This window comes from Coloeus monedula (genome assembly GCF_965178545.1).
Source record: "Coloeus monedula genome assembly, chromosome: 12".
In the NCBI taxonomy this organism is placed as follows: Eukaryota; Metazoa; Chordata; class Aves; order Passeriformes; family Corvidae; genus Coloeus; species Coloeus monedula.
In genome coordinates this window covers 1899817-2185676 of record NC_138792.1, presented here as the reverse complement: position 1 = coordinate 2185676, position 285860 = coordinate 1899817, and the positions used below count along the sequence as shown (strand labels likewise).

Sequence of the window (285860 nt, the reverse complement as noted above, 5' to 3'; positions counted from 1 at the left end):
AAATTATCTCAGTACATTTTGCCTCTCTAACAAATATCTCAACATTGCCTGATATTGAGATGCTTCTTCACTCTGCTGTAGGGTGGTGCTAAACACTGTTAAATAAATGGACACTGAGCCTCTCTTCCATTCCAGAAGTGAGTGAAAATCAGGCACCAAAGGAGTAATCCCTGTGGAGATGTTTTCTACATGCATATTTAAATTGCTCTGGCACCTGCTGTGCTGAAGGGCTTACAGCAATCTGTGGATGAAGAATTGATGAAAGGAACCTGTCAGTTTTTATGAGCTTTAGGATCGTTATCTTTATCATTTACTATTCTGTGCACAGCTGTCACAGTACCTGGCCCCACTGCTGATGGCTGCTTTGACACTCAGGACTTGCTGCAGTCATTTCTTGAGCCTAGGTGTGGGCTGTAAATGTAGGGCTGGGTGAAATACCACAAAAAAGGGACACCTTGAGAGAGTCTGCTTTTGAAAATGATTTGAAAGATTCTGTGGTGGCATGAACTAAGGTGATCCCTGGTTTAGTTTTCCAAATGGAGTTGTCTTCAACACGTTGTATGGCCAAGCAGCCCTTGCTGAAGCAGAGAGCACCTTGTGAAACTGGAAGAAGACTGGCCCCAAACTCACACCTACCAAGTATTTTGCATTTATGCTGGAGAAATAAAGGTGCTCTTTGACCTTGCAATAGTGACTGAGCAAGCCCTGAACATGCTCCAGGAACACCATACTGTGCTCTGTATTCCATGGTCACTGCTGCTGCTGCTCCCAAGCCCTCGTGGCAGGGAGTTTGCCCCACCAGGAGCAGTGCTGCAGCCTTCCCGTGGCTCCTGTCTCTCCAGGAAGATCAGAGCTGCACAGCCTCACTTGGGACTCCAAGGGGAAGTGTTTCCTGTCAGGGACAGGATAACACCCCTGGACACACACAGCCCTTTCCTCTGGCCCAGCTGCCCAAGAAGCTCATAAACACAGACAGAAAATCAGGTTTGTTTTTAACCAGTTAGCAGAACAAAAGTGGCTGGAGGTCAAATTCTAAACCCTGCAGGAGCACATTATTTACTACAGACCCTGCATCAGAGAGCAGTGGTACCTCCCAGGCACAAAACTGCATAGATATTATTCCTGAATTGGATCAAGTCTACTCAGTATCTGTTATCAGTCTTAACTAAGAGAATAGTGTAGCAATTACGGGCTATAAAGTAAATCAAGGACCATACTTGCTGTACAGAAATAATTGCTGGAAACTTGGTGGTACCTTATCTCTTCTTTTCAAGAAATTAATACGGAAGGGGAGTCAGGCTTTTGGGCGAAGCACCACAAAAGATCAAGTCCAGTCCTGTAAAATAATAATGGAGAATTCAGTGGGACCTGAAATTGGCCTAATGAAATATTATTTTATCTATTGCTACAGTATTTGTCTTGATAGGTGAAGTATTTATGAACTCTCATTTAAAATACTGCAACAGAGGCATTATGATAAAAAGAAATCTGAGTTGGTTACAAAGCAATTGCAGCATTTCAACAGTATCATATAAAAATTAAGGACTAGGCATCAATATTATTCACAACAGCAAACCCAGAAAGTGATTTGCTTCATGTACTTTTTTTTATCCTTATATTATCATATTTGCTTCACTGTAAAAAGCCAGATGGGTTTTTCCCCTCCTAAGAAAAGCCAGATGCCCCCTTTATATCTGCCAACAGGCACTTTTCTGGAAGCAGAGAATCAGTCTGTTTACATCTAATGGAAACATTCTACAGATCCATCAAATAAAGTACTCCAACATTGTTAATAACTGCCCGCTGTTAACGAAACACCACGAGGAAAGATAATGTAAAATAGTCCTAAATCATTACTAACACACACAAGATTCTTATGTTTTATTTCTTAATAGCCTGTTTGCTCCCATTTATAAATTCCAAACCCTGGGGCTCTGACTGCTCCCTATAAAATACAGTATGCAATGCACAGGTAGCAATAATTTGCAGCAAACATAACAAAATACTGCTAAAGCAACAAAAGAAGTTACAGAATCTGGCAGAATGAATCCAAACATTGTGTTTGGGACCTTGGATTCACCAGAATGCCCGGTGTGCTCATGCACACGTGTTCCCATCGCTCTGCTTTCCACAAAAGGGAGATTCCAGGCCATTTAATCATAAATTCCTGGGATGACTCTCTCTCCTTGTTTGTGGGATTTGTTTTTTAATTGTGTTTACATTCTTGTGTGTGGGTTGGGAATTTCGGTTTGTTTGTGATGAAACATCAAAGTTGAGTCCCAAATTAATACTGTGCAGCCATATATTCCTTGCACCATCCCACAAGAGGACAATAGCCACGCACACAGTTAACAAGTTTTATGCAACTTTAATGGGATTAAACTAATCTATAGATCTTTGTGTGATGTGATTTTTGCTTTCTCATCCAATTTTCCTGCTGTTATTTTTCCTATTATTTTGCTTATTTAATATCTATTTTCAGATTAAAAAATAAAAAAAAGCCGTCTGAATCTTCCCGTGAAATAAAAGAATTAATAATCTGTAAACATGCAAGTTTATTCAGTTGATATTTTTAATTCTGTTTGCCAGGAAGCTGCATTTTAATCCTGACACATGCACTGCACAAATGTGTGGCCCATAATCTTTCCCACATGGTGGTTACTGTACAAATCACACACAGGAAATTATCAGCACTAAGAGCAGATAAAACTCGACCTGAGATTGCTGGATTGTGTGACAGAGAGTCTTTGCAGCTCTCAAAAAGCTGCACAAGTAATTCAGCAGAACTGCTAGTAAATAAAAACTCCTTGAGTTGTGCAGAACTTTGGTATTTCAAAATCAATAGTGAGGACAGCAGAGCGTGGGGTTTGTGAGAGGTGCCAGAGAAGGCACAGTGGACTGAGATTCTCAGCAACATTCACTTAACCAAAGTCACCACTTGAGTGTAACCCCAGAAACTATTTCTCTCCCAAATATTGAGATGTTTTCCATGCAAAACATTTACATCTGAGCCTTCTCTTCAGGTTTACATAGCACATTAACTGCCAGCACAACAATCCAATGGAGCAATTAATTTACACTCTGCAAACTGAATATTCAGCTGCGGTTTGGGATCCTTCTTCACCAGGATCAGTTTCATATTTAGCCACTTTGCTCTTCTGACTGCTTCCTTAGCAATTCTAGGGAAGAATCACCTCCCTCCGTTCCACCTCTGAATTATAAACTAGATTGGGGAACTCTATTTGGCTTTAAAAATATATCCATCTATTTTAAATGTGTTTATATATTTTACATAAAACATTTCTAGAGATTTTCAGCTGGTTTGTTTTTCAGCTGGATCAGTGTCCTGATGTGGTTCACAGTGCACAGCTAAAGGTTGGTGTGCCTTGTTGCCAGGGCAGGAACAGGAGCAGGTAGGAACCAGTAATACAGCAAAGCCTTCATGTCATCAAGCCAAGCCTTATTTAAGATGTGGCTCCTTTTGCACGGACTGAAAAAACAAAGTAATTTCAGTTCTCTACATTTGCGTTAGCTCTGCAGAAGAGATCTGTGTCCTCTATGAGTCCATTTAGTAGCCATGACTCAGTGGGATTCCTTTATTACAAAACCAAACCAAAATTCCAGCACGCTTATACAATAAACTTTCACCAGACCTTAATTATGTATGGTCACGCTGTCCACTGAGAAACACCTGATAAAAATCTCCAGCGAGTGCTAACTAGACAGAATTCCTCGTTTTGAAGATTTGCATCTATTTGAGATTTCCCTGGGGTTTGTCTCCCTAATACCCCAAGTTCACCCACACATTTCCTGTCCTCACCCCGGAGAACAGAAGAGAGAATTGGTCTGTGCTAAGGTTTAAACCTCTCCCCCTGGGAGTGCTCCAGCTCTACAGAGCTCAGCTTAAGCTTTGCCTGTTTACAGGCCAGACTGTTCAGTGTAAATGAGTTCTGGATAAATGAGCTCAGGCTCAGGTGTGAGGTTGGGTGCAGATCCAGCCTGATGTCTCTGCACCAGGCTCTGGTGCTCGTGTCCGAGCTGGCAATGTACTTCCAGCTTTATTCCTAAAATATTTTTTGTTCAGAATGATCTGATGGATGCTACCCAGCCTCCTCAGCCTTGGTGCTTCAGAGGAAATCCTATCTGACATTTAATTTATCCTAACCAAAATCAGTGGGTTTGCAAAGCTGGATCACAGTTCTCAGCTGGGCCCTACAAAAACACTTTACACTTCATGTCCTGTGGAAACATGGATCTCGTGTGGGCAAAGATGTTGTTGCCTCGATTCCATTCGATTTCCAACAATAATCTAAATAAAATAATAGAAAGGCCTTGCTGCTTTTTCAGTACAGGGTGCATCTCCTACAGCCTCACCTGCGCAACATGAAGATCCCTCACTCACTCCCAAGCACAGCTCACAGCCCCTCATTGGAAGACTTCAACAGACAAAAACAGGGAACAGAAGGAATTAATGAGGTAGCAAAGAACCAGAAAGACTCCATAGGAAATTTGACACAAAATGGACAAAGTGAACGAAAAAACTGATACAAAATCATAGAATGATTTGGCTTAGATTGGAAAGGACCTTAAAGATCATTTAGTCCCAGTTCCCAAATAAAAGATGTCCTCTTATTTATTGAATATTTTGAATAACACAGGTCCCCAGCCCTATTAAAGCAGAGAAGGTGTTTTCAGGACATGGGAAGCATTTTCTCCTCCCTCCATTTAGGTCTTTATCAGCAACTCTGGGATATCCTAAACGATCAAGTGCAGACAGGCGTGTGCTAGTTCCACCTGCACTACATTACCTCTCAACGGACAAAGGTTTCCTTCCTAATAAATCCTCCTCTAAACTGCTGGTTTAAAGTTCTATTTTTTTTCTTTATTGTCAGAAACGTCATTGTCTTTATTACTTCATGGCCCTCTTGTCTGCAGAAAGAGCATTTCCGAGTCTGTGTGATGAACGAGAGAAAGAAATTATAACCCAGAAACTATAATGAGTTGGGTCTTGTGAGGTTGGTCTCTTCCTTTGGGAGGAATTCCAAACTTGGATATTGTGCTAACACAGCTTGGAAACTTCTAAACCCCCCGTGTGCAGTTGGTCATTTTGCTGGTGTGAAAGCAGGAGAGCTCCCGGAGTTGCCTCAATAGGAACACTGGAACCTGGACCTACTTAGAGTTTACAGAAACAACAGGGAATTCAGCACTCCCTTGTATCCAGTGCCATCCTTTCCCCTGAAGGGAGCGGGAATTGTCCCTGAGCAGAGCAAGGATGCTCTGAGGGGAGCAGGGATGCCCTGAGGGCAGCGGGATTGCCCCGAGGGCCGTGGGAATTGCCGCGAACGTAAAGGAAATTGACCCGAGGGCAGCGGGGATGCCCTGAGGGAAGCAGGAATGCTCTGAGTCGAGCGGGATTGCCTCGAGGGGGAATTGCGCTGAGGGCAACGGGGATGCCATGAGGGGAGCGGGCAGTCGAGGCCCGGGACGCGCCCCGAGGGCAGCGGGGATGCCATGAGGGCAGCGGGCGGTCGAGGCCCGGGACGTGCCCCGAGGGCAGCGGGGATACCATGAGGGGAGCGGGGATGCCATGAGGGCAGCGGGCGGTCGAGGCCCGGGACGTGCCCCGAGGGCAGCGGGGATACCATGAGGGGAGCGGGGATGCCATGAGGGGAGCGGGCGGTTGAGGCCCGGGACGCGCCGCAGCCCCCGCGGCTCCCCCGGGGGGCGGGCCAAGGCCGCCGGGTGTGCGCGGCCCGGGGAGGCGGCGGCGGAGGAGGCGGAGGCGGCGGTAAAGGGGAGGGCAGGGCTGGGCTGAGCCGAGCCGTGCCGGGCGGGCGAGCGAGCGAGTGACACCTGGGCGGCTGCGCTGCCTCCTCCTCCTCTCACGTAGGTTTCGACTTTCTTCCCCGCCCGGAAACTTGGTGGAGGCGCCGCGCTTGCCGCCGTCGCAGGCCGGGTTGGCGCTGGGCTTCCAGCGCCTCTTCTCTCCCCATCCCGGGGGCGAGCGAGCCCTTTCCCGCCCCCGGCGGCCGCAGGTGAGCGGGGACGGTGTGGGGGAGTCCTGCCGGGACTGAGGGACGTGGGAGTCCTTTAGGAGGCGCGGGGCTCCCACTGGGCTGAGGTCCCCTGAGAGACGCGGTGGGGGGAACACGGGGCTGAGGTCGGGGCGTCCCGACCGGCTGAGCGCGGGGGTCCCTTGAGGGGCGCGGGGTGTCCCGCCGGGGCTGAGGGGATGCAGAGTCCCTTGAGGGGCTCGGGGGGTCCCGCCGGGGCTGAAGGGATGCGGGGTCCCTTGAGGGGCGCGGGGTGTCCCGCCGGGGCTGAAGTGATGCAGAATCCCTTCAGGGGCGCGGGGTGTCCCGCCGGGGCTGAAGGGATGTGGGGTCCGCTGAGGGTCGCGGGGGTCCTGCCGGGCTGAGGGGTCGCGGATCCGCTGCGGGGGCGGCCGGGGATCCCCGTTCTGCCAGCGGCGGGCTCTCGGCCGTGACCGCGCGGGGCCAGCGCCGATGTCCCTTATCAGTGACACGGGCAGCGCAGGTGAAGGCTGCCGGCCCCAGGGTTTAACTCTTCACAGCTCGCGCTTGGGCAGGGCTCCCCAAACCCGGCGGTTTTCCACTTGCGGGGGTCGCAGGGAGGTAGTGGGGCAGAAATGTCTTTGCGAGGAGTCGGCGAGTTTGCTGGTAATTAATGCAGGGGGGAAAACGCCTATAAATAGGAGTTGAGATAAACAGGCAAAGCACAGCAAGGTGAGGATGTGGACCTTTTGGAAATACCTTAAAGGTAAGACGTACAGGTGATGATAAGGCTTAGTTTAACCCAAAGAGCAACCATATATCTGGACAGATTTCTATTTAATTTATGAGGGTTTTTTTATGAGGGGTGGAAAGCAGGGTGTGCTGCTGAAGGGGTGATCCTGCTCTGCTTGGCTGGGTGCACTTGGCATCTCGAGGATAATGTCAGGAGGAGAGAGATCTGATGGAGAAGGAGCAGACTAGGCAGCAGCCAGCTGATGCCAGCGCAGGAGGTGGCAGGGACAGTGGGACTGCCCCTTTCGGTGGCACTGCAGGCTTAGTTTGCTTTAAGCCCCGCTTGAAACGGCACTTTCAACTCCTTGAGCGGTTTTTGGGACCTACTTTACCTCGGGAAGGTAAGGAGCTCAAAATGAGTGCTTCCCTGCTGCTTACCAACCTGAAAAAGGGTCATATTTAAAATTCTGCTCCAGTTTTTTAGCCAAGGCGAAAGGACCAGAACATAAAGTTTCCGTAGGAAAAACTATTCCAGCTCAAGTACAGATATAAGTGGTAGGGAAGGTCTCTGCTGTGCAGAGAGTGTGTCAGAGCAGGGGCACAGTGGAGATAATTGGCAGTCCAGAGAAGTTTCTGTCACTGTCACAGAAGCCCAGAGCTGTCCTGTGTAATCCTTAAGCCCCTGAAGGCTCAAGCAGCCCAAGGTTTGGGTGGGTTGGAGAACTGGAGCTCTCCTGCAGCAGTGCCAGTTGTGTGCTGTGCCTTTGAGGGACAGCGCTGACGTTTGTCCTTGATGCTGGAGCTCTTGGCAGCTCTCCAGCAAAGGGAGAGCAGATTGCACACATGGCTCCTTCAAAACAAAACTTCTTTCTCTGAAGTTGCACACTCCAAGTCGCCTTTCACAATTTCCCTAAGCAGATGTAGTGTGTCTGCTGCTGAAAGAGCCTAAGGCAGTGGGAATATTTATTCCCTCCCCCAAAGGGATTTGCTCCCTGAACCAGCTTATGGAGTCAGAACAGCACCAGTGCTTGTGCAGGGCAAAACAAAGGGGTCATATGGCTGAGGATGGAGCAGGGAAGTGATAAACAGGAGGCAGACCTCTTCTGGGGCTCCCCAGCTGGAAAAGTCAGCTGTGCTGGAAATCCACACCTTCACTCACCCTAAGTGTTAGCATGCAAGCTGGGTGCAGATGGAATTCATTTAAATAACAGGGATGCACTGGCATAAAACCCCGTGGGATGAACGGGAGAGAAGGACCTGTGGTGTGCAGCAAAAAGGAACATCTGTTGAATGACAAATTTCAAGTTTTTAACTGAATGAATACTGAGGGAAATGAGCAAGAGTTAAGAAACAAACCCAACCATATGGCCTGGGCAATGAGGGCTGAAAAAGGTGGAAGAAACAGCTTCCAGGAGGGACCTGGCAGCTACATGACCTCCAAAAAACCCCATGAGGTTCGAAGATACCTGATGAAACAGGTTGAGATTGATTCTGGGTGAACTTAGTGCTACCTGAATTTCAATTCCAGTAACTTCTAGAAATTGTAATTAATGGGTTTATAAACTATGGTAATGCAGTACTTCCCAAGTGTGCTTAATAAAAAAATTTACACATTTACAAGATTGTAGAGTATTAGACTTAAATAGTATCATAAGAATAAACCTAAAAGAATGAATATCACTGCATAATAAAATATCTGTAGCTCATGAAGCACCCCTGCTGTATTTTCTCTTCTCCTTGCACTGCCATATATATCTTACTTTCTGCATTAAAATAAAAGCATCCTGCTGCAACAGCTCTATTGATTTCGCTTTGAAAATGAAGCTGCATCATTTCATTCTGCTCGTGTGGATCTCCCCAGAGGAGTTGCAGCTGTTGCCTTACTCACAGGCCTGAATATGTTTTGCTGGTTTAATACAAAACCCTCTTGTTTGGCTTTTCCTTCTCAGTTTACTTTAGTGGTGCTGCTCATACAGTTGTTAGGAATTGTATTTGACAGTCCCTCGTCCGTTTATGCTCCCTGATTTATAGCATATAAAACGTTGCTCTTGGCTTAGAAATTTCTTGACACGAATGAAGTTTGAAAATATGAAAATATCTGGCAGTTTTTCTGATATTTCAGATAAGAAATTGCCCACGAGTCAGTATCTCACAAGCCATCTAAAGGGTTAGAGGGGATTTAGGTGAATGAGCAGTAGGAATTACTGTGCTGGTCCAGGAAAAAACACTTAAGGCTGGAAGGAGGGAAATGGAATAAAGCTGGAGGAATTTGGAGAGACAATCAGCAGCTTACAGGCAAAGGCGCTTTTTATTATTATTTTAAAAAATATATATTTATATAGTGATCCCCTGAGTTTAGAGGTTCTCTGTGCAAATTCTGTTAGGAGATGTAGTGTTCGTTATTTGGAATATTCTGGAAAGGAAGCACTAGAAGGGATTATGTATTTTTTTTAAAGTGTTGTCTAATTTTGCTTACTCTTTGCCTGTACCTTAAACAATGCATGTTTTGTAAACAGCTGCAGCAGAGTCTCTCTAAAAGCTGTTTTTCTGACAGTTAAAAAGGAGTTGAGATAAAACTTGCCCTGTTCTCTTGCGGGTTCAAGGGACTCTCTCACCTGTGGCATCAGTGTGGCCGTTGCTGAAAGCCCAGTAAATCATGAGTGGCCCTATTTGTAAAGTTCTCAGACTTATCTGGGGGTGGGGGGTTGATAACAGAGAAGTTCTTCTCACCTGATAAATGCTATTGCAGCTCTCTACACAGCAAATAAATAACGGCAGCAGTCCCTGCCCTGGGAACTTGGAGCTGAGGATTTCCTCTCGTACATGATCGCAACTGGTCGGGAACAAAAATTGCCGCGTGCTTATTTCAAGGAGGATACATAAAAATAAACATAATGGCTCTCGTGGGCCTTTTAGTGCTTAGGATAAAACCCATTTCCTTGTGAGATCATCACCTGGGGCTACTTTAGTCCGAATCTCCAGGGGCTGAAAACTGAGCGGAGAAAGGAGATTCCTCCCCCTTCCCTCCCCACAGCGGTAGCGCAGGTCACTCACGGCTGGCTCAGGAGGAATGTGGCTGTTGCACTGATTTGGGAACAGCTCAAGGACTTTGCTCTCTTGCTTCAGCTTCTTTAGCTGATGAGGCAACCACTCCCATTTTAAAATTATTTTTAGAACAAGGGAAAATATAGTTATCAATTCACACATATTGCAAATGTGTGCTCTGTGTGGCAAGATAACAATGGGTTTGAAAGTCCTGCTGCTGGTACCAGCTTGGACCCAGCCTTAAATCGGAATAAGATTTGAAAAGAAAGAAATACATCCCAAATACAAAATGCCTTTTGCAGTTTTGTTTCCTTCAGCTATGAGGGTTGTTTAAAGTCAATAAGATACACCAGGAGAAATGGTATGAAATTGGATGAAAAGTGCCATGTGCAACTGAGTAAGCTCATGAACCATGAACACAGATGTCTTAAACAGCAGAATATGTCTCAAGTCCTTTAAAAATGAGATATAATACTGTTCTGGCTGTCTATTGGGGAATGTAATCTTTATCTAGAGACTTTTTATTTTATTGACTTCTGCTGTTTCATTATTTACTTAGGAGCTGTCACCTGTGGTGAAGGGCATTTCAGCTACTGGTTGCAGCAGCTCTGCCTACCCAGAGGCACTGGCAGAGTTTAAGTTCACTTCAAACTCAGCTGCAGCTGCCCTGGGGAGCCACAGTTTGAGACGGTTTCGTTTTTGTTTAAATGAAGGTAACTTGTTTTCTTTCTTTCCCCTTTATCACGATCTGATGGTGAGATGGAATGTAAAGGGGAATTACAGACTTAATTAGCTCTTAATTCAGCTTTTTTAGTTAGTGTGAACAAGCTCGGGCTAGAAAGTACTTTGCATAAAAACCCCTCTTACCCCATGAAAGGAAGTCTGAGCAGGGTGCTGTCACCCTGCTGTCACCCTGCTGTTGGGTGAGCTGTTGGGAAAGAAGAGCCGGGCCAGGGGAAATGTGCTGGTCCCTCTGGAATGACTCTCAGCCATCCTGCCTTGGGTTTATTTTGTAGAGCTGAGATTCCAAGTGCCTGTTGATATAAAGGGATACTGTCACACCTTGTGCCAAACTCTTTAAACAGAACACCATTAAAAAAAGTAGTGCTACTGAGACTTGGACCGGGTAATGAGGAGTTCTGTACTACTTTATCCTGCAGCAAAGCCCTAATCTGGTGTTTCTGATGTTAAAAACTGTGTCTGTTGATAGGAAATATTTCATCTCCAGGTGCAAAGCTGCTTTCATGCTGCTGGATTGCTTGTGGTAAAGTTTTGTAGAAAACAAGAGTTCCTTGTTTGTGTTGTAATGAACTTAGAAAATTAGTTATTTCATGCTTAAGGCTGAGAGTAGCCAAGATTAATTTCTTTTAACTGAAATTAATTTTAAAGGAACACTTTGATAGAGTGTGATAAAGATTAAAGCTCTGTAGGAGTTTCTCACAAGACAGCAAGGCTTAGAGCTACAGAAATACCTTTTGTCTCCCAAAAGCAAGAGTCTCTCTCTTCCCGCCTCCTCCCTTCTCACATTACTTTTAAATATCTCTGATGTGACCACCGTGGTGAGGATATTCAAACAGAGACTTTTAAAACATCCAGTTATATAAAATATAGTGCACAGTCTGCTTCTTCCCCTGTATCCTTCAGAAGTGCTGGGATGAGAAAGCGTTGCCTCTCTCTGACCTGTATGACAAACACAGATCGCAAAGGGACAGTGCTGTGCAGGTTTTCTTTCATCTGTCCCTACAAACAAGGAATTTGTAGGTAGACACACAGGCAGTGATGAGGTAAGAGCATCTAATACTCATTTATAGCCATTAGACACTTGATCTTTACCTCCTGTCCCAGAAGCAAACCCAGCTCTTTGGAATGTGAGCGTGCTCCCAGATATTCAGATGAACCCAAATCTTAACATCACATCTCCTAATCCCTCTTTGTTTGGTTTTGGGCTTTTTGTTTGGGTTGGAGGAGAAGCTGTGGTTATTAATTACTGATTAAATCCTTAAATAATAGCACTGTGTTCCTTCTTTCTTTGTAGAAACCTTCTCCCACAAACATCAAACTGATTTTTAGGGATGGAGTTGCAGATAGCTGCCAAATTGAAAATGCAGGTGAGAGTGGAGGTGGGAGTATTTAATTTCCTGGAGAGAGATGATTATAGACACGATAGAAAAAAAAAAAATAAAGACAATCCACCCATGTGGTGGTAAAGCTTCCATAGGAATATTTGGGTCCAATCCTGCAAAGAAGCAAATTGATTTAAGTGACTGAAGAATTCCTGCAAGCACAAAAGGAGCAACTTGCATGTTTGTGTGGAATATGATGTAGAAAGGAGGGTGGATATAGTGGAAGCATTCATGAATTCATATCCCTTTTTCTGAGCACTATGTTAAACCAGTCACTGTTGGATCCCCTTTGGAAGAAAAGTGTAGGTGGAAAGCTTAATTCCTTAAGAAAGGAGGAGAGAGGAAATTTACTGGCTCTTGTTACCCAGGTAATATTACCAGAATGATAACACCAGAATCTCCTGCTCTGCAGAAATTACTGGGATTCATTTTTGAAGTTACATTTGTGTAGCCCTGCTACTTTAACACTCTGGGTCCTGTGAGACAGTTACTGCTCTGTGCAATCATTAACTGAGAGAGAAGCAAATGTTCTGAGCATATGGTAGTGAGAGAAATAAATTATAAGTACCAATTTCTTAAGTTTTCATGTCAGCTTTTGATTCTCCTCAAATTAAAAATGCTTGCAATTTAAGCTGTTGATTGCTAGTAAGATTTTTAAAACTGAGTATTACAAATCTTCACTTGCATTGAACTTTCAGATACACTAATCAGACAGGCTTTTTATAAAAGTCTGGAAGATTTTTATAAAAAAACTTTTATAAATCTGTCTGGAAGTGAGTTATGTTAAAAATGGAAATCCATCAATGCTGCAGAGCTGATCCTGCAAAAGTTGCTCAGCAGAAAACTCCTTGGGATTGTCCTGTTCTACTCAAGCCTTGTAGCTCATCTCTCAGGATAGGGTTTCCTGAGATAATAGCTCTTTTCTGGTCTAACAGGATAATGATTCTGATTATAATTAATGAAAATACAATTGGCTTTCTGTTTTCTGGTGCAGAAAACAGATACTTGCCCAGAAGCTGAGGCAGATAAAATACCAGATTGTTTAACAAGCACAGAAACACCAAGGAGTTAAATACCACTTATTTTCACATTTATGGTTAAAGGATGGGTATAAAAAATGATGGGGACAATGGAAATTTAGATTTCCATTTTTCTTGATTACATTAAAGCAGCTTTGATTTAGAGTTTCTGAGTGAAATGTTCACACAAGTGCTGAGCAGTTACTCTTGGAGGTGGCTCTTTAGAAACCCCGTGACTTCAAGGCAAGCTCAAATAGTGAAAGGGTTGCTTCTTATTTAACTGTATAAATTCACCATCTACAGAATAGTTTACATTCAGTGGCCTGATCTTCAGTCATATCAGAAAATAACAAAGATAATAGGAAATTGTATCAACACTTGAAACCATTCTTGGGTTTGGTGTTGTGTATTTTTGTAAAATTGACCTACTTCAATATTGATTATAAAAATCCTCTGCTTTTCTAACACTTCTCTTGCAACTGCTGTAAACTAAGGACAGTTCAGTGATGGTTGTGAAACACTGGGGCAACACACTGGAAGTGTTCAGTCAGGACTGTGGTTCCTGTCCTGTAAAACCTGTCTCATTTCATGAATCCTTTTTCACAGGCAGGGATGAAATTCAGCAACTCCCCCTCCCTGTTACAGAGCACTTTTCCAGTGCACTTTTCTCTCTCTCTGGAATGGAAAAAAAATCGCGATTCTGTGAAACACAAAACTTCTTAACTGAGTGAAAACTGTTGGAAGAAAGTTTAGGAAAAGCTCTGCCCCTTTTTCTCATGGTTTATTTCTAGAGGATTGGGTTTGCTCCGTCAGAATCCATCTGGAACTTGCTTTTAGGTTTGGCCGGTGCCCTGCTGGTGTGTGCCCTCAGCCATCTTCATCCAGATTGTGGCTGATGACTTGTTTTGTCCACCCCCAAAAATTAATTAATTGTTTAGCCTTTAGTTGGAATGTTGCATTTCCAGTCTCCCAGGGAAATGTTGTTATAAATATAATAACTGACATAATTACTGCAGTGCAGTGTTACATAGCAGGAGACGTGGGGCATGAGCCCTGCAGTCCCCAAACAAGCTTTTGTATTGGGGTTTCAGCCCAATATTTCTATAGCAACATGTCAGTGCTAACCTACAGCTGCCCAAAAGTATAAACCATGCCAGTTCTAAAATATTTCCCATGGTACAACTGGTTTTTTAATATTGAGAACCAATTTTTTTTTTTTTTTAAATTATTTATTAACTTAAGCAGTTTGAAACACTCCTCTAGCATCTCATATCTGTTAGGAAGAATTTTACACTTCTGTTTTATGTCTTTGCTGCAGACTGGCTGCATGGTTTTGTGTTCTGCAATATGGAATGTGCTCTGCTTACTCACCATATTTGTGGTTTTATAAATCAGTTAGTTAATAGAAACAGGCTTGATTTTATTCTTTTTTTGTTTGGGTTGGTTTTTTTTTTCCCCAGGAGCTTCTTATGTGGTCTTAGGTAGGTTCCTTGAGATCCTCTTCAGAGACATAACAAAGTGTTAACTTCCCAGGAGTTGGTGCCGCTGTGGGTCTGTTTTACCCTCTGGTGATGTAATTTCTCAGTCTTTAAATGGGAATAGCAGCAACATTACACCTCAAAGAAATGTAATTTTGGTAGATACATTCATGGCCAAAATGCACTTGGATCAAATGCTGGAACTGTGAGAGCAGACAGGCCTGGATTGAATGGAGCCTTCATTTATACTGCACAGTAAGTGGCACAGGGAAATGCCTTAAAAGCCGGAGCCAGAGCGGTGTTTGGGAATGCTGGTGATAAGCTGGGAGGCTGGAATGCTGCTCTTGGGGTACCCAGGTACCACAGGCACAGCTCCTGCTCAGTCACAGCACAAGTGGAGGCACAGGGTTGGAAAGATTTCTTAGATAATCACGCTCTTTTAAAAGAGCTTCTTTTTTTCTTGAAAGCTGTAGAAGTGAGTCATCAGTTCTGTTTCCAAGTCTGGGCTGCTGAGCAGAGAATGAGCAGTTTGCCCACCAGGAATGGTGCCGAGGGGTTCACTGCTGGTGTGGTTCTTGGCAGACCCCTCCCAGAGCTATTAACAGTGTTGTAGATGTGCAGGGGGGGTAGATCTGAGGCTCTGTGCCCTGGCAGAGCTAAAACAAGAATAGGCAATGTGCTAATATTGTCAGGAATAGTCTTGCTTTGGCAGGAATACAGATTAAACTACCTGATAAGTCATCTTAAAAAATAAAGTCTCATCTTTGAGTCAGTGTTACAGTACAAGGAATCCTACTTAAAAAAAAAAAAAAAAAAGCCAACAGTGATTTTCTGGTTTGTTTTGTTTTTGTTTTTTTTAATAGAGTAAAGATAAAGGTGACCCCAAAGAAATCCTTATGGGAAATATAAAGAGATTTCTGCTGGTTTATTTCCTTCAATTCTTTGTTACGTATAGCAGTGGGGTGTGTTACTCTCTAAATAATTCTGACTCCAGGGGCATTCCTTGTGTTGCACTTTTAGAACAGCAGAGTCCATTAGAGCAGCACATGTCAGGCTTTAACAATTTCATGCAGTCAGTGTGTAGTAACTTGGGACCAAGCTGGATCCTGGTATTGTGATTCCCTCTTTATGTGGAAGCTAAAATCCTTGGAGAGATCCCAGTGCTACAGAGAAAGGCAGGAGCAGGGAAGGTGCCACCCATTGCTGGAAGGAAGCTGGAGAGTGGGGAATGGGGTAACAAAAAAAGCAACACAGGGATGGAGGGGTTGATTGGGTTGGTCTGGCCTGTGGAGGTTAGAATGGGGACCTGAGATTGGATTGCCAAGGATTGAGTTTGTATCAAACCTCCCCTGCAAAGCTGGAATCCTGTGGACTCTCTGGACTGACTCTTGAAAGTGGCTCATTGAAGCTGAGGGGAGCCAGACCTGTTATGATGAAACAGTGATTTTTTTCTAGACACTTCAGCTGTGCCTTGTTGGGCTGCAGCACTATCTGTGCTGGATGAGATTTTAGCAATTCTCCCCTTGCAGAAGCTCTGCTTTGTGCCCGAGTCCCTGATCAAGGGAGGCTTGTTTGAGCCTGCTGCCCTCCCCATGCTGCTCACTCAGCCCTGCCTTGCCGAAGGCTCTGGGCTGGGTTTCATCACAGAGATGTCAGCCTTCGGTTCCCCTGTGTCTGCAGGAGTGTCCTCGTTATTGAAGGGACAGTGGTGTAAAAGTAGAATTCACCTGGACATTTAAAATGAAATCTTCAGCCCTTGTTTTCAAGGAGCTAGAAGTGAGACAGCAGATCAGCTTAGAGCAGCAAAATTGTGGTGACACTTTTATCTTCCACAAGTTATTACTCAGATATTACTCATCAATGGGATTCATCTTGTGTAACCTTAAAACACAGAGCAGAGAATGAATTCGGGAAATAATCTGAAAAAACATCCCCAAAAAAGTAGTTTATCAGCAAAACTACTGTGAGGTTTGTTTTTGCTGAGAAAGTGGATTTGTTTCATCACCTGCCAAAGTTTTATGCAAATAGTCCAACCTGAAGCACAAGTATGTCTGATTGGTGGTGTTTGCCTTGGAAGCTTCGTGTTTCATTAACTGCTGGTGCTGAGCTGATTGATTAGAATTGGTAGGAGATGTTAAGTGATGGTCTGATGTTGAAATGTTCCTTTTTCACCTGTAAGATCATTCCAGATCAGCTGAAGCCTGGCAAAAAGGCAGATAAGGCAAACAGTAGGGCTGCCTGTTTCAGGTGGAGGCAAGCACCAAACGACAGGGGGATTTCTGAGAGAGGAGGACATGGACACATGTGCTTTCATTTCCTTGTGTGCTGTCTGGGAGCTGTGTTTTGGTTTGGGGAGCACTGAGTCAGCCACACAGGAGTTAAGGAGGGAATGCAAACAGAAGAGTTAGGGATGTTCACCCAGCCTCAAGGGGAAGATGTTTTCTGGCACTTCAGCAGGGGAGGGAGAAGCAAACAACTCTTCTTGTACCCACCTGGAACCGTGACAGTGAGGTTTTAATCTTTTGAAGTGAACAAGTTCCTATGGCTGGGTAAAAATTCGCCTGTGAAATGGCTGATTCTGTTGGTGATACGTTCTCCCTTTAATTAAATAGCTGACTTACCTCGACAATTAATTGGAGTGATGTATGATTTTTATTAGAAACCCATGACTAATTTTTTCTTGCCGTTCCTGCTGTCTTATTGTTCTTGTCTCCCCTCCTCCCGAGTTCTGCTGTGTGCCAGCCATGTCCTCCAGGCGCTGGTGCAGACCAGTGTTCCCTCTTGCTTGGGCTTTTACCTGTTCCAGATAAAGCCATTATTTTCTGGTATTTTCCACATCATCTTTCAGAAATTTTCCATTTCATCACAGTTTCGCAATTTTTTTGTTTTCAAAGAGTCTGGGGTTCTTTACATAAAGTTAAAAAAACCTCCACCAATCCAAAACTCAAAACATCTCACCACCACAAAACCCCCCACTGTGTAATACAGTTTGCTTCCTTTAATACCACATTTCCTACTTCATTAAAATAACTGCCAGGTTAAAAAAATCCTCTCTGCAATCATCCCTGTGCCTGTAATCTGCTAGGAAACTCAAGTGAATTTTATATTTAATTACAACAGGCAGGATTCAGAAAGGATGTGACTGAAGAAATTTCTGTTAAAATCAGAGCAGCAGCTACAAAGGACTCAGTTTGTCCCTTATCCTCCTCTCCCTGCCTGAAAGGAGCTGAGGCTCAAGCCTTTCTCTAACATTACAACAAATGATGTGGACAATTCTTTAGGTTTTTTCCACTTAGGAAGCTTTAGCCTTTTTATAGGAAATTTGTTTCCATGGGGGAACTTAGGCATGGATGAGTGGGGAACAATGCATTGTTTGTTAAAACAAATTTTTTTGAAGGGAGTGGGCTTGAAAGGAAGGAAATGTGGTTTAGATTTAAGTTTCTTTTGAAATTTCTTCCTCTTCTTTTGCCTCATCCTCCCCACCCCCCAAATACAAAACAAAAATCCTAACAACCAGAAGTCCCCAAACTGGCTTTTCACCACACATGTCTTTAAAATATTTGGTATGATCTGGAAAGCCAGAGGAAGTTTAAAAATCACTGTCTTGTATATCCTTTCTTTTCCTTCCCTCGCTGGGTTGTTCTCCCCCAAGAACATGCAGCTTTTGTGTCAGCTCTTCCAGTCCATCTGTTGGGCAGGGTTTATTTAGTCTGTGTCTCCAGCGTGTGTGTGTGAAGTAGTTTAAGCCTCAATTTATCCACGTGCTTAAATATTGTGCTGAATGAGGTCCTCGCATCCTCTGATCCCTGGGCTGTTCACTCACAGGCTGGTTCTGGAAGGAAGAGCCCTACGGGGGGCAGGTGGGGGTGAAGATTCTGGGGGAGGAAGCTCAAGGCATGAATACAGTTTAATTTTTAACTGGCTGGATTTAAAGCAGGCAGTTGGCTGGACATCTCTCTCTCTCCCTTTCCTTAGAGGTCTGTGGCAGAGCTGCTGTGTGACAATCTCCTCCCTGGTGCTGGCTGCCATGGCCGACCCCATTGCAGAGGAACCCGTGTCCCAGGTCACTGAGCTGTGCTGTGAGTGTGGCCAGGCCCACCCCTTGCTGGACAATCACCTCTACAACTTCCAGGACGAGGTGGACGATGAGCTCATCTGCCACATCTGCCTGCAGCCCCTGCTGCAGCCCATGGACACGCCCTGTGGACACACGTACTGTTTCAAGTGCCTTGAGAACTTCATGCAGGAGTACAACTTCTGTCCCATGGATCGGAAGAAGCTCTCCTTCCAGCAGTGCCACAAGTCCAGCCTCCTGGTCCGGAACCTGCTGGATAAGCTGATTGTGCTGTGTCCCTTCAAGGCCGAGTGCCAGCAGACCATGCAGCGCTGTGAGCTGGAAGCTCACCTGCAGAACAGGTGCATTCCCCTTTCCATCCTGTCATTGCTCCTTGTGCAATGCCAGGGCTGTTGTGCTGCTCATCAGAACCATCCATTCTCAGAGCAGCTCCTGAACTGGGGCAAGGTGGGACACCAGAGATGCCAGGGTGAGGCTGCAGAGGTGGGTGGGTGAAGACAGTGTAATTGTGTGCGTGCTCTGGAGGAGAAGGGTGAGCTGCTCACCTTCAGGTCGAAGGCAGACACTAAACCGACATCTGTGGGTCCTGAACCGGAGCACCAGGCCTGGAGTTGTTACAAACAAGCTTATTCTTGTTTCCCTTGCGTAGGGAAGAAAGACAGGCATGAAGTCAACACTCTGAAAGCAAGGGATTGTGCAGTGCTGCCAGTTTAATTGGTCCAATTAAGATGTACAATACATGAGTCTTTGATTCAAAGAGTGCAAGTCCCTCCAAGCTGCACATTATGCACTTGCTGGATCACCTACTTACAATTCCATTATCTTCTCTCATTCTTTTGCTGAAAAGGGGAAGCAAATGAAAATCACTATATTTTTTTTCTGTTCCTCTTGTGCAGAGGAAGGGAGGCTTTTCGGTGCTTCCACTGCTGGTTGAGCTGTTGGCAGGCAGGATATTGTTGCTTTAAAAGGAGTGCAGGTGACAAAGCTCTTGCCATGGTCCTTGGAGAACCCTTGTTCCTACCTGGTTAATGATTTGCAGGGAAGGGAGCTAAGTGCAAGCCCTGCTGCAGGTGGAACAGACCTTCCTTGGCAGGGTGCCTTTTGTCAGCAGCCAATGAGAAATGCTACAGGCTTGTTTCCTTCAGCTGTAGCTGCTGCAGCAATGACATATTTCAAAAATAAGCCAAGCAGGGAACAGGTACACTTAGGATACCTTTGCAGTTCCAGCCAAGGATGTACCCTTGTGGTTCTTGCTTGTCTCCAGTTCCCACGAGCTGAGAGCTGGTGTTAGAGCCAGGGGAAGGGATGGAAGGTGCTTGAGTGCCCCTTTCCCTTCAGTGAAAGTTTATAATCTCCTTTTTCTTGAGGCAGCCCTTTGTACTGGCTGCTCGTTATCAGGCTGGGCCGAGTGCTCGGGCTGCAGGGCTGGGGCCACGGCTCCCACCAGGGCTGGGCCTTCCTCTGCTCTGCAAATCTGCCCTGCTATCAGTAAACTCCTGTCACTCGTTAATCCCTCTGGCTCAGGAGTTAGCACAGGGGAGGGAGGCACCTGAAATGTTTGCGTTAGAGGCCTGCCTGGAAACTGTATCGTTCTGTTCTGTATTTCACAGTTGTTTTTATCTTTCTTGGGGACAGAGTATTCTAAGATTCCAGCCTACTTCACCTGTGGGCACAGTCAGACTGAAAAGTGGGGAAGAAAATTAAAAGACAAGAAAATTGCACTGGGATTTGGGTGGGTTTTTTTTTGTTTTAAGTGGCATTAACTGATAGCAGTAGTTTTAAGGAAATAAGAAGCACATAATAACTTACTTTCTTGGGGGATTTCCCTGCCTTTTGCAAATCGAGTTTGTGTTTTGATACCTTAAGAGGGGCATGTGTACAAATGCATCAGTCAGGTGCTGTCATTAAGTTCAGGGTTATTTTACTGCTTGGAAAATAAATGAGTAGGAATAATCCAGAGGAAGTAATACTGGGATGAGACTTCTTTAGCCAGAGTGTAAATAAGTCAGTTTAATTTGAAAAGAGACTCTGATACGCACCCAATACCACTCATCTCTCTGAAAGTGATGTTTTTGCATTTATCACCTCCTCACCTGTCACCTTTTTTATAAATCCTCATGATAAAAGAGCTGTTCTTCCTCACCCATTAGTGCTGAGACAGGCTGGTGATGGTGTATCTGCATCCAGGGCACAATTCCATCCCTGTTCTGGGATCTCTGTGGGGAGCAGTCAGTGGGATCAGGAACTAAACTGCTCCCATTCAGGTAGAGCCATCACCTGCATGGACTGGGAGTGGACCAGGTCCAGGGTCAGGTCTCATTCCACAACAGAAAATGCCCAATTCTCCCTTGCTGCTCTTGTGTGTAGCTGGTGGGTTAAAACAAAGCCTAATTCAAGGCTGAGCTCGAAACTTGAGCCATTTTCTTTCACAAAGTGAAATAAAAATATAGATTTTTTTCGAGGTACAGTTCCTACAGAGCTCAGTATTTGCTTATATTTAAGAAGGCTTGTTTTCCTCATGGAGTGTTTGCCAGGTAAATATTTAGCAAGGGAGACTCCTGTTTCTATTACATTCTTCTTTTTCAAATAATTTGCTTAATAATTTCGAGAGTAATGAAGTAACAAGGCTGCTCTTAAGCTGATACTTGTATAAGTAGAAACTGAATGTCAGATGAGAATCAATTTCAGCATCTGAGGCACCAGCACTGCCCTGGTGAGATTTGGAACAAGCTTCTTCCCACAGGTTTGTCAGAGCTTTCATGTGCTGGGTCCCCTGCCCAGGCAGAGACAGTCACTGACAGTCACTGCCAATCTCTCTCCAGGTGCTGTGGGTTTAAGAAATACAAATCTGAACTCCAGCGGAAAAAGAATCCCATTTCCAAAGGGAAGGAAGATCCTCCTGCCAAGGGGGACACAAACACGCCCAAGGATCCAGAGGTCCCAAGTGGAGGCTCCTCACTTGTGGCAGAAAGCTCTGGAGCTGCTGTGGTGTCACTGGGGACTACAGAGCCTGGACTGGTTAATCCAGCTTTTGAGGAGACTGAAGAAGGTGAGAGTTTGCAAAGTGGAACTATGTATTTATCTTTCATGATATAAAAATGATGTAATTATCTCAAAAAATTAAATTTTTAAGTGTCCCCAGCGCTGTCAGTCATCCTCAATGCTGCTCAGCCTTTAGTAGCCATCAGAGGCATCTCTTTCCTTGAGCAGAAGGGAGATGCATTCATGTGCACCAGGGGTGGCAGAGTCTGCTCACAAGCACTAAACTGTGCAAAACCATTTGGAGAGTCTCTGCTAGACTGCAGTGAGTATTTGCAGTATTCTGTGGAGAAACAAAGGCAGTCCCTGTCACTGTGAACGTGGAGCACTTAAAGCCCTTGTAGAAGCCAAAAAATTAGTAACTAGGAAGTGTTCCAGGTTCTTTTTAATCTTGTTAGCAGAGTTAAATATACAGTCAGTATCCTGGAGTGGTCAGCACCTCCCTCCTGGTGTTTTTCTAGCATAAGTTAGGTTTTGGATTAACAGGCAGCTCTGAAAGCCTCGCAGATCAAATAACCATCTCCACTTCAGTGTAGCAGCACTTGTCTCAGCTTGGTAGGAGGCAGCAGCATGGAAACCTCAGTGCCTTGTCTCAAAGTTAGGCTCAGCTTCCACATGTGCAGGCGCTGGAGCTGACAACCCCTGTGCCTGGGACAGAGGTAACTCACAGGTCAGTTCAGTTCCCTGCTGGCTTTTTCCCAAAGCACACCTGGAGCAGGTTTTGCATCTCTGGTGTGACACCTGTCCTTCACCCTGCCAGGCAGTGCTGGGCCTGCCTGAGTGTCCCCGTGCTGGGAGATCTCATCCCACTTGCTCACAACAACGTTCATCTTCAAAGTGCAGCATTGCTTAATATCCAGTATGCTGTGAAACAGCCAAACATTCCTCCTGTTTTACAGGGGGGATGGGAAAAGGGGAGCAAAGGAAATTAGAGGAAGGAAGTTGCAGAGCAGTAATTACAGCTGGGTAGTCCCTTTCCCTCATGGGCATCATGGAAATTGGAATTTGTTGTGTGCGTGCTCCTAGCAGGCCAGCTGTCACAGGAGAAAAATAAACCTCTAAATATAGCCAAACCATACTGAATGCCCTTTAATAAACCCCAAGCAACAACAATAAAGAGTTTGAATTCACCATAAAATAGGAGAAAATGGGGGAAATTCTGGAGAAACTGTAAAGAAGAGGGATTTTAAGCTTTTTATGTGACCTTAGGTCTCCTGATAGCTGCTTTCCCTCCAGATGCTACATTGAACAAGACCTGCCAGGGGTTTGAATCTCAGGGTGCTGTGAAAAGGAAAATTCTGTTAATGTGTTGCTTTTTCTCTTCAATTTCCACAACCAGACCTTCCTCAGAGAACCAGTCTTGTGGCTGAAACCACCACCATTGAAATCCACCGGGAAGATCCAGAGGAAGAGCTGGGGATGAGGATAGTTGGGGGTAAGGACACCCCCCTAGGGAACATCGTTGTTCAGGAGGTGCTGCGGGACTCTGTGGTTGCTGCTGATGGAAGAATTGCTCCTGGGGATCACATCCTTGAGGTAGGAAAAACCCCCCTGGCAGCCCCATTGCTTCCCTTGACTGGGGGAGGAGGGTGCCTGGAAGAACTGGGAAATCTCTGCAGCTCAGGGTTTTAGAGCATTGATCAGATCTGTGTCAGCAGCACTGTGTGTCTGCTGGGGCTCAGGAACACACTTTTGGGGTTCCTTCCAGTCAGACACATATTTCTCTGGGATATTTGACAGCTTTTTGAAATTTAGACCATTTTGGATAAAGTGAAAGATTCCTACCTGACAAATTTCACACAGCAGTCCCATTTCTCTGCTCTAGTTAGGAAGTCTCATAATTGCTTGCTGCACTGTGTTGCTTAAGCTGCATATTCTCCATGGGCAGGTCCAGGGTGAGAGCTGCTGACTTGCAGTGAGTATCAGCTCCAAAATGTGAGTAATGCAGAGCTCCAGCCCCAGCCTGACCCACGGCCCGGGCACTGCCCACACTGCTGGGGCCGTGTGGCCCTGAGTGACTGAGGTGACACCCTGTACACACGGTGACAACTGTTAGCACCTCCAGCCATGGCTGCCCAATCATCTGACAAGCAGTAAATCCTCATTATCCCATGGGATTGGGCATCACGAGGGGCTGGCAGCCCCCCCACACGAGTGGCCAATGAGATCTCTGAGTTGGTTTCTCAGATAGAACAATGGAGTGACTCCTGTTTTATCCAGCTCGATTTGTCCATGTCTCAGTAAATAGGGCAGGTCCCACACTTGGGAGCCCTATTAACATCCTAAAAGACTGCAGAGTCTGACGTGGTGACAACATCAAGCAAAATGTTGCCTTCTCAGGGTCACCCTGGTAAAAGTATAATTGGATGGGTGATTCCAGAAGCTTGTAGACGATGGACCACTCAAAAGTGGAGATTGGAGTCTTCTCCCAGTCTGTACTGAACACTGGAAGCAGATCTGCCTTGCCATGGGATGGAAGGAATGATTGAACATTTTGCAGTTTCAGATTTGTTGGTTGTGTGGGTTGTCCTGTCTTGTCCCTGTCATCAATTATTCACCAATTACAGTCTAATTCTGTCAGCTTTCTTTATTCTGTTTTAGAAGACTTTGCTCCCTAATGTGCATCCGAGTCAGAGATTGCACAGGGAGTTTCCCATCCTGCTCCAGCCTGGCCATGCCCCACACTGCGGACAGTGCCTAATTAATGTGGGCTCTGATTAGCGAGTGCTTTGTTTGTCTCTGTAGGTGAATGGCGTCAACATCAGCAGTGTGACTCACTGCCAGGCTGTCTCCTTCCTGCGCCACCCAGGCCCTGTTCTCCACCTCATGGTCCTGCAGGAGAAGGGCTTTTCCAACAAGACTGCACAGCAGGATCCCGCTGCTACAAACCGGGAAGTGATCCACGTCACCTTGGTGAAGAGAGACCGATCAGAACCCTTGGGAATCAAACTGATCAGGAAGACTGACGAGGCAGGGATTTTTATTCTGGACCTCTTAGAGGGAGGCTTGGCAGCCAAGAATGGAAAGCTGAGTCGGAACGACAGAGTCCTGTCAATAAATGGCCAGGATTTGAGGCAAGGAACTCCTGAGGCTGCTGCCCAGATAATCCAGGTGAGCTCAGACATGGAGAGGTTGTGTGGAAATGGCTCTGTGTGGCTGATCCAGGGCTCCTGTTCTGAGCTGGGGCTAACAGAACGCACCAGGGCAACCTGCACTGCCCCAAATCTCCCGCATGGAAAGCGACTCCCCTGCCGATGTGTGGGAAGCACCGCTTCCAAAGGAAGATAAACACCAAGAGTGGGAATCCATGTGAGTCATCCCTGACAGGGCTGAGGGGAAGCAGCGGCTCATGGCTCGGGAGTTCATCTGAGGGGATTGGATTTCCTGGGTGGTGTTTGCAGCCTCTCAGCCTTGCAGAGGGAATGTTGGTATGCACTGCAGCAGACAGGGAGGCATCAGGGCAGCCTCTTGTGCTTCCAACAGTGACACTGAAGGTGCTGGCTGGGACATGGGGTGGGCTGGCAGCACAGAACAGATCCCTTTGGACTGATTTGAAGCCCTTTCTCCCCATTTTACCTGTATTTGGGAAGAGAGAGACTGGAAAACGATGTGGGGCTAAAAACATTCCAAGGTACTAAATGGGTGGAAGAGAGTTGGTCTTTCCCTGTGGAATGTGCTCCTGTTGCAGCATGCCAGAGGTTTTGGTGGAAGGAGTGGGCAAGGAATTCTGGTTAAAGGATTAAGGATTGCTGCATGTGCAGCAGATACCACATAGATCAGTTTAAATTCTTTATCTCCCCAGGAGAGTGCCTCCAGTTTGTGTTTTTATCTACAGATCCTGACACAATGCACCTCATCCCATTCTGTTTATATCCCAGAAAGGATGTGAGGTCAGCAGGAGGGAGAGCCAGTTCTCTTCACAGTTATCAGAGGAGTGCACTGCCATGGGAGAAAGAGCAGAGTTCCAGCACTGAGATCCTTTTTATGTTGTGTGTGTGCTTCCGTTCTATGGCCTCTTAGAATTTGTTTGCATCCCACAAGTGCTGCTGCATTCCTGTTGCAGTGTGCACACACAACTCCCATATGAGGAACTCTTTTGATCCCACTGGAACCAGCAGCCAAAGTCTCAGAACTGCCTTAATGAGGTTTGGGGTTGAATCTCTTTGGAAGTGACATTTGTGTAAAACTGCAACAGTTTTCCAAACATGATGTGTTCCTCTGAGGGCTAATTGAAATCCTTGCTTAAATGGAACTTAAAGAGCCCCTCTTCCAAGGCCAGGGAATTCCCTGTGGCACCAGGGAAACAGGGTCCTGTGGCAAGGAGTGAGAGCAGCGACTGCATTTCTGTCATCCAGGGCGGGGAGGGAGCACGTGGGCCTTCCCCTGTGAGTCCTTCACAATAAGGTTCTGTCAGGTGATCCGAAGGAACAAACCCAAGGAGAGCAGCAGGAACAATAGTGAGTACTTCCCCTGCAGCCCTGCCAAGGCCAGACGTGCAGCTGCCCAAGTGTTTAACCGGCAGCAGTCTCAGGCCAGAGGTACTCTGGGGAAAAAAGGGATGGGAGATGGTGAACAATAGATGAACAGAGCTGGGAGGGACAGTGCTTCAACAGCTTCCTGTGCAGTAAAAGCATCCAGTGCTTGTCGTGGTCATGGTGTGGACCAGCCAGTGTTCCAGCTCTGTTCATGCTGTAGCACAACACAAGATGCTATTTTGGTTGTTCATACCGAAGTGCAGGAATTAATCATCCCTTTCCACCTTCTCTTGTTTGGCGTTTGTGGGGGAGGGAGGCACAAGTGAAGCCTGCCTCTACTCCTGTTCCTTCTGACTCATGGTTGCTAATTCCCTTTTTCTTTTTCCAGTCACATTCCCTGGCTCTTCACAAAAGACTTTGCATCACATTGTGGAGCTGTTGGAGAACCTCTGCAGGAACTGATGCCAACCCTTCTTTCTCCCCAAGGCAATGAGGGCTGTCCCTCATTTCTCACCCGTTTTTCTGTCTTCTTAATTTCTACTCTTTGTTTCTCTGGGCAGACCACTGAATCCAGAGTGAACTTTGTGATCCTGAGGCAGACTGGGGTGCAGCTGGGGGAGCCAGTGGAGGATGGCAGCACCTCCAACAGCAGCAGCAGCAGCAGCAATGGAGGGAGCCCAGTGCACCACCGGAGGCGACCAGACCAGAACCACTACAGACGAAAATCCAACTACCAGAAGGTGGGGCTGGGAGATGAGGCAAAGGTGCTGCTTATTCTTGGTTTAGTAGATGCATTGTACTGTTCTGTGATGGTGTTTGATCACAGAAGGCTGATCAGCAGCTCCAGTTCTTGGGCAGGTTTGGACCTTTTGGAACTGGAGGATCAGGTTGTCATCTACAGGGGAACATCACTTCAAGGGAAAAAGGTGTCAAAATTTCTTCAGTGTTGATGCAGAGCTGGTGTTTAATCCTTTCTAGTCTGGAAAAGGGCAGTGAGGAATTTGCCATCCATGAGATGCTTGGGATTTGCTTCTTGACATGCATCAAGCCCCACACACGGAGTGATACAAGAGCTGGTGTGGAGCCAGAGGCCTTTATGGTCCAGGAGTAGAATCCCCAGGTGACCCCGCTGTGACTGCAGCGTGTGTCTGCCACCCCTTTGTGTGGCACAACAAGCAGCAGGAGCAAGAGGACAATCCCCAGTGTGGTGAACCCAGAGAGAAAATCTGTGTGTAGAAGGCCAGCTGAGTGACAAACCTGCTGCAGCTGCTCAGACTGGTGTGTTTCAGTGTCCCTGGAGCTCTGGGAGCAGCTGTCCTGCGTGGCTGCAGTGTGGTTCCTGGATTTAAATCCCTGAGCAGCATTTACACCCTGTTTATACAGCCTGTGCTCCGATGTGTGCCTTCACTGTAACCTAAACATTTAATCAGGGAGAGCTTCATTGCTTGGCATGAGCAGCCTTGAGATGAGCTCATAGCTTGTTCCTCTGTGCAAAATTCCCCTCCTCAGAGGAAGCATCTCCCTACAGCAAATGGATTTAGGATCATTAGGACAGCACTGCCTCAGCTCTGGTGGCTCACCTTAGGAATGCTGCTCTGTATTCCCACCCACAGCAAGGACATGGGAAGCTGACTTTGCTGGCCAGCAACATTGCTGGAATGCTCTGGATTAAGGATCCAAATGTTGTCTTCCAGAGCTGGGTTTCTCCTGTTAATTGCATTAATGAAGCTGCATTTTGTACTGTCATTCCTTTGTAGGATTTGCCTCAGGGATATGTAAGTCATGAGAAGACAGTAGCAATAAAGAAGGAGCCAAAGGAATCTTTGGGAATCACAATTGGAGGTGGAAGGGATAACAAAAACAAGCTCCCCATCTATGTGACAAGTGTGCAGCCCATTGGATGCCTCTTCAGGGATGGCAGAATCAAGAGAGGTAAGGGAGGCTCTCAGACCCTTTATCCTTTAGGAACTGTGGGTTTTCTTCAGTGGAAGCTGGACCTGGACACTGAAGAGAGGCTGGAAACAGGGTTCACATGAGCCCTTGATGCTGGAATGGGCTCCATAGCCAAAGGTCTGTAATAATCCCATTTGATTTCATCCCCAGGGGATGTACTTCTGAGCATAAACGGCATCGATTTGACTCATCTGAACTACTATGAAGCTGTCTCAGCACTGAAATCCAATGCAGCTTCCCACTCAGTCACACTGAAAGCCTTGGAAATCCTCTCCCTGAACTCCCCAGAGCCAGCCCTGGACATCAGGGAGCAGGGATTCAGCTGGTCTCCCCTCTGGATCACGTGGCTGGGATTGCCTAGGTATGTTTGTCAGGGACTGTGTAGAGAGCTGTTAATTACTGGGTTGACTTTCACTCAAACACTAGAAATTAATTACTTTGTTGATGAACTTGGAAGCATTCCTGGTATTTCTGTTTAGCTGTAAGGCAGTGGAAAGCCTTATTTGCCAATGAGATCATAGAATAATGAGTGTGTAAGGAACTTCCACTGTTTTTATGGAGTGAGCCATCATTCCCACACTCCTGTTGGACAGTAACCATGCTTTAGAACCCCTGAAACCCCTTTTTCAAAGAGAAATAGTCAATGTTCGATACAGTCCCTGCTAAAGTACTGACTGAAATCTCTCTCTGTGGCTCTTCCTGCATCCCCTAACACAACCTGGGCTGTCTGGGAGTTTCTAATCTGATCATCTCACTTAGGGGCAGACATTCTTTCAGTCTAATTCTTCTTGGCTGTTGTAACTGTGTCATCTTCAGCATGAAGCACAAATGGTTCTGCAGAGCTGAGTTCTCCTGCTGCAAAGCTTTACACCACAGCCTTAGCACAGGTTTTAACCTGGTAAGTTCCAAGTGAAGCTTGAATTTCCCTCTCCTTCCTGCAGAGGTGAACCTCTGGCTCCCTCCCTTTTGCAGTTACAAAAAACACTTTGAAAGGCAGAGTCTGTTGTCATCCCAGCTGAGTGCAGGGGCATCTGCAGGTGGAACATAAAGCCAAACCAGCTGTGGGACACCTGGATCATTTACAGCTTTGTTTCTTGAGACACCTAAAGAGGAACCACTCACAAAGCCTCTGTTGTGTTGCCTAGCAGCCTGTAAATGCTCAACGAACCAGCCCAGGGAAAGGCAGCTTTTGTGTCTCCTGTACTTGGCCTGTGCTCAGCACCTCCTCCCATCTCCCTCTGCTCTCCCAGGAATTGGCTGGGCTGCTCCAGGCGGGTCTGGTGTGAGCTGGTCCTGAGCTGCACCTCTCCAGGTTTGGAGAGCCCAAACCTGGGCACAAACCCTCGATGCTGCCTGGTGTTTGCTCCTCGTGCTGATGCTGCAGTGAACTTCAGCAAGGCAAAACCTGGCTGGGCTTCTTTTCTTCCTTTCCCAATTTTTCTGGCTGTTGGGTGACTTGCAGCTTCCCCACACTCTGCTGCAGGGACTGGAGTCTTCTCTGCTCCTGGATCCCCTGCCTTCATTTCAGGAGTGTCTGACATTACCTCCATTGAATGCATTCCTGGAAACTCCTTTGCTGTTGGTATTGATGTTCCCCCCTTCATTTGACTGCAACTCCTGAAGCAAGAAGTGATTCCAGGTGCCCCTTCTGGTCTTTGCTTCCTTTTACTCCAGCCTGAATTCTGGCCTTGGAATTTGTCTGCAGTTCTGGGTGTGAGGGTTGGTAGGAGGCACGCAGCAAGGTTATTCCACTTCAGGATCTGACAGAATCTTCCTCCTGTTTCCAGCACTAAAAGGGGCTGTTAATTCCTGAGCTTCCTCTCTCCTTTTCCCATCTGCTCCCAGTGAGACCTGGTAGCACTGGCTGGTCACCCACAGAGCCCGTGTTTGTCGCCTGGGGATGTTCAGGGTGCCTCTGGCATTTCAAGCTGGCTCAGGGCTGTGCAGCTGCAGTGAGATCCCAGTGCCTCCACGTGCTGTGGTTTGGTTCCCATTGCAGAGAGCTCCTGACCCACCCTAACTGGGTTTGCAGGGCCAAACCCCCAGTGCTGCAGAGGCACGTCCACTGCACAGGCCCTGTGTGCACCACACTGACACTACATCACAGAAACCCCCAGAAATGTGCCCAGCCTTGACCCTGTGCCCTCAGCACCAGCTGTTCCACTGGGATCTGCTCCTTTCGGCTGCCCTGGCCTGACTGTGTTGGAGCATCCTGCAGGGTAAAAGCTCCAAGCTTATTCTATGTGTGCTTTTGGGTTTGTTCAGCTTTTTTCCCCTCAGTTATTCCTCTGCTCTAGCAGAAATACTCCTTTGTTTTTAGAGGAATGTATTTCTTTCTAGTTTGAACCCAGACTTGATGCTGAAAGGTGTGAGTTGAAATGAGTGCTCAGGCTAGGGAAGTGTATTTGATCCTTGCAATGCTTGAGCCCCCAGTGCTTCATTCAGGCCTCGATTCTTGAATCTGTGCCTTCTGTTTCTGTTAAACAGAAACTTTGATTTCTTCCTAGTGTGATGTTAAATCCATAGCAGCCACTGATAGTGTAAAATGCCATCTCAAAAGCTGGTTTGGACTGGGCCCATGTCCTAATCCAACACACCCTCGATCCCAAAGGCACCAGAAACAAAACTGCTACAGATTGATTTATCTTTTCTCTCTAAAACCTTTGCCTCTTGAAAGCACAGTGCACTATGTGGCTTGTGGAGAAGTCTTGGGGTGGAAAAGCAGTTTTCCTGCTGCCCTCTTCCTTGGGGTTTATCTGACTCCAGTCTGACTTTTCCCACAATAACCGTGAGGAGCTCCCAGTCCCGGCCCTGCTGCAGCTCCAAATTCCAACAGGGACTGGGAACTGCCAGCTCAGCAGCGTGCCTGGCACCATAAAACCTGCACCTCGACCTTCCCTAAACTCTCCAATTCTTTTCCCACAGTCCTTTTTGATCGTAGTGAGTTAAAGTTTCTCTTCCTAGAACCCCTTTTTAATACGGAAAACTGATTCCTAGCAAACAGCCCTTTCCAGCTCCTGGAGGATGTGCCTGATGTTTTTATTTATGTTCTGTGCTGACATAGCACTTGCCACTGTTGCTCTTGGGGCTATTTATTTGCAGAAGCTGCCATAGCCATGGCTTAGAGCTGTGTTTTTGCACTTGTGTGGTGCCTGTGGAAGGAAACCATGGAGGAATCAGTAAGCTCGAGCTGGGTCTCCTGGTGTTTATGTGTGAAAAACTCCTACAAAAGTAAATTACAGTTTGAAAGTAGATAATTGGATCTTTCTCCTGGTGAGAAGTTAACTGAGAAGGCTTTTGAAATCTGAAACTCTTCTGCAAACTGCTTAAGCAAAGCCCTTGAGGCAAAAACGTTTATTAGGAAAAGTTTAGCTGCTGGAATAACTCAGCGGGGTGATGATGAGCTGCAGTTTCACAGCTCCTCGGTGCCAGGATGTAACCTGAGCTGAGCCGGGGCACACGAGACGCTCCTGCCACACCTTCTGCGTCGCCTCGCCAAGGCTTTGCGGGGCTCTGTGCCACCAGCTCGGGCAGCGAGTGCTGCTGGCACTTCCATCTCACATTCCTCAGACTCCCTGAGGGGACAAACCTCGCTGGCTGGCATCCACAACCGGGGAGCTCTCACCAAGGAGCCCAGTGTCTGAACTGGACATCCTGGATCCTGCAGGAAAGCCCTTCCCTGCTCTGACCTGGCAGCTGAAGGGAGGCTGCTGCCCCTCCCATTTGCTGCCAGTGATGCCCAGCTGCTGAAAGCCTTCCTTGTACCAATGCAGTGCACCGAGGAAATAAAACCCCTCTGCTCTCATTAATTGCACGGGTGTAGCTGCTGCTCACTGTTCAGTTGGGTTTGTCACTGGTGCTGTGGGTGTTCATTAGCAGAAAACACAAAGTTATTCAGGAGTCTTGCAGGTCCCAAAGCCCTTCAGAGCTGGGTGATTTCCTGTTAGCTCCTAAACCAGTGCTGACAACACTGAGAAAAGATTTCTAAAGGACTGGCATCATCCCATTTGAGAATTAACCCTCTGACATGCCCTGCAAAGGGGTGTCTCAAATCCCAAAAAAACCAGGACAATGAGGCTGTTACATAGCTGCGCTTCCCATGAGGGAAAACAAATTCTTGCTTGGGCAATTTTCCTCATAACCTCTCTGTTTTTGACACAGTTACCTTCACTTCTGTCAAGATATTGTCCTTAGTAAAGGAAACCTGGAAAGTTGGGGCTTCAGCATCGTGGGAGGCTTTGAGGAAAGCAAAGGAAACCAACCCTTCTTCATCAAAACCATCGTGCCCGGGACTCCGGCATTCCGCGACAGGAAACTCAAGTAGGTGTGAGGTACCCGGGGAATCATCACCACCACCAGTGCTGGGGGGGTTTCCCAAGACTCTTTGACCCTTGGAAGGAGCTCAGCTCCGAGTTAATTACTCGTTCTTACTCTCATTTGAGAGTTAATACTGTTGCCAAACCTGTAACAAACAAGCCCTGCATTAAGCAGCGTTTGGGTTCCTCCATAAATATGCAACGAAAAAAGAATTTACGGGAATTTTTAAAACCTAACTGTGAAGGGTTTAATTGAGAAATTAGGTAAAAGTAGAAAGGGGTTTGAGATGAATCTTGGAGGTTCCAGAGTATAAAACCTCTGGGACTGGGAAAGTATCCCAACGCAAGCAACAAAAGCCCTCCCGTGCAGGAAACTCAACTGGAGCTTTGCTGAAGTGATTTTGGTGGTGACAGATCCCAGCGGGAGGAGCAGGGGTGGGGCTGAGGGATCCCAGGTAGCTCCGGGATGCAGAGCTGGCTCCTCTGCAGGCAGGGCTGCCACGGACAGAGGGAGGGGACACAGCTGCGTGTAGGGAGCTGGGCTTTGCTCCCAGTGCCGAGGTGGGAGAGCTGGGCTCAGCTGGGCTCCCGTTTGAGCGCTGGGACAGGGCTGTGGGGGCTCAGCACCTCGCACCCCTCAGAAGGCGCTGGGTGTGCCAGAGGGGGGCAGGTCCCTCTCACACCTCTGATGGTGGCAGTGGAGCCGCTGGAGAGCAGCTCAGGGCCTGGAGCTGCAGGGCTGACCTGGGGCATCAGTGTTTCACCAGCACCACTCCTCCCTCTGCTGCCTGCCCTGCTGGGCACGCTCCTGCTGCCCCTCACTGATGCCACCCCAGCACCAGCAGGGGCCTCCTTCTCCCTTCCCCTCTGACTCCAGAGAAAAAGTTCTTTCAAGGAGGAGTTGATGGTTTGGCTCAGGGTGGGCTCAGGGTGACCGTGGGTGCAGTGTTAATAATGAACCCTTGTCCTCACTGGATCCTGTCTTTGGGCAGGTGTGGAGATGAAATTGTGGCAGTGAACGGAGTGCCAGCAATAGGAATGAGCAACTCGGAATTAATCCCAATGCTGAAGGAGCAGAGGAACAAAGTCACCCTGACCGTGGTGTCCTGGCCAGGGAGCCTCGTGTGACAGCTCCAGCAAACCCCCAGCACTTCCAGGTATCCACCAGCAGCTGGGAACCACACAGAGCCACCCCTGACAGAGAGACAGGGACTGCTCCACTCCTACTCCTGGGGCAGTGCCATGGAAGACTCCTCGCTTCCTTTTTGTGGAAAACATTTTACCAACAAATCTGGGTGTTGAATTCAAAGTAAGGGTTAATCCAACACTTGTTGGAGCTTCCCAGGCTCATTAAAGCTCCTTAGGATTGGTGGTGCAGAGAAAGCTCTTCCCAGTTTCTCCACAACCTGCCCTGGAGGCTGCTGAGGCTTTCCTTGATTTTGGGGCTCTGCTTTCCACTGAGTATCTGAATGGGTGAAAACAAAGGCTTTTAAAAGCAGCTACTAAATCTGTAAGGATGGGGAGCCAATTAGGCATTTCCTAGTTACCAGGATTTCCCAGTCCTCTTCCTTTTAGGTGTCAGTAACCCAAGGAATGTGTTAATACATCAGAACCCCACAGTCAGCCTGGAGGAGCTGTGTTACCTGGATGAGGGTCCTGTCACAAATCCTGAGTGAGGATCCTGCCAGCTCCACTGATTTATTGCAAAGGGACAATTTCAACAGCTTAAAGAACCACTCTCAAAGGTATCAGCAAGAGTGCTTTCACTGAAATATGATGTTGCAGTGACTTTACCAAAGGTCAAGGGCAAGGTTCACTCTTGCTGCACACAAGTTGCCCTGGTTTTAGGATGGATAAAAGCAGCTTTTCCCCCAGAAGGTGGATGAGGAAGTGAACAGGCTGGTAACAGACTCCCCTGGCCCAGCCTCCTGTCTTATTTTCATCTGTTTCCAGTGCTGAGAGGCAGAGGTCAGGCAGGGGCAGGAGCACCTGGATTGCCAGGCAGGTGACATTTCTCCTGCAGTTCTGTTTGTGGCCCTCTTGCAGCTGGAGCAAAATACCAACTCATGGGATCAGGGGAAGCTCAAAGCATCCTTGGCTGCAGGAAATGTCACCTCCAGGAGACTGTGCCCAGCCTGGCTTCAGTTCAAACCCACTGTGCAGTTCAAATCTAGAATTAAAGAACTGAAGCTTGGGTAGGTTGGTTTGACCTCTGACACTGTGAAAGTTCCTCCTTGCAAACTCCACCTGAAGCAATTCCCTTTTTCAGCAGCTTAATGAGCAGTAGAAATGATGGGTTTTTCTCAAACCAGCTTGCACTGAGAGATCTTCTCCTCCTGTGCTGCCTCTGCCACACCTTTTGCAGGAGCAGCTTTGTAAGAATCCAAGGAGTCTGTCCCTGTCCAAATGCTGCCTCGAATGAATGTTTAATTCCTTGTAGCAGCCCTGCAGGAAGGAGGCCAGCCCTGGCTGAAGCTTCTCCTGGACTGGCAGTTTGTCATTTGCTGTCCCTGGGCCTTGTTTACACACAGTGACTTCACTTCCTGAGCTGTGGGCAGGGACAGCAGGGCCTGGCCCAGAGCCCAGGACACAGCAGGAGCGTGGATCCATCCTCACAGCAGCCTTGGTTTGGCTGGGAACACCCCTGGGGACTCGTGACAGCACAACTGGGGCTACCTGGGCTCCAGGGCTGTTTTCCTGTTGTTCTGCTGAATGCCAAGAGAAAAATAATCCCCAAAGGAAAACTTGTCATTGACCTCGCTGGGACACAAAAACATGAAGCAATTTTTTATCTCTTTCTAATCAATGTGCAGAATCTGTGCCTGGAACAGTAAATATTGATGTGGGCAGTGGGAGGGAGGAGGAGGCTGCAGAACCATTTTTACTCCATCTCCTTTCAAGGTGCCTTCAACTTCACTGAAATGTCCTTGTAACTTAAATTTTGTTTCCAAAATCAGCTTGTTAATAGATGTTGAATTTGTTTTGATGCCTTTATAAATTATTGTTGTATTGCTGAAAAATATGGGTTAGAGGTGTGGTCTTTACCTTTTCTTTCCATGTAGCAGCTATTGCCCCCAGAACGGGTCACCTCAAAAAAAAACCTGACCCCAGGAAGCAGGAAACTGTGTAATTGTCTTTGCTCCTGCCAGGAAAGGAGCTGGACTATCCTGGAATACACTGTGGCTGGGAAAAATCCCTTAACACCAGTAAACCCCACATCCCAACACCAGGAACCCTGCAGCAGCTTCCTGATGCAAGAACAGATTATTTCCAACACCCCACCTTTACATTTCCCTGGCAGAAAAGGCAAACCATTTAACTCTATTTAATGAAAAGAAATCAGTTTAAAACTATTTACCTTAAATGCACAGCTGCTCCTGGCCCCAAAAGCCTGCCCCCATTAGTGAGGGTCCCTTCCACCTCAGCATATTCTGTGTTTTGGGTCCAGCTCATTCAAATAACAGAGGAGGTGCAGCCCTGACTGAATCCACGCTGGATTCCCTGTTCCCACTCCCACAGCACCATTGGGACTGGATGTGATCACCATTAATTGTGTCACTCCACCAACAGTGCAGGAGCTCAGGGAGTGGGTGGGGACAGCTCTGGCCACCCCTGCAGAGGCACCAGGGACACCTGAGCATGCAAAGGGGGGAGAAACGTCCTTGGCTGGGGCCAACCCCCACTCACCTCGGTGCAACATTCCAGTGGCAGCACTTCTGATTCAGGGCAGGAAAAGCCAGCTCAGAGCGGGCTGGGGGCACTGCCCAGGCCCCCTTTGGCGCTGCTGCCCCAGCAAGGTCAGAGTTCCTGCACTGGAACAAACCAGCACCTCTCATCATCACCAAATGCAAGCTCCTGAGGGAGGCTGGGCATTGGGGCCGGGCCCCTCTCCCCTTGGCACTGCCCTGGCCAAGCCTGGGCTCTGGCAGGGAGGGTGGGCACCTCTGCTGCGTGAGGTGCCAGGGAGCACCGACCAAGCACTCCTGACTCCTCCTCAGGTTTGGGTTTCTCCTGGGGAGCAGCAAGTTCATCCCATTCTCCTGAAAGCTTCTGGGCACTCACAGCTGAAGCCCTGCCCTGAGCAGGAGCTGCCAGGAGGATTCCCTGGCTCCACACCCAGTGCCAGGAGCGGGGATTGCCCAGGGGAGCAGTGAGTGATGCCATATTCCTCAATCTGGGCTCCACCCTGATCCCAGCTAGCCCTGGCTCAGCACACACACATTTCCCAGGAGCTCAAAGCACATTAAAGAAGCTCCATGAAAACCAAAACCCAGCAGAAGCCCCCATTTTCCTCCTCCTCCCCTGGGCTCTGTAGTTACAAGCCCATCACTGCACTGTTCCAGTGTTTAACCCGGAACCAAAGGGCTCTCCTGGCACAGGTTGGACACTTCCCAGCACACTCAACCCTTCCACCATTACAATACCAAAAAATACAGAACGTTTCAGAACCATATTATTTTAGGACAAATATTTCAGACAGTTTTAAATAACAAGTCAAAGGAAAATGAGACATTTGTGGACTCACACAAACAGAAGGGCAGGAATCCTAAGGACCAGACAGACCAAAACCCCTGAAAATGATTTCCCGTGTCCTTCCCACCCAGAAACATCTGTTGCCCCTTCCCCAACCAATACTAAATCCAAAGAAACTTTGGAATTCGACTAAATTTATTTTGGGATCTAAGGGAAAGGAATGCATTGGACAGGAGTGTTGGTGATACCCAAATAGAAACGCCAACCCCACGAGGGCAAACTGCTAACGGGGACTTGGTGCTCTCTACTGCACTCTAGGTTATTCAGTCAACTCTTAGTAAAAAAAAGGAAATAAAATAGTTAAGTCAAAAGGAATTAAAGAGAAATTCATGCTCTTATTATGGATCTTCATTGATTCCCCACGTAGAGGTGTAACATGACAGAACTACCTTTGCAATGGATTAAAAAAAGCCAGTTTTGGAGTCTCTGCACACGCTGTGTGAACGCCCTCGGCAGCTTGTGGAAGCTGTCACATCCAGGCAGGCCCCTGTGCCCACCTGGAGCAGATCCTGCAGCTCCTCCTGACACGCCCAGCTGGCCATGGAGAAATCAGAAGCTGTTTTTGTAGCTATAAAGAAATTTATTCGGGGATGAGACTTTTCACTACTAGACACCAGACTCTAAGCTGGCTCCCAGGATCTAAGTCACGCTGTTCTTTGGACAATAAATTTCAAGTTGCACTTACTGTCCTAGTTCTCAAAAAGGAATGATGATGACAAAAAGAACCAAGAACTACGACCTAATTGCGTTAGTTTCAGCTGAAGCCATCTTCCATCAGAAACCATAGGATCTGATGCACCAAAGTTCTCCCTAGGGATGTGGATGAGTAGAGTAGCTCAGTGCTTTGTAACTAGTACTGCTGTATTGTCTTGTATCAAAAACAAACAAAAAAAAGGAAGTTTAAAGGCTCGTGCAGCCTCAGCTCCCGAGGCACTGCCGGCTGTGCCACGGCTTGCCCAGTCAGCCTCTTCCCTTGGAAAAGTAAAAAATAATAATAAAAAAAAATCACCCCCCCCCAACCAAAACATCACCAATGCCATGCTGGTTCCACAGGAGTGAGTTCCTGCCGAGGGCCGATGGTGGGCCTGGCTCACTCCTTGGTGTCCTGCTCCTCGCCCTCCTGGGCCCCGTCCTCGCTGGCCTCCTTCTCCTCCTTGCTCCGCTTGTTCTTTTTGTGCTTGTGGCGCCGGTGGCTCTCGCCCTCCTCGCTCTCGTGCTGCTTCCTGAGCAGGGAACAGAGGGGACAAAGTGACATCAGACACAGCCCTGCCACAGCAGGGACCCAGTGATGGGCACGGGGGCTTTGATCCCACCAACAGGAGCCACCTCAGCAGCACCCAGGGCACCGCGGGGTTTTTCGGGATGATCCAATCCAGTGTGGGCTGCTCCGGGAAGGGCTGTGCCAACAGCAGCTGCTGCACCAGCACTGCCACTGCCACAGTGTCACACAGTGTCACACACTGCCACTGCCACACAGTGTCACACAGTGTCACACACTGCCACTGCCACACACTGCCACTGCCACAGTGCCACACAGTGTCACACACTGCCACTGCCACACAGTGTCACACACTGCCACACACTGCCACTGCCACACAGTGTCACACAGTGTCACACACTGCCACTGCCACACAGTGTCACACAGTGTCACACACTGCCACTGCCACACAGTGTCATACAGTGTCACACACTGCCACTGCCACACACTGCCACTGCCACACACTGCCACTGCCACAGTGCCACACAGTGTCACACACTGCCACACACTGCCACTGCCACACACTGCCACTGCCACAGTGTCACACACTGCCACACACTGCCACTGCCACACACTGCCACTGCCACAGTGTCACACAGTGCCACACACTGCCACTGTCACACACTGCCACTGCCACAGTGTCACACACTGCCACACACTGCCACTGCCACACAGTGTCACACACTGCCACACACTGCCACTGCCACACAGTGTCATACAGTGTCACACACTGCCACTGCCACACACTGCCACTGCCACACACTGCCACTGCCACAGTGCCACACAGTGTCACACACTGCCACACACTGCCACTGCCACACAGTGTCACACAGTGTCACACAGTGCCACACACTGCCACTGTCACACACTGCCACTGCCACACAGTGTCACACACTGCCACACACTGCCACTGCCACACAGTGCCACACACTGCCACTGTCACACACTGCCACTGCCACACAGTGTCACACACTGCCACACACTGCCACTGCCACACAGTGTCACACACTGCCACTGCCACAGTGTCACACAGTGCCACACACTGCCACTGTCACACACTGCCACTGCCACACAGTGTCACACACTGCCACACACTGCCACTGTCACACACTGCCACTGTCACACAGTGTCACACACTCACACCCCATCACACACTGCCACTGTCACACACCGCCACAGCCACTCCTGGCAGTGTCCATAGGAACATCTCGGTGTTCCTCCACTCCGGAGGGAGCTCCAGCGATTCTGACACGGCACCGAGGCTGAGAGGAGGAGGAGTCCTGAACCCCAGACGTGTTTGAACCTTTCACTCCTCCGAGCATCTTGGGGAAATCCCTGGACTAAAGGCAGCAAAGGGAGCAGTGGAGCGAGAGAAATGTGGGTTTCCCCACGGGAGGCAGATCCTGTTCCTACTTCTGCTGACTCACACCTGACCTGGCTCTTCACTTTGTGCTTTAGAACTCCTTTATCTCCTCACCGAGTTTTCCAGATGTGGGTGGATAACTGGGAATGTTTACACAGAATTTCTGGGATGTGGGAGCAATCCCAGGCAGAGGGAGGCCTGAGCAGGCTGTGCATGCCCTGAGCCTGTGCCCTGCCAGCTGCTCCATGCATCCAACACAGCCCCAGCAGCAGCTCTGCCTCCCTCCAGGAAAAGGGGGAGCTCTGGTTTGGTCCCTCCTGGGAGGAGATTTTCTGCTTCTTCTCTCACAGGTTCAAACCAAGTGAGCTCTCGGGAGCTGACTGTGGTGTGAAGGTGGCAGAGTTACAGCACAGCCCAGAGCACAGGAACGAGCAGATCAATTTATCCCAGGATAAACTGTGACTGTGCAGGCACATGAGCAGGGACAGCATCAGGTGTAGAGACAAATTCTTGGCACAGCTGGAATTCCAGTTTAGCAGCAGACACAGAACTGGCTGAACCTGGCTGAAAAGCTCCTGGCTTCAAGTAATTTTCTGACTGGTTTAATAAATGGTTTCACAGTCATTAAAGGCAAAAAAAAATAGGGAAAAATAAAAGGCTGCTGCCTCTCCACAAAACACCTTCAGCCACCTCGTGGCTGATGTGTCAGGGGTTTATGCTGGGACAGTGTGACTGTCCTTTAATACCGAAACCAGCGTCAGTGATTTCCTTCAGACTGCTCAGTTTGCAGGAAGCTGGAAATGAAACCCTTTCATCTGCAGATGCCTCAAACAGGCTCAAATCTCAGTGTGCCTCAAGCAGGGAATCCCAGAATGGTTTGGGTTGGAGGGGACCATGGGCAGGGATTCCTACAGTGAGGTATCTACTCCAAGGTTTCAATTCTGACTAGAGGAAGCTGAGGAATAACCCTAAAGCCAATGACTTGTCTGGTACCAGCTCAGCTTCCAGTTGTTCTGTATTCAATTTTTATTATGGTCTTAGTCTTTCTTCCTATCATTTTGCTTCCAAGCCTTCAGCAATCAGTCCTTTCTTGAAAATTTACTCACCTCCTTGAGGACAGAAACAGCCTTTTTCCTCCAGTCACTACATAGGAGTTTTTCTGATACCAGTTTGAAAATAAGGGTAATTACCTACAGAGCTGACTGGAGTTTCACCTAAAAGAAGGGAGGTGAAGGATCAAGAAGAAAGAGCAAGAGCAGTTCTGCTCAAGTTGTTAATGGGATGTGAAGTGACACAGGACCTGAGCAGAGAACCTGCCTCAGCCCAGAGAGCAGAGCTGCTGCTTGAGACTGCTCTCCCAGGAAGATCATCTGTTGCAAATCCATTTTCTGCAGAAAAGCTGTGATTTCAGGACAAGCTGCTCTGCCCCAGATGTTCCACCTTTGTGTGGACCATCACACCCCTCACCATCAGGCTCTGGGCAAGAGCTCTGCTGCTTCTGCTCAAGAGGGAATTTCTGAGTGCAGGCAGAAGGAAGCTCTTCACAGAAGGAGTGATTGGGCTGTGCAGGGAGGTGATGGAGTCACAGTCCCTGGAGATGTTTAAGGAAAGGCTGGATGTGGCACTCAGTGCCACGGTCTGGGTGACAGGGTGGCGTTGGGTCACAGGTTGGACTTGATGATCTTAAAGGACTTTTCCAACCTGGTTGACTCTGTGAGCTCTGCCCTGGTGAGCAGGAGCAGCAGGACCAAAAGCTGATGCTTCTGTCACTTCCCCTTGTGTAGCTCAGTGCTTTTGTTAAGATGGGAGCTCTTGTGGGACGTTGAGCCCAGCTCAATCCCTCCTTCACCCATCATGCTGCCAGCTGGGAACTCACAACACCGAGGTCTCCTTCGCCTGTCCCACAGGGCTCCTCCTGCCCAGGGCTCTGGGACAGAGGGAGCTGGGATGAGCCAGGCTGACATTTCACCCCAGGAAGGCAGAGTTCCCGCCCAGCACCGAGGCACTGACCTGCGGGAGGATTTGTGTTTGCTGCTGTCGTCCTTGTCGCGGTGGCGGCGCTCGCGGTGCCGCTCCTCGCGCTCGCGGCTGCGGTCGCGGCTGCGCCGGTAATCGCGCTCGAAGTCGTAGCTGCGCTCGCGGCTGTAGTAGCGGTACCGCTCGTCGTCACTGCGGGGACAAGGGACACGTGGGCACAGGGACACGGCCCCTGGGCCTGAGCCCCCGGCTGGGGCTGGAAGCCCTGTCACCAACAACATCAGGCACCTCTGGCTGCCCGGGGGTGCTCCTGAAACGCCTGCAGCAGGAACGCAGCACGCACACGCTCCTCTCATCGCTCTCCCCCGCCGCTGCTGGGCTTCCCTCAGCACAGACACCCCACATAACCTCTCATCCTTATGTGTAAAGGGGCTGATTTCTTCCCCACAAGCTCAAAACCTCCAGCTGTGAGCACAGCTTTCTGTCTGCACCTCTGTACCTGCTCAAAGCACCTCATTCAATCCCCAGGAGTGGGCATGGTGTACCCCAAGTTGAGACACATCCCACACTCCTCTCTACACCTCCCTGTTCAATTCCTGAAAGCCAAAATCTGAAGGGTTAACAAGTCCCTCTGTGGGAACAATACTCAGACTTGGGAGAAAGGAAGTCAGAAACATTGTTCTGACACTCCTGGAAACACGCTGGACAAATAAATATCCAGGATCAATCAGCTGGGAGTGCTCCAAAAGACTGCACGGCCACTTGCCCTGCTTTGACCTGCACCAGCGTGCTCCACACCACCCAGAAATGCCAACAATGTGCTCAGGAGTGCTCATCCCAGGCCTTGGCTCCAGCATGGATCAAGAAGTGGGGGAGTCTGAGCTCTTCCAATTTTGAGCAAGTTTGTGTTCTGTTCTCTTTTCCCCCACTCCCATCCACAATGCCCACAAGCTTGTAAAGGGAAAAAAAAAAATATTAGGAGCACATTGCCCTGTTTGCTCCCTCCCTGGGCTGGGAAGCTCCCTGGCAGGAAGCACCCACCCTGTGCCAGGAATGCACATTCTGATGATGTTTAGAATGATTATTGGCATTTCTGAGCCTGGAGCCTGCAAAACACCGACGCTGCTCCTGACTGAACACCAAAGGGATGGGTTTGGGAAGTCTCTGCGGCCCAGCCTCCACCTTAGATCAACACAGGGAGGCTCCAAGCCTCCTTTCCTTTCCCAAGTGCTCCCGGCACTGCTGTCAGCTGAGGTCACAGCAACTCCCACCAAGGTGGTCTCTCCAGTTCTGCTCCCATTTCGTGGCTGACTCCCAGGGAATGGCACTCCCAGCCCCACAGGAGAGCGGAGCAGAGCAGGCTGTTTGTCCTTTGATCTGAAGGTGACATTTAGAAGACAAGAAGCAGCAGCTCCTCCAGCCAGTGCTTCACACTGAGCTGTGAAACACTGAGGAGTAAACACAGAGGGGCTATTTCATTGCCTGGCCGTGTGGGAGAGCAAGAGGAACTGGTTCTGCTGGATTTAAACAAAAAACCCCAGACCCAGAGACAGCAAATCAGCCAGTGACACAGCTCCTGGTCTGTGCTGCAGTTATCGATCCAAAGGAGCTCTTCCCAGACATTTCAGAGAATTCAGCTGGTGTCCTCTATAACCCAGCCCTTGGCCAGACACCCCAAGGTGCCCCAGGGCTGCCCAGGGTGAGCAGCAGGAGGGCAGCACTCACTTGTTGTATTCACTGGTGGTCGGGGTGCGGTCGCGGTCCCGGTCTCGCTCCCTGTCCCGCTCCCGCTCGCGCTCGCGCTCCCTCTCCCGCCTGGAGCCCGAATATTCCCAGTGACTGCTGCTGGAGCTGCTCGTGCCCTTGTCCACCGTGGTCACCCAGGGCGTGTGGGACGTGGAGATGGGGGGATAGCTGATGAAACCTGAATCTGCAGCCAGAGAGCAGAACCCTCCGTCATCCAGAGCATCCCCAGCATCCCCTCTGGCAGTACAGCTGGATCCAAGGAGACAACGGCCCCGCTCCCTCCTGCCCTTCCCTTCACTTCCAGCAGTTTGCTGAGAACAGGGAATTCCTCCCTGAAGAAAGCACAAGAGCAAATATTTACAGGCAGCACTGCAGTCTCTGTCAGCCCTGGGCTCTTGGTCACCTGGACAAGGTCCCACCTCCCACCAGGTACCTGCTGGTCTATGGTAGCACCTGGGGGGGACCAGGGGCACCAGCTGCTAGTGAAGGATGTCACCTGGGGAGCCCAGAGCCACCAGCACTTGCCAGGCAGATGTGGCCAGCTGGACCAGCGAGGTCGTATCCCACAGCAGTGCCACACCTGGCAACACTGGAGGCTCCTCTCTTTGGGAAGGGCTGGCACTGCCACTCCTCCAGCCCTGTCCTGCAGGGAGGCACCGCAGAGCTCAGCACAGCCAGGAGGAGCCACTCCGAGCTGGTCACTACAGGACTGGGAGAGAACACAGCACTGCCAGGGCTGCACCAGGGAAGGGAACCTGCTGAAATGCTGGCACTGCCTCTCCCATTACAAAACCACAGGAGATGGTGCCTGTAAGCAAGGGAGAGGGTGAAGTGGGGGAGGAGGGATTCAAAAGCTCAGTAGTTGGTTGTGCTCATCCCTGAGGGCGGGGAAAAAGGAGAGTGTGAGTGAGGGTGAGCACATGTGTGTGCAAACAGGCAGGACACCCTGCTGAGGCACTGGGGAAGCTGCTCTGTGCTGGGAATCTGCACTGGAACAGTGCCCTGAGCTTTAGCACTCAGCCACAAAACTACATCACCACACCTGCACAACACTCAGTGCAGCAAACCCAGCACGTGCTCCTGACTGGGATTGTGTGGGACACAGCAAGACCCTGGAGCTGGAGCAGACAGGATGTGTGTCAGCCCCAGAAAAGCCTGGGCTGCCAAAAACCAGAGAGGAGAGAGAGCAGCAGCTGGATATGTCCTGGCCAGTGCTCACCTGCAGAGTTGTAGCCAAAGGGAGGCGGCTGCCTGTTGTTGTAGCTGGCTGGCTGCCTTTGGGAGAGAAAAGGGGGTGAGTTACTGATATCAGGGACCCCCACAGGTCTGGCTGTGCTGCAGCTTCATCCCGTTTTTCCTGGAGGTCTGTGGAACATCCTTATGGGAATCTCACTACCAGAAGTGTTCAGGGGTTTTGCCAGAACTTCCAAACCTGCCATAATCCCACTGCTTGCCCTGGGAAAGCACCGCTGCTCACAAACTACCTGGAGCATCTTCAGAGAAAGCATCTGCAGTAACAAATCATGCTATCAGCTACTTTAGGCTTTGCCTAGCTTTTACTGGCTCCTTCCTGTGCCTTGAATATGACAAATCCAGGTGAATGCACAGAGGATTCCTGACAGACTCTGCTCTCACGCCCCACCCCAAGACCAGACCATGCATCCCCAGCACTGATTTTGGACCTGTTCTCCTCCCTTCCCCCCTGCAGGGGAGCTGCTCCCATGGCGTGGTCTTACCCAGCTGTGGTCTTACCCATCCAAGGTTGGGATGAGGAGAGCTGGTGGTGGTGCCAGAGGAGGTGGGAACAACCCTAAACACACAGAAGGGTAAATCAGCACCAAGATCTTCCAGCTTCACAAGTGCTTTCACAGTTAAAAGCCATTAAAGCATCTTTTTACTCTAAACAAGGCCCTGTTTGAAATAGAATAATTTTCCTTCAGGGTAGTATCTCCTCCCAAAATTCATACCCTAAAGCTATGTTAGTTCTGTAGGGGTATGGGAAGAAAAACAAAGCAAAAACTACATTCTATTTTGGCTTATAAATATTGAACCTAAGATTCATCAAGGAGTAACAATTAACCCCTACAGCCCTGTGGAGGAAAAGTGGTTCTTGGGATGCAGACACATTGCATTCTGATCAGAATGTAACCAACAAGTTCTATTCTGACCTACAGATTTATGTCAGAATAGAAGATAAGCAGCCCAAGTTCAGTGCTCAATTGGACTTTTTTAGTCTTAAGTTAACTGTGCTCTAAACTAGTGCCATCCTATCTCATGTTACTTAGCCCAAATGCTCTGAACCTGTGTGATCAAAATTGCTGCTGTCATTAAGAACAAGGTAACACCTACCTGGAATTGGACCTGGAGGTGGCAGGCCTGTGGAAATAAGCAGGGAAAACAAATGAGGACAACAGGGAAAGCGTGGCCTCTCTGCACCTCATGGCATCTCTGTACCTCATGGCCTCTCTGTACCTCAAGCTAAACCTCAAAGCGCACTTTTGAATAAATCTCACGTGTTGGAGCAAACAGAGCAGCAGAAAAATGGGTGCTACTAAGCAGGAATTAGCCCATAAATGACGTGATTTTCCCAAATAATGATCTCTTTACCTTTACATTATAACTTACAGTGTTGCTGTTCTCTTACACTGGAGAATTCCTTTTCTAAGTGTCAACATATGAACAATTGATTTGGTCTTCAGAACAACTGAAGGAGCTGGAAAGGAGAACCTGCTGCAGGTTCCAGTCCAGTGTGTCCATCCTGATTTTGCCAAGCATTTTAACGTAAGGCAGTAGGAAAAGCTATCATAGAAAAGTTACCAGGAAAAGAACCAGTGAGTGCTTCAGCAAATGCTCCTCAGGCAGGAGTTAACTGCACAAAGTGCTCCTGGTGCCTTCTCCAGAGCCTGGCTGCTGCTCCAGGACCAGGAGAAGCTCAGAGTGAGGCCCCCTCACTTCAGCCTGGCATATTTAAGCCAGAAGCAACAGTCCTCAGCTTCCTCCAGAGAAACAGGAACCTGCTTCTTGACATTTATCAATAAAGCAAATGCATCAGTAGCATTGGAAGGTTCCCTCATGGAAACAAAGCCCAGAGGTTTCTTTTCAAGGATCAGCTGCCATTTTTAAGTATTCAAGGCAAATATTAAATAGGCTGATGGAGACTAAACAAAGCCTGGCCAGGGGCAGGGGTAAGGACCTGTTCCCTGACTGCTCAACCATCCCATGACATTGAACCCTTCAACCTTTGATTTGCTCCAAGCCTGGGACACCCCAGCTCACATTCCACGGAGTGAACACGTACCCGGAGGATGCAGGGGAGGTGGAACAGAAGTCACTGGAGGAGGAGGGTGAAGGAAATGTGGAGGAGGAGGCCCAGCGAGTGGGGGAGGCGGAGGCCCTGCTGGTGGAGCGAATGGCTGCTGCTGAGGAGGCTGCTGGGGCTGGGAAGGCTGCTGGGGCTGCTGGGGGGGCTGTGGCTTGCTTCCATGGTCTCCCAGGACCTTAGGGGGCAGAGGAATGAGAAGAGAGCGTTTTAATCCCTTTGCTGCTGCAGCAGGGACCTCACAGTGCTGACAGCATCACCACAGCAGGAGTGTGGCCATGCCTGGAAGAGGGACCAATATGCAGAAGCACCAGAGTGACCTGAAGTGCAGCTGTCAGTGCTCCTGAGGGGAGGAACAACAACCCTTTCCCAGCAAATTCTGTCTCTAAGGCAAACTCTTCTTGTTGGCAAAATCTGGAAAACTGATCACTAAAAAAATAAACGGACCACAAAACCATGGAGGAAAAAAGCCCAGCAACTGCACCTAGAAAAGGAAAGGTTCCACATTTGGGCTTTTCTGGCAAGTTAGCAGTGGTTGGCAGGAGGAAGGTGGTTAAGAGAAGGGGGTTTGGCACATGGTCCTCAGACCCTGCAGCTTCCTGCCTAGGAGCCAGCCAGAACATCATGGTCCCACACTGGGCAGGCACACCCAGAAACGAGACCAGCTTTAAACCCAGGCTTTCACTTCTTACAAGGAACAAGATCCAGTAACACAGGCCCAGGTTCAGTCTGAGGCACGGGCTGCACCAAATTATTTGAGACTAAATGTTACTTCAAAGCAAAAAAACCCATCAGTCCCAGGTACAAACCCTTCACTGCAGAATTGAAGATTCCAACCCCACAGTGGAGGGGAAAGGAATAATCCACGTTAAGAGATTCCCAGCTGCACAGTCCTAGGAATACTTTGGGAGAGCTGATGAGGAAAGAACTCAGGCCTTACCATTCCAAAGGGAAGATTTTTAAAGGACAAGTCCGGCTCCTAGCAAGACCAAGTTTTTAAGCCAGAAGTTAACTGAGCCTGCAGAACGGAACAATCCATGCACACACCTCAACAGGGTCAACGTATTACCTGCTGCTTTGCAGCTATGGACTGGGACACAGAAGGTCAGGAACACACAAGGTCAGGAACACACAGGCATTTGCCCAGGGTTCCCTGGAAGTGCAGTAAAATCAGCAACTTGTCGAGGCAGCACAGCAGCTTTACCTGAATGGGGTTCTCCTCCGAGGCGTGTTTATCCCGGCGTCTTCCCTCCACCCTCCGGATCGTGCCTGCCTGGCCCCCGATGACATCAATGGTCCCACCCAGCTTCCTGGTACAAAGCACAGGCATCTTTTCAGGCTCAGAAGCACCAGAAGGAGCAATTTTCCCTGCTGTCAGCAGATTTCTTTCATGCTTTCTTCCCCACCAGGGAAACATCTCTCAAATTGGACAAGAGGCCAAGGAGAAGCCCGTTTGCATTCCTGAACAACTTCCCTGTGAGCAGGGGTGAGTTTGGGATCTCTGAACACCCAGAAATGTGACCCAAAGGACCACCACAAATAGGTGTAAAAAGAGGGATTATACACTGGGACAGAAATGCCCCCGAAGTGCTCAAATCCAACACACTGAGCAGAGCTTTAATGCTCATCCTTGAAGCACAGAGCTGGTTCCCAGACAAGGAGTAAAGCTGGGATGCAGGGCTGCTTTCTGCAAGGCAGGTGTGCAAAAGCTGTTTTGTGAATGAAGCAACAGAAACACCCCGAGCCCAAAGCTCTGGCTCGTCTGGTGTGTTTTTCTGAAGCTTTTGATAAAACCCATCGATCTCCTAAGGGCCAAGTGGTTTCCCCAGCAGAGGCTGCCCCTCAGAGTGACTCAGTTGTTTTACCACACATCCAGCAGCGTCGCACACAGGCTCAGGAACCAACAGCTCCTCTTATCCTCTGCCAAACTCGTAATCCACTTCCACTTGAGGAGGCAAAGATTAACATCGTGGGAGTAGGAATAAGCCAAGCAAGCACAAGCAACGTCAGCAGTGTGAGCCCTCAAAGCTGAGGCGTTTGCCTGGCTCCTTCCACTCCCAGAGATGTGTCCCATCAGCTGGGATACAGGATTCCCTCCCTGTGCCAAGGAGGGGAATGGGCAGGCAGAGCTTGCACTGCTGGAGGTGACACTGAATGAGTGACCACAGCAGCTTCCTGCCAAGCTTAAAAGCTTCTCTTTGAGGCTTGAGGATACTCAGGCACGGCCCAGGTGGCTCCCAGGTGCCCCCATGAAGAACATGCTCCTCTCTTACCTGTTGGGAGGAGGCCCAGCCTTCATTCGTCCTCCCACCAGGGCCAGGAAGTCTGTTTTGAACTCTGTTTTGATGATGTTGTTTTCCACTTCTTTTTCAGCATTTCCTGTTCTTCCCTGCTGAACCTATGGAAGGTAACAGATTCACAGCTTTAATGTTTTTCTTTCACGGACGGAGCACCAGAGATTAACCTTCAGCAAAAGAAAAGGAACAGTCCCAGGGCTCCTGCCAGCCAGACTATTCTTCAGTCAAGGCACAGCCATTTCTGTCAGCTAGTGGCCATTCCAGCCTCATCTGGCTGTCCACTGTCTCTCCTTAGAAGTCCTGTTATGAGTTTATTAAACTCATATCATTTTCCATGGAGGCAAAACTGGAATGAGCAATACTTGCTGTCCCGACTATTTGGCTGAAGTTCTGATGGCCACCGTGGACTCCTGCAAAGGTTGATGGCCAAAGCAGTCTGCAAACACTAAAGGCAGCCACACCACTGCAGCAGTGAGCAGAACAGCCCTGGGGGCCCAGCTCCCCTCCCTGCACTTCTCTCATCCAGAGGGTTTTCCAAGCAGACATCCCTACAGCTGGGTAACCTCAAAGTCACCTGGAAATTCACTCCAATCTTGCTGCTGTAGTGGTTCAAACCTGCCAGGCTGATGGAACTATTCCTTCCATACAGAAAAGATTTTCAACAGAGATTTAATCTTTGAAGATTCATTTTTGTATTTCTCCTCACTGAAAGGACACAGAACAGTTCAGAACTGGGGTATCTCCTGCTCTTACACCCTCATGTCTGTGTTACAAACACAGTCCCAGTTTTCCTGGAGCCAGGAGCAGGAGTCACACACGTCACCCACCGTGATCTTGTTCTCAGTGCTGATGGGAGGAGCAGGGTCCAGCCCCAGCTGAAGCCGCCGCTGCTTTTCACAATAAGCTTTCCATGTTTCTTCATTGAATCCATAATTAAAGTAATCGGAAAGATCAGCACCTGGCAGAGGGAGCAGGAGTTAGCACAGGGGTTCTGCACTCTTGCACTCTCAAGCTGTCCCTTTAACTGCTTAAATAAAGGGTTAAGGTAACAAAAGTTTTCCAGAGAACCCAGCTTGTGCCTTTCCCTGTCAGAAAGCTGTGGGTGCCACAGAGGGGACAGTGGCTGCACCTTGGGTGGGAAGGGGACATGGCCTGAGCAGCAGTGGGACCCCCTGGACACACAGCACAGCACCTCCACAGGCCATTGGGAGCTCCCTGCAATCACTTGCTCATCAGCCTGATTTTTTCAGACTGGTTTCTTCCAATTGTCCACATGAGCTGAGTGCTGGGCATAGCACAGGAGTGACAATTCCAGCCCCCACCAAAAAAATGGGGTGGGGCCACAGAACCTTTTTCCTGGCAGAGCTAAGCCCACACATTCCTCTCCTGACCAGCACTGCCTTTGCTGTTTTGAGAGGAGACTCTGAGGCTCGCCCGTTTCATGAAAGACAGCTAAAGTGGAAGGTTTTTATTGATACATCCCAGACTACACAAGTAATTACAGTTCAGTCATAACCCTAATTAGTGATCCCAGAGTTTTATCTCACACTGCCAGTCTCCTGTGCAATGTGCCAATTCAGCACGAGCACTTCTGAATAACAGAGGTGACCACAAACTACTTGCCAAGAACACGGAGATGCAGAGGGGCAATCCCAGCTGCAGTAATTCCAGGAGCACCCCTCCCACCTCTCAGATCCCAACAGGAAGCAGTACAGAGCACCTCCTGCCCCGCTGAGGTGTCCCTCAAACATCCCCCACGCAAAGATATTCCTACACAGACCAACTTCAAAACAAAGAGATGCTAGAAGAGCTAAGCAAAATTCTGCCCGTGCTGAGCTTGGTTTAACTGTGAGGTCTAAGCAGTGGGTTTATCTCCTGGGCTGGCCACTCTTCCTGTTGTACCACCCAAACATGCAAAGTGCATCCACACCGACTCAGCAACACGACATTTACTTATCGATTTTATCAGCCTCTATTTCAGACCTCTATCAGTTCTTCCACACAGGATTTCTTCTTCCTCTCCCTCACTCAAAGAGATACCAAGCTGCTGAACAATTAACTGTAAAGGATATAAACTTGAAAGGCTGTTGAGTAATGAGCTATTTGCTATCTAAAATAAACTTACAGACCACACAGCTCGGCAGAAATCTTCCCTCTATTGCACTCCAACACTGTTTTAGGGCCAGCTGGCTCTAGTTTGGTCCAGGGATGTCAGCATGAACACAACCATGCTTTATCTTTGAACTTCATTGTATTCTTTCTAACTCACTTTCTTCCCATTCCCCTCTTTCTGACTTCGCAATCAAGCAGAAATCCCTGCAGAAGAAAAGCTTCTGTTCCATTCTGCCTGCAGGGTGCTTCAGGGCTGGTCGGATACCTGGACATGCCCATGGAGTTATTAGCACTGGACTGCCCTTCATGTGGGCAGGAGATACCCAGCCCACACCACAGGCAGCCTCAGGAAAGCACTACTTACTCAGCACAGCAACACTGCTGAAAGACAGATGAAATACAGGGGCTGGCAGGGAGAATAATGATTGCTGAGAAAAGTGACTTTTTGTTTCAGATGACATTTCATCAGAACACGTTTTATGAGAGTGGCACTGCAAAAATTTGGATATCTTATTCCTTCAATTACTTTTGTATCAGAAGAAAAACAGCAGCTGATTTGTAGCATCCTACAGCTCTAAGAGGAAAAATCTCCCTTACACAAGTAAGTGTGGGCAGCCCCAGGACCCAGATGAGGAGGGACCATGGGGACAACTCTGGGGTTGGCCAGGGCACACAGAACAAGCTCCTGCACAGGAAGAGGAGAACACACAACATCAACATCCAAATCCTGACCCCACTCAGCTGCCTTTAAGGCCACACATTATTGGATTGGTATCAATGCAATGTTCTCAGGAAGTAGGGAATTAATAAAGTAGACCATTTAAAAAAAATAGCTGTTCCCTTTAGGGAAGTTCAATTACTAGAATAAATGCAACCCAATTTTAGGTAGAGCATGGCTCGTTCAATCAGTAAATGCCATTGATTGTCTAGCCAGGCATCAGAAGCTGAGCAACACACATTGTTCCAGCTTCCCTGTTCCCTGGCAACAATAAATGGACAGAAATTACATGTGAAAATAAAGAGAGACAACTGGAACTGCAGAAAATATTTACCACAAGGAACTGTGAGACCCCACCTGGTTTCCTCCACGGTTTGTCTTCAAATGAATCCAAATCCACTTCTATCACAGGCAATCCATTTATATTCCCTGCAGCATCCAAGTCAATACCTTTGGGCTGCAATTTGGCTTTGGGGAGAGAGAGACTGTTACAAATTTTAATGCAATGCCTTTAATCCATTCATTTGCTCAGCAAATTATTCCAGCAAAAACAAAGCAGTAAATTAATCACTGGCTTCACAGCACGTAGGTAACCACAATCAGCTTTTTAATAAAAGGACTCCAGTCACTCCATAAACAAACAGGGTGTGCAGCACTTGCAGCTGAACAGCAGAGAAGCGAATTCAACCCAGATTGGTACTACAGGCAGAGTAAATCATTAGGACATGCACGAAATTTACCCCAAATGAAAATGAAATAAAGTAAAATTATTTTTCTTCCCAGGCAAAGTATTTATTTTCCCCTCCCAAGACAGACACATTTTCTCCTAACAAGAGGCTTTTTCAGGATCAGTCTTTAGTGGACTAAAACAAGTCTGCAAAAATCTGTCAGGTACAGAACCTTCAAGGGGAATTTGTTCTTATTTTCTCAATCAGAAGGTTAATTCATCTGGATAAAGCAACTAGTGGAAGGAAGCAGATGAAGCCCACAAAAGGACAGTCACACATGTGGAAGGACAGAACCCAAGACTCAATTTACAGGAGAAACCAAACTGAATGGTGGGGAAAGTTTCAGCAGCCAAATATGCACAGCTGATTTTCAAGACCAGAGTTTGTTTCTTTTAGCATCTTACACTGCAAGTAGCTCAGGACACTGAGTTACAGTCCTTCTCCAGGGCTGGAATGCTCAGCCCCAGTGCAACAATATAGTTTAGAAATATTCTGGGGTTTTACTATAAAACTATCACTCAATGGATTTTTTTCCTAGTTTAAACAGAATTATAATCACCTTGCTCAGTGATGGGTAATTAAATCACTCATTGCATTCTGGCCCCTCAGACTGTGCTGGGAGCAATGATTTTTAGGAAAATCCTATTCCTGGTTTACACTAATTCGATATCCTTCCAAACAGAGCAAAATTTGCAGCTGCTGCAGCTGTCAGTGCCAGGTAGGTGAAATATTGCAAAGGTGAAGGATAAAAATAACAGCAATACCTGAAGCTGATGCTCCATAGCCTCTACCCGTTTTTAAGTTTAGATTCATAGGAGTTCCCCTATTGGAAAAGAATCACTACGTTGGCATTTGAACAAATTACTTGGCTGAAGATTCTCATGCAAAATATATTCAAGCCCTGACACCCTTCAGGAGATGCTTTAGTTCACCTGAGTTTGCTATTCAGAGTCATCCATCAGAGTGAAACCACCTCTACAACAAGAGAAGGAAATTATCCATAAAGTGGAAAAATTAGAATATGCAGCAAAGCACAGGTAAGTCGTTTGTGTAAGAGGAAGGCTGCTAGCAGCAAGCAAAAGTGCTGTCTTATAATTTTTTTTCAATGCACATTAGGCAGAGTTGTAAAAAGTAATTTCCTGCTTCTCAAATCCAGCCTTGCCATTCCCGAGCCACAAAAAACCGGACAGCTGGAAATTAGTAAATTCACAGCTTATGCAAATTCTTAGCAAGACAGATTTTGGTTCTGGAAGTTTTCACAGATGAGTTAAATGGAACTTCCCACCTCTGATTCTGCCCCAGGGAACCCAGTAATTAGTAAGTTAATTTTCCAGCAGCAGCCCCACGGATTATCATTCCCATTTTACAGATGGATTCTCCAACAAGCAATTACAGGGCAGAGCTGCCCATCAGCTCCATTCTGGTGTTCTGGCCATTGCTCCCAGGAGCCAGAGCAGCTCTCAGCTCATCCCCACCTTCCATCCCAACATGCTGGGATCCCTCAGCCCCAAATCCCCCCCACACCCAGCAGTACCCACATGTAGGAAGGCGCTCCCGTTTTGATGTTGCCAATTGTAACCTTCACGTCATCGTCATCGCTGTCACTGTCACTGTCATCCTCATCATCCTCACCACTGGGAAGGGCCTGCAACAGCAGAATCACACAGCAGCTCATCAATACATACTACTGAGAATTCTCCAGCACAGCCAGATCTCAGGAAGCTTCTTGAACAGCCTTCAACAACAATGGGCAGCTGCCCACAGAGAAACTCCAGTGTCCTTTGAAGATTTGGCTCTACATGAGATTTGGGGTAATATTTGTGAATGTGGGGAAGGTTAGCTCAGTTCTAAGAATTTCACCACGTCCTTCAGTTCCCGTGTCCCACTCTTTTTGAAAGAGTTGGGGCTTTTCTTACACACCTCTTTCACAGGGCCATGGTCAAAGTACACAACCACAAATGAAAACCATCAAAATATATTCACCAGGTTTCCCCTAAGAACTTCAAGGCAAATATTCTCTCACCACAACTTCTGTGGTAGGGAGCTGCTGAAGAGTTTGGTTTGGCTGATTTAGCACAATCAGCCCCCAGGCCACTTCACTTTACAGATCTGACTCCAGTGCAACCCCAGTGCTGGGCACAAAAGTAAAGGAATAGGAAAAGAAATCTTCCAGATATCCAGCAAGTGCAGTTTTGTGAGAAATACAAGCTGAATTAACACTTCACCCTACATGAGGAAGGTGTGCCTCACCCTCCCTCCTCTTCCACAGCACGTAGGTCTGTCAGAACCCTGCATGAACCCTCTTGATGTGGCAGAAAACAAACCCATCAAAGAGACCAGGAGAGGAGGGTGGGGAGAAGCAACCCTCCTCCTCCTCCTCTTTCAGCACTGAGCCACTAGACTGCATTCTAAGAGGTCTGAGCCTGAATCAAAATCGATTCCCAGCACTTTGGGCTTTCTATCCCAGTGTTTCCCATATTTTACTAGTTCTTGAGTGGTCACACTGAATATTGAGCTGGAACACATTGTGTTCTGCTTTTCCTGCCAGACTGCAGCATCAGAGACCCTGATCTGCCCCCTGAGACGGCATGAGCAGTGCCTGCACCAGGGTTCCCTCCCCACCACTCCAGGCAGGATGACAAGACAAGGCTGTTGCTGGAGCTGGCTTTGGGAATGGCTGGCAGTACATCCCAACACTGCAAACACAAGGTATGAAGCAGTACCAGGATCTTTACACTTCCTGTTTTTCCCCAGGAGTGCTGAGCAGCACAGAAATCCCCCCCATGTGCACTGTGGGCAGTGGGACACGTACGTGCTGGGACATCTCTCTGTCCTCGTTGTTGACGGGCCGGCTCTCCTGGGGAGCATCCTGCAGAGGATGAGCAGATTCTGTGTGCCTGGTGAAGGGGACAGAGAAGACAAAGTGACCATGACACAGAAAATAAAGTGGACAAGCCCAACCTAGAGGGTCACCTACAAACAGTTCTAAAGCCTGTGCCCAGGTGACTTTCACACAATGCTTTATTCTTCTTGTGTGTTTTTTCTGCTGGCATTTGCTCAACTACCTGACAAAAAAATCCATCCTCCTGGCTTGGCTTTGCTTTGCTGGGAAGAATCAGTTTCACACATCCAGAGAGCACCTGACAGCACTCAACAGCTCAGTGGCAGCTGGTTCAGCTCGGATTTGGCACAATCACAACTGGTAAGAATAAGACCGTAATAAGCAAAATTTCACCTCCTCCTTAAGGATGCTAATAATTACACATGCATTTAGTCAGCAGCAAAGGTATCTGTCCCACAGAAATTAAGGAAAAAGTGATTTTAGTGTTTCTACAAACAGTTTACATTAACAAGAAGTTAAAATTCCAAGAGGAAAGTCAGATAATTATGCACCCATTCTTCTCACTCATTACAAATTAGTCCTCACGCAACAATGGTCAGGTTTGGCTTTACCTCAAGTTTAAGAATTTATTCAAATGTTAACATTGTTTATTGTACTGGCCAAGCAAGAAAGTGGAATTGGTGTACACATGCTAGAAAAGAGTGTGCCAAGTGTTACAGAACTGAAATACAGAGAGGTCATTGGTCTCTAATGTCATAGGTAAAACTTAAAAGAACTTCAATAATTCTGAGTTTTTTCAAGAGAGACGGTTATAATAGCCCAGGCCAAGGAAACCAAATTTTCCACCAGTGCCTTGTGGAGATGTTGTTATTAGTTTAAAACCCCACATTGGACAATAAATATCCACAGGATTGTCTTCAAAAAGGAACAGGCAACATCTCACAGAATCCAAACCCCAGTCACATTAAAGCCACTTCAGAGGGACAGGAGAGACCACACAAGAAAGGCAAAGTAACACAACTCAGAGAGTTCCTGAGTGCTAAACAAAGAACAATCAATCTGAGCAGTAACTGAAGCCCCGTTTTGGGAAAGTCCCATGTACAAAGAAATTCATCAAGCCAAGATCAAAAAGAGGGCTGAAGGTTGGGCAGCTGACCAAGCACAGGTGCCATGGGAGCCAGGTTCCTGATGTGGCACCTGCACACACCTTCAGCTATAAAAGGCAGAGGGGAAAATCAGCCTCCAGGTATTTCCACACTGCAGACACAGGCTGTGACATGAGGACCAAAGCATGGACCACTGGAGAAAATCTCTCAGATGGATCCAAAACTTTTTGCCCAATCCAAGCAACTCAGCATTGACCTTCACCCCTGAATCTCCTTAAAAATCTGAGATGACTGCGTTCAGGAAGAGTGACAAGTGTTACCTTCAGCTTCAAGTCACATGAAGCATCTGTGGGTGTGCATTAAAATGTATGAACTGGAGTTCAGAGAGACACTTGGTAACCAGAAGCCTTTCCCTAACCTCTCTCCTTCCCAGGAATGAACCATCTGACAGGTCCCCAGCATCATCTGGGCACAGAAAAACGTGCCAGAGATTTCACTTCCCCAGAATGCCAACATAATCCTGGGCACTGCTGACAGCACAGCATCCTGCTGGCATTTAACACATCCCTCAGGCTAGGGAATGTCAGTGGATGCTGCATCCCAAACTCTGCTGATCTCTGCTTCCTGGCTAGGGACAAACACTCGAGACAAGCCAGCAGTGCAGCCCTGGAGCTGCAGCCGCTGACAACAGAGCAAACAAAGAGTTATTTTTCTTAAAACACCCCACAGCTCTTCATTTAGGGAGATTCTCATTGTGCAACAAAGAAATATGGGGAAAAAAGTAAAAAGAGGGGAAAAAGAAAAAAAAAAGGAGAGCCAGCATGGCCACTAATATTCTTCCTTCCTGCATTTTGCATTTATTGGAGACAGTTGCTGGAAATTCAGATTTTTAGTCCTGCTCGTAAACTAAAATTACATTCAGATGAATGTGACAAGGAAAAGCAGATTTATGCAAATCAGCTGTAAATTTCTGTCTAAAAGTTGTTCCTTCTCACAAAGCTCATTTGATGTTTTTAGGGAACAATACCATGTTTTTTACTGCTTGTTTATTGGAACAAGTTTTCACATTCTTCAAGCAGAGAAGGAGGACAGTATCTGTAACAACCTCAACACTGCAGACACTGAACCCACAATGACAATGAACACTAAACTGAACTCTGGGAGGGGCTGAGTACACAAAAGTCCAGCGAAGACCAAGCTTTCTGAAAAATGTTACATTTAAAATGGCAAACAGGTAATGCTGTGCTGAGACCAGGCTCTGCTGGTGCAAAACACACAGCTACAAACAGGAAGGAACTAAAACCCAGGACAGACAATCCCTTCCACACACAGAAAGCCAAACTGATCATTGGTTTTATCTCCAAGTCTTAGCCACACCACTTGAGAGATCTCACAGAATGTGCTGGTTTGATCATGTCAAGATTTTAACCCAAGTTCAAGCTTTTACCCTTTCCCAGACTAAAGCACAGGTCAGTTTTACCAACACCAGGCCAGCACAAAGCCAATCCTCAGGGCATCATTTTTCCCAGGAATTAAACTGGAAAAGAGATCTGATTTAAAACTAACTGCTGAGAGAAAAAAAGGGCTAAAAGTTAGTTTTAAATCAAACCAGTGCACTGATCCAGTTCAGCTTCCACATTCATAAATGCCTGCCAGCCCCAGCATGGTGGCTGGGGATGCTCCCATGGGATGGGCAAAGGACAGGCTGCTGTTCCTGGCAACATCACTGCCCTAAAGCACTCATGAAGCTATGCTTAACAAGGCTCAATCTTTACAGCATGTACTGTAATAATAAATAAACAGCCTCAGGACTCACCCAGAAATTGGTCCATCTTCTTGCTTACCAGTTGTGTCATCTGCAAAATCAACAGTAAGAACAAAGGAATTATTCAAGTGAATGGAAAAAAGCTAAATTCAAGCGTAAAAGGCATCACAGGTACAGAAATACCCAGTGGTGCCAAGGCACTATAACCCCAATGCTCTCTTTTCAACAAAGTTCAACTAGAAATGGAACAACTAAAAATAAACCCAACCCAACAACCACCACCCATCTGCAGAGGTGATGCCTCTCACCAAACCAAATTCAAAATATGTATCCTAAGTCTCAGAGAACAGAGACACCTATCAGATAGGAACTGAAGTCAGCTATGAAGGCCTTTATATAGATTTTTAACGTGCCAGGGAAGAAAAAACATAAAAGCATTCATGTGGAAAGCCTATGGGGAGGACAAAGACGTTTCAATAAAGTCCTGTGGTTTATCCCGGCCACATCCCAGCCCCGTCAAACCAGGGGTTCACAAGGTTCGGGTGATTGGGGAACTGAAACTCTTAACAAAGCATCGCGTTAACCTCCCTGCACCAGTGTTATTGATAAAAGGACAATAACACACAGCCACCCGCCCAGAAAGAGCCGCTCAAGCGTTCCTGAGGGAGGCCGGGGGCGGACGCCAGTCCCTGCCTGGGGCCCGGGGGCAGAGGCCGGTCCCTCTGAGGGGGCCCAGGGCGAGACGCCGGTCCCTCCGTCCCGCGGGGCCGCCCCCGGTCCCGCACGGCCCCGCGGCCGGGGGCGGCCCTGAGGCGGGGCCGGGCCCGCTGCCGGCCGGGGCCCCGCTCTGCCCCCGCGGCCGGCGGTACCTACCCCCGTACAGCCAGTGCTCCTCGTCCTCCTCCGCCTCCAGCGGCGCCGCGCCCGACACGGCGCCGGCGGCCGGCGGCTCCAGCTCGGTGGCCATGGCGGCCGCGGGGCTGCGGGGAGCGGCGGCGGGAGGAGGAGGAGGAGCGGCGGCCCCGCTCGGCTCCCGCCGGGCCCGGGCGCGGCGCTCGGGCGGGGGTTCGGCGGCCGCGCTACGGCGCCGCCATTGCTCCTTCTACGGCGGGAGGGGGGGCGAGACCCCCGGCGTGGGCGCGCAGGGCCCCAGAGCCGCCCGCCCCGCGCTGCCGGGCCCTAGAGCCGCCCGCAGCGTCCCGCCGGGCCCTAACGCCTCCCGCCTGCCCCGCAGGGCCCTAGTGCCGCCCGCTCCACGGAGCCCTAGAGCCGCCCTCACGGCCCCGCCGGGGCCCAACGCCGGCCGTACAGCCCCGCCGGGCCCGAATGCTGCCCGCAGTGCCCCGCAGGGCCCCGGTGCCGCTCGCTCGCCAAAGCCGCCCCGCCAATCCCGCGCGCGCATGCGCGGTAAGGGCGGGAGCGCGGCCGTGCCCGCGGCAGCGCTGCGTGGATTTCTCCGAAACAGCGGAATTTCGACCTTTCGGCCCCGCGCCGGGCGTCCCGCAAGGCTGAGGCGCCGCGGTTTCGGCCGCGGAAAGGAGCGCGGCGTGCAGAGAAGAGCCCGAACGGCCGCCGTGGCGCCTCCCGCTCGGAGCTCCCCGGGAAGGGCGTGAGGAGTCCCGCAGGAGTCCCGCAGGATTCCCGAGGTGTTGGGAAGGGACGAGGGCACAGAATGCCGCTCTGTGTCACTGCTGTCAGTACCGCGGTGCTCCCGGACAGCTGGGGACACATTCGGGACTGTTTGTGTGGGGTTTGCACCTCCCAGGTGTGGCTGTGCAGCTCCTCGGTGAATGTTAAACTTCACAGCCTGGAGATGCAGCGCCTGAGGCTCCTTCTGCAACTCCATCTGGGAGCTCCTGGTTGGAGCATCACCCTCTCCGCCTTTCAGAGCCCTTAACTCCATCAGTACCACAGGGAAACTTGGAGCAAACTGCTTTTCAGCACTAATGCTAACAAAAGCTATAGAGAATCCTAAAGCAAGTTACCTTTTCCATGCACTAAACAGTGCAGAGAAATCCCGGGTTAAAATGTTCCCTCTCTCCTCCCTGTGGTTCCGGTGTGGCTGTGGTCCATTCCTGCTCCTTGTGGCCTGCTGGATCCTACATTGGGAATGCTGAATGAATACTCACCGTGGGACTGGAATAGGAATTGGACATCCACGGGACCCCCAAGGCTCTCCCGAGAGTTGATGAGATCCCGGGTTATACCCATGGATCCAGGGTAACTCTGCAGAGGTGGGAAAGTGCTGCTCACCAACGAGCCTCAGCAGTGGCTTCCCATTTTCCACTGTTTTCCATTTACAACAAAACCAGAATTCCTTTTGACTTTGGCTGCTCTATTCAGACACTCCACTCTCAAAAATGTCCAAGGAGATCCCTGTAGAAACTGTCTGGAGAACCCGTAGTTTTCAATTACTCCCTCGGGCTTGCACACCATAAAATTTACAGTAAATACACATCAGTCATCACCTCTTGATTAATATTTGCCTATTAATTTAAAATTCTTATTAGTCTGAGAGCTACTGTGATTCCTCTTTCCTATTTTATTCCTATTCCAATTTTCCAATTTATTATTCCAATTTATATTTTATTATTATTATTATATTTATTATTACCTATCCCACGGGACCAACATTGTTGTTAAGAAGTGCTTCTTTTCTAGCTAAAATATCAGGTTATATTTGTTATCACTGAATACAAATATACAAATCTATTTCCTGCAGAAATTTTAATTTACTGCTCAAGAAAGGCTACTATGGATCATAAGGTTTACATAAAGAATATGAAATAAAATGTGAATATATTGAAAGGATCATTATCTAAACACATTCAGTGATTAAGAGAAAATGCAGAATTCAGCACTTTAGCCCAGACCCAAATCTGCTGTTTGCATGTTTATAAAATAAACAGATGTAAATCAACCAAGTCCAGGTAGATTCAATCTCCCAGATAAACCAAAACAAGAAAATTACTGGTTCAGTCAGATGTAGAAATAATAGAAATATTTAAATCAGGTCAGGGACTAAGTAAAAGGGTATTTAGAAAATCATGAGCGGAACTCAGGCATCAATCTGGGAATTAATCTTTTTAGTAAACTCATTTTTGTTAATTTTGCAGATTGAATCAGTCCATGACAAAGACTTATTACAGGAAGACTGGGAGCACAAATACAAGGAGAACTGGAGGACTGGGAGGACACAGTAATGGAAATATGGAGAGATTTACCAGTACAAAGTGTCAGATGCTGAGTCTGGACTGACAATGAGTGTGTCTGCAGGGAACTTGTATAAACTACAAGTGGCTGAAGAGAAATAGTCCCAAATTTATCACAGAACAGCTATGGATCAGAAGTACAATACAGCCACTAAGGAGACAAATGTGACCCTTTAAATTTAATGGATCACATTCTTTTCATACGAGAAGGAACTGTCAACACTGAAATAAGTATCTGGTGCCTTGGCCATGAGCCACTAACTGGAATATTGTTCTTGGCCACTCTTTTTCAAGGAAAATTAATTCAAATAAATGCAAGCAGGATGAACAGAAACAGAACTTTGCTTTTGAGAGGAGGCTAACATTTAATTTGGTCTAAGAAATAAAGGGTTTAAGTCTCTCTAAGCTTCACTAGAAAAATAAACTCAGCTGCAACAGTTCAACCGATGACAGACACGGCATTATAAATACACTGGCACAGACACCACAGCAAAGCTGCACTAGCAACAGGTCTGAGACTGCCTTCCAAGAGGAGTCAGGGCCAAATCCCAAATATCCTTAACACAGGCCTTTGCTGCTAAGTCTGGGCAATTATATCTCCTACACCCCTCCGAGGGGATTAACTCCTGATCAACCCCTCATCCCCGTTTTGGCTGAACATCCCAGGAACATTCCCTGCATTTCTCAGCCAACATCCAGTATCAGTTCCATGCTCCAGCAGCCGGTCAGCCACTCCTGGCTTTGCCCAAAACAACTTCCAACAAAAACATTGCACGTGCCCCTTTCAGGAATGTGTGCCTTTCCCTCAGGGATGAGCCAAAGGCTTTAGTTGTAAGTCCTGCTTTCACAGCTCCAGCGCCAGGCTAGTCATACACAAAGGGCTGCGCTGTGCTGGGCACAAACCCCTTTAGCTGTTCACCCTCACACGCTGGCCGTGCACGGGCTGGCTCCCTTTGAGGTGTGAGAAAACCCCTGCTTTTGGAGAGGAATGCTGCAGGGAGAGATTCCTTCAGGAAGTCCTTACAAGGGAGGGTCTGTGAGCCCACCAACCAACTCAAGGAATCGTTGAGGTTGGAAAAGACCTCGGAGATCACCAAGTGCAACCATCAACCAGCACCCCCACCACGGTCACCACTAAACCACATCCTCCAGGGCCACATCCACACGTTTTTGAACACTTCCAGGGACAGGGACTCCACCGCTGCCCCGGGTGGAAGGTGGATAACCAGGAAAACCAGATACATTGCTCATTCTGCAGTTTTCTCCTTTGGAAATCCTTCCTAAGCTTTCCAAGTGTCGTTCTTTAAACCAGCCAAGCCCCTGGCCTGGCTGTATGAGGTGTGTCTCATTGAAACACACCCCACCACTGCTGCCATCCCACTAAAACACCTCTGCAGGGGGAGACGCAAAAGATTCCCATTATTTCTTTTTCCACAAACACATTGCACTGTTCAAGGTTTTCATCTTTGAATTTAATTAAAGAAAAATGTCTCAAAGTGATGAAGCATGTCTGACTTCCAGCTTCTTTCAATGGCACAAGCCAGTGCAGTAATTGTAGAAAGCAAGCTCAGTTAGAATTTTATTTTCATTTAAAATAAAAAATAGAGAGAAAACTCTCCAGATGTGAGGTCCTGTTAAAAAAGTGGCTGTTCACTTGTAAACAGAATAAAAGTGTTAAGAACACAGTTTCATACAGCTTAAACAAAACCACTTTTCAGAAGCAATACAAGTATGTTACAACACTGTAAGAACACTGAAAGCAGAAAACAAAAGAATGGCAGAAGAATCATGTAACATTACTTACTAAAGTGATAAATAATTTATGGTAAATGTTAATAGCTTGACATTTTTATTGCTCCAATGGTAGTGTGTTGACAAGAAAATGTAGTGAACTGTCAGTGGGACAATAATAAACATCCATTTACGGTTTTGCATACGGAGTTTTGTACCTATCAAGAAAAGCGTAAGAATTTTTTTTTGTATTTATCAAAACCACACCAGATTTAATAATTTTTTTTTTCCTGTTTTAAAGTTACCCATTTACAACTGAACCCACACTCCCTAGACTTGGGTGTGCCTGTTTGAACACTTTAGTGTTCCTCCTCTGGGAAAGCACCTTTGCAGGTGCAGGTGGGGAATCACTAAGGAAGAGCTTTGATGCTCTGCCAGTGTTCTGTACTCCTTCAATACTCTCCCAGACACAAAACTTTCTAGATACAAACCCGAAGATATCCTGGATAAAATCTAGAAACAAAATTAGTGTCACCATGCTTCTGTGAAGAAATAAAAACTGATTTGGTAGACAGTAGCTGCTTTTAAAAATCTGCTGCAAACTCCCACTCCTGAGAGGGACCAGTTCCCTTTTCTCCTTCTCTGCACAATGGTGTTGGAACCAGCCAAGGCACTTTCTTCACCACTTCCACTCACTCTGCTGACATTAATCTGTTACATTGCTACAAATTCTGACAAATATCCTCCACAAACACTTCACCAACTCATGCTGATCATTTACTGTCAAAAATGAGATTTCCAGCCTCGTGAGACAGAATTACCTGTGATGTTTCTGTACTAAAGGAGAGCCCAAGCAAAAAGAAACCTGTGGACAGAGTTCACAGCAGTACTGCCAGCTGCCTTCACCTTTCAATGAGCTATGGATCCTGTGTCTTTCACATGCAAATATAATACTGCTGCTAGTTTTGCATTTTAATGCAAATTTATCTACTTATTAAAACATGGAGCTTACTGTAAATGACAGGTTTGGCTCTGGTTCTTTACCAGCTGCTTTATGGCCACATAATTAAATGTCAATTAAAACACAAAGACATTGTTTGAAGACTGCACAAATAATAATTAAAGACAAATTAAAATGTATAGGATTTATGTACTTAAAATGTAAACCTTAAAAACTAATATTATGTGCTTAAGTGTTCAAGGCCAGTTTGGATGGAGCTCTGAGCAGCCTGGGCTAGTGGAAGGTGTCCCTGCCCACGGCAGGGGTGGAATGACAGGAGCTTTAGGGTCCCTTCCACCCAACCCATTCTGTGATTCCATGGGAAGTGCCTGTTCTCCCAGTTGGAAAAGTACAGTGAGAAAATCGAGTCACGTGAAAAAGAAAATCAGAACCTGCTGAGATTTCTTGAGTTTTTTGCACAACAAAGTTCTGGCAGAACAGTAAGAAACTTCCATTGTTCTGTTAATTACTCCAGAAACTCATTTGTCAGGGAAACCCAAAGAACTGGGTGTGCCATTTCAGTTTTGGTTTACCCTGCCTTTTTCTGCCATTATTTTCTCTGCTTCCAGTTAACACTCATCCCCCCCCCAAAAAAGAAATAAATTGGACACAACACTTTGCTTGGTTCTGCAATGGAAATCTGAGTTGCAAGGTGTAGCTAATGGTAATTTCAAACAACACAGGAGATTTTTATTCATGTTACAAATGCAATTACACATTTAGTTGTCACCAATCTACCAGTCAAAGTTTCTGCATGAAATGTGCAGATTTCAGACTCTGAACTATCAGTCTGGGACTGGAAACAGCACCAACTTCCCTTTGAGTAACAACTTGCATAAAACTGGCCTTCTGTAAACACTGTGTACAAGGAATCTGACCTACTACAGCCATTAGGATGCAATGGTCTTACAAATACTGTATTTTAATAGCATATTGCAAACTGGAGAGATGCAAATACATTCAGAGGAAGCCCCAAGTCACCCTGAAACTAAAAAGCAACTTGGGATGATGTTGCAGGGAGTCAAGATGCTGCAAAGAAATGCCTGGACACTGATAATGAAATCCACCACAACTTGCAGATACTCAGTTATCTGCTGGGTTTTGTTATTTCTAGCTAGAAAAGGCAGAGAACTTGCAACAATTTCCATTTGCTTTCTTTTATCGTGTAGTCTTGCTTAGGTCAGCCATTAGAGGAAGTTTTTCTACAATAACTTCCCTTCCTGAGATCAGGCAAACAGGGAAGAATCCAAAATAATACTGAATTCCACAAGGCATTTGTGGCTCTCCAGACAGTGCCTGACTGCCAAAACATATTCAGGAGCCCTTTCAACTGTTCCACTTCCTCCCCTCAGCATGTTTTGAAACTCCACTTTGACTGAGATAAAACTTACTTCCACCAGAAGGGACATCATGTCACTTAACTGTGAAAATGCTGAAGTACAACCACACACCAACAATAACAAAGGTGCTACTTCAGCTTTGATTTGGCTGTTCCTAATTTTTCTCCTTTGTAATGAAGATCTCTGATTCGAGGTTAATTTTTCCTGACTTCAAAACAAAATAGAACTTAACATCCATGTATTCCTCACTTAAAAAGAGACTTTAGGGTATTTTGTTAATAGCAGCTGCCATCTACCCCACAAATGCAGCTTTTTCAGAGGTGAAGATTTCAGCTTCATATTTGAAATACTTTTCAAAATAAAGACAGAAATGCTATGCATTTTTCATCCATTTACTAAACAAAGTGCAACTGAGCCCTACACATCTGCCATACGTACAAACTCTTTATGGCTTTCCCATAAAACCAGTGTGGATGGGTCTGTACAATCCCAGGGGAACGAGCACATGGAACAGATGCTGGGGGACTGTTGGCAATAGAATAAGAGCTATAATACATTCTGTAAACCTTGGCATACACACTTTACATTATGCAAAGAGTCAATATTTACAAATCCATAGTGGGTAAATTAATGCACCCCCCTAATGTAAATGATGATTTTGCAAAGTGCAGGACAAAACCAGTGCTGTTGATTGCAAGTCCTATGCAAGCAGGTTCTACTAAAATCATTACTACTGGAGTTTACCTGGATATTCCTACTGAGGGTTTCTAGGATTGCAACACTTAGGATGAAATATAGGATGCACATTGGAGGACAGCAAAGAGAGAAATTAATAAGGCAGCATGCTCAGAACAAGTTTAAGCAGCACTGATGTTAAGATCCCTAGTGGCAACTCTATCAGTTATTGGTAATGTTAAAAATTCAGAGTGCAACATAGAAGCCTCGTTTAACATAAAAAAATGTGCAAATTGTTCTCTTCTTAACAAAAGAAAGTAACAGCGAGGAAGATTTCTACTGAAGAACATTTTTAAGTCACAGCAAAGTAGACCATCTTCTTTCCAAAATCATCTACAAGGCACTAAGGGTAGAAAATGACAGGTAACATGAAAGACCAATGTTGTTCCTCAGTCAGGTCGAAATATGGGGTATTTTGGTAAGAACTCTATTAATATTACCTGTTCAAGAAGGGAAAAAGACAAGAACAGAACACAGTAACCAAAAAGTTCAAAGCTTCAGCACAATTTCCATGCAACATTAGCTAATTCATAAGGCTAAATATATCTGAGATAGTCTGTGAGGAGGGCATGTTCCCCAGGGTAACAAAACAGAAATTCCAGTCATGCTGAAATAGAGGGATTCTGGATACTTGGGGTTTTTTGGGGTGGATCTCTCTCCCTAAAGTCTACACAGTCTTCACAGCTACATGTTAAAGTGGATAGGGGAATGGTAGAACCACAGAAATATTCGAAATTCTGCTTTCCTAAAAGGTCTGTCTTGTTTACAACCATGTGAAATTTGGAGCTGGCAAAAAAAACCTACCAAAACAAACCAAAACCACAAAAGAAAAGGTCCAACCAAAAAACCACATTACTATAAAGATGCAATATTTCTGTAAAATTATTTGAATTAAAGGAATTATGAATACAACTGGAAAACGTGGATAAGTTAAAGAACTAGGGACTGGTGCTGGTGTGGGAATCACTCCAATGCAAGTCTCAGTGGGTCTCCCTCTTTCCAAATTACAGACCAAACTGCACATTTATCTGGGAGAGATCTTTTTGCACAGGGTCACTAAGTGAAGGATTTTCTCTATTCCATCATAGTTCTGTTGAATAGCAGTAAGAACAGAAGCAATACTCACATACTCCATCATATTGCTAGTTTCACATTTCCTTTTACTCAGCTTCCAGTGCAAACCAAGCTAAGGAAATAATTAACATAAAGGATTAGCACAATCTTGTTTGGATGGGTAATGCAACAAGCATCAGCTATACTGAATTATAAGGATCTATTATTTAGGATCAGTATAAAGTATGGAATTACAACAAGACTCTAAAATCCTTCATGCCAATATTCCTAAAGCTGAAAAAAACAAGTACTCTATTCTTACCTTATGATATAGTCTGTTATTTTCCCATTCTAGTAACTTCTGGATTGATCTTCTAGTCTAAAAAGTAAGTCAGAACTGTATCAGAGAATGGTTCAGCAGCCAGTCTCATCCAGAAGAACCTCACTACTGCATTTCTGGCTTAAGTTAATTTATAGTAAGTTAGATTTATTTATAGTAAGTTAAGTTTTATAAAAGTAGAACCAAGCGAAGAAGAAATGATGAGTGGAAATCTTATCACTTCAATCTCCCACTCCCCCTTTTTTTCAAAAAAGGAAGCACCCATGGGTGTTTTGTTAACTTAGAATCATTAAGGATGGAAAAATTTTTAAGATCAAGTCCAGCTTAGGCCTGTGACTTTTCCAGAATTCATTTAGTTAGTAAGAGACCCTTTTGAATTTGGTGTTTTTACCTACCACAGCCAACAACAACACAGAGTCTCCCACATTCTCCTGGCCAAATCCTGCAGTCACTGCAGGTGTTCTGCTGACAACACAGATTTCCATACGTGTAATTTCCAGATTTTGCTAATGGAATTGTGATCTGGATCTTGAAAAAAACCCTCACCACCAAACTCCAGCTCACAACAACTGGTGTTTGTATTTTCAATTCTGGATTACCAAAGTGTGATCTTTATGTCTCTTTCCACAGCTGTGGAGAGGAGATGATTTCTCAAGTTTCAGTGGCTTTTAAGATCACAAGGAGACAACTGTGATGATGCTGCATGGTATACATTTAATTTTAATCACTGCATGATTGTTATCACCCTCACACCCCCACGGAAGTGCCATCATTTTCCCTACTTGGTGCATTTTCTCTGTAGCCTTGAGAATTGCATTAATACTGCAACACCACTGGGCATTTATTTAGATTTTCACTGGTACAAGATACTAAATATGGTTTTAAACCTGCAAATACTCCATTTGTATCTCTCAGGCATATTCCTCTGCAATAATTACATTTATAAAGGCAGTTCAAATGAGCTAAAACAAGCCCCCTAACTTTTTAGTGATGCAGTTTCAGTGCACTTCACCAAGTTAACACATTAATGCACTTCCTAAACATTTACTGCTGTGATAAATCAATTCTAAATGTAAATCACAGAGGTAACTGAAATCATGTTTACCTGATACTACTGAAGTGCTTTTCAGAATTATCACTTTGAACCCCATTACAGAAGTGGTCAACTCTCTGTTGGGGGGGAAGTCTCTAGAAAATACATCGGTGCTTGTTCTTAACAGAAGCAGCACAGTAAAATATGGCAAATAAACCACAGCTCTGAAATGTTGTGATATTTATTGCATATTAAAAAGTGATTTTTAAGTTAAAAAATATTTATTCAGGGGGTGGGGCTAGCAGGGATGGTGAAGAGGAAAAGTGATTTTTCAGTCTGACACACTTTGAAGGTCGGTGTCCAGTTCTGCACTCATTTAACTCCATTCTTAGACCTTGAGAAATCCTGGAAATTTAAGGTATCATATAGTCCATCCTGTTTGAACTGAGATGGGATCAGCTATTCTTAAAACTATTGATTCAATTGGTAATTTGGTGTCATTTCATATTTTTTCTGGTTTCTCAGGTGGAGACCAGAATAACCTTTTGAATGTGAGACCAAACCAGGGTTTGAAAATGGGGAAGATACCACGAAAAGTTATTTAATCCTACCAGTAATTAAAAAATCCATAGAGTAAGATGAAACATGGACTCACTCTTTTGTTAAGACAGACCACGGGCCACAGGCTGCAGCCCAGAGTGCAGCAGCAGCACAGGCAGCCACAGAGCAGCCACTTCACATTGACAGGGAGGTTCTTCTTCAGGCAGGCGTTCACTCGGCTGATGCTGGTCTTGAATTCCTCAGGGGCCACCTGCAACAGAAGGGCTCAACTTCAGGGAGAGCCAGCACAGGTGTATTTTCTCAGAAATTACCTCTATGGTTAAAATGAAACGTAAAATTGCACAATCTTCTAAAGCACTGGTCACCCAGTGAGCATGAAAAGTCATTTTCCTGCAACAAATTCATATCTGGTGCGTGCTCTGCACAAACTTGAATTAAAAAGCCAAACATCTTTTAGATGAACAGCCTCATCCATATTTATTGCACCAGTAATTAATCAATTGGCCTGAAAACACAGTGAGCTCAAATAAAATCAGAATTGGGACACAGCTGGGCAATACATGCACTGGCTACACTGACCAAAACCATGGAAGAATGACAGATCTCTGCTTTCAAAAGCAATGTGGGAGCTTTGCAGTAAAAATATGTATCACAGAAAGGGAGAATATTGTCCAAATTAATGTCATACCAATCTAAGCCTCCACTGTGCCTGGGTGAAGGCTCTGTCCACAAGTAACTTCCTGAAGTGGCCCACACTGAAGCCACAACTTCCCTTGTGGCTGCTTCCTAAAATAGGGAAGCCTAGAAAGAAATACACTGGATTGTATTTAAGGCAGAGCAATGCAGCTTGGTACAGGGTTAGGAATAAAGCCTACTTGTTGAAAACTAGCTGCTCGAAAAAAAAGGAGTAAGTATTTTATACCTATACTGCCACTGCAGTCACAGTGGAACCCCCATTTTGTATCAGAAATAAGCTCTTTTCTTATCTACTCACATATCCCAAAGCCCTCATCTCCCTACAGAATCCAAGTCACTTCCATCTGACAAGTCAAACATGGATTTGAGGCAGTAACTCCGAGATGACACTCTTGACTCTAACACAATCCAGCATTTATTTGAATGCACAAAGCAGAATAATCAGAACCAACTTCCAGAGACTTGACCAGGCAGGCACAACTCAAAACAATTTAAAACCCCATCTTTCCTAACTACTTGCCATGTTGATGAAAATCCCCTAGAATGAGTCTGTACACAAAGCTGTGCAACCACTCCATAACCCCCCAACCAAGCAAGGCCAGCTCTGCTCATCTGACTCTGCAAACAAGGGCAGCAGCACCGACAAAAGTGTTCATTTAATGACAAAGATCCTTTTCACCAGGGGCAAAGCCCCGGGGCAGGAAATGGAGAGGACCTGATGCTGCTGCCTCTGCCTATTGACAAGAGCTGAATTCTTTAAAGCATTGCAGGAAAGGGAGTAAATAAATACAACATCTGTTTCCTGGCCATTCAGGTCACCAGGCACTACTGAGTCAGGGGCAGCTGGGCTTGCACACAAGCCAGGCCTACAGTTAATAACATAAGAACATAATTTAAGTGTGATTATTTTATAGCAGGAATTATTAAATATACAGAAAGTCATTCTTTTCCCCCCCTCCCACATTAAATAGGCTGCTTTGTTTGACATCTACAAATGGAGCAACTAAAAAAATTTGTCTGTTTTACAACAGACACCTTAGTTTAGGGGGAAAAAAAAAAGAAAATGGCCAAAGAAACCCCCTAAGATCCTTTGTACTGGAACATCTGCAATGACAAAAAATCCCATTGTAATGTGGCAAAGTATCCTGTAGTTGCATGTCTCTGGAACAAGGTTTCATGGATTTCTTTGCTAGTGTCAGATCTTGTACTGGGATATAATAAATACCAGATGCACATGAGCAAAACCATTTCATCTTCAACGTGGGGGAATGTTTTGTAGGAAAGAACATCTGGGCTGGTTGTTTGCAGTAACCTCAGACAGCTGCTGCAGTCACACTGCCTCAAAGTAAATTGAGATTCCTACATTAATTGGCATTGTCAACTCTTAAGGAAGTTACATGAGCCTCACATTTAGGTATCTACAAATGGCACTTCCTTTGATAAATCTTCTAGAATTTTACATTCTGCTTATTTGAAATATAAAAATAAGTAGGGTTTCTTTTCTTGAACCCATTTATACTTTCGTAATGAGACTGCCTAAGAAAAGAGAATGTTTCCTTTTCCTCAAGACACAAAGTTCACTGGACCTTGACAACAACCCAGCCCAGCCTCCAAATCCAGCTGAACAAACCTGCCAAAGACAATGGAATGGCACGGCCCAGAATTCAGTTTAACAAGAATAACCCTTATCAGTGGTAACATTCAACACAAAGAGAACTCAACCAGATTCTTAGATCACAGCTGGCAGAAAAAATTTGGACCTAAAAAGAAAGCAAAGGGAGATTCCCTGTTCCTGTGATAATTTTTAGGGAGTCACTGTTCACATCAGGTTAACAGTTTGATCCTACGTTGTGAGAGCGAAGTTGAAGGACTCTCCTTCCTGCAGAGCAAACGGCTAAACCAGAAACCAACTCTGGATGCCACTAAGCAACAGAAAATTTCCATTTCAGGAATTTTGGTCTGATGTTTACCTCAATATAATATTACGAAAGCACCACTACCTGCTAACTCACCAAATATTTTCGTATAAAGGTGAATCTCTTGGATACAACATAAGATGAAATTACTTAACATGCTTTGGCTAACCCAAGCTATTGGATTGTTTCTGCCTTTAGGAAATGGAATTACAACAAGTATTTCTGTCACTAATGACACATCTTCATCTGAAACTAAAGGAACTGGAGATCAAGATAAGCCTCATGTTGTGATAAACAGAAGAAAGCACAATTGTTGCTCAGTTTATAGCTCAGTAACAGTTAAGCATTGTTATACAGTGATTAAGAACAAAATACCTGTAAACAACTGTTCTAATCTAATAATGAAATGGAATCCAAATGAAAGCCATCACAGAATTGTTGATTTTCTGGCACAATTTTAACTCCTGCCTTTCTTGCAGGTACAGCTGTTGAAAGGTGTATATGAAGTGAGCGAAGTATTTCAAACAAACAGAGAATTAACAGCTCCTCCTGCACAAAGACAGCTCCCTAAGAAAGCCTAGTTTTGAGTAATTCTGGAAATCTCTTGGCGAGTTTGTGTCTGGCTCTTGAAAAGAACGAGATAAGCACTTTGCTCCTGGCTGTCCTGTACACCTTGGGAAGGGACATTAGCTCCTTTTAGGAGGGAAAAAAACAAAAAAAAAACATAAAAGGAAAGGAGGGGGTGTCATAATATTTTACAACAGGATGCAGAGGATCTCCAAACACAGGAAGGGAGCAAGTAAAGCCCAGCAGGCCTGATCTTTCTCCTTCAATCATCACGATCACCAACCCTATCAATCACACGGCACAACGGGATCACAATGCCCAGCCCTCCCTTTATGGCTCACATTGCCCTGCACTGCACACTCCTCTCTGGGCAGGACCCCTTTTGTTTCAAGATCAGAGCAGGAAATTCCACTTTTCCCCTTAAGGATCACTGCCTCCATCATTTTCTGGTCACCTGGAGCAGTGTGTGCACTATTGTGCTCCACATCATGGAGAGTATTTTGTTAAAAGCTTGTTTAAGAGAAGTAATAATCCTGTAAACCTGAAGCACACAGAATTTAAATTTAACCACCATTTCAATTTAGGCCAAGGTCCAATTACATTATTAAAAGTTAAATATTGCCTCTGTATCAAGTGTAGTCAAATCTTTTCTTACAACGTTCCTTTGAAAAGAAGCCTGGCTTGGGATTTACAAACCAGGTGAGTTTATGTCTCATCCTGCAAGACAAATATTAATCCAGCTCAATTAGCTAGGCCCAACACCTGACCTACCTGGGATTCTCCTTTCCTTTATTATTTTATTGTCTGTGCTTTACCCACAAATGTACACATTCACCTCTCCCAAGGAAAGCAACAAATTAAGTCTCAATTAAACACTGAAGGTGTAATTACAAGCATGTAGCTCTAGGCTAACCTACAACAGCTATGCAGGCTCTGTAAAAGCAGGGAGACTGGGAAAACGGATGAAGGAGGGGGATTCCAGATTTCAGAAAAAGAAAATTAGCAGGCTTGCTGCTATCATTATGTGGATGGGCAAACTGAGGGCAGGAAGCTTAAGTAAATTACTAACACAAGAGTATGGCATAAACCCCAAAAGTTTGTGCTTCTGGGAGAAAGGTGTAGCTACAGAGTTTTCTCTCATTAGGATTTTCATCCTGCTTAAAAAAACCTACATCTTTTACACCTGTATTTATTCAAAAGAAAATCAGTACCACTGAGAAATGCATCAAGCCCATCTAATGGCTTCATCTCTTACACTCCATTAGCAGATGGGATATATTATTAATATCAATTTACAGTGGATAGCAAAGCCATTAAACTTAATGATACACAGGCAATATGAATAAACTATGATATTGTCTTAAGAGTAGCTGAGGACTAATGCAAGTTAAGAGTAAACATTTTAATCCCAGTTTGTAAATATACAATCGCTGTTATTCATAAATTTTGACTTCACAAAAAGCAAAAAAATTACATTTTAACAACAGAAGAGCGTGAAGTGGTGTCTCAGTTGACTACGATACTGATTATTGTGAATTATTTAACAGGGTATTTGAAGAAAACCTTCTTACTGGAAAAAATGACTGAATTTTCATTTTCAATAGGGATTAAGATGATTGACTGCCTCAACCAGAGGAAGAAGCAGATTATTTATTTCTTGCAATTGATGAAAGTATTAAAAACCAAAAGACCCACAACTGTGGTTTTTAATGTCTTTCATGGCAGTGTGTGGCAGGCAGGAAGAAAAATGTGTTTACTATCTTGTTTGATTGGTGCTCTCCCCTGACAAAAGGGAATTCATTTCCTTCCAAGGTCTCCTGGCTCAGAAAGCCCCTCAAATCCACAAGATAACAGAGCATCAAGATTCTCAACAGAGAAGCATCCCTATATACAGCAAATCCCTGCCCATGGCACTCCTGGAGCACTGATCACATCTACAGAACAAGAAGGGTAAATGCCAAGCAGAAGAATTTCCTCTTTCCTTTCTTTGCTAAATTAAGTCCGAGCACTCAACTGAACTTTAAATTAAGCTTCTGTTCACTGTCTGTTTAACAAGAGGAGGACAATCAAGCAGAAAATGTGACAGCCATCGATGCTGGTATTAAAAAGCGTAGACCTGGTTGTAGGTTTGGTTTGTTTTTTTAATAATCCACATATCTTTTAGAGAGACACAAAGAGATAGAATTATATCATCAAATTAAGTTTTAACATTTCTTACTAGGGATTTTCTACAGGCTTATTTAGAATAAACTACAACTTGAGTAAAAGAACTTAAAATTGTTTTTTCCAAAATGTATTGTGGCTGTTCAGTGATCAGAAAGAGCTTCCCAGAAAAGAACAAGCCTCGCACAAGGTGGTGAAATGCAGTGTTGTCAGCAACCCTCACACTGGAATCAGTAGGATTTGTCTTTCTGAGCTCAGTGAGACCCTAAAGCAAGGCCACAACTTCCAGGCTGACTTCCAGCACCCAAAAACTCCAAGCAGAACCTGCTTCTCAGGAGTACTGCTGTCAGAGCAGCCAGGCAACTTCAACACAAGGATTTTATTCATTGTACTCTGGTGTGAAAATGATGGAGGAAAAAGCCCAGATGGATTTGGCAGAGGCAGGAGCAACCATCCAGCTGTGTTCAGAGTATTGTTGGTATGACTCAACCTCTGCAAGAGGCTGCAGAGGGAGTGGAGCTCTGTGGGATGACATGAGACAAAGGAGAAAGAGCCAAATAAACTTTTTCTTCACAACTTCTGGAAAAGATACACAAGGGGGATATAAATCGAAGCAAAAGCAAAGCACTAGAGAGTAAAACAGCAGGACGAAAAATATTCAAGAGAAAAAGAATTAAACAATTAAAAGATTAAAAAAATACAATTATGAAAATAATTTAAAACTAAGAATTTTGTGAAAGTTAAATTAATAGCTACAAATTACAGTTTCTTATACTTGCGTTTAGTAAGATGACAGGACTCCAGAGAAAGCAAGAGACTTTGTCACCACTGATTTTCAAAACTAAACAGTATTTGTGAAAATTACTAAAAACCTACTTAATTTGTAGCTTTAACACTATATTTTGTTCTGTAAAGCTTCAGATAAAATAGATTCACTTCCAGAGATCTGTCTAAACAAACTCAAGGCTTGTCAGGCATACTCAAAAGAGAGGTTTAGTATTTGAACTGATTTAATTCACCCAGGAGGGAGCACAAACTCCAGGTATTTAAAAAGCAAGGTTAAATGAGTCTTGCTTTCAGGTCTGCATGGAAACAGTTGGATCCATGGTAAGCTTTGCTGTGCTTGGAATGTCAATAACGATAACAATCACTGCAAAAAATCCTTCCTTCTTGTTTCCAGCTACACTGAGGGACTGGGCAGCAAGCAGCTGGGTCACACAGGCCACAGGTAACAGTCTTTAGTGGGTTCATGCTCATGTATGCAACACAGAAACCACTGGATGCACTGGGTGTTCCCATTGAAAAGAACAGTTTAATCTCACACTTACCTTCCCTGTCAGAACAGAAGGAAATTCTGTATCAAACTTGTTGCTCAAGCCAAACCTTGAAAACAAAAGAGACAAACAAAATATATTCCACCTAACTTATTTTGTTTCCCTTAATAAAAAAAAAGAAATAAGAGTTTTAACTTTAAAAAGAAACCATTATTAATTTAATTTGTCCTTACATTATTTCACGAGCTTTTGATCTAAGTTTATGTAAGGTCTCGTGTACCATTCATAAGGTCATTTACAGACAGAAACACAGCTTTACTTCAGTACCTCCAAAAGTGCAAAAATTCTTTTCCAATTGGATGGCAGTAGCTTTCAATCTTTGATTTCTGGAAGAAAAAACCCTCCAGCTGTGAAATCCCAGATTTACTAGGTTCAACAATCCTTTTACTTTCTTGCACATGCAATTGTTCCACATGCAACAGATGAAGTTTAAGGAACCCATTCATCATCATCTTAGACATTTATAATCATGTGCTTTTACAAACTTGCTTCAGGCTGAGTTAAACTACCTCATGCAAAACATGTAAGAGCCTACACAAAGGACAGTTTTACAACAACTATGAACTTCAAGGAAATTAAGTTTTGGGTATCACTGCGACTACTCTTCACTGAAGTGCTCTGGGGTTTGAGCAAAAGGTTTTCATTACAACCACTGAAAGCTACAGGGAGCTGGATTTGGCTTGTAAATCTGTCACCACTAATTCCAAAACTCCTGAACCTCTAAAATTCAGTAATTCAACAAAATACAGCAGCAGCTGGCCCTCAGCTACAATCTGTATGTTTGATGAGAGCTTAATGTTAATTCAGTAAAGTTAAATATATTGTACATCAAGTCAGCTCTGCTAAAGTATCTCCTGAGTATCTGTGTTCAAAAAAATCAAAATACCTGGAAGAATTACTGCCAAAAAGAGGAGCACAAATACATTTGGTATTGTAGGAGTTACTGAAGAAACAAACTTTGCTTTGAGTCAAACTGACACCTGCCATACTTCAAACTGGTCCCTTGTACCAATACCAGTATTGCTGAAATATCACAGAATTGTGGAATGGATTGGGTTGGAAGGGACCTTAAAGACCATCTGGTTCCAACACCTTCCCCCGGACATCAGTGCCCATCATTATATCACCCATACACACTCCTGTGCACTCTGTAATAACTCAGATATCCAAAACTGACAATGGCAATTGTTCAGAAGTATGCAAAAAAAGTCAAATCAACCTTAAAGGAGAGAGAGAGGAAAAACAGAAGAACTTGTGCTGTCTCTAGAAATCCAGTAATTGAAATGTTTGGCAACAACACTGGTGAAGTTCAATCCAGTTCTCCAATGAATAATTTAAGTTAGAGCCTCTTGTAAAGAGCTCTCTCTTGTAAAGAGCGGCAGTTGTGTAAAACATTACAAAAAAACTCCAAACAGCAAAACCAGCAAGATTTTAGGCAAGCACAAAGGTTACTAATATAGCACATTTCCATTCTCTTTGTCATCTGGCGAGTCAGCCTCCACATTTTGTACCTTTTCTTTTTAAGCTGAAATCTCCCAGGTTTTGTAATGTTATATATTTAGTTTTAAGGAAGCTTGGAGAGCAATGAAGTAGCCTTTTCAGTCTTAAAAAAAAAAAACAAGACTGAAATTATAAAGCACATACACAAGCTTGCTTTGAGGAACACAGACTTTTCTGTGCATCAGCAATGGAACAACCTGAAATGATCACAAAGTAAGGGCAATCAGACAACATAATAAAAGAACTACTGGAAAATTCAAGAATTATTTACTCTACCCATATAACAGACCAATTCCACTAAATTACGCCAAAGGTCCATCTTGTCCACAGCACTGACTTAGAGTGCCCAAGAACAGAAGCTTAGGAAACAGCAAATGAAATGAAAAAAAGAGCAAACATGTGCTAACTGTTCCCCAGAACCTTCCACTGACCTTCTACAATTCAGAGTTCAAACACTTCCTAAACCACACAGGTAGTGTCTTTTATCTCACTGATCACATATATTCATTAAAATTCCCTTTGCACCCCAATTTCCATAAAGAATGAGATAAATTAGTGCTTTCTGATTAATAAATCTGATTAGGAATGCAAGATCACAATATGTTTTGGGTTAAATTTCAAGGCTGATGTCGTGAAACATATTAAACCCCCCAAATTTTTATCGGTTGCCAAAACACTCCCTTCAATTGCAGCACATCCAAGAAACCTGAGTTACAGAAAGGCATCTCTCACACTGACACCTGTGAGTGGCTAAATAATTTAACTTTATGTTTTAACTATATTTAAAATACTATGTTTAGTAAGAATCACTGATGGCCTTTAGCTCAGTTTTACTAAAATATCTCTAGAAGCTTTACAGAATATTCTGTGGTTATTTACCACAGAGTTTAGAAACATTAAACTCCTGTTAGATGGGGCAGGAGGTTGACTCAACAACCAAATAAAATTAAAAAATGGAAGCAGGATGTTCTACAGTTGTACAACTTTGCAAGCAGCTTTGTAGAAGTACTGAAGTGTTATTAGAATCTTTAATGTAAAGAAATTATTATCTAAAGTATTGATCAAGAGGTAATTAATTTAATTAGACTTCCTACAACAGATTAGTGATCTAGCATGAGCAGGCCTATGAAATCTTCTAAAATTCAATATATTTAAAAATCACTATAGCATCAATTCCAGTAGCTGTCCTTTAAGTCATATAAAACATCAGTTGGTGGTGATTTATTTCTGGGCCAGTTCTGTGACTCCTCAGTCAGTGCAAGCTGCCCAAAGTGTAACATTTAGAAATTCAGATCAGTCACCCACGTCCTTCAGCTGCACTTTTCTCACTGCATGACAAGTACCTCTACAAGCCAGGACTGTTTCCTATAGGCTGGAACAGAACTAGGATGACCTCACTTGCCAGTTCTGTCCCTCTTTCCCTCTTTTCACGGATGGCATCAGGCAAGTCCCATCACCTCATTTCCCCCCAGCTGTAGAGTGGGGAGAACACACATTGTCCTAGGGAGCTAAAATAAGAGAAATGCCTAAATCCCTCAAATTAAAGACTGAAATGAACATCCTGAACCAGCAGCTGCAAAACTCACCTGCAACAGGTACAAGATAAAGTCTGTTAGTTCATAAAGCAGGAGCTCAGCTTTTCTGTCCCCACAACTAAAACAGGAAGATTTTGGGAACACCTTCTCACATCTAGAAGAGAAATATTTACAGGTGCTTTGCCTTTTTATTTCTTTTGACTTAAACCTCACCTCATTCTCATTTCTCCAGCTTTGCCTTTTTATTTCTTTTGACTTAAACCTCACCTCATTCTCATTTCTCCCACTAATGTATTTCTAGATAGTAATCAGCCTTACTAGACTGCACAAGTAAAACCTGTTTAGTCAAGCTCTCCAACCTCCTTTGAGCACAGCTCCTTTCCCCATACCTAATCCAGGTTATGTTTAACCTCTCTGGAAGAGTGGAGCTCAGACCCACACTGCTCTTCATGAGGTATCAGCTGAGCTTTGTCCGGCCTCAAGAGCCCTGAGCTGAAATCTCCTTAACATTGAACATTTCCCAGTTCAGGACATTTTCTTGTGGAGCCAACAGAACTACCCAAGAGAGTCCTTACCCATGGATGATGTTTTGGAAAATGAAGTTTTTGGTAACGAGTAGAAGGCTGAGGTCATTTGCTATTTTAAATATGTGGAAGATGGAGCAATACTAGATAATAATCAAATGTCATCTTATCTCAACTGGCTCTTCCCTCCCTTCCCCAGCTGATGACAATAAGCTTTTCATCAGCACCTGGACTGTGGGTCCCTGGGGCACTCCTACAGAAAACAGGATAGAATACCAAAAGTTCACTTCTAGCCATAACCAGGAGGTTTGCAGACTTCAGCAGGAATCACAAGCTGGATACTAATGGCAAAAATATGTTTAATGGCTAATTCATTACCTCATTACCATCCACCCACATGGACTTAATGATACGGAAAAATTACAGCAGATAAATAAAACCTTATAACCAGGTTACAGTTTGTTTACTGTTCTGTTTTTGCCTTTGCTTTGCTAGGCATGACTCAGTCTTCACTATAAACATGTGTGGAGATACTTGGATACACTAAGCAGAGTCACACTGACTATGAAAGAAACAGCAAACAAGGTGTTTATAACTCATCAAAATGGAATTTCAGAAGAATAGGCATTTACTAGGACCTAGTAATTTATCTGTGCTAAAATTAAAAAGCTTTCAAAAACAATACATACAACAGAGAGAATTTTTTCAAAGAATCCTGGACAAGATGAGCATAGATTTTACCAACCATTTTTACACACATCCCCTCTGACTAAAATAAAACAAATAAGCTTTACGTGGTCACTCCTACCATGCACAGGGGTGGAAGGGTTAGCAAAAGTAAAGTGGGAAAAGCACGATCCTGCTAAATACCCTCAGAAAACACTTGGAATTTATATTTAGTCCTGTTGGACACTGCAAAGAAGTAATTCTGTTAGAGTGAGCAGCTCACTGGCAAGGTCATAACAATAAAAACTCTCATGCAAGAAACTAACACAGTGCTTTGAATCTACCAACTTGGGAGTTTCATAAGAGAACTGCACATGAAAAGCTGAAGCAGATGACCCCAGAATTTGAGAATTATCCCTTCTCTATACACCAAAAGTATTCAAGAAGGCCAGCGTCAGGTGAGGAACAGGAGACATCTGAAACAAAAATCCAAGGAAACAATGGCTTTATAAAGATAACTGGTTTTGTTTTTTAATAATGTCTGACTTGTCAGGACATTTTCATTAGCAGTGCTCCAGACAGGTTCAGAAAACAAACCCAGGTTTTCCTGGATGACGTCTCTCCCTTCAGTAACTGGAGCAGGCTGCTTCTGCAGCCAACTGATTTCAAAAACAGCAGCATCTGTGTGATCAAAAAGTGACAGAGCTCCAACACACAAACTCTTTGGGAAGCAAAATAGTTCCCATTTAATAGGAAGTTAGGATTACATACTCCAGTGTCCAGGGTTTACTTGCATTTTATTGATAACATCCACTAACTGTTTTTATCAGTATAAGGAGATTTAAAAATACATCATGAGCTGATAAAAGCTGCCTCCTACAATGCAGGTAGGTCCTGTTACAGGAAGAAAGCTGAGAGGAGTGGGAGAAAGGGAAAATAAGTTGGATGGGGATTCAGCTCAGGTAGTTACAAGGGCAAGTAGCTAGCTGAGGATTTCCACATCACTAACAAGGGTGCTTTTTTTTGATGTAGACATCACTAGTTCTTGGAGATGCTCCTGCCCATCCCAAAAAGATGCTGGAGCCAAGAAGGAACTGTAAGTAACATCACTAACACACAAAAAGCAACAGAGAAAGCAAAGCAGATGATATGTTTTTTCCAGTTCAGCACTTAAAATCAGGTAACTCATAAGATGCATACTTGGTATTCTCAGCATTTTGCTTGTGTTCCACCTCTCCTTTAGCCTGGCCAGGAGCTATTTGGGGCGAAGACACAAAGAAATTCCATCTGCACGAGCAAATGCAGTGCGGTGCAGCAGAGCAGCTCCCCACTGGCACCAGCTCAATGCAACCCTGATCCAGGCTTCTATGAGGACACAGTATCAAATCCAACACTACTTCCCAAGGGAAGGGACAGCCTTCCCCACCCAGTGCTTTTGCTGCAGGGAGTTAGATCACACTGCACCTATTTACAGAGAGAAATGTGAATTTTATGCAATCCAAAGACAGAGCCAAAGCAACACAAGCTTGGTGGGTCTCTGCAACACACAAATTTCAATACCTCACTCCCAGCCACGAAAATTAATGTGACAACCAACAACTTGTTAAGGATGCACTTGGTTCTATTAATTCTTCAGCTTGGTGGAGCAGGAATGCTAAGAAAATCCCTACGAGTAAACATTACATATAAGGAAACACAGCTTGCTCATCTTCTGTTCAACTGTTTAAATGAGCAGCAAACATTCTGGCTCACGCTGTGTTCCAGTGATAAAAACACTCAATCTAAACCAAAGTCACAACTAAGTTTGGAGCAGATAAAGTACAGCACAGGCACGAGCCTCCTCTGCAGTGCAGTGTGGGGGCTCCCTGGCTCAGCCGTGGCACAGAAGGGTCACAGCGAGATGGTTTGAACAGGCTGTTCGTCCTCGCATCGCGTGGACTTTGCTTTTTATCTAACAAATTGTTTGGATAAAGAGGAGCAACCAGGGAGGGCTGCCAGGGCTGCGCTGCAGCCTCTGCACCCAACAGCCAACTCCGGCTGTTCATTCACGACTGAGGCTTTCCTCGAGCTACCGGAAAATACTGACGTTAAATGCACAACTCCCCTCGCAGAGCAGGTGAGGGGGGCGCAGGGCTGCGGCTCTCGGCCCCGCGGGGCGGGAGGCTGGGGCCGACAGGGCCGGGGCACGGTGCTCCCGCTGCCCTCACCCCTCCCGGCGCTCCCGCCCGGCTCCACCGCCCCGCCACACCGGCCCCTCACGCTGCCCCCCGCTCCTTCCTTACACGGTGATGTGCCCGGCGCCCCGTACCGCTACGGGATCGGGCGCGTCGCGGGGCCGGGGCAGCTCCTGGCTCCGCACCACGGGCTCGGGCTCATCCTGCTCCTCCTCGTCCTCCTCCTCCAGCTCGTAGATCGTGTCGAAGTCCGCCATATTGGGCAGCAGGACGCTCATCGCCGGCCCTCCCGCCGCGCCTGCGCAACGCCCGCCGCGGGCGGGGCCGCGCCTCGGAACAGCGGCGGGAGGGCGGCGCGCAGGCGCAGCGAGACCCGGCCGGGTGCGGGAGCGTGGCCGCGTCTGCAGCCGCACTGTGTGGGGAACGGCCCCGGGCTGCCCGCGTCCCCCAGCTGTGCGGGCTCTCGGAAGGCGTTGCCCCCCGGGGAGGCGGCGGGGAGCAGGTCGCGGCCGGTGTTGGTGATCGGAGGCGGCCGCTCAGGTGCGTGGCCGCCCCTCGTCGCTCCCGGGCGGCGGGTAACGAGCCGGCACGGGGAGCTGCTGAGAGAAGTTACTGTTGGTGGTTATAGGGAAGCCGGAATAACTTCGTTGAACTCTTTAACTTTTTTTGTAAAGACTCGATCTAGGCCTTTCGTGTTACCTCTACTATCGTTAGCATTCCTCACTCCCCCGACCTCCCTTCCCGCCGCTCGCACTCCTTCCCGCTCCTCAGGTGCGTGAGGGCGACGAGCCGGCGCGAGCAGCTCCTGAGGGGAGTTTTAATTTGCTGGTCACAGGAAAAAAAAAAAAAAAAACCTTTTTGGATTTTAATTTGCTTTCCAAAAAAAAAAAAAAAAAAAAAATCGCATCAGCATTCGGCGTAGAAGGGACCTGAATATCTCTACTATCATTATCGCATTTATAACTCCCCTTTGCGCCTCCCTCAGGTGCGCGCGCGGCCCTTCCCGCCTCAGGGCCGGTGCGAGGGGCCCCTCAGGGAAGACGGGGGCAGATGCTGAGACTCCTTTTTCTTAACCTCTTTTCCAGGTGTGTTTCTGTAGAGGTTTAAGTAAAAACAGCCGGGTAGCGTTTTCCCCGTTCCCCTCTCGTTTTTGCCCTCTGTGTCGCTCCCCGGGGTGGCTCAGGTGAAGATAAGGGAGGGCGGGGGCTGTAGAATTTTCTCAGAGCTTTGAGGTGATTGTCTGGGATTTGTTGGTGAATTTGGAAAGTGAATTATGTGCAGGGTAATGGTGTGGTTAGAGGGAAGAAAATCCCCATAGGAATAGCAAAACTGGGGAAAAAAATTCTCTCGGAATGATTCAGGGGAATGCCCCCATCAGCACGCAGGTGTAAACTGTTATTGAGGTAATAAGCACTTAATTACTCACCTACTGCAAATGGAAAGTAGCCAAAAAATTATTGGTGTTTGTAATTGCAATAGAGGAATGAAAAATGAAATTCTGAGGGAGATGTTGGTCTTTTTTAGTATTAGCATAGCTCCTATAAAGTGTTGGCTCTCGTATGTGTCCAAATTGGAATTCCTGACCTGTAGGTACTCTAAGAAAGAAGCTCACCTCCTCCTGCATGAAGTAAAAATGGGTCTCCATCCCTGTTTGTTGTTTCCAGGAAAATATTTTTTCACACATCATCTTTATTGTTTTTCAGGAGTTTCTAGACTGCAGCAAAATGCAGATGACTTGACGGTGAAAATTTTTGTTGCCTCCGAAAGTAACATTATAGGAGCTACAGTTTTATCAGTGCTGTGTGCTTGTACTTCAGCACATTATCCATCTGATGTGGAGCTGCAGGTAAATCACACTCTGAGCTAGAGAAAAAAATTGAGACTAGTTGTCATAAAGTGAAATTACATGTTCTATGTTCTCTGATTTTTGTCAAAATACATTTTTTTTAGTGTTGAATGATGTCAGTAAATTGCAGAGAAAGTAAGTCATTGACCAAATATTTAAAATACATCTTGTTTAGAAACATGATAAAAAAATAGAGAAAACTATTCTATACTTAAGGATCTGATATTTTTTCTACTCATCTTCATCTTTATATAGATTCATAACCCATGGAAAGAAAGTGTTGAAACCAGTAAAATAAAGTTATATATGGGGGTATTAAAATAAGATACTTGTCTTCATTTTACTCTCAGTTAAATTCTGGATGTCTGCTTTAACTGGTGTGAAAACCAAAGAGGTAAGTCTTGTAACTGAGAGCACTGGAAAAAATGATAGTTCTGATGCTGTGCATTTACGTTATAGGCTTTACTCTTCAGTTGAGTTTGTCTGAGTTCGTGGTAGCTTTGGTGAACCATCCACAGGAAAGGTCAGAGAACCATAGAATGGATTGGATTGGAAGGGAACTTAAAGCTCATCTCATTCCACCCCCTGCCATGGACAGGGACACCTTCCACTATCCCAGGCTGCTCCAAGCCCTGTCCAACCTGGCCCTGGACACTGCCAGGGATCCAGGGGCAGCCACAGCTTCTCTGGACAGCCCTGCTCTGGCTCCCCTGGAGAAACTGCAAACAAGCTGCAGTGCCTGTTTTGACAACTGTTATCACCATGAGACTTTGACCACAAATCCTTTGCTTTTTTGCTACTTCCCCATAGATTTTAGGACTCATGATGCTTAGAACTTGTGTGGGACTCCAGGCTTCCAAAACCCAACACCTGAACCAATGCTGAATTATGCTTGACTGGTGTTCTGAGCACAACTGCAGTGCCTGGTATCCTCTTGGCCAGCATTTCCCAGGAGAAAGGGCTAAATGCAGACTTCTGGGTTCAAGGCTATGTGCTGGTGCTGAGTAAAAGCCAGAAAAATCGTGGAAGAGTTAAAAATGCTGTTCTTAGCTCATTAGGGAAGCATTTTCCAGCACTGTCCCTGCAGAATGCTAAATAACGTGATGAAAATTAATTGCTTTCTCTTCATGGTGCTACAATATTTCTTGTTTTCCCAAAGCTTTGTCTGACTGCTGATTTTTATCAACATTACTGATATATTTCCATTTCTTAGACTATTCTAACCTGACAATTGAAGAGTTTTCACAGGTGCTTCCAGACTCAAAGGAATACTTTGAGTAGAGGGACACAGGTGGGGTTTCCAGCTCCTACCCAGTGAGATGTGAAATGCATTTTCTTAAATAATTGGATGAAGATAAGTTTATAAGATATTTGGTATCTTCTTCCATGTTTAACTATTGGTGCTGGTGGTTCAATGGCAAAACTGGCTCCATGCTGGATGAGTGGAGGAGTTGTGCTGTCTGACGAGGTGTGCTCATTGCTCTGGAAGAAAGCAAGACTGTCCCAAGTGGCTAAGGAGCAGTTCCTGTTCTGCTCATGTGAATAAATGGGAGCAAAAGAGGCAACTTGTGGGGTTTAGACTGGGATTTCCCATGGTTGTGACACTGTGCCCTCCTGGCATGATCCAGCTTTCACTGGGATAAGCACTTCAGCGCTGACTTGGGATGTGGATCAAGCTCTAAGAAGATTGGTGTTAGATTTTTTTTTGAGCATTTAGGATCCCCTTTGGATGCTGTAAAGCCATGCCTGGTTCCCATTCCTTGCATGTGTTCCAATAAAAAGGTCTTGAAAATTTTACAAGGATGGAAGAGCGAGGGACAAGCAGAATGTGTGCTAGAAATTGAAATGAACCCCATGGACTTGTCTGCAAGGATGAACAGCTGTCACATGAGATCTGACAATGGTGACACTTGGGTGTTGGGGCAAAATGTGGCAAACACGAACACGTCCAGCACAGTCTCATGTTTAATAGAAAAACCTCCATTTAATGCAGCCTGGGTTTTGCTTTAACAAACAAGCCAGTGTTACAGACATTTCAGTGGACATTGTGCCAGAAGGACATGTGATGGCATTAAGGCATGAGCTCCAAAGCAGGCAGTGCAATAATTTGCTGAATTGAGTGTAAAATGAAGCATAACTTACTGTGTGACCTCTTTATAATGAGTGTCTGAGGTATTAACAAACCAAGAAAAGAAGTGTTTTTGATTGGAAAAGGTACTTTGCTAAAGCAGCTTCATATTTAACATCTTGTGCTTTTAAATAATAGATTGAAGTCAAAAGCTCAGCTGAAGTTTCAGTAGACTTTTCTTTTTATGTGTATGCATTCTCTCCTATAGCAACAGTGACTGACTGGGTAAAAATAGACTATTTTAGAAAAAACACCTTTTGTGTCCCATGTCTGTATTTAAAGAATGTCTGTTTAGTATTGGGTTTGAGAGAGGTAAATACTACAGGGAATTTTTTCAGCATGACTTACCAAACTTTATGGCTTCACAGGAAGAAATAGAAGCTTCATTTTCAGTAGTTCTTTAGGATGCTGTTTATTTGATGAAACTATTATGCCATAAAAACTGAAAGATTTGTGGAGGGATGATGGTCTCTGGCAATGTTTAGCCACACAAATTGCTTCCTTTCTTGGAATCAGAAGTGTTCTTATATAGAGCATGAAACACAAAGAATAGAAAAGCCAGGAATTAAACCAAGGCACAGCATTAAATAAAGACACTGTTGGGAGAGCATGGAAAGGGAGTGCTGATGTGGGCCTGAGAGATTCTGAGTCTTCTTCCAATGTACTTTTTCCCTGTTCCACACATATCACCGCCACACAGGCATTCTTCAGGAGAAAGAATATACAACAAGTGATGTCAGGCTGGCTCTCAGAATTCCCTCATCTCAGCCATGTGTGTTTCAGCACAGGTAGAAGGTGTTGGATAATGGGAATATACTCTTAGCGCTTGGAGAATGGGTTATCAGTCTGGTGGACAAACCCTCATGCTTCTTGATCAACTAATGCAAACCCTTTTCCCAAGCTGATTTGCGTTGCAAGTTCCCATTATTTTGTTCAGAAATAGAAATGTGGAACTCATTAGGCAAATGTGGATGTGCTCGTTTATTGAAGGAAGGCAAGTCAAGAGTCCTGTGACAGGTTTAATGAAACTGATCTTGCGATACAAATATTTTGCAATTTTTAGAAGGGTTTTAGCTTTGTGCAGGGCTCTGCAGTTCTGTGCTGGTTATACTGAAAATGCCTCAGGTAGATCAATTTTCAAAAATAATCCAAGTTTCAAGAGGTTGTCAAGTTTCTCATCCAGGTTTTTTTTTTCACCAGGATCACTACTACAAACAGCCAATTAGGGATTTAAATGACGCTTTCTTAGTGAACTGATAGTTTAACATATCTTATAATGAGGTACTTGCCTGTTTCTAGTCTAAACTCTCTGTAACTAAGGAAACATCTGTATTTTTCATTATTTGCTCCTCCAGATCAATATTTAGAAGTTGATTAATGAAGCCGATTCACTGTGGTGCTACACTGAGTGTCAACAGGAGCAGTTTGTGCCCAAGTCCCTTCTTGATTAAGTATTTCTGGACAGTGGGGCTGAGGAGGGCAATTCTTCCAAAGCTTTGGCACAAAAATCGACATGATTCAGATAAATGTCAGAAGGGATTTGCTGGCTGCTGGAATTAGACAGTCGTATGATACAAAGTTTCCTTTTGATATCAGCATGGTGTTAAAGGAGCTCACTACCTTGCAAACTCCAACCACCAATCAATCAGCTGAATTCAAACAGTGTGATGGTTTTCTATTTACATACAGTGAAAAACACAGGAAACTTGGAGACCTTGGGGAAGATACCCACTGGGTGCAAAGGATGGCATTTGATTTATTAGTATTTTAATTGCTTAACAGTGCTAAGGGAGAGTACAACTAAAGTCCCTGGAGAATTCTTCAAAGGAAGAAAGATAAATATTGAAAAATGTTATTTATATAGCCTTTAGTGTTTCATCCATGGAAATACCAAAATTAATACAGGGGCTGATCACATCTGCTGAAGTTTCTCCTTCATGGAAGCAATGCTGAAGAGTCAAACTCAGCTGCCCAGGGAACAATGGAACGTGAGGACTTTGTGGTGCCTCCACCCCAGTGCATGTCCTGATCTTGTGTTCCCATGCTGGCAGAGCATGACCATGGATGGGCTCCTGCCAGGCTGTCCTGGAGTCCTTAATGGGCCTTTAAATGCACCAGCATGAAGTGCTCGATTTGTTTTTTGATTTGGGATGATGTCTGGCTCATGGCATAGCTACAGTCTGATAAAGTGTCCAAGGCCTGCGAGAGGCAGGGTAAGGATTTTCTTTTAGCTGCTTGCCATTTTCCCCTCTCTCTGGCTTCCCAGCCTCCTCACCTGATACTCTGACTGCAGTTAATCACTCTCTGATAGAATTTACTAAAAAATACCCTGATTAGTCTAGAAGAGTTTAATATTTTTTTCCTGAGATTATTTTGAGAAACAGCACTTAGGCTGAAAGGGATGTTATGATCCATATTGGGGATAATTATGCACAGCAACAATAAGGGGAATAGCTTCTTACTTAACTGTAGTCAGAGAAGATAATCTGATACACTCTCTGTAGGCTTAGAGATAATTTTCTAGTGGATGAAAGAGACTGTCCCCTAAATATTTATTAACATATGCTTTGGATACATTTAAAATACATCTGATGGATAAAATTCAGGATAAAGATCATGAAAAAGGAAAACAATTTTTATTGACAGGACTGGTATTAAACATGCCAGAGGAGGTGCTTTGTATCCCATTCCAACTCTAAAAACATCTAAAATAGGCTCGTTTAGAATGATTCCTTTATCAACTGTGGTTGTTCTGAGTGCAGTCAGTGGCTCCTCTGCCCCGTTTGTCAGAGCAGGGTGGTGTTTCCTGACTGCCTGGAGCTTGGTTAGAATCTGCAAGATGATGATTTCGAATATGTTGAATGTGGACCTGGTAAATAACTCTGTGTTTCATTTCAATTTTGTCATAAATAAGAAGGGAAGAGAAATCGGAAGCAATGCATTTCTAATACGCAAACGTACTCAATGGTGTGTTGTATGTTATAGCTGTACTAGCCATCTTCCTTTTGATATGAAAACTGATTAGAGAAAAAAAAATCTGAAAACTAGAAGTTTCCTCTCTCTCCATTTCTGTGCCACTGCTAAGCCTCACAAAAGCCCTCTCCTGGTTTCCATAGAAATGGCCCTTCTGCTGCTTTGAGGTAAAGGTCCTCTTCCTTTTTTTCTTGCCCATCTAAAGTCTGAGTTTCCTGAGAGATTATTTTATCTTCTACATCCTTCATGTATGGAATGCCAGTCCAGGTGGAGGGGCTGATGGAACTGGGGAAACTTCCTCTCCCAAGGAAAAAATCTGGATTTATTTGACTGAAGAGCAGAGAAAAAAGGCATGTGTGTGTCACATGTACACTTCTGTGAATCTGAACAGAACCAGGGCTGTGTGTGCATGTTCCACAACGTGCTCTGTCTCCTAAAATGTCCTTGTGATCCCAGTGGAACATCAGTGAGCGGACTTAGGAGATCCTGAGTTAAAGCCATGCAGATGTCATCTCAATTTCTCATTGGGCTGAGTTTTATAACTATTAATATACACAAGATTTTCTGTTTACAGTTTGTTTGCATTAGAATACACCCATTTCTTTGAACCATATGATAGGACATGACTAGCAAATATATTGGGGAACCACCCACAAAATGTTTACAGTGAGTAAGTTCTTAATATGTGTTACAGGATATCTTCCTAGTTTAGTTTGAGACATTTTGTCTACAAACATAATTCAGAATTAAGTTCTGATGAGTGTTATTCATGTAACTCCCAACAGAATTGCTTTCATGGAGTTACTCTAACAGAGTTATTTTAAAATAAATGGGGAATAATGAGGCATATCCTCAAATTTGTTATCTAGTGTTTTGAATCCAGATGATGAGAGCTTTGACAAGTTCTGTCCGTGTTGTTCAGTGCATTATCAATGCTCATTGACACAAAGAAAAGCCGAATTTATTCTGCTGCTTCTGAGAGCAAGAGTTTGAGGTTGCTGAAATAAGCGATGCAGGATTTTGAGAATGCTCCTTTCTCTTTGTGTTCTGCTTTTTTCCCTTTTTATTACCTTTGCTCCCCTTGACATTTTCAGGAATATTAAATTTTCCCAATAGAGCTGTTCGCTTGTATGCTATCAAAAAGATCATATTAAGAAATTCCAAAGAATAGTACTACTGAAGGGCTTGGGGATTTTTTTAGTGCTTCGGGTTTTCTTTCTACTTTTTCCAGACTCATCACTTGTCTTTCAGATACCATTGCTACCTTCTCACCTGCCAACATGGAGCAGTAATTAAAGCAAACCCCACTGTGATCATGTCCTTAATTTGAGCTCTTTCAGGAGTGCACATGACATGAACATTCCTTTTGTGACTGTGCTTTGGGGCTGCTCAGCTGCAGGTAACTGCTTCAAAATACCCTCTCAGCTACTTCGGGATAGTTGCTGCCTTCAGCCCCAAATAATTGTCAGGTATAAAATTAGTGGCACCAGACTGCTCCTGTTTCACTTCAAATGCTTAAAGACATCAAGCAAATGCTTTATTTGCTTTTTGGTGGTTTGCTTGTAGTAACAGTTCCGTTTCCATTCCATTTGTGTTCATATTTTTGAGCAATAATATGTGCAGTCATAGAAGATCGGGGTAATGCTTATCTTCCAAATTATCTGGCATTTACTAATGTGCATGAGAAATTTCTGTGTTTCTTACACTGGAACAAATCTTGGCAGGTTTGGTATATTCTGTACCTGTAACTATTGCTCGAATACAATTCCATGGGGCAGAGTTATTTGTGTTATTTAACTAATGCAGTATGTTTGTATAGCAACATTATTATGTTCCTTGAACATTTAAAAGTGTTTTAAACTGTTTTGCTGTTTTCAAAAAGTTGCATTCTTTTCAGTCCATTTAAGTGTAAATATTTATTAACATCTACGGTTTACTCTAATTATATAAATGGTACAAACCACACACACCCAGCTTCTTATATTTTCTGCAAAAGGACTGTATTTTATAATCTGTTCTCTTAGTTTCCTGGGTATATGTATGATCTGACTAGAACTACATGTACTGAATCTTCATCGGTATCATTCTTTGTGTCAGTGTCTGAAGCAAATTACCTGCTATCAAAGATATTGAGAGATGAATCTTAGCAGCACAAGGTCCCTGAGATTTTTGCAATAATTAAAATATTTTGGCAATAGGCTCAAGTTTTCTGCTTAGAAATCAGCACTCTGAAGGCAGTTAAATGAAAATGGTCCCTTGCAAAGTTGAGTTTCCAAGGTGGGGGATGGCAGTGGTGGAGAAATCCATTCTTGCTTTTTCTTTTTTCCTGTTTTGTTTTTTTCCCTCTGTTCATTCTGAAACTATGACTTGATGAATGTCATTAGGCTGTAATCCATTTATTCCATGTGGTGGTGGGAACAGAGAATTTGACAGTTCATTTGGACTGAGTGAACCAGAGTCGCTCTGAGCTGAGCCCCCGCTGCCATCAAACTGCGAGATTTTCTTCTTGATCATTTTTCTTTCTTTTGCTCGGCGATTCTGGAACCAGATTTTCACCTGGGGTGTTATAAATGATACCTGATTAATTCAAAGTGCTAGTCAACTTTTTACCATAATTACAGCAATGGAAATGTAGGTAAGTTCAAAAACACTATTTAAGAACCTGAAAACCCAAAGCAAGCAAACAAAAAGCCATGAGGAAAAAAACCCCAATGCTAAAACCCAATGAAAAAACCCCCCACAAACCAAAATACTGAATTTGTGCAGTGAAAAGTTTTTGTATTTTTCTGTATTAATTTTTGGCATAATAATCAATGGAAAATTGATTATTTCTTTCTTGATTTCTTTTTCTCCTGGGCAGTGTAGAGTGAACTTGCTGTGTTATATTTAGGAATACAGAAATCAATGAACTCATTGAGACTCAGAGGGTGCAGAGTTCATTATCTCAGCTTTGCCAGTGGCGTGTGTCATAATTTAGGAAGATGCAATTATGGATGAATTTTGAAGATTTCTTTATTATCTATGTTACAGATTAATTCAAAGCCAAGTAGTGAGGGTTCTTTTATTTCATTTATGTTGTGAGTGATTTTTGTGTGTGCATAAATTCTTATGCATTTTTAAAGTTTTGATTATTTTTATTACTGGAATATATATTTATACCTGTATTTTACAGATACATATGTACTGTTATGTGTATAAATAGATATATCAGCATTACTTAAAGACAGTGAATTTCCCAAGCTCATTGTGCAGGTGAAAGACTCTTATCTGTTTAAAATCTACTTTAAGTATCTCTATTTTTTTCCTTATGTGAAAATGTGAATGAGTAGGAGCTTCTGTTTGTGTTTTCCTTCTTGGTAATTGTGTTCTTACTTTACTGTAGTTGTTACAGCCTTTAAGGTGTGTTGAATACAATATGATATAGAAAGTTGTACCCTTGCTTTGTATTAAAAATCTCAGTGTTTTATGTTTCTTCTTATTACCGTACTGGTATTGGCATGAAGAAGCATTTAGCTTTGTCTGTCCTGTGGAAATGCAGATAAATTATGTATTTTGTCTACATTATACTTGAAGGAACTTTACCAGTTAAAAATGGGGTGGCATTGGGAGCAGCAGCTCTGTAAAAGGAAACTGCTGATTTTCTGCAGGATCGCTGGTGACTCCAGGCATGTCTGTGTTCTAAATCAGCCAGCTTGCATAACATTAAGGTGGAGGTTTCCAATCTTTCATAATTGCAGTTCTCTGAAAATTTTCCAGTGCAGCTCTATCCTACTGTGTGGCAAACTTTAGTCCATCCGTGAACACAGCTAATGTAACTGTGCTCTGCTCAGGAGACTGGCTTTATCTAGGACAGAGATTAAATATGTACTAGATAGGAGTGAAGGCAGAGCTGCTTTCCAAGGAAGCAATGATCCAAGTATGCACTTGAACGTTCCCTGGATGGATAGTCTTGGCTACACATACGTATGGCAAAAAGAGATCCTGACTTGAAAATCCAAGGCTGTAAAACCCTCCTGAATATGCTGAAATCTGACTGAGGAAGAATGTGGCCTGTGGCAATATGTTTGTAATAAAAACCCCATAGCTATCTCATTGGATTGACCTTGAGTTTTAACTTTCCTGTCTTCCAGCTGAAATATAGCAAATGCCTTGGATTTTTTTGCTGGCCATTATTTGGTGTGATTTCAAGAAGAAATAATATTGTGAATGTCACAGCTATTGGGAACATAGCTAAGATCCTATTAAGCTGGACTGTTTAAATTCCAAGCTAGTAAGCTAGAATGTAAGAATAACTATTTTTTAAAGTATGAGTTAATTTCTAAGGTTGAGTTCCCTATAATTGGAAGGCTCTGTCAAATGAGCCTGTTGGTAACTGTGGGTTTGTGTAGTGGATTCTCTGTGTGTCAGGTGCAGAGGTGCAGGAGGTGGCTGCTGCTGTGTCTCCTGGCAGTGGCAGTGTCTGGGCACTGTGGGCACACCTCAGGGCTGCTCTCTGTACCTGTCTTTCGGAGAGTCCCAGGTTTGCTGCGAGTTCTGACTTCCTCCTGATTGTAATGTATCTGTTGCAGTGAAATTCCTTCTCTAATTCCAGTCTCTGGTGATCTGTGTAAACAACTCGGTACTTTTCTTTTGTTCTTGTTTTACCTGGTTAGGAAAGAAGTATTATTCATATGTTGAGTTGGATTTTCCATAGCAGCTTGCAAACATCTCAGGCATTTCACAGACATTAATTAAACTACAGAATACTTGTATGGGATTGTTTGCAGTGGTACAGAGGAGGAATATGAGGTGCAGGGTGAAGTGAGAGAGTATTGGTTACCATAACTGTCTTTCCCTCTTTTTTTCCCTCTTTCTGTAAACATACATTTAAATGTGAAGCTCTTAAGTGATAAACACCCCAATGCATCTTAAATAATTCATAGCAGTGCATAACTGGTGCTGGCTATATTAATCTCAAAGGGGTTTCATTTTAGTGCTCACTGAAGTGACTTCTGTGTCTATGAGAGCATAAATACCCAGGATTTCAAGACTGAGCTTCAGTCACAATTCGTTCAGTTGTACCGTGGCCTAATTCTTTATCTGAGTTTTTAAAGATTGTTTCTCTAGCACAAAGATATGTCTAGCTAGAAATGCTTTTCCTTTCTTGTGTGGCCATAGGATAAACTTAGAAGTTCAATAATAATTTTATTTACTTTTTCAAAAAGGTCCAGTCTTGCAAGGTGCTGAGTGCCTGTAGGATATTCCTGAGGGTACTCTGTGCTGGGCTTCCCTTTAGAGTTGGAGGCACTTGACAATTTGTAAGATGAGGCAATAAAATCTTGTAAAAGGATTTCAGGATCATCCTCTCTCTAATGTATAAAAGAAATATTCTTAGATATATTGGATAAATACTGTTAAGAGAAGCATTACCAAATGTTTAGAATGTATCTCTCATTTAATATAATTTTTAAACAATTCTTCATGTAATAATAATCCAGGGAGATCAGTTTTCAACTTATTTGTTCTCCTTTGCACTTTCAACAGCCAACTAGATAGTTTTTCTTTTTTCTTCTGATCTTCCCAGTTTTTTTTGATGTGAGTTTTCTGGGACAAACTGTAGGACAAAGACTCCTTTAAAGTGGTTCCCTAAAATCCATTGAGGTGTTAAGATGAAGCACACGCCACACAAAGGAGCGACAAGGAGATCTTATCAAGAACCCCTTTCACATTCAGAAACACAAGCCAATTGGTTTGGAATTTACAAGCCCTAAACAAATGTCAGACGCTTTCATCTTAGCAGAGGAAAAAGAGACAGAAATAGATGAAGGAATATTTTTTCCTCAGTTCTCTTTAATTTTGGACCGACACTGAGGACAGACCGGGATATTTTTATCTGAAGGTAGACATAGCTGAAGTACGCATAATTAGGGATATTTTCCCAAGTCCTATGCCACTTCAACTTCCAGTATAGAAGATTTTCCTGCCTAAATTTGCAGGACTAAATCATCCAACTAAGTTTACTTTTTTCATGGTACAAATCGTTGGCTTTGAAATATTTGCCTTCAGTGATAGTTCTAATGCTAACAATAGTATAGATATTCAGGTTCCTCGTAAACTGAGGGCTTAGAGGAAATCTTTGAAAACAAGTTAAAATTCAACGAGGTTATTCCGGCCTCACTATAATCAGCAAATATAACCATGATTTGAGGGGGTGGAGAAAAGGAGTAGTTTTCTCCATTCCACTTGGTCATAAAATTCACAGAGCATTTCTTCTGAAGACAATAAAGCTGGGAGAAGGCCTCTTTATTTGCTGTGAAAATCATCACCCTTTCCGGCAATATAACTCCTGAAGAAAAGAGGGAGAAGGAAGAGACAAGACTGCATATCAAAGCAAAGTGAAGTGTTAAAAGGGTCTGTTGCCTCAATATGACAGATAGGCCTCAAAACCTCAGACAATGTAGGCCAGTGGAAAATAGATGTCACAACTAATTTACAAAGAAAAATAAATTAGCATTAGAGCAGGGGCCTGGCCTTTTTTCCTGCTTTTCTGTTTTGCTTTCTGGTTGTGTTTCTGCTGTGCTGTAATCTGAATTACTTGTACGTCCCTGCTTGTTTAAACAAAGACAGAAAATGTGTTGGCTATAGTTTTAAAAAAAATCCTGGGGCTGAACCTGTAACAAACGAAAATCATGTTGTCCTTTTGTTTAGTCCTGTTAAAGTCCCTTCCCTTTCTGAGAAGGGTCACTCCTGGATGAAGTTTCATATGCAGTTTTAAAACCTTTTTCTAGGCCCTTTAGATACCTTTTCAGTAAGTTTTATGCTTTGAAGGTTTTCTTGCTCTCAGAAAATACACATCTTACCTTGTTGATTACACAGGGTTTAGAAGTTAATTTGAAGTTCTACTCCAGCATAACTGAAGTTGATGGCAGATTTTATAATAGATTTTTAGTCAAACCAGGATCAGACTGTCAGGAATTCTTTGGATGTTCTTTTCCTCACTTGCATGGCCTGACTGGGAAGGTCTCTACCAAGCCCACTTTCCATGTTTGGTTTTTTAAAAATTTCTTACAGCCTTATATATTTGAAATGTCTTTGTGTTTGAAGTAAAAAAGGGTTTTGTTCTGAATATACAGTTTTACACTCTTTTAGTCAGAGGATGTATCATTTCAAATCACATTTTATCTGTTGAAAGAACAGAGTACTTCTGTCTTTGTGATGTTGTTTCATCCTGAAGATTGACTTGATCAGGTAAATTTTCATTTCACTTTACCTGCAGTTGAATTTTTTTTCCTTGCATCAAATGCTAAATAAGGATATTGAATCAGAATGTAGTGTGTTTAATAGAGTCTACACAGAGAGGAAGCAATTCCCACTGACATCTCACTCAAAATAATTCCTGCTGTCTTTAGGACAGTGTTTCAGGAGGATCCCTCCTTTCATTAGATGTGTTGTGATTTCTGTTACTCCCTTCTGCTCACGTACATTGGTGTGTGTACACACCACTGGTGAAGTTAAGGACATACACATGTTTATGCACAGAAATATATTTGTAGAGTTTAGGGCTGTAATTCAGGGATTTTAAGGCAATGAACTTTATTAAGCAGTGGTAACATTGAAGGAGAGGAACCAGTAGCTACTTTGATAACACAAATAATATTATGGCAATAAGGAAAAACAGCAAACAACAGTGTGTTTCAAAGAGGGGTTATAATGGCATCAAGTCAGTTTTCTTCTAGAGAAAACATTGATAAGGTGGTACAGAGCAGTCACATGCTTAATTTTAGCCTTGTAATTTATTTGTATTTCCTTCCATTTATCACATTTTTTTCTGTGACAGGATTAAAATTTTACGTTTTTTTTAAAAAACACCAATGAAAGGCCAAATCTTTTTGGTACTTTTCTTGTTTTGCACGATTACCACATTTGTGCTTTACTCTCACCATCTCTCTTTTTAAGGTGGGTTGATGCCTTGAGCTCACTTCTGTGAAGTCCTGAGCTGTTTTTAGCACTTCAAAGGATTGGGTTCTAGGAATGCACAGCCTCAGGACATGCAGCTATTGATGGGCTCTGTTCCACCTGTCCCAAATGGTTCATAAAGTACTTCAGAATGTGTGTAAATTCTGTGTAAGCACTTTTCAGACTAGAGATGAATTTAGGCCCAAAATTGTGTCTCTGAATTGCAAATATATTTTATAAATTTGGACAAGAGTGTGAGAAACCTCTCAGGGTCTTCCAAGACTGTTCAATAAGTGTGAAGCAAGGATTTAGATTTTTAAGTCTGCGATATTCTTTAATAATCTTATTCTTTAAGAATGCTATACATGTAAAATTCAGTGCCTACATGACACAGACAGGGCTGCCTCATTGACATTCAGTAGTCTCAGCTGAATTTGATCTACACTCAAGTCTTGCATCACTTCTACACCTGGCAGTCTCCAAGGATGTTAATGAAGTTACTGGGATTTACATGAGTATACAGAAGGGGGGAAAGCAGACTGAATCTGCCTGGCTTTGAAGGCCTTTGTGGAGGCTCCAAGTGGAAGGACAGCATTGTGATATCCTAATGTTCACCAGGCGTTTTATATTTAGTAACAGAGGCAAAACAATGTGTGTCTGCTTTATAATTAAGAAACAATTACCAGGCTAATTTTGCTCCTGAGTAATAACCATTTGAAGGCGGATTCTCTCTGAAGCAGCAGTGGTGATTTTCCCTGTCTTCTAAGATTGCTTCAATTGTAATTGCTCTGCTTTCTTTCGAGCATTTTCTTTGATGCTCCCTAACACACACTTACTACTTTTAACCTTAACAACAGATTTATCAAACCTTTCTACACCCCTAGTTTCCACCTTGGGAATATACATGGAAAGGTTCATCTGGCAGGCAGCTTGTGGCAAGAACAGGCACATCAGTGAGTGGCACTTGCAGGAAAGAGATTTTTAATTGTGTAATTGAGGAAGCTGAAAAATTCTGGCGTGTAAGAAAAGTAAAACTGATGTGAAATTAAATGAAGAAGAAGCTTAACCAAGGAATTATGTGCTCTGCAAACAAAATAGTCTGTGCTGATCGTTTGAGACAGATTGCTTCTCTGGGAATTTTTTCTACTCACCTAATAAATCTGGGTAGAAAAATATGAGACACAGGAAAATTGCAGAAAATTGCATAATCACTGCAGTTAGATCAAAGTACATAGTTTTCTTTATAATTACTGAGAAGTCTGTAAGGTTTAAAAAGATCAACCTGATTATATATTGATATCTCCCCTGCAGCACAAAATAACGATGTAGTATTTCTGTCTGTAACTGTTAAATGTTGCTGCATTGCTCCATAACACTTTCATGATTATCATGTTTTTCACAGAAAATGCTTTACAGAATGTTCCAACAGGGATTCCTGGAGCTGAGCTCCAGCCAGGTCAGCCACATCAGCCGTTCCACTACAGCAACCACATAAAGCCTTTATGGGAGAAAGTGAAACTAGCACAAATTTAGTTAAAACTGCATTAAACAGCAGTAGGTTAAATAAATGTCATAAATGACCCACCAACCTATGTGCTTCAAGTAAAGTTAATTATTTCTAAGCTCAGTGATAGCAGAAGATGCTTTCTGAGGTTGGAAGTTGAATTTGCACTCACCAGCAGCATTGGTTTGCACCGTTTTCCTCATCCACTCATAAGAGCTGTGCCTTTGGCTGTTGGGAGAGATTTGCTGGGCATTAATTGTATCTACAGGAGGTAACCCCGCAGCGGCGGCGGGATGCAGGGAGCTGTAATCAGCAGAGCTGTAGGAGCCCTGGCCAGGGGACGAGCCATTGATGTGGGCAGCAGCCACGGCGCTGGAAGGGCCTGGGCCGTAGGCGCTCCAGTCCTCCCGCTGGGGGCCGTAGTGGGAGCCCCAGGCTGCCGCCGGCTGCCCGTGGGTGTCCAGGGCTGGCACAGGGTGGTATCCCATGTAGTCGGAGTAGGCTGGAGCAGACACGAAGTTTTGCACGGGCAGGTTGTTGTTGGCCCTGGCAGATCCTGGGTACATGCTGGGCTCCTTATCCAAGAGCGAGCTCACGTACATGGCTGTCCCAGACTGTAAACACAGCGTCACAACATCTTGTTCCTCAGTGTCTTCTTTTACTGCTCAAAAATATTTGTGTTTGGTTTTCTCTAATAATGCCACTCTGCTTGGAATCTTCTACTTCATCCTCTTTTATTATCAAGTGTGTTACCAGGTGCTGGTGGTAATGGTTTACCAAGATCTTGTCTGACGTCAGCCCAACTGCCTGCCTCATAATTACATTTACATTCAAATGAAGGGCTGACCAACCCCACCTTGCTGCTGGTTCTGGTGCTTTCTCTTTTAGAGAACTTTTATCTATCCTACTATCCTGCCCTGATATTCAACAGCAATCCCAGTCCTGTAAAATGATGCAACAGTTGCTCGGATTTGTAACTTAAATAGTTAAGTAAATAGACCTTTTGAAAAGAAATTATAGTGGTATCTATAATAGCAATGTTTAACATTCAAAGGATTTGTGTCCTTTATTTTGTCATGTATTATCAATCAACAAATAAATCTGTTACTCTCTTAATTTCTCATATACTGAAAAAAATTATCCCTTTTAGTCTTTAACAGATACAGTCAATTTGAATAATTGTAATTCAGTAACTTCAAAATACAGAGTGCCTTATAAATAGCATGTCTTGAGTATAACTGTCTCAAAAATGTTCCTCTCATTGTTGATGTTTGTAAGTGGTTTTCCAGAATGGGAGCCTTTAAGGCTGAGACTGTAAGACACATGTTCACACTCTCCTCATACATAGTGATTTAAGAGATCCCTTCATCTTGTGGCCATTGCAAACTGATAAATTTTAAAAAGCAGACAATAAATCTTCCTAACAAAGATGGTGCCAGAAGTACAAAGAAAATGACTGTAAAAAGTAGGGAAAAAAGTCTTTGATTAGGCCCAGGAATATTGTTGGCTTCTGTTTCAAAACAACCTTTATCTGCCTGAAAGGAGGCTGGTTCCTTCCTCTGAGGCTGCTGCTGTCTATAGTCTGCTTTCCGTGGTGGCAGCTTGGGCCAGGGAAATCAGCAGGGAGAGACATCTGGGTTGTTAAGTTTGTGGATCAGCAGTGTCCCGATGCTGCTGTGTGACACACGGGTTCTTCCTGGCTCAAAGTTCGTGTCCCTCTGAGAAAAATGATTCTGAAAGTGGTTTTATATCCTGTTACTAAGAGCTTGTTATTAGCACGGCGAACTAAACCACACCCTAGGACTTCAGAATTGCCTCTCTGAGTTGTGTAGCTGCAATTTGTGGAGCGAATTCACTGTATTTTTATTTTGGATGGGTTTCTTTGCAATGAGCTATTTGTAAGGGCTATGCTTGCAAAAGAGGTGCAAATTACAATGAGTTGTTTCCCTTTACAGAGGTGTGGGTTTTCATTCAGTATCCTTTGTATTTTGACACTACTCGTATTCACACATCCCTTCTAATTCCAGCACTAAAGGATTCTAAGTGTGTACTTACAGACAGGAAAGATATTCCTCTTCTCTTTGGGACTGCGCTTTTTAGGGAAAGAAATTTTACTGAGGAGTGTAGCAAAATCTTTGTAACTTGTTTTGCTACATTTACAGAATTCTGCATTGAGCACTGGGATCCTCAGAATGTTGATCCTCAGAAGTTGCATCATGGGATAGGACATGGGAAAAATAAGATCTTTTGTAATTGGTGTACCCTTATAAAAATAGACATTAAAATAAATGGAAAGAGACTCTTATTCCCTTTATCTTGAAAGACAAGGACCTGTAACACAATTTTTGAGAACCCACAGACTTTTTAGTACTGAATGTCATTCAAATTAAAGAAGATGTGTTTCCTATGTCCTTGGAATGTTTAGCCTGTTTGTGAGCATTACACCCCAGTTAAATTCCCATGGATTGCTGAGTGTTGTGCAGAGCTGTCACTCATAGGCAGATCCACAGGAGGGGAAAGTTTTGGCTCCATTGACTGCATCTGCAATCCAGTGACAGGGGACATTGGCTGCTCAGAGATTTCAGCTCAGACCCATTGTTTGACTTCCCCCAAACACACCATTTTCCCATCCCTGTGAATGATGTAATTTCATATTCTGCAGTAGATGATTGTAACATTTTTAATCTCTGGTGTTCCTCTTGCTTTATGGGATATCTGTGCACGTACCCCCCACGATTTCAGTATCACTTAATCCTATTTTTTGTATCTCCGAGCTTTATCCTTTATTCTCTGTTCTTCTTTTATCTTTTGTTTATGCTCCTCCTTTCCCTTTCTTGTTTTGCCTGTTCCATTATCTGAATTTTCTTCAGATCTATTTCGATTCTTTCCAGAACAAAATTAGATCAAGATACTCCGATGGCAATTTGCTACACTGATTTGATATCAGTTAACAATAGTAAACTTTGAATAAGGCATTTTGTTTAAAAAGATTTACATAGCAGGATAAGATTGCTGGGCAGGACTGCAGATTTTTAACACCAAAGTGAGAATGAGATAACTAAAATGGCAATGTTCAAATGATCTGCACCCTGGGTCTGATGTCTCCTATTTTGTGTAGCAGAGTAGGGTGGAAATATTAAAAAGGAGCAGTACCTTTGCATGTTGTTGTGTAGTTTGAGGATACCAAAATGTTTGGGTTGGTGTTTTTTGAGAGCTAATTGACTGTTAATCTGAGTCTGCCTTTCCAAGAATAATTTCTTAGGCCATGCACAGCTCCTTCCTTCTCAGGCCCAGCACATCAGCAGCTTCAGAGCCACAGAACCGCTGCATCTTCAGCGCAGTAACTTAGGCTGCAGTTCCACAGATGTTTCTGGGGGGCATGGCTTTCAGGGAATACAAAAAAGAGGGGAAAAAAATGAGCTGCCATTGCGTTGGGCTCTGTGGGGATGGCAGTGAGTGGAGCAAGGGCTTGGCGTGCTGCCCGTGCCTGTGTAAAGTGCTGGTGGAACACGGGCCCTCTCCGGACTCTCTGGGGTGGTGGGGGAGTGACAGCAGTTCTGAGGCAGTGGGCTGGACATCCGGAAATCTCAGCCATCTGGAGTCTTGTATTTGTACCTTTTTCTGTGGTGGGTGGTAAAGGCAGAGCAGGACAGATCTGTGTGGCACCAGCAGCAGGAGGGCTGTGCTCTTTGGCAGACACTGGAGAGATGGATTGCCAGGAAAACTGAACTCCAAGGTTGATTTTTTTCTCCACCTGTCCAAATGCCGTGTGTAATTTATCTACTAGACCAGTGTCCATGGGAGTTGTCTCAGTGGTCGTTAACGTGAGGTTTTACGTGTGTTAAATCAAATGTACTTTGAGATCTTTGGGGAAGAAAATTTTCTAGTTTTCTAGCAAGTGGTTGATGAAAAACTATCAATAATAAGTGTGGTGCTCACCGTTGGAACTCTAAAGGTTTGTTTGTACAGGCAGTGGAGATGGTGCACTATTGTATATGAGCTGTTCTAGAGAGCAATTCCAACCCAGTAATAATAACATAATCACAAACGTGCAATTAAGTGTTTTAATGACAGCTATTAAAACTGCAATTTCGGAGCTACTGGTAGTTTAAAACTTGCCTGTACAATGATAACTTACATTAAAGGTGTTTACAACTCTGATAGTTTTTATTAGGAACCCTTCCTCATAAAATGACTCTTCCTTTTATGTGGAGATAAGAAGACAATAATCTGTCTTTGAAGCGTGAAAATGATGTGAAATCTCTCTTATTTTGGAGAACCAAAAAGCAGGTGAGCTTAATGTGCCCCTTTGTGGCTCAGGTGATAGGAGTGGGTGTTTGTTTTCTTGCCTCCAGATGACCACTCCAATAGCACTGCGGGCTTAGGAGTGCTTCTTGCCCGTACCTTTATAGCTGCATGCTCGGAATTTCATGGGAATGGCTGCCGAAGGACTTTGTTAGGGAACTCTGTATTGCTGGTAGTTCTAATGCAGTATTTTCCAGGTGTTATTGACCCTGTATTCAAGCTCGGCTTTGCATGCACATTCATTCCTCCTAAAATTCTTAGTCAGCTGTAAGAATCTTGAGGAAAGGTCAGTCAGGACATGGTTTGCTGTCAGCTGAGGGCATTTCTGTTGGGATAAAACTCAACTAGTGATGAAGGAAGGTAGATGGGTTTAAAATTTTAAAACGCAGCTGAAGAGGTGGGTTTTGCTGTTGCTGAAGCTTCTACAAACACAAAGCTTCTGAAATTTTTTTTTGCCCTTTTTAATTGGGTTTTTTAATATACAGAACCCTACTTAGGTCTCATTTTCAGGGCTTGAAATGTAAGCATGTGCTAAGTTGCACGTGGCAGATGCAGCACAGCCCAGAGAGCTGAATGAGCACTGCTGAGTGAGCTGTTCTCACTTGCTGAACTGAATCTTCTGGGGAAAAGGAAGAAGGGATATAGCACAAATTTCAGTTCTGCCCTGTGTCTCTGATCCCTACTGAGGATTTGTTTTTCATAAGGGAGCAACAGAAGAAATAAAGATGCCAGCTGTCTGTGAAGCCTTCCTCAGTGGTTTTGGGTTTAATTTCATGCTCTGAAGTTTTGGTTGTTAAGAAATCCTTTTGAAAAATGATGAAAAGTGGCTGGTAGAGAGCTGATTGTATTTACCCTTCTATCTACTCCACTTCTGTTTTTCTAACTGCTGCTTAAAATGGCTTATCTCTAATTTCTAAATGTTAAAATGTGTTTTTTTAATATATTTCATGGATAAGCTGCATCAATTTTGCCAGGAAGGAATGGTCTGAAGCTAAAGGAGGGTCTTACTGTTCGGAAATAAAAATAATTTAACTTCTGCTTCAAAATCAATACTGACAGAAATAAGAGCATTCCTTACTGCTCCACAAGCAGCTTGAATTCAGCAGGAGTTACAGAGCCTGTGTGTGAACCCCAGGGTAAATCAATTCTTTAGCAGAACCATGAAAAGGAACAGCAAATCCTCTACTGCCATCGATTTCGTTCCTTCCTGAGCAGTGCAGGAAGTTCTATCCTGCCCAGGTGTAGCTGGGTGGGACTGGTGTGCTCCCTGTGAATCCTCCAGGTGTCATTTGGTGTGGGGTTTCTTGCAGGAGGTAACAAAGGAATCAATTGCCTTCCCTCTTTGCCTGGCACCCGCAGCTTTACGGTGCTGGCAGCCTGGCATTTCTGCCCCACACATTTATCTCTGGGATTACTGCCCATGTAAAGCTCTCCCACCTTAGAGGGACTGTTTGTTGTGGCTGAGACAACAAAGAGCATCCAGGTCCTTAATTAAGCCTCTTCATTTATTGTGAGACATTTAAGAGCAGGTTTTTTTTTGAGAATTGCAAGAATTTGTGCTCTTCGGGTATGAAAACAGCTGGCAAACATTTTCATCATAAAATTTGTGCCTATTTCTTTACCTGATGAGTTTTGCACAATTTTGTGTCCAACTAACATCCAGTGCCATCTGAAATGTGAGTCATTTGCAGGGACGTGTCATTTCAGTGCCCCTGGACTGCCCCAGCAAACCAAACAAGGGAGCTAAAGCAGGAATCTGCTTTTTAATTTTTATGATAACATCCACAATTAACATATGTCTTTGAATCTCCTCCTTGGGTAGAAGGTGTCACATACTTGATGCTCTCTCCTCTGTACCCTAATGATTGCATAATCTCTAAGCAATAATTGAAGATTTTGTTTAAGAAATATCATTTTGAATTGTATATTTTGCTTAGTTGCAAGAAGATTTGGTAGAAGGGGCTCTTTGCTCTACTGCTTGATTTTTTTGTATCATATAGATCACAATTCTTGCTGGAAAATGGGGTCTAAAGTTTAGTGAATTCCTCTGAAAATTGGATATTCCTTGGTAGTTCTTTTAATCACAATTAGGATTAAGGGCTTAGATATTCCTGTGATGTAGCCTAAGGTATGCTTTTCTTCTTCAAGGCGCTTCCCTAACAACCAATCAATCTTCACAGTACTCTGCTTTAGTGTCCTGAGTTTTCAGATGTGATAAAAGTGATGAGTTATTTGATATACCCAAAGTCAGGAAGAAAGTGAGTATTAGCCTGAGGATGGCACCAGTATTTCATAACCCACAGTGCTGGACCCAAATAATTTCAGTTGATTTGTCTGCAATTTTCTGTCTCTCTTATTTTTATTTGGACAGAGTACAGCAAGTTAACAGCACTGCACAAGCTTCTTAGAGAAAAATCACTTCCTTTGGGGTTTGGTGGGCAACTGTTTAAAGGATTAGAACCCATTGGAAATACTTAACTGGAGAGATTGCTGGGCATTCTTACCAAAAAAAAATTGAACTACTTGAAACAGCCACTGGCATAACTAGAAGGTTAATAATCTCTAAGGTATTGCCCTGGTTTATAGATACTGCTTTTGGAGCAATAAATTTTAACCTTTGAACATGTGCTTCTGCAAATAAAATCCAGCCTTATTTTGTGTACTTAACAACTTCTGATTGGAAACACATAGCAACCTATAGCAAGCATGCTTTCAGCAAACTGGAGCAGAAATGAGGCAGATCTTCAAAGTGGTCACTTATCTTCCTCAATAACTCTTCTACATGTAAACAAGATAAACCAGGTCGTTCTGCCAGATCCCCCTTGCTTTGAATGATGTTTAAATAATTTTAAAGAGAAAGAAGTTGTGTTCAGACAGATTTCTTAAAGTTCTTCCTTGAAGTACTTTTTTCCTTTTAGAAATGTTAATGCAAAATTAGGCTGTGTCATGAAAATGTGATTAAAATAGGTAGCTGTGCACTTGATTCTGCAGAACCCTGGGGCCAGGCTTCTGATCATGTAGCTAGAACTAGGTCTTAATTTATTGTATATCAGTGCAAAAGACAAAGTTTCCCTCTGTATTCTTACCTTTTGAAAGTCTAAATCTGGAATTTTTATTGGTTTTTCTCTAGTCTGCAAGCAGAATTCTGTTTAGTTGGCCAGTGTGAGGATGCTTTTCCTGTTGAAGCTTTTCCAGTCTCTGTTAAGTTAAATATCTGTGTATTTGTGAATGAAACCTCTATCATTTCCCTCTGCCAGCACCATGGCTGTGCTGTGTATTTCCAGTGGGTTCCTCTTTTGGGTAGATCCAATGGCTCTCTTTTGGGAGAGCAGTTTGGTTGCAGTGCTCATTGATGCAGATGGGAAATCCCTTTTGTTCCCATGTGCTCTGTGTCATGCTCCTCTTTTCCTACCATGTGGAAATCAGTTGGAGACTTTCTGTTGCTGAACTTTGAGTTGCAGCTTCTTCCTCTGCCCTGTGTTACCTGTGCTGTTGCCGGCAAATGGAGCGCCACTGTGACAGGAATGAGTGGGAATTTTACAATGTACCTTCTCCATTTCAAATCGAACTCTACCTTTGTTTAGCACTGTCCTTCTTGCAAACAAAATGATAAATAAAATTACGAAATAGTGAAAGCTGCCAGCTCCCTGAAACATCCTGCTCTTCCTATGCTCCTCTAATTTCTCTAAAGTCTTTTACATCACCCTTCTTTTAAATTTGATATTGCAATTCCAGAACAGACTAATCATGAAAATCTGCAGGTTCACTTGCTGCAGTAGCTGATACCACATTGCAAAATGGTTATGAAAAAAGGCATTTATTTTAATTCTGTATATACAAAGTAATTTCACATTACCAACATTTTGATGCTCTAATAGTACTATTTGTTATAATTAAAGCTCAAACCCAAGAATGTAGTGCCTAAATGACTTAATGCTCCTAAGTCTTATTTGCAACAGTGACAGAGAGATTTCAGGGGATTCCTTGATGGAAATTCCTGAGGACAGGCATCCTAAATTTCTGAACTGCTTTGGACAAAGAGGGTATAAATTCCCAAATCACTCATGTGCTCTAAAAATTTTCCCTTTGCAGACAAAAGGTTTGCGCATTGGGAATCATATTGGGAAGTAAGTATTCAGATTATTCTTAAGTACTGATTGCCTACCAAATTCTGCTAAATGTGGAAGGGATCAGCCCTTCAGAAATTGAGACCCACATGAAAAATGCTGAGAGCTTAATTTTAAGTGAAGTATTTTGTTTGCTTTGTCTTCTATTAATTTGGCTTCTCAAATTTTATTAGTGTCACAATAACTCATAAAACTGGACCAGATTTAAAATTGTTTGAATGCAATTATTGCATCTTTATCCATGGGCTCTGCTGTCTCATGAGATGCAGTCACTTTTCAAAATACTTGTACTTTTTAAAAGGATTTCTCCCCTGCTTTGCTCTCTCTTAGGACCCAAAATGAATCTGACATGAATTTTCTTTGTCCAAGAATGAATTTGGGCCAAGATTCACAATTCCTGAAGGCTTTCAAAACGTTTATAGTAAGACTGAAGAGTGCCTGTTTATACCAGTGTATGGATGGAGCATTGGAAATCATACCTGTCAAACCCCCAAAAATTCCAAAAAGCTCATCCCTGACCTTTGCCCTTAACATGTAGTGAGTGCAACCACCTGGCTCCAGGCTTTCCATCAAGTGGGTCAAAACACATCAGCCAGGTTTGCATTTATCAAGATGCATGTGTCAAATCCACAAATGGGATCAGTACATGGAACCTGTGTGGAGATCAAAGGAGCAGGAATATTCTCTTTCCTGGGGGTGAGGGACAGACACTCGGTACAGCTGCCTCAGCAGTGTGGAGTTGATTGCCTGGGGCAAGTTTTGTGCTTTTTTTGTGTCTGCAGTGGAACAAGTGGCTGTGTCTGCTCCTGGGCTCTCCCTCCCCGTGCCTCCCCAGCTGCTCCCAGGCCGGAGGGCTCCTTGCCTTGTGGCACAGGCATCCTCTTCCCGAGGGACTCCTGCAGTTCCATTGCCCTTGGGAACTCGCGCTGTGCCGCACACCTGGCAGGTGGCTCTTGGTTTACTGTACTTGAAGCTTGTGTGCCCCAGGCTGTGTCACGCTGGGGACCCCCCCTGGGTCCTGTAGTGCTCCGGTACTGGGTCCGTGGGCTCGGTGCCGCCGTGGCTCCCCCGCAGCCTCACTGCGAGGCCACCACCTGCTGCAGGGTCCCGCTGTGCTGCAAGCCACTCATGGGGAGAGCAGCAGGGGGAGGCGGCGGCGCGGGGAATAAAGAACTGGGCATTTCCGAATGAGTCTGTGGGTCAGGAACTGGCATCGGGCTCACGGAGCCAGAGTCACTCTGCAGAGAGCCGAGATTGCTGCCATCAAAGTGAGTAATTTTCTTCTTCATTAATTTTCTCTCTTTAGCTCTGCGGTTCTGGAACCAGATTTTCACCTGCAGAGGAGCAGAGGAAAATTGTTTTCAGTTGCTACCAGAGTGCAATGTGGTCCTTTGTGTATTTAGTCACAGAATCATAGGGAAAATCAGTGGCATGAGGACCACTGAGAAAGGCAATGACGAACTGAGACAAGAGAGCTGTTTGCTTGTTTTTCATACAGGTAATCTTTCCTATCTGGTAATAAAATATTTAGTAATAGCTTGATAAAAAATGAATTTTGTTTTTAGTTCAGAGTTATTTCTTTATGGAATGAGCTCTGATTTATTTAATTTTTTGAAACAAAATCTAACAGAACAGATTCTCATGTGTCCTAGTGATGGCCAAAATGATCCAAGAGTGTTGTTGCATTGAAAACTGTATGCCCTAGTCAGGGCAAGCCAAAATCTGCTACTGGCCTATAAACTGAGGCACAAAAGCTTTCCTGCTTGGATGCTGCACATTAACTGATGAGCTCCAGCATGCAAGCCAGTGGAAATTCACTTCTTAGCAGAATTTCACCAGTGGTACACAACATTAATTCAAAATATTACATTAGCAGTGCCTGAATAGCTGAGTGCCTTCTACTTCATTTGTAGATGGAGCCAGAATCTGCTGCTGCTTCCCACACGATCCAGTGCCACCAGTATCCCTGCTCTGTTGCAGGCACACAGCCACCTTTGGGAAGGAATGAAGGACCTGTTAAAGATGGGTCTTGATCAGGGTGGAACAAGTGAGGATGTGAGCTGAAGGTGAGTAATGGTCAGTTGAAAATACCTCAGAACTTGTTAAGGTGTGAAATGTTCTGTGGTAAGTGGACTGGCTTGGATGTGAATCCCCAGGGATGGCTTTAGAGCTGTGCACTCCAGCTATTTATCCTTGGAAGTGGCTCTGGATCATGTCTAGTCAGTGTAATAAGTCAAGCTACCTCATTCAGGTTTGTTGTGTTTCCTTGTTCAGACGGCAAAGGAAACACTCCTGTCACCATTTTCTATAACCCAGAGAAAAAAAAAATCAATATTTTGCTGAGAAATACTGGTCTGTTCAGTTATTTTTTGCTAGAAACTAGAAAGGCAAAGTGAATAATGATTGGAACGGAGGTAAAACAGTGAGAGGTGATAACACCTGTGGCTACCAGGTTGTGTTTTAAAAGAAAACAACTGGTGAAGCCCAACAAAACATCTTAAGGACTCTCTGTGACAGTCTCAGTGTGCCTTTCCTTGAGGCATTATTATTCCATTTTGCAGCTGAAGGATTCAAATACATGCAAAGCCTGTGTAAATTCAAACCAGGTCTCTTAAGCAGGGCTGCCATCTGAGATGTTTGGCAGTTCCTTTTGTTGCCTTAGTTCTGGAGTATCATTTCAGTACCAAATTATGTTCCATTAAACCAGTCTCAAGTCCTCTCAGATCTCTTGCATTCTCATTGTGCAGACATAATCCAGCTTCTCTCATACATTTGCCAAAATGTATGAAAAGATGAAACAGTCTAAAAACTAAACCAACATTTCAGAATTACCCTCTGGCTTCAGTGTTCTTACCTGCCTGTGAATTGATGTTTTTTCTGGTTTGTTGTTAAACTAGGGAAGCAGATCTGCAGCAGAGATCCAAAGAGAAATCAGTAGGCACTTCAGGGTCATGTGCCAATTATCAAATAAGTCCAAGTAAGAACAGGTCTGTAATGTCAGACTAAAAGCTAACAGGGCCAGTTGCATCTGTCTGACTTGTTCTTCACCTGTTGCCCTCTTTCCTTTCAATTCTTTTTTCCATGCAAATCTCTCTTCCCCTGAAGTCTGATTTTTCTCTCTTCTTTCTCATCCTCATCATCTCCTTTATTTCTGTATCCTTCCTATGTTAACAATGCTTCACTTTGCCTTTTTTTCTTAATTAGATATTGCATCTTTCCTTCCTTGTTGAAATGATTGTTCTTTGTCCTTTTGAGATATTCCTTCCCAGGAATTTTGAATTTTGGCAGAGGCAGAAAAAAAGCTTTTCCAGAAAATCAATTCAGATTTCAGGTGGTGTGCAGAGGAGCTTGGGACAGGACAGTGTGTGTTCAGTCATGCTCATAGGATGGAGTTGTTTAATTTGTACAAAAGGGTGGTGCTGGGAGTCTATCAGGTGTTTTTTACTTAATCTTACATTTTTAAAAACACTTCAGAGATGTAGGTTGTATGAACTGGAATTCGTTTTGTTCTCAATATATTGATGATGATGATGATGATGAAGAAATATTGCAAAAGCTGTTGCCAAGTTTCCCCAATATATGACAAAAAAATAGATCACATATTTTTGTTTCACCTCTTCAAATACACTAACAAAAACATTCATCAGGAATTATCACTGAACTAGGAATTTTCAAGTAAATACCACTGGTTGTTTATAGATGCAGGGTCATAATATTCAAATTCAGCATAATTAAGTCAAGTTATTAATGTTTTAACAGCCAGCAAAAAGACACATAGTGTATTTTTTATACCTGGCTGAAATACTTTTAATTTTCAATAATTAAATCCTGGCATTCAGCAGCAGATTGAGAAATATTTGCAAAATGGGTGTTTGCTTCTCCACTTCTGTAAGCTCAGCGTGTGCCGTGTGAGACAGGTTCAAGTCGGATGGACAGTGCTACAGCTGGGTGGGTTTTAGACCATTCCTGCTCAGCAGAGCCCATAAAACAATAGTGAATCAGGCCTAATCATGGGATTGTGTTTTGATTTATCTTCTGGGAACAGAAGAGGAATTTGGAGGGGAGGAAATGGGGCAGGAGCAAGGAGTAGCACGTATGTAGGAAATCTTTAACAAAAGGCACAAGGCAGCCAAGAGAACAAAACCCTTCAAGTGTCCTGAACATACTTGAGCTCATCACTTCCATCTCTGCTAAGACCGACCTTGTTGGATTTGGTTATGGAATTCCCATTGACTTCAGCAGAACCAGGACTCCTCCTTTAGAAAGTTCAGCAAGAAATTCTCCCTGCTACCACTGCCCAGAGAGAAATCCGGGCAGGATTTTGGTGATGTGGCTTAACTTGTGTTCTAGGAATGGGAAAAAGTTGGTGTTTGCATTTCCTGGGCTATTGCACAGCTCTGGTTTGGGTTCTACTGCAAAGGGAACTCAGTGCACTGTTGGATTACTCGAGGCATTAACATTTCTGTATTCTTAACCATACAGTTATCTCCTCATCAGCAATCATAAATTCAAAGGAAAGCCTGGATGGGTGATCCATACTCTACCTGTCTCTCGGAAAGTCTTAGGTTTGCAGCAAGTTCAGACTTCCTCCTGATTGTAATGTATCTGTTGTAATGAAACTCCTTCTCTAATTCTAATCTCTGATGATCTGTGTAAACCACTCGGTACTTCTCTCTCGTTCTTGTTTTACCTGTTTTGAAAGAAGAACACATTGCTTCAAGCTAGAGTTTTTCACTTTAGTAACACAAAATATCTGGTTTTACATTTGAAAACATCTGTGGGGATTTTAGGCCTGATTCTCTATGCACTTACCCAGAGTAACTCTGTGATGATTTACAACACAAGAGATTCATACCATCAGATATTAGGTTTGCTCCTTAGTAAATAGATAATAAACTGCTTCTTGTGTTCTTTATCACCCCTGTGTTATCATTTGGGAAAGGGAAGGCATTCCTGTTAGGAGTAAGGAGCCAGGAAACCTGGGTTCTGCTCCCAGCTCTGCTGCAGGCTTCCTGCCTGCTGCTGAATTGCTCTTGTCTCTCTGTCCCTAGAGCTGACACTCTTACCTGCCTTAGAGGGAAATTGTGAAGGACATTTTACTGCACAGAAAATACTGAGAGCTTCCACAGTTCCTCACTTCTTGCTGCTAGAAAAATTCCTACAACGTTGTGATTGTTACTGCAATTTGGAGGTTGTGTTTTCCCATCAAGTCTCGCACAATCTGTCCATGACCTGATAACAGCACAGGGAACAGTAACATAGATTTTCAGATGACAGTTCATAAAAAAGAGAAAAGGCAAGCAATAACACTTCACAATGGGCAGGGAACTGCAGCATCTGCTGTTTTGGGAGCAGCACTGCTGCCTCCTTTCAGCTGTGGGTGCAGCTGAGTGGAGCAGACACAGCTCAGCAGCATCCAGGGCATTAAAACACAATCGCAGATGACAGGAGCCAGGGAACACAGATGCAAGGAGCTGAAATTGTATGGATTCCATACGGGGTCATTTCTGAGGACAGAATGTGTGGCTGCACTGAAAGAGAGCTGAGAATGAGAAAGGCTGCTGATGGTTCCCTTCCTCTGTGGTTTATGCTCATATTAGACAATCAATATATTGTAGATCAGCACCTGCTTAAAGCCAAAGCCTGAGGTCTTCCCACATTTTTAACTGATTGGCTCACTGTTGTGTTAAGACCAGTATTATCTTTGTTGACCACAATCTTACCATTTTTTGATGCTTCCTTGTCTGTCTGTATTTATGCAGACATTCCTTCACATGTGTATATTTAACCAGTGAATTGTCTGGGACAGGGAATATATTTTCGGTATTTTTTTGCCACATGTTCCACTGTGGTGCTGGAGGTTGTGAATCTGTGTCCTCAGTGGTCACTGCAGCAGAACAGCCCCCTCAGGTTCAGGTTCTCTCAGGTGCTGCACAGAACTCGAGGTGTTTGTACCCATCTGCTATTGCTGCAGGTGTCGTGTGGCTTTGCACAGCAGCTCCTCTTTGCTTACAGAGCTTTTTCTGACAAGGTTATGGGGATGTCTAAATCCTCAAAAAACAGGTCCCACAAACTCCTATAATTACACTCTAATAAGATCAATTAATTTTGAATGGAGTGAAACACATTCTCAGGCATGGAGTTGGTAAAATTTCGGTGTCTGAGTGGATTCCAGTGGCACAGAGCCCCAGAGCCACCAGCTCCCCCTGGCTGGGGAGAGGAGCTGGAGGGGCCATCTGTCAGTGCTGCCAAAGGTCTGACTCCTTCCCAACCCCTTTGTTTTTTATGGAACCTATTTAAAGTTAGCATTGCCTTCCACTTGCCATGCACACTGTACAGTCATGGCTTGAGAGCCAGGTCACTTTTGCCTCTTCCAATGTTTGACAGTCAGGACTTTGCTACTTCTAAGAATTTCTGGCTTGCCAACCTACTGCTTGTGTTAGAAAGTTCTTCAGGCTCTGCTCCTCTTTGTACTGTTTGTATAGACTACAGATCCAGTGAGCACCAGAAGTCCTGGGCAGGGAAATGCTGTGAATAAATCCTGTTACAGCCTGGATGGGGATAGTTCTGGTTTGCCCTACAAGACGGGGGTTCTCTAGGACTCTCCCCACGCTTGTAAAACCAAGTCTGCATCAGAATTTGGTCCTTCAGCTTCCATGCTCCATAGTGTCCAACCCTGGGAGAGCATCAATAGTGCCTCTACAATGCTATGGGCATCTTCCAACTCTTCCTAAGGCCATCAGCCTGATTGCTTGGAATATTTCAATAGGGAAAATAGATGTGGGATTGCTCCTTAGGCCATGAGTTCTGCTCAATCCATGCAGCCAAACTCCTTTGGCTCAAATCTGTTACCTGCCTGTGAAGGTGCTGCTTGGCTGGGGAAGATGTACAGGACATTCTCATTTCAGTGGCGTTTCTACCTCTGTGAAACTGCAGTGAGAGCAGAATTAGCCCGGTGACGTTTACACTGATAATCAAGTGAAAAGTGCTGCTAATTTTACTACATTAAGGTAAGAATTTTGGAGTCTCTAAGGAACAGCAGTGATTCAGTTCAGTCCACATAAATACCAGGACATTTGTTTTCCTTCACTAGAAGTGTGAATTGTTTGTTTAACATATGGTCACCTGTGGTGCTTTAATGCCTCACTTGATATTTTTTAACTTTTGATCTCTCTAACTGGTGGTTTGGTTAAGGTTTTTTTTCCTCTTCAGATGAGAATTTGGGGTCATTCTATGGGACAAAATGTTTAACATGTTTCCTTAGTGTCCTTTGTGTTGTTAAGATGGAGTACACAAAAGAGGAACAAGGTGATCTTATCTTGACCTCTACTCTCATTCAGAAGGCACAGACAAATATCAAATGTTCCTCTATTGCCAAAACAAGGTAGTAAACTTCAAGAAAAATCTTCCTGTTTCTGGTTTGAAGTGCTTAAACCCTTATTACCTGAGTAGGAGTGGGTTGTTTTGGTTTTTTTCTTCTTAAGCTGAGGAAGAAATTAAATGTACATGGAAATAGAACTTTATCCCATAAGATCCTTTATTTCTTTATGAGTAGCTCTCTGTTTTTAGAAGAACTGATAATATCTGGATTCTTTTTGAAGGAAGATTGGGAGTTTTGACATCTAATTTCTTTTTTTAAATTAAGAAAATAATTTAAAAAGTAAAAAAAACGAAGTAAGGAAAATCTGAGAAATGCTCTGAGAAAAATTCTCAGATTTGTTACATAAATCTTGTCTTTAATAATTTGATTTTTTTTTTCTGTGTAGAGTAATATTTACTGTGAGACAAGAGATCTTGGGAGCTGAGATCTGCCGGAGTCTTGCAAGAGATACTTTTAGCTCTGGCAGAGCCATGTTTTAGTTTGTTAGGCCTTTACTCTCCTTGATGTCAGTGAGAGTCTTCCTTTGTTGGATGCTGGGCTGGAATTAGTCTGCACATGGCATTTCCTTTCAAAGGCAAAGTACACTTTTATTTGCCAGAGTTAACAAACAGCAGCTACAGAACCTATCCCTAAACAGTTTGGGACTTTAGCCCCTAAATTCCATCTGTTAGACAGAGCAGATCCACTCCACTCTGTTCTGCAGACCTTCTACTGGCTCTAATTCCAGGGATGCATTTTATTTCCAGAAGAAATATTACCTGAGTAAAATTTGAGGTGGTACGAATGGGTTCACCCTTAGACAGCGGGAGGATGTTCTTCACTTCTCAGGCCGTAATGGCAGAATTCAATGATGCAATGATAAAAGTCAATATATTAATCCAATTCTTTAGTGAAATCCTGCATATTTTCCTCTCTTAGGTGAGTGAAATAGCCAATAGTTGAGTTTGTACCATCTGAATTCATCTTTTGTTAGTGACAGGTTAAAATTACAATCAGCTGTATAGTGTCAGTTCTGTTGGAAATATGTTCTGGCATGGACAGTTATACCATGGAATTGTGGTTGGGGAGGTTATTAGTGCTCGGGTAGAAGAGAAATGAAACAAAAGGGCTTTGAAGCAGCTACCTTTGCAGTCTGCCTGCCTTTGTACTGGGGGAGTGGATTTCCTGGGTTTAATGAGCTATTTAAGAAGAGGGAGTTTTGTCAAAAACCCTCTTTTGCAATAGTGACTACTGAGGAGTGCCTTTGGACCAGCAAGAAGTGAGACATTTCAGAGTTGGAAATCTTTCCATGGGATATAGTTTAACAGTGCTGTTCCATCACACCCACTCTGGCCATTTTTGTGACTGGCCAAGTTTTGAGTTGGGGGAAGGGAACAGCTTTCCCATTGGTCATAAAATTCACAGAGTATTTCTTCTGAAGACAATAAAGCTGGGAGAAGGCCTCTTTATTTGCTGTGAAAATCATCACCCTTTCCGGCAATATAACTCCTGAAGAAAAGAGGGAGAAGGAAGAGACAAGACTGCATATCAAAGCAAAGTGAAGTGTTAAAAGGGTCTGTTGCCTCAATATGACAGATAGGCCTCAAAACCTCAGACAATGTAGGCCAGGAAAGGAAAAAAAAAAAAACCACCATCGGACCTCACAACTAGTTTACAAAGCAAAATAAATTAGCATTAGAACCAGCCCTGGGCCTTCTTTCAGAGCCTCCTCTCTTAACTTTTCAGGAATATTCTGCAGGCACTGAAACCAGCATCTTTCATAAAATCCAGAAGCTGCCTGAAGGTGTCCTAGGATAGGATAGTGTGGGATTAATGAGGGATTGCTCACAACGCATTGCAACCTGGCTTCCAGGGGTTAGCAGTGTTTCAGAGGAAGTTATGCCTGTACTTGGTGACTGGATGTTACCTTAAATCATCACAGAAATGAGAAACAGCTTCTGGCCTGAGGATATTCTCAGTTCCAACCTGCATCTCTCTGTTACTTTAGTATTAAAAAACTGATGTTAATTTTTGAGTTTATAAAGATATAGACTGACAGAGATCAGGCCTCAGAGTTTTGTTTAGGACTCTTAACTACTCATGTTCTTCAAAAGTGTAGGAAAAGTAAGGGGCAAATTCTCCCTGACTTAAGTCAGTAATTTCACTGACTTAATTGAAGTTGTGAAGCAAAAGTAATTTAAAATAAGTTTTGAAGACAAACATTGTGTTGCGCATAATGTTCTGTAAAGCTAAATTAAAAAAAACCCCACCAGCCATTGTATTAGAAAATGTGACATAGATCCACTCCTGTATAATATTCCTGCCAGAAACCTTGGTGTGGTGGGGAGGTGTCCTGGTCCTGTGCATTACTGCAAAGTTAGGTTTGTGAAACTTGGTGAGATTTTCTGTTTGTCTGCTGGGTCTTGCTCATCTGTTCTTTTATACATGTTCAGATTATTCAAGCTGAAAAAACCAGAACAGGATCCCAGAATTGGAACCTTTCAACAGACTCGAATTTTCCCTTCTGTTTTCAATTTTGAGTATGTTCTGCTGTTCTGGAATAAAGCTCATTGGCCAAATTCTCTTCTTCCCTTTGCTAGTGTAAACTTTTCTATTCATCATCATCATCCAGAAGGAATTGGATCTGAAGCAGAGCCATTTTTATTCTCTAAGGAATGACTGGACAGGCACAAGGACCCAACCTGCAGAAAATATAGGTGGATTTCTGAGTGGGAAACCAGGGGAAATGCAATTGCCAGTGACTGGGTAAACTAAAAGGAAAGTGATTAAGTGAGATTTTTCCCAAGTGTTGTATGTTCTTTAGCATTCAACATTTTACAGGAATGACCTCTAAAGAGGCTTGTTCCTCTTCCTTAGATTTGAGGGAATATAACTTCTTCCTTCAAGGACCAAGTGTGATACATTTACAGTGCATTTGGTCATGATGCTCTCAGTACCTGTCATCAGCATCAGAAAAATTGTCCTTATGTCTGCAGAGTAAATTATTTATTGAAGAAGAATGATAGAAAACTTGTCACCTACAGGAGAAATCTCTGCTCTGAATCAGTTCACCTGTTTCAAAACTTGTCCCCACCCTGTTTTATGGTAACATAAGTGCAGATCTTAAGGTGCACTTACAGCTTTGTGAGCAAATTCTCCTGGGTGTTCTCTGCTCAAACTCACTGTTTTGGGCACACTTTTACTACAGGTGTGTGTTGTTTTCTCACACAGTCATAAAGTCAAGTCTACTCCTGTGCAAGTGATGACATAGCTCCATAAAAATCCTGAAATCAACAAGATGAGATTTGTAGCTTCTTCTAAGGTGTTTTTATTCTACTTTCCATCAAAGAATTTGCCTGTAATTATGTCTTGTGTGTGTGGAATTAGCACCTCACCTTTCTAGTTGTGGCTTTGTTCTGTTCTGTGTTACAATTACTCCTTGTCTTGGCTGTGCTCACCCTCTCCAAGGGGAAGTTGAGGAGACAGGAGCAGTGTAAGGGTCAGAGAAGAGTCTTTCCTCTCAGTGTTTGTGGTTGAAAATACTGAGTACTCAGTGCTTCCTCCTTCAAGTGTTCTGAGTCAGAACACATTGGCTTTTTCCTGTACCCTCAACACGCTGTGGAGTGCAGAGATAGGGCACTGGATCCTACGTGCCCTGCATTGAGGATCAAATCCCAATCCCTGCAGTTCCAAGGCAGAGACCAACACTCAGCGTCCTTCAGTCACAGAGAGAAGGGTGCACTAAAACCTCAGCAGGCCTTGTCTGCAGGAAATGCATTCTAGTGGCATTAAACCAGGATGGTAATCTCACATTAAATACTGAGATCTTCCAGAGGTTTCAGGTAGCATAACCTCACAAATTTCATTTTACATCAGTTGAACACATGGTTCTACATTGATGTTGTTTTTAAAGCTGCAGAGTAAAACTTGAAATAATTTCTTCCTTTGTTCCAGGTTAGTTGTGTAGATAACAGAGTATCAAAAGACCTGCAGGGCATGAGGCAGTGGTAGAAACTTCAATAAAGTGTTTTGTTTGTCATCTCTCAGGACATGAGGCCACACAGCACCAGTAAGAGAAGATAACCATGAAATCTCTGGAGATGGAAAGGTCACAGATTTGGAGCCTCATTTCGGTAGCTGCTCCAAGCCAGACTACTCAAAGTGAGTGAACCTTTGGCAAGAATCTCTCCCAGTCTTAAAGGGATGAGATTACAGGAACATTTCTTGCACACTTCTGAGAATATCTTGCAAAAATTACTTGCTTTTATGATGATTGTTTTCACAGTGAAATATTAGTATTGATAATTAGTGCTTTGCAGCATGTAATGGAGAAATAACAAAATTAGTTTGTCTAAATGATTTCTGTTGTGATCACCTCAGGTAAGTCTCAGCCTCATTTTTTTTCATCATTAAGAACAGTGGTTCATATCTATTTAACAGGGGATAAAAAAAGCTAATAAATAACACGTGTGATTTCTTCATTTTTGCCCACACCAAATCTCTACTGAAACTCCCAAAGGTTTTGTAAGGAGACAGAAGGATAATGCTCAGTGAACACAGACAGCTTTAAGGATGTAAAAAGAATTTGATTCCATCTAAGAAAATGCTGAGGGGTTTGCTCCTGATCCAGCAAAAAGCATTTGCAGTGAGCTTGGTCACACACCTGAAACCACTGCAACACCTGCCTGCACAGAACCAAACTCACTCAGGTGCTTTCCTAGAGCTGACACTGCTGCAAGGGAAAATATTTTAAAATTATTTTATTTTTGGGGAAACCATGAAGAACAATAGTGCCATTGCTTTTAAACAGAAAAAGAGGGAAAGGAGTGAAGGAAGAGAAAGGAACTCACTCCAATGAAACAGATCTGCTGGCACTGAGCCTTCCTGGCCTAGCAGAAAAACTAATATATATAAGAGGAAAAGCAGAAGCAGGAGAATTCCTTATCTGGATTTTTCCCTAAAGCAGGACTCAGTAGCTTTTAAATGTAGCCTTCCACTGGCCCATGGGCATTTGGGAGGGTTTGTTCCTATGGCATGCTGATTTCTCCAGTTCTCCTGGACACACATATACTCAGTATCTTGTTAGACCATTCCAGAAAGGAGACACTCCCAGCTCTCCTGTGAATGCTCTGACCCTTGCAGGCTTGAACTTTGGAAAGTTAGAAATCTCTAAGTGCTTCTTGAGCAGCAATTAGAATGTGATATTTTATATTATGGGTATAGGTATGTGTGTGTGTGCTGCATCAATCTGTCCCAGTGTCCCCTCTATCAAAGGGACAGCACAGAACAAATCAGGCCCTGCTCTCAGAGGCTGGGATTGGAATCCACAGGAGCACAAAGCAGGTAAGGAAGGGATGAGGAGCAGTGGGTTTTTTTGAGCAAGGGTTCTGCCATCTGTAAATCCCACAATTAGTGAGCAATTTTGTTGCCCCTGTAATGACTCCTCAAAAGTAAGCTGCAGGTTTTTTCAAAACAGGCCCTCTTGGTTTTTTTGGATAATAATCAGTGAAGAACAAATACAATTTAAAAAATACAAACATTTTTATCCCCCCAAATTCTTATTCACACAGAGCAACAGCCTGTTCTGATTGGTCTGTTGAATTCTGTGGACTCTCCATGAACTAAATTTGTGTTCAGCAGGAGTGAGGAGTGCCCATACAAATTAGATGCATTATTTTAATACAGACAACTTTTCTATGCAGTTGCTTTCAGTTCTCTGATGTCTCTTTTAAGTAATTGCTTTTCCACTAGAGATTGATTCAGGCTCTGCTTTGAAGACTTTTATTTACAGGCATGTGTGGAACAGAGCTGGGGTGGGAGGGAGGGAAAGGGAAGGAACCTTCCTGAGATGCAACATTGAAATACTGGGAGCATCTCTTTAGGGGAGGAATTGAGCATCCCTAATTTCTACTGATCTCAGTGCATGTCAAAGCTGCTCAGCACCTCAGAGGATCAAATACTTTCATACAGCAGATTATGCCTCTGTTCTTTTCAGGCAGAATTCCCTCCTTTTCTTTCTCTCCCTTCTTGTTTCATACTTTTATCATATACAGGGTACAGATTTTTGTTTTAGGGATGTTCAATATTTATATTTTTTACTCTTGTTCCTCATCCCAATCAAACGGAACCTCTCCCTCACACTTCATAGCTTGTTTTTACCAGTTAAATATGATTGAAGAATTGTTTTGTACTCCTTGACTGTCATGCAGCAGAGCCTGATCTGTGGCTGTATTAACAGGCTGTGTTACCATGGATCTTTGTATTCCTGCATATTCTGAGAGCTGCTACTACAAAGTGAAGCAAGCCTTTCCTTATCATCCCTGTTTTTAAAGCATTGACTCATTGTTTGATCTTGCAGATCTCATTTCAGTGTTCTGAGGTTTAGAGGGGTTGTTTCTGGTATAAAGCCTTACTGCCAACCCCCTGCTGTGCAGATTTTACTTGAACTTTTCCTAGGTACTCCAAAACTTGAGGAAAGTAAGCAAAATATAGGTGGTGCTGAATACCACACTTTCTGGTTTATCCCAATCTATAGGACTCCTATTAAAAGCAACTATTGGATATCACAAACTTTTTAAACATATCTGAAGTGAGAAGTGAAAGGACATTGCTTTTCATTTCCCACAGGATTAAAGGTCAAGCAAGAAACATAAGAAATAATCAACTGATCAAACGCAGCATCCAATAATTGAACCAATATTTAACTGCTAGCAAGGGAATCCTTCAGAGCAATCAGAACCTGTTGTTATTAATCCGAATCCTTCCCTCTGAACAGGGAACCTGCCAAAAACCCCGCAATGACCGAATAACAAGTAAAAATCTCTTCTCAGCATAAAACCTCCGTGCCCTCCTACCTGTGGAAGTGGATTGCACCGTTTTCCTCATCCACTCATAAGAGCTGTGCCTTTGGCTGTTGGGAGAGATTTGCTGGGCATTAATTGTATCTACAGGAGGTAACCCCGCAGCGGCGGCGGGATGCAGGGAGCTGTAATCAGCAGAGCTGTAGGAGCCCTGGCCAGGGGACGAGCCATTGATGTGGGCAGCAGCCACGGCGCTGGAAGGGCCTGGGCCGTAGGCGCTCCAGTCCTCCCGCTGGGGGCCGTAGTGGGAGCCCCAGGCTGCCGCCGGCTGCCCGTGGGTGTCCAGGGCTGGCACAGGGTGGTATCCCATGTAGTCGGAGTAGGCTGGAGCAGACACGAAGTTTTGCACGGGCAGGTTGTTGTTGGTGCACCTTGCGGATCCCGGATACATGCTGGTGTCTTTATCCAACAGATAGCTCACATACATGATGCTCACAGCCTGCCTTTGTCTCGCTGGGACATCCTGCTCCTCGCAGGGTTTGTTTGATCTCCCTTCCCCTCCTCTTTCTTTCTCTCTTTTCTAGCCCAGCCTGGCTCTATAAATGACTCCTGCTAGCCCTGATGTCCCTTTACTACACATGATTAACAATGGTTTTACCAGGTGCTGGTGGTAACAGTTTACTAAGGTCCTGCCTGATGTCACAGATAACTGCCTGCCCCAAAATTACATTTGCATTCAAATGAAGGGCTGACCATGCAGGCAACCCCACCTTGCTGCTAGTTCCAGTGCTTCCTTTCTCACAGATCTTTATGTATTGCCAGCCCCGTTCTTTGAGAATGTGGTTTGAAATCTCATGGTCTTCAAGCAGAGCTGAGTACGTGGTTAACCATAACTGTTCAGGCAAGAGAAGTTGTATTTTTCTTGAGCAGTGCATGTCGGGATCTCACTTTAGGCACTCGGTTAGAGTTACTCAAAGCCTGCTGTCTGCTGGTTCAGTAGTAGCTCTGCTCCAATGTGCTCTATTTAAAAAAAACCCTAAAACCAAAGGAGCAGTTCAGTGTTTAACTGCAGCTCTTACAGAGCTCCTCACATGAGCACTCTTCTTGACTTCAGCTCTTCGTCTGTGTGGGAGAGCACTTAGAAACCCCAGTAATCCTGGTGATTTTACCATTACAAAGGATATACAAGAAGTCTCATAGTCGTTTTGAGCATTTGTTCATACGAATAGTCTTGTTGATGTTAGCAAGCTATTCATGAGCTGGCTGCTTGCCACTGCGATTGAAGTTCCTCTATTCTAACCTCCAACGCTCACAGAAAGGGAATCTGTTATTGAGAGAATGCAGAATTTGTCACTTTCCCTGTGCTTATGTCTTGGTTGTGATATTGAAATGAGTGATAGTTTTCCCTGAAGGTTTTTTTGTTCTCATCGCTGTGCTTCTTCACAATTAAGTAACACCTTTCCTTGGAAATATGGGAACAAATTATAGCTTTTTAGCTCAGGAAAGCAGTTTCCTAACTTTCAGGAGCAATCTCATGTTTGTGAGTAACAAATCACTATGAGATCATCTGTAACCAGGAGCAAGGAGAGAAAGTGTGGATTTCTTTTTTTAAACGAGATAGATACCTTAGCATTGTAAACCCTGTTTTTATTCTTGTTCCTTTAATGATGTGATACCTAATTGCACCTTTATTAATGATCCGACTTGTTAAAAGGAGTTTTTCCTTAAACAGGTGCAAAGTATAATGAGTTTTTTCTTTGTTCAGAGGTGTATTTTTTTCTCTGAGTCTTTTGCACTTTAACGCCATTTAAACTTCCACGTTCTCACTTTGCACACCTGACAACACCGTTGTTTCCTTTAGTGAGAGAACGGTGTCCTTAGGCTGCATTCACAACGTGCCTTGGGAATGGAGTTGTGGAAAAAGCTTTTTTGACTGATAATTTCAGAAGCACAGCTGCCTGCTGGGAGTATTTCAGATTTTCCTGCTGTGCCCTTGGGTAAAATTTGTGCTCTTTTGCTTGTTGTGGTGTTGGGGGCTGATGTTTTGCTGGCGTAATTGCTGAAAGGTATTTTAAAAATCATTAGATGGTGGGAAGTTGCCAGAAGCTGTTTCTGCTGCTTGCATATGTGAGCTTACTCGGATGCAATTTGCACATCTGTGACAGCTGGCCACTCAAAATTACCCAGCAGAGCTGCTGGTGAGGACTTCTCAAATCCAGGGAAGTCAGTGATCAGTGTGTCACAGAGCCGAAGTCCTTAATTCTCCTGCAGCAGCAAAATAAAGCACAGTTGTCTAATTCGGAATTAGGTGTCTCTGGACAGCCTGCCTGCAGTTACCAATAAGTGTGATTTTAATGTAGTGGGATCTTATTTTTTAACTCCAGTGTTTTTCTCCCTTCTCAAATTTAGAGCACTGTGGTTGCTCAGTAGCTCCTGAGTTCAGACTGTGTTGAAATAGTTACAAAGAAAGGTTCTTTACATCTTTTTGTTGCAAGTTGATTTCATTTCCTTTCTTCCTCTTCAAAACTGTAGAATCCTCATCCTTGTAGGCATTTCAGTCCCTGAGTGCAGGTGTAGCAATAAATCAGCCAGAAGAAGAAGCAGCATTTGCTCCTTTACTGGAGCCCTCCAGCTGTCTGCAAAATGTTCTAATTACGCTCATTCAACAGAACTTTTCCTGCAGGCTTTATCTACCTGATATACCCCCAGCACAGAGCTCTGCAGAAGGGCTGGATCTGCTCTTGTTCAGTGTTCAGGAATGTTGGATACACCAGGCTCCAGTCACAGATTCATTCTCTCCCACTGCAGCATTGTTCCATGAGGAACATTTTGATCCGTTTTTCACAATGGTATAATTTGCTTCATGTAGCTACTGAAAGCAGTAAAATAGTGATTATTCCTGTCTATTACAAAAATGACATAAAAATACCTTTTGATGCTTTCAATAATACATGGATATAATGACATGGAAGGAGACTTGTCCTCTTCCGTACTGCCTAAAGAAAAGACTTTACAGTCTGGGATGGTTAAACTGACAGCACTCTGCTCCTCTGGCCACACGCGGTGCCCACTAAGCAGGAAACTGCTTCCCTTGGATTCCCGAGTACCCTGAGTTGGTCTGGCTCCAGCAAGCTCTACTTTGGGTTTGGTTAGTCCCAGTTTTTATAATTTATCTCATTTCAATCTTAACTATTAGTTAAACCACAGTCATTAGACTGTAATTGCTGGAGCTGAATAATCATGTATTAATATAGTTCATTTAAAACGAAACGTTTTCAAAAATTCTCAAATGCAAAGCGAATGGAAATGAGAAATTGCGCTGAGTTCTCAAGAGGGAAAAGAACTTTATTGAAATGATCCTAAAACACCTTCACCCTCGGGCCTCTCTAAGATGATTTTTCCAGTTCTAAATTTGAATAGTTTCTATTCTCTGAAGCTGGGAAGTGGTGTCCACCACAGATACTTGTTTGGAAAACACCTCTGAAGGAGATTTTGTCAGATGATGATGATGTGGGCAGAGACCAGGCAGCAACACTGGGATGCTCCAGTCCACTTTGATTATTCCTCTTCTGCTACATGAATGAGTCTCCAGAGCTCTCCTTTGTCATGTCACAAAGCCATGGATCTGCTAAGGTCCTATCCTTGTGTTTCCAAGCTCATCTGTCTCACACTGGAACCACATCCCTGTCCTGAGATGCAGGCCTTCTCCTACACATCCCATTTTCTTTTCTATGGATGGACAGAACTCTAGTAGCTCTGCTTTATTTTTCTGAGCTTTTATTTTTCTTGTTGGTCTCCAAAGAGTAGCAGCACCCATTTTTGAGGCGTGCTCCCGTTCCAAGCCTGATCCCTGACTCCAGTGAAGCAATGGGGACAGCTGGTGGTCAGCTGCCTGCATGGCAAGGACACCTTTCCAGGCTTGCAGGGACCATGACCTTATTCAGATTTCAGAGTTCTCAGCCTGCTCTGTTCTGTTTGGAACAGGACTCGTGTCTGTCACATGCCAGCTGCAGGAAGCAGCGAAGCTCCTGAAGAATCCTGGCTTGGAATTCTGGATATGTTACAGGGATTTTTGCTCTGATTCCATTAATGGTAACATCTCTCCTTTGAAACCTGAAGTGAACTATTATGGAATATGCTTTAAAAAATTACTTTAACCAGGAATTTTCTGTTGAACAGAGGGCTAAAAAGGCCTGAAAGGTGCTGCAATGCAGAGTGGGATTGCTGAGTGGTGGCAGAGCTGGGGGTGTGAGCAGGCAGGGCTGGGACACTCTTGCCATCCAACATGGCATCGAGCCACAGGGCTGGAATGTCACATCCACTGCACACCAGGGAACGGTCTTAGGAGGTGATGACAGTGAGGAGCCAAGAGCAGGACTGTAATATTTTAATCTTGTGTTCTCTGAAGAGTAGCTGTGCTTCAAATGTATTTTCTTGTTAATCAGTGTATATGCTCTTAAAATAATGCCACCAACTTCCAGCTAACATATGTCGACATAAGTGTAGCCCTCAGGACGGCTAAAGTAAGCAGCTGTCTCACAAGGACTCTGAGAATATTGCTAGTTTTGAAAAAAACAATCTCCTTTCCTCACCGTTCTTCTCTGTGCTTTGAATTTTAACACCTTGCAATGCGCTGGATCTCCTTGGGCTGTGTGAGTCACGGCCCTGATGCAATGGGATTGGAAGTGGTGACATTCTGGCAGCCTTAACCCCATAATTCACTGCCACACCGGGGAGGAAACCAGCGGGCTCTGCTCCATAACCTTCCCAGAAGTGGAAACAGATCACAGCCTGTGTTCAGTGCCTGCTTCCTCACCTGTCCCCCTGCTGCCCACAGGAACAGGAGGAAAACCCACCCACAGGCAAAGAGCTCCCTTTGGTCACTTCACACCCGGTGCACAACACGAGGTTCCAGTCCCTGCCCACAGCCCCCAGGCTGAGGGGAATTCCTGCTGTGAGCTCAGTGAGCAGCTGAGTTCAGCAGAATGGGATCCAGCATTCCCATCCGTGGGATTTCGTGTTTGTGTGTGTGTGGTTAACACTTCTCTGCTGCTGGAAACCCAACCCACCTGTCTGCAGCTCCTTGAAATTTAGAAGAAAACTGTTGTTTTTTAATATTAGGGCTGCTAAATCCTGTCTGGGGAAATTCTTTACCTTAGGTGACGGTTTTGAGAGCTCTGTGAATGCCTGGCTCTAGGGGCCATTCTGGATTTGGGCACTTGGCTACTGAGCACAGACTGTATGTGAATTATTTTAATCAAATTCTTAACTAACATCAAGATTTTTTATTTTTTCTTTTTGGAAATGTGTTTTTCCACTTCCCCTCCTTTAGTATGGAAAATATCCCTGGATACGAGAGTGGGTGATCCACAGGTACATTTCCTACAGCTGTGTAGTCACTCCTGAATTAAAGTCACCGAAATGGCCTCTCCAAAGTGACAATTCCCACTAGGTGGCACTTTGAATCCATCGCACAGGCAAAGCCTTGGCTGATGGAGTACCTGCGAGCTGCCGCTCGGATTTTTACTTAGTGATTGACCAAGCTAAAAAAGGATCAATGTAGTGCTGCCTGCAGCAACTTTCACAGCTCCGTTTAATACCAACATTGATTAAATCCCCACCCCCAACTCCGTGTGAAGGAGCATTAGCACAGAAATTATCCCCTCTCCAAATCCCTGCATCCAGCTTTCTCCACTGCCCCACCATTTTCCCACCTCCAAAAAACCCCCTCAAACCCTCCAAAAACCCCAAATGAAATAAAACCCCCAAACCCAAAAGAAACAAACAAAAAACCCCAAACCCCCCAACCAACCAACGAATCGTTTCTTTCCCTGGAAATTAAACTGAATACTGTTGTTTAAAACCCCAAATTTTATGGTTTTATTTGAAGTGTCCAGGTAAGTGTCAAGTCCCCAAGCTCTGTTCCTATTGATATTCAAGGCTCTCCTCAGAGTGGTGCAAGAGTTTGGAGTTTGCACGACTGAAATAGGCCATAAGCAAGGACAAAAGTGACTGTGGGAGTAACAGGCAAAGAACTAAATGACGTGGAGAAAAATGGGAGCTGCAAAGGGAAAAGTGCATTGGGAGTATTTGGTTCTGTATTGTCTGACACGGGCTCGGGGGCAGCACACGACAGCTCATAACCAATTCACTGCTCACTGCTACTGGTGATGCTTCTCAGCCCAAATTTTTGAGTGTGCAGCTGTTAGGTGAGAGCAGAAATGATAAAAGATCCTGGACAGCAGCTGAGGAAACCTAGAGCCAGGTTTTAGCACGGCTCAAGTCCTGTTTTGTTGTTGCCACGTTATTTAATGTTTAATTTATGGCAATGAATCTGGAGCTGTTCAGGGGCACAATGGCAAAATCCTGGTTTTCACCATGGTTTATGAACAGAGGAGCTCAGCTCACTGAGACAACTGGACTGAGTCTCTTCCAACGTCTTGTTAAGGATACAAGTTCATATTCAGCAGCTGAAATATGGGTTTGTGAGCATTAAGTTTGCATATGGCTCTCTGAGTGGTTTCTAGGGTTCAAAAATTACGGAGTAAACTCAGAAAGAGCCTTTCAGCTATTTATGTCGGCTGTGCCCTTTTGAGGGAAGCTACTCTAAGTAGTAGGCTCGCGACTGCCATTGTTAAAAATTCATTATGAACCAGATGAGATTATTAAAAATAAATCAAATACTTTGGGTTCACTTGTACTGGTTAGCTGAATGTATTTCTGCAAATCCTGGTATAAAAACTCATGAGTTGGAAACACTCGAGTTTGGTGTTAAAAGCAAAACTTCCAACATCACCCTGAGAAAAGCTCAGAAGTCTCGTAGTGGGAGGTTTGTGGCTGTACAGCCTTAAGTGCACAGCACCTGCAATGCTGCAGCAAGAGACGGGCTTAAAATAGGAATGTGTAGGCATTTAATCTGTTTATTTGGGAAGTGACAATACCTGTGAGTGCCCCTTTGATGGGAGCCTCACTATGCTGATCCATCCCTCAGAATCTGAGTGAAGGTACTCAAAGCAAACAGATCCAGGGGCAAATGTTTTCCAAAATGGAAAAGGCAGATGCTCCCCTCCCTGCTCTTCTTACCAAGGTGCTGAGTGGGAGGGGCAGTTGTTTTTAGCCCAGAACGAACGGCATGTGCAATTTACTGCTGCAAGATATTCCGAACAAAGAGCTCAGGAGGAGTTGGATAAAGATGTGATAATTGCATGAGTCACAGGCAATACAATGTTTAAAGAATCTCAATCCTTGGGCTTCAAGGTACAATTGTCGGCGTAGTTTTCCAGGATTGTGCAGAGTGTGGTTTACTGAAGTTGTCTCTGATGTGCCTGAGTTTAAATTCTGATTATTGGGAAGACAGTATGCTTGAATAAATGCATCATTGCATTCGTTTTGCATAACAATCCTTGTTTCCACTTTTACAGCTGTATAATGGTACTTCATCGTTTTTACACTGCCTGATATTCGAGAAGATCAAAGTATTTAGCAGATATTTTCTATCTTTGTACTTCCAGCAGTGGGATAAATATTTCTGCTCAAATCTAATCTGTTATACTGGGACTTCTATGGCTGCTCAACTGAGCATGAGATAGTCTGGGGGTAGATGATTATCTGCATAGATACTTCTAGGAAGTAATTAGAACTCGCTTGGCATAATTATATGGAGTTAGGACATTCTGAGAATAAAGAGTCATGGTTAACAACGTTTATTTGAATGTTTGCAGAGCGTAGGATCCTACATTTAATTAAATATAATATTAGAAGCCCCAGTTCATAGAATTCTCTGATTATGTTGGTTGTTTCAATGGCAGTAATTCTCTGTGTGTGTCTTCGTTGTGTGGACATCCCTTCCCAAAGTCCTGTCATGTCCCCTTTCCTTGCAGTTCCTGACTGGAACTGTGGGTGTACATGGAAAAAGAACCATTTATGTAATTCTAATTATTTCTGTACTATTTATTTCTCTAGGATTGCTCTGACTGTAACTCCTGAGTGTTTTTTCCTGCTATATTTCCTTTTCTTGACTAGAACTATTTCTTTATTTCTCTTAAGGCACCGGAAGGAATCCTTGAGGTCTCAGTATGTTCTCATTTTTCTCAAAGCCTTCCAACAGGATATCCCATTTTCAAAATAAATACAGCATTTTGTTTTTGGAAAACAGGAAGGGCAGGCCATGGAGTAGATGGCAATAAAGATTGTTGCTGAGATGTCCAAACTTGGAACTCAGATTTTAGCAGAAGGTGTACAGATCATGAACAGGAATCTTCCCCTTTAAAGGCTTTTAAGGAAAGGAAATTACAGCAGGAAATGCTAGATGGAATTTTCAGCCTTTCCTCTAAAGAGATGTCTTCTCCACAAGCAAAGCCACTTGAAATAGGGACCGGCTTGTAAACATGAGGAGAATTCACTTGTAAAGTAGGTTTAGATATTGTCTGCTGATCAGTACACGAATAAAAGCTAAAAAAAGTTTTTATTACACAGCAAGCAGCCAGTGCATCTTATTCCTGTGTTTGTGGTGAGGGGGTTTGGTTTTGTTCTTTTTTGTTCCTTTTTTCCTTTTCCTACAACAGTCACGGTGCAAAAATTTAATGAGCCATCTGCTGAACCACAGTTTTGCTCTGTAAATCAACAGGGGAAAATAGCAGCCTCTTCCTTAGCAGAGCTATTCCTTAAATATGTTCAAAGCAGGATCTTTTTTATCAAAGTGCTATCACTTTCCATAATACAGCAACAATTTTAACATTCAAAGCAGTTGGAAATCTCAGCTGAGGTTTAGCTCTTGTTTGGTTATGTGGGGTCATAGGATACTGGGTGTGGTGTTATAGGGACAGATTGTCCAGGTTTTTATTAAACCATAAAAATTCCTTCATTGTCAAATATTTCCAGGCTCATCAAATCAGAAACAAAGCATAACATTTGATATATTATTTGCTTTTCCATTAGAACAGTTATGTTATGCTCATGTCACACCTGCAGTCTGAGATGAAAACATCCTTCTCTTGCAGGCTGCACACAAATACATCTCAGCACAGCTACATGGATCTCACTAAATCACACATTTGGGGGATCTCTTGCCTTGTTTCTCAGGAGTTTATGATGGGAATATTGCCACTTTGTAATTGCAAACCTCATCTTGTGAACAAATCTTGCATGTAGAAATTTTTCAAAAGGTTAATACAACTCAGATTTTCTCCCATCTCATCCAAAAAGTTTCATTTAGTAAAATCAGGGCTCAAATACTACAAAAAACTCCCCACTAAACCAATCAATCAGGGTCTGGTATAGAGATATCTCTGTAAGCCCAACTGTGCTTCTGATTACCCTCTTTTGTTACCGTGGGGGTTTTGGGTTGCTTTTAGATCTAAGTAGTTGTTAAATGAAAAACTTGGTTTTGCTTGCTGGACAGAGCACAATGCAAATCCAGGGTGGTGAGATCTTCCTTGCTCCAGCAGCTGTTGGGAAGGAAGCAGTAAAGAAGCTCTGATAGGTTTAGGTAGCCCTAAGAAAGAGCAGTGAAGAGCTGCAGCTTCTCCTTGTGGCTCAGTGTAACGAATACTCCTGAATATATTTCTAATATTGCTGTTGTAAACAAGGAGAGAGCTGCACCCTTCTCCTGTTTGTAGCTGCTGAGTTGTGAGCATCGGCCACAGGGGATGAAATTGGGTTTCAAGGCATGTCCCAGTGATATTTCAGAGCCATGGATGCATCTGACTTTGCCTCATGAATAAGCCACAACAAAAAGTGCTCCAGCTGGTGATAAGTGCTGCTTCCTCAGCAAATGATCCCGTTGCTATGAGACAACAGGGACTCTGGGCTGGCTGCAGTGCTGGTTTGATCCAAACCCCATCCAGAAGGTTGTTCTTGCCAGATGATACAGCCTCAGTGATTTCAGTATTTACAGGACCTGCTGGAGGCTTGTTAATAAAATATTTCTTCTATTGGGATGTCCCCAGAAATAGAAAGAACCACATTTGTGATGTAGATTTTCAAAGAAAAATGGCAAATGAAGGGTTGGCTTTAAAATGAGAGTCCAGATGGAAGAGGATCCCTGAGGCTTTGCATGTCCTGCAGGCCTCATGGATCAGGGAAGAGAGACAGAGGCACAAAAAGCTGCAGGTCTGTTTGGAGATCTGGTGAAACAGCAGAGGGAGAGGATTTCTTTATAAATTATTCTGTAAAATGTCAATATACCATAGGAGGATGTGAAGGAGTTAGACCAGAGGATACTGTAAGAGGTGTAGGAGACTTCTAGCCCCATGTACTCTTTGAATATCTGGTTAACAGTAAATGCTTTGAAGGTAATTATAAACCAGCAGTCAAGCCATGATGTGCTTAAATGAGGAAGTCAAGAAGGAACTGTGGGTTTGTTAGTGTCAATAGAACAGAGGATTTCTTCCTGCTATTTCCAGGTCCATCAGTTGAAGGTTTAAGCAAGCACTGTTTTGCAATAGAGTCTTGGAACTTGTGATAGTGAATTTTAGAACTGTTGCATCTTTGTCTGAGAATAATCAGCCTGAGCTGCTTCATGCACTTCTTGGCCGTGACTTTGTCTGCTGGAATCCTAAAATAATGTTGTGTCTAAGTGTGAGGAGAAAGGTATTCTGCACAACCAGATACTGGGGCGTATCTTTGTCAAACCAAGGTATTTCATAGCTTTGGAACACAACTGGAGTGCACAGCTCTGGAAATGGCCTCTCTGAGCTTCTCTGTTTGGAGGCAGATTGGAATTCATCTACAGAAAAGCTTGACTGGTCTCCGACAAGGAGAGGTCATTCAAAAGGTGTGAGTGTTGTCCTCTCTGGGGTATCTCCACCCAAACTCACCTGCACTGTGCAACTGCTCAGAAACAGACTGGGAGGGCAAGAACTATTTCAGTATATTCCTTTCTAATTTCAGCTGATACCAGTGCTGCTTTAGGGAATAGCAGAGAGAAAATGAAACATTTACAGACTGCTTTTTTCTTTTTCTTCTACTCTGTCCTTTTTTCCCCCTCTCAGGGATGGTGTAAATATTAGAAAATTTAAAAAGGCACATTATTTTGAACTGATCTTCATTTCACAATAATTAGCAAACTCTAATGGCCTTTAGGAAAAACCCCTTCCATTCCATTCTGTTTGATTAGAGAGCCCAACAGGAGGATGGAGAGAGAACAGAACTGCTTTCCTTGCACATTTGCTGCATCATAGAGGAGAGGGGAGATATTTTTGCTCCCTTCTGGTGATACTATAAGGAAAGTAGCAGAAGCAGAGTGGCTCTTGCAGGTCCCTTCTTGCAGCACAGTATTTAGAAAATAAACTTCTACTTCAGAGCTTGGTAATCCTTAAAAGGTTTGTCAAGATTGCTGGAGTCCACACCAAGTGCTCAAAATAGTTCTGCTGTACTGGCAAAAAATCATTTGCTATTATATTGCCTGTCATGCTATGTTTGTGTGGGGGGTGTTTTTTGGGTCACTCTCCTCGCAATTAGGTAGTTCTGAGAAGTTTGAAGTGTCAGTCTGAGCCTCAGATTGTTGTTGCAGCTCCCATGAAGTGCTGTTGGGAGCAGGTCCAGATCCGTAGCTCCGTGTGAGGGGAGGGAACACGCTCGTTCCTTCTTGTTGAAGGTGACAGAGAGACTGGTACCTGTCCAGGTGAGAGGAAGGCCTGTTACAGCTTTGAGCCATGGCATCTTCCAAGTGAATAACGAGGGCTGGAGTTCAGAGCAGTGCTCAGGAGAGCTCAAATTAAAGGAGGAGCCAGCAAAGCTCAAGAAATGGGGCTGAGGGCTGGGGTTACCTGTAACAAACATTGGCCAAAGCAGTTTCTTAGGTTGTATTTTCACATCATGGAAACAGTCCTTTAAGAACCATAATGAGACTGCTCTAAGCTCAGTAGGATTTCAGCTTCAGCTGAGCTACTTGCTCCTCTGAGCTGAGTCACCTCCACATCCACCCCCTCGTTCTCCCGGAATGCTGGGATCAGCCAAGCACTGTTCCACCTGCTGCCGGCTGCTGTGTGCTCCTGTCTTCACAGGCACCTTCTCACAGGAGAGGGCAAGGACGGGCTGGAGGCTCCTCTCCTGCTCTGTCCCCCGGGTGGTGTCGCTGAGGGGTGGATTCCCCACCCTGGGCTCCGTGGGTGCTGTGATTCCCCCACTGAGGAATGCCCTGGAAAACAAGCAGCAGTGCTGGACAGAGGCTGCCTTTAGCCCCAGACTGGAACATTTCCGAGCAGAATCCCACAGCAGTGCCAATTTAATGTAAAATAAAACTGCCCCAGACCCCCAGGCATAGCTGAATCACATCAGATCACTCTGCAGTATCTCCTCTGTTGCTTCCCAGGAGGAATTGCCTGTCCTGGGCAGGTTTTTGGGCCTCTTCCCCCTTGTTTGGGAGCACAGTCTCCCAGTCTTGTCCTTAAAGGTCAAGAGTAGCCAGCAGGGATCCTGCTGATCATCACAGAGTCAGAAGTGGAAGCAGTACTTCCTCACATCTGGAAGTTTGTGCTGGATAATACCGTGTCACTGTAATCCTCATCCTACGAGATCCTCCTCTGCTAGGAAATAAGGATACCTGAGGTTGTCCTGATGAGTTAATGAAAGCAGCAGGTTCTAATGGTTTGGGACTGTTTGGTCCCTGTTTACCAACTGTGTCTCCATAACTGAGTGCTCAAGGAGGGTGTTCACTTTTAAAGGAGAACCTGTGCTGTGATGTTTGACTTGCAGGAGCAGTTTCCAGACACCAACTTACAGAGCAAATCCATTAATTCAGCCCTTTTTTTATGTACTGAGTAGTTGTTTGCCAGTCTTTACAGCAAGTCAGCTTTTCCAATCTTCACATGACCCCCATCAATTTGGTTTAATTCCTGTTCTTGAAGGAGTAGAAATTTAGGCCCAGGCTAATTGCCTCTTTCAGAATGTAAGGACTCCAGTTTTGAGTCCCTGGGATCTCATTGCCTGGGTACACAGCTACATGGGATCAGAGCTAATGCTGGCTGAGGCTTCTCTGAAAGGGAAGGAATGAGATGTTGCTGTTCCTTCTCTTTGGCTTTTCACCTATATGGACTTAGCTGAAGGGGATTGCTATTTTATCCAAACTTAAAGATTTACCTTTAAGCAGCTGCCATCATTATTTCAAAAACATCTTTGACTTTCTAACTGCAGGTTCTTAAAGAATATTGTACAAACCATGTTGTGACACCCACCCCCTGCTCCCTGGACTGCGCTCAGAAAGGAAGAGTTAATCTGTTATTATCATCATCTTTTGTTCCAAGGACTTGGCAGTTTGGGACATGCAAAAATGAATAAAACTGATTGTCTGTAGCTCTGGCAGGGGAGTCAGATGTCTCATTCTGTACCAAGAGTGTGCAGAAGTGCTCGGTGACACCCTCTCACTGACAGACAGCAGGAGACACAGCTTGTATTATATATTACAGCTTTTAATATTTTATCCAGTGCTCTTGTGTAACTGCAACTTCTACATTTGTGATTTGTGGCTTTGGAGTTGCAAATTTTATAGCTTAAGCTTGCTGTAGAGTGCTGGGAAGCGTTTGTAGCTTTTGTTGTAGGGAGCAGAGGTTCTGCTAAACATTTACCATGTAATTCCTGAGGTAATTGGCTACAAAGATTTAAGGGATGTTTCTCAATTGTACCATTGTGTGTGCCTCCCTCAGCCTTTCCACAGAGGAACCAGCTTCTCTCAATGTTCAGCCTTTCCACAGAACGCTTTACCAGATTTGCAGTTGCAGCTCAAACATTTGGCAGCTTCAAGAAGCGTCCCTAGTAATTCAGAGGAGTTTTTGATAGTCTTTGTCTGATAAAAGTGGAATTCAAAGCTGGGACAAGTTGGGAATTCCTGACTTCAGTGCTTTCTCCCTTAACATTAATTGATCTTTTGATGAGCTATCATAAGCATTTCTCTTTTTTTGCATCCAAGAGTGCTCCTCACTGCACAGGCAGATGGTAACTCTCATTCCTCCTGCCAAAGAGCTCGCAGTCTAATAGATAGTGCAGCCAAAAAGTGGGAGGAAAAAAGGGGAGAGAATATAATTGATTGAGTATCACTTTTCAGACAGCAGTAGAGTTAGAACAGAAGCATCACCAAAGAGCTGGATGGGAAGGACATGGCCAGCTTGAGGGGGTCCAGAGAAAGTGCCAGCCCAGGGCAGAGCTCAGGCCTTCAAAGCTTTCAAATCAAATCCTCTTGTATCTCCAAAGAAAATCAAAGAGAAAGCAATCATTTGTTTAAGGTTAAGGATACTCAGCCTTTTCTACAGGAAATCGGATAGAAGCAGCCTCCCTCTGTAATGAGATGGACTGCTGGGTCCCTGAACTCCTGTGGCCAGTGAGGACACTGAGGGATTTTATTCTGTGAGTGCAGCTTGTTATCTCTGTGTCAGGCAAGTCCTGGCCTAGGCTTTTATTCACCTCTATTCCATCTCCAGAGGGAAAGTTATTCCCACATGGTCACTGTGAGCTGGTTTATGTGGCTCCCTTACACCTCTGCTCCAAACCTTGGGAAATACTGGTACCACTCCTAGAAGTGCTTATTCCTAACTTTCCTTTGGAATAAAAGGTTGTGTTTCCAGAGACAGTAATTTCTAAATTTGCAAGGGATGAGAGGAATGTTCATCTACATGAGAAATAATAAGTTTTACTCCCAGACAGCAGGGGAGCACAGCTGCATCATCTTCTTTCTACATATGGTCATGAAATACTCTTGGTTTCTGGAAAAACAAATTCTGGTCTCTGTGCAAACCAAGATTCCTGGTTCTGTGCACAGTCTGCTTCTTCCTGGGGCCTGGGCTGGGTGAACATGAGCAGACACGGACCCCAAAGCGTCGTCACCAGGAGGAATCACTGACTGCAAACGGCCCTTGGACTGATACTTGCCTACTCCAGGCTGTCCTGGGGGTCAGGTGAGGAGAAATCAAACGTGCAAAGGACTGTCCCTGAACACTGATTTCAACTACAAAATAAGTTTACCTGGAGATGTATAAGCTGAAGGTCTGGCTGAGTATTTTTTTATTTTACTTTTTGAATAACACTATAATTGAGCTGATCTCTAACAAAGAAACAGTGATTAAGCAAAGTCTGCTGCTTATTTTGATGAATATTTTCTTTTTTTCTAGAGCAAGATGCCTTCTTCTTGCATACTGAAACACCTTCCCACTTTGCATCTGTTATTCTTAGCACCAGTCCAGTTGATCTAAAAAATAACGTAAAATAAACATGAGTAAAAAAGCCCCTCAAATTTTATACTCAAGATGATTCAAAATTAATGTTTTAAAAATTTTAAGTAGCTAATTAAATTGATATAAAGTGAAATATAATCCATAAAAATCAAAATTTTGATGCAAAATTGTTCTGATCAATTCTGAGTCTGAAGAGAAGAATAAAGAAAAGTTATGAAGTAGATGCTTCATGTTTGTTACCTTTTGGCACCATGACCCACCAGAGCTCTGATGTCATTCCCCAAAATCATCTCCTCTCCCACATCTCTTGGACAGCCTACACAGCTCTGCAGGGAGAGCAGCACTGAGCTGTGCAGTGGAGCTCCGTGGTCTCTGCTTTCTCCTCAGTTAGAGACACACTGACTCCTCAGGGTGGAGATCTGCTCAGAGACACAGAGGATCAGGGAACAACACCTGTAGGGTTTTTCCCATTTAGGGAATTTTCTTGGAGGCAGCACCGTTTCCCTGCCTGTTCCCTGTGCAAAACAGTGTCCATCTCCTCACCTCGACACCTCTCCTGTTAACTCAGGAATGGGCTCCAGAACGGAATTCAGCAGGAGCAGCAGAGGCAGACTCTGTACCTAGTCCCAAATTAAAGCTTGATTAACTCGTTAATAGGATTATATGCAGGAGGCTGCACTCTGTGAACCAGTGGTGTCCTTTTCAATCCCATGTCCCCAAATCATGGAGCATGTGTCACCAGTAATTGCCAAGTGCTTATGGAGGGCACAGAAATGCTTGTAAAAATAAACTTGGGCTGGCACACAGATTACATAATGGCAATGTCCATGTCAGGGGCTGTAAGGACCTGTGTCACTCATGACTCTGCTGCTTCAAAGTCAGATGTCACAGCAGTCGAACAGCACTTAGAGAAGCTCTGGGACACAGGAAGCGGGAGTTGCCAGGAGCGCTGTGCCTGAGGAACTGACCCTTTATACTTTACTCAGTCTGACAAGGCCCCAACTCCCTTTTTGGGGGTTTTCCCAAGGGAGTTGCCTTTCTTCTCCCCTGGGTAGCATTGGAAGTGAGGACCTGGCTGCCACAGCCGCTCACCACACGCACAAAGTTCTTCATTTCAGTTTTGGGAAGGTGCTCTGAGAGGAGCCAGTGGGGAGATCCTGGTGGTGCTACAGCTCCTTTCTGCCACTGGAGCTGACCTGATGCGGCATCAAAGCTGCTGAGAGGCTCCCAGGCGGAATTCTGTGGCTGGAGTGACATGGCAGTGGGTGTGTGTCACATTGATACCTCACACTGCACGGACATGCCCAGGGCACCTCATCCATGGAGGAGCTCAGCAGCAATGTTCGTACCTGGGCTGTTCCCAGTCCTGCGATGGTGCCGCTGCAGCTGGGGACATGGGAAAGCCTCTGGGTGCAGCTGTGACTCGCAGGAGGTGTCATCTTCCTGTGGGTATTCCTCTGGGATACAGATGGATGAGCCACAAACTCAGAGCTCCTCTGCCCCAAAGACTGCTCGGTGGAAAAGCTTGGTTCAGACAGCGATATTTAGTTAATTTTGATTCCTCGGAAAGGAAATGAAGTTGTTTAGGAAACAAAAGTAAAGTCTCCTTTAAAGGCCCAGGGACTGGGCCTTACTGAGTCCACAAAATGTCCAGGAATGGCTGCATTCCCTCATCCTTTCCAGGCAATATGCAAATACTACAAGTGTTGCAAACCCACTTGACTCACAGCTCCTCCCCAACTTGACATTTCAGTTGAAGATCAAGATGAGGAGAAGCAAATCAGAATACCTGGATTTAAATCAGCTAGCCCTCTGCTGGTACCAGTTTGCTGACTAACTTAGCTGAGCAGAGAAGTCTGACCAGCAAAATCTGGGGGTTTTTTTACATAGAGGTACCTTCGCGAAGCATTTTTTTGGAGTCATGTTCACAGTGGATCTATGTGATGTTAATATGGGTTGTGAATATTGAGTTCTGTGACAGGAGAACAACTATGGAAGAAATTCCGTTATCTCTGTGGAAGAAACTTCTTTATACTTCCTTGGTAAGAAAAACCAAAAAGGAACCAACAACCAAAAAATCCCAAACAAACAAAAAATCCCCTTAAACTAAACAAAATATCACCCCACAAACCACCCAAATAAAAAACATCCAAAAAAAGCAAAACCACAAAGCAAACTAACTTCTGGGAACATGAAAGTACCTCAGAGTACATTTTGAGAAAATTGGCTCTATTTTAGCTCCATATTAAGGAACAGGGAGAAAATAAGTTACAGATTTTGAAAAATCATTACTTTTCATTATTCAGCTTCTGGCTTGCTTCACTTTATCAGCACCTCTTGCTGGAGGGAGACAGCACATTCAAATCACAGAGCAGTGCCTTTAGACCGTGTCTGCAGCACGTGGACAGCCTGACACAAGCACCCAGGGAGCAGCATTCGCTCACTCGTGTTTTGGTTTGAACCCCCACCACCAAAGAGTGAAGAAATTAAATTGTAGTGGAGAGAGAATTTTGATATTTTTACCTTTTTTTTTTTTTTTTGGTTCATTGTTTGTCCTGCATGAGTGCTTGCTCAGCTGACTCTTGTGTTCCCCTTCACCTGGATCATCCACTCTGCTTTCCCAGCATCATTTTGTTCCACATCATCTTCCTTTCATGCTTTTCTCTGCAGAGCCTGAGTCATGTTCCTTCTGAACTTCTGCTTCCATGGCGTTTGCCAGCTCTAAGCCATCTTGGCCAACATCTTGTGCTTTTTGCAAAGTGTGGCTGTGCTGCTGCAGGGATGAGCAGCATCCTGACTTGAGACTGTGTTCCTCCTTTTCCATATTCCTCATTTTGCAGTTTCTCTTGGCGATCCAAAAGACAGAGCTGCTCTTCAAGCACAGCACAGAAAGCAGCCACCCACCTGTGCTCAGTGTCTGGCTTTGGTACATGAGGGACCCCAGTGACTGATAGTGACAAGTCCCTGCACTTCAAACACTTGATTCTCTTCCTCCTCTCCAAAGTCTTGCTGTGGAAATTGCAGTCACTAAGTTGTTTGGGCATTACAGAGTTCAGAACTCGCCCACAGCCTGAACCACACTTAAACACTGAATTCTGAGGAGGTCCCAGACAGCCACAACTCTCAGAGTCACAACTTGGAGACAACAAGGTGTTTTATTTCAGTACCTTCAATCCATTTTTAAAGCAAACTCCAAATTTCATCTCTGTTTTTAGCTGAAAACCATCAGCACTGCAAAACTTATGCCTGGAACACTGGGTACATCTGAGACACAGCTGAGATCTGGAGAAGTTTTTCTTACAGGGCCTGACAACTCAGTCAAGTCAAGTCTGCCCCTGCCTGCTTCCCTGAGCTGAATGCACCTGGCAGATGGACATAATCATAATGTGAGAAACAGATCCACAGTGGGAAATGCAGGACAAAAATATTGCTGGATGTGTCTGTGCCATACATCAAAAGCTCTTCGCTGGTTTGTTTTCCAGTGTTTACTTATCCCTATTAAATGAGTTGCTTAAGCTTATTTGGAACTCAGCCCAGTCAAATGCTGACCCTGCCTGCAAGAAATATTTTTCTCTATCAGCTACTTGAGCTAATTTTGGTCACTAATTTATTCATCTCTATACATAATGATAGCTACATAATGTCTTTTGGAGAAACATTTGTTAAGGCTGACAATAGCAACTGCCAGATATGTTGTAGGTGGAGTTATTTGCAGTGTTTGCCATCCTTTCTAGGGAAAATAAGTTTTGTACTTCACAAAACTAAGGATTTCATGAGTAACCTTCATTTAGAAACTACAGAGCAAGAACAGGAATACAACAAAGAACAGAATTCCCAAAGCGCTAGATCCTGAGCCATTGGCCCAGGCAGTAAATCCCCTTAAAAGAACAGAGATTCCAGAAGTTTGGAACAGTGCTTAGTCCTCTCAGTGGAAGAGTAAGCATGACCACCATAAACACCAGGCAGTGCTTTGGATCATCTTACAGGTGAGAGGACTGAGCATTTGCATGACTTTATCTGCTTCCTGAGCATGTCTGAGTCAATTCTGTTGTATTCTGACATTTCTCACTCTTTTCCATTCTCAGTTCTCACATTTCATTTAACAACCTTGCCATGGTCAAATTTGTGCCTGCTGATATGACTCCCTCCCTCGTGTGCCCCCACTTCCCTTTTAATCACTGCAGAATGCCAAGGTCTTTTTCCATAGTGAAAAATAAACCTTTCCTTTTGAGCAATTGGCAGCCTGCTGCCTGGATATCGCTTGGGTACAAACCCATCCATTTTACTGTGACACAAGGCTCAGCCCTGGCTAGTTAGATGCTGGTTTCAGGGGGCACAGGGACTGGTGAGGCAGGACTGCTCTGACTGCAGGAGCTCCAGGAAAACTCTAAATCAAAGGATTTGAAACAAGTGATTCCCCACCATGGGCAGTGCAGCAGGACAAGGTGAAGCAGACCTGACAAGGCCGGTTAGGAGAGAAGGTTGTTGGCAATGAGCATCACTTGTTTATCATTTCTGTTTAAGTAAGAAATGCAGCACTGGGGTTACAGGACTCACAGCAGCCTTTCCTGGGCCAGAGGACCTTGCAGAGGTGTTCCTGTGGTGTGAAGGTCTAACCTCAAGACCACTGGCCTATTTTACACAGCCTAAACACCATCCGTGCTCTTGACTTAGTCCCACTGACCTGCAACTGCCCTGCCCCAGGGAAATGAGTCCCTGGCCAAACAGCTGCCAAGGGGAGTTTGGGCTCCTGGCTGAAGGAAGAAGAAATAAGGGGCTGCAGGCTTTTTGTAAAGTCCTGTTTCACTCTCCAGCCTGAAATCCTGGACCATTCCTCTGCTGCTGAATGAGGAATGCAGCTGAGCCCAGAGAACTACTCACAAATACAAAATGAGGGGTGTGGAGGCAAAGCTTATCTGCCTCTCAAGCACACCATGGAGGTAAAGTGCATCCCCACGTGTGACAAGTGACGTTAACTGGACTAAATATGGAGCTGCCTACTGCACACTGATGATATCTCCTGGGGTCAGCTGAGCTGCTCTGCCTAATTTTGGCCTCCTGGGTCTCTGGAGGTCGTTGTTAGCAAAAGGCAGCTAAGCAAAAGTGCTGGTGGGTGGAGCAGTTCCCTTCTTGGATTGTCAGCCAGAGGAGCTTGTGTCCATCCTGTCCCACTTCCAGTTCTGCAGTGTCCATCCACTCTCACCTCCTCTAAGTTTAAAATGATGCAGTTCATTCCATGGATAAATATTTTAACCCACATTTCCCCTCACTTGAGGGAGAGTTATCCCTTTTAGGAGCCTGCAGTTGGAGCAGGAGGAAGATTAACACAGTTACAGTCACAGAGTTTCTTACATCCCAGTAGAAAACAAATATGTATTTCCAAGCCTCAAAAGTAATTTGTGAATGATGTTAGTGTTCAAGCAGCTCTGCCACTTCTCTTTGGTCAGCGTTATCTGCAAAGCCTCTTATTTTCATGGGGCATCCCTTCATCCTGTATTTCAAAACAAACCTTGTACTGGAGTAATTAGTGGGGCCAGATTGGAATGATTGAAATCTCTGTTTTGGATGAAATTACCCCCATGTCCTCTGCTTTAGGATCTCCTTCATCTTTTCTGTGTCTGCTCTTGAGAAGATTGGTTTTGTCCTTGCCTCTCTCTCTGTGAGACTTGAATCCCAAACTCCTGCAGTGGGATTCAGAGATGATAACATCACCCTGGTTTATCAGTTTAGCGACCAGCAGAGCACCTCAGAGAAGTTTTAGAGCCCAGCATGACTCAGTGCATTGCTAAAATCTCTACTACATCAGAGCCTCATCCTAACCATGGAAAATAAACTGCATCTTGGAATGAAGTTCATTCATGGAGTCTGGAGCATCTGGGAATTGCTTTAGTTTGCCTTTGGGAGAGCTTCAGTAGCAGCAGCTAGGGAGTGATTCAGTGGCACAGCTTGTTCCTCAAAGATTTAACTCAGTGTTTGTGGTGCTTCCAGGGATAAGGAAATAGTTTCTCCTGATCACTTTGAATAAATGTTTGATGAACACACAAATAGCTAATGTAAAAGGAATTTAAATGTGTTATCCAGAAACAACTCCCTTCTATCTCCCCATTCTTTCTCTGTGGACAGAACCAAGAGCAGAGCCTGTACCCAGTGCAGAATCACTGCTTTACACCTGGCTGAATCTGAGGCAGAAATGATCCAAAGGATGAAGTGGGAGGATGTGAAATCTGCCAGGTCACTTAAAATGTACAATCTTTAAAAGTGGAGAAGTAATCCAGATCATTAAGAAGAGTAATAGTAAAAAACCTGCAGATAAAGGAACACATTTATCTTGAACTAGGGAAGCTGCAGAACTGGCTGAATTATCTCATTCACAAAGCCCGTGTTGAACTCGGTGCCCGGAAACATTCTGGAATTATGGAGTGACCTATTTTGATTTCACCAGGGGATGAAGGAGCTGCCTTGTCAGTCACCTTTGTGCACGAGTTGTCTTGATTAAGAGGCATCACAATGGGAGCCGCTGGAACTCCTGCTAAACTTATGGCACTGCCATGGAACTGCCTTTTCACTGAGAGTATTTGCATTTAAATGGGGATGTCAGAGACGCTGAAGTGCAGTGGTGGTGCCAAAGGACAAAGCACTGATCACTGAAAACTGCACTGCCTGCCCAATTGTACTGCCACATCTGGAATATTCACCTGGAAGAGTCAAGGCATCTTCAACTCTAATCCATAATCCATAGATCCTCCAAATACAATTCAATTCCTATACCGGAGACCTTGTCTTTCTCCTCAACATGGTTTTAAGCTACCCTTAATTTTGTTATTTGTTAAATGACAGGAGGCCAATTTCAGACAGAAAATCTTCAACAGCTCCAAGTTTTTGTGAAATTTGTTCAGAGCCACTGAGGCTTTAAGCACAGACAATCATCCTCTGCTGTCACCAAAAGGCGTTGATGGAGTCAGAGGGACTGTGATGAAAGGAGGGATTTTGTATTTTCACGCCTGCTTTGCTGGAAGAATGCAATTACTGTACTATCAGTAACAAACTATAGAGAAACACCTTCCAAATATTTTTAAAGTTATTCAATACTGAAAGATGCAGTGGATGATCTTCTTTTTCATTTTTTTGCTAGCCAATAATACAACTGGAATTCTCACAGCCAAGTTGCAGGTTTTCATGAACTACCATGGGTGGTTTTGATACCAAGGTGTCAAAAAATGTTTATGGACTGGTTTGTGTGCATTTGTAAATGTACTTCTGCTCTTCACCAGAAACAAAAATTTTTATGAACTTATAGAATCTGAAAACATTGATTACCTGAACTATTTGGAATGAGATTGTTCCAAGGCCTGGGAGGGCACAGTGTGAAGCAATGACAACCCTGACATCCCAATTAGGCAATGGGTTGCAATAAGTCTGGAAAGCAAAATTTTCCTTGTAAGGCAACTTAAAAACAAAGATCCAGATTATTTTTAAAAAACAAAGAGACAAGTACTGAGAGGTGACCAAGTAATCAGTGCCCACTTAAACTGTGCCCAGCAGAGTTTTTGTGAGATTAGCATCTGACCTGTCAGGGCTGCTCCTGTGCCTTCACCATGGGGAGCTCACTTGGCTTAAAGCTGTCAGTGTCAGCCCCACAGGACAGAAGCACTGGGCCAGCAGTGCCTTTGCCATACCCAAACCCTTTGGCTGCTCCCCAGGGACAGATAATGTGCAATATAATTGTCTATTTAGAGATGAAAGGCTGAGCAGGGGTGTATTAACAGCCTGGGTAGCACCATGAACCCAACTGGCTTTTGTTACCTCTAAGAACCCGGCTCAGATGTAACTCCACATCACACTGATAGAAAGTTCCTCTGAGGTGATCATGGCAGCTTTTCTCAGTAGATTAGGGCTAAGCTTGACAAGCATTCTCTCGTTTGTGCCCAGCCAAGCTAAATGGCAAAGCCAGGAATATTTCCACCTGGCCAGATTAAAGTTCTTTGACTGTGGAGGGGTGGAGGCAAAGGCTGAGCTGGCCCCTGTGCACTCCCCATGAGTTAAGACAGGTGCCTTTAACAATTCCACGTTCTCCAACAGTTTCAAAGGCTCCTTTTCTAATGGCTTGTGGTGCTTTATAGAAGTCTTGTATTTGAGGAGCATCGAATCTGGGATCTACAGGAGGTTCACTCAGTACTGGAGCAGCAGCTGGATGCTGCAGCTGTTGGCAGAACAAGGTTTGGGTGGAAGCTGCAGTGCTCAGTCCTACACCAAAATAAAGCCTGGGCTCAGTGCACAGCAGCTGTGTCCAAAGGAACAGGATAAAACCCATCGGGATCAAACCTAACCTGGGGGGAACCAGATAACATCAGCTTTCATGGATCCAAGGGATCTTCATGGAAATAGCTGTTCCAGGAAGGAATAGGGCAAGCTGCTGTTTGCAGAAGGAATTTAACACGTCAGCCTGGGTTTGGTTTGTCCCTGAGATCAGTCAAGAGTCCCCCCAGCAGATCACTTTGACATTCCAGCTGGGAATGGATGAGGCTCCAGCACACGTTGTCCTCTCCAGAGGGAGGAATTTCATTTCCAGCCTCTGAGGCCCATTATAGCTCAAAATTCCAGATGGGCCATGTTTATCTGAGGGAACTTCAGTTTCTCTGCTTTGCTTGAGGTCTATTTGAAGTCAGTCCATCTTTGAGGAGAAATGTGGAGTTTCACAGAGATTAAACACAAAGAACTCCCATCTGAGCAGCTCTACCTGTTGCATGAGTGAATTCCTCTGGATTTGAAAACCTTTTAACCTATTTAAAAGGATCCAAATACAAAGAGATGTAACACACCCCACCAGTGCAGGACTTATTTGAGCTAGATGATTATGAGTTCAGAAAATAACAGAATAATTGCCAAAAGAAAGCACCAACTGTTCTATAAAGAAAAGCATTGACTAATAGCAATATTCTTCAGACCATTTTACTTTAATTACTCATTACTCCATTACTGTCATTTTACTCCATAACATTTTGATAAAGTAAATTGGGAGTCTTCTTGATTTTTCTTTTTTCAAAACCTCTAGAACTAGATTAACAGCCTTTGTCTTCAAAGTCCTGCACAGAGGAGTTTAGAAACTAAATAAAGAAGCCCATTGTAAAGCATAGAAGGTTCAGTTTCCACCTGAACTCTCCCCCAGCCAGTTTGGCAGTGGCAGGACAGAATTTTCATTGCTTTGACTGTGCTTGTGTTGCACTGAATTAGTTACAGTCCAGAGGGCACTTTTAAATCCCACCCCAGAACATGAGGATTAAATATTACTCATCAGTTTTCTGCAATTTAGAAGACAGTTTTGGAAAAGAAACCCAACCCAAACCCAACAAATTAAAGTCCCCTGTGAATTCAGGGCCTCAAAAATTATTTATGTGTATTTATTTTTGTGAACTTTTGCATTCAGCCCATTTGGACCTCACTGTTTACAGTGGTGATGCTGCTCCAACAGCTTTCTCATCAGCTTCTCATTTCTCTTTGAAGCTGCAGTTTTATTTTGAGCCAAAGTCTTAAAATTAACTTAATATCTTAATTATTAGATATTAAGGTAGGTCCCAGGTCACAGTAGCCTGCTTTTCATAAAATATAATCACTCTTTTGAGAGTTTGGCATTTTAGAATACTTCATGCCAAAAAGTTCTCTTAAATACGAAGATCTGAATGAAAAAATTATTTCCTACAAGCTCAAAGCTTTTCTGTCTCTCTTCCCCTCCATAACCTCTCCTGGAGGTTAAAAGCTGAGGGATGAGGTTGCCTTTTAAAATGTTTTGTCCACAGTAGCATAACCACCTCCAATCTCAAAGAAGGACATTTAGTGACAGATAGGAAGGGATTATTAAAGCTGCTGACCTGCGTCAATAATGTAACACCGAGAACATTCCACCCACCCTGGCTCTGGAGGAGAAAGGCAAAGCAAAGCCTGGGAAAAATGGGTTTTCCTGAAGGAAGGGAGCTGGACTTTCTAAAAGATTCAGCCAAAAAAAGGCAAGTAAGGTATGGATAAACCTTTGAATTCTGTTTGCACCTGTTTGCACAGAAGTTCTAAATAAAAGAGGCACAGAGATCCTTTGGGAATGCGATGTCCAGCCCCAGTTTACCAGGCTGTGGGAGCAGAGGCTACACAGCTTCAGTGCCAGGGGGTAGAATTTGTGGGAATGAGGGCTGAGGAACAGAAAGGACAGGGCTTGAGCTTGGGCTGCTTCATATCAGGCTAAAATTCTTAATTCTACCTTAAAAAAATTATTATTAATAATTAATTTTAACCTTTTCCATTTAGAAATAGTATCTTGAACAGACCCCTACTGTCAGGGAAGGAGGGTGGATAACCTGTGGGTTTCTCGTCTTTCCCTGATTTCCCATCCTTTCCTCTTTGCTTATTTCAAACCTCTCTGTGTATCAGGAGGGGCTATCGTCCGTCAGCTGCTGCCTTTGAGCTGCCAGACGCCAATCTCGAGTCTGGATCACACCGACTCAGGGGAGAGACAAAATTGTCACCTTTGAGTCTCTGCCTGAGCAGTGACTGAGTGGAAGAGGAACACAGCTCCCAAAGGGTGCTGAAACACGCGTTAAGAAGCCTCCATGGGGTGATGCAAACAGCATAAATTCAATTAAACATGTAAATCTAGCCCGGAATTTGGGCAGCTTTCACTGCGCTGGGTACGGGACGTTCCTGCGTGCTCAGAGCCCCTGGAAGCCTCTTCTCAAAGGTGCTCCTGGGCTTTTTATTTTTATTTTTTAAAATATTTTTTATCCAAGCGGTGCTCCAGGTTGCAGAACTCTGTCGCATCAAAAGAGCTAAGTGAGTCCTGGATGCCAAGGGGAGCTCTCCTGGCTCCGTGTGGCAGCGAGAGCCCTGCCCGGGGTGCGGGATCTCTCTGACTTTCCCAGTGCCACCGTTAGATGTCCCTGGGAGACCGGCGTTCCTCCAGCCGCTCCTGGCGGGCAGCACTGCGGCATTCCCGCATCCCGGGCCGCGATGGAAACTCGGGACAGCCTCGGGGAGCTCAGCCGGGGCTGCGGAGAGGGGCCCAGGACAAAGAGGATTCCTGGTTCCTTCCCCGCTCTGCGCCTGGAAAGCAGCAAACCTGTCCCAAGCATTCCCAGAATTTCATCGCAGGTGTGTAGAGCATTTGGTCCTCTGTTTAATGAATGCTGCTTTGCTTAAAGTTAACACACATTTGTCTCCTTGATGGCCCAAAAATAACAAGTGCTAAGTGGCATTATTTTGGAAAAAGTACCCAGGCACCTTTGGAGCAGGAGCTGGAGCTTGCCGGGATGAAGTTTGCTGCACACAGGGGATCAGGGACTGCCCCGAGTGCAAGGAGCAGCAGAATTTGCTCATCAGGGAGAAAAGAAGGGTTCTGGCCAGGATTAGAGATCACATTTGGCAGAGATTTGCTTTGTTCTCTGGAGCTGGAGCTATTGCAGGGCTGCTCCTGAGCCTCACGGCTCTGGGGACATCGCTGGTGTCAGCTGTGGTGTCAAGGGACAAAGGCTGTGGTCATTCCTGCCTCTGCTCATTCCTGCCTGCTCATTCCTTCTTCTGCTCATTCCTTCTTCTGCTCATTCCTGCTGTTTGCTGTTGACTGCATGACTGCACATGCCAAGGGCTTTGGGACCAGAGAGATTCCCTTTGGCCATGGAATCACAGGAACACTCACCTCTCACTGTGCCTTGTCAACAGCACTCAAACCCTCACCCAGTCCTTTCAGATGAAGGCTCCTGCTGCAGTGACAGGTTTGTACCATGGGTACAGCTTCCCATGCCAGAACTGCATTCACTGTCTTCTCACTGAAACAAATATGGTTTAATTGTTTATATGGATATTGTGAAATTGGGTTTGTTTCTGTAATGATTTATTAGCTAGGTAGGGATAAATACATTTAAAAAATGAATTATTGGTTCCAGGTCAGCACTTGGTTCAGTAATGACTCCAGTTTTTCTCTAGAGGGGTAACAGAGTGAGTGACACTTCTGACAAATTTTTATTCTGTGAGCAAACACAGAGAACAAATTCAAATGCAGCTTCTGAAATGAAAGAAAATGGGAGGAAATATCTATTAAAAAGAGTTAATATAAATGCACATTCCGAGTGAATGTTGCCCTTATGGTAATGTTGCTGTTTGCCTTTGTAATCAGGACTATTTTTATATAACCTACCTCATTTTTTTTGGTTCTTCAAATGCCGTTCTCACTGTTTAAATTTGTATGTATGAGACTGTGTATACGGCTACATCCACAGTAATGTAGAATAAAGGCTACGAAGATTTGCTGTGCAGGAGATAAGAGATTTGCATTACTCGTCTGGTAAAGTAAGATGATAAAATAGTCCTAAAGAAGGCAAAATAATTTTATTCCATATGCCTTTGTGCCATTCACCTTGGGGAAAATGAAATAGAACACTCCTGTGATTATAAAAATAGCAGAGAAGTAGGATTACAGTGGTGGAACTTACTTATGCCACTGTAACTCAAACCCATCCTTTTTCTTTCTCATCTGATATTTCCAGTGTACAGTCCAAGCAGGCAATAAATACTTGGAATTGTTTATCAGTGAGGTCACCCCCAGAATGGCCAGCTCATGGAATTAGCTCCTAATGAGATTACTAGGCCAGTGTTTATTTTGTGGGCTCTGAATGGCTGACATAAACATAGACATTGTTATTTTGCTGTCAAGATCGTGTCTGAAGCTCATTTTCTTTTCCAAGACTTTAAATCTAATCTAGCCCAGCTCCCAGAAGTATCAGGACTGTTTGTGTTGTAGAGATCTTCATTCCACACTGAGGAAAAATGAGCTTGAGCAGGTTGCCAGCCAACTGCGTGTTTTGTACTGATGAGGTAAATGAAATACACCACAAAAAATCAAGAAGAGAAGTGGGGGTTCTCTTTTGGGATGTGTTTTCATCCAGCCTCGTTGTAAAAGTGGTGATTTTAGATGAATAAACTTCCTTCCCCAGTGAAGGTGAAGTCTTCTACAGATAGACAGGGTTATGCAAGAATTCTGCCTTTTAATGGTGTTGATAAAGTGCAGCACAGCAGTGATGGAAAAAATCCCACAACTGAGCAGTTGAGATGAGAAAGTGCTGAAAGATTCTGTCTCCATGTAAAACCACAGGGGAATTTTGCAAAAGCAACATTCGGTTACAAAGGGAGCAATTTCAATTTTCAGGGCCATTTCTCTTGAATCCATTTGACTTGTCTGTGGAATTTTTTTAAATGCACAAAATCATAATTGACATCAGTTGTTTTATCAAATCAACCACTAACTTTTATCAAATCAAGCACTAACTTACATCAAACCAACCACTGACTGTCTGTGATTATGTTCTAGAGACTGAATATTAGTTATGCTTGATCTTTATCCTCACTACTACAAGAGTTCTTGATCCCTGAGTTTGACCTTCAATATTGGTGAGAGAAACCTGCAGAATTCTGCATGAAGCCTTTTCTCAGAGCTAAATTGACTTCGTGCTGCTTCACTGAATTGTGGAAGAGCAAGTAAATGTTGATAATGGCTCTTTTGCATATTCCCTCCCCTGTTCCTGTCTCAGACACCTCCTCCAAGCATGCAACAGAATATGCTGGTGAAGAACCATCCCTCAGAATGCCTGTGCCAGTTTTTGGAGCGTAGTGTCTCAGAAATATTTCAGTTCCTATCAGCAGTGGTGGTGCTGGGCCATAGCACAGGATCCTCCCTACAGCTCCAGCCAGGGCTGATTTGGTCCAGCAGGGATTGATTTGTTTTGCAGAGCATTTCCTTGGCTAGGTGCCTTTGAAGGTCTCAGGGCCAGTGCAGGATAAGCAGACATTTTTACCTACCCCAAAATTCCCTTGATTTTTTTATCCTGTTTTGAGGTGTGGAAGCTCTTTGAACTTGAACTTTTTCCTCACTGCAGCTGAGTTATTGGAGAATCAAATTCATCTCCAGGAAAAGCCGTGAATTATTTTGGTTCCAGTTTTTCCAGGATCTGTTCTGCTTATTGAGACCTTGGGTATACAAAGAGCAAAGTTAAAGGAGCTCCTCAGTGTCGTGGGATGGTCAAGGCATTTATGTGAGGTGGGATTTCATCTCTTTGCAGTTGCAGTTCATGTTCATACTGGTGTAACATCACATCCTGGTGTAAAATGAGCAGCTTGTTCTCCAACATGTTCTCTCTCTACCACTTTTTCATGGGTCTTGTAGCATTTTGGGTTATTCTTTCCCTTAAGAATGAACTTGGGAATAATTATTGCCTTTTAGCATTGAGTTTCCTAGAAGCTTTTTTCTTGAAGAAACATTTACTTTAATTGTTGTGAAATTAATAGGCAGGGAAAGGAGCTACAATAATAGATAATGTGTTCATATTTATAAAATCTTTAGACAGGCTTCAGTGAGTTCTCTATTTAACCACAGGAAGACTATGGGTTCTGAATAAATTAACATAAAAAAATAAAAGCCTTGGTTGATTAGAATGCCTGAAACCAGGTTATGTATTTTTGGTCTTGCAAACAGGGGTCACAAATGGCCAGGAGCACCTAAAGTGAGGGTCTGGTTCCCTTTTCTTGTGTGAGCAAAATAGTGGGTGGCTCGCACTGATTTACAGTGATGTAAGAGGAAATCAGGTCTCCATTTCTTACAGACTTCAGAGAGTCCATTAAGTCTATTTTAGCTCAGTAAATTTGTTCTTTTCAAAGGTATTTTAGGTTAGAAAAAACCTCAGGAATTGCTCTTTAATGAAGGCAGTCTGAGAAGTTTTGCAGACTGAGTTACCGCACTGTGTGTGCTGCCTTAAAGAACACTGAAACCCCCCATGGCTGCTGTTCACACCATTCCCTTACCCAAGCTGGCCCAGGGCAGGTTTAGGTTGGATATCAGGGAAAGTTTCTTCCCCCAGAGGCTGCTGGGCACTGCCCAGGCTCCCCAGGGAATGGGCACGGCCCCGAGGCTGCCAGAGCTCCAGGAGCGTTTGGACAGCGCTGCCAGGGATGCCCAGGGTGGGGCTGTTGGGGGGTCCATGCAGGGCCAGGGGTTGCACTGGATGATCCTTGTGGGTCCCTTCCAGCTCAGGACATTCCATAATTGTATGGGAGCGAGATTTGTTGAATGACATCTATTGACCCCTTCCTCAAAATGCTGTGTACAAAACATTAATCACAGCAATTTCCTTGATGGCTTCTTGTCCCCTGGAAAAGATGGAAACTCAAAACCCATCAAGAAGCTGATTTGTAGAGCAGTTCCTGAGCACAGTACCTTGCAGTTGTGGTAGTTCCTGCATCAATGTGCCTGGGAAACTGCCAGATTAATACTCAGCTTCTTGGGAGACTTAACAAAATGGCTGCGATCATCAAATGTCTCCAGACACTGCCTTCCCTGCTGGCCTTTGGGTGTGGAAAACAGCAAACCCCTGGGTCCTAGGAGAGGCAGGCAAGTATCAGAACAGCAGGATTATATCTGGATTTGGGTGTCATCCCTGCCTCTGGAACCAGATGATCTTCAGGGGCCCTTCTGACCCAAACCGTTCCCCAATTGCTCACCTGTATTTTGAGAGAAAATCTGAGCTGTGCCCCACAGAAACAGTCCTGAGCTGGCACCAAGCTCTAGGAATGCCAGAGTAGATGATATTTAAATGGCTTTGTGAGTGATTCCCTGTGCAGATGAGATTTTCTCCTCAGTGCACCTCTTCCTTTTGTCTGCTTGACTTCAACACAAGGGAGGAAAGAATTGAATCAGAGAAAGAGCCTTAGGTGTGGGATTCATGCCTCAAGGATGCATTGCATCATTCCCAGTACTCCTGCCTGTGTTCTTCCATGTGCTCTTCCGTGAGCAAATGGTGGCCTCCAGTTTTAAGGAATCATCTTCTGCAAACCTTGTGTGCATCCATGTGGGAATACAGAGGAAAAGGGAGTGCATGGTGCTGGAATTCTGCAAATGCCCCTCGAGTGTTCCAGATCAGGGCACTGGGATGGGTCTGGATTATTACAGGTTGTACAGACACTTCCCACTGCACAGAGTGGAGCACTCCCAGATGCTTCTGAGAACGTTATTTCTTCACTGTCAGGATGTGTAGATGAGAACTTTTAGTCCTCAGTTCACAATGACTGTTTTGAAGTTGCTTGTTACATGAGAACACAGGATTCAAACCTGTCCAAAAGAACTCCTTGTTGCAGCTGCTGCTACATTTAATACCCAGCATTTTCTAGGACCACAGGTTTCAGAGAAAGGTGCACAAAGCTGCCAATAGGGTGAAAATGTAATAAGCAACTTCTGGGAAATTTTTTCTCATGTTTTCTGACTTTGAATCCCAATGGGTTTTTATTTCTCCTCTAATATTGTATTTCTTTGACCCCTTCTAAATGTGGACATTCTAATTACCCACACAAATGCTCAGCTCTCCTTTGGCTCTTACTGAATTCCTGCAGGTCACCAGCCCTGGCTCATAATTTCATGAGTCACTGCTGAATATGCACAACTGTTGGGAGTTAGGACAGCCTGACCCTCAGCTTCAGCACTCTTCGGAGAGGTTATTTCACAGCAACCCTTCCCATCACAGGCCCCATGCAATTTTGTCATTATCTGGAATTATAAATGCATTTATTGGGTAGGAACAGCAACCAGTAATGTGTCTGTACCTCTCACTGCCCCTGCCAGTTTTCCTCTTCCCAGATTTGCTCCTGGAAAGCTGCAGGTGGAGCTGATGCAGTCAGAACCTTTCGCAGGATCTGGGAAAAGGAGGGGTTGGATTGAAATTACTCTTCAAACACGATCAAACTGCTCTGGAAGATTGTTCTGGCACAAGTATTAATCTGTATTAGCGTTAATGATATTATTAATGAGGGGACAGCAAGAAGCTTAGAACCTTATCTCTACCGTATAGAGCTATAGATAAGAGGATGTAAACCTTGCTGAATGACCACTTCTCCTCCTCCATAATCCACAGCTTCCACTAGAAGCTTTTCACTTCATTTCCAAACACTGAAAACACTGCTTCAGAGATGCTCTTGGCTATTTAGGGACACGGAGTTATTTTAGACACATTTGAATCCTGTGCCCTGGTCAAAGGACTGGCTGACCTCAGACTGTTGAATTTCTCTTTTGTTTGTTTATGGCAACCAATTCCCAAAGGCAAAGCCATTGTTTGGAATCATTTGCTGAGTAAGTCCAGAGCCACAGAACCAAGCTGATAAATAGAAGCCACTGTATATATTCAGTATATTCCTATAAGCTCCCAGTGCAATGGATTCACCTGCTGAGCAGCAATTGAGAGAGTTTCCAACCTGTGATCCTGGAGGGATGAGCAGTGTGTGCACTGAGGGTGACAGTGAATTGGGTATTACCCTTCAAGAGTAGTTTCAATTAAGTCTTTGAAAACAATCTATTTTCCTGGTGCTTTTCAGACTGAAGCATTCTTCTCTACAAAATTCCTTACAGAAAACTGGGTATTTTTCCCTGCTCTGGAATGCAGCCTCTTCTGGAGAGCAGAGTGGTTTGAATTACTGAGTGGCACTTCGAGTAGAGCAGGTGAACAAAATGGTTTTAACTCGAAATGCAGGAGGAGGGAAAGCAAAATAATCCCTTAGGGTTTAATCCTGTGAGGGGCAAAAGGAAATTCTTTGAAGTCAGACAAGACTTATTTGCTTGTTTGTGCTTTGCAAGGCCAGGAGGGACCTTTAGGTCATGGAGACTGTCTTGGTGTGTGACAGAGCTTGGGATGTGCAGGGATGTGCCAGGTGGAGTTCATTGGCCAAGCCTGGCTCCAGCCAGGGAATATCCAGGACCAAATGAGTTGGGATGTGCAGGTGGGCAGTGTGCAAAGCCATGGCCGAGGCAGAGCTGGTGGCTGCCACTCCCCAGTGGAATATCTGCTGTGCAAAGCTGGATCCCAGTTTTCCTGCTGTTCCCAGAGCAGTTTGCTGGGGTCACTCTGCCATTCCCTGCAGTCACTGTGAATCCTGGGAAAAGCCAGTGCCACCAGGGTATGGATGGCCTGGGGGGCTTGTTAATCCCCCCCTGCACTGGGATGGGAATGGAGCTGGGAGTGCTGTTGGAATTTAGCTGAGACCTCATTTACTCTACGTTTTATGAGCTTATAACCTTAACAAATCTGTAGGAGCCATTTACTGTCAGAAAGATAAAACTCCCATTTGTAGACTTAATATTTCAAAAGATTCCCTTTTTTTGGTCCCCTTTGCTACCTTTTTATAGCTCGTAAAGAATGATTTGGTTTTCTGGCTTTGTTTCTGTTGTAGTTTATGAACCTGCCAACTAATAAAATTTCAGGAAAACCTAATTCCATTGAAAAGTTCAATTCGATTTTTTTTTAATAGGAATTTTATTTGAACACCCTTGTCTTAACATAGCTGCCAGCAACATGAGCAGTTTTAGGGTTTGTTGGAGAACACATTTCATTTCTCATTCCAAAGATGTACTGGATTTCAATAATTTCCAAGGGCAGGAGTGGGTGCTGAAATGACAAACTGCAGTTGCCTGCACAAAAGCCTCCAGGCACCCTCACAAAAGCATTGCCAGCAAGAAGATTGCAAACAAGGACAATGTGCTTTGGAAGTACTGTGGGAGTGAAGGAAAAGATTGGAATTCCCTTGCACCCATTCCATTCTTGCTCAGTGGACACCAGGCTTCTGAGCTAATGAATTAGGCAATGAATTTTAATGTAATGAATTAGATAATGAATTTTCTGTGCACAAAAACTCTTATCAAAGCCAGGAATTTCCTGACTCATCTCAACAGTGCTGGCATTTTGGGAATCTTGAGAAAGGAAAGGATCTTTGCCTCTAGTGGAATTTTGAAATATTCTTTTACACAGCAGTTGGCTCTTGGATCCATCTTAGCCATGGTCTTGCTGCAGCGAGAAAAGTTTATAAATGACCAAAATCTGTTCCAATACCAAAAAGCAAGAAAATAGATCTGAGGGAAACCAGTTTTAAGGGGGCACCTTCCAGAAAGGTGGCAAGTCCTGATCAATAATATTATATAGAGAGCTGAGTGCATTTATCCCAGTCTGAACCGACTTCTTAATTCCAGCTGGAAATTCAAGGAGCAATTGTCAACCTCTGTGCCAGGAGCCGTGGGGAAGAGACCAACCCGAGATCACAGGGCTCTTTGAACGCCTTCAAACCTTCCCATTAGCACTCAAATGAGTGTGGCAGAAAGGGAGCTGGATCTCAGCGTTTCCCGGGGCTCCCAGCTCTGTTGCTGTAATTCCTCAGCTGTTTCGATGAAGTGGGCTCAGCTATTGTGTGGCGGGGTTTGAGGCTGTCTTGTCAGAGGCAGAGTTCAACTGCAGTGTGACAAAGGGACTCTCTCTCCCTTTAAATGTGCATTGAAGTGGCTGGGATGAAACCTTACACTTTTCCCTAAAAAAAAAAAAGTCAGTTATCCAATTCTCTGGATGGATTTTCAATCCTAAAAACATCAGGATTTGAAGGTCTTCTTCTCGAAAAATCCAGCACATTCTTATTTGCCTTCTGCAAGTCTTCTTTAAAGGACTTTTCCTCTGCAGACATCATCTAACACAAAGCAAAGCTTCCCCTCCACAGGCTCTTTCATGTGAAAAGCTACAAAAGTCTGAACAATTTAATAAATCCATACCCATAATCCATAACTTTTCCAGGAAAGAGCTATGGTAATTTCTCCTTTCTGTGAAGATGAGTGCCTCACTTTACAAGTAGTGTCTACTCTGAATTGATCAAAGTTGATATTTTACTGATTTTTAAAGTTTCTACACATTTTCTCAGCCCTGTAAGACATGTGAAGCAGTGATGATGCATTGAAATGATTTTGCAAATGTATACACATTCTTATCTGTGTGGCAAACAAAAATATTGAAATATGAAGTGTCATTATAACATTTCCAATCGTTCTGTGAGCAAATTATGTTCACCAGCAAATGTAAATATTGAAGCTGTGTTAAAATTTCATTGACTCTCTTTGCAATCCCTTTCATCCCTCATTAAAATGGAGCCCTAAGAAGCACTCTTTGCAGGCATATGTGACAAACTTCTCCTGGGAAGTGGTTTTCTTTCAACTTCACACAAGAAATGTTTCATATGATGCTTCCTGTCACTTTTGAGAACGTAGATTTTAAAATAAAAGTACAATACTAGTTCTTCCTTTTATGGGAGTTTTTCTTTATCTCTAATGTATCTTATGCTCATTTCCTCTGAAGAATCATTCTGGAAAAAAAGAAATTTTCCTTTATGGCAAAAATTCAAGTTTAGAACTTTTAATTTCTATCAATAGGAGCTGGTTTTGCCAACCTGATTCCAATTGTCTTCTTCCAGGATCACTTCCCTAATTTCATCCTGCTATGACTTCACAATCACTTTTGATGATGGGGACAGGAATTAACCAGCTGCAAAAATTCTGAAAGCTGGGTTTTTACCTGTTCCAAAGACCACCTGGGCCACGAGTGGCCTCTCCTTGGTCCAGACCTGCCCTGATCTCCTAAACTTTTCTGTGCCTGGTTTTTTTTAGGAGAGAATCTTTTGCTATCAACAATAACCAGAAATGTGCCTGATCCCTCCAGAGCAACAGCAAAGACCGGGCCCAACACAAATGGAGTAACTGGGAATGATGAGCTGGACTCTGAGGTGTGGGAATATAAACCCCAGCAAATGCAGCCTATGCAGTGTTTCTGCCCAGATTTCAGGCTTCCATTGAAGAGTCTTTAAAAAGAAATGAATCCATTTTGGGATTGATGCTGTCCTTTATTGGCATTTTTCATATTTTTTGAGATAACTCGTGCTGTGCTCACAGAATGTTTTGCAGCCTTTGTCTGCCTTTAAAGAAAATTGAATGTGCTTCCCAACACTGTAATTTGGTTTGAATTTCCTAAATTTCCCAGCCTCCAAATAGAGTGGGGAACTAAAATAATGAAAAACTCGAAAGCCAGGCTGTGGTCTGATGGGCTGCTTTGGTTTGCTGCCTTTGTGGGAGCTGTTTGTGGATTTCCCTGCAGAAAAGAAGATGGCTAAATCCATGGTAATGATGGATTCCCAGATGAAGACCCGTCTTCCACAGCACCGTTTGGGGCACTTTGCATGGAACCAGGAAAGGAAGGAATTTTCTGAAGGACAAATTGTGCACTGAATCTGAGGGAGTCAAGTGATGTGACTGTGCACTAATCCAGGTATCAGTGCAGCTCTGTCTGGTGGGTGTCAGGGGGACTTAACTAAATCCTGGATGGTGCAAAATTTATTAATGTCACAGCACCGAGATCTTTCTGTCCTTGCATGGATTTTCCAGCTCCCAGGAGGACTCTCCCTTTTCAGGTCTTTTCCCATTGTATCAGGCTGGAGTAGGGCAGCATGAACACAGTGTGTAGACTGTTGCACTTCTCTTTACTCACAAACTACTCAGTGAGTAGTTAGTGTTTAAGCCCATTAAAATATTGCTCTTTACTGAATGGGGTTAAACCAGAAAAACAGATGGGTGTTAGTCTTGCTGAAATAAAGACCTCCCTGACACCTGTGTACTCAATGAACTCTATTAATAAATAGATTACTGTTAATTGTACCACCCTTGGGATAATGTTAGGAGGAGGGAATTACTGGGCATGATTTAGGGCAGCACTACAGTACATTTTTTTCTTCAGAGAGCTGCAATCTACTCGAGTCCAGAGAAAACTTCTGCCTGTATTTTGAATAGGTCAGATTTATTCCTGGGTACATCTGGAATCTGGTTTTCTCTTGTCAGCTGGGAATTTTCTTTCTTCCCTTGACTGAGATGAATGTTGGCTCTCAGGGACACAGAGCTGCGGGGTCAGTGCTTCTCTGTGGCTCTTTAAGGAGATTTGATGCAGGACCTGGCCCCAGTAAGATGCAGGTCTGTACTCCCAGAGCAGAGAGAAGCAATGTACCATGGCCAGCTCCAGAACACCTCCTGAAGAACAGCACCTTTTTTCTCCTCAGTTCCTGCCTTTTCCTTCCTGGAAGGAAATAATGGTTCAAATGCAAAGAAGAAGAAGACAGCCTCACTTTCCTTTGCAATCTGTTGGCACATCCCATTTATTACAACATCCTGAAGGCATCTGGGATCTCACAGATTCAAATATTAACATCAAGGCCAAAGAGTGTTTCATCAGCACAGGAAAATCTCATTCAGCAGAGGGATGCTGAGTCAATAGGTGTCAGTGTCTGAGCTGGCCATGAGTCATCCTGACAGAGGAGGAATTGCTGCTGTAACCTCCAGTGCAGTTTGGATTCAGAAACAATCCATCACCCAGGCAAGGAGTGGTTTGTGATGGCCAGATTTGGATCCAGCTCTTTCAGTGCTTGGGGAGATGAGGGTTTGGCTCCACTCCACCCTCCTGTCCTTCTCTCATGGGGCTGTACAGTCGTGTCACACTTTCATCTTGATGTTGTGTCAGTAGGGGCGTTTGGTGCTTGTTTCAGAGGCTTTGGGGAAAGAGAGGAATGCAATCCCGTCCATCCCAGATGTTTCAGCAGACAAGATTAAGGAACCCATTACCTTGAACCCCACATTGCTGATTCTCACCCCCTTCCACCTGCTCTCCTTGCCTTACCCTGCTTGTCTTTGTGGTTCTGCTCCCTGCTAAGATGGCTTGTGACATTCTAGCTTGGGGCGTAAACAGTGCAAGGCTGGCTTTGAAAAATATACATGAATAAAAGGTCAAAACTCTCCCAGAAAATAATAAAGTTCTTGGTTGGTTGTTGGTTTGGGTTTTTTTTTTCTGTTTTTGTTTTGGTTTGGGTTTTTTTTAACGCAAGTTATGAAAAACAAATTAACCTTTGGGATTTTGAGGAATTCACTGTGACAATGGTCCAGTTTAAAAATAACAACTGCTGCTCCAAGATGAGTGTCCAGAGATGCCAGGTTTGTTCTGTTGGCCCTGAGGATCACTAAGTGTGTAGTCCTAGCTTTAAAAAGTCATGCTAATATTGCTCCTCCTGGAAGGGCAGAAGGCACAGCCCTACATGTGGGAGTTCCAGGGATGAGTTTTCTTCAGTGGCAAAGCAAGGACTTCATTATGCTCCTGGTGTCTTTGATCCTGCCTGCTGTCAGGTTTGAATTTTTGTTTAACAGTGTTACAGGGGAAGAAAGAAAGACGAGGGAAAAGGCAGACATCACAAAGTTTTCACAGTAACAACTGTGAGCAGAAAAAGCCGTGGTAAAAGGAGAAACACTCATCATGTCTGACTCAGACAAGGATCAGTGTGTTATTGACAGGTGCTTGGGCCTCTTTCCCCCACATGACATCAGAGAGAAAAATTCCTGCTTCATCTGCAAAGGAGAAGACTCAGGTTTTAAAAAACTTTCTATAATGACTTCAGAAATTTGATGTGATTTTGGAGACTGGACTTTCCAGAGGATCATGGCATTATGAATCTTGTCCCTGAAAGAGATCCAGGAAATGGACAGTTCACAATTAATAGAGTGGACATGATTAGCTAATGTCTAATATCACTGTTTAGGTGTGATAAATGCATCAATTCTGCCATGAGAGAACACTGAGTGCTGTTTGTTGTCTGACAAGCGAAGCAGAGGAGCAGGAGGGAAAAACAAAAGGCACAAAAGTCTCTATGAAGCTGTGAGATAAAATTGCCTGGGAGTTTTCTTAGAAAAGCCAACTCAGGCTTGTTTTTACACAAGAAGAATGTCATTTGTTTCGTTTTGCTTCGCTACGTGACATCATCTTTTGTCTGGATGCAGACAAAAAAGTCATTAATTATTAGCAGACTCCACTTTCCACTATTCCCAGAGTTCTGGGAGGCTCCAGGTGAGTCACCAACCCCATCTCTACCGTTTGGAAAGGCCGGGCCTGTGTGGCTTGGGGGTTATCCTGGTGATTTCACTGCATGCTGGGATAAAACAATGACTCAGGCTTGGCTGGAAGGGACCTCAAGGGGTCTGAACTCAACCCCCCTGCAGGTCTGGCCCTGCAGTAAGCCCCAAAATGTGTCACAGAGAGGGTTTAGTCCTTCTCAAGGATTTGTCCTTCTCAAGGATTTGTCCTCAGTGAATGTCATAAGGTTCCTAATGTCACTCTTAATATTTGAAAGAGTATTTTTGCCTTTGTTTGGATGGGCCAGATCACTCTGAGTGAAATCACTGAACTGACTAAAGCACCTGTGGAGCTGCAGTTTGCCCTAAAAGTATGCAAGAGATGGGCTTAATCCTGTAGTATCCTTACCATGGAGTTAGCCAAGAGAGCACCCTGTGGACATCTATTCCTGCCCTTTCCTACACTGAGTTTACAAGCATTACTCATTTTTCACAGAGTATTGTAGGTTCTCACTTCAACCAAAGCTCCTTCCATGTGCTCACAGGGCTCAGAAGAGCTGACAGAATAACTCCATCTCTTTATCTCCTCTGTGGTCAACTCACATTCTGAGGAATAATCTCTGTATCCCGAAGGTGAACATTTTAAAGCTCAGAGGAAATACTTCTTCTTTACTGGGTGTTATTTCTGCTCAGTGAAGAAGAGGCTGGAATCAGCCCCAGGGGTTCTGTGTGGATCACGTACTCAGGGTGAGCATCATGAGTGACAAACTCTTAGGAAGAATATGGGAGGCTCTCCTAATTTATTTCATTATCCTGACATTTGGCATTTGATATTATGACAGCTTCAGTCCTGTTACTTCCTGGGAGCCACAGCCCTCTCTGAAAGGCTCCTTGAGGAAATCTGGACCAGGAGTATTTAGAAACCATGTTACTCTGCCCTTGTGGTCCGAGCAGATGTGGAGTAAAGCCCTCAGTGACTGCAGAGATGAGAGGAACAGACAGGTCTCACTTTGTGCCTCAGTGCACCTGCAGAGAGGTGAAGTGAGCTGCCACAGCTGTGATTCCCTGAGCTCTGGCTCCTGAGCCCCTGGAGGAGTTTAGAGAGAGCAGTTTCTCCTCTCAGAGTTTTAATGAATCTCATCAGGCTGTAGGAACAACTGCCACTCATCACTGACTATGCTGACAAAAGAATGGTTATTTTATGGCCCTTGTGGGGCTTCTCCCACTCTCCACACAGAGCCAGCTCATCCCAGTGTAGGCAGCAAGGGATTTTCTGTGTGCCACCAAAACTGGCCATGGAATGTGTGCTGGGAGCCTCTGGAAGCTGTGGGATACTGGAAGGTTCTGCCACAATGTTATCATCTACTGCTTGTGGCCTCAGTGTGTCCAAAGCACTGAGAATGAACAGCATTTTCTACTCTTTCTAAACCTTTGCACTTTATAAACCCTCTCAAGTGACGTCTGAGTATGGGAGGAAGGAAAAAGGACTTGACTGGAAATCAGCTGGATTCCCTTCTCAGCTTTCTAATGTCACCACTACCAAATCTGTTTATCTTAATCCTAAATCTTTCTCCTGCTAGTCCTTATTTTCTCCTGGGATTCTTATCACCCAAAGCCACCAAGCTTCTATCCTTTAGGCTGAGATTTTCTGATTTGGCCTCTCTACGTGCTGCTGCTATAAAACCAAAAATCTTTTCCATCCCATCCAGCAAAAGTAAGGGATGGAGAAATTACATCTCCTGACCGAGACCTAAGAGCAAAGCTTCCATTTCTGCATTCCCAATGTTGTCCGTTTTCCACAAATTCCTTTCTGAGCCTTGCCATAACAAGGGTCCCTTCCACAAGTGGAACTCAAGCTGGATGTGATTAATAATTCACATTTAGTGCTAAAAGCAAATCAGAGTTAATTTTGTATATTTTGCTTCCCCTCTTTAATCCGTTGCTTCGGCGGGAAGGCGGCTCCGCAGCGCAGAGCTGGCGGTGACTCATGCCTTATACAAGGAACTAAAACATTCTTTAGTTTACAGAGAAGAATGTTCCTGCTCATTATGGGGATGAAAGGAGATTGCTGCATTTCCAATGACATGTATAATTTAGACACTTATTTCTAGGACTGTTTGGAACAGGGAATGAAGAGAAGCTAAAATGTTTGAAGGGACTTGAGTGCTTCATAGTTTTTAATGTGACTGGCAAAATACACAGCCCGATAACTTTTAAGGCTGCTAATGGAAGAATGGCTCTGAAACTCTAACACACTTCTTTTTTCTCTTTCCTAATACCAGTATTTTTTTAAAGCCATGAGTAGAAACTGGTATTTGTCAGTCTGTAAAATAAAAATCTTATTTTTTTTTTTTCTGCTGGTAGTTACCCGCTGTGCCAGCAAAGTGGAAAGAGGAATGGGAAATGGTATTCCAGAAAAACCAACCAGCTGGTGAGGAAATGGCAGCAGGTCTGCTGCACTTGGATGGAGCTGGGAGATTTTTTCCTTTGGCATTCTGAATGTTAAACCTTCACTACAAAAGGAGAGCATGGAATATTCTCTATTTCAACAGCGCAGAGTTTATTCAAAAGAGAATTCAGTAACATATTGGGTAGTATTTATTTAATTGTGTTCTTTTTAGAATATTATGGCAAGCCAAATCCAACACAATTTCTGGAATTTTGAGGCTGAACAAGTCCCAAATGCCCTCATGCTCTGCAGATTATCTTCACAGACTTCTGTACTTCCACGCTTTGGTGACCGTGGGCTGTCCTTAGAAGGCAGAATTGTGATTCTCTCTTCTCTTTCAGTCCCATTTATTGAGATATTTTAGAAGTAACCAGACACAATGTCTGTGCTCCATGGGCTGTTCTTGGCAGCAGCTGGTTTGGTGCATTTCTCCAGCAAATTGCCCATTTTTTTTGGAGGTCTGTGAATCTTTTAAGCAAATGCAGTGGACAGTTCCCTCTGAGCAGGGAGAGCGTGGCAGCCTCTGTCCTGACTTTGGAACCCCCTGTAGAAATTTGGATGAGATCTATGCCTTGTAAAAATCTCTCAAAACTGTTGCATTATTTATTTTTATTCTGCTCCAAGGACAATGCTTTTCAAACCAAGAGATGACACAAAGGACCCCTGGGCTGTATAAATATAGAATCTTTTTATTTTTTTGGTTAATAGATACAGTACAATTTTTGACTACATAAGAAAGCATTGTTTTCAGTGCATACATTCTTCAGACAGACAGGAACATGGCAGACAAACATTCCTTGGTGGTTTGAACATGGCTCTTGGTTTATTTCTGCAAGTCCCAAGTTCCTGGCTTTTCCCAGTTTTCCTTAGTTTATTTCTGTAGGTCCCAAGTTACTGGTTGTTTCCCAGTTTTCAGTGGCTGCTTTGACAACTCAAGGTCTAAGGAAAAATGAATTGAGTACTACCAGGAGAACAGGATGCTGCTCAGTGCATCCCACACTGATCTCCCTGTAACCCTTGTGGTCCCAGCTGACACAGGCCAAGCTTCCCATTCTATATTCACAAAATATGGACATAACAATGTCAAACAAACCACCCAGTGCTTGGGCACAACACTTCCATAGTCCCCTGTACACTGCCTGACTCCTGAGAGGGTCAAATCCCAAACTCCTCCCTGAATTTTACTTGTGCAAGATGGTGCTGGTGCCATGACTTTGGCAAAATTCTTTCTGTTCTTTTGTGATGTAGCAAAAACCCAGGAAAATGGATCCCAGCATTTGGCCATTACATTTTCAGGGAAGGAGAAAAGAATTATTGCTGCCTTTTGTGGTTTTTATTTACTGTATGATAAGAAAAAACTCCAGGCTGATCTGTGAGTATGATACTGATCCTGAGCAACTCCTGCATTCAGGGAAACCTGATAACGCTTATCTTGCCCTGTAGCTATTTGCTTGCAAACAGCTCCTGGTGTGCCCAGTTGGTGCTGGTGGGATTTAGGGATCCTGGAGCCCAGCCCACATCCCCAGAGCTGGGAGAGGCCAGATGGAATCTGCAAAGTGAGACAGGACGTGAAGGATCAGTGAGGAGATAAATCACACTTGCAGTGTACAGGAGAGCAAATCCAATGAGAGAAACACCTGGATACTCTGGGCTGTCCTGGGCATTTGCCAAGCAGGTGACTGGAGAGAGGGTTTGTGTCAGTGGATGTCAAGTAGAGCAGCTGGGGGCTGCAGGAGCCCTAAATATGTTCACCTGCAGCAGTCAGGGGTTTGTTTAACACCATTACTCAGACTTTGAGTTTTATCTGAATTCCTTGATATCCCAAGAGGATACTGTGGGCTCAGCATCCTGCCTGGAACCCCCTTCTTGTGAGGATAACTTGGGAGAACCTTGCAGAAACCTCATTGTTTGAGGAAAGGACTCTGGGAAAGATCAGATTCACACAGTCACCAGCCTTCATTTTGCTCCAGACACCAATATGGAAAAATCAGTAGATTAAAAAGCTTCTCCTGTTCAGGGAAGGACACAAAGAGACTTCCAGACAAACTAATATAAACTAGTTTTCCATGGCTATATAGTGAGTATTGAATGTGAAAAACGCTTTAGGTTATCTAGTTCAGCCCCTGCAAGCACAGGTTAAACAGCAGTCAAACCATCCTACACCTGATCTTAAGGAAAAGGCAGAGCAAAGCAATCCAAAGGGACTGGGAGGGCAAATAACAAGAAACAGATGAAAAGCAGAGAAAATAGGAGACAGGAGATTGTTACAAACACCAGCCTGGACATGCAGGTGAAGGCACTTGGACACCTAAGTGGGAGGTGATGGAGAGGAGGCAGCACAATTCCATGGAGAGCTCTGAGCTCCTCTGTCCCAATTCTCTGGACTTCCAAGAGCACAAAACCAGTAGGAGGGAGCACCAAACAAAGGAAACGAAGGAACATGTTAATACAGATCCCACTGAGCTCAGGTTAGAGAAAGCAGCTGGCAGACAGGAGTTGAGTAAGAATCCCTGAGACGTCTGAAAAAACAATAAACATCACATCATTTAAACAGTTTACCCCTTCTGATCCTCTAGCCAATCCACCAGCCTCCAATTAAAACCCAGGCAGTGGAAATCCCTCACCTTTAACATGAGCTGCACATGGTGACACATCCAGGAATGAGATAAACCTGCCAAATTCTTCCAGATTCCTGTTTCCTAACTGAAACTAAATAACGAGGAGAGTAAGTGAGAGGCAGAGAGACACAGCCAAGAGAGCTGCTGTGCCGTGGCACTAGTGGGGCACTGTAAACTGGAGCCTGGCCTGCAAGCATTAGTGAAATGTTTAGTACAATACTTAACTCTGTTACATGTGGGTATCTCTTTCTCTTTGGACTAAAATGTTACAAATTTGACCATATAAATGAATCACTATATTTGTTGCTAGGGGGTACACTATATACATCGTTGGAAGAAGAGAACAATAATTAAATTAAGGGAGGCAAGAGAAGGACAAACAAAATATTAGTAAATAAAATAGAAGACAATATGTTCAATAATACTTTTCAGGCAATACTTTTGCTTGTTACATTTACTATAAGGAGGAAAATATCTTCCACTCAAAATAAACATTGGAAACAGCTGCCCAAACATCAGTCAGTCCCTTCCATCACTGGACACTCGGATCTGCTCAGGACATTCTCGATTCTGCCACTGCAGAGGAGCCCTCAGATTTGGGGGCTGTCAGTGCAACCAGGGGTTTAAACATCTCGAGCCTGTGCCCTGTTTCACCATCTCAGGTGGCACAGAAAGGCTGATGTTTGTTACTGAGAGCCAGAAGGGCCCTGGCTCCCCACAGTCCGCTGGGCTCTGCTCCCCAAACGCGCTCCTCAGAGAAACCCCTGCAGCTCATCCTTCGGAGAGGGGGAGGCCATGTGCTCAGCTCACCCAGCAGTTCCCCATTCTTCCACAAAGCACAGAGCACACGTGCAGGTTTTGTTCCTACATTTCCAAGTTCATAAGTGAAGGTTTTTCAGCGCCCTTTTCTCACCCTCCAGCTCAAGGTGCAGTAACAAACTGAGGCCAACTGAGTAGCCAGCTGATGCCATCAACAGCAGAGCCACACACACTGTCTGCACCTGCTTTTCCTTTGCCTCATCAATAATTTATTTCCACAAGAACTGATTGATTACTTGATCAGAACTATAGGTAACTAATAAGTGTTTGATGAAAAACGGATCCAATGAGCTTTCTGGGGCTCATCAGAATTCTTTCCCAGTAGTTTCTTCTCTTCTATGACCAGCTCTACTTAATACATAGGTACTAAAATACAAAGCAGTGCAAAATGACCATAAAGCAACTACAGCCCACACCTATCTACAGGTGCACTATGAGCAGGGGGCTCTGGAGGGACTGCAGGTGATTAATAAGTGACTTTGAAGTCAAGGAGAAGGAGCAGTGCAGTTCCCCAGAACCCATCCTTCAGATGCTTGAGCATTCACAGTTAACGTGGTGTGGGGTTTGGAGATTTGTTTTCCCCTTTGATAATACCTGAGGCTTGTTTGTGATTCCTCCAGCGTAGCCCACTGCAAGCACTCATCCAGAAAAGCTTCCTTCGCTGCTGCGAGGGTGTGCAGCTGTCTTTGCCAAGGTAACATCATCATTTTGCAAGGGTTGGATTTCATCCCCCTCTAGTCTGAATCATGAAGAAAAATTCTTTTTCCGCTGAAGAAGTCAAATCAAGGAAGGAAAGGGAAGGGCTGTGCAGAGCTTGGAGGAAACTGCACAGGGAGCCACTTATAGATCAGTTTGTAACTCAGGAGGTTACAGCCCTCGCTGCCAATGAACGTCTTGCTCGTCCTGGCTTTTTCTACTTGCAGCCTGGAGAGCTTTCCCATGAATCTCTCACATGTGAGAATTTGTGATCCTTTCAGTCCTGCTGCAACAAAAGCTTTGAATTACCCTGACCCCAGGAAGGGATTTGAATGTGATACCAGTATGTACCTTGGCAAGACAGTCAGAGATAAATGCGCGTCACATGGGCTTGCTTAGCACGGGCCAGTATCGCCAGGGTCAAACCCTTGGGCACCCACCACAGAATCCAGAGGAAATGCTTTTTTTGTGTGTTGCTTTAGTAAATAGCCTGTGTGCAGAAAGGAAACATAAAAATGCTGCTGCCCTGCTGGTGCCTCAAGGGTGTGTGTGAGTTTTTGTGTAACTCTCGTGCTGGTAATGAGAATTTTCTGCACATTTAAGCAAACGTGTGCATGTCAGCTGGGAAATTCTGTTTGAGTTAAGAAGGTTCTTATTTAAGGCAGTGATTTTGTCTTGCAACCATCACAGATGCATCTCCAGCAAGGTTCCCTATTGCATGTCTGCTGAATAAACTGCTGTTTGAACAAGGGGGAAGCCCAGATCAGATTTAACCACACTGTGTGTCCTGCTGGCCCAACAGAGCAGGCACACAGGTACTCCCAGCTTGCTTTGGGCCATACCATCTTTAGGAGTGTATCCTCTGGGCAGTGGAAATTATTAAATCCAAATTGCAACCAAAATATCTTGGATTTCAAAATATCCTAACCAGTCCCTGCAGGATGTGTGCAGGGCCAGGAGCTTGAATCTTGTGTTCCCAACCAGCTTGGCATGACCCTGATGGAGTGAAGTGGGAATGCAGGAACCTGTGGATCTGCCAGCGCCAATGAGCAGCCCCAGCCAGGGGCAAGGAGTGGCAGCAGTTCAGGGTTACAGCTCCTGCTGTGACTCTGACAGACAGAATGTTATTAATTCACTGCAGATCTTGCAATAGGCCTTTAAAGAGAAGAGAGAAGATGCCCTTAAATTGTTTCTAATCACATTCGAGATGTGCCAGAAGAAACAAGTGAAGCATTATCCTGGCAGAATTCCCTTCTGTTTTACCCAGGCTCCCCGGAGGCACAGGAGAACCTGGCAAGGCTGAGGTGCAACCTGTGCTGGGGGCACTGGTTACACTGGGGGGGCCGAGTAGTGGATGACGGAGTTGTAATCCGGAGGAGGGCTGTGGCATTCCAGGTTGGGATCCATAGGGAGCAGGACAGAGTCTTCCAGGGGGAACTCCATGGTGTCCTCTTCCACCTGCACTGCTGGCTGGTACTTGACTGTCTCGTGGTCAGATAGGATGGATTCCTTGCTCCTGCTCACAGCTCTCCGCCTGTTGGGAACAAACATTGGGATGTATCCACCCTGGCTCCGTAATTACTGGGCAAAATTATGTCTTTAAAAAGTAAATATATAAAAATGTCAATTTACCTCTATGGCACTGTGCAAGACAGTGACATTTTACTGACTGGATGAAGGAACTGAGATAGATATTTTAAATAACTCAATGTTTTAAAAATGGATATAGGAGTAATTTCAGGAGCTCTGCTTCCCTGTCCTTTCAGCTCACCACATTTCAGTGCACTACAGATCTCTTACTTGTAAAGGCACCTGTCCTATACATACAGTAATATCCTCCCTCATTGTTCTGACACAGGTCAGTAAAAATTTGACTTTTCTGAAAGCAGAACTGAAAGCTATGACTTTTCTTGAAGCATAATAAGGGATGAAATACTGAATAATCTCTGACAGACTCTAATTTAAACCGATACTGAAAGCAAGAGTGTGCATTGAACATGCTCAGGCAGTGCAGGGCAAAATCCCTTTTATACTCCCCAGCCCTTTAACATTCCTGAGCCAGGGGCTGGTGAAGGGCAGTGGTTGCAGCATTGCTGTTGCTTTTATCTCCTGTCTTCCCTTGTTCCAGGTGATGGAGGCATGGGGCAGAGCAACTTCCATCACATGGAGCAGCCTCAGGGTTAAAAGCAGGAGAACCCTGAGAAGATTTGCATCACAAGGTGACTTTGAGGAACAGCACAAGGGTTGTGGAGAACTAAAAAGGTTCTTTCTGTCATAGGCTGCCTTAAAAATAATGTTCTGTCAACCTTGGTTTCTGCCATCTGAGCAATTCATTGGCAGAGGCCTGGATAATTGAGGGGTGATTCTCAACAGGATCCCAGTGTGAGAATGGCTTTTGAGCTGCTGCACTTCGCTCAGGAGCCTTTAACTGCAGCTCTTGGGAAGGAACCTCGGTCACAGACTTATCCCAGCACTGCTCAAGTGTCAGTTCAGAATGACTTGAATGTGCCTGGGAGAATTAAAAACCAGGCAGTGCCCAAGCACTTCGTGTGTGTATTTCATGTGTGTTTAAAGTAGTATAAAGTTACATTTTAATGACCCTAAACCAAATCCAAATAGTCAACAGTTCATCAAATAATTGTAGAATTCATGACACTCATTTTACTGGCACTGCTGCAGCCCCCAGCAGCTGCTCATGGGCTCACTGGGGTGCTTTAGGAAGAAGGCAGAGCCAGTTCCTGCTCCAGGGAACAAACAACAGCCAGGAGCCAGACACAGCAACTGGAGGGAGGGGAGCCAAAGCCATGAATAGGAAAATAGCAGATCCAGGACAGGAGCTCTGTGTGTGTCTTGTTTTGTGGTGGCACAGCAGAGAGCAGGCTGGATGGTCACACAGCTCCTTTCAGATGGAAAGGGTAAATCTGCCCTGCTGGGTTCTGCTGCTGGGACTTTACAAGTTGTGCTCCCTTGCCTCTGAATCTGGAACCTGTCAAAAGCATCAGGTTTCCCACAAGCTGCAGGTATTGTCACTGGCTGACAGAACCAGTGTCACTATATTAAAAAGAAAAAGAAAATCAGGATTTTTTTCTGGTTCTGGGAAGATCCCAGGTGTTCAGAGCACTGGCTGGAGTAGCCACTGGTTTCTGCTCTTTGCACAGCCACAGGAACAGCCTGTAGGCTCCATCTGTGAATTATCTACCCCTGCAGTTCTCTGCTGTGGGGGAATGTGTGGTGATGTTCTGTACATCAGTCACGAAGCTCTTGTGCAGCCAAATTCAGCCATAACACACAGCTGCAGCTCTGCTCAGCTGCAGTGGGACATGGGCTGTCTGATTTTAGGTGGGATTTTAGTGTGCTGGGCTGGCTTTCCATGGCAGGTTTGCATCTCCAGCTTTGGGAAGTGAACCTGAGCTTTAAGAGCCAAGCCACCATGTCTTGCATGTCTAGAATGAGCTTGGGTTCTATGATTTCTGCAGTTTATAGAGCAAAGCTGCTGTTCCTGTGCTTTCAGAACTGCACAAGGCATTGGAACCAAACCTGTGCAGCAGCAGAGCAGAAATCCTAAAATAAATAATAACCCTGAGAACTTCAACAAAAAATGTAGCGCCCTCTGCTTTCACAACTAAGCTTTTCCTCATTGTCCAGAGAAAAACACGAGTGGAAACTCCTTTTGTATCCTGGACATTTGGCAGCTGTCCCTTCTCTACACACACAGCTCATCTGCAGACAAACTCTTCCCTGGCATGAGCAAAGGAACCACAGCTTTGCCTCACTGTTTATTTATGGAATTCTCTTTTTGTTGCTCACTTCCATTGACTCGTGTCAGACAATTCCGTGGATGCTCCAGCTTCCAATTTGCCAGGTATTAAAGCTGTCACTGGAGACAGGGAGAAGCTTGAAAGTATCTGTTGAACTTGGCCCCAAATCTGCATGTCTCTGAGTTATTAGGGTTTGGTTTGGCCACACAACGGGAAATTTTCAGCCCCCTGCAGACTCCCAGCAAGTGTTCCTGTTGGGTTCCTGCCCCGTGGGTCAGGAGATCGGATATCTGGGAATAACTCCGCCTGTTGCCGAAATCAGGCTGGGCTTTGAAGGACTCCTAAATGCTGCCATCTCCTATCTGCTCCAAGCACAGAAAGCTGATGAATTAGGTCAGAAGGAAGTTGTGTCATTTGCTATCTAATGGCAGACCAAAATGCAATTAACTTCCAGTGCTATTCCTTTAATCGAAAGGCATTTCCTAATGAAAGCTCTCCAAGGGGCTTTGCATTTTTCCCTTTCATGGTTCTGCCACTGACATTGGCTCTGCTCTGCATGTGCAGATGCTGCTCCAGGGGATGAGGCTGCAGCATCCCTTTTTCACCTGCCCTTGGCATCTCAGAAGCTGCCTCAGCCCCTCAGAGCTCAGCCTTGCCTGGGACATGGTGCTTGGGGCTCCAGGGCACACCAAAAGCCCCTTTATGGCCCAGGCCACTTGGACTGCCCTGTGTAAGGCAGAGACCTTCTCCCTGAGCCCCCCAATAAACACTATCTGACTGGAGGGGTTAGATTTGATTCATCACAGTTCTGCAGCTCCACAAGTTACTAATGCTTATATAATTAAACCATTTCATTAAAAGCTGCCATTCCTGGGTTCAGTGCCTCTCCTGGGCTGGCACTGCGCTGCCCACGAGGTGTTTCCTCACTGCTTTGCCTCTGCCTGACCCCCCAGTGCTGTGGGAGCCCATCAGAGATGCTCAGTGGGGATAAATCTGCTCCGAGCTGGGACAGTCCCAGCCCAGGCTCCCTTGTCAGTGCTGCCACCACGGCACAGCACTGAGGATTGAGGTGGGAATTCCACATCATTCAGCTGGAATTCAGCTGCCCACAGACCCCAAATTGTCACATTTTGCAGGGACCACCCTGAGAACTCATTTGTCCTTGCACAAGGTGTCCTGTCTAGGGACCCAGCCTGAATATTAAGTAATCTTCCACAAACTTTTTAGTTTTCTGAAGGTGCCAAAGTTGTTTAGAAGATACCACAGAGGAAATCCTGCAGTAGCTTGAAGCCCTGAGTGACCTACTGAGGCTTTTTCCTCCTACTGCACAAACCAGAGATTTGGAGGTAGAAAAATACTGAAATCATCAAAGAGCTGGGAAACCATTAGTGGAGCTGTTTATTTTATGTGAGAGGGAGCCAGTTTCTGTTAATCTCAATTTTGGTGTCAATGACTTGAAGAGGAGTGTGGAGAAAGAGGGATGGCTGCAGGAAAATCACCCTGAGCAGGGAGGGATTCCAGCCCCAAGTGCAGCACTCACTCCAGAGCAGCTCCTACTGCTCTGCAATTAGAAACCCAAGTATTTTGCCCTGAGTGGGAAAAACTAATAGACTTTTCTGTCCATGTAGGAAACCTGGCCGTGTTCAGAAGCTGTGTTTAGGGAAAGATGAGAAATTGGGCTGATTGCTGCCAAGTAGGGCAGTTTGTCTCATGACTACATCTCCTAATAACATGTAGGAGCTTCAGGGCTTTGTAGGAGCTTTCAAAGGTGTTTAATGAGGCTCAGAGTAAGAGTGGTTAATTTTTTTATTTTAATTTTTCTGCAATTAAAGAAATAAAAGGGTTGGTTTTTTTCCTTCTGGTAGCAATGACTGATTCACAGTTTGCTTTAATACATTTTAAACTGAGTGCTGTGCAGTAGGAATTTCGTCCTGGGTTCCCCTCTGGCAGTCCCAGTGCATCAGCAGTCTGCTGGCAAGGAGAACTCGAGGGGTTGGGCTCAGGGGTTCATTGTTTGGAACCACTTTTAAACACAAATTGCAGGTAACAAAGTTTTCCCAAGCCAAAGCCACCCTCGTGTCCCCTCACATTTGTGACCAGGCTGCTCAGCTGTGCCTGTCCAAAAGCAGTGGGATGGAAAACACTGCAGTCAAATCCACTGGCTCTCACAATTCCCTTCTAGTCCTTGCTACTGTAAGCACAGAGCTTAATCCTTGAAAAAAATCCTTGAAAAAAATCCTTGAAAAAAAAGTGGTTTACATAACTCCTGAGTAGCTACTCATTCCAAATTCTAGTTTGGAGAGCTCAGATCAGGTCATAGTGCAAGGTGCTGCATGACACAACAATAAATGTATTTATTATCTTCTGAACTCCATTCTGCCCTGGAGCAAACATGTTTCCATGCCTCATTTCTCTGAGAAGGTGCAAAAGGATTCCAGCCCAATCCTGGCTGTATTTCTTTTGTGCACTTTGTGTTTGGACATGTCTGCCTTCTGTTCCGAGCAAAATCCAGCATTTCAGTATTCCTGACTTGCCTTAGGCCCAGCTTGGCTTTGGCAAAGGCAGAGCCCTCAGTGATGGGATGTGGATGCAGCATCCAGAGCCCAGAGCGGATCAGCTGAGCCTCAGCTGATCTTGTGGGCCTGGGCCAGAACCAGATCAGGGATTTCTGAGCAACAGAGGATAATTGGATTTGGGGGGAGAAGGGGAAGGGCTGGGGGAGGACAACTGAGCAGATATCAAACCTTTTGTCATCTTAAACAATAACTTGATTATAGAGTCTCTGGGAGAATTTTAAAGCAGTGCTTGGCAGTAGCCTGATAATATTGTGAGATGGAACCTGACACCAGAGTCATCCCATCATTAAATCCCTCTGTGCTCCCTGTGCTTCCCTGAATGCTGATTCCAGTGTTGTTATCCCAGTCAATCTTTCCATCTCTCACTGCAGCTGCTGCTGTGACTTTCTACTTCAGCAGCAGAAAATGCTCAGAACTTTCCTGCTCTGTTTTAGCAGCAGGGAATGCTCAGACCTGCTCAGTCCAGCCTAACAGTGAGCCCAGGCCCAGAGTATCAGATTCATCCTCACTAAACTCTTGACACTGACACTCCATGGTGTGTGCTGTTGGCAAATTTTAAACTCAACAGAGGAATGAACGCAGGATAAATAAACAGTGTGATTTTGGCAAAAATAATAAATGCAGCCACCCTGGTTTAGAAAACATGGTAAGCCTTTGAACAGTTTTGTTTTAGAAAAGAAAGACTTTGAAAAGGATCCAGGGTAAATGTTTTTGATAGAGAGAGATACACAATTAACAAGGGTGACTTCATCTTCCCTGTTAAACCCACACTCCCTTCTGACCTCTCTAGATTATTCCACAGGCCTTGGAGCCTTGTTTGTCCACTTATCAGTGCAGGAGCACCCAGGGGTGTCCTGTCCTCAAACGAGAGGGCTTTGGGGTGCCCTGCACTGCTAAAGCTGCTCTTTGTGCCTGTGAGGGTCTGCAAGATTCCAAAAAAAAGGCAGTTGACAAAAAAGCTTCCTCAGCTGGACTCCAAACATTCAGGGAAGGATGTGGCCAAGGAAAACCACACCTCTGTCCGTGCCATGGGAGCCAGGGCCTGCGAACCAGGAGACAATGAGCACAGCTTGCTGCAGGCTCTGCTGGGATGGTCTGTCAGGGTCTGCCTGGCACAGAAAGGCTCAGGAATCTCATGCTGGATGGAATCCCTCTGGAAGTGTTGACTGGAAGTGGGGAGAGCCCAGATGGTGGGGTCAGGCAGGGATTCAGTGACCCCCACAGAGCCTCACATTCACTCCCAATGGGCCTGATAGCAGTTCAGAGGGTTTTCCTGGAAGTCTCTAAAGAACAGGCTGTTATGGAACTTTTGTGTTTCTACATCTGGCTGGATGCTGACTTTTCAGATTTTCAGGAGAAAGCCTAGAAGGGGCAGAGAGGGAACCTTCCTCTGCCAACTCTTTATCCAAACAGGAGAAGTGCAATAGAGAAAAGCTGTCAGGGGTGAGTGACAGACATCCTCAGAGGGATAAATCCCACCAGGGAGGCTGCAGTGTGTGTGTTGGTTTTGTGTCAATGTGACATCATGCAGGAAAGAGGTGAATCAGCCCAGGTAAAGCAGCACAGAAATGCAGCTCCTGCCATTTGAGCTCCTGTTTTTAGAGCTGGTGCCATTTGGTCTCCATAGCAATGGATTGTGCTGGCAGGAATGCTCTGGATGTGTGCAGGGGATAAAAACATGGAACTGGATTGAGATCTCTGCTAATCCCACCAGGTCCAGCCCTACCAGGAAAATGCTGCTGGGCAGCACCATTCCTGAGGCCTCACCCCTATCCAGCACAGTCCATAGCTTTCCAGTGCTCCTCTTAGTGTTGCCCACCTTTCCTTATGAAACCTTCTCCCTTTTCCTCCTCCCCTGCCTTCAGGGAAATTGTGGCTTTTGAGACCTGAAAAGACAAGGCAAACCCCTTCCACCTGCTTTTCTCTCTGAGTGAGAGTCAACCCCTCCAAAACACTGCCACACTCTGACCATGCCCTCTCCTGGGAGCTCTCCCACAATATCCAGAAGGGCACCAGGCTTCTTCTCATCCCTCATTTCTCTTGAATGCAGAAAAGGGCTGACTTGCTGTAGAACAAGCAGCTGCTCTGCTGGGAAAGGTCATGGAGTTCATCAGTGTAGAGAAAACTCATGCAAATCTCAGCAGACTTCTGAGGAAACCCTAGGCAAGTCAGTAATTAGCTTAATTAACTGAATAGACAAGGAATTTGTTGCTACAGAATAATTTCTTTTTTAATATTTTGGGCAGCTATTCTTTGAAATTCTGCATGTTGACATCTGAATCTGTGAAAGGGGTTACTGTTGTTAGGAAGGTGGAGAAGGCCTTTTTCACTACTGGGTCACCTCTCTGCCTGTGTGGTTGTTACTGAAATACAAAGAACTGTGAGCAAAAAGCTAAAAATCTGCTTTTAATCTTCTGTATTGTACTATGAATGGATAAAAAAACCAGCAAACCCCATCCCAGCCTCTGTTTGTAAACCAGGTGTGAACAATACAACCCCAGGATCATGGAGGTGGTGGGATTTAGGGAATTCTCTGCAGGACTGTCTCAGAGTGATGATAAAGCAAATGTAGCAGGCAGGGTTCTGGTACAGGCACTGCTTTGCAGAGCTTGGGCTGCTCTTTACTATGCACAAGCCTTTCAAGTCTACTCACATCCCAGCTGCAAAGGTGCCATTCCTTCTGTCTGAGTTAAATATACACACTGGTATGATTACAGTCAGCTTTTGGGTTAATAAATCAAGTTCTTCAAACTTCACTCCATCACTAAGAGAGAACACTGGGGAGGCAGTGAACAAACAGCTAAACTAGACCTGTATAGTCTCATTTTTTCCTCCTATCACTCTCCATTTGCAGAATCTGCTGCCCCTTGATCTTAAAACACATTAGCCAAGCTCTTCTGGTTATGGGGCTGAAATTCAGAGTTCCTCTCCTCTCAGCTTGCCTGGATATCCAGAGGTTTCCTTTTGGCATCAGAAACAAAATTGCACATTTCAAAAGCATTTCTCTGAATGGAAGAACTGTCTGAAAAAGAAATCTCCCAAAGTACTCACGCCAGAGCCATGATCCCATAGGGCCAGGAACGGATTTCCAACCTCTTGGGGCTTTTAATCTCATCCGACGTCAGCACCATCCCACTGTCTGACTCCTGAGGAGCAAAAGGGAGGGAACATCAGGGATATCTGGAACCTGTGCTGGGACTGGTGTAGGAGCTCTCAATCCTTCAGGATATGCTCTTATCAAGGCCTGTGTTACCAATTTTTATCCATGTGTTCCTGATAATGCTGCTCTGGAGCCTGGGAATGTTTCCCTTGTTTTTATGGCATTAAGGTTTTGGATCTGCATTTCCAAAGAGCACCCTTAAAATGAACATATCAAAAAATAATTTGACATTTTCAAATTTGAAACTGATATTAAGCGTGACATATGGGCACCATGTTCGTAGGATAGCTGAGATATGAATAGACTGAGATTCATAAAGAATATATCCAATAATTCTGGCTGGGCTCCTCCGAGGAAAAGCTCCCTGAATACCTGCTGGAAATACACAAATGGAAACACTGGGGTTTGAAGGAAGTGGAAGTTCAGCAGCATTTTGTAAATGCAAGTGCTTTGCAAAGATAGATGGCCCTGGCCTGTATGGATTTTTTAATGAGCTGTCCAACAAAACTGTCTTGATTAAAGTTGGGGTTGTGCTTGTGCTGCACTTAAAGCTGAGTCTCAAGGCTGCAGTTAAACTTTGTGCTGAGTTTATACACATACACAGACATCACTGTCCTCATTTGAAGTAATTTACTAATATTAAATGGTCTGGGGCTTTCTTTGCATTTGAAATATTTTGTAATGCTGGAAAGTTACACATCTATGCATTTGTCAGAACCAAGACAGCAAAAGCCCTCAACATAGAAATGAAACTCTACTTAGTCTTATTTTACCAGTCAAACTGATCAAGATATAAAAAATAATCTCATCCAACAATAAATAACAAGTAAAAGCCTTTTCATACATGCTCTGGTCATCTATCAGTTGTTAATAAGGTCAGTTTATAAACGAGTTTATAAAGTATAAAGCAAAATCCTGAATTAATGAGGTCTGTCAAACCCTCAGTAAAACCCAGCTTGTCTCTGGAATTTATCTTGACTGTTTCCTTTTTAAACACGAGGTCTAGGAACAGTTTATCTGAGGGCTGCTCTGCATTTTGCTTACACCTCTCTGGTAAAAGAATCTCCACAGAGATGGCAGATAATTGCACAATGGCAGGAAGGTGTGGTGGAGCACTTGGAGAGCTCCAGGCAGCTCTTTGAAATCATGACCTAATGACTATTCAGGGTGGATAATTAAGAAAAACTTCAATAACCCAAGTGCACTTACTTTGTCCAAAAGCAGATCACACACTGATTTTGCTTTAAAAGATCCTTGTTGAAACATCACGTTTATTTCTGATTTCTTGAGGTATTATCACCCTTTTGGGAAACTTTTCCCCCCTCATGTAAAGGCTTATTTGAAAATGCCACGAACAGGGAGCACTTAGGCAGGTAATGCTCGTGCTGGCAGCAATAATCTCTTACTGAGACTGGATTGATTTAGCAAACGTCTTTGTGTGATTCACAGGGACAGATTTTATCCTGCAAGAGGGAAGATGCAGGAACCAGGGAAACTTCTAAGCCTTCTAATCCCTGAGATGCACTGATAAAGAGGCAGAAATTCCATCTGGCAAAATGCGAGGCAATAATGGGCCTCAGTTTGTGCTCAGCAGAGAACAAATGAGAAATGAGGCTGTGTTTGTCAAGGACATGAAGTATTTCCAGGACAAGCTGGAGCTGGAGACTTGAGCTTTCCCAAGGGAGCTGCTCTGAGGAATGGCTCTGTCCAAGAGGCACTCTCAGCTGGAGCCTTTCTTTCAGCTTCTCCTCACCACCTGAGGCTTCTCCTCCTGTGTCAGGAGGATTCCTGAGGGATTCAGGCTTCTTCCCTAAATTTTGATCCCCCTGGAGCATTTGTGCATTGCAAAGGTCCCTCCTTAGGGGCACAGAAAGTGCCATTGAGGCAGCAGGTGGGGACAGCACATGGAGCTGCAGCGAGGGGCTGCCTGAACCACTGAGGGAATTCAGGAGATTCTTGCAGATTTTTTTAAATAAGAAAACCCAACCCATAATTTCAGTGGAAGCCAACATGCAGAGCCTTCATTCTGTAACAAAACAAGCCTTTGTTTTCCCCTGGAGGGAAATTAAACCCTTTAACACTCTCCCACCCTGCAATGGCATTAAACTAGCAATAAATAAATTCACTTGCAGCGAGGAAAATCCAAGGTTAAAGTAATTTGTGTGAATCAAGACCAGGAGCTTGAATCTTGGTCTTGTCTACCCAGAACTGAACACCTTCACCCCCCCCAAGTGAGTGACTGTCAGCCAGCCAGAAGGTGTTCTGGACACATTTCCCTCAAAGAGCTTCATTTCAATGAGCTGCCACTTTCTTGTGGTGGAAAAATATCTTGAAATATGTAATATAAAGCCCTTTAGCCTGATCAAAGCCAGGGCAATCACACGTGAGCTTCTCTTTAAATTATTTGTTAAGAGAAATGCAGGTCCTTCTTTGTTGTCACACAGCCCCAGGTGTGAGATGCCGGGGCCAAATCTCCTGTCTGATTTAAAGCTCTCTGCTACCAAACAGATTTCAAAAGCTCTAATGAGTGTTTCTGGCACTGGTGACGAGTGATCTGTGAACCTGCTGGGGAAGGATGCAGTCACCTCACTTACCTCATGCATCACTTTCTCCTTTTCCACCGGCACCTCATCAAATGTCTTCACACTCAGGGGTCTCTTCTTGCTGTTGTTGCTGAAAGCAGGGAAGTTGAGGGGTCAGCATAAAACCCAGGCAGATGCTGCACCAGCTGTAGCTCAGTTACATCCTCACACAGCCCAGTTTCCTGGACCACAGCTCTTTTTTCACCTCTTGTATCTTAACCAACACCGTGATAAATTTGTCTGATTCTTTCACCAGCCATATTAAGAGAGGCCACCAGACAGTGAAATGTTTCTTGCTGGCCCACCCCTGTATCTGTTTTTCTCACCCAGTTTCCACTGCACTCCAGCGATTCACTCCGTTGTTCAGGTTTTCTTCCACAGGGCAGGTTTTGCAGTTGGATTCTCCGTCTGGACACAAGGTGATGTTCAGTGGAATATAGTCTTTGCCATCCTATGAAATGAGTAACAGAAAAGAGCACAGAGCTGCTGAAGTTCATTTTGTGCTGCATCTGAAATGTGAGAGGTTATTGTATCCTACAGAGCTTTGTGCCGAGCAAGGACTAGATCGTGTTTTAACTTAACTCTGTGATGCTTGTTCAAGGTGATTATGATGTTCCTCACACCCTGTAGAAGTCATGGAAGTCAGAATTCACACTTCATCCAAGAATTACTGTGCAGGAGGCTTTGGTAGGAAACTGGGGCACTTTGGGAACCCTCTGATGTGGGGTGGCTGAACATGGCCTCAGATCTTCCAGTCCTGGTCAGAAGCAATTGCCCATGTACAGACTGCTTGGTTTTGTTCAACTTCAGGGGCTTGGGAAGAGCCAGACCTTAAAATGGGAGCCTGAAAGGATTTAATTTCTTGTCCTTCCCAGGAATTGATTCTGCACATGGTAATGAGCTCTGCATTGTCATTACCCCCCTGCAGCAATCCTCAGGAATGACTCTGCCTTTAGCTCCTGAAACTATTTGTCCAAATTTCCCTGTGCTTCTTTTTTTTTGTTTGTTTTTAATTTTGAGAAGCAGTTAAGTGCCCTATTCCCTTATCATGATTTTTATGTCTCCTTAATTTACTTTGGTTATAGAATCAAACTCACAAGCTCTTCATATTGCAGACTGGGCCCTCTTCAACTGAGCTCCACTAAATTTGTTTACAAACAGGAAGGAGCTGGAGGAGAGTGTTTAATTTCTTCTTCAATTAAATTGACAATTGCATAACTGGTCTGGTTGTTCTTACTGAAGAAGAAAACAACTGGTTTAACTATTATGAAATTAATAATGATAAGATAGAATTTCTGTGCTTTAAGCTGCATAACTGTAAAGCTCCTAAGAGCACTGGTGAACATAAACTTGGAAAATGAGAGACAAAGGAGGTGGAGAAAATCAGAAGTAAAATTAACATTTGAGTAGTTAACACTGTCATTACTCATCCCAGCAGGCATTTTCCTTGTGAGCTCTGGTAGGAAGTGAAATCTCTCATTAGTGCTCAATAACCTTCACCTCTGCACATGCTCACACGTGTCCACTGCATTTATTAAAGACAGGCTGGCCCTGCTGTACCTGCTGCACGTTGGCCTGAAGAAGATCCCCGAGGCGCTCCACAAGCTCGGTGAAAGTTGGCCTCTCCGTGGGGACTCCATGCCAGCAATCCAGCATTGTCTGGTAGCTGGAGAAAAAAACCCCAGGGATTAGGGATGGGAAAGGACAGGAGCTTCTCTTCCAAACTGTTTCATTCCACTGCTGCTTGGTTTGGTCAGTCTTTGGATTAAGACCAGTTCAGATCTCCACATGCTGAAATTCTCTTTTAGTTTCCATGTGGGATGCTTTTTGCTTCCACATTGCTGCCCCAGCTGAGCCTGCAGGCTTTTGGTTTTCACCTAACTCAGAGTCTAGCTGCTGGGCCCTGCTGATATTGCTGACATAAGCCCTGGTTATGGATACTGGGTTTCTGTCATGGAATCTGAAGTCTGAGCTCCGTGAACTACCACTGACATGGGGCATCTGATCATCTTCTTGTTGGCAGAGGTCAGGCTGGCTTGGGCTGTCCTTAGCATTAGTCTGTGCTGTCAGACACCCAAAATATACCCAACCACAGCTTTACTGAAAATAAAATACACAGCTGTGGTCTCCTTCCCCCTCCCCACTTAAACACAATCTCTTTTGTGAGATGTATCAGCTCCCAACACAAGCCAGCAGCTCTTACACTTCAGGAGTGGAATACTCTGGAGATCTCATCCGAGTCCCTTCCTTGAGCCGCCGGCAGAAATCCTCATCTATCTGCACTCCAGGGTACGGAGAGGCACCTGGTGGGAGAAATGAGAGGGCTTCAGCAGGGCACAGTCTCTGTTCCCCAGCCTAGGGAACTGGTGATCTCTGCTGAGCATTCGAGGTTTCCCAGTCTGGCAGTAACATGAGCTCGAGAGAAGAAGGAGTTGCAGTCACTCACAGTTCACATTTTTTGTTTGGAAACCTGTTACAGACTCACTGTGTCTTTAGAGATTTCAGTCACACTGTCTCCTCTGCATTTGGGGTACAGTCAGGACCACTCCAAGGTAAAACAGGGCAGAGGAGAAATGAACTTTATTAGTTTAAGACTTTAAAGTATCTCTTGATCAGTGGTAGAAAAGTTCCAGCTCATTCAATGGGTTACTTGGTGTTTTCCAAACTGTTACCCTGCCAGTACCCTGCACTAAGGGGATACACATGGAGTGAGTAATTCCTGCTCATCCTTCATTGCCTTCGAACCCCTGTGAGCAAGTGCAGAGGAGGCTGTGGGCACTCCTGCCAAGGACCATCAGAGCCTTGGTTCAACCCCAGGTGTGGAATTGCAACCAACTACTGAATATGCATTATCCATTCTTACAGGGAATTCCTACTCCCTTGACAGTGACCTTCCAGCTTTTCAGCCTTGTTTTCTTTCCTGACTGTGCGTTCGATGCTGTTTACCTTGAGTGCCACTCAAGTGTTGGCTGAACCCTGGGAGGACAGATCGTGGCAACTGGAATTGTTTTGCAGAGATTGAAGGCTGTGAAGGGCTGGGAGCTTTGTATTAACTCCCACAAAAGTTTGGGAGAGTGCTCTGGCATCTGAGTAATGCAGAGCTCACAGGTAAAATTCAGGAGAAGTCTGAGCTGAAGTTTGAAATGTTACTGAACCTACTGTGGATAAAACTAAAACTTCTAACTTCCCTCCCTCCCTCCCTCCTAAGCAAAGGCTTCCTGTGCAGCACAACCCTTGTCTTGGATATTTTGTCATCCCAGAGGCTGGATGATGAATTTGGAAACAATTTAATCAAGTTTTAACATAGGGGATTGAACGGAATCTGTATCCAGCCCTCGAGGAATCTGTGTATGATTTACTGTCTGTAACATTCCTGCTTATTTCCTGCAATTTTTCCCCCCATTTGGGAACACCATCATGTGCTGTGCACTTGGGGGCACAACAAGAACAGCAGAAATCTTTTGGATAAAGCAGTGAAGAGGGGGCCAAAATGTGGCTGCTTCCAGAATTATTCTACTCTGTGAACCTGGGAGCCGAGATCCCAGCACTGCCTGAGAGGGCATCTCAGCACAAATGGGCTCCCAGGCCATCCAGAGCCCAGGGATGCTTATCCACGGCACATCTGAATTCCCTGGATGTGCAAGTCCCAGAGCACAGGACTGACAGTGTTCCCTGGAGTTGTGGAAGCTGGAGATAGGCAGTACCATCATTTCTGCTTTATACCTGGATTTTCTTTCCCAGTCTTGCCTTTGGCCTGTCACTGTGCTCAGAATAAGCTGGTAATTAACTGCTCATCTCACGGATGGAGAATTCCACTTGATCTCGCAAGCTGAGGTTTCTCTCTTTGGTGACATTACAGATCAGATCAACTGCAGGGTGTTGGTGAGAGCAAATACAGGGAAGGCAAAGAGTAACAGTGATAGGACAAGGAGTAATGGGACAAACTGGAAGAAGGGACACTTCAGTTAAATATTAGCATGAAATATTTTACTGTGGGGTGGTGAGGCCCTGGCACGAGTTGCCCAGGGAGGTTGTGGATGCCCCAACCCTGGCAAAACCACATTGGATAAAGCCTTGAGCAACCTCGTTTAGTGCCCATGGCAGAAGAGATTTGGACTAGATGATCTTCAAGGTCCATTCCAACTCCTTAACATTCCATGATTCTATGATTCATTTTGGATTGCAGGATCTTTTGGTAGTTTATATTTTGGCTGGTGCTGGCCTCCTACCAGCTGGAGGCAGCTCAGATCATAAAAGCAAGGAACTCTCCCTTTCCCACTTCCACCCAGCACTGTCTTTATCCAGACTATGGGATAAGTCTAACAACTTGGGTTTGGAATGCTGAGACAGCTTGGGAGAAGTGTAGGCTGGAACATATGGTGTAAGGCCTACACATGATGTTCTCCTTAGGGGAAATCTCCTCCAAAACGCTCAAAGATGTGGCATGCATTGGATATGGGAGCCCTCTTTTGATCTTGGTTTAATTTTAGTGGGATAATGAGATGCTGATGTTACTACCAGGCCCTGCTTGTTTACATAATTATCTCTGATTGCTTTTGGAACAGTGCACATTGAAATTCCAGGAGACACCGACATTCTGTACCAGAAGTGATTTCAGGATGTGCTGCTGGCACTACCTGACACGAGGTGCACTGACCCCATTTGAATAATTTAAAGCTCATTGCAAACTCAGCCCCAGATGGAAATTAATATTCCCTCAAGTCCTGATCTCCCTGTGTATCACCAAAGCAGATCCAGGCTGCCAGCCTTTCTGCAGGCAGCCTATTGTCCTTCACTCAGCTTCTGACCCCGCAAGGACCCAAACTAAACTCTGCATTTTCCTAATCAGTATTTTTCCATTTTTTAGAGGGTGCTCAGTCTGTGGGACCCAGTGAGAACAGCAGCTGTAAATGGGAGCCAAAACACACCCTGTGGCAACGACAAATAACTTCCATCCCGTGGCTCTCAATGATCTGTAAAACTTTTATATGAGAGAATTCAATCAGTGACACAAATCCTTAATTAAATATTTATCGTTTGAGCTGCAGATGTGAGCAGTGCCAAACCACAGGCATGCCTGGATGAGCTGGATGAAAAACCCTCTCAGAGAAAATGACTGATTTTGAGCCCGTGCCACCGACTGAAAAAGCAGTTTGTGATCTACGTCACACCCAGGCAGAGGCTGCTGCACGGGTGGCAGCCCCTGCAGCGATTTGGGAGAGTCTAAACTCAGAAGGGGACAGTGCCAAGCAAACACTTCCATTAAGAAAGGGGCTAAAAGAAGCCAGATAAAATGTTTTTTAGAAACAGATTAAAATAGAGATTAATTTCAGTGACTGGATTTTAATTTGTATTTGTGTTCAGTACTAAAGGCCATCTGTTAAACTCTGTCAGGACCTTTGGGAATGACACCCAGTTTGTTCCTGCAGTGCCCCTTGGATTTATCAGCATTCCATTCCCTTGCTCTCAGTGGAGAGCCTGTCCCCCCGAGTGTCTCTAGATGCTGATGCTAAAGCCTCTTCCTGAATAATCTGGGGAAACTGGGGCATTCCTGGTGCTTCTGGAGCTGTGCCTTTCTGTGCTGTTTCTAAACCTGCAGCAGATGATGCTGTAACAGAGCCACGGAGGTGTCACCCCACAGTAACAACACCCTAAATAAACAGGGCTGAGCCCCCGGGGAAACAGGAGCTGCCACTTGTTTCAACCACTCGAGTGTGAACTTTCTGCTTGGTGTGCAGATGTGGACTAGGGAAAAGTCCACATCAAAGACTTGGACTGAGAGCAGGTTATGATTTTGCAGCCAGCCCTAAATAAAGATTAGGATAGAAACAGTTCCAGACTTTGCATTTTCACTTGGCATCTTGAGCCCAATCATTAATTTCAACTGATCCACGAACTAAAGATAGAAGGAGATTAGAGTTTGCTTTAAAATCCAGCAGCTTAAGTTGACAATGCTTCTTGTTTTCTTTTGTCTGCAAATGCTGATTAAAAAGCCAGAGCTGACATTCCTAAATTCCCTCAGGAAAACAAATCTTGCCACTCTGCAAGGAGAATCTGAGAGCAGCAAAGTCCAAGTGTCTGTAGGGCTGCTTGTCTAAGTCTCACAGCTTTATCTGCTGGACAGTAACCAGAGCTCAGGGAGGCTGAGATTTCTAACAGCACCCTGGGATGAAATCTCGAGTACATAAAGAACATCATTATTACTCTTTTAGAAATGTTATGGCTTGCAAATGATGCAGCCACAAAAGCCCATGTTCTACCTTTGGTCTGCTGCCAAAAGGGTTTAGGCTGAGCCCAGCACTGGTTCTTGTACCAACCCAACAGCAGCTGCTGCCAGTAGATTTTTTCTTACCTAGAAAATCTCGGATTTTGTGGGGTGGATGATCAAGCTGGGATAAAACATCATGTGGGCTCGTGTTCCATGGGCTGCCAGCAGCAGCAGCAGCCAGTGTGCCCACAGCAGGGTGACCCTCTGCAGCCTTGCAGCTGTGGGGTTCCCTGGAGCAGGGATTTGATGGGAAATGTCATTGCTCTCCAAGAAATCTCCCACTCCCCAGCAGCAGAGGCTTGCATTTTATCTCTGGGCTCTGTTACTTTCACTTGGTACAAATTTCAGGTCCAGGGTTTAGGATTTTTCTTCCCTCCTCCCCAGGATTTTCATGTCCTTTGTCAGGTGGAGTTCTCATTGAAATGGGCTTTATTTTACACCTGATCTGCCCTATGCACTTGCCCTCAGTGAAACAGAAACACTGCCCCACATGATCACCTTTTGTTAAAAGCTTTTCTTAACTAAGCAGCCATAAATTAGGGGGGGGAAAAGGGTTTGAAACCATTCTTACCTAGAGAAAATATTTCCCACAGCAGCACTCCAAAAGACCACACGTCACTCTGTGTGGTGTAAATTTTGTCAAAAATAGCTTCTGGAGCCATCCACTTGAGTGGAAGCCGTGCCTGAAAGGCAGAGACACAACAGGTTGCCAGAGCTGCTGGTACTGATCTGCCCAAGCCCAGCTCGAGAGTAACAATGGAAGCTCCTTGCACTCACATCTCCCTTCCGTACGTAGTCGGGGTCTTTGTAAATATCCCTGGCCAGGCCGAAGTCACAGATCTTGACCACGTTGTTCTCGGACAGGAGGATGTTCCTCGCTGCCAAATCCCGATGGATGCACTGCCAGGGAATGACACGGGGTCAGAGGGGTGCTGGGCAAGGAGCCCCTGCTTGAGCTGGAAGCAGGAGAGCTTCTTTGAGAATGGGGAGAGAAGTGAGCTGCTGTTGGGAGCAGGTTAGAGAAGGGAGGGGGAATCTGCTCCAAATACACTGTGATATGCAAAAGACAGAATAACTCAGGGAACAAGCCAATATCAGAGTCAGTTTTCTGATTTTTCTGTCTGAGATAACGTTGCAGTTATAACAAGGAAGGGAGTCCCATTTTCTAGTTAGCTGATCACTGGGAAGTCTGGGAGAGGCCAAAAAGCAGCTGCAGCTGCAGCTCCATTTGTCAGTGCAGGTCCAGGAGGGTGTGAGATGGGGGTAAGTGCAAGCTCACAGTTGTGTGCGCACTTTGGCCCGTGGATTACACTGCATTTACTTGAAAAGGTGTTCCACAGGCTACAAACTACTCCCTGTAGTAGCCAAAGGAGGTAAAGGAATAGCTGGAGACTGCCTCCTCATTTTTCAGTAGTGCTGTTGCTGACCACACTAAAAGGAGCTTCCTCTACAAGTCCTTTCTGCATTTATTTATGAGGCAGTTCCACAAACTGTCCCACAATCTGGATTCACTCCTTCTGTCTAAATCCTCCTGCTGCAGATGCCAGTCCCTGCAGCCAAGAACCTGATGGATGTTCCTTCACAACCCCTTCTGTGCTAATTACTGCTTAACCACCAGAGCTAACGTGATCTCCAACACTCTAATGTAGGAGCAAAAAGCAGATTACTCAGGCTTAAAATTGTGTTTGGGTTTCTTCATATCAGATAACACTGTGCAAGAGTGAGCTCACTTTTCGGGAGGCGAGGAACTCCATGCCTTTTGCCACCTGGAAGCTGTAGCAAATCAGATCCTCCAGAGTCAGGGGCCTCTTGTACAGATCCTCAGCATCTAGGAGAGATCAGAGATATGGCAAAAGCCTGCAGCAACAGCTTCAAACCTGTGTGGCACTGGTGCCACCTGTGTGCTGATGGCCCCAGTGCTGCACTGAGTGGTGGCTGTGAGATCTCGGCAGGGTTACAGCTCTGGGTGAGCAACCACTGACCCGGAGGCAGAAGATCAGATGATTAACAGAGTTCCCTCATCCATTAGTCACTCATTTAGCTATGGGGAAAACAACACCTGGGGATGGGAGTGAGGGAAACTTTATAGAGAGGAGCTCAGGGAGAGAGTGACCTCACAAATCGGGTAAAACATTCCTATTTCTTCTCTCACACAACAGGAGCAGCTTTTGTACACAAAACAGTGCTGCCAACCTCTTCTTGTGAGAAAGCTGGAGTGAGGAACAGGCGAGAGAAGGAATTTGGGATTTCAGGAACGAGCCAAGCTGTGTGAGGGCTTGTCAAGTGTGTGCCAGTGTGTGTGGCACTAGACAAGTGAGAGAAATCTTTCCAATAAAAGATTTGGGATGAGGCAGGGTTCTTTTACCTTCTTCATCATCTTCTGAGTCGCTGTAACTCTTATCTTCAATAAATCCAGAGCTGGCAGAGCTGCCTGTGCTGGCCACACTCTCGAGGCGCCTCTTGATCAGTTCAGTCAAATCACTGTTGGACTCATCCAGACTTTTCTCTGCTTGGTCAGAGTTTTCCTGGGACTAGAAATGGCATAAACCTGATTTTTAGCTTTCTATGATGCAATGCTTGAGGATTCAAAAGATGTGACAGAATGGCATAAGGAGAAAGGGTCCTCTGAAGATGAGCATGTTTGAGCATGATGTTCCCTGAAGAGCAGAACTAATAAAGCCTGGTTTCCTATTTATTCCTGCTTATTATTCCCCTGTCACTGATAGCAATATTCCACATCAGAGTTAGCTGAAAGCTGGTTGGGTGAGACTGAGAGGTGAGCAGAGAGAGGCTGTAATTCTCTTGCTGTCTTAGGAAAGCACGTTAAACATCCCCTCAAGGTGTGTGCACGATGGGCACTGACGTGTCTGTGCTGGGGAGGGAGGCACAGCCAGCCCTCAGTTCAGGGCAACAATGGTGAGAAGGAAATTCTGAGTGACTGCACCAGGAAAATCTCCTTCACTCACACAAAGTCCCTCACGTACTTTGGTGCCTGTACACAATAGCTTTAATAATAATAATAATAATGGAATCATCTGGGAAAATAATCTTGGTGAGGCTCCAGTTTCTGGCAGTGCTGGGATCACAGAGCCTGTTCCACGCTGGATATTCAGGAGAAGGGGTCAGTCCCATCCCTCCCCAGCACTGATTTCTGCCTCCTGTGCCCTGCTCCCATCCCAGCCCAGTGGGTGCTGGCACAGATGTTTGTGTGGATGCAGAGAACTGCTTGGGAATCAATCCATTTGGTAGGGTTTGATGCAGAATATCCATGATCCAAGTGGTTGTTACAGCACAGACCTCAGGGCTGGCACAGGGGAAAGGACAGAGGATGGGAATGAGCAGATGGTGGAAGGATGAGCTGCTTTCACATGGGGGTGTGGGTCTAGAAACAAAAATCCCCAAACCAGGTTTGTATTTTGGTGGGGTTCACCTTCTCCCAGTTCAGTTAATGCCAGTTTTTCATTACTACTTTGTTGCCTCCCTTGTGCTGGGAAGGATCTCCCGAGTAATCCCCTCTCTCTCAAGTGCACTGCAGTGTTTGGGCACTTGAACTAATTCTTCGGGAGGTGCTAAAAGAAGATAGCAGTGAGATCCTGCAGGAGGAAAAAAAAATCCCTTTTCTTGCCTGTACAAATTGAAATGTGGTGAGAAAATAAAGTGCCCACAGAAATACCCAACTGCCTCAGTGCCAATGCAGAGCAAATCCAGTCAGTGGTTGTTGATTCCCCACCTTGTGACTGTGAGAAGTCTCATTTTCCTACCTTGTATGCAATGAAATCTCCTCGTTTTCCTCTGAGATAGTTGGACAGATTTCCATATTTGCAATATTCCACTATGACCATTAAAGGACCTAAAAAAGACAGTGAAAGTCAAATGAGCAAAGCACATAGTTCTAACTTATCCTTCCAAATCCTCTTCAAAATAAGTGGCATTCCTGTTATAGAGATGAGGAAATGAGGAAACAGAGGAGTGACACTCCAGAAAGACACAACCAGTAGGGATGTGGAGAGAAGGGAGCACAGTCTTAGTTTTCCCCACTGGATGCTGACAGTTGGTATTTATTCCTTATTTATAAACAAGGAAAATTCAGGATGATCAACACAAGCCCAGATGCTGTTAAGGTTGGTTTGCTTTGTACATAGCAGGGAGCAGTTTTCATTTTCTCTGCTGGCTTCACAATTGTTTGTTTTGGGTGGAGCTGATGCCACTAGAGGAAATCAAAAGTATGCAGGGCCACAGACAGATCTAAATGAAAAGCTGCAAAAAGTTTTTGAAAGCCTGGAAAGTGCTCTCAGTTTCTTCCTCATTCCTGTGCGAACTACTGCAGATTCAGTGCTGCTTTTATACAATTATGCAACTTTTAAAGATCTGCTTGAAATGCTTTTATATTGCAGTGTGAGCTATTAGCAAAGGGAAAAGCTGCATTCTGGACCTTTACTTTTTGTAATCATCAAATGGAGGATAAGGTGAATTCATGGGACTGGGATGTGGATAAACATGGATTATTATCAATCCCAAACAACGAGATTTTCATGTCCAGAACCTTTTTCTCTGGAAAAGGTCTGTACTTTAGACTAAGAGTTTGCACTTCAAAGGGAAAGTGCTGAGAGCTGCACTTGGCCTTGGGGAAGGAGCTCAGCAGGATTCCTGCCGGGCTGCATCCTCCGGGGCACAGGAGCAGGGCTGCAGCCAGCTCCTTGTCCAGCAGTGCTGGGGACAGCAGCCAGGAGGGAACAGTGACCCTGGGACAGTGTGGGACAGGGAGAGGAGCAGCCTTTGGGAGCACACGGTCCCGCAGAAAGGGAGATGCTGAATTCCTGCAGTCAGAACCAAGCCCGTGGTGTTCCCTGTCCTCACCCCAGCCCTATGGCACTGCTACCTTGGGGCTCTCCAGGACCCCCAGCCCCTCTGCCTGCAGCTGGAACAAGTTCAGCCTGCAAACCTTGCAGTGGCTGCAAAAACACCAACCCCAAATCCCCAAATCCCAGTGGTTCCAGTGCTGACCCCAGAGCGCTGCTCACCAGGGCTCAAGGCCCCAGTGCTGGGATCTAGCTGTGCTCAAGAGATTTGGCTCTGAAGAACCCAAAATCCAACGTCCCTCATGGATGCCCTGAGGAAATGCAGATTCCAGAGCAGCTTTAGAGCTCTGCTTAGTGATTTATTCATGTTTTTGAAACGCTTCCTAGACATGGCCTCCCCATATTTTGTTCCCTCATTGTAAAGCACACGCTGTGCATTAGTTGTGACTGCTGAACATCAGACACTCCGCCAAAGTGTTAAAATCTGTTATTTGGTACCTTGTTAAAATAATGTATGTGCATACTTAATACCAGTCTCCATCAGGAATACATGGTTACATAAAGCCTACCAGGGGAGGGGAGAGCGCTGTGCTCTGCACTGGAATTTCACAGGAACTCGGATCCGTGTCTGCCTCTGGAGCTCAAGGCTGTTTTTCTTTAGTCTGCACTTGCACTGCTCAGAGGAAAACAAAGCAGTGCCTGCCCGAGGCTCCTCCGTGCCCTGTGAGGTCCTGCTGCATCCCTCTGCCCCAAACTCTGCCCCCAAAGGTTTCCCCAGACACCTGGCAGGGAGGAGGGAGGGTTACCTCTCACCTAGGATGGGGCAGGCTGGAGAATGGGAAATCGGGGGACTCCTGGGAGAAAAAGATTCTCAGAAAGCGGACAATCAGAGCCTTTGATCAGTTCCTGGGGTGTGTCTTGCCGTGCAAGCAGAACTCCGGGGCTGCTTTGGTTAAGAACCACTGACCCCTGGTCCTGCTGCCAGGTTTGAGGCACCTGTTTGTCCTGAGCCACCTCAGGGACTGGTCAGCACAGGAGAGTCACCAGCATTCCCAGTGTTCCTGCCCCTCTGCTCACAGTCCCAAGCAAAGGCTCCTGGCTGCTGCATCTGAACCCTAAAGCTGGAGCTGCCCTTGCTCCCACATGAGCTTTTGGGGTCTGGAGTGCTACAATTTTTGAGAGTTCCCCATCCATGGCTGCTGGTTGCTGTTTCCTGAGGAACTGGAACCGCCTTGCTGGAGGGAAGATTTCTCCCCTGGCATCCTCCCAAATCTACCTCACTGAAGTTTTCCTTTTCCCTCCTGACTGGACAACAACTGTTGGAAACTGATGGTTTTGGGGTCTCAGATCTATACCCCGTCTCTCTCACTTTCCCCCCTTCATTTATTTCACTCTGGGGCTTTCCTTGCCCTCGGGTCACCTAAACCTGTCCTGTGGGGATGGTTGTGAGGGTTCCTTGTCAGCAGTGAGGAGCCATCCTCGAGACCTGTTCCCCTGGAGTTGGAGCACAGTAAGAGGCACAGATGCTTTGTCTGGCAGTGTGGGGAGGGATGTTTTAGTGACAGAGGTCTGGGATTTACGGGGCCCTTTGTCTAAGTGCACTCTGTACGATGCAGGGCCAGCCCTGCCAGCTCAGCCCCGTGGAAATCCCTGCTCCTGCTGCACCCAGGGCTGTCCCAGGCTTCCTGCACATGGAGCAGAAACTGCTGTGTTTGCCTGGAGAGGGTGAAGTGCTGGGAAAGAGGAGGCTCAGGCAGCCAAGTGCTCAGCCTGGTGCATCCTCCTGATAAGGCAGGGAAGGAGAGGGAGAAGAAGCCTGGAAATGACCACAGGGAGGAATTGGGCACCTTGGTGCAATCCAGCGTCCTCCTCCCTTCAGTGCAGAATCCCTTTTGGGAACAGGCTTCCAGAGAAAACAGAGGAGTGACACCATGGGTGGGAGAAGTTCAGGAGCCCTGGATGGGATGAGGCCACATCCTGCAGGAGCAGCAACAGCTCTCCTGTGAGCTGGAAATGGCTGTACCTGCATTAACTGCACCACAGGCACATCTGAACACCCAAAACGTGTCTGCAAAGTGTTTTCTTTTTTGTTTCTGATTTACTGAGGACTCCTCACCTCCAGCTTTGGTGCAGGCTCCCAGCAGGTTGACCACATTCAGGTGATGTCCTATATGGATGAGGATCTTCAGCTCAGACATTAAAGCCTTGCATTCATTAGTAGTTGCACATTCTGCTTAAGATAAACAGGAAAAAAATCATCTTTACACAACAGGATATTTTTAACAGGACACAGCAAGATCCTGTTTATACTTCGAAACAAAACCCACCCAGGTTACTTGCAGTATCTTGGCTTTTCAGACTCTCACACAGATAATAATTCATCCGTTTCATTGTCTGCTGGCCTTTATGAAGTGGGATAACACTTTATCTTTTGGGTGACTCTTCCTTTCTCAAGCATGATTATGGAGGGTTACTGTCCCTTCCCCCAAAGCTGATCCCACAGAGCCTTTGCCAGGACTCAGTTTTGCAAGCTTAGCAAAGCCAACCTCTGCAAGCCCCCACAGCACACAGAACGTGTCCCTTCCTCTCTGCTGGGCTGTGCAGTTGAGCAGGACTTGGTTACAATACCTCCGAACAGGTTTTTCCACAGCACCGAGCAACATCACAGCACTCCACTGCAGGTGATGAGGAATCCACAGATCTGGAAGTTGTGTCCCAGAATGTGCCAGGGAATGCACAGCATTACTAAAGCTCAGCTCTGTAAGAGCTTATTGACCCAAGAAATGCATTTTCCAATATCTGTGTGTGAGCCATGAACCTGACAGGGGAGGCACTGCCTGGCCAGTGACATTAATTTAAGGCAGGCACCTTCAGACCAGAAGGTCATTCAGGTGCTGCTTTATCTTCCCAGCCTTCTCTCCAAAACGCTCATGATGTGTTTTAACAGGAAAAGCTTTGGCCTGTTTCTTTTGCCTCTGCATCATGTAAGATTTAAATATGAAGAAACAGTTCTGTAACAAATCACTGGGTGTGACAGGTGTAACCTCTTTATCTGGTTGTAGATTCCCCATAATCTTCCTCCAAACTGTGTCACAAAGAAGGAGCTATTCCCAGATTCCTTCAGTCAGCAGTGTTTGGAGCTGGGTGTGTCCATGGGTGGTATCGCTCCCGATTTCCCCTGGCATGTGCTGGGAAACGCAGCCAGCTCAGAAGTGTTTTAGATAATCCTGCACATTGAATTTTAGCCTTCAATCCAGAAGAGACCCCAGCCTCCTGCATAGAGATGGCACACAGTGCTGGGATGGCAGAAATGCCTTTTCAATTCCCTGGATGGGTTGACTGATCCCAAAGAATCTGCTTTATTCATGAAAGCGATGAATTATGGGCACGTTAGCTGGGGAGGGGCAGATCAGAGCAGGAGGCACCTGCCTCCACTGGGGGAGGGAGGTGTAAAACCATGGAGAATCTGCCAAATATTGCTGAATATGTGCTGGCAGGACAGAGCTGACATGAGGATCAGTTGGGAAGTGCAGCATGGAAGGGAATGAAACCCCAGAGCTGTCCAGGGCAGTACGTTTTGGATGGAGATGGGAATATGTCTGGAGCAGGGGCTTCTAGGATATTTCAGGGATCTGGAAATGGGCATGGAACAGAAGATACAACAGCAGGAGAGGAGATGATCTGCAGGATGAAAATAGAGAGGGGAGACCAGAGCTGAAGGAGGTCCAGGGAGGTGACAAATGAGTGTTTCTGTGATTTCAGAGAGATGGGAGTAGCAGAGCACCAGGAGAGGCAGCTGGCGGCAGAAGCCAAACCCTGTGGCAGCAATGGCTGGTGGCATTGCAGGGGTTAATGGGGTCATGCAGCAGCGATGGAGCCGTGAGGGCCATGGGAGCATGGAGCGAGCCTTTGGAATCATCCTCAGGAGCAGTCACCAGCCCTGCCCAAGCAGGCAGTGAGGGGCTGAAGCATTCATTGCTCTGTGGAAATCCAGCGTGGAAGAACAGGCTCCGAGTTCCCTCCTTCCCTCCACCGAGCGGGGAAAGCTTTCCTTCATTTCAATAATTGCAAGCAAGATGTCTCTAATTTACTCCCCTGGCACTGGGTTTTTTTCCAGCCCCTTGAACTGTTCTACATCTGGCCGGGCTGCGATGGAAGGCTCAGCTCCGATTTCAGGCTATCGCGTGTAATTACACCCTGTAATCTGTTTCCCTCCTCACCCCACAGACCTGGAAGCTGCTGTTTTCTTCCTCGAGGAATACGAGCCTTAATCAGCAGCGCAGCACGGAGCCCGCTGCCATTTCCTCCCCCTGCATCCATCCATCCATGCATCCATGCATCCATCCAGGGTGGCTAATTGCTCCCACATGGAAACCCACTCGCTCTGCACCCGGCGCTCCTGGGAGCCGAGCACCGCGCACCTCACTGCCCCCGGCTTCCCTGAGCGGCCTGCGGAGGATCTCAGAGGGATTTTTGTACCTTTCAGCATTTTTACGGCAACTGTTTTGCAGGTTGAAGATTTATCAATGCCAAAAGCAGACGCCTCCACCACCTTCCCAAAAGCACCATGACCCAGAGTTTTACCTAGAGAGGCAAGAGTCGAGAGTGAGCCCAGGCTGCATCAGCCAGGAGAGGACATGCAACCTCAGCTGTGCAGGGAACCAGGCACAAGGCACAGACACAGTCACAGCAGCCTGTATCACATCCAGCAACATATGGATATCCAGGGGTTTCTATCCATATGGCTGGAATGCAATACAGCAGGGCAAAGAACAGAGGAGGGGAAATCAACCTGCACTCACTGAGGGCAGGGCTGATACCTGCATGGATTGAGGGACAAACGTTACCTGGGGCTGTGCTGGAGGCCAGGGAAGGCAGAGTTTGGGTTAATTGTGGCCCCCTGATCTCTCAAGAATCATGGAGAGAGCCAGCAAGGCACTCAGGGAGTCACAACCCTTTAACCCTTCAGTTATTGACACTGATTTGATGGAAAAGCTGCACTAAATGGAATTTAGGATGATAACCTTTATTTTCCCTTTCATTTGGATTTTCCTGCCTGTCTTATTATTATGTATTTCCTGCCTGCTGTGCTCTGAGAGCTCTGACCCAGAGTCTGGCTTTTTGGTTCTGCCAGTTTGAATCTCTGTCCCACCCTCACCTCAGATTTTGTGATTTTTGTCTGTCCTCTCCTCCTTCCATGTTTTCCAGCTTCAGCACCAAGAGCACACACAACTACAGATATTTTCCCTGCACTCCTCAGTGCACACAGATGTTACAGTTTCACTGTACAAACACAGCCAGCTTTCCGCATTTCCTCACCCCATCAGCCAGGGAACTGAGCTGTTCAGTGCAATCTGGCTCATTTTTCCATGAGAGCTTTTTACAGCTCAAAGCTGAGTTCTGATGGTTGATAAGGAAGTGATTATTTGATGAATTGACAGATTTCTTCAAAAGAAAATTCACTTTCCCTTTTCCTCTACGGGAATGAAATCACACTTTTGGCAGGGGCAGTACCTGGAGGTCCCTTTCTTCCCTGTCAAGCGTTTGGCTTCCCTTTTCCAAGGAAAAGAGGTGGTGATACATGGAAAAGGTTAAAATTCTAAACCCTCTGTATCAGTGGCAGCTATTTGGACAGAGTCTTTCCAAATCCCTCATTTCACCCTCCCCTCAGGCTGATCTGAACTCTGTGATCCCAGATCCAAGGGTGGCAGTACCCTGGCACTGTGAAAGGCTCTTCCTGGGTTCTCCAACAGCTCCACTGCCGTTGGGAAGCATTTGGAGCCATCCTTCCTCCCAGTTCTGACCCCCAAACCACTCACCCAGGCGCAGCCTGTCCCTGGGGAACTCCCATTTACTGCTGTCGTAGGGCAGGCGGTCACACTGCTCGTCAAGGGGCATCTCCTCTGGATCCATGATAATGGACAGGTATCCTGTTTTAATATCTGTGGCATCGGGCTAAAAACAGGGCGGGGAGAAATTATTCAGGGGATTCACGCTGCAATTCCAAAGGCAGGGAGCTGTCTGGCAGCCTGGGGAGTTCCCTGCCTTCCAGGCAAATTTATTCTGAGCTAGGAATGCATCACTGCAGCTTCCTGCCTCTCTCCCTTCTACCGCTGAGGCACAAATGTTTATGTGTGGCTCTCGGGAAGAGGCACTGATTGATGCTGGGAAACACAAAATCTATCGCTGTGTTCTACCTGGATCAGCCAAAGGAAATCACTGATTTTCCATGGGAACTGCAGGAGCTGCACTTCCTGATGCATATTTTGGTATTTTCACCGTGTTTTGTTCTGCCGTCTTGATTCTCCACTTCATGACTACAACTTACTGCAATTTAAATTTGGTGGGAAGCTGCCGGAAATTGCTATTTCTGGTGCTGCTAAAGTGAGAAATTGTGGTTGGGTGGGTCCTGTGAGCAGACTTGCACAGGTATGAAATGTAAGAGGAAATTCAGTGTTGTCCACAGCTCTGTTAAGCTGAGGTCAAGGATGAAAACATGAATTTAATCCCCGTTTTTGCAAGAGGAGGGGAAATGTACTCAAATATTGGAGATCAGCACTGGGACTGCAGTTTGGTGAGAGCAGAGCAGAGAGCTGTGCTTGCCTTTCTGTTTGCTGTTTTTTTCAGGAAAAACAGACCTAAATTCCTTAAAACTTCACTGCATGTTTACTTCCAGAGTCACAAAAGGGAGGTGAAAAAAGAGCAAGGAAACCAAATCAGCTGTGTGGTTTGAGCTCACTTCCCAAGCAGACAGCCCAGGATCTTTGTTTAATATCTTTTCGAGACAAGTGCTGAAATCAAGCCCTCATTGTAGAGGATTTAGGGTATTTTTCTGTTATTCTCACAAGCCAGTTTGACTCATAAAGAGGGAGGAGCCTGATTTATCCTGAAGTGGATGAAAATCTCACAAGTGCAAGGGATCTGTGGAGAAGCCAACAGAAACCTTGGACTGAATTTTACAGGGACATTTTCCCCAGCTTTTCTACCATCTGCCCCAAACATTTGGCCCTAATCTCTGCTGTCACACTGAGCTGGGGCAGATCCCAGACGCTGGGCAGGGTGGGAGCTCTCTCACCTTCCTCAGTTTGCGAATGAAGAGGGTCAGGAGGAGCCAGAAGAGAGTGGCAGCCAGCCCTGTGCACACCAGAATGATCACCTCGATGTTGGATTTCTCCTCAGAACCTGCAGGTGAATGTACAGCCAGGTCAGAAATGTGTCCCAAGTCCCTGAGTGAGCCCACTGGAATATCTGCATTCCCTCAGCCCAGGCCTCACCTTGGATTTTGATGAAGGCTGATGTGCTGTCCTGGCCCAAGTCGTTGGAGGCCCGGCACTCGTAGAGCCCCTCATCGTCCTTCTTCACTCTCTCAATCACCAGAGTGTTGTTTTCCATGGAAATTCCTGGTTTAAGGCATTTGGGTTAATGTTGGCACAATAACCTGCCTGCCAAAAATGCTTTTAGGAGACAGAGCTGAAGGACAGCTCTCATCCACGCAGGCCTGGCATGTGCTGGTGTTAGGACACATTTTAATCCTGTGCTCCTCCTGCTCTGGCAACAACCTTTCCCTGACAAATTTTTCTTCTTCAACACCGGGATAAATTATTTGGCATCATTTCACCAACAATTTAGAGTGGGCAGAGCCTGGAAACTACTCCAGAAGTTAGCAAAGGGATGGAGGATTGGGGTCTGATAGCAAGAAGATGCACTGGGAAAAATGGGAACTCAGTGGAATTACTGGAGGCTGGGGGAAGGGGTGGGACTTCTAACATGGGGAACATGGAACTCAAGTTAGGCACGTTCCTGGAAAAATAACTGTGTGGAGCAATTCTGGACTCACCAGCAGCCAGGTGCAGTGGGAAGAGAGAGGTTGCCTAGATATGACCTATGAGAGACTTTTCTACACTTATTTTCCCAATTTCATTGTTCCTGATTTGTGGCACTGCACTGAGAGCTCCTCTGTTTCACTGAGGGGATGACTGGGGTAGGAATAGGGAAATGGATCAGGCTTGGAATCCAGAAGGGAAGGACATTTGGAATTTCTGAGTGTTCTGCCTGTGAATCCTGTTGTTGTTAACAGGAGTTCTGCACACCACTTGCCATGCACTGTGCTGAAATATTTACCCTGAGGTGTTTTTTCCAGATATTTCATTTATGTTTCCATTGGTTGGATGAGTTACATGCTTGTCCCTCTAGAATTATTTATAAAATTTCAGTAGCTGTTAAGAGTTTCTCTCAGAACATTCTGCTCTGAATTATGGATGATCCTAGGTTTCCTACCTAGTCCAAGTTGCAAAATTAAAGTCACAAGACCAGCTGCTGACACGGGATTCTCCATGATTTATGGGAGGACTCAGGACATACTCAGCTCTGCACTGGGGCGGCCTCACCTCGAGTTCTGGAGGCAGTTTTGGGCAGCAGAATATAAAAAAGACTTTTAGCCATTGGAGAGCATCCAAAGGAGGCCACAAGGATGGGGAAGGCTCTGGAGGGGCCTGGAGGAGCGGCTGAGGGCACTTGGTTTGTTCAGCTGAAGAAGATGGGACTGAGGGGAGACCTCACTGAGGTCTTCAACATCCTCCCGAAGGGCAGCTCCGATCTCTGCTCGCTATGACAGCCCAGGGAAGGGCTGGAGCTGTGTCAGGGCAGGGTTAGGTTGGATATCAGGAAAAGGTTCTTCCCCCAGAGGCTGCTGGGCACTGCCCAGGCTCCCCAGGGAATGGGCACGGCCCCGAGGCTGCCAGAGCTCCAGGAGCGTTTGGGCAGCGCTGCCAGGGATGCCCAGGGTGGGGTTGTTGGGGGGTCTGTGCAGGGCCAGGAGTGGGACTGGCTGATCCTGGGGATGCCTTCCAACTCAGGACATCCTGTGATTCTATGGCACAGAGCTGGGAAGGAACCCTGGGCTCAGGTGAGGGAGCTGCAGGCTCAGCTGAGGCTCCCTGCCCTGTGTACCTGCAGGACTCTGTCCCCACAGAGCTGAGAGCACATTCCCATCAGTGCACTGGGGGAAGTGAAGGATGTTCCATATGCCATGGGATGCCCTGGGCCCCTCTGCTAGGTGACTTTGCTGCAGTGAATCGTGACCAGGAGAGCTGAGAGCTCAGGCCTGTGTTGCCAGACCCATCTGAGCAGCAGGTACAGCCTGGGCTCACACAAGCAGCCTGAGCAGCGCTCCCTGATTTCCCAGTGCTATGCTCATGTGTGCTGGGCTGGCTCTGCACACAGGAGCTTCCTCTGACCTCAAACTCCAAGCTGGAGACCCCTACAGTGCTCTGACATCCTTGGATCTGTGTGTGCACACCCTGAATCATGGGCGCAGTTGCAGGTCCTGTGTCATGGTGACCCTGCCAGTCCATTACCCACATCCCACACGGTTCCGGGGAGCAGGACCCACCTGAGGCTGCTGAGATGGGGTAACCATTCTTCCTCCAGGTCACCTGAGGCTCTGGTGTCCCACTGACCTTGCACTCCAGCAGGATCTTGCCGCTGATGTTGACCTCCAGGTCCGTGAGGTTCTGGATCACGTACGGCGCCGCCTTCTCTGCAGCCACAAAGGGAAAGAGCCCCCAGTCAGCTTTGGGGAGGCACCTCCCTCACCTCACCACCCCTCCTTGCATGGCCTCTCCGGGCTGGGTGTGGCAAAGGTTTGGTTGATCAGTTGATCAAAAATCCCCCAAAGGTTCTGGGAGGAGTGGGGGAGTTTATTTGGTTTATTTTCACACTGCCTAAGCTTAAGTTTGGCTGCAGCTCCAACTCCTCATCCTCTGAAGAAAACGAAGGACAGGGAGTAGGAGGTGCACACGCAGAGTGAAGACAAAAAAAGAGAAAGGAGGAGGCAAAGAGGAAACAATTCTAAAGGTTTTATATCCTCCATCAGGAGTGCAGTTTTCTCCTTATTACAACCATGGTAACCCCCACTTTATATTCATTTATAAAAGGTGCAGGACAGCAATGAATAAAATCACAAGCACAGCATAAAAAATACCCCAAACTTGCAGGAAGGACAGAAGATGAAGGGTATTAGAACGTTGCAAAGACCTTGTTTGAATGGGGAGGGAAGGCAGGTTTGGAGGGGCATTTCCACATGTGTTCTCCACAAGAATTGCCTGACACGTGCCAGACAAATAAAAGACCCAGTCATTCTCAGAAGAATGAGAGCCTGATTCCTGTTCTCCATGGATGTATTCCCAGTCCAGCTGGGTTTTTCCCATAGCCCAGCTGTGTAGGTGTGTGTGTAGGTGGAAATCTGACTGACTGCATAAAAATATCTGCCAGGGGAGAGGAAAGGGAAGTGCCTGAAGGCAGAGTGCAGAGCAAGGCCAGTGCCTCACAGCAGGGGATGCTCACAGGTGGCCCTGGTGCTGTGGGGACCAGCCAAACCATCATCACTACCTAATACCTGGGTGAGAAATGTCCTGCCCTTTGTATTCCCACAGCCAACAGAACCAGGCTGGAGGATCTTAGGGAAATAAAAGAGTTGAGGGCTTGGGTATAAGTAAGAAATTAATTATTATAACAAAGTGCATCCCTCTTACCCAGAATAAAAGGCACATGCCACTTGATTTTACACTTGCCCAGGGACATTTGGGATCTGCTGGGTCCCAATCTACTCAGGTATCTCATCCTGGCAGCTGAGAGTGGGTGCCAAAGTCATACAGATCTGGGTGAGCATCCCAAGTTACAGTTGTGCTGTCAGTAAATGGTGGGTGAAGCCTTTTGTCCTCAGTCAACTCTAAATGTGCACCCAGCATGGAGTTGGGAAGATGAAATTTTGCTGAAAATCACCTTTATGTGAGTGTTATCCATGTCAGGCTGTCAATCCACACGGAGTAAATCCCAAAATCAAACCAAAGCAGGACCCAAAGCTTGTATTAGGACAGGTCCCAGTGCCACTCTCCCCTGGCACGTACCTCTGACCAGGAGCTGGCTGTGCTGCTCCAGCGTGTCCGTGCTGTTGTGCTGGTTCTGGGCTCGGCACCTGTAGAGGCCACTCTGCTCCCTCGTGACGTTGGGAATGAGCAGGGTCAAAGAGATGGAATATTTGTCCATTTTCCTGACCACAGAGTGGCTGGGAGCCGGCTCTGAGGAGGGGTAGTACCAGGCCAGGTGGGTGTAGATGTACTTGGAGGCCCGGCAGGTCAGCCGCACGTCATTCCCCACGATGGCCGTCACTTGGGAGGCTGTTTGCAACCCAGAGGGCACATCTAGGAGGAAGGGAAAACGTCTTTGGTATTGAATCCCAGCTGGGAAGATCTTTGGCTGCCTGGCTGCTACTTGGGGGGTCAAATTTCCAGCGGTAATGGAAGGAGCCAGGTTTAATGAGGGACATGCTTGCACATGGAAACAGGCACTGGAGCTGGGAATTAGGGAAGTGAAGGTCGCTCTCACTGCCCAGTGCTGACCTGTGCTAGTCCAGCCCTCAGCATCCTAAATCATCCCATCTCCAAGTTAATGAATTGAAAGCTTATAAATAGAAGGAGTTAATGGACTGAGAGAGTTTAATCAGCAGCTGTTTCTCTCCAGGCAGATAAATGTGTTTGGGAGCTCTTCCCTCTCTATCTGCAATCAGGGCTGGAAAGTATTAATTGCAAAGGAATAAAGAATCCATTCCCATCCCTCAGGAGCAACACCTTCTTCCCCACTGAGCAGTCTCCTCAACTCTCTCTTATTCCAACTGTGCCAATATTTATTTTCATCACATGTGCCTTGGTGGATATTTACTTGATCACTGCTGGATTAACTGATCTAATGATGTCCAAGTCCTTGAAGCCCTTAAGTTTAGTCACGACTAAACAGTCATGACTCCAACCTAGCCACGAAAGAGTGAGCTGTTTCTTGCTATATTTTTAGTAACTTTTCACTCCAGAAAAAAAAAACCACAACAATTTTCCTGAAGTGGTGAACTGAATCCATTTGAAAACAAGAAAAACTGAGTGGAAGGCCAGAGCCTGCCCTGCAGACACATTCCTGCAGGAGCTACCAGAGACCTGCAAATAAATTTGGGCTGGAAGATACTCTATTCTCTTTTGATTTTGTTGATTTTAGGGACCTATCCACCTGAATGAAAGCTCATGGATAACCACAGTGACCTGGAATTATTCTGCTGTCTGTTAGGTCAGGATTTTTAAGCAGCTGAGAGTTCTGAGGAACCTCTTATCAATGTTACCAGGGACAGGACACCTTGGGAGGGCTCACTCTGGGCCACCTTCTGAACAGGAACAGGTTTGCCCTAAGTCTGAGAGATTACTCAGAGCCAAGCTGTTGATGAGATGTTTCCTCAGCCAGGATGAGCTGGGTGGGACTTTGAGAGGGACAGAAGTTGAAGCAGAACAAGTGTGCACTGCACCTGCCATCTGCAAATTCCACCTGGAATTCGGCCAGGGCCTCCACTACAAAAGGTTCTGCAGAAGCTGCAGTTGAGCACAAAGAGTGAGGCTGCTGAAATAACCAATCTGCCTTATAATAAACCATATATTCTATAAAATACAGAGCCCTGGAGGAGCTTTCAGATGTGATTAAAAGTCTCTCTTCTTCACGAGTCGCCTAGAGTAGAACCCGTGAGCTTTTGCTTCATGGTTTTTAAAGACTGGCACCAGAAATACTTCACAAAAGATCCAAAAAGAGAAGAGAACCCCTCAGGCCACAGCTCTGGAAATTGTTATTTTTCTCTTCTTTCCTCATCCTGGCGTTGCAGTTTGCTCTCTGCAGGGTGTTGTTAGGCTCAGTTGCTCTCTCTTGGTGCCAACTGTGTGCTCAGGCTGCCTTGTGTAACACATCCACTCCTCACTCCTCATGTCCTGTGCTTCCAACATGTCCAACTGCTGCTTGTCAACACAGGGGGAATGTCTGAGGCCACCAAAACCTCTCGAAACGGGAAAATTGAGAGCCAGGGAAAAAAAATGGGATGTGGCACGAGCGGCGTTTCAGCATCTCCTGAATCTCTCAAAACAGAGGACAAGTGCTGCATCCCTTGGCACAAGGTGCTACCTTGGGCATGGCACAGCTTGGGCTGGAGCATTTGGGTGCAAATTCCCAATGAATGGGATGTGTCCATTCCCAAGCCCTGAGTTGGGAAGGATGCTCCATAGTTTTGCTTTGTTGCTGGACTTGGAAGTTGCCAGGTTTTTTTTCTACCAACTTAACATTCTGGGAGCAGAGGCCTGGCTTGTTTTTCTTATCATTCCTTCTTCTGACATTTTTTATTTAGCATTTTGAATATTTTTAGCCAGAACCTGTGCTATTCTCTCCCATCTTGTTTGCCTTTCAAGCAGCTCTTTCAGCTGCAATAGAATATTCATTGATTTTCATTGCAGTGGAAGGAAAAAGACAGGGGGAAAAAAAAAAAAGTTGCTCTCTTCTCTCTTTCCTTGCTCTTCTCTCTCTTTTCTCCTCCTACCTGGATTATCAGGGGAGTGAGTGCAGCTTGGAGAGCACATTTTAAGTCAGTTCATCCCTCAGACAGCTTTGCTTACATAATCCTGAACCTGAGCAGTGATTAACTTCCTCCCTCTGAACAGATACCGTGTTTTAGAAGGCTCCTAATAAGTTGGCTAAAAGAATGCACCACGGGGGCCTTTTCCCTTTTATCAGCAGTCACCAAACATTTGTCTTTGGTTTTGTGTTACAGCATAGTAGCTGCGAATTTCCCTCTCCACCTTGCTGGATTCCAGGGCAAAAGAGGGAAAGAAGCCATCGGGGAGAGGGGGGGAGGTAAAAAGGCAGCATAACTCAAAGGCAAGTCTGGCTCCATTTGTATTTAAAAGGAATTAATTGGTTTTAATTTCCTGTGCTTTGCACAATAATCTGTGTAATTCAAAACTTCTGCTCGTACCCAAATTCCAGCCCTGGGCCTGGCAGGGGGGGGCCCTCAGGAGCAGGGATGTAGGGAAGGGTGAGCCCCACTATGTGGAACAGTGCTGCTTGTCAGCAATCCTGTCAACACGTCGGCAATGAGCAGTTTGGAGTGGCACAAACTCCTAGAACAGCCCAGCTCATCCATTGTTCTGCTATCTGAGAGCAGATTTTTATCTCCTGCTGGAAATGCAATATTTTCTTTCGGGTAGAAATCTTTAACTCCATTTTTCTCAGTTGTTTTGGCAATCAGATAAACCCTTGAAAAAAGGGCTTTGGTTATTATTTGTTGTTCTTATCATAATTCATTTATATTCCCAGAACAGTCAGAGTTTTCAGAGGGGTGGGATCCCACTTTGCTGAATGTAGTGCAGTCAGACAAAGGCTGCAATTTGATTTACTCTGGACCTGCAGCCCTATAGAGCTGCCCTCTCCAAGGTGCAGAGCAGAGATTAGAAGGGAAATTCCACTTGCTCATGGCAGAGAATCCCTGCAGGAGACACCAGGGCAGCTTTTCACTGCCCTGGGGAGTTTGCAGCCTGCCTGGAATGTCCTTTGGAGCTGGAGGTGGACAATGACATTTCTGAGCATCTGCTGGCTCAGCCAGGGCTTAAACGGGAGCTCTGGAGTCAGAGCAGTGGTGGGAAAGGCAGGCAGGGTCAGATCTTGATTGGATTGAGACAAAACAAAAATCCTGGAACAAGAGTTAGGCCAGGGCACGATGGAGAACAAATCCCTTTAGGAGAGACTCCAGAGGGCTGCAGAGGGACAGTGACAGTCAGGACATCTGCAGGAGGGGCTGTCACTGCATGAGGAGATTTCTCATCACGCTGGACCCCTTATAAGGTTTGGATTCTAAGTGATCTCCAAACCCTGCCGACCCTTCATGAAATGAACTCTGCTGGCAGAGAAATTATTTAAAAATAGAGCCCAGTGCTATTTCTGGTGTCTGTGGGAGTTTTTGTGGGGGCTCTGCAGTGGAAGAACAAAATGGTTGCTGACAATTATTCCACAGGGATAAATTAATTTTTCTGAAATGAAGGTTGTGGTGGTGAAAACATCAGACTGAAGTGAGCACATTCCCAGAGAGCAGCCTGGACAGCACCTGAGGAAGTATCCCTGGAACACTCTGCCATGGCCTGGGAAAACATCTCAACCCTGCCCCAGTGGAACAGGGGTTTGAGGGAGTTGAGGCTCTGTATCACCTTCAGGTTTCTTATCAGAGAGAAGTGAGTTCAGCCCAGTTCAGCCAAAAGGTTTGACAGCAGCTCAGGGAGCCCCAGGTCATTGATTGGTAGGAGATAATGGGAGAGAAGCTCTTTAAAATCAACAAATTGCTGAATTCATTGTGGGGTGCCACAACTTGCAGCTGCTTTGCAGAGAGCTGTGAAATGCTACAGACATTTCCCAGATGTCCCAAAGTCCCACGTGTTGCTCGTGTGCTCTCAGGCTCTACCGCAGCCTTCAGCTCAGCCTTCAGGCTCAACCCGCCCAGAATGAGCCCCCTCACATTCAGAAAGTGACCAAGTTAGAGCCTTGTGCTGTTGGTCCTCCTCTGTCTGGAACCTCACATGTCCCTCAACATTGAGACAGGAGAAAACTCCTGGGGGGAGTAACCTGGAGCCTGCTCCAGCTGTTCCAGCTGTGAGGACAACCTGCAGAACTGTCCCCACAGCCTGGCCCTGCTGGAGCAACACTCAGAGAGGACTCTCCTGTGGAGGAATCCAGCCTCAGGTCACTGCTGCTGTTTTACTGCTGCAGCATGACCCACTTTAGCACCAGGATGGCCACATTTAGAAAGTTTTCATTCCTTTCTAATCCAGAAACACTATTTTTAAATACAGCCTTTCCAAAAGCCAGTCATGCTCGGTCAGCATCTGCCTCTTCCCCGGAACAGCACAGACTCCCAGTTTCCCCTTCACAGGCTGGAATAAGCCTGTCTTGCCAAGCCCTGTGCACCTCCTGGTCTGCTTTGGTGGAAACATTCCCACCAGAACCATTTCAGTAATTTCACCCAGTGATTCATTTCCTTCATAATTAAAACTGCATGATTAAAACACTTGTGTCTCAAAGCACTGCTAGATGGATCTTAAAAAAAAAAAAAAATTGGAATATTAGCTCACTGTGGGTGGAAAAAACCCCTAGATATCTTTATTCCTAAAATAAACCAGAGTTGTGCAAGGTGCATGGGATGATCCAACCCTTTGGATCTGACCTTATCCTTGTGGCTTATTGAGTTGCTGCAGCTTTGGGTTTAGTCACCAAATGTGGGAGTTCTGTGAAGAGCTTGGGTAACCCACCCAGACATAACAGCTGGAAGAATTCCCAGCAGGACACTCAACACTTGGAAGTGGTGAGGTGTAAAATTAATAGCTGGTCTTCAGCCTGCCTTGGACATGTTGGGGACCTCTGATATCTAAGCTGTATCTCCCCAAAGTGCACCTTGAAGGGCATTTTCCTAAGTAAATAAGAGTTAGAGCTTTGGGAAATATCTTTTGGAGGCTGAAAGCCTCTCCTGCCCCCATTGGGGCAGCACAAAGGAGCTCTAATGGAGGTGAAACCTTTCCCTGCATGGCACCAGCTTCGTTATTGTTGGATGGCATTTTTCCTGCTGGCACTTGTGTGTAACACCAATGGGAACAGTGTTTGGTGAGCCCTTTTTGGACAGCAGGGTTTGAAAGGTGCTGGATTCCTTTGGAGCAATGGAGTCAAACAATCCAGGAGGGAAGAGAGATCCCTGCCACGAGCGAGCTCTGCCTTCCCAACTTTCTCCACGGACAAGGAACCAAGCAGTGAGAATCAGACATTTACTTTCTGCACTCTTTGTCCTAAAAATCGATATTTTGATGCAAATCCTGCCAGCCAACATCCACTCATCCAGAAAGTGAGTGCAGAAATGTTTCAGTTTTGTTCTGGGTGAGCACTTGAACAAGGCTGCTCCTGGACTCTCCTCTCTTTTTGAGCTGCCATCTCTGCTGAAAGAGTTATGTAGATCTTGATCTCACTCCTAAAGAATTCCTGTGTTGAAAGGTTAAGCAGATATTTGTTTGGATTTGTGTTCTTTGGAGAACCTCCTCCCTGCAAAAGGGCACTGCGAAGGCCAATGGCCCAGGCAGGGCTCCAGTGTCACTGTGCAGTCAGCCCTGGACGGGGCTGGATCCTGGCCTTGCTCACCTTTGCTGTGGCTGCTGATTTCCTTGGAGACCAACCTTTCCCCTGGCTCAGGGAGAGGCTCCAGCCCTCTGGAAGACCCCAAAGGCCTCAGCTTTGCCAGAGGTTTCCCAAGGACAACGCTCAAATGTCACCAGTGTTGCTTTAAGACACAGAGAGAGGGACTTGGGGCTGCAGCTGCATCTGGAAAGGGCAAAGGGACATCGGGTCTGATGCTGGACATGTGCAACTGAGCTGGATCCTGCCTTGTGTGGGGTGAGGAGCCTGGGATTGCTGGATTGGGAGTGCTCCAAAACACAACACACAGAGATGGCCAGGAGTCTGAACCAGCGCTCACCAGCCCCGTCAGACTTCCAGGGAAATCAGAGCAGCAGCCTGTGCCTTGGTGTGGTGTTTCTGTTGTTTACCTGACACGTAGAACTCGATGCTCCGCTCCTCCTCGCCCACCTTGTTGGAAGCCACGCAGTAATAGACCCCCGAGGCACTGCTGTTCTCCGTGGTGAGGGTGCTCACGATCTGCCAGGAAAGAGAACAAGGACTGGCTCTGAGGGTGGGGCAGCCCTGGCAGAGTGTGTGGGAGGGTAGAAAAACTGTTAAGAAAGCTGTTTCTATTTAATAACAGGTGAAGGTCCCAGACAAGTGCTCCTACTTGGTTTTTGTCTCACATCATCTCGACCCAGCTGATTCTCTTCCCTCCTCAATCCTAAACCTTCCCCTTCCTTTTTTCTCCATCTCACCCATGAAAAGCAAAGTCCTCCTTCAAGACACTGCCAAGGTCTTTGTGTGACAACATCAGCAAGAAGCTGAACTGAGGAGCTTGGAGGATCCATCCAAACACAGTCCCACATCCATCTATTCTCTTTCCTGCCTTTTAGCTCTGGGGTATGTGGGGAATTTTTTTATTTTTTATTTGCATGGGAAGCAGGTGAGTCCTATGGATGTGGCACAAAGAGTATTGCAGGATTTTGCTTTTTCCCTCGGAGAAGGGAGGGAAGAGCATGGCCTGGGAGTCCCTTGATTCCAAGACTGTTCCTTGGAGCCACACAGGACTCGTTCAGCAAGGCAGGAAGCTCTGGAGAAGCTGCCAGTGCTGCAACACTTGGCAAATGCAGAAAGGGAGGATCAGGGAGAAGGAAGGAGCACTTGTCCTGAGCTTCACCCCATGGGAAAAGGAGGTGGTTCTGTTACTGCTGGGGCTGAACTCAAACATGTCCTCAAGAACCTGTGTTCCTTAAACCTCCCAAGGCTCTCGCTGGTGAGGCCTAGCCATGTAGCACTGCCCCGTCCCTCTCAGGCTCACAGAGGAATATCCACAGGCTGTGGCTTTAATTATTCCTTGTATTCCTTTGGACTTAGCAGGAAAACTGGGCCTGACCCACCAAGACAGAGATGTTCTTGCAGGATTGCTCTGCTTCCCCTGCAGCCATTCACCTGAGGAGCTCTGAGCCCTCACATTTGGAACAAATATGACTTTCTTTGCCATCCTCTGTAAGGCCTTTGAGAATCAAAACTTATAACGCCCTCTGGCCCTTTGTCCTTATCTCCAGAGAGCTCTTTGAAGTGCACAGAAGCATCTCTGGACTTTCTTTTTAATATCCTAAACTAAATTCGCACAAGACATTCCTTTGTCCTGCCTAAAGCTGCCCCATGAGTGTGTCTATAGCTGTGTGGGATGTATTTTCTGAGTTATTTAAGATTTGCTGAGATCTGGCACTTTAAATCCCGCAGGGAAATGAGTTCCAAAGGTTTTGATCCCATGTGAATTTGACATTCTAATGGTGAGCATTTCCAGCAGAGTAAGGGGTGAGTGCAAAAGGCTTTACTTTTCATGGGCACCAAACACAAGAACGGGGAACCCCCAAATTTAGGGGTGAAAAAGGAGAGCAGCAAACCCAGCTCCCTCTGGTGTCTACCACAGAAAGAGCTGGGCACTCCTGAGCGATTTATGATGTGAAAACAGCTCTGCCTTGGCTATAAAAGCAGCCTGGCCATAAAAGCAGCCTGCTCCTCCTCCTGGTGCTGTCCTGGAGCAGTGGCCCGATGCCACAGGCTGTGAACGAGCACATGTTCAGAGCCCTGAGCAGCAGCCACTGCCTTTGGAATTCCTGCTGAATCAGGACCAACATCTTTGTTCTCATGGATCTGAGGATTTCATGTTTGGGAAAAGCCAATGTAAATGTCCACGCTGAGGACAGGAGGGGATACATTTGGACAGCTTTTTAACAGCAGTTAGTCTTCCTAAGTGACAGCTCTAGCTGGGAAGTGGAGGATAACGCTGTAGAGCCAGTCAGAATCATAAAATATCCATTTTGGGACATGTCCAAAATGTTCGGGGTGACACTGGGGCTCTTTAAACACTGATGCAATGCCTCAAGCTGCTTGGTGGCCCAGAGGTGAATGCTCATGAGCACACACACACACAGATGCTGACATCTCCAGCTCCATAACTCAGGAAAGGTCTGGTGGGGCAGTGGGAAAACCAAAAAAAAAGAGCAAATAGCTATCCTGAGACCTCACTGGGGCTAATCTCAGTCTTGTCTAGATATGAAGGTGAAAAAGATGGTAAATGACAGTGGGAAACGATCTGGGGACAAATTCTTGGGGGAAAAAAACTACTGAGGGATAGAGAGAAAGTAATTTTCTTGTTTGGATGCTCCAATCGTTGTCGTGCACTTGGATACCAGCTCCTTACACTCCTGAGCACCACAGACAAGGCACTTTCCTGACTTGGCCCTGAACTGGCACCTCCCAGAGCCCTCCAGATTGTGACTTTTAAACCAGCAGCATCCAGCAGAGATCTTCATGTGATCCCAGAGCTGGCAATTCAGGATTTTGAGTGATTATCTTGTAAGATGAATCCCTTGGAAAGATTGTGAATCATTATTTCACTCCAGCTGTGTGCTCCTGGGTAAATCCCTGAGCCTGACAGCCCAGTTATCTTTCCAACATCTGAAATAAAGTTCTCAGTGGTCAAATTAACCCAATCCTGATAGGTTTGGTAGTTGAAATTTGAAATTTGTGAGTATTTGGTCACAGTGGCAGGTCAGGATAGGGATTTTGTTCTTCTAAATGCCATCCCTAATGAAAAACTGGTTTGAACTTGAGCACCCAAACTCAGGGATCTTCTCCCATTGTTAACAGTGCAAAGTGTTGCACTCTGCAGGGGCACAATCCCAGAATCTGAGGACCTTTAGTAGACAGTGGAAAAATTCTGAGGGAATATTCCTGTGTGTGCTTAGTCCATGCACCTGGAGAAGCATTTTCCACCCCTGGAATCAGAGCCAGGGTAGAAAAGCTTGAGACATGTTGGAATGAGTCCAGAGGGGCCACAGAGCTGCTCCCAGGGCTGGAGCCCCTCTGGAGCCAGGCTGGGAGAGCTGGGAATGTTCACCTGGAGAAGGGAAGGACACAGGGACACCTCAGAGCTCCTTGCAGGGCCTAAAGGAGCTCCAGGAGAGCTGGAGAGGGACTGGGGACAAGGCATGGAGGGCCAGGAGCCAGGGAATGGCTTCCCAGTGCCAGAGGGCAGGGCTGGATGGGAGATTGGGCAGGAATTGTTCCCTGGGAGGGTGGGAAGGCCCTGGCACAGGGTGCCCAGAGCAGCTGGGGCTGCCCCTGGATCCCTGGCAGTGCCCAAGGCCAGGCTGGACATTGGGGCTTGGAGCAGCCTGGGACAGTGGGAGGTGTCCCTGCCATGGCAGGGGTGGCACTGGGTGGTCTCTAAGTCCCTCACACCCCAAACCCTCTGGGATTCCATAATCAAGGCAGGGCTCACCCCACAGCTGCTTCTCTTGCCTTCTACCCAGAAAACCCAGAGCGCAGCACTCTCTGCTAAGCTGAATAATGATGCTGTAATTGCCCTAAAACTTTGTGTCTCTGCGCTGAAAATGCCATTAATGAACTATTTACAGCCTGGAAATGTGCAGTTTCCAGTTCCCCTGCCATGTCCCCAGCTGCCAACATGCTGCAGCCACAGGTGGCTGTCCCAGCCTCAGCTCCTGTGCAGGCAGCACTGGGACCAGGCTAATTAATAACAAATTATTGGCATGTAGTGTCTAGACATCTTCCTAGTGGGAGCTGGATGGGATCCTGGCAGCTCACTGCACACCAAACACCACACATCCCAGTCTGGACTGCCTGGGTTGGATTTGGAATTAAGGGCTCCATTTCCTATTTCTTAACCCAAAGGCCACCCAATACTGTGAGCCCGAGGAAGGGATTATTAGCTAATAAATAATTACTAGCAAAGAATAAACTAAGTTTAAAACTCAATAAGCAAAGGAATAAAATGACTGATCTCTGAAGAACAGCTCTGACAAGTAAATAGAGCTTGCTGCTGGGAAAACTCCTAATGGGAGAGTTCAATAAAGTCCATATGTAATGTTCCTGAACTGATAAAAATAACTTATTTTAGAAGCAGCCAAATAACATTCCCCAGCCGTGCACCATGAGTGTTTTAAGATATCTCATAGTAAGGACAGAGCAACGAGACCTTTTTTAAGCTGGAGCCAGCATGAATTAGTATCTCTTGTTATTCCTTGCTTTCTCTTTGCTTTGTCTAATCCCTCCCTCCGAGAGCTTTAATTACCAATTCTTCCTCTTTCACTTCGTTAGCTGCCCGTGGGCGAGGATGAGGAGGGGAAAACATCAGTGGAAAACTTCTCAGCTGTCTGACTCTGGCAGAGCTGGGCTGGAGGTGGCTACAGGGAGATGGAATTATAGGAACTTCACCAGGGACCCTGCACAGAAAACATTCAACTCACTCCTAATCCATCCACTTGAGTGGCACACAATAACACTTGTTTGCAGAGCCTGACAATCCTGATGCAGGATCCGAGTTCATTCACTCAAAACACGCTAAAGGATGGACTGAGGACGAGTGATGAGAGAAGTCTGGGAGCTGGCTGAGGACTTGCAGCTTTGCTCCCACCTCTGGCAGGGGGTGTTTCTCTCCCTGGGAAAGGGGAGCAGCCAGTGCCTTCCTCAGGGTGAGCAGAGCTGTGCAGTCAGGAAAGGTGCTGGACTGGCATGGGAACTGGGCAGACTGGAGGTTTGAGGTGCCTCTGGAGGAATTGTGGCATGGAGGGACTGCTCACCTGGAGCAGGTGGGTAAATCCTGGCTAGTCCTGAGCAATTACCACCCCCTGCTCCTTCCTCCAGTGATGGCAGCTCTGGAATTCAGGAGCCAGGGAAGACAAAGGGCCAGTTCTGATGTCCCTGCTGCTGGCCAGGCTCTCACCAGACCCACCAAGGACAGTGCCATATGCTCCTGTGCCTGGGCAGTGCCTGAAATACCCGGGCTGGTCTCCCAGGGGGTGCTGCTGTGTCCCAACCCCGTCCCTGGGGCTGTGCCCCTTCCCTGGCACAGCCTGGCATGACAGGGCTGGAGGAGCTTCCTGAAGTGACAGATTTGAACAGCCTGGCTGAGCTGCTCACACACTTTTCACCACACACATCCCACTGCTCTAATGTAGTCTTTTTGTTCCTTCAGGAGGGCTAAACTTGGCATTTTTGGGTCAGTTTTCTTGAGTGGTTGTGAATTTCACCAGCAGAAATATCCACGTGGCCGGCCACTCTCATATAGACATGAAAGGGAGAAAAGAGATGAAAAGAACCCCCCAGTGGGACTGAATTATGCATGAGCCTTGCTATTCTCCTCTGCTGGTCTCAAGCTCAGGCCAGTTTGTTATTTTGCTAACAGGAAAGAAAATAAAATAGCAACCTAGCTCCTTGTGACTTGAAAAGCCAGGCAATTCCTGCAGTCACAGGTGTTACACCGGGTGTGAAAAAGGAGATTCAGAGGAGCCACGCCGTGCTTTAAATCCCAAAGTGAGTTCAGCATGGGCTCAAAACCCCAGGGAGAATGAACCCATCACAGTGCAACTGCCTCGATCCCTGTCGGACCAAAACTTCACTGAAACCCATCATTACCTCAACCATAACCACACACTTTTCCTTAGGAATGAGGCTTAGGAAGGCAGGAGGAGGTGAAATTCACTTCTCTGTCTGTGGAATACTCATGGAATAATCATTGTGGGGGTGATGACAAGAGAGCTCGATTTTACATGGCACTTCTGTCAGGAGATGTCTGAAGAGCTTCATGTGATCAAAGAGCACCAGTGGTTTGCTGGAAAAACCCATGCTTGCTGCCCTGCCAGCTTGCTTTGGGCAACTTTCTGCATCTGGTGATTCCAGGGGAGTTCTTCCCATGTTTTTAGCAGCTCTAAACAATTAATGCAAGTTTTCATATATCACTGGACCAGCTTTTATTGCTGCAGCTCCCAAGGGTGAACTCTTGGTGCTGACAAATCCTAGAGCCCAGGTGAATTCCACCTTCTGCCCAAGACTCCAGTGCTCATGGGACTGGCTCAAATCCCACAGGAAAATCCCAAACCTCAGCTAATCCCAGGTTCCTAACACAGCTCCTGAAAGCTCAGACTCCAACATCTTTATTATTTCATCTGCTTGGTCAGTGCAGATGAGTTATTTGCTGGGATATGGTGGGAATGGATTGGGCTGTTTCCTGTCTGTTCCATTCCTGGTGGGAATAACGACTGATAAAACTCAAGGAAAAGTCTGAAGACTTTTTCCTCAGTGTCTTTTTTTAAAATGATATTTTTTATTATAAAGATTCCAATTAACACAGAACCTTGGGCTTCAGAAAGGGGGAAGGACAGGAATTGTCTGCAATGTAAGCAGGAAGACCAAGTGCTGAATGCTGAGATTCCTATAATTTAGTTATATTCATTTGAATAACTCTTAATCAGGACATAAAAATTAATAGAAAATGCCTCAGACTGTGTTTTCAGCCAGGGAGAAAAATAATGAATATCCCATAAATTGTACAATTATGCAGCTGGTAACTTTAATCATGAAATATGTAAAAGCTGAAGTTAAAGGGCTGTTAAAGGCTGAGCTGCAACCCTTTAGAACACATCTAAAAATGAACTCTTGGGGATGCCAGGGGAGTGCAGAAGGAGCAGTGGTGGCTGTGCAGGGCAGAGAGAGGAGCAGTTGGGGAACAAGGAGATCTTTGAGGACTCCACGGGGTCCTGGTGTGGAGATTCCCTCGTGGTCCTCACTTCCACGATTCAGCAACCAACAAGTATTTTTTGAGCCACAGCAATTGTGAAACCCTTCACTTTTATATGGGGACTGAAAGAACTTGAAGAGTGATCATAAGACACAGACCAAGCTCTGGGACACCAGATCATGTATTTAGACAGACTGTATATCTATATCTATATCTATATATCTATGGAAACAAACAGTAGCCCTGAGAGTCTCAAAGCTCTTGTCAGCCCATGAAGCAACAAGAAAGTCTTAGAAAAAGAAGAAACTTTGAAGGTAAATGTCACCAAACTCCATTTTTAGAAATAATTAGCACTTTTTAGAGAGCTGCTTTTACCTAAGATCTAAAATTCTTAAAGAATACACTAAAGCCAGATCTTAAGGGGCACTATGCCATCTAAATAAATCCAATTTATAAATATCTCCCAGCAATGGAAAAACTCAGGAATGAGAGGCGAACACTGATTTTCTCCTTCCCAGCCCAAGCTCCATGTTTTCAGAGCTCTGGTTTGGATTATGTTTAGAACTGGAAAGTCTCCCTGAGAAAGAGCAGATGGCTGAGGCACTGATCCTGACAGATGCTGATTTAGTCTGGATCAAATCCAGAAGAGCACTTTAGCTTTGTGCTTAACTTTAAGCACAGGAGTAACTCCAGAATTATCCCATGCTCAAAGGTGAACCAGGATTTGAACAGCAGCGTCCAGCACCTTGCAGGATCAGACACTGAACCATCTGGACCATCCACCTCCAAAGCTGCAGCTGCAAACCCACTCCTGGAGCCAGCAACCCCTGCAAGTCCAACAGGTAATCCCAGCCAGAGCCCAGCAGAGCCAGGAGGCCCTGAATCCACAGCAGATTCCCAGCATGGACATGTGGAAATCAGCCAGTACCACCTGGGGGACACTGAGCAGGTAATTCCTGGTGGGATCTCTCAGTTCACACAGGCAGGGTGATCCCAGGGCTGTTGGACAGGGAAGCAGGCAGGGAAGTGTAGGAGGAAGGTTTTCCCTCCTTCATTGTCCCAGTGAAGTGGTTTCAGCCCACGACCTGCACACTCTGGAAATCAGAGGAGGGACCTGTGGCCCTGCAGGGCTGCACAACACACACTTGGTCAGCTCCTGCTGCTGGGAGTAAGGGAAACAGGGCAGGACAAAGGGGGACAGGACAAAGGGGGACAGGAAAAAGGGGGGCAGGACAAAGAGCTCTCCAACTGTTTAATGAACTCAGAGTCCTTATCAGTGCTCATGACAGCACCCCTCACACTGAACCACTCTCACACTTTCTCAAGACTGAGGGAGACACGGAGGGTTTTGACCCCAAAGTCTTGGGAGAGCTTTAAACAGGGCGTGTGACATCATTCCCAAAGCCCAGCACTTGTAAACAACAGAGATCTGAGATGATCCCAGCGCTGGGGAATTCCAAGCATGCAAAGAACCCTCAGCAGCTTGGGAACCAGGAGCTGGGGGTGAGCATTCCCTGACATCATCCCCATCGTCCCACACATACCTTTGGTTTATCCCCCTGCCTCATGGGGGTGTTCTCAATGCTCCTGATCTTGTTCCCTACGACCGTGTTCTCCCGAACCGTAACTTTTGGCCCCTCAGGATTGCACCTGGAGGTAGAAAAGCAGAGATGGTGTTCAAGGTAAGCAGGGAGGTGTGTTGGAGCGAGAGAATGTCAGTCTTAAATTATAGTCATAGGTCTGAAAAACTCCCCAAAGCTGTTGCTGCTGGAATCTGTTACTTCTTTGTGAAATTCCTCCATTCCTTCTTTGCAACACTTCAAAATTATTTACAAAGCGCCTTGACAGAGGCAAACAAAATCAGTTCATGACCAGCAATGGACCCCCCCAAACTTTCCAAAGACTGAAAATGGAAAATACTGGACAGCTAATTCAATCATGTCAGTTTAATCTGGATGTTATAAGTTGTCTTTCCAAATTCTTAATGCCTGTCACTCCAAAGTGCAGGGAGGTGGATGTCGCTGAGTGTCTGTCTGTGCTCAGCTTCCAACAGGAAGTGTGGGCTGAGGGAGCAGGAATGGATAAATTCTGGGATAGTGACAACAGAAGGCTCCTTTAATGCTGCACATTCCACAGGTATCAATCTTCATTTTGGAATATGGGCAAGGAGCAGAGTGTGAAAGATGTCATGTGGGAAGGTCCAACTGCACCATCCAGGGCAAGGAGCTTTCCTGTCTTTCTGAACTTGGAAAAACTAAGCAGAGACACAGCTCTTCTCATTCCTAGAAAAGCAAAGGCTCTGAGCCCACCACGGGGTTTCAGGAGGTGAAATTAATATGGACTTTTATAGGTGCTGACCAAGGGCTGATGCTGCAGAAAATTCATCCATAAATCAGCCAAAGGCACACAAAGCACAGGGGCAACACCCTGGGTCAGGGGAGGGTTTACAGCTCTCAAAGGGGCCTAATTAGAAGATGTCTTGAAGGACTTCCTGCAAGGCACAATCCTGTCCTGAGGATGAAGGGGAAAAGCTCAGAGGAAGTAAATCACATCCCAGCTCTAAGGGACAATGCTGGTGCTCAGGGATTCAAAGGGCACTGCTGAGGCAGAGTGGGGGGAGAGAAAGAGAGAGAGAGGAAGTCAGACAACAGAAGGAAATGGGGGCTGTGTCATTTCCCACAGGAATCCTCCTCCAGCTTCTGCTGCAGAAAGATAAGGCTGCCCCTGGGGCCAGCAGAGGTAGAGCCACTCTGCGATTGTATTTAAATTGATAAGATCAGAGAGCCAGAGAGCTGCAACAAGGGTTATGTGAGGTCCTCTGCCACCAGGTCACTGCTTTGGATCTGGTTTAATTCGGCACTCATGGCCAATTCTCTCCCCCTAGACACAAAGGTCTGGAAAAGATTTCGGGTCATCTCTGTGGCTTTCCTAGAGGATGCAGAACCTGTTTCCACGTGGTGTTTCCACCCTGCTCTTGTTTTAAGCCCCTCCCAAGCAGAGCCCCTGTGCCTCCTGCTGCCCTGCACCTCCAACAACGCCAACAAATCCCCGGGTTTGTTCCCACAGGAGCAGAGTAACTGCGGGATACCTCCCTGGGCAGGCACACAAGGTCCCTCCCAAGCTGAGACTGGATCTCCCAACATCTCTGTGCTGCACCAGAGAACCTGGGAAAGGACTCCTCCACGTTTTTCCCGTCTCACAGTTTGCCATTCACAGCAATAAATGAGTGAGAAAACAACGCACCATCCAGCAATTTTCCCTCTCACTTTCTAGACTTGTCTTCATTTCTTTTACGGATGGAAAACTTGATTTCATCCCTCTCACTGCAGGGAGGAGCTGAAGTGGTCAGAACTGTGCAGGACCTGGCTCCTGCATGTGCCCAGGAGCTACCAGGGAAGCGACTGGGCATCAGCCAAGGCCTCTCTCTGCAGACCCCTCTGCTCAGGGAACTGCAGGAGCAGAGGGAATGTCTCCTTTAGGCAAAGCTCCAAAGCCATCCTGCCTGTTCCCTGGCCTCCTTCCTCTGGCAGCTCTGACCCAGTGACTTTGCTGTGTGTTCACACCTCAGCCTCCAGCACAGAAGGGTCCCCAGTAAGACACAGTTCCCTCTTCCAGTTTCTGGGACACAGAGGCTGCCACAGGAGCCTGAGCTCAGCGTGCACGAGTGAAGACAGGCCTTGGGAAGTGCCATGAATCCCACATGGATTTAAGGAAGCCAAGCCTTCAGCAGGTTTGTCTGGCAGAGCTTGCAGGGCAAAAGGTTTGTTAGCTCTGCCCACAAATCCTGCTGGTTTCCCTTTGTCAAAGCATTCACGGCATTCAGCAGCGCTAAGGAAAGGTCTGGGAAAGTCACAGGGGCATTGCTGGGCAAGGTAAAGAAAATTCAGTGATCTTTAGTCACTTTAAACTTATTTAACACAGTTCAGGCAATACACAAGGTGCACAAACAGAGACACCAGCTGGGCTCAGAACTCTGGAGATCTTCACTCTGCTCGTGGTTTCAGCTCAGATGAGTCAGGATGGAGGGGAAAGAAAACCTGACTGGAAACGACCCAACAATTTAGGAACATGTTCACCCATAGGGATGGCACTTACAGGGTGTCTGTGAGGTTGCAGGGCTGCCACTTCCACTCGATCCTCGGCTCGGGATTCCCGCTTGCTGTGCACTGGATTTTGTGTTTGCTTCTCAATTCCACCCGCACAATCTTATCAAAATCTGTTTCCTTTTCATAGATCTTGGGTCTCTCTAAAGGAAAAAAAAAAAAAAACCACAAAAATGCAAATGAGCAAATTTACATCCATGGTCATGTTTCTATAAAAGGTTTTGAAACATTTTGCTGGGAGAAGTGATGATCCAGTGAGGCTGCTGGTGTTGTGGGGAAATTCCCAGCAGTTCTGAAAATACTCCTCCACAGAAACAAGGGTGCTGGTTGTGGCATTTCACAGAATACATTGCAATGCTAACACATTCATCCTAATCCCTTCCAAGTGTTGGTGTGGACCTGCCGGACTTCTGGAAAATTCATGCCATGGAACACTCTTGGGCAGGGACTGCAGGATCGGGATCAGACCATGGACTGTGGGCAAAAGGGGATTGGGGTGCTGATGTCAGCTCCTGAGAGGAGCCTTATCAGGCAGCTGCTGCTCTGCAGGGCAGCCACCAGGTCCTCAGGGCTTTGGGACAAAACACCTTTTTCATCTGAAATCTTTTCTTTTCTGTGTGTGTGTAACGTGCACTGGATGGTGGGGACAGGAAAGCGAGGAAGGAGTGGTGTGGGGAAACACTTGGAGAGAAATGCCAAGAAATTCTCACCAACCACACACCCATTAAAAATGTCACGGCATTACTCACATCTGGAGGGGCTGCAAGATCACACCCTCGCACTGGAAATCTCTCAAGAGCAAGCTTTTTGTGACACGTTCAGGGCTGCTCGTTGCCAGCAGGAAAGAAATGCTTTGTCCTGTCTCCTTCCAGCTCCCACGGGAAGGCACGGAAAGGAGAAATAACGGGAAAAAAGCCCCAAAGTGAAGTGAACTTTTCCTAACCTCGGACAGGGTGGGTTTGGGTTTGGGGTGAAAGCACAGGCTCTTCCCTTAGACAGCTCTGCCCATCCCTGGCCCTATCTCTTTGTCTGCTTCTCATAACAGGAAATCAAACAGATTTATTGGTGGGGTCCCTCCATGGGACACCCCTGTGCTGCCAAGAGAGGCTGCTCTGCACCGAGGCCTTCTGACAAGCTGGGAAGTGAATGTAGATTAGATTTCTATTTTTTGGGTTAACTTATTTTTTCTGCTGTCAGGGAGGCCCCAGATATGTAAATATGAGCTATTGCCCACCTCATCAATCTCGAGCCCTTTCCCTCTTTTTTTTTAAATAATCTTTTTTTGCCTTCCAGCCCCCTTAGGAGAGGACTGATCAGGCTGATCCCAGGTCTTGGTGGGACTCTCACTTGGCATTTCTCATGGTCAGACTCTGAAAGATCTTCTGACCTCACCAGTGCCTGAAAACACATCAGTATTTCCTTCTCCACCCCATGGAAGCATTGACTGGAGCAGGTTCAGCCATATTCCATCCTGTCATAAAACACTGGCTGTTTGAAGGAGCTTCAGTAGGTCCTGATTAACATTTCCCCTGAGGAACCCAAACGCTGGCCCCTGTTTGGTGTGGCTCTCGCTGAGCTGAGCTGTAGGATTCCAAGTGCTTGGAGATTCCTGAGCAATTCACAGGACAAACTATTGGGACTAACAGTGAATTTCCTTAGCTGGCTTCTCATTTCCCACCAATAAATTATTTCTGATCATAAAAATAATTCTGTAAATTCTCCCCAGAGGGAGAAGCACATTTTTTATTATCTCAGACGCTTTTCAGTCTCAAATCCTGTGTTTGACATGCCTGGACTGACCTCAAAAGTGTGATTTTCAGTTGGAGAAAGACTCGAAGTTCAGTGTGAAAGGTTACACAAATGTTGTGTGAAAGGTTACACAAGTGTTATGTGAAAGGTTACTCAAGTGTTGTGTTTTGGGCTGTAAAAACAAAACTTTACACACTTGGGCAGGGGCACTGGTGTTTGTGTATGTGAAGGAGCATGGGGAGATAAGGGTTGATCACAATCTTTTAATATCAGGACATTTTTCTATATTCTTGGTTGACTGTCATTTAAATTTTCCTCCTAAAAAAGAAATATTAATTTAACTTGATCCAATTCTAACAAGAATATGCACGACTGGGGAGTGAATTCTTCATGCCAAAATTATGGCACATTAAATATGACTCGAGACCTAAAATGAGTCAAAATGATTCATCAATTGAAATAATCATTATTTATGATCAAGCAATTATTTTTTTAAGTGTGAGGGGTTGGCTAGAAATGCCTTCCCCTGTGTTCTTTCTCAATACACAGAGCGGGCTGGTGGCTGATTGTGGGCACGAGTTCAGAGACTGAAGCAGCTTTTCCAAGAGTCTGTGCCTTGCCCCTGCAGAGGTGGTGACGGAGGTGGTGTCACCCTGCAGATGACCCTGCTGTCCCCACGATGGGGACAGGGCCCTCCCACACCCCACTGTTCTCCCCTGTCCCTGCAAGGTGCTGGCCCTGGAGCACTGCGGGTCTGTGGGGGGAAAGTGGGGTCCTCCTATGGGGGACATTTCTGGGGGTGAAACCTTTCCAACCCTCTGCCCCCTGCCACGGCCATTTCACCCCTGAAGGCTTTGCCCTTCCCCTTGCTGGGCCAAACCCTATTTACAGCACTTCCACAGGTGATGGAAAGCCAAGAACTGGTTTCTGTGGTGGGCCTGGCCCTTTGGATTGGCTCAGACCGGCTGGTTCCTCAGGGCTGGCACCTGCACAGTGTCCCCAGCTCTCACATCAGCCTGTGGAGGGCTTTTGAGCCCAGAGCCTGGCGTTACTGAGGGTTTTGCCTGCATTCTTGGACTTGTTTGTCAAGCTCAGAGACTCAACATTTTAGAAGCTTCGTAGCTGGGGATCAGTGTGCCCCAGAGCCCAAGGTGCTCTCCAGAACACATTCTGTAAACCAAGATAGAACCATCCAGGGGAAGGTTCCTTGGGGAGGGGGGCTCACTTGAGGGTCTCACTGGGGAATCTTTGACAGATCTGCTAATTAGTAACACCTATAATGTTACACCAGATCTTTGGGGGCAGACTGGGCGGGGTGCATCTCGATGCACATGACCTGGACATGTGCACCTAAGGATCCTTAAAATAAATACCAAGGTAAAATCCCTTTTCCCCTTCTAACCATGTACGACTCTTGATTTTAAGACCAGGAAAAGGCATCAAGGGGGCACCAAGCAGAGTTTCAGGTAACTCTCTCCATCCCCCTCCGGACAGAGCTTTGCTCTGCCGTTCGCGTTTGCTCGCTGAGCAGCACAGGGGTTATGCACAAACCCCTATCCCTGCTCATGTCCAGCGTGGGGCAGGCTGTGGGTACAAACCCCTCTGCAAGCACTGCCAGAGCACTTCCTTCCACACCCTTCCTTCCCTCCTTCCCAATCCCACTTCTCCTCCCTGGGACCTGCCTGCTCCCCCCAGCCTCTGCTCCCAGCCCTTGGCCATGGCCCTCGCCAGGCTGAGCTTTCTCGAGCAGAAGCCAAACAAACCTTAAAAGCTTTCTGGTCCCTGGCTGTGTGGGGAAGGCGGGCTGTGCAGATGGCTTTAAATGTATCCAAATAAATAGCTATTCATCCTCTCTGGCTGGAAAAGTGTGATCGTATCCCCAGCTCGCCTTGCAGGGGTGCAACTGCTGCTGTGAGAGCTGACCTGAATAACTAAAGACTTGGCTGCTGCTGCACTGGGATATGCAATCAAAAAGCACTTCTGCTTACTGTGGGTTTCAAATTGATCAGCATTATGCAAATCTCACCTTCCTCGCTGCTGTTATCTCCAGTTTGTGGCATTAGGAGCAGATAATCTGTACAAGGATTAGGACATGAACCCCTCTGCAGGACCCTTCTTTCCCTGAATTGCTTGCAGGTGTCATGAGGGGTTGTACACCTGTCACCCAAAGGAGCATCCAAATGTAGAGGACAGCACAGAGAAAGTTTCTCTGCCTTTTTTAGAGAAACTTTGCTTTCCTTTCAGTGACCTCTGACTGAACTGCTGTTTATGCACCTTCTCCACTACCATTCAAAATGGCTTCAGAAAATCTTTTCACATTAAGCACATCATTAAAACAACATACAGAGGCCAGTGAAGCATTAGTCTCAATTTTATATACTTTGCTGGACATGGGGCTTCATTAAAACCCTTGATGGAGTTGCAACTTATTTTCTATTTATCTTTTCTGCTTCCCTAAACCCAAGAAATATTTGCACTTGGGAGCCTTCCATCTGATGTTTGTACAGTACTTAATGGAATACAAGTGAGTATTCTGCAAGGTAGAGAGGGAACTTCCTAGTGCAGGCTTGGACTGGGAAAGGGTGAAATTTCCCTCCGAGTAAAACCCAAAAATGACAAAGTTGTCTGGGTTCACTTCACATTTCATTTCTTTCCATTCCATTAAAAGGAAAAAAAAAAAGAGAAAAAACTGAGTGAAATTACCTGAAAACACATGTTTTGTCTCAGACTGACCACTGCATTGTGTGATTTTGACTGGGAGCTATTCTAGGGCTGGTTGTAGCTGGTTTGCTGTTTTTTCCCATACCCTGCACCCACAGCTGCTCTCAGGTGGGTGCACAGCCCTGTCCCCACGGTACCTCCGAGGAAACAGCTGAAAGAAGTGGCCAAAACCTCTCTGGGAGTCAATACCACGGCCAGGAATAGGATTAGGGTCAGGATTATGCCCCTGCCTAATCTCCAGCTGCTCCATTGTGACCCTCTGGAATGGGCTGGGAATGCCAGGGCTGGGAGAGACGCAGGCACTTGGATCCTGAAGGAGCAGGTATTAGGACAAATCACAGAGAACTTGACCTGCCCACAGGGAATTTTGGTGTTGAAATGATGGTGCAGCTTGGTTTGGGTTTTCCTGACCTGTGTCACTTTTGGATGCCTCTCTCTTCCCAGAGCAGGAAGAAATCTCTTTTCCAGTGCTCTCCCAGATCTGTCATTCACCCCCAATGCAGCTTTGGGGCAAAAAAGGGGTTTCTCTCATCTGTTTCTCCCCGTCTCATTTTTTTACAGAGTTCAGAAGCAAATGGGTGATGATGAACGGCTCATTTTAAGCAGAGCAAGCAATTTTCGGGGATTTTTCTCTCTGTCCCCTTTGCCTGCTTTCCCAAACTCAGTTAATATACCTGTAGGTTGGCTGAGGGACAGTGTGGGAAGCAAGTGCTTCCTCTTCCTCCCTCACTGGGTTTTAGGGACTGACAGACAGAGATTGCTGCTGCAAAGATGTGAGCTGAATGCTTCGGATCTTTCTGGCAAACTCCAGCAGGGCCCCACCTTCCCCTTCCTAAAATTGCTTTGGCTACTTCCAGAGAAATGAAAATAGCTCATCTGACTTTTTCATCAAGGGCTCTCCTGGGAGCTGCAAGTGTGCAGGGCTTGGAGGATGTCAGGGAGAAAACTCTTCAGGATTTGTTCATGATTAGTGTACGTGAGAGGGCCGCTGCAGCCTCCTTGTGCTGCTGCATTCTTCTTTTCCTTCATTAATCCCCCAGAAAAAGTTGTTTCTCTCCTGCCTGTGCCTGATAACCGAGGCTGGAAGTGTGGATTGGAGCTCTGCATCCTGCATCCATGGGCTACAGACATTGCTCCCAGAACCCAGGAGGAAAGCAAAGCCATGGATTTGGGGAGGAACACATTGAAAGAGGCTGGGTGGGTTTTATTTTGGGATTTCTAGTTTGCTCGGCTGGCCCAGGAGGTGGGAAATTCGATTTTTTGCTTTGACTTTTCCTGAGTGGCTCATCCTCCAAGGAGCTGGGCAGGAGCTGGATGTGCTCCACAAAGGAAAGCCCTGGTAGGACCCTGGGCCGTGCAGGCGAGGGAAGGGACAGCATATGTGTGGCTCAGTCCTCCAGCCTGAACATCAGCCGGGTTTCACCAAGAATCCAAAGAAGTTCTTCTGTCTCACAGTGTTCAGCTCAGGGATTTCAGTGACCCTTCCACACACAAGGGACTGTGGGATGTCCCCTCTGTCCTGCACTGGCTGGAGCTGAGATCCCCGACCCTCAGAGCTCTTTTCCTGGGCCCTGGCAGAGCCCAGCTGCATTAACCTCATCCTCAAGGCTCCTTCCCCTCTCCCTGCTCAGGCTCTGGGGAGGTGATGGGGTTTTGTTCTCATGGATCACCACATACTTCTTGGCTTTTGTGGAGATCACTGGGGACTCCTTTGATGTCCACTCATCCCTTGCAATCCAAGGAAGGTCAGGCACAGAATTGCCTTTGATTTTTAAACCAGAATATGAAGTGCTGGCCTGACTACAGAGTAGGGAAATGTGCATCGTTCAGTGCTGTGGAGCTGCTTCTGCCTGAGAACAGATTGAGGTGTAACCAGTACCATGCTCCACTCTCATTCCAGTCCTTCCCAGGACAGGGGGAATTGACAGGAGCCCGAGTTTCTGCTGCCCACGGTGGAGGTTATTTCCACCACTTAATCCTGCTTTTCCTACAGATACAGCACAAGCTTGGGGAATCAAGGACTCTAGGAGGGAATGTAACTCCAGTTGGCTGGAGCAGCTGGAGCCCAAAGCAATATTTGCTGGAAGAGCCTGGAGGGAGCACAGGAGAGAAACTTTGGGACAAACAAGAAAGGCAAAGTGGTGAAGGAGGTTATTCATCCCACTTCTGAATGAAGTCGTGCTTCAGTACACTCCTCACTCCCTAGGTGGTGGCCAGAGCACGCTGGCTGCTCCGAAAGGGCTCAGCAGGAACCCTGATGGACGCAGATGACTTGGACAAGGGTGAGGATGAAACACAGTCTGCTTGCCCAGAAATAGATTTGAGGGGGTTGTTTATGTTTTGTTCTGAAACCGCTTTGCACTCCAGCCCGGAATAACTCTTTTCTCCCACATTTCTCCTGCTTGGCTGGCTCAGATTTTCAGCCACCAGCTGTTTGCTAAGCTGTTTGCTAGGATTGTTCCTTCTCCTTGCTCCCTCCCTTCCAAATTCTTCAGGACATTATTTTCTTGAAGCTTTTCTCGGTAAGAATTTAATCAAACAAAACAAAACCACAGCAACCCGCCACTTCTTGGACAGTGTTTGATGTGTAAATATGTAAAGAAGGAGTGTTTTGAAAATGCAATCAGCTACCTCCTGGGGACTTGAGTCCTACAATGAGCCAAGGTGACTCCATGCGGAGATATGTGCTCCTGCAAGATTAAATTCCAGCTGCAGTGGGAGCAGGGGTGACCAGAGGCACAGCTAAGCCACTTCTTACAGAGGCATTTTTGGAATAGCAGCACGATTCTCCTCCAGGCCAGGCAGCTCCTTGCTGGACCTTGTTCTCCCAGTTCCCACCCTGCAGCTCTGGAGTTATTTGCCCATCTTGCTCCCTCTCCACTTGATCCCTCTGCAGGTACTCCTCAGTTTTGTGGCCAAATCAAACTGTGGGGGAAATAGCTCCTAATGTTTTACTCCTTCCCATGGAGTGGCACGCCCTGTGCATGCAGTGGGGCAGAACTCTGGGATCGCTCCCAGTTAAACACCCAGGAGATGAGTCCAAGGAAACCTGGAGCAGTGCAGCTCAGGAGAGACACTGCCCACAGGGCTCAGGCAGGGGAGTTCTGATCTTGTTCTCATCCTGCTTAAAGGGTTCTCCTCTGCCACCATTATTAGTGAGTGAAACACTGCCAAAATTAGCACAGTGCAATTTGAGGGTCGAGCCCTGCTGCTGTTTATACTTTGTTTGTGAAAAACAACTCACAACAATATTAACTTCAAACTTCCTCTCCACCCAGCCCAAATATGCAGCTGATGGCTCCGTCACAGCACGCTGAGTGCCAGCTGAGTACCTGTGGCACATTAATGATGGATTGTTGTGAAGAGACTCTCAGAAGAGGGGGCTGTGTGATTACTGATCATTTCTGCACTGCAGTGTCCCCTTGCAGCAACAGAAAACATTCAAATGACATTTATCTCCTCACGCCAAAGGCTGCTTATGTAATTTCCCCTCTTCTCTTTAGCACTGTGGATCAGAACTCACTCCCTTCCGCAGACGCACCTCTAAAATAAAAGGCTGGCCCTGGATTTGGGGAGCAGTGCTGGTATTCACACAGAAATTGCTCCTCACTCTCAGGTACGTGGTTATTACTCAGCAGGAGGTTTATCAGGTGCTGAACTGCTGCAGGCTCCACCTTTTAGCAACGACACAAAACTGATACTCCAACCACTGTGTCCACTGGAAGCCCAAGAGGATTTTTCCATCAACTCCACTAATCCCTGCGTACAAATCCCAGCTTCAGTAATTGCAGGCTGCCTATGGTTCTGAGCAGAGGCATTAATCACACCTCCAGCTCAGAGGTGGCTTCTTTCAGGTAATCCCTGCAGAAAGGGGCTACAAAGTGTGTTTTGGTCTCCTTCTCTTGTCTCAGAGTCTGCTGAAACTCCAAGCAATTGAAGCTATTCAGGTGTGATACCCAGATATCAGTCATGATGGCTGCAGATAAGTGCCAGGTTATTTGTGGAGGGTTAAGGGCAAAATTCCAATCTGCTTTCAGTTTGGAGCTTCAGAGTGCACTTGAAATGAAAGCAAAGGATGCCCAGGTCTGAAAAAGCAGCTCCTGAAAAAGCTGTCCCTGCCCTGTGATGGGAAGCACAAGAGAAAGGGCAGTTTGGAGAAGCTTCAAGAGCCCAATTTGCCCTTTTTGGGCTCTACCCACATGAATCTCAGTGAAACGAGTCTCTCCTGGGCTGAGTGCTTGGCACAGAGCACATTGGGGTGGTGCTGCAGGGAAGAGCCTGGCAGGGGTGGCAGAATTCCCTGGGTGCTGTGTGCCAGTCCTGCTGCAGCCCAGCAAACCCTCACTGCCTGCAGCCTCCGGCTTTCCCCCATGGCACCCTGGGCAGGGGTTTCCCTGGCCTGCACTCATTCCCTGACTTGCTGTCACCAGAACAGGGGCACTTGCTGCATGCTTTTCCTGTGCTTCACCACAGGACAGTTGGGAACACTCCTGCAGCTGCTGGACTTTGAGAAATGGGGGGGGTTTGCAATTAAATAGTTAATAATTGCTGATGAAGCCTTTGCTGGGCTGACCCCTGGAAAGGCTGAGGATGAGCAGCACCGTGTGAGAGATGGGATGCCCCAAGCTTGGACACACCATGGCCATGAAAAGCTTGTGCTGGGCTGGTTTGGTCCTGAAATAGCATCTTGCTGATAGAAAAAGGCTCTGTTTGTTTTTGATTGCCTATTTGGGGAACGGCGGCTCCTCAAGGAAACGCTCCCTTGTGCACGCAAACACCAATATTTACCTTGACAAGATAGTTTATTATCATTCTTAATTCTCTCTTCCTTTCAACGTTTCCGTTCTCTGAAGAGGCAAAAACCATTGTGTGGAAAAACAATCTCAAGTGGACAAATTATGCAGCTTAACACGTTCCTCCTGCTCAGCTGAGCTGCAGGACCTGACCATGAGCATGTTCTTGGCTCCCTCCTCTCCTAAATCACACATTAGTTTATGTCCTATTTCAGGTTTTTTAAGCTACCGTGTCTTATTTACCATTTTTGATAGGCCAGCTATGCCTAAGTGACGAGTTCTCCATTTTTTAGGTATTATTCCTTTCTGAAGGGTGAAATGAGAAAAACACAATGGCTGGAAGTGACATGGGGCAATGATACATAAGTATATAAAAATTGGGCAATTGAGAATATTTTTAGGTGTAAAGAGGGTAAGGAGAGATGAATTCACCACAGAAAAGAGAGCAAACCTGTCTCAATAACTACAGACTGCCCAAGTGGAAAATACAAAGGGAAAGCAGAGCTAACTTTTGCTGAACTCCTACTTGGCCTCATAATTCAATCTCTGTTGCCAAATTCAATGGATTGAAACAGGCAGTGGATGTGCAAAGAGACAGTGTGGCTCTGTCCTGCATTATCCCAGCAAGGGAGGTTGATAAATGGCATTCCAACATCTATTTTCCCTCTATGGCAAGTGAACCCTCTTCAGTGCACACCGCAGTTGTCTCCAAATTCCCCTGAAAATGAACCTGTCCCTCAAATGCTGCCAGCAGAGAAGTGACAGAACAGCAACTACAGATTTGGAAGGTGGATCTGGAGCAGGATGATGGACAGACATAAAAGCCAGGGCAGCTTCTCCAGTTCCTTCCGTCAGCCCCACTGGGACCCTTCCTGTCCCAGCAGATGTTCTCCAGTGCTTTGCCCGAGCTTTATCCCAAGGGATAAAACTTCCAGCCCTTCTCTTGGGAAACTCTGCCCCTGGTTCTAAAGACCTCTCCACTCGATATCCTCCTAAACTCCTATAAAAATGTGAAGTTTGTGCCCTTTCCAGGCATTTCCACCTCTCTGTGTGGAGCCACTGTCCCAGCACTTGGTGCAGTGTCCCAGGGGAAGGGACTTTAATGACCCAGCGTCACACTGACTCCTCAGAGCAGCTGAAATGAGGGGTTCAGTGGTTGCTGAGGGAGGTGGTGATCTCTGTGCAGTGCTGCCTCAGCTCTTATCAGCTCAACACCAGGAAATGTCACCCATTCCTGCTGCCTGGCACGATAGGATCACACAAAATAGGATAAATAACCCAGTCCTTACCTGTCACCACCAGCTGCATGGTGAGGTTCTTGTAGAGGCCGTATTTGGGGTTGCTCAGGACGATGGTGTAGTTCCCAGCGTGTCTTGGCCTCACATCTCGTATTCCCAGTCTGTATTTCAGTGGATCTGGCTCGTAGCAGGTGTGGTTGTCCTTGATCAGTTTGCCATCCTTGTACCTGTTTGGGAAGTTCCATCAAGGCTCATCATGTTCCTGTCATCCCTCAGAAACCCTGTCACCCACTTGAGGGGGGATAAAGGGTCATCCCAGCAAGGGAAATGCACGTCTAGAATCACTGCTTGGGTTGGATATTTATTCCTGTTATCCATCCACACCAGAACTGATTCACATCTGCAGTGCTGTGGGATGGATTCATTCCACACAGGAAAGGTGTTTTATTGGGGCTGAGTGAACAGAGCCTCTCACAGGCTCAACTGTGATCGAAATGCCCCCAGATGAAGCTGGATGGGCAACACCAAGTGTGGAAAACATGGATTAGCAAAATGTGTGTCCTCAGTTTTAAAGGAAGAGATTAATTCAGCAGAATTGTCTCTCAGGATGTCTGTGTGAGTCTTTCCGGAAAAGTTAAACTGTGACCTGGACAAGGTTGGTCCATAGGGAGGCCAGTGAGGAATTCCCAGCCTGGAATATTCCCTCAGGGCAGGAGAGCAGCATCTGCACGAGAGGCTCCTCTCCACTGCTAACCCCACACGCAGGTTTATGGTTAGGAATTAGGCCAGGCTTTGCCACACACAGAGCTTTAGGCTTGGTGGAAGGATGCTGGGCATCTCCCACTGCCTGAGGATGCTGGAAACTTCCTTTGCAGTCGTAAAAACAACCATCCTGAGAGACCTCCAACATCAACAGCTGGGGCTCCGAGGGAAGGCAGCTCTGGTGGTCCCAGGCAGCCACCAAAGAGCTCCATGCTGAGCCCAGGAACAAAGGCTTGGCAGGGAGAAGGGGTCGGTCCCCACTTCAGCTCCCCAAACATCCCCATCCCTAAATAACAGCAGCAATTAAGAAGACCTCCTGGCACTGATTCCACTGAAATTAGAGGATTTCATGTTATTTCACTGCTAATAAAATGCAGCAAGACCAGCCCTGAGCAAGCCTTTGCTGCCTGCCAGGCTCTCAGCTGGCCAAGGACAGGTGCTCCAGGGAAATGCCACCTTCTCTGCCAGGACAGGCACCCGCTGGATTTGATGCAGGTAAAGATGTAAAAGGCACTGGATGGGATTGTTAAAAATGGAGCAGGAGAGAGGCCAAGTGATGAAAGGGTAAAGAGAGACTCAAATGGAGCTGCTGTTTAGCAAATCCACTGCAATCCTGGTGGAGCCTTTAGTTTGCTCAGGAGGATTCACTGCACTGTCTGCAAGGATCTGCTGGCACAGGATTGGAGGACATCGTTTAAAAGTTCTGGAGAGAAACAATTTCTTCTGTTAAAAATCTGTCCTTTTTCTCTTATCCCCTGCCCCCTCACAGACTGACCAGCACTGCTGGGGGTGAACAGGCACCCCTTCCCTGAGAGCTTTCTCCTTGGATCTCCCAAACAATTCTGTGTCCAGGGAAAATGAAACACACATTTTTCCTGGAGGGACCTCTCTTGCATGGCTAAGAGAGGAAAATAGCCTGGGAATGAGGGCTGGCTTGCCCAGCCTGCCAGAGCTCAGGCAGCTCAGAGCAGAGGCACAGCTCGGGGCATTCCCAGCTCCCATCTCTGGTCTGTGTGGCCAGGACCAGGGGTGATCTATTCCAGACAGGATCCCTCAAGGAGGCCAGGCGTTCCTGCTGTTGATGGGGTACTCACCAGGTGACAGTCGGCCGAGGAAAGGCGTCCACCTTGGCAGCCAGCTTCAGGGACTTGTGTCCTGAGGTAATCTCGTAGTAAGGCCCTTTCTTGTGTGAGACCGTGATGTAGGGTTTTTCTGGGAAGAGAAATGAGCAGGGAGATTTGGAATGGTAGCTCTGCCACAGGACAGAGCTCACACCTGTGAATTACTCTGTTCCCACACGAGATTTTTTCCAGTACAGACCTGCAGAGCTGCAGAGAACCGAATGGATCAGGCTGTTCCCTCAGATCCCCCGTGCAGCCCAGCCTCAGCCAGGAGGGGCTGTTCCCACATGAAGGAATTCACGTGGAAAGTAGAGGATATGCACCAGCATTGCCCCTGGATCGCTGTGGAGAATGCCTGGGGCATCTCTTGTCCATGTGGAGCCAGCAGGATGGATTTTTCAGGGCCTCAGCAACCACAGTCAATGCCAGCTTTTTCAAACAGCTCAGCTCCCTCAGACATCCCAGAATCCCAGAACAGTTTGGGCAGGAAGGGACCTTAAAGCCCATCCAATCCCACCCCCTGCCACGGACAGGGACACCATCCAGTGTCCCAGGCTGCTCCAAGCCCCAATGTCCAGCCTGGCCTTGGGCACTGCCAGGGATCCAGGGACAGCCCCAGCTGCTCTGGGAAAACCATTCCAGCCCCTCCCCACCCTCACAGGGAGGCATTCCTTCCCAATATCCCATCTAAATGTACCTCTTGAACTTGTTGGAAGACACAGGAGCTGACTCTCATTGACTAATTAGAGGCTATCGATAATTAATAGATGTTTTAACTGGTTGAATTTCTCCCTAATGCCATTTCAATTCCTTTAAGCCAAACACTCCCGGTCCCTGGTCCGTTGTGGCGTGGCTGCAGCACTCACCATACACGGTGACAGTGACATTGGCCTCCAGCCTGGTGGCATTGAATGTCCTGCAGATGTACAGGCCCCCATCTTCCATGGTGACATTTTCAATTGTCAGGCTGCTGCCGACTTTGTACACTACATCACTCTGGTCCATCGCTCTTCTGGGGTGAGGGTGCTGGGAGTCACAAAAAACAGGGTCAGAAAGCAGCAGAAAGTGGATTATCGTGTTCACCCATTCAAAGGCTGCCAGGAAAGAAAAGCAGTGATTCATATCAAAATGATCACATCTCCCCATCACTGAAATAAATCATATAAAAGGCAAATCAGCAGGAAGAGCTCTTGTGTGAAGTTTCATTACCAACTCTAATAAGAGAGAGAAACAGAGTGGAAATGCAGCACTTTGTACTGAAATCTGGGCAGGCAGGTAAATAAGGGGATGCATCCCAGCCCTTCTCCAGGAGCAAATCCCAAGGGTCTCAGGGCAAAACTGCTGCAGGGTCAGAGCTGTGCTCTGAGGTTTTGGTTTTGAGGGTTTTTTAATTGATTTTGGTCACAGTCAGTAATTTTTCTGCATTAAAAACCTCCTGCTTTCTAAAAGAAATATATTATGACAGAAATATAATCTATTATGACAGCCCAGTGCCAATGCAAATTCCTGGAGAATTTTAGACAACATGATTGCTTTCGATAGGATTTTTCCTCCTGGAGATTTGGCCAAGAAGTTTTACATTTATAATGCTAGAAATATAAGGAGAGTTCATAGGAAAACAACTCTTTTCCACCATATGGGGTTCAAGAAACCAAATTCAGTAACACTGTAGTGCTTGCACCTCTGTAAATTCTGTGTTATGTTTTCTGTAGTTTCCTCACCAAAACAAACTCGGACATTCCTTATTTTAAGGAAACAAATCAAAATGAAACAGATTTTAGGGATCACATTTTACACCTTCCCAAGAGGCTTAGATGCTTCTTTGCAATGTGTATTTTGCTGAACTAAAAAGAAAAAACTCCAATTTTTTAATTCTCAGACCAATTAGTAGAATCTCAGATAAATTAACTGATTTGGGAAATGATCCCCTTCTGTTTTGGTTTTTTTTTTAAAAGTGACAGGGCTTGGAACCTTAAATGTTCAGTCTCTGACTTATTTCTACTTCAGATTTGGCAGTTTTGTGTTGTATCCACAGAAAGCTCAAGACCCCACACTCAGAATTTAGATTTCATTCTTTGCAGATGATTTCCACAGGTTCAGTTGTGTTTTCTTTTGCTTTTTCCTACTTCATAAATACCAAAATAGATGGGGAGATTGACAAGTTACAACCTGCACTTGAGATTTGTCCCTATGAGACAGCCAGGACAGAAGGAATGAGGGAGTTTTTCTTCCCAAAAAGAAGGAAACATTCCTGGCTTTTCTTGACAAGGGTTTGTTTAGCCTGAGGTTTGCAGTTTAATCTGCAGGTTCAAGAAGGGCAGAGAAGTTTTAGATTCATCCAAACACAAAATTCAATCAATTATAGGCTTACAAATGGTTGGGTAATTTCAGAATAAATAATAATTAGGTTTTCTCAGCCCTGTAGGTTTTGGGAAGGGGGGAATACAGGAATTCCATCCACTCACTCTGCCACGGGGACACGTCCAGATGAACTCGATGCGCCCGTTGATGAAGGTCTCTGCTTTGCACTCCAGATGCAGAGTTTCTCCAACCAGCAGCTTTTTGGGGGTTGCCCTCAGAGCCAGGTTCTGTATTCTGCCCTCTGCAAAGGAAGAGGCAAAGCTGTGAGAGCAGCACTCCTTGCACCAGCCCCGTGCAGGGTGGGATCCATCAGCTGATCCCTGATCCCATGGACACAGTCAGTCAGGAACGGCTGCTCTTCCATGTGCCATGGCTCCAACCTTCTCATCAGCTCCACAGAACAGAGTTTCCAAAGATCACTCATCCTTTCGAGGGCCTCAACATGAGAGGATCCCCTTTTGTTGGACATGAGACACGTTTCTCCTGCCCTCTCCTGCCCAGCTCCCTTTCCTTCCTGAATGGGAACCCCAAATCCCTGAGTGGGATCCCCAAGCCCCTGAATGGGATCCCCAGATCTTGCTCTTCCACATTTATCAATGCCTTAAATACATCAGCTCTGAACTTCCATCAGTGTTTTTTGTGCCCAGTACCAAAACCACCCCAGACCACTGACAGTAACCCAAGAGAGAAAAGGATTTCCTGGGTCCTTCTGAGCTGCAGAGCGATGGCCTAAGAGGTTTTGTAGGTCTGCATTCCTGATTTTAGTAAAAAATTACTCCAAAAGGGAAGAAAAAGGAGAAAGAGAGGGATTTACAGGACTTCTAGTTGGCTGCCACACAAATTTACAAGGCTGTTGTTCAAAGCTGAGTGCTGATTGTATAGAAGGATGCCACGAGCTAATGGGAATGAACTCCCAGTAAACAGAAGATAAATGAGGAGATAAAGAACATACATGGAAAACGAAAGAAAAATAAATTCTAATTGGTTTCATATAAATGCCCAGCACTCAAAAATTTAATGTTTAGTTGCTTCACATTCAGATTTTAATTATGAGCTGAAGCTCAGCTGTAAATCCAAGGGAAATGGTGTACTAAATCACCAAGAGAAAATCTATGAAAAAGCAAAGATGTGAATTAGCAGTGTAGTGAGATTTTTATATGATGATCACACGTGGTTAATGACCAGAAGCAAAAAGAAAGCTGCTGTTTGGTTTATCCTGAACCAGCAGTTGTTTTAATGTAAACACAGCTCAATCCAAGCAAACAAAGCCTTGGTGGGGTTTGAATAAAACCCTCCTGTTTTGTACCACCTCAGCACTTGGTCATTTTTCAAAACCAGGAGTGGCTCCAATCCAAGTTCTATTGAATAGAGAAAAAAAGGAAGAATGAATTTACTTTTAGCGTTCCAGCTCGGGCTTGCTGCAGATGCAGACCAGTGAGATCTATCAAATATAATTGAGGCTAACCAAGGAGTACCAGGCAGGAGCTGCCTGTGAAACAGAGGCTCTGTGGTGGTCCCTGGGCACTCACCCAGTCTCTGGGCCAGGTAGTAGGAGTTGAAGATGCTGCCGTTGACGTGGGCCGAGCAGGTGAGGATCCCAGAGTACACAAAGGAGTGGGAGGGGATGACAAAGCCTCTCCTGGGGTCCCACACCATCCTCTTGAAGCTGATCTCTACAGAAGAAGGGTACTGCAAGGGAACAGACGAGGAGTGAGAATTCCCATTCCCCTCAGAGCCAGGGCTTCTTGTAAATGCTTTTGAAAGAATCAAGCTGTGGCATCTGTGTTTAGAAGCATGAGGAAAAATAAGGCAAATTGCAGAAAGAGATCTGAGACCTGAGGCTTCATCATGCTTTAGCACTCATGAAGGTCAAAGCTGGAAGTGGCAAATGCACACTGAACCAGATCAGTGACTAAACAGATCTGACAAGACTGAGAAAGCTTTTTTTGCCCCAAATTAAAATCACATTAAGCAAAATTAAAAGTCTGAGTTGTGTGTCTTACCGTGAATTTCTTAATAACAAAGATGATAAATTGAGGTGGCTGGGATCTGCTTGGTATTAGCGAGAGGTACCTTTCTCTGTGCATGTTTAAAGAGAGTGCAACGATTTTAAAGTATAATGGTAACATAAGGAACTTAATTTACGGTGGCAAGGAGTCCATTTTCCACAAGAATAATAAAACGTGATAAAGCTGAACTTCAGGGTTTGGCAGCTCTGCTCCCCAATGGCTGGGGGAGGGGGGAAGAAAAAATAACCCTGCTCAGGAGGCCCTTTTCAACACCACACACAGATTAAATGTCTTCATAAAATATTCACAAATATCTATTTAAACAATCAAACAAGAAAGCGTCAATGCTGCTCGAAGGAAATCACAGTGGCTTTCCTCCCTTTGAAGCGCGTTGTCTCCTGGAGATTGAATTTGGAAGGAGAGGATGTTCTAAATTTGTCCGACGGCCTCGCTCACCTCTCCTCCCCCGTGCTCACCTCCGCCCCTCTCCCACCCCGCTTCCTCCCGGCACGGGAAGCTGCCACCTTGGCGCTGTGGAATTCCCAGCCAGGGCCAAGCCAGCGGTGCCATCCGCGGCTGGATCCCGGAGCTTCCCGAGGCGCGAGGTCCCAGCGGCTCCCGGCCCTGAGCGTTCCTTCGGGAGCTGTGCCCAACCTCTGCCTCCCTGCCCTGTGCTCCAGCTGCTCGGATGGGGAAATCTTCTGGGAGTGACTTTTTGTGGGAGAGAATTAGTGGGAGATCTCATTCCAGCAGCGAGGCTGCAGTTTGTGTTTGGAGAAATGACCGGGAATTTAGCTGGGAAGAAGGAAGAGCAGGGCTGCCCATCAATAAGGGAATAAACGTGGAGATGGGAATTCCAAGGCCAGCCTGAGGCTCACGTGATGGTGCCAGGGTCAGCAGCACTGCTCCAGCCATGAATTTGGTGGAAGCAGGCTCAAATCAGATGGGGATGTTTCATTTTTATAGCCAAGGAGGGAAGGTGATAACACTTATCCAGCCTAAAGTGAGAACTGGAGAGGAGCCTTGTTCCCCCCTTTAATCCCTGCTGACAGGATCTAAAAACAGAGATCTCCAAAGCCATAAGGCCCCTGCTGTCCCCCTGCACCTCTACTGGGAATGTGCCAGGGGTCCCAGCAGGAGCTGGAGCACTGTCCCAGGCCCTGTCATTCCCTGTGCTGCCTCCCAGGGGAAGGGGACATCCAAGGCATGGAACTGCCATGAGGAGCAGAGGTGCTCAGACCCCTCTCTGCCGTGTCCAGGGCAGCCTCATCCCTCACAGCCCCTCCAGAACAGGCTGGAAGAGGGGCACAGGATGAGCTCCCGTCCCTATTAGGATTTCCTGAGCTGTCAGCCTGGCAGGGGAATGGAAAGGCACAGAATTCCTGATGTAAAATGCAGGACTGGAGCCAGGAGACCTCTGTCCTGTTGTTCACTCCATGACAGGCTACTCTGGAGAGCAGTTCTGAAGCCCTTTAAATGAGTGAATCCATTGACTGATCAGGGCCCAGACCTTAAATTTCCATTTTTATTATCCCAAACAGCCTTGGCCTGCACAGACCGTGCTGTAACCTTGACATTCAGGTGTGACTGCTGCCAAAGGGATGGATGCTGGAGCTGTCTATTCCCAGGGCTGAAACTTGGTTTGAATTGATGAAATGAAGCAAAAATGGGCAACTGTTCTGAGGAGGTTCAAGGTATAAAGGAGAGAAGCTTTCAGAGGGCCAGGTGTTACACAAAGAATTTTGAAGGAAAATAGTGCTTTGTCATCTACCGCTGCCAATTGATGGAGGAACATCAAGCCACAACACGAGAAAAATACGTGATAAACTCAGCCTAACCCCCAAAAATCTTTGTGCCCAGTTCAACAGTAACACACTGCAAGAACAGGTTCATGTTTCTGGATTTTCAGTGTCTTTGCTATTTTTTATTGGATTTACCCAGGTTTATACATCTTAATCCGTGTTTTTCCCCACTGTGTTGGCTGCCCAGACCTTGAACCGAGTTTCTCTGAAGCCACGTCTTACCTGGGTGAGCTTGGGTCTGATGTCTGGAGAGGTGACCCGGCAGGGGACAACCACTGTTTTCTTCTCATCTACAATGTAGATGATTTCAGGGTGCTCCGAGTGCATCTCCACAAATGGATTCCTGTAATCTGCAGGGAAAAGAACATGGATTTGGAAGGGCACTGCAGAGTGAGCACTGAGCTCCCTTGGAGTCAGGACATCCAGCGACCTCCTGCTTGTGTGCAAGTACCACTGTCGCACAGGGATTAGGACCAATGACCAATTCCTTGGATTGAGCCCCACGCTCATCCAGAAATTGCCCAGAATGGCACATTTGTGTGCAGACACATGAAAAACTTCATGGATTACCAACTCAAGATGCCAAGATACATCTGGGCCTTGGGAGCCCTCCTGTCCTTCATCTGGGGATATCAATGTGCATTTCTTGACTGATGACCACAGCCTTTGCTTAAGGAATGCCATGGAAATACCCAAGTGCTGTCACCTGGAATTGACCTCAGAGAATCAGCTCAGTGCAGAGCTGGAGCTCCTTTTCTCCACAGCCCACCCCAGCTTCAGCCCCAAACACACCACGGCACAGATGGACACAGCAGAGTGGCCCTGCTGCCTTTTGTGGGGTTTGAAGCTTCATTTTAGCTCTAAAACTGGGAACTTTTTCCTTAGCAGATAAAATGTACCATGGGCTCCATCAGGGGGAGAGCAGATGTTGGTTGGGGCTGTGTGTGTGTCAGAAAGGCCACGTGTGAGGGGGATGATGGTGTTTTACAAAGGCACTCGGGGCACTGTGCAAGGACCAGAGATGTGGGATTCGTGTGGGGAGCTGGGACGAGGGGCTGAGCAGGAGCACTGAATGTGAGGCAGATAAAAACCCCAAATCTGGATGACTCCTCTAATTTCTAGCACTGTCTTTCCATGCTGGCTTTTCCTCCACGCCAGTGGTTTATTCTGGCTGTGCTTTGGAGCAAGGGCATTGCAGGAAACGTTATGTGAGAGAGATTAATTAGAATTAAAACATTGGGTCTCTAATCTCCCCACATTTAGGAAGTTTCAGATACACATCTGAACTTTCTGGTCAGGCAGGCCCTGGTTCTAATCAAGCCTTGAGCTGAGAAACCTGATCTTTGAACCACAACTTTGTAGCTTGGTCCAAGCCCCAAAACAAATAGGAAATACTTATACTCAGTCCAGCGTGTCGTGCACTTTCCCAAAAATGCTAAATTCTCCTGTTGAGTCACATTATGAAAATGTGTTTAGTGTTTGTCCCTGAGCTGCTTAATCCCTCTGCAGTCTTGCTCTCCAGCTGAACCACACTGGGAGGTATCAAATGTAACAATATTTTTGTTTTTATTCTACTTTAAAAAAAGACACTGGATAATTAAAAGAAGATCCTCAGGTTATTTGTGATAGGAAAAAGTAGAGAAAATAGATTTCTGTGTATTTGCAACAAAGGGCAAAAATGTGTCAGGGGAAATGTAATCACAATTATTTCTTGTCCTGTGGAGAAAAGGAGAGAACAAGGAATGTGTCACATGAGGGGGGATGGACAAAGGTATAGGCTGGATGGAAAAGAGTATAGGCCAAGAAGAAATTTGCTGGGAAAAAATCTTCCTGATACCAAACTATTCACAATTCAGGAGCAAATTTTGACTGAAAAGATGGAAGCACTGTATTTAAAACTATTCCTGCCAGTATTTTTAGAAAGAATTTCAGAATAGCACTGTTTGTTTAAGGAGTAACATAAATCAAAAGAAGGCAGCTAAGAAAATAGGAAGTAATCCTAAAATGCAGGAAAATATTGAACTGTGCAATGATTGATTCATCTTAGTCAAAACGGAGTAAAATGTCTCAAAAATATTTCCTGTTCAGGGAAAAAAATATAATTTTTAAACCCCCTTCTCTCCTGAACTCCAAGACCCATCTCTACCAAATTTTCAGATTCACAAGAGACCTGAAATGAATCTACCTTTTTTCCAGCTGCAAATAGGACAGATGCGGTGCTACTGATTCACCTAAGGGGAAGCAGGGATGTACAGGGTGTGTGACAGAAGCTGTATTTCAGTCCTAATTGATTTTTAACAACAGCCTGCTCCTCAGCTGCCATGTGTCCAACCAGGGGCTGCAGATAAACTATCCCAGATAAGCTACAATCTGAACTGGAAGCCAAAAGAGATAAATCTGGCCTTCTACCATCACTATTTGAAATCTCCATGGTATCTTAAAATCACCGTGCACTTAACAGCAGCAAGGGACAGTTTCTGGGTGATAAAGCTTGGGAAAAGGAAAGGATGGCTTCAGCTGCATTGATTGTTAATCACTCGTGGGTGTTGGGTCTCCTGGGCATCATTCTCACTGTGTTTTGGAAAAAAAAGAGAAAAAGGTTTTCTATTTTATGGGTTCTCCTCTTTGCTAAGCCTGTGGGGTGTCCTAGAGCAGATGGCTGTGATTTGTGTTATCTCTGGGCTTTGTGTTATCTCAGTGATCTGTGTTATCTCACTGCTCTGTCCAGTTTATACCCAAGGGGGGTGAGGTACATGGGGGTGGAATACCTGGGGGTGGATACCTGAGGGTGAGATACCTGAGGGTGAGATACCTGGGGGTGGATACCTGTGGGAGCCACTGGGATTCCACTGGGATTGGCCCAGTTGGTCAGAGCAGGGTGCTGATAAAGCCAAGGTTGTGGTATTGATCCCTATATGGGCCATTCACTTTAGAGCTGGACTCGATGATCCTTGGGGGTCCCTTCCAACCAGGAGTATTCTGTGATTTTAGCTCCTGGTGTGAGAATGCTGCTTGTAGGGCTGCCCTGCTACAGGTTTGACGTGAGAGCTCAGCCAGGAGGTGAGGGCTGTGCTTTGGCCATGAGGGAACAGTGACCCTGGAGTGACAGGGCCAGGCAGCTGCAGGGGAAGGTCAAGCACCTGGGTATGTCCCTGAGGTCAGGGAGGCTTTGTTTTCCTCCCTAACTGTGGAACTTTGTGCAAAAGGAAAAAAAACAATCCCATAGAATCCCAGAATGGTTTGGGCTGGAACCTTAAAGCTCATCCAGTGCCACCCCTGCCATGGGCAGGGACACCTCCCACTATCCCAGGGTGCTCCAAGCTCCATCCAACCTGGCCTTGGACACTGCCAGGGATGGGACAGCCTCAAGGATCTCAGTCATCAAGCACTAGAGAGCCTCAGGACATGGAGAAGAGCTCAAACCTGTTGTGTCCTGCTCCTGCTCCAGCTCCAGCTGCTCCAAGCCCCCTCCTAGGCAGGAGCAAGGCAGTGTCATAGGGAAGGAGAGGCTTTCCAGCACTTTCCAGGCAGCTGGACTGCTCACTTAGATAAGCAAATATAAAGTGGCTCAGCTTTGGGGCTTAACAGAATGACAAAGAATAAATTCTGAGCTAATCAAGTGCCAGCTGATACCTTTGTTATGGTTTGTGCAGACAAAAAACCTGATCCTTCATGAAACTCCTCGGTAGTTCAGGCTGACGGTGGCGTGGAAAAATGATCTGCTGGAACATCAGGAGTGTCACTGCCAGCTTTACAAACACGCTCACCACCTCCAGTCCACCAGCAATCTGTTAACTCCTTGTAAAAAACTCTCTCAGAGACAGAACTTCTTGAAACAAAAGAGACTGGGTCACTTTTCCTTCAAAATGATAACCTCAGCCTTGAGGAAGATCTCCAGTTCCAGGTGGTGTAAATCAGTTGCACTCAAGTGTTGCAATCTGGAGAGCTGTGGCATGGGAAATGCAGGTGTTGTCCTCCCCACAGTCACCAGCACTGAACTCAGGGAGAATTTCTCAGCAAAGAAACCCTTTATGAAAGCAGAGTATTTCCCTGTAGCTTGGCACATCTGTTCCTCCCAGGTTGGGAAGGTGAAATGCCCTATGAATCTCACCCAGAAAGAAACACCCAGCAATTCCCAGAGGATAATTAAAAAGAATGATTTACTGTGGGCTGCAAAGCTCATTATATGTGAGGAAAGACAAGAGCTGAAGCACGCTGGGGACTTATCAGCTGCAGCCCCAACGTGGAGGCAAGGGAAAGGCCCCTTCCCCTGGGTCTCAGACTGGATGTCTGGCTCCCAGGTCAGTGGAAGTTTGCAGGAAGCTCAGGCAGGCCAGGGTGTTGTTTTTTACCCAGCAGGGCTCAGGAGGGAACACAAACAGCTCAGCCAAGGAAGCCGTGGCAGCAGGATGGAGAAGGGAAGGGACTGTCCAACGCCGGGGACAGCCAGGCTGGGAATCAGGCACGGAACACACAAAAGCAACTCAAAGGTCAAGTGTCTACAAGAACATTGTTTTCCTGCAGACAGTGAAGCCCTTCATGTTTAGATGCCCGTTGTGTCCAGGAGATCAGTTGCTGCTCGAGAGGAGCTTTGGGAGGGTCCTTCCAGCTCGGCTGGGCACTCTCAGCTGTCCCCTCACGCCTCCGCGGTGGCAGCAGGACAAAGCTCCAGGACGCGGGTCCGGGACACACACAGGACTCCCTGTGACACCTGCTCTTTGTTCAGTGTCACCTGCAGAACAGGGGCCTCTCTCCAGGGGCTCTCCACTTGAATCCCCCTCTCAGAGGCATGACAGCCCCATCCTGCCTGAAGCTGAGGGGCTCAAACCCCTCAGCACTGCACTCAGCATGTTGCAGATTCAATCTCTCCTACATCTCTACTTCCCAGCGCTGTACCCCCTGCCTGTGCCTCTGAAACCTCCTCCTGCCACACACACACAGAGGATTTTATACAGGATTTTGGGTGCTTTTCATTCCTGCACCGTGACAGCAATTTGTCTCCTGGTATTTGTCTCCTATCCAAGGCCCCGGAGTTGACATCGCCTGTCCCTCCAGGTGCTGTCAGCCCAGGAGCATGATGAGCACTAAATGGCCTTTGAGGACAGTCATTCACGGCTGTTCCTGGCCGTGAAATTCCTGCACAGTCTCATTTTGCCTCTCACTTTGTTCCAGCTAAGGATAATTCTCTTGCCCTCGCCGTTTATTTTCTTCACTCGGCCATACCTAAGCTGGGGAGCCTGGGCAGAGTTTCACAGGTTCTTTAAGTTCATGTTTTGACATAATCCCCATGAAGTTTGTCTTCATCAAGGTCAAAAGCAGCGAGAGGAGGTTTATAACCTGTTCTTTACAGTAATAGCAGCATTAGCGGTGCAGCGACACTTCGGGCAGAGCATTTTGGAAAGATTCACAAGGAAACAGCCTGGTCTGCTGAATTCCCCCTGGTGACCCATCAAAGCTGCCTCTAGGTACAGGAGTAACTGCTATAAAGGCACTTGTTTTGAATCTGGATCTTTGAAATTGAAAGACCTTTCCGTTTGGCAGGCCAATGAAAAGAATTGGTGGTGGAATGTTTAGATTAAACAGAAAGCAGAATATTTTCTCTTCAGGCAAAACAAAAGTGACTGCAAAACCCCCAGAAGCCAATCTGAGTCAACATGAAGCATTCTGTTTTGGTCAAATGAAATGCATTCTTCCCCTGGAGATTACTGTTAGAAACACAGGAATATTTGTAGAGGAAAAAAATATTACTCTAAAAAGTGTTACTTCAAAAATGATAGAAGCAAAGTGCTTCTCACTGCCAAGCAAATAAAGGCAAAATGGAAAGATTTCTTTTGAAAAATCCCAACAAAACACCATAGAAAAGGAGGCCTCCATGCTTTGTCTGGAATTATGTTTCAAGCAGCAGGAGAATTTATAAATTCTGACTCCTCCCACCAGATTTTAGGCAGGCTTTGACTTTGTAGAAAATATTCCCCAGCTTTATTAAGAACAGATCTCCCACCCTGGGGAAGGCTCAGCAATTAGCAGCTACTGAGTGGATAAAAACCAGGAAGGAAGCAGTGGGGGAAGTATGGGTGATTTTGGCCTTTGGACTTCCATTTAGAAATTCTTGATCCATGAGGAAGGATCGGCTCCTCTTCCTGCTGGGCTGTCAGGAGCTGTCACTGACGGTGCCAGGAACTTCTGCTGCTCCTCCAAGGCTTGTCTGCTTTAAAGTGAGACCCTTTAGGATATGATTTGAAGATAATGCCTTGAATCAGAGCTAAAAGCATCTCGATTTCCCTTGGATCTGGCCCTTAATCCCTGAGGGACAGCAGTGAGGGTGCTGCACAGGGCACAGCCTGTGTTCCGTGTGCTCTGACACTGAGCTGGGATGTGCAGCCAAGCCCTCCCAGCGCTGCCGTGGGACAGGGACAGCCACTTTATCTGCCGGGCAGACAGCTCAGCTGCTGCCTATCTCAGCTGGCCCAGGCTCTGGCAGCAAGTGCAGCTGTCTGCAGCCTGAAAGGAAGGAGAAATGCAGCTCCAACTCTGTTCCCACTGGTAATATCTTGAGAAAAGCGAGCCAAAGCCCAGAGCTGTCACCCTGGCCCTGCAGTTCTGCTTCTCACTTTTAGATTATCTCTGTGAACTGTCAAGAGGATTAAGGAGGCAGAAATCAGCTTCAAAGAGCATCAGAACCAAAGTATGATCTCATCTGAGGGGTGCTTCCGTGCACTTCCAGCCTCTTTAGATTCCTCGTGGTGGGAAAGGGCTGAGGGTGATGGGGCTGCACATCCCTGGGCTGTGCTGTGGGCGAGGGGGAGGCTGTGGCTGATGTGAACTCCACCCTGGTGCGGCACTTGGACCACCTCTCCTCACTCTTTGTAGCAGCAGGGCAGAGCTCCGGCCCTTCCCTGGAGCTGAGATGCTCCAGCAGGGAGATGCTCCAGCAGGACAAGTTGCTTGGATGCATCCCCCCTTTTCCCTCTGGAATGGCCTCAGCAGGACTCGTGCTCCCATATCAATGTCTGTCTTGCTTCAAATTTGATTTCCAGCCCTTGTGCTCTGGACTTCTGATAGGACTGCACTGTGGCTGGTGCCTCCATGGGTGCCCACATGGGCTTTAGAAGGAGCCAGAACTCAAATTTTCTGCAGGGACATCCTCTGGATTTCCCGTGTTCCTGTGAACATCAGTGCTGAGAGCCAAATGGGTGGAAGCAAAGGAGTCCCCGAGTCCTGTGTGTTCTTGACTCACTCACACTGAGGCGCTGAAATACCAGTAGCTGATGGCTCTGGGTGGGCAGACCCTGTCAAAATGTTCACTCTTAGAATGTTGGTGTGTCCACTGGGACAAGCAGGAATTGGGGAACCCACCCCAGGCTGCTCAGACCCTCGTGGGCAGCCAGCACTGGGCTCACACACAGCATTTCGTGCCCACTGCAGTCGGAGGAGGTGAGACTCGTGTTTCTGCAGCAATTTGAGAAGCAGCACTATCATGGCCATAATTACTTCAAGAAATAAAAGAACAGCCCTGCTTTGCATAAAAGAAGCTGAAGGATGTGCGTGGCTGGCCCCACACACTGAGGAGGTGCCTCTTTTAGCCCTACAGCTCTGGCACAGCAAATGCCATCAGGGGGTGGGCAGGAATCCCAGCTTGGGAACCTGGATGAACTTTTCCAGACACTCTTTGGCAAGATGTGCCCAGCTCCAGTTACCTCAGCACTAAAGTCACACAAGGTGGAGGCAGCAGGGTTGGGTGGGCTCAGTCCTTGCTCTGATCACTTGCTGAGGGGTACAGAATGTGCAGCAAACCCTTGACTGTGACACAGGGGCTGCTGGGGGAACTTGGAGCTGAGGCAGGATTTGAGCCAGGAGCTCTTCCAGCTGACACCCAGAGGACTCTGACTTTGCTGACACTGACAGCATTTCAAACAGCTGAGAGCTGCAAGTCCTGACTCGTGTCTAGACTGGAGCCTGGGGAAGCCCTTTGGGAAGGTGGAATGAATCTTTGCTTGATTTGTCTTTTTTTTTCCTCCTTCTCTAAGCCATGTTAAATTTTATATGTGCCCCAGTGTCCTGGTTTCAGCTGGGAATGATACCTGTGTGTGTATGTAGGACAGGAAAGGCAACGAGGCATTGGAAAACGTGGGATGTGGGACCTGGCATGATGTAAAAGATATGGAATAAGGAGTGGATGTGGACCTGGTTTTGTCTGGGATAGAGTTAGTTTTTTCTAGCTGGAGCAGTGCTGTGTTTTGGATTTAATGTAAGAATGAAGTGGATAACACACCAAGGGGACCACTGTCAGGAGGACTGTCTGCATTTCCCCACAGCCTGCCCTTTCCCTTGGCACAGGGATCCCAAAGGCTGGAATAAATGAGTGTATTCCTCACAGGGAGGTATCCCTTGGTCAGGAGGGGTAACTGCACAGGGCAGATGGAAGCAGATGCCGTGTCTGGGTGGCTGTGGCAGCATTTTCCACGGAGCTGCTCTGCCCATCCAGCCCCACAGTGTGGGACCAGACACTGCCCTTCCCTGCAGAGAGTATCCCTCGGAGCTGCGATGGAATTCACGCAGTTAAGAACTCCCAACTCTTCCTGTTCCAGCCCTGGGCTACTCTGTATTTCCAACAAGGAGATGGGCAACAGGAGAAGGGGTTCTCTTCCTCTTTAATTAAGATCCTTGGGACTTGCAGCTGCAGCGGGAGGCAGAAAAGGCTTCGGGAACAATTAATTCAGGATGAAGCTCCTGAGCTGTGCCTCCCTCAGTGCTGGAGATGAGGGGTGGCAGCTGTCAGGGTCCCCCCTGACCCCGGGGATGTGCAGAGTCACGGCTCCACCACCCCTCGGGGAGAGCTGCGAGTGCCAGGTCCTGCCAGAGCCCACAGACCCCACCAGGGAGGCTGGAAATACAGGAGCCAGCACAGGAAATAATGGCCAATAAGCAGGGCTTCCGACACAATCATGTTCTCATTTCGGTGTCAAGCAGCCAGCCAGGAATGAAGGGAAAAATACCATTCCCCTTCCTTTTTTGGCAATAATGGCTTGTAACCTCAGAGGAATCTCCAGCCTTCAGGGGCTGGCTCCACATTTTCTCCCTCCACCTGGCTCAGCCTCACAAACACCCTGCTGAGCACTTGCTGTCTCCACAAAACATCCCCAGAGATGAGCTTTGGGTCTCACCCCTGTCTGGCGCTCCCAGGGATCTGTGAGTTCCCTCCCTTGGAGACAGCTGATGGGTTTCTCAGTGCTGCCCAGACACTGTCACAGCAATTTCCTTCAAAAGGCACGTTTAAATATTGAAGAAAGCCGTAGGTGTGCTCTGAACTCCTTGTTTAAGTCCAGAGCAGTTTCCTCGTCCCCAGGACAGCCTGCTGGCTTCCAACAAATATCCACAGGGATTGAATGGGAGGAAGAGTGTGCCCTGAGGACAGACCCATGCTGAGGTATAAATAGCTCCTTTTCACGGGGCCAAGCAGCTTCCTCAGCCTGGCAGGCCAGATCCCAGCAGGAACCTGCAGCTTCTGCACTCAGAAGAGCCCTGCTTTGGGGTGCACAGGACAAGCTGGACCATTTTCCACTCATTTTCCTTCCATGACTTTTCAAGCACAGGAAAGCTCTGAGTAAGAGCTCTCAGAGCAGGGAGGACACGGGACACAATTAAAGTGCACCTGAGAGGGTGATTTTGTGCTGTTTGTCAGCAGGGCCTTGGCACAGCAGTCTCAGCAAGCAGGAGGACATCCTGCCATTTTTTTAGATCAGCTCTGTTCCAAGAGCATCCCCGGAGAGGTTTTTCGTAACTTGGGATATTTTCTTCAGGAAAGTGCTCAGGCAGTCCCAAAAGATCCACGACATTTCCTGCACGTGCTCCTGCCACAGAGTAATGAAGGGCTGGGTAGGCAGCCAGGGCACTGAATCAGGGGAGAGAATTGAGTTTCCTGGAGTGTGGGACGGCTGGGTTAACAATGTTGGACCTGGGGCGTCTGTGCTGGGTGTAATAGGAAAAGGAAACAGCTCAGCACAAGAACCAGGGTGGATAAAGCAACCAGAGCACCAAGAAAAAAGCAGAGAAAGGAAGTAGAAAGGGAGAAAAAAAATGACTTCAGGAATTAAGAAGTAACACCAAAAAGCCACTTTCCAATTAGAGGAAAACTTGCTGGGAAGGCAGGACAAGGGTAGAAAGGGACTCTTTTCAACAGGCAGGAAAGTGTCACCCACATGAATCGAGCAGGTGTGTTCACCTGGAGGTGCAAAAGCTGATTTTAGCTGTGTGGGCGTATCAGAGTCCCTTGGGGGATGGAAGTCACTCCTCATGTTGGTTCACCGTCATTAGCAACACCCCGAGACCCTGAGTCAGAGCTGCCCAGCAAAGATTTACGTTTTCTGGAAGTGTAGGTTTGCAGCACTCTTCAAATACCATCAGACAAACTCACTGCCTCGCCAGCATTTGTGTGAGTAAGAGGATTCAAAGAACCACATTTTAGCATTTACTAGGAAAATGAAATGAATTCATCCCCATGAGCATTTGTGGGGTAGTGAAGGCTGAGCCCATCTGACACCAGAGGAGTTCGTGTCATCCCCTATTCAAGGCACTAAAAGTCAGCTCCTTCATCTGAGGATTCACAATCTTAGCTTGGAAGATTCAAGATGATTCAGTGTTTAGTAATGCATTTGTCAAGTAGATTTGAAAAAACCCCAGCATTTGGGGGGAATATTCAAACAAAAATTCCCATTATTGGAATGGCTGTTCAATAGGTTGCATTCACTCAACCACAGAGGACCATGCTCCTCTGAAGTTCCTGCTGCCATTTATTCTTGGATCTGAGCTCGATGATTCTGACACGTGGGGGAGAGGCAGCTCAAAGGGAACCAAAATGAGCAATGGGATATTTTTTACAATAAAATACATCCGGTGCAGTCTGGTAGGAATGTCTTACAGATGTGAGGACAAAGCAGTACATAAATGTGTAGGAGGGAAGGAATTACAAAGAATCCTGTTGGGAAGGTTCATGCCTGGGGAGGAAGGGAAAGAGAGAGGGCTTGGGCATTCAGGATGAATCTTTGGAAAAGCACTGTGACAGCAAAACCCTTTAGGATTGAAGAATTCAGTCTTGAAAGGAAAGGATGTTTAAGGAAGTCGGTGGATCTGTTACTTGGGACACTAAAATGATGGGAGAATCCAGCATTCAAATCCTGGAACTGAACAGGATGGGTGATCTCTGGTTCTCACATCCCTGTCCCTGAGAATTCAGCTGGCATGAAAACCTGGCTGCCATGAGAATCCACCTAGATTTGGTCTGTTCAGAGTGTCAGAGCTGCTGCTTCCTCCTGGGTCAGCGGGGAGGTGGGATCTGGGAGAGCCCCTGCATTGCTGGTTCTGCCTCACACAGCTCCCACAGCCGAACACAATTTAAAAAAATTGGAATTCTTACCTTGGACAAAGACGTAGATCCTGGCCACAAGCCCCTGGTGCTCGGGGGTGCTGTTGAGGGCACAGCTGAGGTACCCAGTGTCGTTGGCCGTGGCTCTCCTGAGGACGAGCTGGCTGCAGCTCAGCCCGGTGACATCGCGGCAGCCGCTCACGTGCACCCGGGGGTTGTCCTCCCTCAGCTGCCAGCTCACAGACGGGGCTCCCCTGCCAGCACAACACACCCAAATCATACAGGATTCAGGCAAAATTGGGCCTTCCTTCAGGCTAGTTGTTCCCAGTGCTCCTACCCTTGTCATTCCCAAATAAATGGTAAAAGTCGTCGGGTGTTTGCACTTCCACCCATCAGAAATTGAGCTGGATCACCCCACGCTGTTCCTCAGAGCAGGGGACATTCCTGAAATACTCCCTGCAGCAAGCTCCTGGAGAAAAGTTTAATTTCTCTTCTGACACACTGCCTGAACACAAGTTTGTTTTTACAACACTGTATTTTAGCCATTTCAAACATTAGAAAGCATCAGGTAAAATTATATGTTTGTTCCAGGCAGAGGACTTTGCATATTTTAACAGCTAAATTAATGTATATTTTCTTGCACCAAGTCTGCATGGGGAGAGGAGGATATTTATGTAATTTCACATCACCTTTCTTGCTTAATCAGCAGTGGCTCATTCTTGATTTTTGTGAAGGCCTTGGAACTAATCAGGTTAAAAATCTGGGAATATCTGCTCAGGACACTTTTTTCCCAATTCCCCTTGTGACAGCAGCCAGAACATCGAGCCAGGAGGGCAGAGGATGCACATTCCACCCAGCCGACCCCTCTGCTGCCGGATCTCTGAGCACAGCTCATGGCAAATGCAATTCCATGGAGTTCAGGCCAAAAAGCAGGGCCTAGGTGTCACCTGCTGCAGGACCCAGGGCTCCCAGCTGGTCCAAGCCACAGCTGGACGTGCTGGTCCTGCTGTGCTGGAAGCACCAGGCCATGGCAGCAGGAGCTCCTGCAGCTCCCTCTGAGGGCTCTGGGGATGGACCAGAGACACCACACAGGCCTGTGAGATGAAGATGATGAGGGTTTCTGTAGCAAACTGGTTTTCAGTGTGGAAACTGGTGGGTCAGGGGGGTAATCACCCATGGATTTTGCTGGGGTAGAAGATGGCGTTAGAGAGAGGGAGCTCTGTGTGTGTTTGCAGAGGAGCCACTCTTCCCCAGAGCAGGGGGCTGGCTCCCCCCTCTCACTCTCTGAATACCCACTGGCATTTGCTGAGCTGAGGAAGGAGAGAGAAGCCCTGGATTTTCCCAGCTGAGAGTTGCCAGGGAGAAATCCGGTCTAGACACATTGACCCAGGACCGAGGTAGTAAGGCCCAGAGTGGCATCTGTGTGAAATTCCCAGCTAGCCAATAACTCCAGTGGCCTGCAGTGGGGCAATAGGTGCAGTCAGAGCATGTCTGCCAGGACATCCAGGGACATTTCCACAAACATCCTCTTGGCCCTCGTTCCTGCCCGTCCCTCTGTCGCCTTCCTGCAGAGGAGGCGGACATGGAGCTGAGCTCTTGAGGTTATTCCCAGCACAAAGCTGAAGGAGAGCACTGGGAAAAGTGGGAATATCCTTTCTGGTGAGCAGCCTCGCCCTCGTTCTCAGATGCTCTGGTGGCTTGGACAGCCCTACCCCACGTCAGAGCAGCTTCCTGTCCCTTCCGAGCACCCAGAGCTCTGTCCCCACCTTACCCACGTCATTAGTGACTCCAGGACTGGGATTCCTGGCCCGGAATAGGGAACAGAGCCAGTTCACATGGAGACACGGCTCCCAGCACGTCACTGTGTCCCTGCCCCTCCTCACCCACACCCACCCTGGTGTCCATCGGCGCCGGAATTCTGCGCTGGTGGCCCTGCAGGGCAGCATTGGGATTTCACACCTGTGCTTCCTTAAATCTGCCCACTTTTTCCCCCTACACACTTTATCCCAGTGGAAGGTGAAGCCTTTGCCTGTTGCTTTGGGATTTTCACACATCTGGCAGAGGGGAGTGGCAGCAGCAGCTTCGGCCCCAGTACCACAAACCAGGAAATCTTGGCCAAGAACCTCAAAAGCCTGGAGCTGAGGGGAGGAGGGACATTCCCACATACCTGCCAGGGCTGCTGCCTCCTGCTGTGCCCCACACAGCCCAAATGCCTCTGGAAGCACAAAGAATTCCAGAGCTCCCCAGGGGCAGGAGCTAACCTGTGAGTGTGCAGAGGGGGCAGGAGGGCAGACATCCCCAGAGGGGCTGATCCAGGGAATCTTGCATTCAGAAACCACACTTCCCTTCTATTCCCAGCTCCTGCATGACCTGAGCCAAGGAGCTGAAGTGCTCCAGGCCCTGATCCCGTGTTACATCCCATGCTCACATCCTGTTGTGCTTCTCAGACCTTTCATGGGGATTTCTTGCTTTGCATCCATAAAGCAACGTGGGACTGAAGTGCTAACAACTCCTTCAGCTGTTTATTCATCTGGTGGTATGAGAAAAGTAGGGTGCTCCTCCAGATTAAAAAGGTGGTGGTTGGAGCACTGCTGGGAAATGCTAATTTAATTGGCCTGGGGCACTCCAGGGACCTCGAGTCCACACAGGTTTTATGGAGAGCACCACTGAGATGTTAAAGGGCTGCTTAGACTTTATTGCCATCATGTTTGCTGTTTGCCAAGCTAAAAATACCACTGGAAGGTTGCTCTGACCTCGTATGCCACATGGCAAGCCGGAGGTATTTGGAAAAAAGCTGCCTTACACTCCAGGAGAGATCCCAAATTTACACAGGCTGAGTCCATTCACCTTTCTCTACAACAAAGAATTAAATAGTCTGGGACAAAAATCAGAGGAGATGTGTCACCATAACCTAAGGCTTAGATTCACCTTCCCATTGCTTTTTTTTACTGCTTTCAGTAACTTCTGTTGCAGGAAACCATCCAGGCAGTGGCTCCAGCCAAGGGAACCTTGCAAGAAGGTGTAAAAACAATGTGTGCGTGTGTGTGAGAGAGAAATTGTGAGAGTTTGTGTTACCTTCAGCCTTCTCTCCTGCAACACTCTGAGAAAAAAACCTGAGGAGCAACCTCTGGCAGCAGCAAAGTGTAAAAATCCCCCTCAGAACAAGCAGCACCTCCATCCACCTCGGTCCAAGGCCTTTTGTGGGACCCAGCAGCTGCTGTGTTTTGTGGCACAGCACAGTGCTCTGGGTGTGCTTCTTCCTTGTGTGCCAGCTGCATCCCCATCCCCAGAGCATCCTCTCCCTCTCATCACCCAAAATCCTGCTGGTCCTTGCATGGCTGGTGGCACACCTTGTGCCAGGACTGAAGAGCTGCTGTCTTTTACAGCATCAGCACTTGGGTTTTTCACAAGTCCTGGTTAAATATGATTTAAAGGACAGGTTATGTTTGAACAGGTTGGGTCTTTGAATGTGCACACAGTGACTGCTGCTTATTTAAGTGTCTGTGATGGGTAGGTGGCAGCTCCTGGAGATCTTGTTTGCCATTTCCTCATGGACAGGGAGCAAAGGAGTGATTTTAGCTGCAGAGGAGCTGAATCTGCCCCTTTTCCAGAGAGGATTTCCAGCCATGTCCTCAAGCACGGTACATCCCTCTCCCATGAGCTCTCCCCTGTGCTGACTCAGGGCTTTGCCTTGGCCCCTTTACAACACGAAGAATTCAGCCAAGCTGACCCCAGACTCTCCTCCCTGCTCTGTCCCAGCCCGTCCACCTCCCTCTGCACAGCCCCAGCTCCCAGCTGGCCGAGCATCAGGCTCTGCTCTGTCCTGGAGCTGTGCTGGGCCAAACCAATCAACACAAGAAACGCAGCGTTCTGGAGCAATCCTTACCAGCATTTGATTTTTAGGGTGTCTCCTGGTGAGATGACGATGTGGTCCTTTGAAATGCTCAGCTTTGGTTTCTGAAAAAGCTCTTCCTCAGGGAGACCTGACCCAAAAAAAGAAGGAACCATCATTAGTTCAGACGGGCTATTCACTGGCGTCAGGGCAGCAAAATGCACTCGGGACAAGCTCTTTGTTTTGTAAATAGTTCCTAATTTGGGGGCCCACACAGTGCTGCATTCATCCCGTGCAGTTCAGCTGAGCGGGGTTGGTCGGGAGGTGCCCCCAGTTTGGTTTTGTTCCCTTTATTCCTCTCTCTCTTTTCCGACACTGAGCGCCTGCGTTTGTGCCAAGTGTTCCGAGCCAGCTTTATTACTGAATTATTGCAGATTTAGGAGAACAGAGTTGTGTCAAAAGGATTTTGCACACATATAAAAGTGGAAGGAGTCAGGTGCTTGGGAAATAATTCGATGGGTGAGCTCATACATTACATTTGAATCAATGGGAGGAAACAATAATTCTGGGGAATTATTATAATGATTCTGGGATCAGCATTCCCAAATCAGCATTCCCAAATCCTGTGTGTGAGCTGAACCCCAGGCTCGGTGGCCACAGTGGTTGGGGTGATGCTCCCAGGGGACTCTGTGACTCTGTCAGGTCTCTGGTGACAAGGGGTGTTAATGACAGCAGTGACAAAGGTCTCTCTCATCATCTCCTGGCCCAGGAACTGTCCCCAGGAGAATCTGAGTGTACACCTACAATGAGACAGCGTTCAGAAAGTGAAACTGAGAAGAACCAGAAGCAGAGGCTGGCCAGGCTGGTTGCTTTGTCCAAATTCAAAGCAACATAATCAAGGAGAGGAGAAACCAGGCTCAGATAAGGATCTCCACTTCCAAAGCTCTGACATTAAAGTCGTGTTTTCTTTCCCCTCCTGCTCTTCAAATCTCTCCTCCTTTGCCTCGCACTCGATAAGCCAGAAATCCTCACTGGGCTCCCACCACAGGCATTATTTGCAGCAGGGAGGGAGATAACATATCTAGCAGAAACACCAGGCTTTAACTTTTCAACTGCACAAAGCAGTGATTTTCCTGCCTCCTCCTCTCTACTCTCATCTCTTTGCTGCTTGGTTTCAGTAAATGCTCTTTGCCTGGCATCAGTGTGGGCAGTGACTCGTTCCTGCTTTGGAGTCTGGGGCTTCTTCTGGGAGCCCTTGGAGTTCCCGTCAGGAACTCAGTGGAGGGCAAATAATCTCATGGCACCCCAGAGTCCTTCCAGAGGGGATCCTGCCCAGACACCACGGTGCTGGACTCCCCTTGGAGCCACTGACCCGTCCTACAGACTCTGGCTGGGGCTTTGAACCGGTCCTGGCCACCAGAGACAGATCCAGCCCGCTCCCCCCTGCTTTGGCAGCTCCATCTCCAAAGTCCTTTGCAGAACAAGAAGTTGGAGTCTGGCCAACACAAACTCCCTCCAGTGGCTCTGTGTGACATTATTTAGCACCTCCAAGCTGCCATTCCATGGAATGCTGGAGAGGCAGAGTAGCCAAGGGGCTCCAGCCCCGCAGTTCCCATTTCTTTTGGGAAGCACTGCTGTTCCTAAACCCCCTCAGGACAGCGCACGCAGGGAGCAGCATCACACTGAGCTGAGAACCAGCAGAAAAAGCCCCAGACTCTGCAGGAGGAGACACTGCCAGGCCAGTCCATCCTTGCTCTTGGCTCCGAGTCCCCTCTGGATTCCAGACAGAGCCAGTTCCCACCGGGAATGGGCTGAGCTTTGGCACAGGTTCTTCCATGGTGCTGAGGTATTTCACAGCCCCTCCAGACTGACTGTGCTGAGCTTTGCAAAAATGCTCCAGGATATGGCCAACAGCTTCAAATTTGTCTGTCAAGTGCCATTAATTTGCCAGCTGAGGGGGGTTTGGGTCCCCGTAGCTCTTCCAGGATCTGCTCTGGGCTGTTGATGCCGTGACTTCAGCCAGGACTTAGAAAATCCTGGGGTTAGAAATAAGATTATTTCTCTCCTCGTGTGCCTTCAGTTGTTCTTAGGGCTTAGGGGGGCTCAGCTGGTGTCTTGAGCTGGGCTTTTGACCAGCCTGGACTGTAGCTGTCATGGGCAAGTGTGGCACTGTCAGAGGGTGTGGGGTGAGAGCCTGAGCTCTGTTCTGACTGCAGAGTCCTTGGGCTTTTACAATATTTGACACCGTTTTTGCTAAAAGAAAGAAAAGTATTTTTCAATTATTCTGGTTTTGCTCCTGAGTTACTTCTTGCCCAAAGTTTATTTTGGCTTGGGGAACTGAAGAACAGAATAAGCAAAGTGGAATTTCAGTGCTTTTCTACCCCACACAGGACAGGAGGAGAAATTCCTGTGCCACACACACATCTGGTCTCTGCTGGCAGGTGACAGAAGGTTTGTATGAACACAGCCCGTGCCCCTTCTGCCACACCAGAGCTGAGTGGGCTGGGAAAAGAACATTTTGAGGGCGGAACAGAGAGAGTAGTGAGGGCAAGGTCAGGCTGTGCTAGGGCAGGACACCTAATGCCAAACTGGCAGAGTCACACCTCACAACATTCCTAACCTCCCCTGGTCCCGTTAGAGCTAGACTTGAGGTTTTGGAGGAAAGCTGGGGACAGCCCCAGGGTGTGTTGCAGGAGGAGAAAGGGATCTGCTCCACTTTCATATTTGTTGTCTGTGTTTGAGGAGATTCATGCCTTTAGCGAGGCTTTAGGATGCTGCAAGGGAGGACCAGGCATGGTCCTGGCAGTGCATCCCCCCTTTTCCACAGCCCTGCTCCCCAGCCTTTGTCCCTAAACCCAGGACCCACAACCTGCCCAGGGTGGGGTGGGTGACCTGCTGGGCTGAGTCCTGCTGAGGCTGAAGTGCTCTGAGTGCACTGCTCAAATTGCAATGCCCAAGCTCAAAAGAACATTGTCCTCTCCTCCCTGTTAAGTAATTCTGGCCCTGCTCCAGGGCTACGAGGGACATAAAATTAAAAACGAGTGCTCATTACTGTGTCATGACCATGGCAAAGCTCCTTGTGAGGGCTACAGGGAAAGTCCTTGGTTCCACAGCTGTCCCTGCCATTCCCTGTGGAGCTGACCCTGCTCCTGGTGAGCTCCTGGTGCAGCCTCCTTCCCCAGATCCCCGGCATGGTTTGGGATGAGAGGCTGGAGTGATAATCCTGCAGGTTTGGCAGGGAGCTCGTTGCCTCCTGCAGAGCTACAGAAAGGTCTCAGCACCACATTCCCCTCTGTGAGCCAGGGGGAAGGACAGGCTCCTCCTGGGAAGGGAACGTCTACTCGGGTTCTTCACATCCCAGCCCTGCCTTGGAGCCAACACAAATTGGCTCCAGCAAGACAAGAGCAGCATCTCCAGGATAAAGATGCCCCTGGAAAGAGCCCCAGGTGAGGACAGGGCCTCTGTCCAGAGCCTCCTGCACCATTTCTGACTCTGGGAGTGTATTCCTACCTCCAGCTCAGCCTTTAACATTCTGCTCTCGGCAGCAAAAACCGCAAACACAGCACAACCACAAATCCTCGGGAGTGAAATGTGAAAGGTTGACTGATACATTATCCAGGGGAGAAAAATATATTGAAAACTGCTTTTCCTGGGATAATCTGATTTTGCAGCACGGCCAACATTAAACACTGGAGGCTCCCCAGGCAGAGGGTAATGGGTGACCTCCCTCACCTCTCTGTCAGATGGTTTCCAACTCCATCTCACTTGGCACTGGGAGATCCCTCCCACGCACAGCCTGATGCTCCATCCTGGGCCCAGCAGTGAGCAGGGATAAAAAGTATTTTAAATCTCTGTTCCTTATTGTAAGAGCCTTCCTCCAGGCATCCTCTGGGCACAGCAGCTCTCCCTGGCAGAGCCCTCACAGACGGCTGTGAGCCTGGCCCTGCCTCGGTGTCGCTCAGTGGCAGCTCAGGCAATGTGATACCTGATTAAGGGATCCAGGGATCCCCTCTGGCCACGGGCAGAGCTGGGGGACAGAGCCCACGCAGCCCCTGCTTCAGATGACGAGGAAATAATTGCTGGGCAGAGCAGAGGGTGCTGTGCTGGCAGCGAAATGAGGCAGGTTAGAGCAAGGGTTCTGCGAGGGCTTGGGCACACAAATAGCTTTTTGCACATGGGTGAGCTCCTGGGACTGTTCATGTGTGTAAAGTCCCCCTTGACCAGAGAGCCGGGCCCTGGGCACCTCAGGGCCCCTTGGAAAGGACTGGAAGTCAGAGTTTGGAGCTGATTTGAGTCAGGGAAGGAGGGTGACAGACACACAACATTTAAAACCTGTTTTGTCACTGCTGAGGATACTCCTGTGAGCTGTGCTTGCCTGGCACAGGAAATCCAGGAGCTCCAAGAGCCCTGTGGAATCACCAGGAGCTGTATGGACACCACACCTTGCCCTGGTCACCAGTGAGAGGTGAGCACCAGTGACTGGGATGGTGCAGAGGCAGAGCTGTCCCCTCCCCTCCTGCCAAACAACTCTGTCCCTGCAGCAGAAACGACACCAAGGAGATGCCAGTGTGCTCCCCTCCGAGCTGCCAGGGCCCCTCATCACAGGCACAGCGTGAGCACACCTCAGAATGAGCAGGTGCCCGTGTCAAAGGGTATTTTCATGCTTCCATCCCCAAGGAAATCTATTTTTGCTGGAATTGGAGAGCTCAGGGATTCACTGAAAAGCTGTGTGTGTTTAAACCAATGGCCTGCAATCATCTTAGGATTTATTTCAAGGTTACCCCCATGGAAAGAGAGGACACCACAGCACTGCCAGCATTATTGGATCACAAGCCTTGCAATATTTGGGGTGTTTATTAAGTCTTCAGCTCCTGGAATCAGCTTTCCCTTGTTACACTCCAGTGATTTTCTATTCTTTTTAAAGGTTTAAAAAGACAGCAGCAAATGACTAGAGACCCATCTCCACCCCTCTTTTTGTTGTGGATTTGGACATAGGATTTTTGATTCTCCTAGGCATTAATGAAATGTTTTGTGCTCTCTATTCATGATGCAAGATCTCCTAAATGAAATGTTATTGCTCCCACTGGCTTTCCCAGCAGAGGAGAAGGGAGGCTTTTGTGGGGAAGGTCTTGGCTGTAAGTCAGAGATAAAACTTCCAATTTTTGTCTTTTCTGCTGGCTGGTGAGCTCTGTGTGGAGGCACTGATGGGAGCTGAGGCAGGGCAGAGGCTGCAGGTGGGGAATGTGTAGGTCGGAATCCTTTGGGGAAAACCCCTCTAGACCTAATGTGGTTTGAGTGCCTCTCTGCCATTTCCTGTGCTCAGGGAGCTGCTTTTGATCAGATTATTTGCTCTCTCAATTCTCCGTGTGTCTATCGAGGGTAATAATTTGTCTGTGATGATTTAAACCCTTCATCTTTCCCTGTGCATCTCCACTGTGCTAAGCCACCTTTCCTAGAGGAGGAGGTGAGTAGGGGTTCAGTCTCTCACAGCCTCTTGCCAGGACTCTCTCCCTTGCCTGCTATTCAGGCTGAACTGTTTTTAAGGAAAATGGTTCATCAGCTTTTAAAGATTTTCTATTTCCTTTGTTTGTTTAGGGGGAATGCTTACTAGAGGCCTCTCTTCCTGTGGTTTTCCACCTCAAAATAACCAGGAATCCCCCAGGGTGGCCCTGCTGTGGGTGGGCACAGAGCTGACAACCTCCAGGCCAGAGCCAGAGCTTCCCTTCCTACAGAAGCCAAAGAAGTTCATCCAAAATTAAATTAACAGTCGCAAACTCATCAGGAAAGATGGCAAAGATTCCTTCAGGATATTCAAATGCAAGTGTTAACCCAAGAGTATCTCTGGCAAAGCAACAGGATTCCTGTTCCCATTGATTTTCCCAGCCAGGGAAGGCAGGATTTGCTCAGCTGAGTCATGAGAGAGAGGAGCAGTTCCCACCCATTCCTTGCTGCCTGCTGCAAGTGGAAGCTGTGTGAAGCTCAGCCAGGGGCAGCAGTTGGGGTGTAAATGATCTGAAGTGACAACAACTAAAAATTAAATCATTAGTCTGGAGCGGGGGGACGTCAACAACAGCGCAGTAAAAACAACTGCTAAGTGGAGAAAGTGTTTGGAGATAAGATATGGCTTTGGCCCAGCTTTTGGGATTTGTTCCTACAAGGCTTTTCCTCACCTGCAGATGCATCAGTGCTTCCTGCTGAGGTGGCACAGGGTCACCCTGGTTTCCTCCTGTAATCAGCAAAAGCCTTCAGCAAGGCCATCGAATGCTCTGGGTGCTGACACACAAACCCTGTGAGCTTTCCTTGGGCTTTCTGCAACCAAAACATCACCTTTGGGGTTCACCTGCCCCTGCTCCAAGGCAGCTCCTGGAACTACAAAGCCTTTGCTGGCTGCCCACGCTCTGCATCGCTGCATCGGCCGCAGATTTATGGAAACAGGTCACAGAAAGCCACTCCAGGTCAAAATTGTTTGGTTGTGGGCAACAGCAGCTCATTAATCAGGGCCATTGTTTTCCCCCTGACACCACAGAGAGTCCCCAGGAGCAGCAGGGATCTCAGCACCCCGTGCTGCTGGTGAGCTGGGCAGTGAGGGGACACATCCTTGCTTTGGGACTGGCTGATAAGCCAGGAACACGGATCCGCATGAAAAATAAACATGAAATCTGGGAAAGGAGGTGGCAACATCTGCAATCATCTGCCAGGCACTCAAGCACAATTTGAAGTATTTAGGAAATGTGGTAATCTCATGTCGATGGAAAAAAGGCTGGGAATGTTGTTACTTCTTGATCCAAATTATGGCAATTCCTCTGGGAAAGAGAAGACCTGGCACTTCTCCATGATGAGGAGATATGCAGACCCAGTGGGAACGAGAAGCACAAAAAAGGAGCCCCAAAGACTCTAGGGGGAAAAAAAAAAATCCAAAAATGTGAGGTATGAAGCCGTCTTTGCCTCTCCCCCCAACGTGGTCTCCTGAGAAAAGCTGGAGGGCTGCAGATGCGAGTGTTTCCAATGATTCCCAGACAGGATTACTTCATCAGCGCTCCAGACATAGCTTTCCTTCCTCCTCACTGGCCGTCCCCAGGACAGGGCACATTCCTCAGGCAGGGCTGGGAGTGAGGAGGGATGGGGGCACCCAGGGGGGCTCCAGGATGACCCATCCCGGGGAGCAGCCCCGGCCAGAGGCAGACACAGCTCTGTGGTGGCTTTGGATCACCCTGTGCTCCCGCTGGCCAGCCCGGCCCTTCACCTCCTCCCACGGGACTCAGGGAGCACTTCCTGCACTCCAGAGTTAATCCAGCATTTCTCTGGAAGTGAACCTAGCCAGGATTTCTCCCCTTTCTCCAGAGCACTGGGTAGGAAAATGGGAAATGGGAAGGCTTCCTCAGAAGGGGGAGTGGAGGGACAGCACCAACTTCTGTTCGCTGTGACAGGGACAGACCCAGGGAATGGCTGGAGCTGGGCCAGGGAGGGTTAGGTTGGATATCAGGAAAGGTTCTTCCCCCAGAGGGTGCTGGGCACTGCCCAGGCTCCCCAGGGAATGGGCACGGCCCCGAGGCTGCCAGAGCTCCAGGAGCGTTTGGACAGCGCTGCCAGGGATGCCCAGGCTGGGGTTGTTGGGGTGTCTGTGCAGGGCCAGGGGCTGCACTGGGTGATCCCTTGGGTCCCTTCCAGCTCAGGAGATTCTATGATTCTATCTCTGCCTCCTCTGGGCCCTTCCCAAGCTTCCCTGTGTCCCTGTGCCAACTCAGAATTGTCCCCACAGGTGAACTCCTGGTGGTTTATGTGAGTTTGGATGGATAGAGCTGCAGATTTTTATGGCTTGTCAGCCCAACAGCTCCTCACAGCTACAGACACCAAACCTGGACCAAGTTGTGGTTCCAGCTTGTCCAAACCCTGCACTAAGCTGCCTTTAATCCAATCAGAATCCCTGTGTGCAGGTAATTTGGATGAGGTGAGTAGTTACTTACAAAGCTGCGGATGCTAAGGAAGGAAAGCTTTCAAACACTTTTACTTTAATTACTTTATTATTTTGAGGAGTATCATCAGATCTGCTCATTTATCAAAGGTGACACGTGAGGCTAAGGAGTCAACAGCAGTAATTCATGGGCTTCATGTGTGCAGCACTAAACACTGTGCTCACTCACACATCAATGGGCTTGGATTTGGCACCTCTCTAAATTTCTCTCAAACTTATTTGTTTTGTACAGCTGCAAATAATGAAAGCAATTGTTGGGCTGACTCAGTTCCAAGAACTATTCCCCAACCTACTCATGTGCACAGTGAGGATCAGTCACTCTTGAAATCCATCCTGAGATGAGCCAGGTCCTCCCATGAAAACACAAGCAGTGAATCTCTATTGATTAACCAGTGACTTCCCTCTCGCTCCTGCCCAGTTTTACTCTTTGCACTGGACTTTTTAACCTGGAATTAAGGGCTTGCCTACACCCTGGTAAGAGTCAAGCTCTCCAGGGGGGATGTTTTGTTGAGGAGAATGGACTTTTTAAAAGTTAGAGCAGTGGTTGAGAAGTTTTCAGTAGGTTTTCTGTACACTCTTGTACCTTTTTCATCATTTCCTTTTGAAGTATCAAGAAATCAGATTTTAAAAACCCCAATCCTTTCCTTTTCTGGCTGGCTATGATAAGTTAATATTCATTTTTTCCTCATTAATCACATCCCTGCACAGGTATTGGCAGCCTGGAAGCGTCTGTTGTGGTTCTTTACTCCAGTGGCACTTCCCACGGAGGGGACAAGGTGCACCAGGAGTGATGAAGCTGCAGGTGGGTCAGGCAGGATACAGAGAGATTTGAGGCAGGGTTTATCTCCCTGCAGGCAAGAAACTGCTTTAATTCAGTGATTAGGAGGCAATGCAGTAACCCAGGCAGGCATCAGCTCCTAACTGAGCCCGGCTGCCAGCAGAGGTCAGGATTTAAACTGGCACCAGAAAATGTTAAGGAGGGATTTCCCCGAGCTTTCCACGCAAGCTGCTATCAGTGGGGAACTGACATTTCTGCCACAGTTCGATCCAACCACTGGTTTCACACGTGTGGGAAATCTGTCCTGGCGTCTGCTTGTAGAGAGCTGACCCAGTCCCTGACATCTTTAATTGGGAAACAACTTCCAGCAGTAATTTAGGGCAGCCAGACTCAGTTTAGGGGTGCTTGAAAAGTAACACTCCTATAAATTCATAGTAAACAGATAGAAATGAACTTTTCCTCGGGTTAAAGAGGTTGGTAAATGAAGTTTCACTGGGCCACAGCACACAAATTAATGCACTGCCCAGCATGAACTCCAGATAAAGTCCCACTTGAGGGGTGCTAACTTTGAACTTTGCCTGGCCCGGCCATTTCAGTTCTTAGAACGTTCATAACCAGAGCAAATTCCCGTGTAACATGAGGCAATAGCAGCAAGTGAAAGACTATTTCCAAATAGCCAGTCAATTAAATCACTGTCCCAAATGTCAGCTTGTCCTTTGATGATAAAGTGCGATGGTAATTCATCCTAAGCACAAGGCTTTGGAAAACTGTAAGATGGATCCCCTGGGGAGACATTAAAATGGCCAGAGAGGAAGAGAGAGAAGTTACAAAATCCCTGACACTGTGGTTTAGCAAAATGTGGGTTTCTTTGAAAGCATTTTTTGGTCTTTTTTGCCAGCACTCAGCCTCTGCCTGGATGTGTCAGATCAGGAGGATGCTCTCTCATGTTCCTCCACCACCTGCAGACTAAATCCATGATTCCCAAATCTTTCTTCTTGTTCCATCATCCACTGGCACATGAGAGAGTTGGGAACCCCTGTAACTCCCCTGTACCTTATCCTTGAGCCCAGCACAGAATGAGCTTTCTAAGATCTGAAAAAAAGGAAAGAATTAAGTCCAGCTGATGGGAATTATCAGGAGTGGATCATACGTGGGCCTTCAGGTGCTACAATAATAAAACTGTTGGAAATGGGAGTGGTTAACAGGAGAGGCTGGAATCATGGCACCTCTGATAACAAGGGCAACCCTTTATCTGCTCTTTCTGTTGGCAAGAGTCTGGGGAGAGGAAAGAAACCCTTCCCTGGGCTGAGTTACATCAGCCTGTGTAATTCAGCTCCCAAAGGAAGCAGCAATGCCAGCCCTATCTTTAGGAATATTTAGAATTAGATGAGATAAAGTGCTGGGAGATGTCCTTCAGAAAACATCTGCTGGTGCCCCACATGGAGCAATCTCTGAGAGCTCCAGCTGCCACATTTGGGCAGTAGCTGATGTTCTGCTGAGTGGCCAAGCAGGGCCTGGCTTGGGGCACAGGACCTGTACCTGTCCCTTTCCAAACCTCTCTGGTGCTCCCTCAAAGGCAGCATGGATGTTCTCAGCTTTGGACTCCAGAGTGTCCCCAAACCAGACCTCAGAGAGGACTGGGGATCTTTTCCAAGAAAGGCAAGAGCTGACAGAGGAATTTGGGTGAATTCTGCTGAATGACAAGAGGGTGGCTTGCAAAGCTCTGACCATGCTCCAGAGCTAAATCCTACTTGCCATCAAGGACCTGCCCAGGGAACACCAAATAATTATGGAAAAGCTGCTCAGAGAGACCACAGCTCTCCTCAGGCCACGCTTCCCAAGGTTTCCTGCCTGGAGCCTTGCTGCTGTGAGCCCAGCAGTGATCCCTGCTCCCTGGAGCTTCTGGTCTGTCCTTGTAGGCAGCACCACACAAACTCTGCTGTAAACTGGACAATCCCCATTTTCAGGCCTTTATTCCTCCTCTCCATCTCTTGCCTCATCCCCAGCCCTCTTTTCTAAGAAAAATATGAGCCTGCATGGAAAGGCTCCTTTGTAAAGAACATCTGTGTCCTCCTGTGTGATGAATCACTGACCTGCAGAAGGAGCAGGCCAAGGGAAAGCCACGAGAGGGATGGGGCTGAAATCAGAGCAGGGAAGGTGGATGGGCAGGGTGAAGCAGAACAAAAGCCCACCCCTGTTAGCATTGTTTGACCATTTTTCTGTGAGCAATAAATCCAGAAGCAAATGAGCCAGAGCCTCCTGAGGTCGAGTCAATTGATGTGCCACACTAAACAGAGATGGGTTTGAACAAATACAGGGGTTGGACGTGTCAGGAACATGTGAATGCTCAGTGTCAGTAAAATCTGCTTGGTGGGTAATTACTTTGTTTTCTTAGTTTCTCTGCCCGTTAAGGAGCAATGGGCTGAAGCTGACTTTGGACTTGACGCTGGAATCTGTTTTCGATCAGCTCCGTGTTCCACTTCTGTCGGCTTTGTGTGCCTGTCTCAGGAGGTTTTCCCTTTTTTTTCTGGCTTGTTTTGAAGGATAGCAGGTTGCTATTTTGGGAGACAAGATAAAAGCTGTTTGCTGAGATGGGGAGAGGGAACCTAACCATCTCCTTAAACCCAAGCCCAGTTTCAGTTACATATCCGCAGCCCCGGGCAATGTTTTGTTACCCTTCGCCTGCAGCCTCCCTGGGCAGCTTGGCCTAACTGGGTCTGGTTTCCTCACTGGTTTGCATTAAGCTGGAAAGTACCAATCGGGCCCAGGGAATTGGCTGCAAATCACTTGTGAAATCCTTCTTAATGACAAACTCCATCAGGCCGTGGAGCAGGGCTTCAATCGCTTCCTCAGCCTGCACCGCACTCCTACCCTGACGTGACCCCAACTTCTCCCCTGTTTGTGAGGCTTCTCCACAGCTGTGACATAATGTTTGTGATGGCAGGCTTTGGAGGAATTCTGCTCGTGGCAAAGCAGGAATCTGCTTCGAGTTAGCACTGCACATATTTATCAAGTCCACATAGCGTGGCTGCCTGTTGACAAAAATCCCTTCTCCTGTCCCCCGCAGGTTCCCAGAGGAGCTCGCTTGGCCCACAAAGGTTTGGATCTAAAGCAGGTTCTGGTGTCTGGGAGCAGCCCAGAGAAGGGGCAGCAGATGGGTGATAATCCACGTGTGATGCCCAGAGCCAAGCTGTGTTTTTAGTGCCAGATCCTGCCTTTTGGGTGGATTTGGGAGTGCTCAGACACTTCCAGGACCCCTCTGCCGTGCCTGGAGCCATTCCCTCCCTAACAGGTTGGTTGAGTTGTATCACATCAGTTCCTCATCTGGAAAAACCGTGGCACGGGGAAGGGGGTTGCACAGTGACCTGGAAAAGGCAGATTTGCTTTGTGGGATCCTGATTTTAAAGGTGCTTTACTGCAGCTGCTTCCAAGAAAAGCAAACACTGCCAGGTACCGGGAGCAGCCCCGGGTCGCATTAAAGCCACCTACGCTGCTCGGCCAAAGCTGGGCAGGAAATTCTTCTCCCTTCATGTCTAAATATTTAAGACCTATTTATTTATTTTAATTCCTCTGGTGCATCGGGATAAAAACACAAATCCTTCAAAGGTTTTTCTTATTATGGAAAGCAGCAACAGAAAAAGACTCGTCTAAAAATAGCCGGATATTTAGGGCAGCCCCCGGTAGTGGGAGACAGATCCAGAGCCTTGATTCCACCAAGGAACGTGGTGTCTCCAGCATCCTACGCCTCCATCCCAACAACAAGGTCATGGCATCGTTGGGATGTGACCGGAAGCACCGTCCTGACTGGAGAACCTTTCCTGGAAAACCGCTTCTGACCCAGCCACTTCCCACACAGGATTTTGCCACAGCGTAATTTTCTAATGAAGAGCCATTTTTTTCTTATAAAACCCCAAAGTGGTTCTGTTTTTCATATGGATTTTGGAGCAGAAACAACGATGCCACTGTTTGCTTTTCCTAAAAATCTCACCTCTTCACCCCACTTCCTATTTATTGCACTTCCTATAGACAGCCAAAATGTGCAGTTGTGCTTTGAACAGTAAAATTAATTTGGGTGCTGGATAGTTAACAAAATCAACAAATATGACTCTGAAAGTAATTAAAAGAGGAGGGTTTGGAGCTCTCTCCTGACTATTTCTTGCAGAGGATCCAAAGCCCTGGTAAGGAATGCAGAACTATATGAAAATGACTAAGAAAAAAAGAGAATGATGAAAGTTCAGTGAGCACCGAAGGAAAGCAAAACGAAAACTGGATGTCACCAAGTAAGAGAAATGTCACCAAGACAGAAAAATGTCACCATTTGAATTCAGGAGGAGCAAAGCACCAAGGTGGGAGATGAAAGAATAATGCAAATCCATGCAGGCAGTTAAAAAGGTTCCCTCCATCCCGATTCCACACATACAGCCTTGATTTGCTGCACTAAGAATTCAGAGAACTAATCCCAGTAATGAAATCCAGACCTGAGACCCTGCAGAATAAACAAACAGCTCATCAAGGTAGAGCCAGCGTTTGCTGGGGTTCTTCTTTTCAGAGTTCTGCTCCCTCGTCTCCATTAGTCACTAAAACTTGTGGTGCTGCACGTGAATTTTGGCCTGGCAGAGGTGACCTGTGGCTCTGAGGGATTTCTGCACGTGCTGAAGGAAACCAACAGGTTCCTGGCACCCCTTGCTGAGCACGGGGGTGTTTGTGAGGTGTGGCAGGGCAGGAGGGGGAAGAACGTGCACTGCAGGCAAACAGAATTGCTGGAAAAGCAAATAGAAGTGGCTTTGAATTTTCCCTGGATGTGCCAGGAGGTTACAGAGATGTCTGGATCTGCATGGCCAAGCCAAGCCGAGACCAGCCACTGGTGCAGCCACCAACAAGCAATGTTTGGAGTCGAAGGAACACTCTTGGGTTCCAGCTGGAAAGGGAGGCCCAGCATTTTGTTGCACTCTTAAGCTGTCGAAATGTTTGCATCAATTGAAAACAGGCTCTTGGGGGAGAGTAAGAAAACAGGGATGAACTTTCAGGCTGAGACCTCAGATGCCAAATTGTAAAACCCTTGGCTGGAAGGTCTCAGGGCAGAAACAACTGCGCAGCATTAACTGCATAGCAGTGGTTCAAACAGGAGCCGTTGGAATAAAGAGAGCCTTTAGGAAAATTGTGAGGCATTTCTGCTGGGCTCTAGAGCAAGGTCAAAGCATGGGAGCAGCTTTGGGAGGAGAAAAACGCTGCTGGAGAGTAAAAAGAGCTGTAGATCAAGCCCCAATCCTGCAAGCTTGTTCCCAGGAGCTGCTGTGGTGATAGCAACATCTGTGTGGAGGGAAGAGTCCCCTGAGCCCAGGCAGAGGCAGCAGAAAGAGATCCTGAGTGAGGCAGGGCACTGAAATTAAGGGACATCTTCCCCTGTGATGAAACTGAAATTAAGGGACAGCTTCCCTCACAATGGCACTGAAATTAAGGGACATTTCCCCCTGTGGTAAAACTAAAACTCTCACACCTCCATGGCAGGAAGGACAGCCGATCCCTTTTTGTATTCTTAATTAACCTGAGCTATTTTAAAACTACAAGTCCCTAACCTAAGTGTTAGACCTGTTTAGCTTTTTATAAATCTTTCTAAAAAGGATTCTGTTTGTTCATTTTCCAGTATTGTTTCCTTGGCTTTTGGCCATGAAAATACAGTTTATCTGATGGGATTTAATGGATTGGACCAGGGTATCAGAAAAGCAGGAATCAGTAGTGATCCTGATGTGTGAGTGGCAGAAGTGCCAATGTTTGGGTGCAATTCCAGCCCGATTCCCATCGTTCTCCTCCTGAGCACAGACAGATTTTCCCCTGCTCTCCCCAAACAACACCCACAGCAGCGACAGGGACGGTGCAGCCTGGCACAAGTCTGAGTTAACAATGCTGAGCATGACCTGTTTACTGTTTGGAAATGAGTAATTCTCTGCATGATTCATCTCGTTGTCTTTGTTGTTCCTCAGAGCAGCCATAGAGGAATTTTAGCTGTGGTGTTTTATTGCTGCAGACAACGGGAACTTTCTCTTTTCCCCGGTTTCCAGACAAATGTGGGAGGTTGGGAAGGAGGCACAGAGAAAGAAGGAAAATTTGTCATTTCTCCTTGGAATTCTCCAGTTCTGAACTTGGCTAGAGTCCTCCATGTGTCCTGTAGGGGTTTCAACACCCTTGGCACAATCTTTTAAGTGGGTGAGATGCAGTAGGGGCTGAACACAGCCATGATTTCAACCTCTCCAGCCCTTCCCTGGTGTCTTCCTCACCAGTGGAACCAGATCCTTCACAGCACATCCAAACTGGATCTTGAGCATCCAAGCTGGAAGCAGCAGTGCAACCTCTTTGACATTCCCACCTTGCATGAAGTGTACAAGTGAAATTTTACAATTTCATCACGTGCCTCCCTGTGCTGACACACGAGCCCATTGTAGCTGAAAGGGAAAATAATTCAGATATCTACACTCAAGCAGAAGGCAATGAAAGGCTCAGGTAGGAAACTCCCATTCACAAACTCTTGCAAAATGCTCATTTATCTGTTCCACTGAAGATTCCCTAAATGAATACTTATTGTTGCAGGCCTGAATCCTGAGGATTTGGAGAGCTCTAACACGCAAATCTTTCCCCTTCTCATCAAGCCCGGCTGTAGCTGGCAGGTTTGGGATCTGCAGGCTCTGCTGACCCTCCAGGACAGCCACAGGAAGAGGGAGGAAAGGAAATCCAAATATAAAATCAGCTTGATGTTCTTGTCTCTCTCATCAAGGGAGCCGTGTTCCTCCCCCTTCTGTCCTCAGCCAGCTCAGGGCACCTTGGCGAGCCCTCCATGCCAAGGATTAATCCAAAGCTGAAAGTTTTTCGATTTAAAATGAGAACAGGATAAAATCTGCAGCTTCAGCTGTTCTGTTTGCTTCCAGAAACGCTCACCCCACTCCTGGGTATGATTCAGCACAAGACAGAAAGGAGCTTTCAGTTACAAAAGCCCTCAACTGCCTCGTTCTTGTTCCAAATCCCGGTGAGGCTCCCCCAGGAGCTCACAGCTGTGGGATCCCGCCCTCACTGCCCTCTCTGACCCCATTCCAGGCCAGGATGGGCAGCCAGTGTCCCACAGCTTGCAGTGGGAGCTGTCTGGCTTTCAGAGAGGGCAGGAAGGATCCAGAGCCATCCCAAAACAAACCCATTTCCCCACAAATCTCATCTATATCCTGCAGATCCAGGGGGAGCATGCAAAGTGCTGAGATTTGGGGCCACTCTATGCAGATAAATCTATTTTGCTGTGCCTTGAGCTGCTTTTCCCAAAGCAGAGCCCAGCTGGCAGCACCTTGAACCCCTGGGAAGTTTTTGGGGCCAAAGCTTGGAGCAGGGGGATTTCCCCCCCAGCCATTCCCAAGGATTCATTGTGCACACGTACCCAGCCCCTCTTTCTTCTCCTGAAGTGCTTTCATCTCTCCTGGTTTTGAAGAAAGCAGGGGTGGCCCCACCCTGCTGTACAACTGCAGGGCTATTTACCACTTGGAGAGGAAATCCCATGTCACAACCCCTTGGAGCACAAGGAATAATGTCCGGAATTCCTTTATCTGTGACCAGGCCTGGCTCACAGGCTCTTTCCTGTCACTTAAGTGTACACAAATATATTCTTTTCTTTTGTCAAGGCAGCGGGCCCGGTTTTAATGATGGTTTATTAAAAAAGAAAAGGCTTTGGCAAGGCTCAAGAACAAACGTTCTCTGACTTTGGGACCTTTTGTTCTTCAAGGTGAAAAGTAACTATAAAGAATAAGGAAAATTGAGTCACTGGTCCTTGCCCTCCATAGTAAATTTGACCTCCACTCTTTTACAGTGCCTAAAATTGGTGTCCTGGGCTAATCAGGGAAGCTGAAGTGATAACCCTCTCTGCAGGGCTGCTGTGCAAGATGATTTTTTTGGAAGTGATCAAAACGACCCTTTGGGCACTGCGGGTTTTGTACCCTCAGCTCCAAGGTTTCTGTCGGTGCCTTCACGCCAAATTTTGCCCAGTTAAAGGTTGTTCTTATCCATTAGCAGGAGGTGGAGTGAGAGCTGCTGCTGGACACAATCCCGAGGGCAATCCCTTGGATGAGAGGATGGGAAGGAGTGGGATGCAGTGTGTGCTGAAACATCTCCCTGTGCGTGGATCCAGAGCTCCGGCCATTCCCTGCACCGTGGAAAAGAGGATCAGGGACTCCCAGGAATACCTGAGCCATCCTTCCAGGGCACCTCTGTGCTGGCAAGATGAGCTGGAACCCCTCAGGGATACCTGCCAGCATCCCAGGCAGTGCTGGGGCCATTCCCTCCTTCCAGGCCACAGATCAATGCAGGGACCACCAGCTCCAGGGCAGAGGGGAGGGAAATCTCCAGCAGGAAACCCCTGGGAGCAATGAAGTTGCAACAGAAATATTGGCACCAGTGTTCTGAGGGAGGCGGGGGGAGCAGGCAGGAGGAGGAATCTTTCCAGGAAAAGCACATTTGCATCAGATACTTCCAGAAATAAAACATCACCGTGTCAGAGAAATGTTCTGAATACTGGCAGCTCTGCCCTGCTTTGCCCCACCGCCCTTTCAAATCCTTCTCAAAAAAGTGACGATCCTTCAGTCTGGAGCCCCCTCATGCAGAAAGGAGTGCAAGTGCCAACGGGGGCTGCAGAGCAGCCCCAAGTGATCCCTGGCACCCTCTTGGCACTGCTGGTGATGTGGGGAAGCTGCAGCCTTGTTGCAGGACAAATAACTCAGCAGCTGGAGTTCACTGGCTCTTTATTTATCTTCCTACAGCGCACAGGCAGTGCCAGATGTGCTGTCCCCAACTCACGTGCATCGCGTTTGACGGCTCCCGTCAGAACCTGCCCTGGGCTGCATCCAGCAACGAAACTGTTTTTAGCAGAGATAAATATTTAGGCAAGCCTGTGATCGGCAAGGACCTGTCCCTCCCTTTGCATCCTTCGCAGCCGAACCGAAGGCAGCGGCTCGGAGCAGGGCACAGATGTTTTCTGCACAGGCGGAGCGTCCTGTGCTCTCACCCAGCCGCTGCCACTGCAACAGATCTCCCAAGGAGGGCGACTTTGGCAAGAGGGGACCTTGCAGGGGCTGCAAGCTGAGCATTCACCCGGCACGGCGGTGTCCGAGCGCTGCATCAGAGCAGCGAGCGGGCAGCGGCTCCTGTCTGTGCGCTCCCAGGCTCTGCCCGGGGCACGGCGGGCAGGCGACAGCAAACGCTGCCACCGACCCTGGCTGCAGGGGGATAGATCACACTGCTCTCCCGGCCTTGTGGCAGGTGTGGGTATGCGTGGAATACATTGGATTTGGAGGATTGGGAGTTGTAAGCCTTGATTTTCCTTTGCCCTCTGCGCTGTGGTCAGCGAAGCGTGCATGGAGCAGAAAGGATCCGTGGTCGGACAGGGTGCGGAGGGGCTGGATCCATGGATTTTCCTTGCTTTCTTCACTTATTTCTCCACTTCCTGAGTGACCCACACTCGGTGAATAAACCCAGCAGGCCCCCGGGCTTTGCTGCAAGGTGTCCTCTCTTCCCTGTGTTGGGATCTCCCTGATTCCCACAGCCCTGGCTGGCCTGTCCTGCCCACCTGGCCGGGACTGCCCGGACAAGGAGCTTTGCCCGGACAGGGAGGATGGGCTGGCTCAGAAATCCTAAGGAAAACCCATCTGTGAGAACACAATTCATGCAAATCAAGGTGAATTAGTCCCTTCCATTTCCCTGCTCTGTCACTCTGCAGTTGGTGGCAGTGATTTAAGGCCACTTCACTCAGGACTTGGGCTTTTTTTCACAGCCTTATTTGCCTGACCTGGGTTTTCCAGTCTGCTGCAACGAGGAGATGAAGCCATGTGTGACAATCCATCCAGGCTGATGTTTGCTGGAGTGGATCACAGATTTTCCTGCCCTGTGTCAAAGGGACTCCAGCAGGGACCCCGCCAGTGCTGCCCCAGAAGGAGACACCCCTCCTGTAGGGACATTTCTCTCAAAATTGCTGCTATAAATTGCTATAAGCTCACTTTTTCACAGTGTTTGGAAGAGCTGGGGTTGCTGTGCCACACAAGGAGTTCTCAGTGTCACCAACCCCGTGGCTCTGACAGCACAATCCTGATTTTGGGTGCAGGTCCCACAGGGAGCTCACAACCTGACAGCACTGAGATCACTCATAAAGACAGGCAAGCACCACAACCTCAGCCCAAAGTCTCCAAATCTGAGGTAGGGGAGGGTCAGAAACACCTCCCTGCTTTGTATCCTGCCCGATATCCACTTTTGATCGAGGTCATGTGAGATTATTATTCCCAGCAGAGTGTTGCCGTGTTAAAATGAGGAATTTTTCAGGAATTTTTCATTAACGTTGGCTCTGGCAGATAAAATATTGGCCATGCCAAAGGCAACATGCTTGGGAATAGGCTGCTCTTGAGCAGGGAGATAGCATCCCTGAGCACTGCAGCTCACACAGCACATGGATTGCCTAGTGACAGAGACAATAACAGCCATGGAAGCTGATAGTGGCCAGGAATTTTGCTTTTCCTGTGTATTTCCACCTTCATTAAAAGGCCAGGATAGCATATTCCGGTGGACACTCATTTTTGTTGTTCCCTTTTAAGAGAGAAATTGCTTGGTGAGAGATTAAGCAGCTGCAATTCTATCAAGGGATGCACAGATCAACCTTCTGACTCTTCATCAATTTGATCTTTTTCACATGAAAAGAGAAAAGAGACAGAATATCATCATGTATAACCAAAGCAGTGGCTGAAGGAGCGCTGAGGGTTCAGGAGCCTGGCTGGGCTGGTTTCACAAACTTTGCTACAGGATGAGTGAGGAATTCCTGACAACCCTCATGGATAAACCCATCCATGCCCTGGCACCAATCCCAGTCCTAGCCCTCCACAGAGCCCAGGTCCAGCATGACCCTTCTGGGCTCCTCTTTTCCTGTCCTCCCAAGATATCTTTGTACCCACTGGACACAGAAATGTGTTCTTAAAGTAAATACCTAACGTTCTGCTGCTTGGGAAGAGCAAAACTCTTTCCAAGGAGAAACAATGTCTCTTTTTTGTCTTTCTTCCCACCCTTCCTCACGACAAAGTACTAACAAATATTAATATAAGCACGAAAGTTTTGATACTGAGCTTTGAGGGGATCTGCAAATGGGTGTCTTGTTTGTGTGTGTGTGTGTGTTCTTCACCTTGTGTTTTCTGAGGGTGCAAATCCAAGGGGCTGTGCCCAAAAATGAGAAGATTTTTTTGCAGATGTTGATATTTAAGCCTTGGCTGTGGGTTTGGGTAGGTGCAGCTGTTGTAGGGAAACATCCGTGGCTGAGAAAGGACAGCACCAAAATGGCAGTAATAATAATAATAATAGTAATAATAATAATAATAACAATAACAATAATATCAATAGTAATAATAACAGTCTGCAGGGGGCAAGGAGGAATTGGGCTGGATTTTGAGCCCTGGCTGGATGCTGCTCAGCTGCAGCTCTCTGCTCCTCCCCAAAAGTTTGTAGATTCCAGAACAAGTGAGCTCCTAGAGAGGGGGATTTCTCCTTCAGATTCTCAACTTCAATAAATCCAATATTCCCTTGATGCCTGCAATCACCTTCTTTCTCCTGCTGAAAGCAGCAAGGGGCTGTAGGTGAAACTCCTCCTGAGTTCCTGGCAAGCCCTGCTGGCACTCCAGGCTCGTTAAGCAGCTCTCCAAGGGGCACCTCCAGTGTGGATGTGCACAGGGGAGATGAGAACAAACCCTCAGCCTGGAGTCCCCTCACTGTAACAGCCTCTCAGCAGGGGAATCCATCAGATCGGGGCTGGAAATCAGCTTTGCAAATTCCTCCGTGCCAGAAGACACAGCTGGAATGAAAAGCAAGAGGATTCTTGGGACGTGGCTGCAGCTGGAGTGACCGTGCACCAGTGCAGGTGGGTGTGGATGCCATGGATATTTCACTCTTCAGGAGCTGAGGGAGGTACCACAGCAGAAGAAATTCAAGGAAAAAAATGCAGCCTTGCAAGCCCTGAGCATCTCTGCAGGAATTTCTGCCAGTTCAGGCCAAGCCTAGCACAGCACCCAGTCCCAACCCTTGCAACCCGAAATGCCTCCATGTCCTCACAGCTCCAGATGGGCTTTTCTGTGGTGATGGGAGTGAAAGATGAAGCAAATCTACTGCAGCTCCTGAGCTGCTTCTTCTCTTGCAAGCATTGATCGCTCCATCCCTCCAGGGAGGAGGGGAAGGACCGATCTCCCTGATTTACAGGAGGCACAAAGGCAGGAAAAACCTGTGCTGCAGGGAGGAATGCAAGGCCAAAATGCACTGGAGGAGTGAGGGGCACCTGCAAACTTCAGTGCAGGGCCTGACAAAGCACCCACTCTGACCAGTGCAGGCAGCAGCGCTGGCATCACGTCAGCCTTTCCCTTCCAGACATCCTGGGTGTTCCTCCATCCCACCCTGCTGCAGCCCCCGTGCTGGAGCCACTGCTGCCCCAAGGGAGCTCCCCTGGGTGTTTGTCAAAAGGCAGGGGACAAAGTTGAGTCTCTTAAACCTCACCTGAACTCCCCGTTGGTTTGGAGCACAGCCCCTGGCCCAGTAGAGACAAACCCCACAGACCTGGCCTGGTCCCCTCTGTTCCCAGTTCCCATTCCAGAGCATCCCTCAGTGCTCCATCTCATCTGCCCAAAGCATTTCCCTGTCAGGCCTCTGTCTCTCTCTTCAGGAAGTGTTTGGACAACGCTCCCAGGGATGCACAGGGTGGGATCGTTGGGATGCCCTGTGCAGGGACAGGAGCTGGACTGGATGATCCTTGTGGGTCCCTTCCAACTCAGGATATTCTGTGATTCTGTCATTCTGTCATTCTGTGATTCTGTCATTCTGTCATTCTGTGATTTTGTGATTTTGTGATTTTGTGATTGTGCTGTTCTGTGGTTCTGTGATTGATTCTGTGGTTCTGTGATTGATTCTGTGGTTCTGTGATTCTGTGGTTCCATGGTTCTGTGGTTCAGAGAGGCTGCCTGTCACCCAGAATGTCTAACAAGGCAGCAGCTCAAGGCAGAGGAAGACATCAACCCAAATGATGCCTGAATTCCTGCTCCTAAGAATGCGAAGGAAACGCAGCCCAAATGAGCTGTGCGAGCACAGAAAGTTAATGTATGCTCGTTGTATATCTGCCCATTGTCCAGGGGAACTCTCTGTTTCCTCTGGGGATCTATAATGAATAGACCTATAAGGGAATGTTGTGGTGGCAGCAATTTCTCTTTTCCTACCATTTAACTCAGAACAATATGGAACCAAAACAACGAGGCAGCCTTTCAAAGGCTGGCAGTACAATGCACCCTATAGGACATCAACCATTAAACTGAAGAGCACGAGGGAGACCTTTGCCCTGTGGATGCTGAGAATTCTTCTCAGTTCCTTTATGCTGAGAATTCCTTTATCATACCCACTGCAGAGCATCAGAGTTGAGATACTTTCCTCACATCCCACCACGCCCAAGTGTCGCTACCCCGCTTTCACTACCAGCACAGGGCAAGGCCAGAACTGAGATAAGAAAAAGAATTTAAAACAGGAAAGATGACTAAAGGAATCAGGCTGCTCTGGGCTCTCCTCTCTCTCTCTCAGTCTCGTTAGCTTAGATCTAAATTGAAGGAGACTTCTGGTGACACCAGATATATTGGTCAGCCTGGGAATTAAAGAATCAGCCCCAAAAAAAGGCTCTGCAAGGCTTTAACTTCATGACTGATCCAGGTGAAGTGTTTATTCTGAACCACAGCAGTGATGGCACCAATGATATATCAGTATTATCTATATTGCTACTCGGAGGAGGCAAAATGAATGCTTGGAAAGAGTTTACACTCCATCAGAGCCTGTAGGAGCAATCCCAGAGTCATCGGACAAAGGCTTTGGTGTTCCCCTCATGCAGAGTGTGCAGGGATGGACTGAGGATTAAAGATTACACTTGGCACAGGTAGGCAGAGAGGAAGAAGCTCCAAGCTGCACTGCTCAGTGCCAGACCACAAATCCAGGTAATATTTCAAAGTCCACATTCATTTTAAAGTACAAAAATACTGTACAGTGGAAGGGCAAATGGCCTCGAACAGTGGCTGTGCCAGCAATCCTTCAGGGAAATCAAAACCTGCTCAGCTTCAGCTTTTCCACTAATCTTGCTCAGAGCACAGAATTTTCATCTCTACTGCCCTGATTTTCTCCTGACTGCAGGACAGATTTGGCAAATGAAAAGTGAGATTCATACCCAGACAAAACTCCTTTCCTCTTCTTTTGTCCTTCTGCCAGAAACCCACCAGAAAGCCAAAGATTCTGTCCTGGAGAAGGTTAAAACAAGTTGGGCACATATTCTTGGGATGAGAGAAGGAAAACCTTTCTCTAGGGAGCATCAGCCTGTGTCTGCAGACTTGTGGGATGCTGTGGTGCCTGTTTGGGGAGCCTGCCCTGCTGGTATCATGCACCAGCTCTGCCAACCCACACAGAACATTAGGAAATCAGGCTGGTAATTTATTTTTAAGAGCAATATAACCACCATAGGTACGCACAAAGTTCAAGAGAGAGCAACCTCAGTCACCAGAAGAGGGTCCATGACTTCATGATTTCTCGAATTAAACCAATAATGGCATTTCACCAGGTGGGTCTGAGTATTGCTTTTCACATACAAAGTAGACAACAATAAAAAGGGCAGAGTGGCTGATTTATACAAGAGATAAGAAGAGGTAAAACAGATCAGAACAATCCCATAGGAATAATAAGGGGAAATCAGTCTTGTATACAATGACAGAATTCCTGCTGGAAACTGCCTGGAGCTGGATGGGGGAGCCCCTGACAAGCCCTGCTCAGCAGCCTCCTGTTTTCCTGAATTCCCCTTCCCAGGTGGGCTCTCCATCCCATGAGTTGGGCCATGCTGGATCTTTCATTTCACCCTGCATTGCTCTCATCAGAGCAGGGCTGGTATTGCCCAAACTCACCCAGAAATCTGAGCTCGTGTCTACTTGACTGGTTGGGAAAGCCAGGAGAGAACATTCCAGGTGTGGAAACACCACAGCAGTTCCAAACCTGTACATTCATCACACTGCACTCTTGGTTTATCTCCCTGCTGATGCATCAGGGGATTAAGTAATAAAACTGTCCACAGGATCATTAGTGGTTTCATGGGAACACCTGGCCTTATTTTCCCAGAGACCCAGGGTGCCGTTATCCTTGGAAAAGTCCCCACTGGGTGGGATGATGGGCTGGGAGAACCAGAGTGAGACGGGCCAAAAGCATGGAGCTCCCAGGCAGAGGAGGCTCTGCCCCAGGCAATCCCTCCCTGCCATGCTGACATCGGATTTTAGGGATTAATCACTCTCTCTGGGAATTCCTATTGGGCCAAACCCTATTGCTCTGTCCTTACTCAACAGAAAATCTGTCCAGACTAAAGGGAAGTTGTTTAAAGCATGGCAGTCTCCAGGAGTCTGAGCAGAACAGATCTGTGCAGCCAAAATCAATGTGAGGTGAGCACCTGGGAATAGCAGGAGGGGTTCTTGTGCTGCCTCACACAACTGGGGCTGCTGCAGGCTCAGCCACACCCTGGCTTCCCTTCACCACTGGAAATAAAGCAGGTTATTTTCCTTTCTCGCAGTGAAGCAAATCAGGATTTTCCAGCATGATCAGTAAGGTCTCTACCTTTATAAAACCTGCAGTGAGGGAGCAGCTTTCACTCAGCCCTTTTTCCCCTCAGATTCCACCACAAATTGTGTAAACAGCCAGAATAAAATAAATGCTCTCAGCCATACAATGGACAATTCAAAGACAGGCTATTGTCTTCAGCCAAGCACAGCCTTAAACCTGTGTGAGCGAGAGGCAAAGCTTGTCCCGAGTGCGTGAACATGAAAATAATCCAGACATCATCCATTCGCAGAGAAAAAATGTGGCAGGCCGAAAGGTTAGCTGATTCTCTCTGCTTCACACCGTGTAATAGCTTAAATTGTGTTTTAAAGGTCCTCAGGCTGACATCATTGTTTACATTATTTGAATCATGCTTTAATTGTAGCAATCCCCTTCCAAGCAGCCGAGCTCACTGCGAGGCTCAGCCCTGCTGTGTCATGCAGAGAGAGCTGACACCACTTCCTTGCCTCATCCACATCCAGAAAGAGAGCTGGGAAAAGGGATCTTGCCTCAGAAACAGAGCTGGGAAAAGCATTTCTCCCCACACCTGTGCTCTGCATTATTACTTCTGATATTCCTTACGGGTTAGGAAGCAAAGCAGTGGAAGCTCCTGCAATCCTTCCCCTTATCAAAGCATCAGTTGAGGAGTAAAGCATCAGTGGGGACTCTTCCCTAAGTAAAAGGGGGATGTTCCAATGACCCAGTGGGGCACCTGTGGGATTTATTTTTCTGCAAGGAAAGGCAGAGAGACCTTGAGTTTTGCAGCAGAAAATCCCCAGAGCTTTACTTCCCTCCTTCCAGCCCCAGCCGCGCGCGCCTTCCTGCTGCGAAGGGCTCTGGACAAGCTCTTCCAACAGCCTTTTCCTGCTCCTGGAATCAGGATTGCCCACACCACGGGCTTCCAAGTGCTACTGTGTGGATGTGTGTGATGGCTCCTGTGGGAGCTGCTCCTGGCAGCTGGAAGAGTGAGTGGAGAAGCAAAGGGGGAAATCACATTTTACAGCTCTTGGGGAACAATCTGTAGGAGGTGTCTGCACATTAAAGGTCTGAAACGCCGACCCCTGCACTACCCAGCCCAAAAACTGGGGAAATCCAGGCTCAGGATGAGCTTTCAGGATGATCCCTATTGCTACAAAGGGCCAAAGTGAGCCCTTCTCAGTAGCTTTGGGGGAATTGAGGAGGGGATTCTGGGCACTCATATCCCCACTCAGCTTCTGTGGACTGGGAGGAAATTGCTTTAACTCCTAAATGAGTGTATTCAGCCCTGATTTCAGTTAATGAGCTCTGGATTAAGAGCAAACAGGATGAATGGCTCACAGCTCAGCTGTTTGTGTGTGTGTGTGTGTGTGGAGTATCCCTGTGAGCAATCCCGTGTTCCTCACGGCTGTAGAGGAATGGGCAAAGTAGCCCCATGGTGCCTGGTGCTTTTCCTGCAAGCTGACCCTGGTGTATCCGTGAGGAAGAATTCCAGGTGAGCCATTTCTGAGCTGTGGGCTCTAAGGAAGCAAACGTTTTGGCTGAGGTGGTGTAGATTGGAGGCGGTTTTGTAAAAATGGAACAGGTAATGACTAGGTCAGGCTTCCTTGACCCTCAAATCAAGAACAATCCCAGCAGGGCTGAAAACTCCCCTCTCCACTTCCTTGGCAATCACGTTCCCACAGTTCAGAAAAACACAGGAAGATCTAAGGAAACCTATGTGGAAATGCAGAAGACAAAGGCAAGTAATCTGAAAATAGAAGGCTGGTCCATATATTTCCTTTACATTCTGGGCCTCAGTTTGGCTTTTGGCTGAATTTTGAAACCTGGTGGGCCATGTGCTTTTGCCATTCCCTGCAGGACACAAAAGAAAAGTGGCTTTTTCAGACTTCCATCATTTGCAGGGTTAGATGAGGTTCTTTCCTCATTGCTCAGTCAAAGACTCAGGGCTAAAGCTTTCCTGCTTAGAGCCACAACAAAATCCCAGGACAGTGGTCACACACACCCCATACAGGAGATGTGACCCCCCCCTGCATTTCCAGATACTGGGGGCACTTGCAAAAATTATTTCTTGTAAAAATTCAGTGCAGTAGGAACATGAAGAGCTGACAGAAAACAAGAGATTCAGCTGCAGGTCTCGAGCAGTCCCACTTTGGTTTTTTCAGAAATCTCTGCACCAGAGAAAGTTCTAAAGGCAAAATTCATTTTGGGACAGAGAAGAGAGACTGTGCAGACTCCTGGTGTGGAAGGGCTGGCAAATTCCTCTTGGCTTCTCCTGATGTAAAAATTCGAGGAATCCTGAGCCCTGAGGGGAGTTTAGGAGACATCCAGGAAAGGGGGGGAGAGAGGAGAGGGATGTAGGATGTAGTGGGGACTAAAAGTACGTGCTGCAAAGACAGACTAATCCGAGGACTTGGGGATGAGGGTATTGGAGTGAGTCATGAAGATGTCCACAGACTTACTCACTATCCATCATAAAAACCCTTTTTTAAATTCCCTGCTTCCATTCCCACAGCCTTTGGAATCGTGTCCAGCGCTCGGCAGAGAAGAATTTGCAGAAAATGGGCACCCCTCAGTTTTGCTCATCACAGCCTCACAAGATCAGGCTGATCCTGATCCTTCCTCCTTCCCCACTCGAGGAAGCTCCTGGCCGAGCCTCTGAGGTCACACTTCGTGTAGAAACCTTGATTCCCATGATTTGTGCAAATCCTGCCTTGCTCCTGATGACTGCAAGCTCTGCTGCTGGAGTCCTGCTCCCCAGGGCAAGCCTCAAGCAGGCACTTCTATTCAATGCCAGTTCCAGATAACAACCTTGGCTGGTGGATTTTGGCAGCTTCTACTCTATTCTCTGTGGTCTTAGAAAGAAAAATTAAAGAAGTGCCTAAAGGGGAGCTCGGTTCTCAATTACACACATTTCATCCAGCTTTTTTTGGGCAGCCAGTTGTTCTGAGGGCTGTGACTGAGGACAGTGGGATGCTCTTCCCGAAGGAGGAATGGGAATGTCCTGATGGGCACTCAGAGCCTTCATGTCCTGTCAGTCATGGGAGCTGCTGTCTGAGGGAAAGCACTGGGGACACATTTGTTTCATCCCTAGCTGTTGTTTAGATACTCCAATATCCCTTAATTACTTCCACTTCTAATTCCCATTCCAGTGACATCAGGCTGGTTTGGAGAAAAAAGGAGAGGTGGATCAGAGGAAATACCAGAGTGAGCATGTGAAGCTCAGTGGGGCTGTGCTTCAGGGTCCTCCTCGTGCTCACTTTGGAAGTCCAACGCTGCCTCCTGGAAATTTCCTGTGTAGCTTTAAAAAGTGCAGGTGGCTGCTGCTGCCCCCAGAACTCTCCTGCAATGGGAACTGAGAGCACCTGGCCTTTTTCTTGGTGATCGAGTGACCCTTCCAGCATCACGCCTTGCAAATGTCTCTGGAAGGAGAAGATGTATCTCACCCCTCAATAAATATGGGATAGAGCAGGTTTTCACCCTCCTCCAAACTGCGCTGGTGATTTGGGAGACAAAGCTCCAGAAAGCACAGATCACCTCCCCTGGCTGTACCTGAGCAATCTCCTTTTGGGTTTGGAAACTTTTTGCTCGTGTGCACAGACTTCTTAACAACAGAAATATTCCGCATTCAGCCCAGTTTGAGATATTAATTCGAAGTGCTGTAGATTGAGTTATCACTTTGTACAAATAATTTGTCACAAAATGAACAATCCAGGGAATGTGTGAAAGAGCAGAAATGACCCAAACGGACCCCGTTGCTCTTACTCAGAGCAGACCAATGTGCACAGATAAATCTTCTGTACAAGTTTTAAAGAAAATCCTGCCAGTTCTTACACCAGAAACCTTCAACAAACAATCTGCATGGTTTTCTCAGTGTTCTTTGGGGTGCGATGCTGTTTTTTAGAAGTTCAGGGAGTACTCAGAAATACTTTACATTTTTTGCCCTGCCTTAAATGGCTGAATTGGTACAAAGAGATTTCCAGTTGGTTTTGAATGCGGCAGCTTCAGCAGGAGGCTCATGTATCAGCAGCCTAAAAAAGGCTGCTCTGCTTTTTATAACATTTTCCCACAGTAAAGCAAATATTTGGGAGTAACATCAATTAAGAGGCACGTTTTTTGGGAAAGCAACCCCTCAGTGCCTCTGCCTTGGCACAGCCACACTGATCCTGCTGGACACTGCGACCATCCCGGCTGGAAAACTGGGAGGAATCCGAGCTCCTGAGCTTTTATCTGCTGATACATGGTTTAATTGAAACCTCTATGTTAACGAGCTCTGTTGCCCATCCAGAATACTCAATTTGTAGAAGACATTGTATAATCAAACAACAACCAAAAAATCAGTTTTGAATGCACTTTAATTCCAAAGCCATTGGGCAGGACCTCATTTTTGTTCTTCAATCTTTAATAATTTCCAGTGTTAAATCACTGAAATGGCTGAGTTTATTCCGATACCTGAAAACTTACTTGGATTGCTCAGATATTAAAAACCCCCTGGTGATCATGTCAGCAGGTAAAAGATACTGAATTTTTCGTGCACAATTTAAGGTGTAAGAATTTCTTTGCAGATTGTTTTTCCAAGGGCTGATTATGAACCATCCCACCCCACACCTAAAACCTGTGCCAGCCTTTGGCATCTGTACCATCATTACCACATCAAAGGTTCTGAGCAGCAAGACCCCAACCAGTGCTCTGAGGAGCTGAGAAGAAGCTGAGCAATGAGCAAAAGGAAAGTGGAAATTTAATGATACTCATGGGACTAAAGAAGGAAATTTAAAGATGCACTTAAAGCTGTATTTTAGACTAAGGTGGGCAATATTTGGGATGATGTTCATATGGCCTCTTCCCCCTGCTGAAAGCACCAAATAAGTCAGGAGTTCTCCAAAGGGGACCTGGATAAATGAAGTGGCCAGAATTTCATCGAGTTCATTGTTGGAGATGAACTTGGAGGGAAAAGTGGCTGAGGAGTCGATCCCTCAGTACCGAGCAGCTTTCACAATTGTAGGGCTTTCCTTCTCTCTGCATTGCAGATGGAATTGTTTGGATTGGACTCAGAGTCAGCCTCCTCAGCACAGCTCTGCCTGACTCTGGCCACAAAGATCCCAGGGAAGGTTTAACCTACAGCAGAAGGATAAATCCGGGCTTTGGGAGGTCGAGCAGAGCTCCACTGAGCTCAGTGCTGGAGAGGAACTTCGAGGGCCAGGTGGTGAGGAGTTAATTCCCAATACCACCGGTGCTATCCCCAGTCCTCAGCCTTCCTGGCCCTGTCTCCCTTTGGCTCCCAGCCTGATGAGGGCACCCAGGGGCTGTGCTGATGTGTTCTGTTCCTAATGATGAACCAAGCTCCTGACACCCACAGTGCTCCTTCCCCTCAGCAGCCTCTGCCTACGGGCACAGGGATGTCCCTGCCTTCCTCCCTCTGTCACACGATGCAGACTTTGCCTTCTCTTGGCATCCTCTGTGCCTGGCACTGCTGGCAAAAGGAATCTGGACCAAACTCCGAGGTTATCAGGGCCAACACGATTAGGAAGGGAACCTGGTGAGTAAGGAGCCGAGCAGCCCTGAAATGTGGGCAGCATCTCCAGTCAGGCTTTTCCCCCAGCTCCTCAGTCCTGAAATCCCTGTGCTCCACCTCACCCTGGAGCCTCAGGAACACTTGGGCACACCACGTTTTCTCCCACCTCCCAATCCCTTGTTATTATCCCTCTCTAATCCACAAAACCCTTTGGAGATTTATGCCTCTGTGAAATCCACACTGGATTTCGGGCAACTTTTCCAGGTTGTTCAGAGGTTAAAACTCCCAAAGCATGCAGCTGGCTGCTGCTGCACGTGTCAGCCAGCTGGAGCACATCTCGGGAATCCTCCCAGGGCTGCTCCAGGTGTGGGCACTGCTGGCTGACCTGGCACAGCACTGGTTCCCTGGGGACACCACGGATCCTGAGGATTCCTGCTGCAGGGGCTCCTTGCCACCTGCCAGGTTTGCTGCTTCTGCTTTTCCTGGAAAAGCTGGACAAGCCCTTTGGAGCACAACCTCAGGCTTAGCTCTTTATTCTGCAGGTGACTGTGGGGAGGATGTGAAATTCCCCGGGGCTTGTGCCTGCCAATCAGTCCCTTTCTGCAGAAGGAATACATTAAATCCCTGAATGAATCGAAGAAAATCAAGGACTCCACAGTGTTTCCAGAAGCAATCCTCTTAACTATGAAAAGATCATAATATGCTGAAGAACAACAGCCTCATGCTGTGCAATGCATCCACTACCCAAAAATATTCCAAAGTCCTTTCTGTCAGAAGGAATTCCCCAATAAACAACAGCCCATCTCCCTCACACAATTTGCAGCGTCATGAATGAATAGCTCAGTAATCCAGCAAAATCCTCATGCTTAATGAGATAATGAAAAGTCATACGGCAGATGGAAAAGCTCTCCCAAATCTCATTAACCTGCCTCTTGGCTTTTCTGATAGCAGCGAAAATTGGGAGTAAATCGAGGCGGACAGGGAGTTTGCTGCAAAGGAAAATGAATTTTGGAGGGCAGCAATCTAACCTGGCACCTGGGGTGAGAAGGAGAAGGCAGAGGAGAAGCACCACGTGAATAAAAATTGAAATATCAAAGAATCAGAATGGGAATATCAAAGAGAATTGGGGTTTGCCCGTAGTGTCTGCGCCCACAGCTCCAACAGGAGCCCCAGGACAGTGGGACAGCCCAGGCACTCCCAGACAGCTCCTCCTTTTAAAGCCTCAGCTCTGCCTCAAGTGATCAAATCCAACCAGAAACCCTCCCACATCGAGGGGAAAAAAGCCACAAACTGGTGAACACTCACAACTTGCTATTTTTAACCAAGTGGCCAAACCTCGAGGGGAAACACCCATTAAAGTCTGACCTTTATGTGCAACTCCTTCAAGGAGGTTTAATTTTTTTTTTTTACCTTTATTTCCAAAGATCAGTTTTAACGAAGGTGTGAAGCCCGAGGCGTCGCCTGGGGTTTGGGGACAGAGCGGTGGCACCTGCCCGCTGGCACCGGGGCTCTCGGGTGGGTGACACCTCACCGGGCCGGCGGAGGAGCACAAAAAGCGTCCAAAAAGCGCAAAAAAGCATCACCGAGCGCTCTCCTGAGGGCCCCCGAGGGACGGCACCGCGCCGGGGCAGCGACACGCGGCTCGTCCCCCCTCTGCCACCCCCGGGGACACGGGCGGCTCTTACCGTGCAGCAGCAGCAGCCCCTGAAGGGCACAGACGGCCAGCAGGGCGCTCGCCCGGGCCAGCATCCCGGGGCCGGTCCTGGTGCGCGTCCCGAGCCAGCCGAGTCCGCCGGACAAGTTTTCCTTCGCAGCGAGAAGTTTGGGAAAGCCGGAGCGGGGAGGGAGGGAAGGACAAGGCGCGCAGGAGTTGCCACTTGTTGATTGCAGTTAAATTGTTCTTTCCATTCACTGCTTCATCCTGGGGCTGCGGGTTGTGTTCGCCTTCCTTTCTGCCCCGAGGTTCTCAGTTTTTCCTTCACCCCCTTTCTGCAATCACCTTAATTCCTTCTTTCCCCCCTTTTCTCCAATCCCCGGGGTGTCTGAGAGGAGCGCTGCTCTGCCTCAGGAACCTCCCCAGCCCGTCCGGCTGGCGCAGAGTCACTCAAGGGGTTAAAAAGCAAAGCGAAAACACCACAAAAAGTTTGGCAAAAAGTTTCCTCCGCTCGGCTCGCAGCAGCCCGGAGTTTGGGGTAAGGTGGCTGAGCCGCAAAGCCTCCTCTGAAATTTATTTCTCCAGGGAGGTGCAGGTGCCACGGGGTCGGCAGGAAGGACAGATCTCGGTGTCCCAGCAGGGTAGGACGGCGGGAGATGCCCCGGTGCCCACCTGGCTCTACCTGCCCGGGGGCACCGCAGCGGGCGGGCAGCGGGGCTGGGGCATGGCTGGAGCCCTCCTGGCTCTGCTCTCTGCCTGTCCCCCACCCCTCCGCCTTGGCTTGGCTTTCGCAGGGAAGTTTGATGCGAGCCCGAGATTCTTTATAGGGACAGGAAAAAAAAAAAAAAAAAAAAGGAGGAAGGAGAGACGTCACCAGGCGAGGCAAGGGGACTTCACTCTCTCTCTCTCGCTCGCTCCCTGTCATTTCACAGAGCTCCTGGATTTCCTGTTGCTGCTGCCTGAGATGGGGCAAAGAAGTGAATTCCCGCTGCTTGCCAGCATCGCCTGGCCCTGCAAAGCCGGAGTTCGGGAGCATCAGGTGGCAACATCTTCCCCCAGTCCCGGCCCCGCTGCCCACAGGGCAGAGAGGTGGCATCTCCCTCCGGCCCCGGGGCACCGGGAAGGGAGCACAGGGACACCACCTGAGGAACAGGCTCTCTTGCAGGAGCCGCTCTCTGTGCCCTCCTTCTCCTGTTATTTAGCAGCTCGGGCTCTCCTGCTGCTGCTCACTGTGTCCTGGTGGAATGCCACCTGTGCCCTCCGTGCCCTGCTGTGGCAGCCACTGCCGTGCCTCCCTTGCTCTTGGGGCACAGCGGAAATCCCTTGTTTGGACAGGATATTTCAGGGAACGCCAGTGATGATGTTACTTATATTGCACCGCTGCCACCCTGCTCCCTCACGGGATTCTCACCTGGGCATTGTCTCCAGGCACTTGGGTGTAGACAGGTCCACCCACACATGGAGGCTTCCAGCCTGTCCCTGTGCCCCTGCTCTCGCCGTGCCAGGCAGGATTTCGGCAGGGATGGGCATTCCAGCCCTGTGGATGTTCCCTTTTTCCCTCGGCCCTGGGAGATCACAGCCCAGTCCTGGCTCAGGGCTGCTCCTCCAGCCACGGGTGCCTCAGCTGTGAGGGTCACAAACTGGTGACAGCTGTCCCAGGAGATGTCCCAGAGCATGTCAGGGAAACTTCTGGAAGCACAGCCAGCACTGAGGTGACCAGGAGGGAGCTGTTCTGTGCTGTTTCAATGCAGGTATCAGATATGTGGCTTTTAATGTAAAAACACTGAAAATGAGGGAGTGGTGGAAGCTCCACAGCTGTCCCCACAGACTATCCTTCCCAATAATCCCAATAATCCCAATCCCAACAAGTGAGGCACTGGGGACACTGGTGTCAAAGGACCTACAGAGCCTTACAGTAAAGCACTGTCAGTCCATGTGGCTCAGTGATGGGGTTGGTTTGCAGTTTTTTGTCCCTCTGAAGAGACAGAGGCAGCAGGTGCCTCAGGCAGACCTTTTCCTGGATGGAGATCAGGGGGTTTGGTGACACTGAATTTTGCTCAGGGCCCTTTCACATCTCAGTTTAGTCCATAAATCCTTTAGTCCATAAATGCCCATAACAGGTCTGAGTTCTACACTGCCATGCACTGGAGCAAAGGGAGATGGATGCAGGTCCCCTTTTGAGAGTTACAAATCCAAAGGAAAAAGGGCACTTCAGAAGATGAGAATTGATACCTGGTGTAGAAATGTCCCACATTCAACAAGGAATTGAACACAGGCCTCAGATATTCCCGGGTTTATAAACAAGAAGCCTCATTTTTCATGCACAGTGTTAAATCAAGAATGCTTTTCTCAACATGATCTTCATATAAATGCTCAGATCATTCTCAAGATGACAAATGCATTTTCTATGCCCAAAATTAATTTTTAGAACATACAACTTTCCCCAGATCTGGGTTACAGTAACAGAATCCTAAATAATTATGGATAATAGTAAAGACCAATCTCATAGGAACTTAACTGGAGAATCAAAACTCTAACATAATTATAGGACTGTAGTTTATTTGTAATTTATGGGGAAGTGTTTAAAAATTCATTAGGGGTTACTTACCGGCTGGTAATAAATTGTGTTGTATTTGTGTAATGCCCCAGATAATCTTTTATCTGATAAATGCAATTGATCTTTTAA

The 285860-nt window shown here is 46.1% G+C and overlaps 6 protein-coding genes across 11 annotated transcripts; 1 reads left to right on the top strand and 5 right to left on the bottom strand.

The window, feature by feature from the left end:
- The first annotated feature begins 5908 nt into the window (after positions 1-5908).
- LOC309577315 (ligand of Numb protein X 2-like) lies at positions 5909-34216 on the top strand. 2 transcript variants are annotated; one of them, XM_082289237.1, is made up of 10 exons: positions 5909-6035; positions 18387-18827; positions 21309-21535; positions 22865-23061; positions 24271-24636; positions 26561-26740; positions 27758-27932; positions 28104-28314; positions 32115-32273; positions 33262-34216. In XM_082289237.1, exons 2-10 carry the CDS (start codon positions 18439-18441, stop codon positions 33395-33397), a joined length of 2040 nt encoding a protein of 679 aa, XP_082145363.1. In that variant the 5' UTR covers positions 5909-6035; positions 18387-18438; the 3' UTR covers positions 33398-34216. The 2 variants fall into 2 exon arrangements, with proteins under 2 accessions (XP_082145363.1, XP_082145364.1); XM_082289238.1 differs by lacking the exon at positions 5909-6035 and adding an exon at positions 10371-10504.
- Positions 34217-36958: 2742 nt separating this feature from the next.
- LOC309577549 (uncharacterized protein) lies at positions 36959-59000 on the bottom strand (the record flags this gene model as incomplete). Of its 4 annotated transcripts, none has more annotated exons than XR_014226774.1 (17): positions 36959-37370; positions 37488-38025; positions 41434-41592; positions 43126-43330; positions 44366-44421; positions 44899-44956; positions 45496-45522; positions 46445-46643; positions 47670-47775; positions 48739-48863; positions 49590-49720; positions 51950-52060; positions 53085-53143; positions 53859-53965; positions 55133-55217; positions 58085-58124; positions 58907-59000. XR_014226774.1 is itself a non-coding variant. In XM_082289669.1 (17 exons), 15 exons carry the CDS (start codon positions 55400-55402, stop codon positions 37893-37895), a joined length of 1578 nt encoding a protein of 525 aa, XP_082145795.1. In that variant the 3' UTR covers positions 36959-37892. The 4 variants fall into 4 exon arrangements, 3 of the variants coding, with proteins under 3 accessions (XP_082145795.1, XP_082145793.1, XP_082145794.1); XM_082289669.1 differs by adding an exon at positions 55386-55519 and having other exon boundaries at positions 36959-38025; positions 58907-58929; XM_082289667.1 differs by having other exon boundaries at positions 36959-38025.
- Positions 59001-63033: 4033 nt separating this feature from the next.
- Positions 63034-82391, bottom strand: CHIC1 (cysteine rich hydrophobic domain 1; the record flags this gene model as incomplete). Of its 2 annotated transcripts, none has more annotated exons than XM_082289628.1 (6): positions 63034-66491; positions 67178-67237; positions 67427-67483; positions 69133-69288; positions 75709-75763; positions 82222-82391. In XM_082289628.1, the coding sequence occupies 6 exons, from the start codon at positions 82389-82391 to the stop codon at positions 66441-66443; spliced, it is 549 nt and encodes a 182-aa protein (XP_082145754.1). In that variant the 3' UTR covers positions 63034-66440. The 2 variants fall into 2 exon arrangements, with proteins under 2 accessions (XP_082145754.1, XP_082145755.1); XM_082289629.1 differs by having other exon boundaries at positions 66471-66491; positions 67182-67237.
- A 9018-nt stretch (positions 82392-91409) lies between these two features.
- On the bottom strand, positions 91410-99101 carry LOC309577476 (homeobox protein CDX-4-like; the record flags this gene model as incomplete). Its single annotated transcript, XM_082289538.1, has 3 exons — positions 91410-91616; positions 93559-93704; positions 98672-99101. 3 exons carry the CDS (start codon positions 99099-99101, stop codon positions 91410-91412), a joined length of 783 nt encoding a protein of 260 aa, XP_082145664.1.
- An 8906-nt stretch (positions 99102-108007) lies between these two features.
- LOC309577475 (homeobox protein CDX-1-like) lies at positions 108008-121578 on the bottom strand (the record flags this gene model as incomplete). Its single annotated transcript, XM_082289537.1, has 3 exons — positions 108008-108265; positions 111476-111621; positions 121146-121578. The coding sequence occupies 3 exons, from the start codon at positions 121576-121578 to the stop codon at positions 108008-108010; spliced, it is 837 nt and encodes a 278-aa protein (XP_082145663.1).
- Positions 121579-163128: 41550 nt separating this feature from the next.
- Positions 163129-283954, bottom strand: LOC309577543 (vascular endothelial growth factor receptor kdr-like). Its single transcript, XM_082289654.1, has 30 exons — positions 283206-283954; positions 251695-251791; positions 247860-248062; positions 236669-236796; positions 234165-234324; positions 232740-232876; positions 231141-231300; positions 230248-230365; positions 228443-228618; positions 217883-218033; positions 215332-215437; positions 207162-207270; positions 200643-200936; positions 199127-199273; positions 197010-197135; positions 196811-196917; positions 195555-195690; positions 194215-194319; positions 191852-191965; positions 188698-188786; positions 187302-187467; positions 186667-186764; positions 185714-185836; positions 185508-185619; positions 180872-180971; positions 180229-180334; positions 178995-179119; positions 178681-178759; positions 175978-176072; positions 163129-168126 (listed from the first exon to the last, which is right to left on the bottom strand). Exons 1-30 carry the CDS (start codon positions 283267-283269, stop codon positions 167922-167924), a joined length of 3936 nt encoding a protein of 1311 aa, XP_082145780.1. The 5' UTR covers positions 283270-283954; the 3' UTR covers positions 163129-167921.
- Between the last annotated feature and the right edge of the window lie 1906 nt (positions 283955-285860).

Bases quoted from the DNA above. Each gene is read 5' to 3' on its own strand.
- LOC309577543 (XM_082289654.1), bottom strand. From the start codon at position 283,269: ATGCTGGCCCGGGCGAGCGCCCTGCTGGCCGTCTGTGCCCTTCAGGGG. The intron at 186,765-187,301 runs GTAAAAGAACCC...GATCTCTCCTAG, and splicing joins CTCAGAAGATGATGAAGAAG to ATGCTGAGGATCTGTACAAG. The intron at 180,335-180,871 runs GTAAGAGCTGCT...TTTTTTCTCCAG, and splicing joins GAGTATTCCACTCCTGAAGT to CTACCAGACAATGCTGGATT.
- LOC309577315 (XM_082289237.1), top strand. From the start codon at position 18,439: ATGGCCGACCCCATTGCAGAGGAACCCGTGTCCCAGGTCACTGAGCTG. The intron at 24,637-26,560 runs GTGAGCTCAGAC...TTCTCTGGGCAG, and splicing joins CTGCTGCCCAGATAATCCAG to ACCACTGAATCCAGAGTGAA. The intron at 28,315-32,114 runs GTATGTTTGTCA...TTTTTGACACAG, and splicing joins ACGTGGCTGGGATTGCCTAG to TTACCTTCACTTCTGTCAAG.